Here is a 265,404-nt window from a genome sequence, read left to right as displayed (position 1 = left end):
AAGTTTATAAATTTAGAAATGGATATGTATATACGGAGGCATTTGTTTAAATGTCCAAAAGTATCGCAAGAGTAGTTCTTCTTTATGGCGACACTTTGTCCTGTTCATCCATATAAAATGAGTCAAGTTTGGAAATTACAAAACTGTTTAGGCAATACTTGTCATGTTCACTTATGCAGATGATTCCAACATGATTGGGAAGTTTTATATGATTGCTTGTAATGGCAGCAGTGTTGCGATCTTTCGGGTCCTCTGCTTTCATTTGTTTAATGTCCAGTGTGTGCCTAATTATGTCGAATTCGCCCCTATTTTACTGTATCAATTATACTTGAGACATAGTCATGCAATTGCTATGTTTTTGGATAATTTGTTCTCTTTCAGTTTTCAATGCAATGTGTGTTAGCTGGTAGTTCTTGCAAAAGTCTTGTCATGTTCCTTGTGAATAGAACATATAATGTTGCAGCGATTTCCAGAGTTTATGTTCATATTTTATTCATTCCATTGTATTGTTCTTTAGATTACTTACTACATTTTGATCAGAACTAGGTTCGGATTAGAGTGAATGAAATCATGTGCGTAATTTAATTTGAACTAGATAGAAGTGTATGTATAGATTTATTGCGATTTGAGCTTAAAAACTTAATATAAGTGAGCTTTTGAGATTTTAAAAATTATAAGTTCTTTAAATGTTAGAAGAATGTCCTTGTAGTCCCACACTTCTTGTTTTTCCTTGAAACTATTGGTATCTTTGGTTATGGATCATTGAGCAAACATAGCATGAGACCTTGATCTTTTCTGTTTATCATTTGTCTCTGTTGCTTTGAATTTTTGTAATGATATATCCAAATATTATCAGATTATATGCTCTCTAGTTATCATTTCCCGAGGCACTTGCAGTCAGCCGGGGAGGCCCAAAATTTATAAACTCATTGAGATGAAACTATAGCCTTTCCTACATATAGAGACAACATAATTATCCTTCCCTATAGTTGTTGCAATTTATGTATGTTCCTTTGTGATATTTCAGTCAATTAACTAGTTTATATAATTACATCATCTTTGGATTCTTCGGCACAAACAGGAAATGTGAATGGATTGGATTGGACCCCCATCCATTCCATTCCCTCATTCATTGTATTATATTGTATGTATCTATTCTCTTCACCTTCCCCCAATTGGCTGCTGCTGCTGGCTCAACTCTCAAGCCATCCATTCATTCATTTTCCATATATATAAATGTACAGACCGCACTGTCCTCTCAACTGGATCTTCGTTCTTACTCGAGGGCTGCTGCTGCTGCTGCCATTCATTTCAGCAGGTTCACTTGCTACCGCAAGCAAGCAAGTTAATTCTTGATCTCAGAATCCTCTGTTTGATGGTAAGCTCCTTGCTCACAATTAATGTAATTAATTATGTTTCTTCCATCTATTATAATTCTTCATGTTGAAAGATACTTTTGTGTTTTCATAGTTCTGAATTTATATATGTATAGCAATTTCTAGGGTTTACAAGCAATGCTTGTTTGTTTGCTAATTTGGGGGTTTTGTTGTCCATTACTGATAATTGCTAAATTCAACTCACTCGAGCCATCTGTATATATATATTGCTTTCAATTATAGTTTTGTTATTTCAGTTAATGACGTATAACTTTGGCATATGCCTTTTTGCTCCGATGCATCGTTAGATTCTGCCTCAGAAATGTTTCTTCTAAGTTTTGTTTGTTGTTTGCATTGATCAGTAGCTGATTGTTAATTTCTAAAGCTTCAAAGAATGAATGATCTTATCGAAATCATGGTTTTAGTTATTATCTGGATTTTGGGATAACATATATTGTCAAAAGGCATCAAAGATATACAATTTACAACTCATAGGTCTTGAGAAATCAGTAAATTATGTATAGGTAATAGATGAAATTCATGAAACTTTCTTTGTAGACGATATTGAGCTGCTTCATGTAAGAATTTTATTATTTAGGAAAGGATAATTATGTTGTCTAGAGTTCGGTTCTTCATTATTCTTTGGGTTTAAAGGGGCTACAAACTTTTTTAGATTCTGTTATACCAATCGTCGTGTGAGTTTTCCTTTTCGGTAGCAGCAGCATGGCAAGATTGATTCAGCCTTTCATCCTTTGGAATAGTAACTGATTCAAAATTATTATTTATTTATTTATATATTTATTTGGGCTTGTTAATTAACTAGTACATTGCATAAAGCATAGAAGCCGTGGATGACTCATGAGTTTGAGCTGATATATAATTTTTTATTTTGCTTATTATGCCCCTTATTATCGATCGGAATCATATAATATAGGTGGAGCCAAAGACACAATTGCAATTGGTTCATTGAGGTTATTGTAAGCAAACAAATAAAATCTCGCAACTACAGTCCCAAGAGGTATTTTCCTTGAATCTGTATGATATTCTCTAGTAGTTTGTTTTTTTATTCTCTGATAACAATGAATACATTATGAATAAATTATGATTGATCTATCAAAGAGAAAAATTGTGTATGTTTTTAATATAAGTAATTATTATTTATTATGAGCTTAATTTTTTCTTTATATATCCATTCTTTTTAATCAATATTTTGAAAATCATTTTTAGAAATTTGTATTTTCTGCAGAATATAAATGCGACATGAGTACTACGTGGTATTGGATGTACAATAGAATGCAAAATGGTATTCTGAATAGGGATTTTATTATTGGGGTAGACAATTTTCTTAAGTACTGTATGACCAGTCCAGAGGTGTATAGGATTGATGGTAATATAAGATGTCCATGTAAGCGTTGCAAGAATATCAGATTTCTTCCTTTCGATGATGTGAAATACCACTTGTACTCAAGAGGATTCATTCGTTTTTATGAAAGATGGACATGTCATGGTGAGGAGCATGACGGGAGTGGTAGCTCTAATCAATCAAACAGACAAGTACCAGAAAGTTATGTTGAACCTGCAAGGGTGATTACACCCAAATGGTGATGGACGTTGGAGGTCCCGATTTTGAGGCACGTGTTGTGGAAGCTGAAGAACCGAACCCAGATGATAAGAAATTATATGACCTTCTCAGTGCGGCTGACAAGGAGTTATGGGAGGGTTGCACAAAGGCAACTTTATTATCCGCTGTGGCGAGGATGCTAACTATCAAAGCAACTTTTAACTTGTCTGTGCGATGGTATGATGCACAGTGCCAACTAATGCATGATATCATGCCAGAGGACAATTGTTTCGTGAAGAATTTTTATGAAAAAAAAAAAATTGATTGAGGGTTTGGGATTGCCGGCACAAAAGATTAACTGTTGTCAGTTGGGATGTATGTTATTCTAGAAAGAAGATGAGTGCTTAGAGTGTTGTAAGTTTTGTGAAAAACCGCGTTATAAAGTAAAAAATGGGCGACGGCAGCCAATACGGTGCACGTTTTACTTGCCCATCACACCAAGGTTGAAATGTCTATTTGTATCTACAAGGATGGCTTCGTATATGCGGTGGCATACGGGTCATCGTCATGAAAGTGGAGATGTGTTGTGCTACCCGAGTGATACGAATGCTTGGAAGCATCTCGATGCATTATATCCCTCTTTCGGAATGGAGGCAAGGAATGTACGTTTGGGTCTTTGCACTGATGGATTCCAACCATTTGGACAATCAGGAAGACAATATTCTTGTTGGCCCATAGTTGTGACACCGTACAACCTTCCCCCAAATATGTGCCTGAAAGATGAATATTTGTTTTTTTTCCGTCGTAGTACCGGGTGGTGCAAATCCAAAACAAAAGATTGATGTATATTTGCAGCCACTTATCGAGGAGATGAACATGCTATGGTGCACTGGAGTTGAAACATTTGATGCATCTCGTGGGCAAAATTTTATCATGAAAGCTGCACTATTATGGACTATAGGTAAAAATATGCACATTTCTCTATAAGTAATTGTCCTCAAATTTTATATTAATAATAAAAACTAATTTTTCTAGGTGATCTACCTGCCTATTCGATGATGTCTGGGTGGGGGACCTCTGGAAAGACCGCTTGCCCGATATGTCAGGAACAAACAGTGGCTTTCACTCTATTAAATGGTTGCAAGCAGTTGTGGTTTGATGCTCATCGTAAGTTTCTTCCCCAGAATCACCCGTACCATTTTGATCAAAAGAAATTTAAAAAAGGAATTACCGACTTCAATCCCCCGCCGCGTATCAAAATAGGAGCGGAACAACTCCAAGAGATAGATGGTTATGGGTTTCTGAAAGTAACAGAGTTAGATGCTACTGATGTGAATCAAAGGCTTGCCCGTGTGTGCAGATGGCGGAAAAGAAGTATTTTCTGGGACTTACCTTATTGGAAGGATTTATTGGTACGACATAATCTGGATGTTATGCATATTGAGAAAAATGTATTCGAGAATATATTCAACACGGTAATGGATATGAAGGGTAAGACAAAGGATAATGCAAAGGCACGGGCGGACATGACAGAACTTTGTGATAGAAAAGAACTCAAATATGACATTGTTCGTCAATACTACCCTCCAGCTGCGTATACATTGCATAAACCTTGTAGGAAAGAATTCCTTACGGGGGTTGAAAATTGAAGATGCCTGATGGATACATGTCCAACCTCGGCCGATGTGTGGACATGACGAAATATAGGTTGTTTGGAATGAAGAGCCACGATTGTCATGTCTTCATGCAAAGGCTCATTCCAATTGGGTTTCAAGAGCTCTTACCTAAGAAGATTTGGGAGCCACTAACCGAGTTAAGCAATTTCTTTTGTCGGCTTACGTCAAAAGTTGTTACTGTTAGTGATATGGAGATGTTAGAGTCTGAAATACCCGTGATCCTTTGCAAATTGGAGACAATATTAGTTCCAGGTTTCTTTAATAGTATGGAACATCTTCCCGTCCATCTACCACACGAGGTGAAAATTGCTGGGCCTGTTCAATTTCGTTGGATGTATCCTTTCGAGAGGTACATAGAATCAATCTGAAATGTTCTTTCATGTCACCTTTAGTGTATACTTAAACCTATTTGCATAACCTACACGACAATATTGTTATCTTTTCATAGGTTTTTGAATCGTCTCAAAAGGATGGTTAAAAATAAGGCCCATGTTGAAGGGTCAATTGTAAATGCATATCTCGTAAGGGAGGCTAGTTTCTTTGGCTCACACTATTGTGAAAGGCACGTCTATACGCATGCGAGGAATGTTCCTAGACAAGATGACGGTGGTGCACCTATTTATGGAAATAGTGATACATTGCCTGTGTTCAACCATCCAGCCCGATTGCAAGGCAAACCCAAGAAACGGTTTCTAACTCCTAGAGAACGGAATGCAATTCAAACATACTTTCTCCTGAATGTCCTCGAAATAGATCCGTTCATATCGTAAGCTTTTTGGGTTTTCTGATTACAATTTTTGTCTATATGTTATTATGTATTAGTGAAACTTGATGTTTTTACTGTAAGATCTTTGACAATGAATCGAGGCAATCAAATCCACGTATTTCAGAGGTCGAGGTTGCTTCGCAGCTTCAAAAGAACTTTATAACATGGTTCTACGAATATGTGTGTATTTGGTGTTGACATACAACTACTTTACTGCTCTAGTAATATGGTATAATTATCTACTTCTCTATGTTAGGCGGAGAACCAACATGCTTTGGATAAAATTTTTCAAGATATTGCGCACGGCCCGTTGGTGGAGGTTACCACATATCCAATTTGTTTTATCAACGGTTACCGTTTCCACACGGAGACACATGGATTAAGCAGGTCAACTTATAACTACGGGGTTTGCGTAGATGCTGGAGCGTTAGAGTATTATGGAAATATTCAAGAAATTATAGAGGTTGAGTTTCATGCACTACCCATAAAACGATGCATCTTCTTTCGTTGTGATTAGTTCGATCCAAATAGTGGTGTCGGAACAAAAAAGCATGAAATTTACAACTTGGTTGAGGTAAACAAACGGAAAAAATTATGCACTTATGAACCTTTTATACTTGGGCTGCAAGCTACGCAAGTCAGCTATATTTCATTCCCAAGTTTGAGAAAGGACAAAGATGATTGGTTGGTTGTTTGTCGGGTGAAACCTCGAGGTTGGATTGAATTGGTAGACGGAAAAGTGTTCACTCAACCAGAAAGTGAGACGTACCAAGATCCAGTTGTTGAAGCATGCATGATTAAATCCGTTAGAATCGGGGAATCTATAAATTTGGTATCAACAGGTGGCGGAGTTGGTATACCCTTGCAAATGTCTGATGACTCTAATACAGAGGAAGAAGTCTTTCTTGAGACATCTAGTTTTGATGACAATCAATTTTACTCCTTGAGTTCGGATGATGATGTGCCTTATGACTAGGTTATAACTTTCTAAGATTTAATCTTATTTATATTTTCTCATAATTCCGAACTATATTTAAGATTTTTGATAATGTACTTTCAATTGTAGATGTCGCAAGGATCCAATGAAGAATAACAAAGCCAGAATATCCGCCGTCTGGCAAGGTCACAAATGTTGTTGTGGCAGGCGGAAACGCAAGAGGAGCAACATGAGCCGAGTTTTTCTGAGACCCAAGTAGGAGAAGGGTCAGGTAAGAAAGATATAACAATTTTAATATCTTTAAAGTTGTGCAAATATAAATAAAATTCATAACTATTCATTATGCAGGTATGTCTGCAGATGCTACATCGGCCGAGAATACACATGCTACCACATCACGTAAGTAAATTTTATGAGAATGCTATAGTTAATTTTTTTTAGATTACATGAAGCTCTTATTCGAACAGATGTTGGAGATTCTCAAGCGGATATTGTTGTTGGAGACGATCCACGTGTCGAAGTGAGAGTTGAGTCGGGTGGGAGGTATGTCGAAGCAGAAGTGAGACGACCCGATCACGGGAAGCATCCAGATTCTAAGCAGCCTAGCTAAATGGTAGTTATCAGTACGCATTTGTGACGATGTATACCTGTGGAGGAATTTTCTTAGGTAACCACTATTCTAGTATGGGTTGAAAGAGTTTTGGTTGTTTTGTTCTTAATCAACACTGATTAGTGAACTACTCATGGATTGGAATCCCCCGAATGTAGGTTGGTTATAACCGAACCGGGTAACCAAATAGCTTGTCATTTATTGTTTTGGTCACTACATTTATTTCATTGACAAGATGTTGTTATAACTATGATATAACTACGCTTCGGGAGTTGACCCTTGAATAGGTGTTTGAAAGAGTTTTAATGCAACATGTATTCCCCAACAAACCCCATAAGGAACCGCCGATGATTGGTCGGACGAAGGAACCAACCAGGAGATGAACTTCCTCACAGTCGACGCATTCTGAGATACCATCGTGCTGCTCAAGACATTGTGGTCTCCCAACCAATATTTTCGACTTCTCCTGAGCAACCACCAATTGACCAACCAAATGCTGACCATTCGGCCACAAGATTTCCGGTGTTTGGGCCCCTATTTTTGGGCTCCCTACGGCTAACCCCTCCAAAGCCGGTTAGCCAGCCGGCCGACCCTCCAACCGCAGATTTTTCTGAAGCCGACCGCCCGACCAATCGTGACCCGACGTGATCAGATTTTTAGTTATTAACCTACATGTAAATTTTGTTTTCAATAATAAAATTTATGTTTTGACCCAGCAAACATGCCTTTATTCGTGGATTAAAAACACCATGCTCAATTAATCACCACAGAACCAAATCTTCACTCCCAACTTTCATCAATAAAGAAGTAATACATGTCTCATAATTGTTTACCGAGCCCTTTGTTTCCTGCTTAGAATGACTTCTCCCCACATCCATGTTCCATCCAGTAATTGGCAAGGTTCTTTGCAACCATTCTTCATAGGTCTACGCCCTATTGGCGGTCATGTTGAGGACCTGATTCAAGTACTCAAATAATTGGGTTTTATATTGAAATTTTCTTCAGGAGGACAATACATCGTGTAATTCGTTTGATGGAACGTATCTCCATTGGATATAAACCTCTAACTGACATCCTTAGTCACTATCCTGATCTTAATCACCATATGGACCTGATAGAACATCACGTCATGGTCATTTTACTTGATCTGAGTTGGAACAATGTATTCTCCCAATAAATATTATATTATTCTCACGACTACGTGTTCTGGTGGATCGGGAACGCCAATCTTTATAAGACATGAAACTCGTACTGAGCAAGACCTAGAAGAAATGCAGGAACATTGGAAGAATATCGACCTGGCCTTGAAGACCTCCTCGATGAGGAACTAGAATTAATTTCCATAAGCTAGGACGAGAATTCTGAATTGGAGGAAGAGAAACATTCTTGTACCACCCTTTCGAAGGACAAATAAACCCTTCAAAGGGTTTGAACCCTTGATGGGTTCAAAATAACTTTACTGAATAACTATTCATTGTGACCTGTAAAGGCAGGATAGTACATTTTTAGATACTTTGAATTAATGCTATCATGTACTACTTTCCCTTCCTAATCCATAATAATGAATGCTCCGTTTCCCATTTCTTTGCAAACTACGTAAGGTCCTTCCCAATTAGAGGGCCATTTCTCCAAATGGTCTACCTTTTTGTAGGTTGGCAAAATAGTTTTCCAAACCAAATCGCCTTCCTTAAAAGTCTTGTAAAGAGTTCTTTTATCATAATGCCTAACCTGTACCTCGACGTATTTGACCATCCGATCAATCGCCTTCAAACGAATAACGTCCAGATCCTCCAACTGCTACATCATAACTTGCTAAAAATTTTCGTCAAAATCCAACATGGTGTTAGCAGTACGAATCGATGGTACATGAAGCTCGGTTGGTAACACTACATCTTGTCTAAAAAATGTGAGTTGATATGGCGAAAACCCTGTGGATGAACTTCTGCTATTACGATGTGCCCAGAGAGCCTGGGGCAACAGTGTATGCTATTTTCTTGGATTTTCGCCAATCATCTTCTTTATAATACCAATGATAATCTTATCTATCGTTTCTGCTTGACCGTTAGCTTGTGGATAATATAGAGATGAATGATGCAGCCGAATATTAAAATCGGCCAGAAATTTGACGAACTTCTCCTTACTAAAAGCCAAACTCTCATATGTGATAATAGTGTGCGGAACCTCAAATCGGTAAATAATTTAATTCAAAAAAAATTCAATTACCTCTTTTTGTGTTGCATTCTTCAAAGGAATAGCCTCGACCCATTTGGTGAAATAATCTATCATGACTAGAATGAAACAATGATGCTTCCAAGAAGCCGGATAGATCTTACCAATAAAACCCATTGTCCAGGCTTTGAATGGCCATGGTTTGACCGAAGTCTGGAGGTCCATAGCGGGAAGATGATTCAACGGCCCTTGCCTTTGACATTCTTGACATCTTTTGAAGAACTTAATGCAATCGTCAAATATTTTTGGCCAAAAGAATCCCAGGCGATGAATAACCCACCTCATATTTAATCCCGCTCGATGGGCCCCCGCACGTCCCACTATGAACTTTCTGCATCACTTCCAGTGACTCCCCTGGCCCCAAACATCTCAATAACAAATATTCAAATGTTCTTTTGTATAAGATCCCTTCAATAAGCTAAAATCGTAATGTTTTCAACCGAACACCCACGGGTGCAACCGAATTAGGCTCTCTTAGATATGCAATGATATCCATCCTTTAGCCGGCCACGACTTCCGCGCTCGTGTTACAAACGAAGGCACTTATCACCTGCCTACGAGTACCTTGAGCCAAGTCATCCGCATGACGATTCTTTATGCTGAGGATATGTTCAAAACTGACTTCTGAAATTCTTGACAACAATCGAAACACCAAAGCTCTATATCGTCATAAATGAGGAAAATTGCACGCATAACATCTTGTTACCTGATTGATCACCAATTGCGAATCCCCTTAATCGTAACAGGCTGGACCTTTTTTGCAACCAAAGCCTCAAGTCCTAGAATCAAAGCTTCATATTCAGCCGAATTATGAGTCATTGCTTCCAACTGTAATTGCAATTTAATCTTTTGGCCGTTGGGCCCTTTTAGAACTACACCTGCTCCTGATCCTTCACCCAAAGTTGATCCATCAAAAAACATATGCCAAGTCCGAGTACTCATATATGGTACGAGCCCTGCATTTTCTTGTTGTTCCCCTATGAATTCTGCTAAGAGATCAACGACCACTTGTCTTTTGATAGCCTTTAACGGCTTGTATGTTAATGAAAATAAAGCTAACTTGATTGCCCATTCATTAATCTTTCTTGCATAGTTGGGCTCTGCAAAATCAACTTGATCAGATCTACCTTGGAAACAACCTCAACCTTCCTGGGCAATAAATAATGCTCCAATTTAGTACAGGTGCACACCAATGAGTAACACATCTTCTCGAGCATGGTATAATTCAACTCAGGCCCAGCTAGAGTCTTACTCAAATAATAAATCACCCTCTCATTTCCATCTTCTCAATCATGTGCCAACAAACAACTCACTACCTCATGAGTATTTGATATATATAACCTGAGAGGTCGGTAGCCCTGTGGAGGCATCAGGATGGGTGGTTCAGCCAAAACCATCTTGATGGCTTCCAAGGCTTTTTGTTGTTCGGTTCCGAAACTATTTTAGGGATCTTTGCCCGTAGTAATTTTGTAATGGGCTTCATTTTCCCTGCAGCATTAGTAATAAATCTCTTTAAATAATTTACCTTGCCTAGTAAACTTTGAACCTCCTCGACCAACCTAGGGGGCTGTATTTCTAAGAATTCCTTGGCCTTGTTTGCATCAATCTCAATGCCTCTTTCATGTACTAGAAAACCCAAGAAGTTTCCCGCTGATACTCCGAAAGCGCATTTGGTCAGGTTCATCTTTAAGTTATATCTCTTCATTCGCTAAAAAGTTGCTTTTCAATCTTTCAAATGACTTTCAAAACCAGCCGACTTAACGATCACGTCGTCAATATAGACTTCAATAGATTCACCAATAAGATCATGGACAATAGCATTCATCGCCCGTTGGTATGCTGCCCTTGCATTTTTCAATCCAAAAGGCATGGCCGTCCACTCGTATAGCCCTAATGCCCTTGGGTATCTAAAGGCTGTTTTGGGGATGTCCTCCTCTGCCAAAAAAATTTGATTATAACCAGAATATCCGTCCATCAGAGTAAGAATCTGATATCTTGCGTTTGAGTCGATCAATATGTCGGCTACATGCATGATGTACTCATCCTTAGGAGTCGCTAGATTAAGATTATAAAAATCGATGTAGATCCAAATTTTTCTATTTTTCTTAGCCAATGGTACAATATTTGCCAACCATTCAGCATACCTATATGGCCAAATAAATCCAACCTTCAAAAGCTTCTCAATCTCTTCTTTGATTTGAGGCATCAATTCGGGACTGATCCGTCGAGGCGGCTGCTTGTACGGTTTGAACTCTGCTTTGATGGTAACCTATGCTCCACCAAACTTCTCTCTAAAACGGGATCTTCCAAATAATCCCATGCCAAACAATTCATATTACTTCAAATCAAATTTACCATCCGACCCTGTTGTTATTTTGACAACAAACCAATAACTCTGACCATCCTTAGAACCAGGTTGGTTCCTACATTATACTCGATCATGGGATCCTGAGTTGTAAATGACGGTTCATTCTTCTCGAAAAAATCTGTCCAACAAAATTGTTCAACATCTGCTATTACAACACTTGCGTTCTGCAACATTTTCTTAAGTTGTCTTAAGTAATGCTGATTAATTATCATACTACATTCGCTTATATTGGTACTTTGCATAATAAACATAGTTAAATAAGAAACGCTTTGGCTATCAAAGAGCTATAACAGTTGAAGCGAGACTTATTCTATTAAAAGAACATATACCCTTGATTGGCGAGCCTGCAGCTGCACCATGGGTATTCGCTAACAAAAGTTGTTTGAGAGATCGTTGGAATATGGCCGGAGTAAAGAACAAATTCTTCCACAGTCTCTGAAACACCAAAAGGGTTGTCACTAGCTTCTATTTTGAATACCTGATTACCCTCTCAGAACATCAGTTGCTGATGCAGAGATGATGGCACACATTAGGACGCATAAATCCAATCCCTTCCAAGCAACACTGTTTATATGGTATCTGCATCTACTAAAAAGAAGACGTTTGATATTATTTTAGGCCCGACCTCTATCGGGGCTACCATCATACCTTTCGGCTTGGTCGGATGACCCGTGAAACTTGTCATTTCAATGTCTACTGGTGATAAGCCATAAAACTCTTTGCCTAGTCTTTTAAGTGTTTTTAAAGGCATAAAATTAAAGACTGCACTATTATCAATGAAAACCTTACTGATTGGCTTACCACAGATATGAGCATTGACATAAAGAGGCTTCAGATAAGGTACCGTTCCTTCAAGGAGAGAAGAGAAAACCATTGGCGGGGGGCTATGTTTTGATGAATCCACGTGTTTTTAAAGGCATAAAATTAAAGACTGCACTATTATCAATGAAAACCTTACTGATTGGCTTACCACAGATATGAGCATTGACATAAAGAGGCTTCAGATAAGGTACCATTCCTTCAAGGAGAGAAGAGAAAACCATTGGTGGGGGGCCATGTTTTGATGAATCCAGGTCCATTTTCTTTGCCCATTCAGGTTTCTCAAAATAGTTATTGGCTAAACTAGCCCAAATCGGCTCTTCCCAAATGGGCTCCTCCCAAGTCGGCTCCTCTTGTTGCCAGCACAGTCCTGACATTCTGACCTCAAAAGAGGACCGTCCAGAGGCCTGATCTATGGCTTTTTCCTTAAGTGACTGAATCTTAGTCGGTGGGAGGGACCTGAACCGAATTCCTTGGCCATTTTCTTTAATCTCCCATATGATTGGATCAATATTAATTTTGTTACAATATTGACATATGTAACACTTGGCCTTCTTAACAACCTCATGTTGATCATCTTTTTGAACCATCCGGTGATTTATGGCAGTATCAGAGATACTCGAATACCAGGTTGATGTCGGATCTTAGGTTTGGGGCTCGAGGGATCCCTGCGACTATCAATACGGTGGCCGTGCCGAGCATATCTACGTTTAGCATTACGAATTTGAGTACGATTCATACCTGGAAATTGAGGATCGATGTCGACCGACAATGGCTTCCTATTTCGACTCCATTTATCTTTGACTAGACAGGGCTTCCTTGTTGTCTGGTCCCGTACTGAACACCTGATCTTTGATTTCTACCTCATACGTCTGTCTGGGTGATCCCATTTTTCTGCAACTCGGTCTTTACACAATCTAAATTTTTTCTTTGGTTTTCTTTCCGGACCTTCCTTCTTTGGCAACTCTTTATTCAGAGCAACTCCAATTGTAGCCATCGTTACCTTGGGAAATGGTTGGTGTTCTACCCTTAGGGTGACGTATTTAAAGCGTTCAGCTTTGATAGCCCTTTGAATCTTCTTCCTGAAATGTGTACACTGGCTTGTACTGTGGGTGAAGGAATTATGCCACTTGCAGTAAAGTCTCCCCTTAATTTCCTTTCTTGTGGCTAGACGTTGGCCTTTAGGAATCCGAATTTGCCCATCCGTCAGGAGGATGTCAAAGATCTCATCTGCTTTAGTATTGTCAAAAGTCGGTTGATCTCTCCCTTTTGTTCCTGAAAGAGGCTTCAATTTTGGGCAGACGTATGGTTTCCCACTGACTATCTCCGCCGCCATTTCTTCTGTTTCGATCATTGGATCGGTCTCTAGTGTACATGCTTTTACTTCTATGCTAGCCATCTTTGGAACCTTGCGGCGCTGAAAATTTTGATCTTTTTCCCTAAATAATGACTCCAAACGCCTAGCTTTAGATGCCAGACTAGTCAGATCCTCGACATCGTGGGTGGTTAATGCCTCTCGAAGCCGTCTATGCATGTTTTGGACCACAAGATTGGTCATCTCTTTTTCCTCTATCACAGTCGGACATCTGCCCTTCATAAACCGAATCCTTTCTGTAAACTTCACAGAAGATTCTTCTGGCATCTATCTCATTTCCAACAAATCGGTTAAGGACACCACTGGAACATGATTGAAAAACCTGGGGTGAGAGGCCGTCTCCAATCTTTCCTATGTGCGTATTTGCGCAGGTGGCATATTAATAAACCAAGAAAAAACCACCTTGGTCATAGATAAACCGAAAAAATGCAATTTATAAAATGGATTGTTTCCAATTTCACCCAACTGGGTCATGAAGCGTCCCACATGCTTAATAGTAGAAGACCCGTCCTCTCCCGAGAAGGCGTGAAAGTCGGGTGGTCGATAATTCCTGAAAAGAGGATATTCATTGAGGATCCACTCAGGGAATGACCATTGATATGCAGGCCTATTAGTAACTTATGGAGTCATACCGAAATGAACCCTCAGGACGTGTACGACGTCGTCTAGGTCCAATCTGACTGGATGATGATCCGGAACTAGAATGGAATCATGAGGATGACCTCCAGATCGGTCATCCCTCTGTTGAAACGGCTCAAGCCGAGTTCTCAGAGGGATATTATTTGAAAAAGTGAGGGTATTTTTCCTCTCTCATCCCTTCTAGAGGTTTTAGCACTTGGAATGGTGCTATCCACGAACAACGGCCCTGCAAAGTTTGCCTGAACGCGCGACGGACACATTTATGAAGGTGAAGGCGCAAACTCTCGACAAGGCTTGATCTAGCATATTCTGGATCAAGTTTTGTTGCTCGTGCAACATTATCTGCATGGTTGTTGTTTGTTGATTGTTCATTTGTTGAACATGATTTAACCATTCAGCTGGTATTTGGGAGACGACCCCCGTAGTGGGGGATTGATGGCGGCGTTGCCGTGGTGGCCCCGATGGTTGTGCTGAGGCTTTAAGATTGAAAACCTGCCACGAAGTTCCTTGCAAAGACTCAACTAGAGCGGAGTTGTATGAAATTTTTTATAGACGTATGATTAGCAATTTTGTCTTTTTTCTACTGTGGTTGCCAATTTGTTGATGGTAAAATTTCTAACAAATAAAAAGTAAAATTTGAGAATATATTTTGAACTTGAACATTAAAGCTTGGAACTATAAATTCTCAACCGATAAACAAAGAGTTGAAGAAAAGAAAAGGAAAGCTGAAAAGGATAACTGGAAAACTAAAATGATGATCCCCAATGAGAATTTCTCTGAATTTTGTCTGATTGAAGGTGTCCGCTATCAATCACTAAGGCTGCTTATATACGTATCAAACCAGACCGTCAAGAACCACTTCCATGTCGGTTACCCTTAAACCGCCCAAAAAATAGTTTCCACGTCGGTAACCGTAAAAAAACCATTTCCACGTCGGTAATCATAAAAAAATTGCTTCCATGTCAGTCACCTTTGAACTGTCCAAAAAGTTGCTTCCACGTCGGTTGCCAATTTGAACCGTCCAAGAAACGCTTCTACGTCAGTTACCGATCTGAACTGTTCGAAATCAATTCCTCGTCAGTTACCTTTGTAGCCAACCGTCCCAAGGCCCTTACTCAAACGAATACATTGTCTAAAGGACCAACCGTCCGATCGATTGGGTCCGAAATCATCCCATCTGAATAGGTCTGGTCCACCACTAGGCCCATCAATTCATCACTCCTGGACTTCAACCCTAGTCTTATTTTTTGTGCTCAACAGTTTACATAAATGCATTTTTCTTGTAGTGGGACAAAACCAATACAAGTACTTTAAGGTGTGTTTGTTTGGGGGTTTGGATTTTGAGTTGGGATTTGAATAGTAAAAATTTTGAATTTGAATAGTTGTATGATGTGATATAAATAGGGTTTGATGTGATGTTTTGAATGTAAAATTGATTTTTAGTATAATATAAAAAATGAAAAATAGGTGTTTGATTTGATGTTTTTGGGGGGAAAAATTTGGATGAATAGTGGAAATCCACCAAAATCCTTCAAACAAACACACCTATCATATGAAAAGAATCATCTGATTTGAACTCAACTATCTTCTTTACAAGACCCTCAGCACGAAGATTAGAGAAATTCAGTTCTTGTTGCACATTATGAATGTATGATCAAAAGTTGTGATTTTAATTTCATTAAATTTTTCTCGGCAAAATCTTTTGATTGCAATTCAGCCATATGCAATTTTTGTCCAAGATTAAAGCTAGCAAACAAATTTCTAGGATCAAGTAATGTTATACATATAATAAACTTGGAGTTTTACTAAAAAAAGGGAAAAACATTTTTTGATAAATAATATTAGCAACCTATAATTTAAAAATAAAAAATTAATAATATGAAATAAAGGTTGAATATGTTCTTATAAAATGAATAAAAATTTAATTACCTGTAAAAACATATCTATAAGAAAATGATCAATATAAATCTTTCATATTTTATCAATAGTTCTTTTTGCCTGGTCGGGGATAATATTTTTTATATTGGACACAAAAATCTCATTTTCAAAACAAAACTTTGCTACTTTCTTCAACAACTCATTCCAACTATTATTCCTAATTTTTTTTATTTAACTTTCAATTATTGTATCAATCCCACATCAAGTGATATATTTTGATTCTTATGTTGTAAAGTTTGTGACAAAATATTTGTCATTTCTAATAAATACATTATCAAATGACCAATGAGTGTAAATTCAAAACTCTTCATTTTCTCAACTAAACTAACCGTTGTTGGTTTATATGGGTATTCCGAGAGTAAAATCTACCGTGAAACCGAGTCGAGGATGGATCCTCTTTCCGAAAATTAGATACAGCCTGGTAGTATCTCCAGTGGCTGGCGTTCTAACCCAAAGATAAAACGGTTTCTGTCTCCAATGAGAGTGGCACCTCTAATCGTTGGAGCTCCGGCGAACAAAGCGAGAGAGGAACTGAGCTGAGGAGGTTGCCGGAAAGCTAGAAGAGAAGAGAGAATGAGGAGAGAGTTGTTGGTGTCTAGAATGAAGGGGGAGGCCCTTTATATATGCGTCTCCACTCGGCCAAAATGGCAGGGGATCAATTACGATCATAATTACGACCTTAATTACTTATTTAATTTATTCTAAATTGAAACCTTCTGTTTGAAGCGGTCGTAATTGATTCTAATAACAAACTTTCCGTTTGTGATGATCGTAATTTATTCTAATTTCAAACCTTCCGTTTGAAACAATTGTAATTTATTCAAATTTCAAACCTTCTGTTTGAGATTATAATAAATCCATCCAACGGATAATATTTTATCCAAATAATACTGCGACTTAGGCCATATACCCAAGTTTAATTTGAGGCTGCACAATTTGGTTTGTCTCGAAACAGGCAAAATAGCCAAAATATTAACCAAACCCATATATAATAAATAAATAATACTCCGGCCCATGGATTATCCAATTAATTTGGTACACCGGCCCGTCGCATTTTCACTCACCAAATAATCGGTTGTAAAATAACCAATTATCCAACAATTCCCCTAATGAGTGAAAATGCCTATAAAGGATAGGAGCCCAGCTCAATCACTGTGGACATTGACACATCAGGACATATAGTTTTTAGCTTTGAACCTTCCATAGTCAACATTACAGAGTGTACTTGTTGCTCAGTTGATATGATGCATTGAACTGTTCCACCTTTGCGTGTACTTAGTCAATAATATTGATGTATCGTTATTTTAGTCTCAAATTTGTTCTCATGTTTTGATCCATTTAGGCCATGGATCTCGTCTTTCGATTCATAAGTGTTTCGTTTGAATTGGCCCACACTTCACACTTATATAGTTAATCCTATCTCAAGGTATCTAACTCATACCTTTAGGATCATTAAGAGTCATTGACTCAACCTCACCACTTTTGCACATTATAACACTCATTGCTTTTCAGGGAAGTGTAATTGAGTGTTCGTGTCAGACTCTCACAGCTTAATTTTCCCATTGAACAAAGCTTTGAGATTTCCAAGTGATTTGGTTGGGGTACCACTGTAATTGTCTCTATCTTGTAGATTTCAAACTCATTCCCTTTAGCAGTTTGTACATTTGATCTCTCTGCAACCCTTTGATTAGCGGATTTTCTAGGTTTTCTATTGATTTTTCATATTCAATAGTCAAAACCCCACTGGTGATCAAATGCCTTACAATGTTATGTCTACGTCGGATATGTTAGGATTTACCGTAGTAAATTCAATTCTTAGTCCTTGCTATTGCAGCTTAGCTATCACAGTAAATCATTACGGGAGGTACTGGTTTAGTCCAGTATGGAATATCATCCATGAAGTTCCTCAGCCATTCGGCTTCTTCGCCAGTTTTGTCCAAGGCGATGAACTTTAATTCCACTGTGGACCGTGCAATGCACGTCTGTTTTGTGGATTTGCACAAAACATCTTCTTCACCAATCGTAAATACATACCAATCTGTAGACAGTGAGTCTTTTGCATCGGATATCCAACTAGCATCGCAGTACCCTTCAAGTACCGGTGGATATTTCACGTAGTATATTCCAAAATTCAGAGTAAATTTAAGATAACTTAATACTCTTGCTAGCGCTTTCTAGTCTTCATGTCTGGGGTTGCTAGTGTATCGACTCAGCTTATTTATAGGGCAAGCCAGGTCAAGCCTTGTACAATTTGTTAAGTACATTAGGCTTCCAATAATTTTGGCATAATCTTCTTTAGCTACGGCGTCTTCTCTATTCTTGCTCAAGTGTACGCTGAGGTCCATTGGGGTTTTCATTGGAGTGTTGTCATAGGCATTGAATTTTCTCAGTAATTTTTCCACATAGTGGGACTGAGTCGAAACAATACCTTTGTCTTGTCTTAGAATCTTCATTCCAAGGATGACGTTGGCTAGCCCCAAATATTTCATGTCGAAGTTACAACTCAACATGTATTTGACCTTATTGATCAGACTGGCCTCTTTAGCCATGATCAGTGGGTCGTCTACATATATACATATTATGATAGAACTGGAAGGTGTTTCTTTGATGTAGACACACTTTTCACACTCGTTTATTTTAAAATCATTAGATAACATAACATTATCAAATCTCAAGTGCCATTATAAAGGTGCTTGTTTCAGCCCGTACAAAGACTTTATCAGTTTGCACACCTTTTTCTCTTGGCCAGGAACGACATATCCTTTCGGTTGTTCCATATATACCTCTTCTTTTAATTCACCATTTAGAAAAGCAATCTTCACATTCATTTGGTGAATCTCAAGATTGTTCAAGGACGCAATCGAAAGAAGCACATGAATGGATGTTATCCTGGTTACTGGTGAATATGTGTCGAAGAAGTCAAACCCTTTGGTTTGTCTGTAGTCTTTTACTATGAAACGGACTTTGTATTTGTCAATAGACTCATCAGCCTTGAGTTTACTTTTCAAAATCCATTTACAGCCTAGTAATTTGTAACCTTTGGGTAGGTCAGATAACACCAAGTGTTATTATGCATTATTGACTCTATTTCACTATCTATTGCTTCCTTCCAAAAATGAGCATCAGGACTAGATAGTGCTTCGTTGATCATTTCTGGATCATTATCTAACATATATGTAACAAAATCCGTACCAAAGGTTTTCTCGACCTTTGTCCTTTTGCTACGCTTAGGCTCTGAAGCCTCTTGATCAGGGCTATTGGTCATTTGTCTTTTGACGCCCTGTAGTTCTTCATCTACGAATTTTGGGTTGAGTTGCATCCTTTCCTTACAAGGGTAGATATTTTCAAAGAATGTGGCATTCCTTGATTCTATCGTAGTTCCCTCAGTCATCCCAAAGATTTCCAATTTGTGAACTATGAAACAATAAGCACTACTGTTTAGTGCGTATCTGATAAATATGCAATCTACCATTTTTGGGCCAATAGCGACTTGCTTTGGAGGCGGAACTTCCACTTTTTCTAGGCACCCCCACACTTTGAAGTATTTGTATGCGGGTTTCTTTTTCTATAGTTCGTAAGGGATGGAATCTTTACCCTTAAGTGGAATCTTGTTTAGGATGTAATTTGCAATCAGTACCGCCTCCCCCCACAGCCTTTGGGGAAGTCCTGAACATATCAACAAGGCATTCATCATTTTCCTAAGTGTTCGATTTTTGCATTCTGCATCGCTGTTCGATTGAGGTGAATATGGAGCCGTTGTCTGATTAATTGTGCCACTTTCATTACATAATTCTTCAAATGGGGCCACATATTCACCACCTCTATCACTTCGAACTATCTTGATTTTACAGTCAAGTTGATTTTCTGCATCGGTTTTTAAGTTCTTGAAGGCCTCGATTGCTTCACTCTTTTCCCTTAATAGGTAAAGATATCAATACTTTGTGCAGTCATCAATAAATATGATGAAATATTTCTTTCCTCCTGTAGTTTGCACAAATTTTAAATCACATACATCGGTGTGAATTAACTCTAATGGCTTAGTCTTCATTTCGATAGACGAGAAGGGTAATTTTGTCATTTTGTCCCCCACACGAACTTCACATTTGTTTTGAGTGTTCACCTCTTTTATATTTAGTAAATTCTTATTTACTAATTTTTTATAGCATTTAGGTTTACATGACCTAATCCACAATGCCATAAATTAGAACATTCGATCAAGTACGAAGAAGAAGCAACATTTTTATTATCAGTAGGTGGTGCTCGGCGCACGACCATTATATTCAATTTGAACAACCCATTTGTAAGATCACCCCTAGCTAGGAACATCTCGTTTTTCGATAATATAAATATATCTGCTACAAAGATAAGTTTAAAACCATGCCTAACTAGCAGCAATCTTAAGACGAGATTTTTCCGAAATTTCAAGGTTAGTTCTTTGTCATAGGTCATCTTCAACACCATGTTCTCTATGCCTTAGACCTCGGAAGTTTCGTGATTTCCCATGTGCAGCTTCCTCCATTTGGTCTCCTTATAGGTCGAGAAGTTTGTTTTGTCGAAGCAAACATGGCAGGTTGCTCCGGTGTCAATATGCTAAGCTTTTAGACTTTCCATATTATTTGTTTCGTACACAATAGCGACAAGGTCATCACTATTGAGATCACGATCAGTCCGGTGGCTCGTCTCGACCAATTGGAAACTCAGCTTCTACTTTTTTGGTGTCTTGCAGTCCTTAACCTGGTGTTCTATTTTACCACAGTTAAAACAGTTACCTGTAAACTTGGACTTTTTGGCTTTGCCCTTTTCCGTTTGACTTGGATGTGCACGTTTTTCGGAGGAATCTCTGACCAAGTTGGCTTTAGAAATATCTCCGCTTTTAGCCTTGTCCTGCTTTCTATTGTCTTTCTCTATCCGAATTCGGACAATCAGATCTTCAAGCCCCGCTTGCTTTAGCTCACGCTTTAACCTGTGCTTGAACTCGGGGGCAATTTCTCGATCATCACACTCGTGATGAACTTTTCTGGTAGTGGTATCTTATCGTCGATAACAGAGTAAACAATGTGCTGAAATTCTTCCACTTGTTCGACAACAAACTTGACATCTACCATCTTATAGTCCATAAACCTGGCCACAACAAACATTTTGGACCCGACATTCTCATACTTACATTTTTTCTCAATGGCACCCCACAACTCTTTCGCACTCTTTATTTTACAATATACATTATAAAGAGAGTTAGAGAGACTATCTAATACAATATTTCTTGTCATATAGTGTCCATGTGCCAAAGATGCATAATTCACATGCGTTTGTGGTCCGCACCGAGCTCTGGGGTAATTGGGCCATCGTGCAACACGAACATGGCAAACCCAATCGCAGTCAGGTAGAAGAGCATCTTCTCCTGCCACCTTTTAAAGTCCACTCCAGTGAATGGTTGTGGAACTTGTACATGGGCATCATCTGTGGGCCAAGCCTAGGACCAACGGTTTGAGCCACGAATGAAGCAGAGGGTGCAGCCACAAACCCAAGAAAACCCCCACATCCCCTTGGAGCAAATCCAGAAAATATAGGGCTACCCATAAAGGGAATTGGCCCAAGTGGAGGAGTGGCTACCTTGACTGCGGCTCCGGCGGTGGCTCCGGCGACGGTTCCGGCGGCGGCTCCTCCGGTAACTTCTCCAGGGGTTGACATTCTCGCAAAGTAGTATCTAATTTTTAATTGTTGGTTTAAATGGGTATTGCGAGAGTAAAATCTACCGTGAAACCGAGTTGATGATGAGTCCTCTTTCCGAAAATTAGATACGCCCCGGTAGTGCCTCCGGTGGCTGGCGTTCTAACCTAAAGATAAAATAGTTTCCGTCTCCAATAAGAGTGGCACCTCCAATCGTTGGAGCTCCGGCAAACAAAGCGAGAGAGGAACTAAGCTGTGGAGGTTTTCGGAAAGCTAGACGAGATGAGAGAAGAAGGAGAGAGTTGTTTGTGTTTAGAATGGAAGGGGGGAGGCCCTTTATATAGGTGTCTTCACTCGGCCAAAATGACAGTGGATCAATTACGATCACAATTACAACCTTAATTACTGATTTAATTTATTCTAAATTCAAACCTTCCGTTTGAAGCAGTTGTACTTGATTCTAATAACAAACTTTCCATTTGTGACGATCGTAATTTATTCTAGTTTTCAAACCTTCCATTTAAAACGATTGTAATTTATTCTGATTTCAAACCTTCTGTTTGAGATTATAATAAATCCATCAATGGATAATATTTTATCCAAATAATACTGCGACTTAGGCCATATCCCGGGTTTAATTTGGGGTTGCACAATTTGGTTTGTCTTGAGACAGACAAAATAGCCAAAATATTAACCAAATCAAATATACAATCTTTATTTATTTATTTCTTCCAAATTAATCTAACCGGCCCGTCACATTTTCACTCACCAAATAATCGGTTGCAAAATAACCGATTATCCAACAACCACAACAGATCGACTATTTGGATCATCACCATCTTCAAATATTGCTTGAATAACTCCGTTCACCACATTTCACAACTAAAAAAACCGAAGAATTTTCTTAAAATGGAAAACCCAACGAGTATCACCAGCTCGAGCTAAGGTCATTTCTTTATTCTGTAAATAATACAAAGTCAAACATTATATATATATTTTTTTTTACATTCAGTGCGGAAACTGTAATATTCGGGTTGTCATATTCTGAAAATTGTGTAAATTCGTTTATATTTCACATTTTACAAAAATATTTTCTCAATATAACACATTAGACAATTCATGAGAAAACAATCTCCTATTGTGTTATGCAAATCAATCTTAATAATCTTCACAACAGAAAATCTTTTGATAATAGCAATTGTGATCATAAGTCGATATATCAGATGGAACTAGCTACCTTGCCCTATATGATAACATCTCCTCGAAGAGAGTTGTGCCCTTACATCCTTAGCATTGACTACTTCCACTCATGTTAGGGATGGTAGGAATTCTTGTTTTGAGAATTCAGGAAATCAAATAATAATTAATTGTTTAGCCTATTCTCAAAACCAAATTATGGTTAATGGGAAATATATGAGATAATATGATTATCCATGTCACATAATTATGTACTAAACCGAGTTACAAATTCGGATCAAGCGTCGGACCGAGTCGGTGAGCTTACGGGTCGGATAGAGAAATCCGGAAAAACTCTATTCATACCAAACGGATAAGTCATACCTTAAAATTGATTTCCATATCCAAATTGAGATCATATCTTATAAGATTTGACTCTTGATATCATATTCTAGTAGATGTGATTCTAGATGTGGGTGATACACCAAGAGAGAATCCTCAAAAGTTTGTTATGCAGAGAGTCTATAAATAGGCATGACCTGACCCTAAAGCCAATATACAAATAAGTCTACATACTCTCATCTGCTTCATCTGCCAATTATCCTACTATCTTCTTATTCGTCAAACTTCTTGCTTGCGGTGATGCTTCGAGAGAATATAAGTCGGTTTATCTTTAGAAGTGATATAGATAGATCAGAGCATTACCAGCCGTATTTCACTTTGTGGGAAGAAGTCTTCGTCGACTGAGATTTTTCAACAAAATATACAAAATAAATCTTTAAAAACAAAGTTTTAGTGATTAAGAAAAGAATAGTTATGTCATTTTAGATACAACAAAAAATATTTAAAGGTATACGATCAAATATATATATATATATATATATTAAAAGGCATATACTAGTTGTTCAAGTCTTCAGTTAGTTTGAGGGGTAATAATAATACTTTTTCGGTCTCATATCTATCTACATGTTTGATTTTTACACGAAGTTTTAGAAATAATAATATTATATTAGAATATAGTAGAAATAAAAATAAAAAAATTAAATTAACCTTATTAGTATTGTATAATATAAAGATAATAATATTTGTGTAATATATTATAAATTATAAAGATATTTGTAATATGAAATAGATAGTACAATTATTAAAAAAAAATAAATATTTTTATATGGCATAGACCAAAAATAAAAAAATAAATACTTTATTAAAATACAGACTAACAGAGTAACTATTATTAGTTTTTATAATAAATAAAAATGATTAATGTATTTTTTAATTTTTTAACTGAAATAAAACGAATAAAAAAGAAAAAGCACAAATTTGAATAGAGGAGGCAGAAAGGAGTATATAAAGTATAGAAGGAAAATATTGATAATATAGTAGGAGTGAGCAGAGGGAACAGTGCAACCTAATTCATTGAATAACACAACAAAATAATTAATCAGCGCCTGACGAAACAACTCCTCCATCTTTGTAAACTCCGCCATCACTCTGCGGACCTCCCGAAGCTCTCTCGTTCTCCACTCACCCCACTATTATAATCATAATATATATCTGCGCTTCCCTTCCCTTCCCCAAATTATTCTCATTTCGCTCGCTCTCCACAATGAACTCTGCCATTTCTCTCTCGCTTTCATCGACGATTTCCTCCCGATCCGCATTCGCCAACCCCGCCGGTAATGCGTCTCTTCCAACGCCTCGCTCGATGCGATTCTGCGGCCTTCGGAGAGAGGCGTTTGATCCGACGCCGTCGTGCTATCTTGCGTCCTTGCGTCCTTCTCGCCCCAATTTGTGTTCGAGGCGCTCGGATTTGAGCACTATCTTCGCCGCGCTGAAAGGCAATGGCTCACCCTCGGCCAGTGGATTCGATTACGATCTCGTAATTATCGGAGCAGGCGTCGGCGGCCATGGCGCTGCGCTTCATGCCGTTGAGAGGGTAATGTTGATCTAATGTTCGGTTTTATTATTTATTATTTTCATTTGAATTCAGCTGCTGCCGTCAAATCTCCTTTAATTTTATTTCACGTTCTTGGGAATTTGTGCTGATAATCTCTCATCGTTTATTCATTTTCCGGTGTGCTTTAAGCTCATTGAGAATGTCTACTACTTTTAGGCATGTCTTACTATAACATTTCTAAGATTACCGTAATTTGGCTTATCACTATCCAAACATTACTCTGAAAATGATGCCTTAACTCTTACGACTGTTTGCTGCTTCCATGTATTGAGCATTGTTGGTCGTCAAACGAGGAGAAATGACTCCTTGAAACTCAAAAAATTTCCTATCTCGTGGCATTTACTAGCTGCAGTATTCACTTTCATATTTTTTTCCTTCTCTTCAGAAACTATAAACAATATGTTCAGGTGTAATGTAAAAGCTATTACTAGTTTGCTTTCTTTATTATTGATAATGACAGCCCAACTCCTGAAATTACAATTTTCTGAAGATGGTGATATGGTGACAATTGTTGACAGATATTTATCTACAATCCAACATCCCGTCATTCAATATTATGATTTAGTAAAAGTCATGATGAAATTTTTTGATTGGTGTCTTTTATAATGATGCATCTGCATTAGGAATACATCTTATAATTGGATATGTTGTTCTGTTTGACATTATGCAGCTATTGAGCTATAATTGCATGTTTATTTGGGTTTTAGGTAATCTTCCAAATATTAAATTCATAAAAATTGCAGGGATTGAAAACTGCAATTGTAGAAGGGGATATCATTGGAGGAACATGTGTGAATAGGGGATGTGTTCCATCTAAAGCGCTTCTGGCTGTCAGTGGACGCATGCGAGAGCTTCAAAATGAACACCATATGAAATCATTTGGTTTGCAGGTATTTTGTTTCTGTGAAATCTGATGCATGCAACTTTTGTTATTGCAAACCCCTGCAATAAGGCAAAGACATGCAGTATTAAATACATTAGTTTTGTGCTGCTTGTGCTGACTAGGTGCATCAAGCATAAAATTAATGTTAAAACAACATTGAACTTACTGTTCAGTTCCAGATTGCCTCATAAACTGAAACGAAAAGGTTGTGGATTTGTTCTTTATCATTTCTATTGGTGAAAGTAGAGTATGAACAATGTTCATTGTGCTGATTGTTTTGTTCTTTTTTATTTTTTTTTTTCCTCCTATGTATTGTGTGCTAAGGGATTCAATAGTTGTGGGTGTATTAATGCGCATATATGCATTATTGATAATGATTTGATGTGAATAGTTATGAACATTGAGTTTTGAATATTATAATGAGAGATTTTGCAGTGTTGTATATTTAGGAGTTTTTGTGTGTCATGGTTGTGGAAAATAGCAAGCAAACATAATTCATGCCATTTGACCCTTTGTGTATTCTACTTATTTTTACTTTTGTTTTGTTTTGTTTTGTTTTTTCAAATTTTATTTATTTTTTATTTTTTGGGAAGAAACTATCATTGAGTCATATTGATCTTCTGTAAAGTAGAATCTAGCATGTCGAGTTTGAAGACGTGGATATCAAGGGGACCTTTGGATAGAAATTATTGACAGTAGACTGGGACTGCAATGAAACTAATTATGATTATGCTTCCAATTTCCTTTCTCTTTGAGCATTTCAATATCTGAGTGATGAGCTACAGAGTAGAGTTAGTTATTAATGTTCAGTTGTATATTCCAGACATATTGAGGAAGATATGTTAAGTTGTTAAACATTATTTGCTATTCTGTAACAAGATTACTATGTTTTCCTTTCTAAATTTTGTTTCCTAATTATTTACCACTAAATGCATTATGCTAGGTTGCTGCTGCTGGATATGACAGACAGGCAGTTGCAGATCATGCAAACAATTTGGCTTCAAAGATTAGGAGCAACTTGACCAATTCATTGAAATCTCTTGGTGTTGATATATTGACAGGTGTCGGTACAATTTTGGTGAGTCTACATATTGAATCCCTGAGAGTCAATTGTCCTTGACTATGGCAATTCCAATGTAACTTCACAACTATTATGTAATTGTAGAGAAACATTTTTGTTGATAGATCTACTGTAAACAGGGTCCACAGAAATTGAAGTTCGGAAAAGGAGATTCTGGAGACAAGATCATAACTGCAAAAGATATAATAATTGCTACTGGGTCTGTTCCATTGGTGCCTAAGGGAATTGAAGTTGATGGTAGAGGCCTGACTGCACATTATTGTTTCATGTTATCTTAACATGTTGCATTCTATTACTAATCTGACTTAATATTTTCGGTATTCAACTTTGATATACTTCATCATCCAATTTCCACCTCCTATAGGTAAGACGGTAATTACCAGCGACCATGCCCTTAAATTGGAATCTGTTCCTCATTGGATTGCCATTGTCGGAAGTGGTTACATTGGTCTGGAATTCAGCGATGTATACACTGCACTTGGAAGTGAGGTGTGAATTTTATTTTTTTTTCCCATCTATCATACTTAAATCCAGACTGTTTCTTTATGTTCCACATTCAAATTTCTTTATGGTTAGAGTAAAAGTTTTATTTCTTCCTTTTCCCATTCACTTTTCTTTTTCCACTTTATTGGGCCGGAAAACCTCATTAAATGAAGATCCACAGTATGGAAATTTGATTCTGCTCATGATTCACATAATTTTTAATAGCTGCCACATATTCGTTATTTGAAAATTTGCCTTATCTGTGAATGATATTTTAATCTAACCATTTAGTGGATAGGAAATGTTCTTTTATCATTACACTTCAAAAACAACATGAACAAAATATTTAAATCTCATCGGTGTTAAACTGAACAGGTTACATTTATCGAGGCTCTAGATCAACTGATGCCAGGATTTGATCCTGAGATTGGAAAATTAGCACAGAGAGTCCTCATCAATCCTCGGAAGATCGATTCTTATACTGGTGTATTTGCTAGCAAGGTGCTTAAATGTTCAAATTACTCTGTGCAACCAAACAATTGTAAATGGGTAAGTAGGTTTTAGTACATTTTTCAATTTAATAAATCTCATGCCATGTACAGATCACTCCGGCAAAGGATGGAAAACCTGTACAGATAGAGCTGATTGATGCTAAGACAAAGGAACACAAAGATACTTTAGAGGTTAGTATTGAGCTCTTTCTTCTGAAATATTCCAATCATCCAATGTCTAAAATGTTGCATCATCCTCTAGCTCATGACATGTGATTTTTAGAAAGTCAGTGTGTACTACTAAAGAGCACACTGCACAGATGTTTGAGTTCTTCTTTGTATAAAATACTCGAGAAAAGTTTGAGAAATTTGACAAAAGTTGGAGCACACATGATGTGCATCCAATGTTCTGCTCTCCGATTCATAGAACTCTCTAACTTCCATATTTTATAGTATTCTCACTTGGAGTAATCAGTGAATTTCATTGAGTCGTGCCAAAAATTAGTGCACTGTTTACCCAATTTAACTTGTTTACTACTCAAATTCTATTGCAGGTTGATGCAGCTCTCATTGCAACTGGAAGGGCTCCATTCACTCAAGGGCTTGGCCTAGAAAATGTTAGTCTGATAAGATCTTCGTGTTGAAGAGCTTCATTTTGCAGTATAATTTGAAAATTGAGAACCAAATAATCCAATTATGTTCAATTTTGTACAGATTAATGTACAGACACAACGTGGATTTGTGCCTGTTGATGAGCACATGAGAGTGATTGATGCAAGTGGGCAGTTGGTGGGTCTTCTGTTTGATTTTGTTTTTTTCATTCCTCGGGGCTTTAATTTGAGTAAATTAATGACCCATGTTGACCCAAAGTTATTATTAGGTTCCTCATTTGTATTGCATTGGAGATGCTAATGGGAAAATGATGCTTGCCCATGCAGCAAGTGCACAGGGCATCTCTGGTAATTAACTTTTATGCGAAATCTCTTATTATCTGTGTTGTTCGTTACTCAACTAGTTGGTGAAATTTTTTGCAGTTGTTGAGCAAGTTTCTGGGAACAACCATATTCTGAATCATTTAAGCATTCCAGCAGCATGTTTTACCCATCCAGAAATTAGCATGGTTGGATTGACGGAGGTATATGCATCCATCTGGAATATTTGGTTTGTGCATTGTTTGCTTAAATTTCTACTTCTATTATTTAAAAAAAAAAAAAAAAAAAGAAAATGCTCGCAACTTTGATAAATTTTGTTATGTTGATTTGATGGTAATGTTTTAATTTTTCCATTCCACTCTTTACTGAAATTTTATGAACATGCAACTGTCATCTTGCTCTTTTTAAGTAAAGCATATGTTTTGTTGTTTGGATAAGTGGAAAAATTAAATAATGGGTAATAAGGAGCATGAATCAGATTAAGGTAGATACTTTGTGATTACTTAATGATGGATTGGTAAGTGATTCATCATGCTTAATTTATGGCGATGCTGTGCAGTTTAAAGTTTTCGAATGTGTATTTACATATGAGTGGTAACAGGTATAACTGCAATTTGACAGTAGACATGTAGGTGTGTTGTTTTGTTCTGAAAATTCTAGGGGAACCCTAAACCCTAAACCCGTCTTATAAGTAAATTAGAATGAAATTGTAGTTTATTTTTAACACTTGAGATTCCTAAGCATGTAGTATAGTTTCCCCCTGCTAAATCTCTTCATTACTTTTTAGCCTCAAGCAAAGGAAAAGGCTGAGAAGGAAGGATTCGAAATAGGCATTGCCAAGACAAGTTTCAAGGCCAATACAAAAGCCCTTGCCGAAAATGAAGGAGAAGGACTTGCTAAGGTGTGTATAATATTAGATTAAGTGAAATACTTAACGGGATTGGTTAACACTGCTCTCTATTCCTTTTCTCAAGATTTCCTAATCAGATCCTTTAGAATGGGAATTTAGGAGTCACGTATCTGATATTTGAGGAAGCATATATTCAGGCTTAAACATCCAATCTATGGCCATCATACAGAACTGATAATTGAACAATAGAACACAAGGGAAGAAACCAGGATGTTTAGAAGTGCTGAAGATCTACAATTTTGTTTACTTACTCTATATTTTCGTGTACAGTTGATATACAGACCCGACAATGGTGAGATCCTTGGAGTTCATATATTTGGAATGCATGCGGCAGATCTCATACATGAAGCCTCTAATGCCATAGCCATGGGAACATGCATACAGGTGACACTTTTCTCTCTCTCCAGCAAATTAAGTATAAATTATGTAGGGAAAGTTTCAGATTCTTATTCTTTTTTTGTTGTGTTCATGTGGGGCACCGTGCAGGACATCAAATTTGCAGTGCATGCGCATCCAACATTGTCTGAAGTGCTAGATGAACTCTTTAAGTCTGCAAAGGTACCCACCCTAACCCAATTATTGGCCTTTTCTAATTCCTAGTGATGAAAATATCAACCACTGTGATAACATATTACATTGGTATTTCACCCATTTCCGTTTCTAAAGTCAATCAACAGCATTCATGCACATTCTTAAGTTTTCTATTTGGTCCTCCGAATGTAGCCAGCCAAATAACAAGATATTCATATTAGACTGCTTGCCGGTCTATTTGGCCTAAGCTAAGGGAGACTCTGAGACTGCAAAGTTTTATATAGATAGTTAAATAGATAGATAGATATAGCTTGATCCCTCATGTACTTGCATGCATATTATATAAACTGCAGGTAAAGATGAAACCATCTTTAGGACCCCCCAAACGGAAGGCCCCTCTCATTTTCCGATGGTTGTTTCACTAAAAACACTACTGCTCTCTCACTCAGCATATTCATATTCTGCAAATTTATTGCCATTTGTATTCTTTTCTCTTCTCTACTCCAATTTCTGTTTTGTGAGAGCACATTACTTACCACTTCCACTGCAGGTTAAAATCAGCACTGGCTCTTCTAATACAGCAGCAGCCCAGCCTGTAGCCGTCTAGTCTAGTCTAGTCTAATTTATGGATTCCATTGATTCTGAAGGCTGCCATGCGAGAGAGAAGAAACACCAGAAGGACAAGGTGACATGCTATTTAAACTTCCCGAACAGAATGCTTGTTTCACTTCTCCATTCATCCATGGATCCGATCTTTATTGCAACAATCATAATCATCCGTGTGTTGTAGTATGTATGCATGCATTTATTTGTCTCAGTTTTGTCAGCAATCAATCAATATGATAACAGCAATAATGATAATAATATACGTATGGCCTGCCCTCTCAACGCTTTGCTTTTTCTTGGCACAATGATGCAACTGGCTTCGCTTGAAGTTGAAGTAGGGGGGGGGGGGGGGGGGGGGGGGGGGGGGGGGGGGGGTTTTATGCTAGAGAACTTAAAACCTTTTCATTTATATTGATTTGGTCAAATATCCCTGCCTGCTCTGAACTCATTCGATATATTAATTAATATATATACATATGCTTCAGATTTCACATTCATGTAAACAGTCTAGTCTAATATGGTATAACAAGTTCATATCTTGCCTATACATTTGAATTAACTACTATATATTGATTTATACGGAACCTCCAAATTAGTTGTAGACTTTTGTAGTTGCCTGCTTGTTCAAATATGAATGAATGACTGACTATCCAACTGGCACATTGGGAAGTATTTTAAAAAAATATTTATTTTTAAAAAAATATTTATTTTTATTTTTATTGGCTTCTCGTCAAAAAAGCAGGATGTAACTTTTAGGTTTCAAAAGTGTTTTTTAAGAAGCACATCAGAGGATACTTCTATAAAAATAAAAGCAATTTTACTATCTAAATTACAATTTTACTAATAATAATAATAATAACTAATTAAATAAATAAGATAAAATAAGAATAAAAATAATTAATTTATATAAAATTTAAATGTAATTTTCTTTTAATTATTATATATACTCCCTCAATTCCAAAAAAATATTCATTTGCTTTTTGAACGTAGTTTTAGAAATATTAGTATTATATTAGAATATAATAGAAATAAAATAGAAATGACTAAAATAACTTTGTTAGTACGTGTGATGCAAAGGTAACGGGGGTATTTGTAATGTTAGGTAAACAGTATAGTTATAAAAAAGGAAATGGATACTTTGTTATGAAACGGACTAAAATGAAAAAAGGGAGTATTATTTATTTTAATATAAGTAATGGGCATTTGAGCAATTAATTAGTGGGAACACGCAGCTGCTTTCCGAAAGTGTAAACCTCCGATCAGACTTAATACTCTGCAAACTAGACCTGACAGACAGACGTCAGTAGTTTGAAATCATGGCCTTACGTTCATAAGTTAACTGCACACCGCTAGGTCATCCTCACTGGATTATTATTATTTTTTCTTTAGATTGTTGCATTTATAAATTTTTTTTCTTGTTTTTTTTTTTTTTTATCCATTTTTAGTGGTATAACTTTGATAGTTTCCATTTTGTTCTTATGTATATGCGATAGTAAAAGTATTGATATAACACAAATTAGAAAGAATGTCCAGCATGATGGCAGGTTGGTGCGGGATAAAATATATTTTGGGCAAAATTGCCATAATTTCTTTGTGGTTTCGAAACTCAGCGTAAATTCCTCCTTTATTTTAAAAATTGTGTGACGTCCTCTTATACTTTAAAAAATATTGTATGAAATCACTTTGTAGTTTCGAAACTCAGCATAAATCCCCATTTTACTTTACAAAATTGTATGACGCTCACTTATACTTTAAAAAATATTGCATAAAACCCCCTGCCATGCAAAACATATAGATAGGAAATCATCTTCTTATTGCATGAGGAAAGTTCCATGGTGGTGGGTTTCATGGAACGTTTTTTAAAGTATAAGGGGTATCATGCAATTTTTAAAGTACAGGGAGATTTTACGCTGAATTTTGAAACCACAGGGGAGTTATAAGCAATTTTACCTATATTTTGTTGAATCTAGTTTGGAGATTATTAAGTTCAATCAAAATTTACTAAGAGCTCACTTGAAAAATAGCGGTGTTGAGAGTTTTTACCTCATAAAAAAATATATATAATAAATAAATTAGGTAAAGGTAGTTTTAGAAATTTTGAGGAAAAATTGACAGGTAGTACAAGGCATTGTGGTAAAATAAACGTGTAGTAGTCAATTTAATTTGGTTTGAATTTGTCTGAGAGTTAAGCAAACTGAACTCAAATTAAATTAATTTATTAACTCAAAATAGGTTTGAATTTGGGGGGTTAACCTTTTGTCAAAGGTTATTATTATTATACAAAAATATACTCATTTCAGGTATTTTTTTTCTTCATTAAATAATTTTATTTACTCATAATTTTAATAATCAATTTGTCACGGTTCTTTTTAATTTACACAATTCTTTTTTATTGAATTTTAATACTCTTTTAATAATATCGTATTGTTGATGTCGATTTTCAACAATAAAAAACAAAATCCGAAAATAGAGATTATCTTCGAATTTGATAAAATAAAATGTCTGAGATTTAAGACATCATACGATACATAAATAAAATAGAAAAAAAATAAATACTAAAGACTGTAAAAGTAAAATGGTGATCTCAAAAGAAATTTCACTGAATTTGATGTTGATTGAAGATCCTTTCCCAGAATAGACCCAAATCTTTAAATATTCCCTAAAGAAACGTTTTGAACCGTCGTCTGGTCGGTTACAGCAACCGCCATCAACCGCCCACTAATTCCTCCTTCATTGACACGTGTCTTAACCATCTCGCTAACTGCTCTTGTCAATTACAGGACTTAACTGGCTCAACCGACCGCCTCTGAACACCTTACCTCCTTAAATGGGCGGCTGGCCCATCCGACTACTCAGTCGCCCACGATAACCCCTGGCTCCTTAGACGGACCGCAGGCCAACCGACTCCCTTGAGAAACCCCTTAATCAACTGGTGGGCCTAACGACGGGCCCACATCTCCTCCTATTTTGGGCCTTTTACCCTAATTATAAATTTCGTACGTAACTTCCCTTAACCGTCTTAGAATTGCTTTTCATCCGACCGGCACACCTGCTGTTACGTCTCCTCTTGTCCGCCTTCCACTTGTCCGACCTCTCTGTCTGCCATCTCATCTTTCTTCGCCTGACCACCTTTTGACCGACCTCCGTATCGACCGTCTCATCTTTCTTCCCCCGACTTTCTTTTGTCCGACCTCCGTGTCTGCCATCTTATCTTTCTTCCCCCGACTTCCTTTTGTCCGACCTCCGTATCGGTCGTCTCATCTTTCTTCGTCCGACTTCCTTTTGCCCGACTTCCGTATCAACCCTCATCTTTCTTCGCCCGTCTTCCTTTTGTCCGACCTCTGTATTCACCGATATCCTAATCACAGGTTTCTCCCAAAAAAACTTATTTCTTAATAACACTTGGACCGTTTGGCTTATTAACAGGCCCATTGAACTATACATCAGTCCACAACCCTAGGCCCATTCTCGAAAACCCTGCACATTGGTTTTTTCTTACTCAACAACTTGCCTCCTCCCGCCCGACTCCTAAGCGTCACTTCTCGTGACATTTAGGAGTTTGCAGTACAGTGCTATCATTACACTGTTTCATATCATATCGTGGGGTTTATGTAAAACCCTTCTCTCACCCTTCCATATTTATGCACTCAAAATCTTGAAATTCTCCTTTTTATACGACAACCCCGGGTCTTCATCGGTTGTCCCTCAACCGACCTCCATCATCCGAGGCCACGTCAGCCTCAGATCCGACCTCCATCATCCGAGGCCACATCAGCCTCTGATCCGACCTCCATTTATCGCGGACTGGCGGTGGCCTGCGCGTTGGTCGATCTCGCACTACCATTTTGTCCTTTAAATCCACTTCGAATGAGCCATCTTTTCTGTCCCACTTCTCAGCCACCCTATTTTCGTAGATTGTGAACTTATCATCCTGGTCAAGCTCTTGTTCCTTTGGCTTGCACTCCTTCCGTTTGTCGTCTCCTTCATCATTCTTTTTGTGGGCTCTGTGAAGAACGCACAGACTTCACTGCTGCAGTAGTTACTTTTGGAAAAGGTTGTTGTTCTACGTCCAGAGTAATATATTTGAATCATCCTGCCTTGATGGCCTTTTGAATCTCCTTTCGGAATTGTGTGCATTGGCTTGTATTGTGTGTAAAGGAATTATGCCACTTATAATATGGTCTTCCTTTGATTTCTTCTTTAGTGGCCAATCTTTGCCCTTTTGGAATTCGGATCTGTCCATCTTCTGTCAGTAGAATATCAAAGATATCGTCAGCTTTCGAACTGTCAAATATGGGTTGGTCTCTTCCTTCAGTTCCTGGTAATGACTTTAATTTGGAGCACACATAAGGCTTTCCAGAGATGATTCCGGCTGCCATTTCTTCTGTTTGATCAAAATCAGGGCTATATGTTTCCGTTTCCATACTAGTCATTTGTTGAACTTTATTATGCCTGAAATTTTGATCTTTTTCTCTGAAAAAAGACTCTAAACGTCCAGCCTTGGATGCAAGACTTGCCAGATCTTCTACATCATGTGCAGTGAATGCCTCTCTCAAGCGAACATGCATATTGCGGATCACTAAATTGGTCATCTCTTTTTCATTGATTATTGTAAGACATCGTCCTTTCATCAATCGTACCCTTTTGATGAACTGCGAGGCTGACTCTTTTGGACATTGTTTCATTTCCAACAAATCGGTAAGAGAAACGGTTGGTAAAGAGTTGAAGAATCTAGCATGAAATGCCATCTCTAAACCTTCTCAGGTTTGTATTTGTCCAAGTGGTAAATTCACAAACCACGAAAAAGTTGTCCTGGTAAGAGACAAACCAAATAGTTGTAGTTTATAAAAAGGGTTATTACCGACTTCTCCTAATTGTGCTGTAAATCGACCCACATGTTCTATGGTGGAGGATCCATCTTCTCCTGAGAAAGCATGAAAGTCGGGTTGTCGATAATTCCTTGGGAGCGGATAATCGTTAATGATCCTTTCTGGAAAAGGTCTTTGATAGGCAGGGCGGTTGGCCGCATAAGGATTCAAACCAAAATGAACCCTCAAAACATGCGCAATTTCTTCAGGATCCAAACGAGGGTGTTGATGATCAGGGATATGTATGGGATCATGCATATGTCCTCCTTGTCTGTCCTCCCTTACGATATTCGGCTGAGTATTATCAACTCTTGGTCCCAAAGGAATATTATTTGGGAAAGTTACAGGAGCCTTTCCCCTATCTGTTCGGTTAAGAGTTGTGGCGCTAGGTACTGTACTATCAACATATGACGGCCCTGCAAAATTTGCTTGTAACCTTGATGGTGGCATCCCCGAGGTTGACTGGGTGGGTTGAAGAGTAACCCTTGATAGAGCTTGATCTAACATGTTTTGCATGAGATTTTGTTGCTCACGCAACATGTTCTACATAGCCAAAGTTTGCTGATTGTTCAAATGTTGAACATACGACACCCAATCGGCAGGTACTTGGGGGACTTCCCCTGCATTTGGCATGGCATGTGGTGAAATGGTTTCTCCCGCTGGTGTTGAAAAGACTTGGGGTTATGAACCCGCCATATGGATCTTTCCGATGATTCAGCCGGATCTCAATCGTATGAAATTCTCTCTTGATGTAGGATCAACAATCTTGTCTTTCTCCTACTGTGATAGCCAATTTGTTGTTTGATTTTTCCAACAAAATAAAGTAAAATTCAAAAATATTATCGAATTTGAAAAGGGAATTTATTTGTAGCACAAAGCAGTCAAATACATGAAAATAAAAGGTGACCCCCAGAAGGAAATTTGCAATCAATTTTTGCTTTTTCTGAAAATTGAAGATCCTTTCCCAGAATAGACCCAAATCTTTAAATATTCCCTAAAAAAACGTTTTGAACCGTCGTCTGGTCAGTTACAGCAACCGCCATCAACCGCCCACCAATTCCTCCTCCATTGACATGTGTCTTAACCATCTCTCTAACCGCTCCTGCCAATTACAGGACTTAATTGGCTCGACCGACCGCCTCTGAACGCCTTACCTCCTTAAATGGGCGGCTGACCCATCCGACTACTCAGCCGCCTACGATAACCCCTGGCTCCTTAGACGGACCGCAGGTCAACCAACTCCTTTGAGAAATCCCTAAATCAACTGATGGGCCTAACGACGGGCCCACATCTCCTTCTATTTTGGGCCTTTTACCCTAATTATAAATTTCGTACGTAACTTCCCTTAATCGTCTTAGAACTGCTTTTCGTCCGACCGGCACACCTGTTGTTACGTCTCCTCTTGTCCGCCTTCCACTTGTCCGACCTCCATGTCTGTCATCTCATCTTTCTTCGCCCGACCTCCATATCGGCCGTCTCATCTTTCTTCCCCCGACTTCCTTTTGTCCAACCTCCATATCGGTCGTCTCATCTTTCTTCGTCCGACTTCCTTTTGCCCGACTTCCGTATCGGCCCTCATCTTTCTTCGCCCATCTTCCTTTTGTCCGACCTCTATATTCACCGATATCCTAATCACAGGTTTCTCCCGAAAAAATCCATTTTTTAATAACACTTGGGCCGTTTGGCTTATATTCAGACCCATTTAGGATCCCACTGCCATTAACAGGCCCATTAAACTATACACCAGTCCACAATCCTAAGTCCATTCTCGAAAACCCTACACATTGGTTTTTTCTTATTCAACACATATTTTATTTTTACCTATCTTATTTTTATATTAAAATATTAATACTATTTTTTAATCCCCTTCTCCACACAAAATGCCATATGAAGCCAGACAGAGGGCTTATGTTTGATCTCGTTACAAATAAAACAATCATATCTATATATTCACAATAATTTTGAAACGAACATGTTTAGTGTTTATAAGGTTTGGTTAGCATGTAATTCATCAAAAACATCCATGTTCTTAAAGGTGAAATCAAATATCATTAATTTTATTTTTAATGGGATTAAAGATAGTTGGACTAATGTTTTGCATTATATCACCATGTTCGAACAAATAAGCAAAAATCATATTGAACGAACAAAAATAGAACTTAAAGGGTGTGTTTCTTTGGTATTAGTTTGTGAAGATTTGGTTTGAATTTGAATTTTTTGGTAGTTTTGGGAAGATGCGTCATTTGGATTAATAGGTTTTGTTTTGGTTTGAGGGGTTTTAATAAATGTTGATTTGATAGGTAATAATGTAATGATGTAAAGTGTATTAAATTATATTTATATAATTAATAATAGTGTGATTTAAGTATTAATTTATATTAATTACAAATAAATATTTTTATTTATTTGTATTATATAAAATTTTATTATCTACAAAATGACATACATATTATATATATTTTATTTTATTATAGTTTATAACTGCGGTAAATCGTTAATTAGTTAAATATACAATTTTTTTATAATTTTTTAGTGTTAAAAATTTTAATTTTTATGTATTTATATACAATTTGTCTCCTAAAATTATTTAAATCCATATATACTTCTGTCATTATTATTTATTTAAATTTATTAATTAAATATTAAATAAATTATAACATTTTGCCTCGGGTATTTAGATGCTAGTTTCGTCACTGTATCAAAGTATCTATTTAAGATATGTTGGTTTAAGAGCATATACACTAAATTGAATTATTTCATGAGGCGGTAGGAAGAGAATGGATCGAGCCTATTATTATAGGAGGTCTTTTGAAAAAAGAAGATAGTATAGTGGCTTAAGCAAGAAAGGTATTATGGAAGCTTCTTTAATTAGGTAGCACCCACGAGGGTTAAGAAGACTTTATTAATGAAGCTTGATAGGAACTTATAAGGGTTTGCAAGGTGTTAAAGATTTAATAGAGATATTTAATAAGACTTGAAGGTGATTTAATGAATGAAACCCTAATGGAAAATATAGGGGTGAAAAAAAATATAACAAATACTTTATATTATTATTATATTCTAAAATTTGGATATTCAATCTTTTTTACGGTATGATAAAATCGGTCGAAAAATAGGCGAAAAAGTCCCCTAAGATATCCCAAAAAGCTCTTAGGAGAATATTTTGTGTATGTAAAAAAATAGGATTAGCGGAAAATCCACGGAAAGAAATAAATGAACTCGAAAATGATTTTAAAAATTAAAATTCCATTAAAACTTAATTAAGAAACTGGAAAGTGCAAGCTAAATTAAAAGAAAACCCGGAAAAAAGCATAAAGGAGCAGAAAGAAACAAAAAAAAAAAAAAGGAAAATACAAGAAAAATAAAAGAAAATAAAGATAAAAACGGATAAATGCTTGGAGTTGTGTATTGGATTGATCGCCTTCTTATCTCATTTCTCCTTTGGCTTTTATACTTTCAAGGAACTTTGTAATTTCACTTTATTAACTTTCCATAACTTTCAACATCATTTAAAAATCATTCAAGACGCATGTAACTCACATAACTTCCAAACTTCTTTAGTAGTTGTCGCATAACTCCAAGTTTCTTTAGTGGTTGACTACTTAATTTCTCTCTTAGCACTTGTCAACCACCGAAATTGCTATCTTCTCATGCAATAAACCACTAGCTTTCAATTTTTCTTCCACAAAATGGGTTTCATAAAGCTTGTAACTTCACTTTATTAATTGTTCACATCCTTCATTATCATTGAAGATCGTTAAGGCATCACACCTCTTATAATTTCAAAGTGTCTTAATTGATCTAGCCTCAAACTCTACCACTACTTGCAGTTATAACCTCAAAATCTTTAACTAATCTGCCAGCCCCCATCTCTTCCTTCCACAAAATGGACTCCAAAACCAATTGGGCCGATGTTATTCTTTGTTGAGCCTTGGTAGACTTGGACTTCTTTCAATGCATAATCTAACTATCCTTTTTTTGGGTTGAGCATAACTCTTTTTTTGTCCGGATTCTGCCATCTTCCTCTTGCATTTTTTTGGTCATCGTTCTCTTCATTTGGGCTTGACTTTATAAATCCGTCGATCGCCCATTAATCCATCCGACCTTACTTCTTATGTGATTCTTCCAAAATAAGGAAGATTGTTTTTGGTAGAACAGATGCCCGAAATACTATTTAGATGGATTGGACTTCCAAAAGCATCTAATATTTTTGTAAAAGTTTTATTTTTCTCTAAGATGTTCCTCATCAAATCACCATTAGCGGCGGAACGGAAAGCCAAAAACCCTTATTGAAAGCAAGATTTCTTCTCTATCCTTGCGGACTAGTGTTAGCATTGTTTTTTCCCCTCTTTTTGAGCCCGAAGGTGTAACTTTTTGCGCCCATATACTTGATTCCGCCTATTGGTCTCACTTTTAGTTGCATTCTTCATCATTTTTTCTTATTCGTTTTCAAATCTAGCTCTTCCATATTCTTACTACACGAGGGTAAGGATTTCTCCTCATTGGAAGCAAGTTAGAAAGCTCACTACAAAAAAATGTCTAATTAGCTATAATATTTTTAACTATAATTTTTTTTTTAGTTAAAACGTATCATTCAACAACAAAAAATAATTTCATCGCTAAAAATAAATTATGTACTACAAAATTAATTTCGTCCCTAAATTTTTTTTTGCTACCAAATCTTATTTTCATAGCAAAAGATTTAGCTACAAAATCATCTTTCATAGCTAAAACCATTTGGCTATAAAACTCATGAATATTTTGTTGCTAAAATTTTTTGTAATAAATTTTATTTTTGTAGCAAAATGATTTTATTTATAAAATTATATTTTCGTAGTCATATCTCTTTTCTTAACTTCATCGCAAAAAACTATCTTCCACTACAAAAGTCAAATTTTTTGTCAATGATCTTCTTTACCAATGCGGTATAGGTGACAAAACTCATTTAATCGTAAAAATCTTTTTGCTACGAATTTATTACCTTTTACTACAAATTTTTTTGTAGCTAAAATTTTAACTTTTTTGTAGTGGCTACGGATAGGTTGGTGGTAAAGCTTGGTAAATGATGTTGCGTTCGATGGGGATGATATCTATTTTTCACCATTTGGGTCACCTTTCGGGAGCGGAAACTCCTTAATAATCAGCAGGCCCTCAGCGGATTTAAGCATGCAATATTTATCCTTCGGACCACCTTTCGAAAGCAAAAAATATTCATAAATTGTCTGCTACTCAGCATATTTAGCAATCTATTCAGCGGATTTAGTACTTTGTTTTTTCACCTGATATGATAGCTCTTTAAGCCGGTCTCCCCGCTTTCGGACAAATTGGATGTCATCAATCTTCCGGCCGTAAATCGACCTTTGTGCGGATTTTGAATTTCTAAGTGATGAAGTTGTATTACTCCCAACTTTAATAATCTTGTAACATTATGGAAAGTGGATACATGTTAAGAAAATGACATGTAATTTCGATTGAACAAACCCCAACAAGGGGATCTGCTTCTGCCTCAACGATCTCCACTTTATCGTCACTTTTAATATTTTTGATATTCCGTATTGTTGACAACATTATGATATCTTCCAAAACTCCTCCATCCACCAAAATATTTCCTACAACCCAGCCATAAAAAGAATCTGTGAGAACAATTTCAAATGCCACGTGACCTCCTTGGTAAGCTTCTTGAAAATCATATTCTCCACCCAATTTTTTGGCTGATCTACCACTAAAATAATGAAACATATTTTGGATTCCTTTCTTATGATCATCGAAAGCCTCAACCTTAGACTCACAGTTCAGTACCATAGTGATGGAGGATTCTCCAAAAGGGTTCAATTTGGATCAACTAGAAAGCTCACTATTAGATGAAATCCGCTTAGGCCTCTATTCTTAGTATGGTTGTAGATGATGACATAGGTCCTCATTGGATAGATTATGCGTTCCCCTATGATTTTGATGTGGAAGATTTCAGTTAATATTTTTGATATTCCGTATTGTTGACAACATTATGATATCTTCCAAAACTCCTCCATCCACCAAAATATTTCCTACAACCCAGCCATACAAAGAATCTGTGAGAACAATTTCAAATGCCACGTGACCTCCTTGGTAAGCTTCTTGAAAATCATATTCTCCACCCAATTTTTTGGCTGATCTACCACTAAAATAATGAAACATATTTTGGATTCCTTTCTTATGATCATCGAAAGCCTCAACCTTAGACTCATAGTTCAGTACCATAGTGATGGAGGATTCTCCAAAAGGGTTCAATTTGGATCAACTAGAAAGCTCACTATTAGATGAAATCCGCTTAGGCCTCTATTCTTAGTATGGTTGTAGATGATGACATAGGTCCTCATTGGATAGATTATGCGTTCCCCTATGATTTTGATGTGGAAGATTTCAGTTAGTACTTTCCTGATGCAACAATTCCTGCTCTATCGATTCCGCCCGACATTGGTGATGCACTTTATGCTTCTCAACCCTTGAATTATGTGGTGAAGGTTAATTCCATAGTACGATTCATTTAAGAGGCTTAATGGCCTGATTGATCCTCGCGAATATAGCCTTCCAATGTGGCTTCTAAATCTCCTGTAATATTGATAAGGCCGGTGCTTGGGTTTGGTTCGACTGTATTCTAACGGAGTTAATGAACATGAGCTGAATGTGGCCCTCCTAGCCATTATTCGAATTTGGACCTTATTTTTTGTTCGGAATAAAGTCAGGGACCATAGGGCACCTCTGCCCAACATTTTTGACTTCTTAAAAGCTTTTTATCACAACTAACAACATCATAAAACAACTTTGGGAAGAAATAACTTCCAAGCTGCCTTTCTTGTTGATCCTCCCAATTTTTTTCACTTGGAAGACCTGGGAAGGAAATTCTGGTGCTGGTAAGTCACCAGTGGCAAGCGGTAGTATATGTTGGAATCCGTTCTTTGTGATGATTGCTGGTGGCAAAATTCCACTTTGCACTTAGGGTTCTTACACTTTCATGTTATAAAATAGAGGCGGCTCATTCTAGGAAGCTTACGTGATATCAATAAATTGAGAGGAACCTGATGGAAGTCGATAAAATAATAGCTTACTCTGGGGAAGGCATGATTAAATCCTTTCCGTATTCTCGCATTTCAGAGAAAATTACGGTTCTCAATAATTCGATTCGAATAGGTTGTTGGCATAGCAGCCTTGCAAGTTTTTTGAGAGCGTCATTGTACGCTCTTTGAATCATTTTCTTCGAAGAATCTGGATCTACTACAGGATTTATTGGAATATTTTTCTACTATCCTTGTGGTTGATCTGCCACTGGCATAACTTGTTGAACTATTTCCGCAACATCTTTTTCTTCCACATAAGAAAGAACCTGAAGACCACATCCACCACTGTTGGATATGGTATATTTTAGATTGGTAATGGAAGAATATTGTAACACTCCGGCCTGCTCAAACCGGAGCGTCACCGCCACGCCACACCGTAAGGCTCGTTCATTAACCAACTAGCCCTACGTTGTGGCGCTAAGGCTAAAATAACCATTACAAAATAACTTTTTAGAAATTTTTAATTAAAGCGCACCGGCTTATCATTTAAATAAATAAAGTTCGAGGTCAAAAGCATAAGTTGGAAATAGTTCTTAATTTCAAAAATATTTTAGAAGATAAAGTAGTTATAGTTCCCCTGATGGATCATATGACGTGGATGCATCATTTAGGTATAATAGAAACATGATCACCAACAAAAAGGTTGTAAGAAGAGGGTCAACACAACGGTTGAGTAAGCGCAATTAATCGAAGACAAATTAATACGATATAATGCCAAAAAATCATTTGATGAAGATAATTTGAATAAGACGACACATATCACATAAGGATAACTCACACACACGAGTCTTTTAGCGCCTCCCGTATATCTCATTTTCATTCTTAAATAATAGTGATGAGCACATCACGAAGAAAACTCCACTAGGCCTTAATCAGGGCCGGCTCGACCCGGTTTTCCAACCTTATTACTTCGTATAACACGTCACATAATTTCACATAACAAACATAGGGTCATAACCCTCAAAGGAAACTCCACAATGTGTACATAAGGGTTCGAAATCCAAAGTACACGTAAATCAATTTATTATTAGTTGGCGAGGGACGCCATACGGTCCACAACCCTCTAGTCTCCAATATAACATACCAAAAGCGGATTGTACGCTATCCATCCCTCCATCATGGATGACGGTCTAAAGACCTTTCCATCGTGAATGACGGGCACCTCGGAATCACCCTAAAAGGGAACCCGCCATCTCGATCCCTCGACCTAGCCCATTCGGGATCTAGTTCAAGGTTAGCTAGTTATCCTAAAATACCGGTATACCCTCACGTGTTTGCAAGGCACAGAGGTGGAAGGCTATGCCTTATCATCCAAACAATCGACGAGTTGATCGGACTCGACGGGTAGTTTCAATTACCAATTTGACCAAATACTCAACATGCTCTTAGGCAAATTTCATAATGAGTGTTTTAAACTCAAAATATTCCAATTGTCAACATTTAACCATGCAAAGTAGGATATTAGACCCAACAAGTTCGTTATGATCTCACTTTATTTCGCCAAATAAACATTCGAAAAATATTTCAATCACAATAGGCATGGTCTAATTCCAAAATTCATAATAAACAAATATAACCGTAAATCTTTTTCCAAAAACTATAATTAGGTTAGGGCAAAACTAGGGTTTCAAACTCATCCCATAAATTCCACGATTTTCAATTTAGAATCCAATAATAATCTTCACATAAACATTATAATCAACTTCCTAGAAGAAATTAGCAAAACCTAACACTTTTAAGGCAAACCCATTTGGCAAGAATATTGAAAAAGATATCAATAGAAGGGTCTAGGGATTAGAACATATCAATCTATCTAAGATTAATCCCACTTACCTTAAGAAAATAGACCAAAATGAAGAGTTTTGGTGAAGAAGAATTCCAAGGAAAAGAGGGGAGGGGACTGGCGGCTCCTGGCTGCTGTGCTGCCTCTGTTATTTTCTTTTTATTTTATTTTATTTTATACTTTATTAATATAAAATACTTGGACTCATCTTCTATATATGTATAGGCACTCTAACCTGGATACGCTATATCTTAACAAACTATGATACGCTATATCTTATCAAATCTACACCTGGATATGATATATCTTAACAAATTATGGATAAGGATACCTAAATTAAGAGATACAAATAAACTAAATCTAGTTTATTATTTATTTTACCATAAATTCAATTTTACTCATAATTTAAAGCCAATTCCTTAATTTCTTATACCAAAATTTCAAAATAAATTAGCCCCAAAATAATATTGTCCGACTCCGGCGTCGAACTCCGGCAAGTTCTGGCGAACTTCTAGCGAGTATTTTTACGGGGTATTACATCCTCTCTCCCTTAGGACATTTTGTCCTCGAAATTGATCTCCTAATAATGACTAGGCCTAATAAGCTCTCACTAATCAAATAGCATAACCAATGCACATAAACACATGGAACGAACACTAATCAAATAGCATAACCAATGCACATAAACACATGAAACGAACACTAATCAAATAGCATAACCAATGCACATAAACACATGGAATGAACATAAAATGCAATGCATGCCATGAATGCACCCAAACCCGACTAAACCCATGATCTAATTGATTTTAGAAATTCCGAAATCTTCAAGTTTTATTAACCAAGAAGCATGAGCCTTTAACCTAGGCTCTGATACCATCTGTAACACTCCGGCCGACTCAAACCGGAGCGTCACCGCCACGCCACACCGTAAGGCTCGTTCATCAACCAACTAGCCCTACGTTATGGCGCTAAGGCTAAAATAACCATTACAAAATAACTTTTTAGAAATTTATAATTAAAGCGCACCGGCTTATCATTTAAATAAATAAAGTTCGAGGTCAAAAGCATAAGCTGGAAATAGTTCTTAATTTCAAAAATATTTTCGAAGATAAAGTAGTTATAGTTCCCCCGATGGATCATATGACGTGGATGCATCATTTAGGTATAATAGAAACATGATCACCAACAAAAAGGTTGTAAGAAGAGGGTCAACACAACGGTTGAGTAAGCGCAATTAATCGAAGATAAATTAATACGATATAATGCCACAAAATTATTTGATGAAGATAATTTGAATAAGACGAAACATATCACATAAGGATAACTCACACACACGAGTCTTTTAGCGCCTCCCGTATATCTCATTTTCATTCTTAAATAATAGTGATGAGCACATCACGAAGAAAACTCCACTAGGCCTTAATCAGGGCCGGCTCGACCCGGTTTTCCAACCTTATTACTTCGTATGACACGTCACATAATTTCACATAACAAACATAGGGTCATAACCCTCAAAGGAAACTCCACAATGTGTACATAAGGGTTCGAAATCCAAAGTACACGTAAATCAATTTATTATTAGTTGGCGAGGGGCACCATACGGCCCACAACCCTCTAGTCTCCAATATAACATACCAAGAGGGGATTGTACGCAATCCATCCCTCAATCATGGATGACGGTCTAAAGACCTTTCCATCGTGAATGACGGGCACCTCGGAATCACCCTAAAAGGGAACCCGACATCTCGATCTCTCGACCTAGCCTATTCGGAATCTAGTTCAAGGTTAGCTAGTTATCCTAAAATACCGGTATACCCTCACGTGTTTGCAAGGCACAGAGGTGGAAGGCTATGCCTTATCATCCAAACAATCGACGAGTTGATCGGACTCGACGGGTAGTTTCAATTACCAATTTGACCAAATACTCAACATGCTCTTAGGCAAATTTCATAATGAGTGTTTTAAACTCAAAATATTCCAATTGTCAACATTTAACCATGCAAAGTAGGATATTAGACCCAACAAGTTCGTTATGATCTCACTTTATTTCGCCAAATAAACATTCGAAAAATATTTCAATCACAATAGGCATGGTCTAATTCCAAAAATAATAATATTTAAATATAATCGTAAATCTTTTTCCAAAAACTATAATTAGGTTAGGGCAAAACTAGGGTTTCAAACTCATCCCATTAATTCCACGATTTTCAATTTAGAATCCAATAATAATCTTCACATAAACACTATAATCAACTTCCTAGAAGAAATTGGCAAAACCTAACACTTTTAGGGCAAACCCATTTGGCTAGAATATTGAAAAAGATATCAATAGAAGGGTATAGGGATTATAACATATCAATCTATCTAAGATTAATCCCACTTACCTTAAGAAAATAGACCAAAATGAAGAGTTTTGGTGAAGAAGAATTCCAAGGAAAAGAGGGGAGGGGACTGGCGGCTCCTGGCTGCTGTGCTGCCTCTGTTATTTTCTTTTTATTTTATTTTATTTTATACTTTATTAACATAAAATACTTGGACTTATCTTCTATATATATATAGGGACTCTAACCTGGATACGCTATATCTTAACAAACTATGATACGCTATATCTTATCAAATCTACACCTGGATATGATATATCTTAACAAATTATGGATAAGGATACATAAATTAAGAGATACGGATAAATTAAATCTAGTTTATTATTTATTTTACCGTAAATTCAATTTTACTCATAATTTAAAGCCAATTCCTTAATTTCTTTACCAAAATCCCAAAATAAATTAGCCCCAAAATAATATTGTCCGACTCCGGCGTCGAACTCCGGCAAGTTCTGGCGAACTTCTAGCGAGTATTTTTACGGGGTATTACGAATATGATTTACTAAGCCTCTTACTAGCAGCTATAGTCATGGGCTTTTAGGAAATTTCCCAGCAAGTACTCCGACTGACCGATTAGTTGAAACCGGCTGATCTGCCGCCACACACAGGGTTGAATTTGGGTTGACATCCCTATATGCACTCAATGGTGGTATATATGGAGATGCACTTTGCTATGGTACATTTGAAGTCCCTACAGTCGCCACTCTTTCCATGGTCATCTAACCCCCTACCGAATAGAGCACTGAAGGTGCCAGAGGAAAAGATCCCCAAGGAGCCCTATAATAAGATGGTAGAATAAAGGATTATTGGATCCATGACATCTAAAGTGCCCATGATCTAGAGGGAAAAATTCTTTGACGTATTTCCTCTCGAGACACTTGATTCTCCAACCAAACTGTACCAGGTTAACTTGCCCCCAAGTGGATTGGACGATTTGAGAGGCAATACTACTAGACGATCCGACTCCTCATAGTAAAGGAATAATTGTTTCTCTAACTGGATTTTGTGGCCAAATTTCTCTTTAAGGGGATGAAGAGTCTTGAAAAACTATATTTGTATATGATTTGGCTTCCTCAAACGGATAAACCTTTGTTGACCATCTTTCCGACGCACCATATCAATATTACAATTGATTTTCCATATGAAAAGGATGATGCTTTGAATTTGATGAAAGTGAAGCGAGACAAAAACAATTGTGGTCCCCACTAGATGTGCTAATATTGTATATGAAAATTCGGATATTTAATTTTTTCGACGGTTTGATAAAATCGGTTAGAAAATAGGTGAAAGAGTTTCCTAGGATACCCCAAAAAATTTGTTAGGAAGAATATTTTATGTTTACAGAAAACAGGATTAGCGAGAAATTCACCAAAATAAATGAACTTGAACTTGACTTTAAATTTCATTACAATTGGATTAAAAAACCTTAAAGTACAAACCAAATTGAAAGAAAAGTAGGGGAGAAAAAAAACATGAAGGACTAGAAGAGAAATAATAGATAAAAAATAAAGGAAATCTAAAAAAAAAAGATAAAAAGAAATAAACTCTTGGAGTTGTGTGTTGAATTGATCGTCTTCTTCTCTCATTACTCCTTTGACTTCTATACTTTCAACAATTGTAACTCTACTTCGTTAACTTTCCATAACTCCCAATATTGTTTAGAGATCATTCAAGGCACATGTAACTCACATAACTCTAAGCTTCTTCAATAGTTGACCACTTAAGCTCTAACCCACCACTTCGTAACAACTGTAACCACCAAAATTATTTGATGATTTATCACTTAATTTCTCTCATATCACTTGGAAATCACCAAAATCGCCACCTTCTCATACAAGAATCCACTAGTCTCCAACGTTTTTTCCACAAAATGGGCCCCATAAAGCTTGTACATTCACTTCATTAATTTTTCCCAACCTTCATTATCATTAAAGATCATTAAAGCATCATAACTCTTATAACTTCTAAGTGTCTTATATAATCTAGCCTTCAAACTCCACTATACTTGGTAACGGTTATAACACCCAAATCATTAACTAATCTGCCGACCTATTGCATCTTCCTTCTACAAAATGGGCTCCAAAATCATTTGGGCTGACATCATTCTTTCTTGGGCTTTGTAGACTTGGGCTTTTTTCAATACATAATCCAGCTACATTTTTTTGGATTGATCATCACTCCTTTTTAGGCCGGAGTTCACCATCTTTCTCTTGTATTATTTGGGTTATTTTTCCCTTTATGTGGGCTTGGTTTATAAATCCGCTAATCTTCCAATGATCCATCCAATCTTACTTCCTCTTTGATTCTTCCAAAATCAAATAGATTTTCTTTTTATAAGGGTAAATTATACAAAATCCCTTGTATTTTAGTAAAAATGCACAAAACACCATGCATTTTATTTATTGCGTGAAACCCCATCGTGTTAATTTAAAGTTTGCATAAAATACCCTCATTGTCCAAAACTGATATTTGATTCTAAACAAAGACCTAAATTACACAAGTTTTATACAAATAAAACACGTAGAATATCTTAAATAATTTTTTTGAATAAAATAAATAATAATTGACCAATCATTTATTTTTATAGTATTTTTTTGTAAAAATCAGATAATAGTTTTTCTTAAAATACCTATAAAATGAAGGACTAATAAATTTTTTTATTTTATTCAAAAAATAATTTAAGATATTTTATCGTTTTTCTTTGTATAAAACTTGCATTATTGTATTCATATTTACAATCAAATATTAGTTTTGGATGAAAAGAGTGTTTCATGTAAACTTTACATTAAAACAAAGGAGATTCACGCAATAAATAAAATACGGAATATTTTATGCATTTTTACTAAAATACAAGGGGGTGTTATATAGTTTACTCTAAAAAAATTTGCATGGTACAATACCGTACCACTGATCTTCGATATGGTAATGGACGATCGAACTGCACTCATGCCTCTCCCGCGTCAAGTTGACCGCCCCCCCCCGGAAGAAGAATAGCTAAGAGTTTGCATATTATAATATACCGTTCCACACCAAAGTGTACTATATATGCTACATAAATATACCAATGTTCAATATATATAATTATTGTGGTATATGCCAAAATGTCGAAAAAAATGAAATAACCAAATATCAAAATTAAGTAAAATTTTATATTTCTAATGTTATTTTTAATTATGATTATTTTAATATTTTTAGTTATTTTTATTTTTTGGTATATCGATAATTTTTCGGTATATCATTTATTTTGATTTATTTTTGGTACAATATACATTATACCGATGTATCAAAAAATCGATAAGATATGATAAAAAATTAATACGGATCGGTATAAAAAAATTTTATACCACAATTTGCGTTATATCAACTTAAAGTATACCGAATGGATCGGTACAATATCGTTATAGCATTCACTTGTACTGGTATTTACATTATAGTATACGATATGGCGTAAAATTTATGGTATATTGTACTGTGCCATGCCTAGTGTAACGTGCCGGAAGCTGACACGCCCGGCACCCAGGCCCAAAGGCCCAAGCCAGCCGTCCCTTGTGCGCAACAAGCCTGAGTATACCATATAATGCGAGATAAATAAGGCGGGATGCGTACCTACACTAAAGACATGTCGTTGATTAGCCGTACAGGACCGGGGCTCGCACACATGGGACGAACTATGACCGAGAACCTGGGTAGAAATATCAATTCGTGACACTAGGAACATTCATGAAGAGTTAAAATGGTAGAGAAGCTTAGAAATAAATGTTGACGGATAAAGAACTGGTTCACCTATGGTGTTGAATTATATTTTCTTTAAATCTTAATTCGGACAATGATATCATTATTTATAGTTTAAATTAAGCATTACAATTATATAATATAGGAAATTCTACAAATGATTTTTTAATTGTGATTGACATAAAAAAAAAAAAAATCTTATTATCTTAATATCACTCAATGAAAGGAAAAAAATACTAAAAGAATTAAAATTGTACAATTCTATGAATTAAATTGAAGATCTGACGAATTTCAAACTAGTGTGAATGAATATTACATTAAGAAAACTCTGAACCCTAGAAAGTTTTTATTTTGAAAATAAATTTTTATATGATTTTTGTGACACTCCGGCCCGCAAGCGACGCGAAGTCAAGCATATTGGGATCGTAGACTGTTCCCACAGGTCAACACAAGTCCTTCTATGATACTTTGCCGTAATTCACGCGCACCCTGAGAGACTTTCCAAGGGGTAACCCATACTCAAATTACTCAAGAGCAAGCACGCTTAACTCTAGAGTTCTTTCAGTAGGGCTCCCGAAAAAGAATGTGCACATTATTAACATGTGTAATCTATTCAATTCATATAAGCTTTAATCAACTTTGGATGGTCTAATACCGGCTCATCCACACACAGGAGTTGTCCAAGCAATGGCCCAACTCCGGGGGCTCAACCCCATAGGCCTAATGGCCCTCGCCCTCAACATAAATTTCACCAGCCACAACGGTTCACTGCGCAATAATACTACCAAGGGGATACTATCAACCACAACAGAATTTCCAAGCCCTTCACTTTCCATAGCAAGCACATTTTGCTTAGCCTTCCACAACGGCCAGCCAACCGCTGAGTTTGGAGGAAATCTAGAGAAATCCTGAGCAGGCAAATCAAGTGTTCCGGAGGAATACATTTGTCTCGATCAAAATGCTGGAAAAGCAAGTCAGGCAGATATCTGAGGGACTGAAGCTCCAACATAAATGAACATTGCTTGAGACAGTTGAGATTGTCCAGAACCACGCAAAGACAGTGGAAACTAGGACAGGGAAGCGCACCTCATCACTACCGTTGCGAACCGAGGTATTGATCGCTCTTCTTCTCCTAGTACTTTAAATAATATACCTGTTAGAGATGTGAATATTCAAGCCCCCCTCAAAGAGGTTACTCCATTTGAGCCATGAGCGACAAAAGCCGCTCGGGAGCCATCACTGCCAAAGGGATAAATCAAAGGAGTTTGAAAAGTTTGTGTACACTTCCCGTAATCTTAAAATCACTATTTCTTTTGCTGATTCTTTGTTACAGATGTCATACTATGCTAAGTTTATCAAATATATAATCAATAAAAGGCGTACAATTCCTGAAGTGGATATAATGGTGCAGTTGTAAGGTGTGTGCAACGGCATGTAAACGAGGATCTTCCAAAGAAGCTGAGCAATCCTAGGATTTTTATTACTGTTTCTACTATAGAAATTAAAATCTGATTAGGGAATTATGTAACTTAGGAACTAGTATCAATATTATGCCTTTTTTTATTTATTAAATTAAGATTGTATGAGCTTGAGCCTTGCCGTACTGTAATACAGCTTACTGATAAATCAATAAGACTCCCGAAAGAGATTAATAATGATGTATTGGTGCAAGTAAACAAATTTATCTTCCATGCATATTTCATTATGGAAATAAGCAAAGATCACGACATTCCAATAATTCTGGAATGACTTTTCCTTGCCACTGCTCAAGCAAATATCAACGTCGCTCAAGGCGAAATTACACTGAGCATTGGTAGAGACAAAGTCACATTCTCCTTGAACAAATCATTAAGCCAATCACACGATGAGAATGATGATTATGTCTATGAAATAAATGAATTAAATTCTCTTGAGAATAGTTTAACCTTGGAATTTTTAGATGAAATTTCAAAAAAAGACTCGTCCAAGCTAGAGCTTTTGGAGAACTTAGACGAGCGAAATGGTGAAACACCCATTCAAACTAAGTCCATCGAACGAGCGAAGCAAGAGCTAGAGAATGAGTCTACACCAAAAGACGAGTTGAAAAAGCTGCTAGAGCACCTCGAGTATGTGTTTTTGGGACCGGAGAGGGGTTACCCACTGATAATCTCCACTTCGCTGATCCCGGATCAGAAAGCTCAGCTCCTATCCCTGCTCAAGAAAAGAAATGCGGCATTTGCATTGAAGATATCAGATATAAAATGCATCAGTCCAGCGGTGTACATTCACCATATCTGTAATACCCCCGGAGTTGGGCCGGTGCTAGGCCAACTCCCGTGGATGAGCCGGTGCCACGTCATCCGAGATTGAATATATGTTAAATGGATTGAATAAACTACTTATGTCAATAATGTATACATTCCTCTTAAAGAACTTTAGAGTTAAGCGTACTTGCTCTAAAGTAATTTGGGGATGGGTGACCCCCTCGAAGGTCTCCCAGGGTAGGCGTGAGTGAGAACGGAAATGCGCTGGAAGGATTCGTATTGACCTGTGGGGCCAGTCTAAAATTCCAATACACCCGGTCTTGCATGGCTTACGGGCCGGGGTGTCATAATATCATTCTGGATGCCGAAGCGAAGCCATGAAGACAACTTCAGCGATGCCTCAATGAAAACATGCAAGAGGTAGTGAAGAAAGAGGTAATAAAGGTTGTTTATGCAAGTATCATTTACCCCATCAGCGACAGCAAGTGAGTTAGCCCAATCCAGGTGGTCCCTAAGAAATGAGGGTTCGTCAAACGGATAGACGATCAAGGGGAGATCTTTATGAAAAGACCTGTCACTGGATGAAGGGTTTGCATCGAACATAGGAAGCTGAATATAGCGACAAAGAAATATCATGTCCCGCTGCCATTCATTCATCAATGCCTTGAGAGTTAGCTGGCCATGAGTATTACTGCTTCTTGGATGGCTACTCAGGCTACCATCAAATTCCCATCAAGCCCGAGGACTGTGAGAAAACTACTTTTACTTGTCCATATAGTATTTATGCTTACAGGAGGATGTCGTTTGGGCTCTGCAATGCCTCAGCCATCTTCCAGCGATGCATGTACCATATTTTCAGCGATCTCCTAGACTCGTGTATAAAAGTTTTCATGGATGATTTCTTAGTGTATGGCAAGACCTTTTCCCGATACCTGAATAACTTGGATAGAGTGCTGCTCCACTGCATTGAGACTTATCTCGTGCTGAATTGGGAGAAGTGTCATCTGATGGTAAACGAAGGGATTGTTCTTGGCCATAAGATCTCATTCGCTGGTATAGAGGTGGACAGATCCAAAGTTAGTGCAATCGAGAGATGACAGCGCCTAAGGATGAGAAGGGTATGCGAAGTTTTCTTGGCCACGCTGGTTTTTACAAACGTTTTAGCAAGAACTTCAACAAGATCACTCAATCGTTGACCGTGTTGCTGTGCAAAGATGCTAATTTTAAATGGAAGGGACAGTGTCAAAAGGCATTCCAAATTCTGAAGGAAAATCTCACCACTGCCCCCATCATTTTCGCACCAATGTAGAGCGAGTCATTCGAGCTGATGACGGATGCAAGTAACATGTCATCAGCGTTGTCTTGGGTCAAAAGTCTGAGTCCAAGCTGAATGTTATCTAGTACACCTGTAGGACTCTAGACTCTACTCAAAGGAATTACACTACCATTGAGAAGGAGTTGTTAGCCATAGTCTTCGCTTTCAAGAAGTTTAGATAGTATTTGATTGGGAACAAGACCATAGTTCATGCTAATCATGCAGCTATTAAGTACTTGATTGAAAAGAATGAGATAAAGGCTCGTTTGATTCGATGAGTTCGTTTTCTCCAGAAATTTGACATAGAAATCAAGGACAAAAAAGGGAAAGAAATTTTTGTTGCTGACCATTTAAGCAGACTAAGATAGCCGGAGGACACATCCCCAGGTATTAATGAATCTTTTCCTGACGAGAAGCTATTTCTTGTATAGGGTAAAAATCCATGGTTTGCAACCTGGATAATTTTCTAGCGACAAGATAGTTCCAACTATTATTTCTTAGAGGGAAAGAAACCGTTTATTGAGTTTGGAACATGACTACTTTTTAGATGAGCCATACTTGTTCAACATCGGCTCTGATGGGATTATTCGTTGCTGCATAGAGGAATTAGAATTTCCTCTGATCTTGGATGAGTGTCATGGTTTCAATATAGGAGGGCATTTTGCTGGCCAACAGACAACTGCCAAAGTTTTGCAGTCAGGCTTCTATTGGCCTACCCTATAGAAAGATGCTGATGTCTTTGTCAAAACTTGCGACAAGTGCCAAAAAATAGGGTCTATCTCAAAAAGAGATGAGACGTCTCTTATTGAAATCTTGTTTGTTGATATCTTCAATGTTTGGTGAATAGACTTTATGGATCCTTTTCCGAATTTTAATGGAAAGCTCTATATTCTGGTGGTTGTGGATTATGTGAGCAAGTGGGTCGAAGCGCAGACACTCCATACAAATGATTCTCTCTCAGGTATCTGTTTTCTCAAATACACCCCCTTTCTAAGATTTGGAGTTCTTAGAACCATTATCAATGATGAAGGAACCCATTTTGTGAATAAGACGCTGCAGGCCTGTCTAAAGCCAAATGGGGGGTAAGTCGGGGCCACCCTGGACTACTCGTCTGCTTAACCGAGTCATTCCATGCACAAATATGCTTTGATCTAATGTTGTTGTGTGTGCGAAAATGTGGACTATTATGTAATAGGTCAAAATATTTTGAATTCATGGCAACAATCATGTACTCTAACAACCCAACATAATTTAATTTAGTCATTGATGACTTGTTTAGACATCTAGAAGTAGAGATTGGACTATGCGTGTACATATATCATACAAGTCATTTGTGACTTATTTATCCATTTATAATAAATATATGTTATTTATTTTTTCATACAATTCAGGGTGTCATGGGAACACTATCATGATAAATTCATCCATAGTTACCGACAACAAATGAATATTTCGAACTGAAATTGATCGATTTTCCAAGCACAAATAACCAGGACATATATCTTCGTTACTGAAGCATATGACACCAGAATATAGGTATATAAGATATGCGCAAGGGCATGTATGTATTTGATGCAAGTATATAAGTATGTGCTTTAGATACAAACACCACAAACTCAATGAGAGTACTTTCTCTCCTAGCTCCGATGGAAAGGTTTGGGCACGGTACATTTACATTCAACAACTCATGTCATATTCTTCAATAGAAATACCACAAAGCATGTATGAATAACAACCAACATAATTTAACTAAGTCTTTTCTGTCTTGTTTATCAATCCATAGTAAATATGTGTTGTTTACCTTTACATATAGTTTTAGGATTCCCGAGAACACTATAATGACGAATTCATCTATTGTTACCGACAATAATTGAATATTTTGAATTAAGAATGATCGGTTTCCAAGCACAAGTTACAAAGGCATAGATACTCGTTATCGGAGCATATGAGATCGTATTATAGGTACTTAAAAACTACTCCGGGGTAATTGATATTTAAAGAAGGTATATAAAAATGTATTCCGAGTACGAGCTTAACAATCAAGGTATAATTAGTGATTTTTTAGGTATTATTTATGTAGTAGTAGGTATCTTTGAATGTGATCGACTTCAGTTAATCCTTTGAAGGATGAAGCAATCAAGGAACTCGGTGAAAATATTTCTTCTATTAGCATTTCTTCACTTCATTGGTGGTTGAGAGAAATAGCAGCAACTGGGAGGGCATAAACCTTCACAGTACATGTATATATTTTTCTTTCTTAGTGCACCACTAATGTTATATGGTATTCCTAAATGCACTTTTGTTCATTGCAGACATTACTTCAACCATTGCAAATTCTTGTAATTAATTAGTTAATTCCAATTTAAGAGCAGTATGCATATCTTTTCTGGCTCGTTGATGTTTTCGTACAATGATAACCTTCCTAACTAATGGGTAACATGTATATGAACATATATATGTAGTTTAAAGGTATTTCGATCTAGTTAGACGAGTACATCGATTTGTTGTGGAGGTACAACATGTGCATTATTGCAATTCTAACCATATGAACAATTAATCATATAATTGTTTACGGTACAATTCATAGCATTACTCCGAACATTAGGTTTCACCAAATTAAACCCACAGTTCAATTCCTCAATCAATCTTAATACAATCTCATCAAATATGAGCCAAATCAAACCAATTTAACCAACAATTCAATCCAAAAATAAAACATGACCCAAATCAAGTACAAATAATACAACTCAAATCCATCCAAATTCATTACAGACGTTTACTTACCATGTGCTGCTCATTGGAGTCTACAATTCGGAGGGCGGACCTTTCATTATTTTGGCCGCAATTTTATTGCGATAGTTCTTCACATTATCAAACTCACTGCCGATATCACCAATTGGATGGACTTCTGGATTTGCGTGGGCATAACACTTGACAAACATGCTGACCAAAAGACTACAGTCGAGATTATTACCCTGATGCTGACATTTTACGTACTCAGGTGTTTCCCTCACCATGGGCCATAGGTGTACTGCATTCAGGTACAAGCATAAAATCATGTCTGTAAAAATAATACAAGATTTTGTTACGTAATTAGGTTTATCCACAGTAAATTAATTATATTTATTACGTAAACTTACCAATTTCTCTGTGTTCCTTTGCCTGAACGATTCGCATAGTGAATTGCAAAATAAGCACAACCTAACCTACGGTCTATAAATAAATACCACCAGTCCACATTATTCAAATCTTGATTTTATTTAGCAAATTGACCTAAAAACTACAACTCGGGGTACTTAACAATACCACATTTGCTAACCCACAAACATAACTAATTACTAAACAATCAAACATAAAAACTAAAATATGCAACACCGGGTAACTAAACAAAATGTTTATCTACAAAATTAACAAAAATCATAGATAAAACAAATAAATCACCCAAAATCGGTGTCAAAATAAAACACCTAACTTGGTATACATGGGCAAACATACAAACAATTTCAAACTCGGTTAACAATCAAAACTACACAAATCACCCAGGGCTTCTCAAACTTAACTGAGATATACAAACACGGGACCAAGATTTACATCCCAAACAATCGAACAAACTACGATATAAAATACTAATGTCAATAAAATAAAAAATTGAAAAATATTCAATCAGGAACTTACTTCTTCGAGCTTGTCCCGGGGGATGGAAGCGGTCAACTGTTTTCTTCACAATTTTTGCATTGATCGGTCGCTACGTGATCGCCAAGGGTTGAAGAGCGTCGGTTCGTCTGAACAAGTGAGAGATAGGGTTTAAAATTGAGGTGGAAGAGTTATAGGTTTTTTGCCTCAACCCTGGTTAAATCGTAGGTAACTATTTTTTTTTTAATTCGCGAAAAAAAGGTACACAATATTTAACTAGAAGTATATAAAGTTATAATGAGAGTAGAACGAGAAGTAATGTAAATATTACAACATTGGAAGTGTTGATAACCTTACGTATTGTTGGAGACCTATGACAACCTTACATGTTGTGTATTACACTAATTGTGGAAAAAATACAAATTGGAGACCTATAGTACATACTTTAATTGAATTTGTTGAGAGATATTTTAATCAAATTTTCCCTATCATTTATTACGAGACAATTAAAATTAAAATTATATTTTACTCTTGATCCACACAAAAATCGATTATTTTCCCCCTTTATTGCCAACACCTTGTCTCTCCTCGGTGTCTTTCTACTAGGTTGGGTGATAAATTAATTTCTGACGGCCAATATGTTTTATTCTTCTCACAAGATAAAAGCTAAAGCATTAACCCCCGATCGCCGTAGTTGAACGAATCGTGAGATTGCGAAACCCGCCTGCGTTTCGTAGATCGATCGATTACTCATTTGGTGGTGGTTCTTCGGATCAGGGGATTGGCGCATCCATTGTTTTCGCTCAGCAATTGTTGTTTTAAAATAAAGTTATAGAGTAAGTGTTTAGCTAGAATGTTCTTGTTCGATTGGATTTATGGCGTCCTCGCGTCGCTCGGCTTGTGGCAGAAGGAGGCCAAGATTCTGTTCTTGGGGCTCGATAATGCCGGCAAAACGACCCTCCTTCATATGCTGAAGGACGAGGTACATTTGCTCTTTGCTTTGTATTTTCACTTTTTATTTTTGGGTCTTTACTTGATTATTTGCTGCGTCCGATGTCTTTTTTGACATATGCATATTTCCCTGTTATTTCGATCGCATCTTCTTGTATGGTTTTTGAAAGGTATAAGTCAATCTACTTATGACATGTGGATCGAATCTTTTGTACGGAATCGGAAATAGAGATCAAGAAAGAAATGTTGTTGCGTTTGACAATGGCAATGTCTATCTAATCACCGCATTTGTCTCCCCCAATATTCTTGGTTTTTGAACAGAATTAGTATCTTGATTCGATCCGCCAATTAAAACGGGATGCTGCTGGTTTTGTTGCGGCGTTGGTGATATATTTGGATTAGCTTTAGATCTGAGGAGAGATTTTAGATTAAAAACTATTACTCGTTTGGTTTTGGTAATTTTGATTAGATTTTAAGTGTTCTATTTGTTCTTGCTGATCTTCAATTTCTAGAATCTCCACATGGACTGTGAATAGAGTTATGTGCGTAGAGTGTTTGTTTAGAGATCTAAATTTGTTTGAAACAGAGATTGGTGCAGCATCAGCCCACCCAGCATCCAACTTCAGAGGAGCTGAGTATTGGTAGGATCAAATTCAAGGCTTTTGATTTGGGAGGCCATCAGATTGCTCGCAGAGTTTGGAAAGATTACTATGCCAAGGTACCTACGTTCTATATACCTACCATTTATGTACATGTATATACGGATTCGGTCTCTGTAACATCTTACCATTTACTTCTTCTTTAATGGCCTATATTTTATAAAACTTGTTGTGTATATTTGTAATGCATATGCAAAACGCAAAGGTGGATGCTGTTGTTTACTTAGTGGACGCCTATGACAAGGAGAGGTTCGCAGAGTCAAAGAAAGAATTGGATGGTCTCCTCTCGGACGAGTCATTGGCGAATGTTCCATTCTTGATATTGGGTAACAAGATAGACATCCCTTATGCTGCATCTGAAGATGAGCTGCGATACCACCTCGGCCTTATGGGCCTCACTAGCGGAAAGGGAAAGGTAAACATTGTAGATCAAAACACGATGCGCCCCATTGAGGTATTTATGTGCAGCATCGTCCGCAAGATGGGCTATGGAGATGGCTTCAAATGGGTCTCGCAATACATCAAGTAGAAGAAGAATAAGAAGAAGAAGAAGCAGCCTCCCATCAAGGTTAGATTTTTACCCAATTAATTCTTCAGAGTTGCAAGTGTAGTCTCTTTCTCTCTCTCTCTCTCATTGCAGGTAGATAGATATATGATGTTTGGATTACAAATTTTTGGTTTATGTAAGTTATCTATCTATCAGTGGAAGCCTTAGAATTTTGATTGATTGAGTTTCCACCGTACTGCACCTATGATTGCTGCTAACTACACCAGTCACACCAGGAACTACATTCTAACCATTTGGGACTCTGACTGACTGACTGACTGACTTATGTATGTTGCATATAGGTTTTTTATTTTGAGAAGAAGAAAGAGTACATAGATTTACATAAATACACTAGCAGATGATAGCTGGCCGGGTAGTTCATTAAAGCACAATTGCGTGCCCCTCCACCTATCTAATATCTATCCATATTCCTCATCGTGTAGTTTGTTGGGAAGATGATGATGATGATAAACAAGAAGCTTGAGAAAATCCCAGCAGGAAGGCAGGCAGCCGCTATAGCTATAGGCAAAATTAGTAGCAAAAACATCCCAATTAACCTCGCCCTGTCCTTCAAATATGCCACAACACTTGAGCGAGCACATCAAAGCACGCATACGCTCGATGTTGGATTAAAAATTCAATTGTGGGTTAAATGTAACTAGTTGGGCTACCGGTCAGGTTAAACCTATATTAAGTGATTTATTAATTTATTAGGGCTTGAATGTATTTAGTAAGTGTAGGGTGCAGAAACTCGGTACTTATTAATTAGGTGATGAAGCCAATTAATAATAAGGGATATAAATTAGAATTGTGATCCCAGGTCTAGACGCAACAACCATTACTTTTCATATCTCATGGTGGAAGTGAAACCCTAAAGGTTTTTCTAGGGAGGGGTGGCGTCATAGGTTTGAAAAACACAAAATTCTCTATCAATTTGTAGATCCAAGTATGCGTGCCCTAAGAAATCATGTTAGATTTAATTGCTTTATTTTATTATCTCGATTATTTCAACACGACAAATTTGGGTTTAGGGTTTAAGTCTGATAAGTTTCAAAAGAGCAGTTACGTGTTAAATTATTGATATATTTATTAGACGAATGATAAGTTCCACATATTCTGATATTATTCTGTGTTCATTCGATCATCAGTCTTCTGCAATTGGATTTAGAATTGGGTGGGAAAGTAGGAATTACAGTATAACTATGCTGTGACTCTTAGATATAAATTCAATTACTTGCTTGTTAGATTGACGTATGACTAAGTTTGACTGGTTGGAAGAAATCATTCTCAATATTTAGATTTGGCATGATTTGAAGGATCCTTAGTACTTCAATTTGTTATATTGTAGATAATTACTGTTTTATTGTAATAAAAGTATATTTCAAGTGCATCGCTGAATAAAGGTTTATTACTGGTCAGAGGTCTTTATCAATATACATGTGGGTTTTTATTATATCAAAGGAATTCACACGTGCAAGTGCGTTAATTTTTTATTGCCAATTTATAATCATAATTATGTTTGTGCACTTATATTAAATTTATGTTTGATTTGATTATTGCAGGATTTATTAATTAATGTAATTATATTAATGTATTTGCAATTGAATTTGAATTTATTAATTAATGTAAGTATATTAATGTATTTACAATTGAATTTAATATGTGCATAATTCATTTATTTATTTTGCTTTTGATGTTATAAAATAAGATTCAGTATGATATGTTTTAAGATCCAATTAAATTTGGGATACAACAATACGTGTTTTCGACATTGTGCATTTGTTCAAATTTGATTATAAATATTTATTGTATTAATTTATATTTTTTTGGGTGACATATATATTGTTTGTATTTTCTGTTACATCTAGTACTTCATTGGACTACTTAATTATTTAATATGTCCATAAATTAATTGATGTTGTTATAGCTTTCATCAATAATTAAGATGAATTTAATTAGCAATAAATTAATATAATATCATTTATGAGTTGATTGAAACAATTATCTTCCAAATAAGCCTCTGTTGATTGACCCAAAGACAAGTCAGCGATTAAGTACTTACATGGATGTTTAGCGATATTGAATGTGGTGAATATAATTTGGTTATTTGTGTGTGAACAATGGATTTGTCCAAAGACGGAATATTATTTGACACACTACTTTATTGTCAACATCCGATTGTCAAAACAAGTTTATCGTTGACGAGTCATTAATTTGTCCAAAGACAATTGCTGATGTTGTTCGATAACTTGTAATATGATTGATAGTTTATTTTATCAATTCACATAGAGCATTCAGTTGCCTATACACATTCTTTACTTTTATGGAATCAAACTCGTATGCGTTAAACGTAATTACGATTCTAATTTGATTTAAGAATATTAAAAGTTCATAACTAATGCATGTTGCGTTTTGACAGTGAAACTCAAGTATTTGAAGTTGCTAAAGTAAACTCTTTTATATGAGATTTTTACTTGATAAAGTAAGTGTTTATATGTATTTTAATTCATGTAATTATTTTCAACCCAAAGACAGTTGGTAAATTGACATAATATACATCTGCGATAATATGTATAAAATTATTATATTGTTTTAACTTATGTGAATAGTGAGTTCAAAGAGTAGTTTAATGTTTGACATTACTTATTATTCGTACATGATTATGCAACAAGATGACGGTTAACAATCAATGTTATTGATCCAAAGATTGATCATTGATGTTGCACTTAGTGTCTTGGGATGAGAATGCATTATTCTTGAACTTCATTGTGCTTTATAAATATTTTTATATATATTTGTCCGTCCCAACACGGTATGGGAACAGATGTAAGCACTTAAAAGAATCAATCTTGATTCATTTGGGCTGCATGAATTTTTACTTGGCATTAAAGTAGATCAAATCACTCATACGACGAAAGACACTGCAAATGAAAAACAGTTGTTTAAATAGTGAGATAGATCCAACGCCTAAGTTTGATAATCATTAAGAAAAATACTTAATAAATTTTTCGGGGTATCAAGAGTTACTTATCAAAATTGAGAAACGCTTTACCAAAAGCGACAAGGTGGAAATGAGTACTCATCTTAAGAGTCTCTTATTGCCATGAGGAATATCGACAAAGATAACATAAGGGAGTACATCATGAACATGTCTACTATTGCTACTAAATTAAAGGCACTTAAGTTAGACTTTTCGGAGGACATGTTTGTCCTATTGGTCTTGCTCTTGAAGTAACTTTTAATTTCACTTCATAGACACACTTGGGGGTGGATTTTAATGCAACAATTCACATCAGTGTGTCTATGTAAGATTGTCTTTATTGCCGAAAATCAATTGATGATGAAAGATACATCTATATGGGTGACGGCAAGAAAGTTCAAGGTGGAGTCATTGACAATTTGATTATTATTAAGTACTAATTATTATTTGGATTTAGATCTGACATTTGTATTTTTTTGGATACCATATTTAGTCAAAATTTAATTTCAATTTCTATTTTGGAGAAATTCGATTATTATTGTTCATTCAGATATAAAGTTTTAGTCTATTCCAGAATTCGAAATTAATAGGAACTAGTACATTATTTGATGATAATAATCGTTATTTTTCTAATTGTATGGCTTCACATCATGAGTTAACTATTAAACATATTCGTATAGCTTCCATGATTGCGAATTCACTTAATTACTAAAAGGTTTCCACATAAGTTCTATAGTGAGCATGTTGCTCGTATGAGAGTGGAACCGTATTTTGATACTTTGGTTTAGTGAAATCTAATTCTTAATGTTCAAATATAGTTAACGTTACTTTATTTTATATTGCAGTATTCAGTATGCATTGTTCAATATTCAATCTTAATTCAATATTCAGTTATTCTGAATTAAAGTTAATGTGGATTGGTTGGAAATAGGCATGTTAAGATCACATTACATGAAATTTTCATGATGTGCATCCGCACTTGATCGAATCTTAAGTTCTATTGATGTTGTGACCACTGATCGGTCTCATTGCGATAAATGTAGTGATGACCACTTTGATCCGCATTGATGTAATTTATAGTTAAGATTAGTAAAATACATTAAAAGATCTTATAGCAAAATTTTCATGAGCTCATAAGATTGTTCAGTATAGTTTTACCCAAGTGGAAGATATTGTGGGTTAAATGTAACTATTTATGCTACCAGTCGGGTTAAGCTTATATTAAGTAATGTATTAATTTATAAGACTTAAATATATTTAGTAAGTGTGAGCCTCCTATGTGCAGAAACTCGTAACTTATTAATTGGGTGATGATGTCAATAAATAATAAGAGATATAAATTTGGGTTGTGATCCCAGGTCTAGACGCAACAACCATTATTTTTCATATCTTATCGTGGAAGTAACTGCAGAAATCTTAGCGATTTTCTCGGGAGGGGTTGCGTCATAGGTTTGAAGAACACAAAACCCTCAATCAATTTGTAGATCCAAATATGCGTGCCCTAATAAATCAAGTTAAATTTAATTTTTTTTATTTTATTATCTCAATTATTTCAACACGACAGATTCTGAACTTAGGGTTTAATTCTGATAAGTTACAACACCCGAAACATCTTTCAAAGCACGAAAAAAGTCCCTCAATTTAATAATCCTCATCTAATATTCTTTTTCTTTTTCCTCTGCCTAGGCTCATTGAAAACGTGTTTGGCAAATGCCATTGATGACACTTGTTGTAAATAGGGTCGGTCTCTCATTTAGGTGATCATCAATTACTTAATAATAGAACTATGACAACAGTGTTATATAATAAATAATATAAGTAAGTAGGTAAGTTTTGTAATAATAATAATATAATAAGTATAATATGTGTGTACGTGTATGCACGGGTGTGTGTGTAAGTTTATATATATATATATATGAATATATAGGTATAGAGAAAGAGAGTAATTAATGGAGAGAGGGAGAGCGGAGAATGGATTGTGTGTGTCATTTATTGAACGAACATAAGCATCTATTTATATGCAAATTGAACGTATAGTCTTAATTGGATTATCGAGGAATTGTGCCCGTAATTTAATAATTTGGGCGAGCAATCTCGCAAATGTCATATTGCGAGTTGATAATAAACAGACATGTAACCATCTGGTAGATGCATCAATAAGCACCATAAAATATTTAAATGGCCCACATAGTGGGTCTATTGGTCCACATATATCCTCGTGTATTCTTTCCAAAAATGTAGGTGATTCAATACCTACTTTAGCTGGCGATGGCCTGATTATCAATTTTCCCTGAGTGCAGGCAACACAGGCTAACTCATTTGAGTTAAACACTTTTTGACCTTTCAATGAATGGCCATGCGGATTCTCAATTATTCGCCTCATCATTATACTGCTAGGATGCCCAAGGCGATCATGCCATATTTGAAAATCGATAGTCTTTTGATCTACCGTGAGGTGTGTTTCAACAACACCTAATCTGGCATAATATAAGCCAATAGAGAGTAAGGGTAATCTCTCAATGATGCATTTCTTTTTATCAATAATATTGATGATCAATAAAAATTCACCATCGGTATCACTCATAGTTTCAATATGATAACCATTTTCCCGAATGTCTTGAAAGCTCAGTAAATTTCTTCGAGCTTTAGTGGCCAACACCGCATACTATATCACAATTTTCGTCCCCACGGAGAGAAATATAATGGTTTCTCCAGAGCCTTCAATTAATTTTGCACTGCCACTTATTATATTGACATTCATCTTTTCCTTTTTCAAATGGGAGAAATATTTTTCGTGTTTTAATATACTATGTGTCGTTGCACTGTCAATTAAACACATATTTGCATCATTTTGTTTGGCATCCATTTAACCTTCAAATATAAATAAACATAGTATTAATAAAGGCATATATAAGTATTACAAAATGTATTACCAAAAGGTAATATGCGATTATTTAAATATTACAAAATATAAAATGACATAATATGTCTATCACTGGGGGTTTGCTGGATCTACGACAAAATTCGCTATATCAAGATGCGTTGTGTCATAGTCCAAAAGATCATCATCGGGGTCGTCATCATTATCAACATGATTAATCTTGACCTCCTTCTCTTTTTTCTGCAGTGAGACTTGATAAAGATCGGCTAGGTGTTTGGTTGTTCTACAGGTTTTGGCCCAATGGCCTTCAATGCCACACCGATTACAAATGCCGATTTGCCTATTTCCCTGTTTAGCCTTTTTGGCTATATCCCCATATTGGGGTTTACTCTGCATCTTGTTAACGTCAAAACTGCGGCGATTGTAAGGGGTATATCGACCGCATTGACTCTCACGACCGCGACCACGTCCACGGCCTCTACCACGTTCTCGGCCTCGTTCAAAAAATGTCACGTTCGCTTCAGGGAACGGACTGGAACCAGTGGACCGAGACTGATGATTTTTCATCAGTAACTCATTATTTTGCTCAGCTAATAAAAGACATGCAATGAGCTGTGAGTACTTTTGAAAGTTTTTCTCATGATACTGCTATTGCAGCTCGAAGCATGAAAGGTAGAGAGAGTCTTCTCCAATTTATCATTCTCAGTAACAATTTCTCCGTAGAGTTTCAACTGAGATGTAATCTGGTGGATAGCAGAGTTGTACTCTGTAACAGTTTTAAAATCCTGCAATCGCAGGTTAAGCCAATCATGTCGGGCTTTGGGGAGAGTGATATATTTCAAGTGCACAAATCTCTTCCTCGATTCATTCCACAAATCTAATGGATCTTTCACCGTCGAATATTCAAACTGTAGAGGAATGTCCAAATGATGACGGATGAAAATAATAGTCTTAGCCCGATCTTGGCTTGTAGTCGTATTTTCATTGGCAATTGTATGAACAAGGCCCATTGAAACCAAATGCATTTCTACATCTAAGGACCAAGTTAGAAATTATTGTCGGTAAGAGACAGAGGTTTAAAAGAAAATTTTGCAAGGTTTTCCATAATTTAGAAAATAGGTAATATATATAGTATAAAAATAAAACTTACCAAAAATAAAATAGACAAGAACCTCGTGCTGATAACGTGTTATATAATAAATAATATAATATGTGTGTACGTGTATACACGGGTGTGTGTGTAAGTTTATATATATATGTATATGAATATATAGGTATAGAGAAATAGAATAATTAATGCAGAGAGAGAGAATGGAGAATGGATTGTGGGTGTCATTTATTGAATGAACATAAGCCTCTATTTATAGGCAAATTGAAGTACATTAAAGGCCACGCAGTATCCACACAATATATATATATGTGTGTATACTTCGTAGTGTACAAGTAGTTTAATTTTGGGAAGTTATAAATATCTAGCGCCGTACACAATGCAGTGTGTAGACTTGTCCAGACGTTCCCAACTGGTAGTTCGAAGTGCTGGTATACTGTTTTCTATCAGGTTTTATTTCGGTTCCTATATTCTTGAAATTGTGAACCTTTTTTCAGTTGGAACAAAGCAGTTTATTATTTTTTTAGTTTATTTTATTATTACTTTATAAAAATTACAGGTAAAATTGCTTATAATTTCCCTGTGGTTTCGAAATTCAGCGTAAAATCTCCATGTACTTTAAAAAATTGCATGGTACCTCCTTATACTTTAAAAAACGTTGCATGAAACCCCACCACCATGAAGCTTTCCTCGTGTGATAAGAAGATGATTTCCTATCTATATGTTTTGCATGACATGAGGGTTTTATGCAATATTTTTGAATGTATAAGTGAGCGTCATGCAATTTTTTAAAGTAAAATGGGGATTTATACTGAGTTTCGAAACCACAAAGTGGTTTCATGCAACATTTTTTAAAGTATAAAGGGACGTCATGCAATTTTTAAAGTAGAGGGGAAATTTACGCTGAATTTCGAAACCACAAAGGAGTTATGGGCATAAATTTTTATGAAAAAATAATATTCTTTTGTTATATTTGAACTAAAATTGATAAATTTTTATATTGAGACCATAATTAATGAATTTTTATATTAAAATTAATAGTGATTAATTTTTATTATACTGAAATTAAAATTAATTAATTTTGATTAAATTTGGACCAAAATTAATTTTCTCCTATTTTTACTTACTCTATTATTTTTCATTAACTTTTTAATAAGATTTTTCGTAATACTATTTTTATTTTTTTATTCACCTCATTTTTATATTAAAATGATATTATCTTTTAATATTTATTCTCAAATAAAATAGTACTTGTTGATGTATTTTTTCAACAATAAAAAGTAAAATTCGAAAATAGAAAATTATCTTCGAATTTGATATAATTGGTGCATGAGATTAGAAATCTCTAAACACTGTAGGATATATAAATAAAATAGGAAAATAAAAGTACGGACTGGAAAATAAAATAAAGTGGTGATCCCCAAAGGCAATTCTTTTGAATTTGATGTCGATTGAAGATGTTCTGTCAGTTGTTGACCCCAATCCTTAAATATTCCTCAGAAGAGACGTTTCGGAACCGTCGCCAGCAACCGCCGTCAACCGCCCACAACAAAACATTTTGAAGCGTCGTCTGGTCGATTATGGCAACCGTCTCGCCAACCGCATAACCCAACCGACCAATCCAGAGACTAACTGATCGCTAGACCAAACGAATCCTTGACCGCCCCACCAAGCGACCACCATCTGGTCTCTTGTCCGACCTCGTATCGTCCGTCTCACTCTTCTTCGCCCGACCTCACTTGGTCCGACCTGCGTAATATCCGTCCTTCTTCGCCCGACTTTCTCTTTCGACCGACCGCCGTATCAGCCGTCCTTCTTCGCCCGACTTTCTCTTTCGACCGACCGCCGTATCAGCCGTCCTTCTTCGCCCGACTTTCTCTTTCAACCGACTGCCGTATCAGCCGTCCTTCTTCGCCCGACCTCAATTGGTCCGACCGCGGGCCAACCAACTACGGACCATCCGACCGGACCAACCGACTGCGAACCATCCGACAGCGAACCAACCGACCGGCTCTGTTTGACTTATCTCCTTAGATGGACAACTGGTTTCAACAGACTATCCTCTTTCGACCGAGGACCAACCGACCCGCCTGTCCGACCGCGGACCTTCTGACCTGCTTATCCGACTGCGGACCAACCGACCGGATCAACCGACCGCGGACCAACCGACCTGAGTGCATATTTTCTCATTTTCCGCCCGACTTCGTGTCCTAACTTCCTTTAAGATCATATTATTATTATTATTATTATTATTATTATTATTATTATTATTATTATTATTATTATTATTATTTTTGTGCGTAACAATACTATAATTTTTGTAGACGAACAAAATATCATGAATTATTTGATATATTTATATAGTAAATGTTAATGAATATATATATATATAATATTTAGTATGATTATTAAACTACTAAAATATATTTATTAATAAAATATTAGCAAAATAACATAAAATTCACATATGATTTTCTGAATTTGCTGAAAATTCTATATAGTTCTAAAATTCCATAAAAGCTACTTATGGTTTCTAAAATGTTGCACACTCGTCCTTTTACTAAATATCATATCTTTAAATTTTACCACAAAAGGACAGTTATGCCTCTATTTGTATTTTTTTACTTAGGTGTGCTTGTTTGGGGGTTTGAATTTTTGAGTTGAGATTTAAATAGTAAAAATTTTGAATTTAAATAGTTGTATGATGTGATATAAATAGGTATTGATGTGATGTTTTGAATGTAAAATTGATTTTTAGTGTAATATAAAAAATGAATAATATGTGTTTGATTTGATATTTTTTTAGGGAAAAATGGGATGAATAGTGGATTTAAAATCCAATCCCCATCCCCCAAACAAACACACTTGGGATCATTTATTGACTGACTAGCTCTCCATCTCTCTTCGTTCTCCCAAAGTTCCAAAATTTTGCCCACACTGGCAGTTGCTTGTTGTTCCTCTTCATATATCTGGAAAGCCTCGTTCCTTATAGTCAGTCTGATAACATAAGCCAGTTGCCTAGAAAATTTGTATACTATGTCTTAAATTCCGGCTTGAATGCAATGATTTACCTCCCTACGTACCATCTCCACCATTGTTTGAGCAGATGATGCTTCCTCATCCCTCCCTAATCTAGAAGTACGAGCTTCCACTAGGGTGAACCGGTGTTCCTCCTACAGTTTTACTTGTAACCGCATTTAGGTCTGATTTTTTATTCTGATTTGTCATGTTTATCACCTTACCACTACGAAGTTTCATACACGAACCCGACTTGGTCCCGCTCGGCGTGCCAATTGTTGGAGCCTAAAATTCGGATACTCCAAAATCACGAGACACATGAACAATAAGATCATCTAAATAGGCAAATATAAAGTTAGCGAAGATGATAAACCTGTATGACCACATGAAAGTCGTTAGAAATCGGATGCGTTAAGTGTTCATGTTATATGCGATATTCGATTGATTTTGATTGGATTCTGCCTAATTTTGGTGCGTATTATTTATTTCTGACATGCAGGGAAGAAAAGACAAATTTAGTGAATTTGGAGAAAAATAGAAGAAAAAAATCAGCATTGGACAATCAAGTTAGTCATGACACACCCTCTTGACACGAGAATTTAATTAAAGGCCCAAAAGCCCAGCTACAAAATAATTAGGGCAAAAATTAAATAAAAATGGAAGATCACACGCAGAAGAGGAGAGAACGGCCAGAGCAGATACGTACAAGAGCAGGAGACTGACGGAATCATAGATCGCGCAGGAGCAAATCGACAAAGAAGATTTCCCCTCCTACTATGACTTTATCTTTCTCTATTGTTCTTTGTTATTTGATTATAGAGTAGATATTTTGCTGGTTTGCGGGATGATAATGTTTTGGTTCTTTTGTTTTGGAGATTCTTAAATTTATTTATAAAAGTTCTTTTTTATTATCAATATTTGTCTAATTCTGATAATAACGTTTGTAATTGTTAGAGTGATTGAATATTTTGGTACCGATATTTGAATTAGTCTGATAATCTAAAGTCAATTCAGGTAGGATATCCGTAATTGTATTTGCACTTGAATAGATGACAACCGGGTTGAATAGTTCCTTCCCGGGGGTTAGACAATCAAATCTAATTGTTCTTCTTAGGTAATAATTGTTTTGAATTGGATTTATCTAGATTATAATGCGATTAGACAATATTTCTTATGGGTGCACCTAGGTTTTATTTGCTTAATTAGGGGTAGTTTACGGTCGTACCTTAATTACCTACACTGTAAGGAAAAATTGGTTGTCAGACATTGTTGATAACTATAACCAATTTATTGATACTTTAATAAGAACTAACTTTATTGAATTAATGATAAAACACAACTGTCATAACTGCATCATCCCTTGAGCTAGACATTCCCTTAATAGCTAGTTCTCCGTTAATTTAATTGTTTTGTTATTTTATCTTCATTAGTTAATAAAAGAAAATTCCCTTCTTTTTGTTTACTGCAATAGAACGCGGAAGAGTGAATCACACAATCCCTGTGGAAATGATCACTTCCCATGTATTACATTAAATTGTTATCACGGAATAGGTGAACGATTTGATTGACCGCGTGACAGGTCAATTTTTGGCGCCGTTTCCGGGGATTGGCGTTTTGTTTTACTCTTTTATATTATTTTAATTTATCCTCTTGTTTATGCTTTGTTCTCGTACAGGTGAACTGATATTTAATCTTGTGATTGAAAAGGCTGAGCGAAAGCTGCGAAAGGAAGCCAAGCAATGAAAAGTTGCTCAAGTTGCAAAGCTGGCAGAATCTTTAAACCACCTCAAAATCTCTTGCTTTAGCGACTCTGAAAGTGATCAAGAGACTGTCATGGTTGAGGATACCCGCACTTTAAGGAAGTTGGCTGCTCCCAACTTGACACAGCAGCCTTTATGCATTAACTTTCCAACACTCAATAACACTATTGCTTTTGAACTGAAATATGGCTTAATTTATTTATTGCCTTCTTTTCATGGACTTGCAAGTGAAGAACCTCACAAACACTTGCAAGAGGTCGACGTGGTGTGCTCCAGCATGAAACCACCAGGTGTTACTGACGAACAAATCAAACTCAGAGCCTTCCTATTCTCGCTCAAAGATGCTTCAAAGGATTGGCTCTACTATCTCCCACCTGGAAGCATTGACACGTGGAATGACATGAAAAAGAAATTTTTGGAGAAGTACTTTCCAGCTTCCAGAGCTGCGATTCTAAGGAAGGAAATATGTGGCATCAAACAAAAATCAGGTGAAATGCTCCATGAATATTGGGAGCGATTTAATAAGCTTATCATTAAATGTCCACAACATTAAATTCCCCCTCAATTGTTGATTCAATATTTTTATGATGGTTTGTCATTGATGGACAGGAACATCATCGATGTTGCAAGTGGTGGATCTCTAGTAAATAAGATGCCAGCACAAGCTTGGGATTTTATTGCGAGAATGGTTGAAAACACGCAGCAATTTGGTTTGAAGGATGTTGGACAGACGAGCGGAAACAGTAACGACCACTATATCCAATCGATGCAGCAACAACTTTATGAGTTGACGAGCTTTGTTCACAAGATGGTCGTAGAAAAATCTAACTCGAGTGTCCAGGTCAAAGCGTGTGGAATATGCACAAGTGCAAGCCACCCTACGGATGCATGCCCGACCCTCCAAGAAGGCTATGCAGTAGATGTAAACGCTGCAAACTATGGTGTTAATGGACCTCCAGTGTACAACCCGTACTCCAACACCTACATTCCTAGCTAGAGAGATCATCCGAACATGCGTTATGGAAACGCACAGCAGAGTAATGCTCCTCACCCATTCGGAGCTACGCAGCATATACAACAACCTCGTTTCTATGAGAAACAGCCGCCCCAAGCACCCACAAGCAACTCCAGTCCGTCTTTGGAAGACTTGGTGAAGTCTATGGATACCACTACCTTGCAGTTCCAACAAGAGACAAAAAAGTTCCAACAAAAGATGAGATCGACTGTTGACAAATTAAAAGGTCAGATCAATCAAGTGTCAGAGGAGGTGAGACAGCTACATGAAAGAGGAAAGTGGCCCGCTCAGCCTAAGCCAAATCCAGCAAATGTCAGCGCCATAACTATTTGCAGTGACACGATGATTGAATGTTCTTCCCGGCCTAATCCAAAGAATACGAGTGTTATAACCCTTCGTAGAGGAAAGGAATTGGAAGGTCCACCTCCTATCTCAAAGGAACAGAATGAGGTTCAGATTGAGATGAAAATTGAAAAAGAAGCTGAACTTCACGAAAAGGTACCTTCTAACTCTGTTCCTCCTACTGAAGCTAAATCAGCTCATTTTCCTGACAGGTTGAAGAAACCACAAAAGGCAAACAAACGAAAAGAGATGATGGAAATATTCAAGAGTGTGGAACTTTATATCCCGCTCCTGGAAGCTATCAACCAAATCCCCAAGTATGCAAATTTTTTTAAAGAACTGTGCACCAATAAGAGAAAATTTCGAGGGGATGAGTACATTATAGCAGGTGAGAACGTTTTTGTTGTTCTCAAAAGAAATGTACCACCTAAAACAGGTGATCCAGGTAAGTTTTCTATCCTTTGTAAGATTGGAAAAACTAAGATAACTAAGGCTATGCTAGATCTAGGAGCTGCTATTAATGTCATGCCACGATCAATATACGACTCTTTAAATCTAGGGCCTCTAAAAGAAACAAGAATTATTATTCAACTTGCTGATCGAACCAATTCTTATCCTGATGGTATGATAGAAGATGTACTAGTTTAAGTGAATGACTTAATTTTTCCTGTTGATTTTTATATTCTGAATATGCATGATGCACATTGCTTTAATACACCGCCTCTTTTGTTAGAAAGACCTTTTATGTGCACTGCAGAAACAAAGATAGATGTTAAAAAGGGCACACTCAGCTTGGAGTTTGATGGAGAAGAATTTCATTTCAATATTTTTAATCCCATGAAATGTCTTGTTGAATCTGAATCGTTATATGCAATTAATGTTATTAATTATGTGGTGCAGGAAAATTATGAAGTTGGTAATGAGAATAAACGAAAAGTTGTGTTGACAAAACAATTAGAGAAAAGACCAACTGATGAGATGACAAAGAGTAAGAGAAAAAAAAAAAGAATTTTCGAAAAGTTGAGATGGATTCCCAAGGGATCACCATTGTTGGCCGCGAAAAAGTGCCATAAGAAGAATCAAAATTTTAAGGCGAAGAAAAAGTATGTGGCCAATAGACAACGCTTCAAATTATACCACAAGAAACCCTCACTTGATCCTACGGCACCCGTTGCCGATTTTAATGTTCAGAATTGATGCGAGACGAAGTCTAGTTCAAAGACTATAAGGAAAAGCGCTTTTTGGGAGACAACCTAAATCATTTAATTTTTTTCTTTAATTTTATTTATTTTTATTGTTTATTAGATGGTTTTGTTTGGTTTGGTGCAGGTCTTTTGAAAAATAATTGCTGGTTTTTTGCGAAGGCACGTCACTTTTCCAAAAAAAAAAAAAAAAATCAGATAAGAGGTGACTTTTAGTTATGGTCATGACTAATTGGCACCTTGCTATTTTTTTTCACCCAACCTTTCTTACCCAACCAATTTCCAAAATAAGAGATAGTATTTAGCGGTGACATGACTAAATACTACATATCACACTACCTCTTCCCTATCCAATTTTTACCCTAAATCCCAAAATGAAAAAAAATAAAATAAAACAAAACTCCTGATCTCTCTCTCTCTTTCCCTCACTCTCTCGCTCAGACCTCCCCCTTCTTCCCCCCTCCGCCGAACCAGACTCCTTTGTCGCCTTCTCCAGCCAGCCGACGCCAGACCACCTCAGGCGCGCCTCCGGCACGCCTTCGCCGATCTTCTTCTTCTCCCTCTTCTACCGTCCGCCTCCCTTCCCTCTTTCCAGACGCGATTCACCCTCCGCCAAACAAGATCAGTCGGATGCCGCGGAGCCAGCCGCGATCATCTTCTACTCCATGACGATCCTCCTCCGCGATCCTCTCTCTGCCCAGAAGAGAACGCCAGCTCCCCTCCAGAAGCCGCCGGTTCCCTTCCCCCCTTTCCGCCGCGCCAGACGTCGCCCCGCCGGTTCTCCTACCGGACATCTCCGAACCGGTTCATTCGTAGTATTACTTCTTTCCTTATTCCTAATACTGTCAATTTTGGGATTCTATGTTGAGAATTGGGTGATTACTTAGACTGCTCATTAAAACTTCCTGGTTGAATTTTAGTCCGTACTATATAGGAATTTGGTTTTGATATTGATGTCCAATTTTTCTTACATGATGATAATATTGGGGTGATAGAATTAATTTGTGCAATTTGATTCTGATTCTTTTGGATAGAATATTACATTCATGTTCTTGGGCTCTGGAACTGATCTTCTCTAAGTGATACATCTCAATACTTTCCGAATTTGGGTGTTTAGATATTGCCTTGATTTGGTTCTAGGCTACTGTGTTGCCGGTTATTTCGTTTTGCAGATTTCATGTTGCGTCTGGCTAATCGTTTTGCAATGATGAACTTCAAGCCTCTCTAAAAATGATGCACGATCAAATGAAGAGGCATTGGCAAAGCTACCAACTACTACACCCCCTACGGACTCCAGGGAAGTCCTTCTGCTTTCTTTACATTGAGGACAATGTATGCTTTAGGTATGGGGTGAGAGTTACGCAAAATATTTGGGCAAAATTTTCACTTTTTTGCTACTTTTTAATGTCTGATTTGCTGTCTTTTTGCATATTTTTTAGATTTGTCTGAAGTGAGTCAAAGGTGGTTTGTGTGATAGGTTTGCGTAGCATGACTAATGACATTTGATTGGTGATATGTTGAGTCAAGTCGACGTTTGAACTTTGAGATTTGAGCCAATGTTCCAAAAGTTACATTAGAAAATAAATTGCATATATTCAAGCTTTTGGAAATTTCTTTCATGTGTGATTTGTAGTGCTCAATTAGATGACCTAGAACTTGAGTGATTATGCATGTTGAACTTGCAACTATCGAGTCTTGCGTTTTGAAAATGATAAGGGCATTAGGTAACCCCGTAAAGTCTTTCTTTATTACCCAACACAATATATTCCCCTAGTTAGCCCATATGAGCTTTCTTAGCCTATTTTTTCTTTTATTAAACCTGTCTATTAGCCTCATACCCTTCTTTTGATTAAGCCTTCTTCGATTTGAATCCTATGTTAGAAAGAATTACTTTAAGTCCATATTGTGATGCACTTTATTTATTCGGCACTAGTTAGAAACGAAATTTGGGTACGAATAAGTCATAATATGAAGGAATAATTATGGGTAGTGAAAGTATATATATAAAGACAAAAGCAAAAAAAAATCAAAAAATCAAAAAAAAAAACAAAACAAAACAAAACAAAAAAAAAAATGAAAAAAAAAAAAGAAAAAGAAACAAAAAAATAAATAAATAATAAAATAATCATCTTGATGAAGTATTTTCATTTAATTTCATTATTAAAGTTTGGGTAGTGAATAGAGTAAGGATTTCATTGTTTATGCCGATTTATTTTTCATATGCTAGCATCGTGTTCTTATTGTATTCTTTTATGATATTCTTAGCCGTTGTTTATCATTGTTTTCCTACCCTTGACCATAAGCCCCGCTACAACCCTTATTGAAAGTCCTTTTGATTCTTTATGCTATATTCGAGTATCTTAAGTAAGGGATATTTGATTTTTACTCAAGCCTATAGGATAATCTTTTGTTGCACTACCTGAGTGTTGAGTCAATTATACACTCAATTTCTTCATAGAGCATGTGAGAATACACTTTATCCTGTGAGGTTGACTTGGCTTGATGTGTTGGATTTCGGATTGAATTGGTTGTGTTGGATTCTCTTGTCATACTGACTTGCCTGCGATTTCTTTGGCTTATTTTGAATCTATGCTTGAGGGCAAGCATGATCTAGGTATAGGGAGATTTGATAGTTAGAAATCGCATGCGTTAAGTGTTCATGTTATATGCGATATTCGATTGATTTTGATTGGATTCTACCTAATTTTGGTGTGTATTATTTATTTCTAACATGCAGGGAAGAAAAGACAAATTTGGTGAATTTGGAGAAAAATAAAAGAAAAAAATCAGCATTGGACAATCAAGTTAGTCATGACAATAACTACACCCTCTTGACATGAGAATTTAATTAAAGGCCCAAAAGCCCAACTGCAAAATAATTAGGGCAAAAATTAAATAAAAATGGAAGATCACACGCAGAAGAGGAGAGAACGGCCAGAGCATATACGCACAAGAGCAGGAGCAGGAGACTGACAGAATCATAGATTGCGCAGGAGCAAATCAACAGAGAAGATTTCCTCCCACTATGACTTTATCTTTCTCTATTGTTCTTTGTTATTTGATTATAGAGTAGATATTTTTCTGGTTTGAGAGATGATAATGTTTTGGTTCTTTTGTTTTGGAGATTCTTAATTTTGTTTATAAAAGTTATTTTTTATTATCAATATTTGTCTAATTCTGATAATAACGTTTGTAATTGTTAGATTGATTGAATATTTTGGTACCGATATTTGAATTAGTCTGATAATCTAAAGTCAATTCAGGTAGGATATCCGTAATTGTATTCACACTTCAATAGGTGACAACCGGATTGAATAGTTCCTTCCCGGGGATTAGACAATCAAATCTAATTGTTCCTCTTAGGTAATAATTGTTTTGAATTGGGTTTTTCTACATTAGAATGCGACTAGGCAATATTTCTTATGGGTGCACCTAGGTTTATTTTTTTAATTAGGGGTAGTTTACGGTCGTACCTTAATTACCTACACTGTAAAGAAAAATTGGTTGTCAGATCTTGTTGATAACTATAACCAATTTATTGATACTTTAATAAGAACTAACTTTATTGAATTAATGATAAAACACAAGTGTTATAACTGCATCATCCCTTGAACCAGACATCCCTTTAATAGCTAGTTCTCCGTTAATTTAATTGTTTTGTTATTTTATCTTCATTAGTTAATAAAAAAAAATAAAAAAAAATTCCCCCGTTTTTATTTACTGCAAAAGAACACGAAAGAGTGAATCACACAATCCCTGTGAAGACGATCTATATTAAATTGTGATCACGGAATATGTGAAATATTTGAGTGATCACGCGACAGGTCAATTTTTCGTATAATCCCAATATGCAATCAATCACATAAAATCATCATATAGCCGATAAAGTAGATGATTTATCCGTCTGGATGATCACCAACTTCAATCATATGCAACTTAGTATAATATGACCAGTATTAAAGCTCTTCTGTAAAAAATGAATTAAGAATTGAGGTTGTACACACAATATAAACATAATAAGAAATCTAAAAAGTTAATTCCTGAAAAATTTATGCAAAAAGCTATCTACCCTTAAAGATTCAAATGATGTAGCATGTGCTTCAAGATCTTGACTTCATTTTTCATATATATATATATATATATATATAAAAAAAAAAACAATTGCATATTTACCTTTAAAAAAAATTGGTTGCTACAAAAATAAAATAAAATAAATAAATAAATTTTTAAATTAATTGTCAAAAAAACCTATTTCAAGAATTAACAATTCGCTAAATAGAATTTAAAATAAACTGCTCATTAACATAGCAAAGGGAAAAAAGAAATTTATCAAAGAATTTCAATTATAACCATTAAATAACTTTTAAGAAACAAAAAAGACTAAACAACATAAGCATTGTGATATGCCATGTGGGAGAAAAGAATAAGCTAGAAATAGCACCATAAAAAGAATATCAAACTTATATTGGAAAATATAGCACATATGGATTTAGATTAGAAATTTGCCCAAAAGCTAATTAAATTTAGAGTAGTTCCTTCAATGCAAGTGTGAGGTAGAAACAGTATAATGATGTATACTCAAAATATGGTCTGGTATTAATACATGTATAGTATGTGCTTATGAGTTTGAAGGTCTTTGTATTTCTTTGCAAGACAATAATTATAGAAAAAAATTTGTGTTGTTTTTAACAAATACAAAATTTGTACAAATTACATTTAATTTGGATTTAAAACGGGTCATATTCTCTATTTGGATCTTTTGATTCTCTTCCTTGGTCGATTTATTTTCCGACTTGGATTTGAATGGCTCTTTGATCCAAAGGGATTTAGTATTCAATTTGGTTTTGCCGACTTTTAAAGGGTTTTGGTCTCCGTATGGGCGATTTTGATCATCGTCTTTGGATTTGATATCTTCTTTGGACGATCCGAATCTTTGATCTTTGAGGAGAAGGATTTGGTGCTCTATAAAGATTTTGGCGACGTATCCATTTGACTTTTGGATCAAAGAGGGCTGGGTTAATACTTTTGATGAAAAACGCGACAAACGTCTTGAAACTTTATGATGGACTTTGAAGGCTCTTCCTTGTCTTTGACAGATCCTTTAATGAGTTTTGGAGCTTTGATCCTTTCTCCGGCTTGAACATACGACGAAGAATATTAACTTCATCGATTTGTCAACCAATATTGGATCATTTGTCCAAATCAATGACTTTTCGACGAAGAACGCTTCGAAGGACACGAAAAATAATGAAAACATTGCAAAGTGTCTAGAATGACTTACCCTTGCGTGAGTCTTCAAAATGGACTTCGGTGTGTCAAATGAATTAACCAAGACTCCTATTTATAGGGAGGGGTGGCATTGGTTTTCTTTTTGGATGGTATCACATGACGCGATTTGATTGGCTGATGAGAAGATTTTGTAATCATTCATTTCTCGTCAAACGTCATTTTCCATTTTTGAAAGATTTGATTGCACACATTTCTTTCTCATAAATATTTTTATATTATTTTATTTCTCGAAAGATATTAATTATAATATTTTCTTTATTAACAAGATTTATTTAATTTATTGTCAAATTTATTATGGCTATATATATGCACATCATATTTGTACGATATCTTCCATTTTAAGCAGATTTTGCATTAATTGTTGATATATATTGTACAAAAATCAACATATATGTATAATTAAATATCATATATTTAGTTTATTGAAATTTTATTTTTTCTCCAAAATTGATTAGTAAATATTTTGAATTGGAATAACTATATAATTTGATATAAATAGGAGTTGACGTGATATTTTGAATGTAAAATTAATATTTTGTATAATATAAAATATAAAAAGTAGGTATTTGATTTGTTTTTTTTTTTAGTCCAGAAAAATGCAAATGGCGCATAGGTTGATGCAAACGGCATCGGCATGCAGAAGTCACCTAGACAAATGTAAAAGTCGTCCAAACTAACGCAAAAGTCACCCTGAGTTGATGTAGGCGTCGCCCGGACTAATGGCCGGGGTGCTCGGACAGATTGTAAGGGCGCCCAGATAAAGTGCACGCGTGTCAGACTTATTTCAAAAGATATTTTCCAAAAGAGTAAGGTATTTTCACATGGCTCGAGTATGTTTTCAAATATCTAAACGTGTGTTTAAAAGGAGTCTTGACATATCAAATAGTTTTTTGAAAGTATAGGAGTATTTTCATATTTTCAAAAGCCTGGACTTATTTTCAAAAATATTAGATAATGAAGGACACCTTTATTAAAAATATTATATTTATTATAAAATTTTGATCTAATTTAGAAAATTAGATGACATCCAAATTTAGATATAAAAAATAACTAAAAAATAATTATATTTATTTTTTATCGAAGAGTTACATTTCTTCGTATTGTTTCTCTTCATATTGTTAGTAGAATAAAATGTTGCGTCGATCCATAAGCACCATTTAAATTCTATAAATAGACATTCGTTTGAACTAAGAATTTTCCACTTACACATGCTAAGAGCTAGCTTGATCTAAAAGGTTATTAAGTTTTAATGTAAAATATTAAATTTAACAATTATTTTATTCAAAAAATAGATAAATAAACAAACCATAATTACTTAAATTTTTATTTATTATAGATCCATTTTATTGTATTATCGTTATTATTTCTTAAAAGTTCAATCCAATTAATACCAAACTAATCATTATACACTTACCGAGCAAAAAAGAACAAATATTTACTTTCCATGCTAATTTTCATTTGTAACCAAAGACAATTCTTTCAAAACACGAAAAGATAACGACAAAGCAAAGCTAGAAACCAGAAACAGTAAGAAAATATTGAAGTAGATGATGATGATGATGATGATGATGAATGATTAATATAATAAGATTCATACAACTACTGTCTCCTGTTGCAAAAAGACCGTGTATTTGTATCTCTCTTTATTGTCAAAACTAACTAGCTAAATCAGCATCCATCAAATATAATCACATTTTTTTTTTTTTTTGGTATCAATAAATAAGTTAGTAGACAGACAGCAACTGCATACATAATCATAGAATCGAATCGAATCAAATAAGTTACCCAGACCAGAAATGACTGACTGATTGACGGGCATTCTATGGTAACTTGTCATCAATTATTCATTCATTCTCACAAAAGGCCAGTTCATAGATTTGGCTGTAGTCTTCAACAAAGTGTACCTCAAGCCCTTCCTTCACATTAGGTGCCAGCTCATCGTAATCTCTTCGGTTCGCTGAAGGAAATACTATGGTCTTCACCTCACTACGCCTTGCAGCGATTGTCTTTTCCTTAACCTGATTCAATAAATAAATAAATAACATGTCACCAATCAACAAAACTAATCATCTTCTAATAACATGATGAAGAAAGAATAAAACAAAATCAGATTACCGGTAAAACAACAAAAGGGCAAGATAAAAGTTGAATAATACTAATAATATGAAAATGGTATGTACCCACCCCGCCAATAGGCAGAATTTTCCTTGTTAGCGTGACTTCTCCAGTCATGGCAAGATCCGTCTTGACAGGTTTGTTCATAGCAAGAGACAGCAAGGATGTGACCATGGTGCAGCCAGCACTAGGACCGTCCTTAGGAGTGGCGCCAGCAGGTACATGAAGATGAACCTTGGAATTGGCGAAGAATTGATTCTCAGGATCCTTCTCCAGCAAGATGGCTCTGGCAACAGTGTAGGCAATCTGAGCACTTTCCTTCATGACATCCCCCAGTTGTCCGGTGAGATTAATGGCCCCTTTGCCTTCACCTTGCTCCACCTGAGTGGTTTCTATGTAGAGTGTTGATCCACCCATTGCAGTCCAAGCAAGACCCATTACAACTCCAACTGGAGTTTGGTCATATATTCGCTCAGCATGAAAAACGGGCTTCCCAACATAGTCAGCAAGGTTGGATGAGTCAACTAAAACCTTCTCCACCTTTTTAGCAGCTTCGGTTGTCTGATTTTTCTCAGCTTCCAGGGTATCCTGCCAAAATGACATAGATAGTGAGAACATATTATAGCAAGAAGATTTGTTTCATCGGCAGAAAATATAAGAGATGTTGAATTTTGAATACCTTTGGTGTATCAGATTCATTAATAGAAGTTGAGGTTTGATCCACCGAAGCGTTAACTATTTCAGCCTCCACAGCATTTTCGGATTCCGTTTTGTCAGTGCTTCCATGTGCAGATTCAGCACCTGCAGACTCAAAAACCAATTCTGTTTTTACCTCGTCAGATTGGACCGTTGCTTCACCAACTGCAGGATCAGGATAAACTCCCTGACGCACAAGATGAAGAGCAATCTGACAGACATAGTAGGAACAGAATTGTTATCAAGTAATAAATTATTAATATTATTATATGATGCAAGAATCGAAATTTAGCAAGGGCAAGGAGATAATTGTACTCAAAAAAGAGTTGTCAAGATTGAGAAACCTTTCGATATATCTTCTCAATTTGCTTTTGAAGATTTCGAACCCCTGCCTCTCTGCAATAATTTTCGATCAAAGCCAGAATTGCAGCATCTGTGACCTCAACCTGGACCATTAAAAGATAATGAGCAAGCATAGCAGCAATACACATTTCCTAATTGAACTTGATCATATCGATAAATCAATTAATTGATCAACATTAAGCAGAATGTCTCCAATGTGTTGAACAAGGCTGAGCAGCAAAAGAAAGAGGGCACAAATACCAGTTCAGGCTTGATACCACATGCTTCTCGAGTAGTTTTCTCCAAGTAATCGCGTGCAATATGCAATTTTTCATCAGTAATATACCCAGCAATAGATATAACCTCCATTCTATCTAAAAGTGGGTTGGGTATCATTTCAACAACATTTGCTGTGCAGACAAACAAAACCTGCGAAGAGTAAGAACAAATCCCAGGATGTGCAGATTAGAAAGAGAATCAACAGAGGAAATCCAAATTCCAACCTGTGTAAAGGAACCGATATACATGGATTAACTTGAGACAAATATACAATCTCTGGAAACATAGTTCAACAAGGACGTCTATTATCAGGCCCAGTATCAGAAGCTTTTATATTTACAAACAGCGCGTACCATGACCGATGCAAGTTATAGGTAATATGGGAAGTCTTATTACTTTAATTTATTTTTATTTTTTTCCTCATGACAACTTATAGGCAGTCCAGATATAACCAGTATTTTCAAGCAGAGACTCCAGAACAACCTAGGAGTTGCAATTCTTTCATAACTTACAAACAAGTACCCCCATATCTATCGTCACTGAATAGGATATAACCTTCTGTAATACCATCTACCATAATATCAGCAACGTACAAACCTTGGACAAATCGATTGTAACATCAAGATAGTGGTCTAGAAAGTTCGCATTCTGCTCTGGGTCCAGGAGTTCCAACATTGCACTTGCAGGATCACCTGCATGTCCCCTTCCCAACTGATTACAGACAATCATTATTCAAGAATGTCATTAAAGCTGGTCGAATGAAATTAGTTATAAGAAACACTATGTTCCATATAAAAATAAAAAATAAAAATAACAAAAAAGAACCAGATATATACCTTGTCTATCTCATCAATCAGAACAAGAGGATTTGCAGTACCCACACTTTTCAAACACTGCACCATCTTCCCAGGCATAGCACCTATATAGGTCCGACGATGCCCCTGCAGTGTATTGCATTCAATAGTTACAAATGCATATCCCAATTACAAAGCTTCATCATTATCTTGTGCAAATTGAAATTTGAAAGGGAGAGGGTAAAAAAATAAAAACAACACCGTCTAGTTTGGAAATTGGGTCTATGATCACGAACTACCAACAGACTAAATAGTATTGTGCCCCTTTAAAATTTAGGTTTCAAGTAAAACCACCTAATAATAGATAAAATATAATAATGAAATTCAAAATAATCAGGTAATAACACTGTTACAGGTGTACCCTTTGTTTTATTGAATCAAATCTAATATATTACCAGAAATTTAAAAATATACTCCCTCCGTCCATTTTTTAATGTCCTAAGTGATATTTACACGTTTTTTTAGGTAATTAGTTTTTTGTTGTAAATTGACAAAATAGCTCTTTATTTTGTGTATAGATATAAAAAAGATAAATAAAGTAAGGGTAAAAAGGTAATTCTATGTATAAAACTAGAAATAGGACAATCATTTTTTGGCGTTCCAAATAGGAAAGTAGGACATTAGTTTGTGGACGGAGGGAGTATAACCTACCTTGATTTCAGCAACATCAGACAAACCTCCAACTGAAAACCGGTAAAATTTACGATTCAATGCCCGAGCAATGGAACGGCCAATGCTTGTCTTGCCCACTCCAGGAGGACCAGAGAGGCATATTATTTTCCCTTTAAGTGATTAAGGTAATCAAAGTAAGAGGTTAGTAACAAATATTGCAGATTTCCATTTTGCAAGCATGTACATCACCACATGTACTAACAGAAATATTCATGCAAGGATAAGAATAATAGCCAGGTGTTTATTAGATTGCATATCAAGCATGGCTAGCAAACCCATCATATCAAGAGAGCAGGAAAGCCAATTTCGACAGTGTCAGATACATTAGATCTTTTCATAATTACAATTACACATATGATGCAAACATAAGAAAAAAGAAACAACCACATACTGTCAAAGTTCAAGGCTATCCTAGAGCAAGTCTATTATTCAATCTATGTCAAGTAAGGTTTATGACCATTTTCTATTTTAAGGTAGAAATCACAAGTTCCTTGGTTCAAAGTTTGGTGGCATTTAAGAACCACAGAAAATCAAAGAAACAATAATATTCAAACACAAGAAAGTATGAACAATAAGCACTATTTTCAACATAAAATTCTCTTGGGTCCAAAAGTTGAAGAATTTTAAATATATATACACTCAGACACACACAAAAAAAAAAAAAAAAACATCTGAGTGAAAGATACCAAAAGAAGAATGGACCCAAATTCATCTTTATTTCCTATTAATTTTCTGTCTACAAAAATAAATAAATAAATAAGAAATATCAGGAAGAATAAAATAAAAAATATGATCTGAATCACCCAAATGTCTTTCTTGCATCAGTATTGTGTCCACATGAATAAAGGACACACTCATGCAACCAATATGGAAGGGATAGTTTTTAAGGCAGTAAACATCAGTAATAGAACTTCATTAGCAGAGTTGAAAACATTAAACATAGATTTCCAAAGCAGCTGCATGCCAAACCTTGTGATGTTCCTCTGAGTCTTCCAACCGCTATGAACTCCAATATCCTTTCTTTCACATCTGTCAACCCATAATGGTCTTCATCTAAAATTTTTTGGGCTTGAGTTACATCAAAGTTTTCATTGCTGAAAAATTAAGAAGATAAATAAATAAATACCAGGAATATCCGTAATTCATTATGCAGTCAACACTTCCTTAGCAGGCTATATTTAGGACCGCACAGAACCAGAAAATTGTTTGGTAGTGTTAGGCTCCATAAAATTTCACCCTTAAAAGTCCCAAATTGCCCGGGAAAAACTATCAACATTAGTTTTATGAGAGAAAAATATTACCAACACAAAGATAGGAAAACTGTCACCACACTAATCTTGCGGGGATAGGCTATCACATTCTCATTTAAGCCAACAAGCAACAAACTTACGAATCAATTCAAGTACCACAACTATTGAAATTTGTAAGGATGGAAGTAGCATCGGGTAAAATATATAAACACCAGGCAGAAGATAATGGAATTGCATACCTGTATTCTCCCCATGGTAAAGCAGTCAACCAATCAAGATAATTGCGTGTTACATTAAATTCACTTGAACTTGCTTCCAATAATTGCAATTTTGTTAGCTCCTCTTCTATGACTTGCAAAACATGAGCTGGGATTTTTTCTTTCTTTGGATCAATTCTCTCTCTGAACTTTGCTGCAGTGAATGGGAGAAGCAAACAATGAACAAGAAACATACTATATGACTAAGTATAACAATTCTAAAGGACTTGTAGTATGAAAATTGAAGAAGTCATATTGTACAGTATAAGCTACCCACATCAGCAAGAAAAATTTAGCTGCAATAGAGCCTTTATATCCGTATGTTAGCTTGTAAGACAAAAGTACATTAGAATATTTTCATCAGGTTCCTGATATGGAAAATCTGTTTTTCAAAGAATCCTGGAGTATGTATAACATAACTACATAATGATGCATCTAAAAAGAAAGTGATACAGTTGTCACAGCTCTCCAAGGACCACAAAATTCGTAGACAAAAGCACGCTCTAGTGGCAAAGTCTACACAACAGGATATAAAATCTTAAGCATATATTTCAAATGAATGTCACATCTTTAGCAGTTACAAGGGCAATATAAAAAGAAAAAATAAATAAACACAAGTAATCATGCTTCAACAAAAATTGTTGTAGTAAAAGCAATCTGGTGAAGGAAAGCATACCAGACAAAGCAGTTTTGTCATCAGTCTCCAATCCCAATTCCTGTGTTAACATAGATCAATTGTCAACCTAATTCCAAATCAAGGGCAACGCTAATCACAAGATAAAACAAACTGCTTCATGATCCAAGTAAGGTGAAATAACAATCAAATACTACTTACCTTCTTTATGGCTTTAAGTTGTTCATTCAACAAGTATCGACGTTGTTCGCCGCTTATCTTTTCTTCAATCGCCTTGGCTATAGATTCCTAAGTACAATCAAAAGCAGGGAAATTTGATCAATCATATATGAGGATATAAAGTTTTGAAATCTAGCAAATTATAAAAAACCACACCTGGATTTTGCTAATCTCCATCTCTTTCTTCACCAACTCCAAGGTGAGTTTTAGCCTTTTGTGCACCTGAATGTATAGAGATGTTGGCCTCAAATATGTGAAATCTATAGCACTTTCAGCCATCAAAGAAATTATTCAAATTGTAGCGATAAGGACATGCTGGAATGGAAAGCTTGAAGTAACTGTCCAACAGGCAATTAGTTGTTTTTTTCCCTCTAACCACCTCGAGAACACAAACATATTGGTAGTGATTTATTTTAAACCCAAAATGTGGGTACTTTATAGGTTTTTGATATGGTAAACAGGAATCTAGATTATTTGAAACCCTTCAACCAACTTTGGGAGCTTGTAAGAATTATAGTATGCTTCTGTCAATTAAGAATGTAAGTCCTTTTCACCTTGTTAAAAAGAGATCCTGAGCTCCATTTAGAAACCAATTGGCAATAAGAGGAGTTGTTCTTCAACCTTATAAACAAGGATGAAATCCATCTCAAAACTGAATCCTAACCGGAATCAATATCATACCCAACACAAGCACCTATGACTCTGATACCATGCTAAAAAGGAATTCGGGGGCTCCATCTCAAAACCAATTGTCCATGAAAGGAGTTGTCCTTCACCCTTATAAACAAAGAGAGCTCCCAACATCCATCCAATGCGGGACACTTAACACACCTTAATTCAGAAACTAATCTAGTAACAGGAAATAATAGACCAAGGGAAAAATATGCACTTGGAAAAGGAAGATACTTTGGTAATAGCAAGTCACCTAGTTTCCTTAACAGTGTGATAATAATAGGGTGTGTTTGTTTCTAAATTTTTGGTTGATTTCCACTATTTAAAAAAAAAAAATTCTCCAAAAACATCAAATCTAACACCTATTTTTTTCTTTTTATGTTATATTAAAAATCAATTTTGCATTGAAAATATCACATCAACGCCTATCCATATCACATCAAAAAACTAAACCAATTCAAAATTTTACTATTCAAATCAAAACCCAAAATCCAAACCACCAAACAAACACATAATGTGTCATAAACTACTTACATCAAGTTCTTCAAGCACTTGCTGGCATTGTGACTTGTTTGCACCAGATATTGCAGCCCCAAAATCTGCCACTCTTGGATATGTAAAATCACCTATATGCTGCACTCACAATGAGATGGAAATAAGCACTTCAGCCTAGTTTTATGCATGAATACACAACTTCTTTCTGTAGGAAGCACTAAACACCTAACTCAAGCACTAGATGGCTCTGTCAGCATGTACTATCTATCCCGTCACGAGCAAAAAACTTCATGGGATAAAAAACAGTGCAAGCAAATCCCCAAGATTGAAATATTAATAGTATCTTTTATAAGCATATTGACATCACATCAGATCTTTTCCAAACATAAATCAATTGGTCTACAAGTATAACTTGTTTTATTTGACATAAAATTATCCATAAAAAAACATGTAATGAAGGTTTATCAAAGGCTTCAAATGATCCTCAAATGGTCGCTTTCAAATCACTAACAATGCATTTCTACATATTCAAGAAAGATGCAAACACCTAAAGAGAGAGATATGATAAGACCTGGGTATAGGTTTGTGCATGATCTCGCCAGAGGTGGCTTGTCTTTAGCACATCTCTTAAAGTTGATATAACTTCAAATGATGTAGCCTTGAGAATGTCATCATCCTTATCATATGGTTTTTCCTGAAAAACAATGATCAAACATAGAAAGTCGAGGACAGTAATGCAAATCCACAGATAATGAAGGTACGAGGCGTATGAAAAAATATGCATACCTTGAGGTGATCAACCTTGACGGTTAGAGGATCTTCACCAACCTGCGTTATAAAATTGACTTAATTGATCCAAGTCTGCTTGATTAAATATCGATATAATGCTAAATATTTACAAATTAATGTATGGGGAAAAATTACATAATATAATCTTTCTGCAAACCAAAAAAAAACGAACCTGCCACTCACCATTTCCGTTATTCGAAGACGTCTGTGACCTATTAGAACAACTTGATCTCCTTGGATGCTTGTAATCTGCCTCATCAAGTCATTTGATAATTTTAAAGCATTTTTTTGTAAACTATTACATGAGAGCAGTAGAAAATGTTACCTGAGCTAGTGTACCAACTTCATGAAGGCGATTTAATAAATCTTTTCCTTTAAGATCATATATATTTTTCTCTATCTCTGAACCGTCAGTCCCTTCCTCATCTTTAACAAGGAAGGCACCAGTATAAGGGGCTTGCCTTTTTTTACTATCTTCTAAAGCTGCTCGCAATTTTTCATTCTGAAAAAATAATAAAATAAATTAAATTAAAAATAAAACCTAGAAATTCAGATTTGTGCCACCGGACCCGCCACAGAGCAGAAGCTTCTGTTACCTTAATCTATTACCAAGCAAAGAATAGACAGACATCTAATGTATAAAAAGATCCCATACATATCAAACTCAGAAACAGGAGACAATAGGAAACAAATAACTATGAAGCAACAACATATGTGCAGGAAAAGGTTGAATTTAGGGTCTGATATTGTACAGCATAACCAACAATGTATTCTATTACCAAACCATATGTATATTTATTGGACCAAAAAAGGGACGCCTGAGAAAAATCACAAGCACATAACTAATAATACTCCATAACAAAAAAAAAAACTATATGGAATTACCATAAATCAAATTCACCACTGTATGGAAGTGCAAAATTGTAAGAAGCCATACCTTAACATAAATTGGCATATAGAATCCAGGAAATAATGGTCTGTGTGTTAATGGCAATGCTATAACCTGTCCATTAAGAAAAAAAAAGAAACTAAGTCTCAAGACGCAGCACAAGCAAATAGAGACCAGAAAACACTGTTTGCGAAACTGGAAGTTGAGCTTTAATTAACCAAAACATGCACCTTTTGAAATAACTAAGAAGAAATTTAAATATACAACACAAATATAAAGCATACATTATCCTACTAGATGGAATAAATTCAGTCACTTGAAAAGGGGTTATAGGATGATATAGACTTAAAGATCTCATTCGATATTAAAAATATCCACATAGAGATACTAGGGTGATTAAGAAAATTACATGCATGTTCACATAAAATATGTACGAAATTTATTACTCTAGTCATCATTGATTTTCAAATCACTTAAAATAAGGTTTGTTGCTTGATATTTGACTATTCTTCACAAAATTATCATCTAACTAGAAAAATATAAAGAGATTATGCAAGCATATGGATAAAAACAACTTATTAACCTTCTATAGAATTAGAATTTTCTGAGATATCTACTGAAAACTTATAGTCATAGTATGAATCTTAATATTATAGAAATTTTCACGGAAGCTTTAGTTCAGTATGATTTGATGGTTGGTGAACAACTAAATTTTCAATTGGAAGTAAATAGGTATTCAAGCATATGTTTTGAATTAAAATAAATATTTATAGGTAATTTTCAATGAAAAATAGGCGGTAATTGTTAAGTGTAGGCTTCTTCAAAGGTAGTTACCCTACTTGTAAAAAGTGCCTCCTCATATTACAATAATAAGATAAATTCTTGGTTGCCCCTGTGGAATAGGTCGATAGCCCTTATCGGCCCGTAATCTTTTGTGTTATGTATTTTTTATTTGTGTGAGTTAATCTTAACAAATGGTATCAGAGCGACCTATTCACACGAGCCACAGACTTGTTTGTTCAAAACAGTCACCGCAGATAGTGAGAAAAGATTGTCAGAAATGTCAAAACGCACCAGACCAGTCAGCGTCAGACCTATCAGAACATGTCAGAACCGTCAGCATCAGACTTGTCAAAACAGTTCCACAGTATTCCCGGATCATCAGCAACACGCTGCAGATCCGACCCGACACACCCTGCAAACTGTTGAATTCACAGTTGCATGATTAAATCATGTATGGGGATGGAAAAACCAAAATTGTTAAATTTGATGGACAAGATTTCGGTTGGTGGAAGATGCAACTCGAGAATTTGCTTTTCCGGAAGGATCTGGATTTGCCCTTGACCAGAAGAAAATCCGAGAAGATAAACGCCAACAAATCCAACATTCTAAAGGAGAATATTGCATATGGGTTGATGAAAATGTTGACAACCATGTCTGATTCAAACAAGGTATTTCTGAAAAAATAGTTAGTGAATACCAAAAGGAAAGAAGATGCATATGTTACTTCGCATATAAATGAATTTAATACTATAATATCCCGGTTGTTGTCGGTGGATATTAAGTTTGACGGTGAAGTTCAGGCGTTGCTCTTGTTATTCTCATTACTTCAAAGTTGGTCAGGAACAGCCACAGCCGTTAGTAGTTCAGCTAGAACTTCTAAACTCGCCTTTAAAGGCATTTGTGACTTAATTATAGGAAAGGATATACGAAGACGAAATTCTGATGAAACTTCAAGCGCCTTGTTGAGCAATGAAATGAGAGGTAGAAAGAAAAAAAGAGAAGAGGAATGACAGAGGATGAACAAATTCCAGAAAGATGAGTCACTTATAGCCAAGAAAGGACATTCAATGTTGTAATTGCAAAAAGTATACTTTAGAAATAAGTGCACAAAACCGCCAGAAAAAAAGGAGGTGAATGTCACTAGACAGCTCAAACCATGCACTCATCTTCTGTGTTGAGAATTCAACCGAGTCGTGGATTATGGATTCGGGTGCATCATTCCATGCTACATTTAGCACGAAGACGATGAAGAATCTATGAACAGGTAACTTTGGTAAAGTTCGTTTGGCTAATAACGACTCTCTTGACATCACACGAATGGGTGACATAAATTTAAAGACCTTTTGAGGCACCATCTGGACGTTGAACAACGACAGGGTAATCCCTAATCTTAAGAAAATGCTCATTTCCATTTGGACGTTGGATGATCAGGGATATAATGTCATGTTTGGAGGAGGGCAATAGAGAGTTGTCAAAGGCTATCTCATAATCGTCGGTGATTTGGCCACATGAGCATAAAGGGAATAAAGATGTTTGTCGCCAGAGGAAAGCTTCTAAATCTAGAAAAGGTAGATTCCGACTTTTGTGAGCCCTACATGCTTGGCAAGAAAAAGAAAGACTATTTTGCAAAGACGGGGCAGACACTGAAAGCTCAGAAGTTGGAACTAGTTATGGTTCACTTTGATGTTTATGGACCAATACCAGTCTCTTCCTTTGACGGATCAAACTACTGTGTAACATTCACTGACGATTCAACACAAAAGGTGATCTATTTTCTTAAAAACAAGTCTGAAGTCTTTAGTACTTTTCAGAAATGGAAGATTGTTGTTGAATTAGAAACTAACTTGAAGGTGAAGTGCTTGAAATCGGATAATGGACGTGAATACAATAGCACAGAGTTCACCAAGTATTGTGTTGAACACGGGGTCCGGATGATCAAGACTGTCCTGAGCACTTCTACGCAGAACGGAGTGGCAGAAAGGATGAAGAGAACACTGAATGAGAGGGCCAAAGGCCTATGCAGTCAACACTGTTGTTTATCTTATCAACCGAGGACCGATGCAATCAACACTGATGCTTATTTTATCAACCGAAGACCATCAGTGCCATTGGGTTTAAAGATACTTTAAAAAGAGTGAAAAAGGGAAACAGTAAATATGAACACTTGAGAGTCTTCGAATGCAGTACTTATGATTTGACAAGAGATGGTGACAAGTTAGATATCAAAGCCAAAAAATACACCTTCAAGGGATATGAAGGAGACAACATTGCTACCGGCTTTGGGACTTTGAAAGCAGAAAGGTTGTCAGAAGCAAGCATGTGAGGTCTGAACTTCTCAAAGACAGAAGCACATAAAACTCAAAGGTTGCGAGAGAACAAGTCGAGTTTGACAGTGATGCTATTAGAACCGGAGAGTCGGTGGATCCTTAAAACAGTAGGAGTCAGAAGATTGAAACCAGTACTGACGAGTTTGAAGGAAATCAAAAGATTCTGTTCACACCAAAAGTTTAGAGGATGAAGGACCTCCGGGCTCCACCTTTACCGGTGCAACCGCGGCCTACCAAGTCACAGTAGGTCGGGAGATCCACTAGAGTCACCAAACCTCCAACGAGTTATGATCCTAGCGTCAACTATCTTCTTTTGACTAAAAGTGGTGAATCAAAAAGTTATCACGAAACAATCAAGCAAAAAGATTCATTTTAGTGGGAGCAGGCCATAAAAGAAAGATGAGTTCCTTGCATAAAAACAAGACCTGGATTTTGAGTAAACTTCATTTCGACAAGGAGTCACTTCAAAATACATAGGTATTCCAAATCAAGGATGAACATGATGGGTCAAAAATGTACAAAGCCGGCTTAGTGGTGAAAGGCTTTGTCACTTCTCCTGAGATAGCTATCTAAGCCGAGAAACACACCTTTGGGAAGCCACTTCAAGCTTACCAAAGATTAGTCTCTGAACAGACAAAGAAAAAGCATATATGGCTAAAGTTCCTTATGCATTTATAGTTGGCAGCCTCATGTATGCGATGGCGTACACGAGACCAAACATTACTCATGCAGTCGGGTTGTTAGTCGCTACATTTCAAATCCGGGGAAAAAACACTGGGATGCCATAAAAAAGATACTAAGGTATTTGAAGGGTACTTCCAAGTTGAAGTTTATGTTTCAGAGGCAAATATGTGATTTTCAGAGGGTATTTTGATGCTAATTTGGGTAGATGAAAAGAGACGCTTAAGAGCACTATACCTTCTTGGGAGAAACTGCAGTTAACTGGATGTCCAAACTTCAGAAAAGTTTGACACTTTCGACGACAGAAGCTAAGTATATGGAAATTGTTGTGGCTAGCAAAGAGTTAGTTTGGTTAAAGAACTTCCTCTTGGAGTTGGATAAAAGGCAGATAGATTAGTCATTACACTGTGACAATGAGAGTGCAATTAAACTTGTCAAGAATCCAGTCCATCATGGGAAAACGAAGCATATTGGGATGAGATATCACGATAAAGTTAAAGAACATCTCAGGCGCACGCTGGACAAGCTGAAATTATGCATGACTTCAGCTGGTCTTTATGAGAAATGATGAGAAGACCGGGGCAATCAAGTGAAGCTGGGGATTTTACGGCAGTACGGTCTCTAAATGGGAGATTGTTGAGTGTAGGCTTTCTTAGGGTAAGCTAACCCTAATGGGCTTATTGGAATTTTGGCCTAGACTAACCCTAATGTAGTCTATAATTCTATCTTTTGTACTTGGAAAAAAATGCCCATCCTCATATTACACTAATAAGATAAATTTTTGGTTACCCATGGACGTAGCTCGATAACCCTTCTCGGCCGAACCACGTAATCATTTGTGTTCTGTTTTTCTTATTTGTGTGTGTGTGAGTTAATCCAAACAATAATGTGATGTATCTAAGGAAGGAAAACTATGATAATTATTGCTATACACGTAAACCCACTACTAGTATATAATTTCAGCAAACTTCAAGTTGTCTTCAAATAAGATTGAAATCTGGGAAGTAGAAAAATTTTCCCACGGATGTTTCCCGTATCATAAGAGCTAATCAACAATCACTGTGTAGACAAAATACTCATACAGGGGAAGAAGAAACATGTGAAGTTAAATGGAGATAGATGAGTAACAAATGAATGGAAAAAAATCATGTATCTATAGTATATCTTGATAAAGCGCACGGAACAGATTCTTAACACCAGAAGACCATCTATAAAAATCCTCGGAATGCAGCCAACCCTCCACACAAACACTTTCAAAGACTGAATTTTTCTGAAAAAAAAAAAAAAAAAAAAAAACCAATGCAATTGATAAGGCCACTAAACTAAATTCCCCCGAAATCACTTACCGTTAAACAATCTTCGGGTCTAACCATAGTTGGCACAATTGCGGACGACGACTTGGAACCCGCTGCCTCATCGCCCTCCTCGACCCGTCTCGCTGATTCTACCGAATCGGACCCATCGGTCGAGTCGGAACAAAAGAACCTCCGTAAGGAATACCGGCTCGTATTATCCCGCGCTCGAGGAACACGGAACAATGGAGACGCGGGCACGGGCACATCAGCGAGGCGGAGTTGAGGCCGGAGCCAAGGGCGGGAATTGCACCTGGCGAGGACCTTCAACATTGGGGAAATAGAATAGGTGAGATAACAAACAGAAGATTGGGGATTTTGCGAAGGACTTAAAGGCAAGGAGTACAGAACGGCATGTAAAAGTAGTTTGAAGCTGCTTCGCTTCGATGATGCTTGGGGAAGAAGAAGCCGCAGACTGACTTTACGTTTCTCAGTTTTACTTCATTCTAACCCCTGCATAAACCCTTGCTCCGATTTCCTCTCTTTCAAGGGGTTATATCTATAATTTAGGAATTGTATCATATTATATTAATTATACTCCATTGAGTTTGTTTATTTTGTTTTCTTAATCTTACAATTATTTAGAAATATTATTTAAAAAAGAAATACACTATGGGTGTGAAAAAAATTCACATATTATTATTATTATTATTCTGTTTTTTAAAATAAAAATATTAAATTTCACATTAAAAACACATTATACAATTTAAAAATTTTACTATTCAAATATCAATTCAAATCTCAAATACACACGGATTTGTTTCTTTTGATTTGGTTTGAAAAATTTTGGTTTAGATTTGATATTAAATAATATATTCTAGAATATTTTATGAGAGAAAAAAAATATACTTTTTTCGAAAACGTAAAGTCCAAATAGTAAAATTATCGAATTTGGGTGGTAAAGAAACACACTCACTTTATCTATTTACAAAACAAAAAAAAGTCAATACTTTCCTACGATTCTTGTCTTTCATACATAGTTCGTCTAACATGACTTATTTTATCGAGCCTAATTTGCAAGTTATTAAGTTCGTCCGAAGATTTATTCAGAACTCATTTGTTTAGTAGCGACTGCAAGTTTTTACATTATAAAAATTAAAATTAAAATAATCAATAATTTAATATAAAATATGATTTTTTATATTACCAACATAATTTTTTATTCCTAACATAAAAAAAAATAAATAGTAAACGTCTTAGAAAACTATTTTGTAGTCCCGTATATAACCTCTTTTATCATTTTTAGGACATTTAAATGAACTATGTCTCAAAATAGTCTTGCAAGTAAAATTTTTTTATGCTAAAATGGTCATCCGATGTGGCGCTGACATGTCATCCGCGTCAGCGCCACATCAGCAACGACTTCCAGCGTTGCGAGTCCAGCACCGGGGGAATATTTTAGCGAAAATATTTTACTTACGGGACAAGTTCACTTAAAATCCTAAAATGATAAAAGAAAGTGAGATATGGAATTAAAAAAACAATTTACCTAAAAATAAATTCATCCAAAAATATATCTATTCACAATATTACCATATATATCAATATATACTCATTTCGTCATATTTCAAAGTTTTTTTTTTACTATTTTCGTATATCCTATTCAAAAGTATCAATTTCTATTTTTAATAAAAGTAATCATACAGTAATACCAAAATATTATTAATTTTTATCTAAATTACACACATATCATTACATGTACAATTACTTTATACAAAAAGTCAAAGGGCATAAATGTCAAATCTCTTATACATTTTCACTAATTAATAAAATATTATTATTTTTTAATCTATTACAAAACTCCAAAAGACCATTTGAAAGGGACGGAAGGAATATATAAATACAATACTAACTTTTAAGAAGTCTTAACTTTTTTTCAATTAGTACTCTCCCCGTTTCACCACAAATGACTTTTTTTTTTCCTTTTTACATATAGGATGTAATTAAATCTTTTTTATTGTTATCTCTCTCCTCAGTAAACAAATATTTTTATCTATATTTAAAATTCCTTATTTTTTACTCCCTCCGTCTCATCTAATTTGTTAACTCTTTCTATTTTTTTTCGTTCCACATAATTTGTCATTTCTTTTTTGGGAAATATAATTATATATTTTAATCACATTTTAAAATTCATAATTTATAATTTTTTTATTTTAATAAACTATTTAATCATCTTTAGCCTTCTCTGCAAGGTACTATCGTTAGCCCCTTCTCCATCGGTGATTCTTTTTTGCTACTATCAATTTTTTCATTAGTGATCATTAGCCTTCTTCAAGGTGATCCTTCGGTGATCTTTCGATGGTGATCCTTCGCTGGCAGGCATTATCAATTTCTCCATCGGTCATCTTTCGTCTTCTCCAGCGGTGATTTGGTTTGCCGCTTTCGCTGAGTCGGAATCGAAACAGCCTGGGCTGTTCCAATACTGCGCGAAATCGAGCATAAGGATTTTTTTGGGAGAAAGAAAAAAAATTTGGTGAGATAAGGAAGGAAGAAGAATAAGACGGGTAGGAGAGGAAAAGAAAAAGGAAAAACAGGTAGGGAAGAAGAAGAATAAGGCGGGACAATACCGTCGTAGTGTGATCGACTTTGCGCAGAGTGGGGAAGAAGCAAGATTCTTTTCCAAAATTCATTAAAAAATATATTTATATAAAATAAAATCTAATAATTTCAAAACTAATTATTATTTAAATTATACATTATATTACATTTATATTAATTTATATAGTTTAATATCAGTTTTTAAAAAGAAAACTAATACTAATTATAAATTTATTTATTTTTAGAAATTTTATACTCATTATAAAATTATTAAGATATTTCCAATCTATATTAATAATAAATGTATAGTCGATATTTGACCGATAACCGAAATGATATGTTGAGACATATTTGGAACGGTCAAGGCCGATTTACGACCACGATCCGTGATGGCAAACTATGGACACTATCAACTATTTCATCGGTACGATGGCCAAATAGCCAATTGATCCCAAGTTCTTGTGAATAACCAGATGCCCTAGAATCGAAAGTTTTGCCTGTCAACATCCAACCCCAACTCCCTCCGGAAACCCTGTCATCATTCTTAATTTTTCTTCCTCTTTTGTTTCTCATATCAATAGTAATAAAGGTAAACTATGTTGAGTTTCTCTCGTACGAATTGGACTTCGGGGTATCCTGTAAACACTAGAACTCACACAGAAAAGTTGATTAGCGGATAACGATATATGTTAAGCAAAATCAGAATGTAAAGAAGATAAATAGATAATCGATCAGATAGGCTCAAATTCACAGCCACTCCTTTCACCACCCCAAGTCGTCCAATGTTTCCGACTTCACACCGGATCAATTGTTGGTACGCAAAGTCAATCCGTCGAGGCAGAACGCTACACAGGGACAACCAGAAAAAGGGATTGTGACAAGAACCCACGAACAATATCATCAAAATACCCAATCACAAGTTTCTTTCTATTTTCACACCCCTGTAACACACCGAGCAACCTTATATTTATAGGTGTGAAGATATTGGATAAAATACTCCAATCTAGGGGAAGCCAAACTTACCTGATGCAGAGGCGACGAGGTAGGAATAACCAAGTTTGAATTTAGGCCAAAGAAGAGAAGAAATCACCCGTTGACTTCGGAACCGATTGAGAGAGAAGTGGGGAGAAATGGGTTCGAATGATTTGGGTCAGATTTGCTAAGCAAATCTGATTTTATCGGTTAGATTGGAAACGGGTACAGTTTGGGTCGGTTTGGGTCAGATCGGTAGGGCAGAAAACATACCAACAATCTCCACCTTGTTTCTAGTCGACCATCATGGTTACATTGGAGGGCAATTGAGAGTAGGAACATGTTATCATCATGGTCATTATTCTTGCAATCTCAACACGAAGTCAATCCAACATATATTAATCACAAAGAAATAATACATGCTATCAAAGAAGAACAAACATGGTTCTAATCAAATGTATCAAAATTTAACACATTTAAACATGACTGAAACTTAGAAACAGACAAGCATTTGGTTCCCATATCAGCAGAGTTAAATTGAGAAGGTATTTTTTCAAGCTTAACTAACCCTTTTGCAACTATGTCCCGTATAAAATGAAACCTAACATCTATGTGTTTTGCTCTATCATGAAAAATAGGATTCTTGCATAATTGGATTCCAGACTGACTATCAGAATAGACTGTCACATTGTCACGCAGTATTTCAATTTCAGAAAGCAAACCTTTTAGCCACAACATTTCCTTTAAAGCCTCAGTTATTGCAACATATTCTGATTCAGTAGTAGATAGGGCAACAATATGTTGGAGTAGGGATTTCCAACTTATACATGAGCCACACAAAGTAAACACATAAGATGTTGTAGATTTCCTACTGTTTCTATCGTTCGCATAGTTAGAATCCACATAACCTCTCAATTTTACTCCTTTAACACATTTTTCAAATTTTAGCCTTAGGTTACTAGAACCACATAAATATCTAAGTAGTCATTTAACTGCATTTGCTCAGTTGCAGGATTAGACATGAAACGACTCAAACAACTCACCGAATATGCAATATCAGGTCTCGTGCAAATCATCAAGTACATCATAGAGCCTATAGAATTCGAATATGACACATTTTTCATGTAATTCATATCAGATTCAGACTTAGGACATTGATCTTTACTTAGCACAAAATGAGAAGCTAAGGCACATTAGTTGACTTTGCATCAGACATATAGAATCGTTTCAGGACTTTCTCAATGTGTGCAAATTGATTTAACAAAAGTGTAAAAGCAGTCATATCTCTAATAATGTTCATACCAAGAATTTTCTTTGCATCACCCAAATATTTCATGCCAAACTGCTTGCTCAAAGAATCATTAACATGATTGATGGTATTCACACAATGACTGATCAATAACATGTCATCCACATAGATAAGTAAGAAAACATGAACATCATTTGATCTCATAAAATATAAGCAATGATCAAAATTACTTCTTGTGAATTTTAAAGATCTCATGCACTCATCAAACTTAATGTTTCACTGTCTAGGTGTTTGTTTCAAGCCATACAAAGATTTATTCAGTAGACACACATGATCAGGCTTACTTTTATTTACAAAACCATCATGTTGTTTCATGTAAATTTTCTCACTTAGATCACCATGTAGGAAAGCAATTTTAACATTTATTTGTTTTAGTTCCCAATTAAAGTGAGCAACTAAGACAAACATGATCCTAACATTAGTATATTTAACCACATGTGAGAAAATTTCAGTGTAATCAATTCCTTCTTTTTAGTGAATCATTTTGCTACCAACCTAGCTTTAAATCTAACATTATCATTTTCATTTTTGACTTTGAAAATCCATTTGCAGTCAACAATAGAACAATTAGTAGGCCTAGGAACAAGAATCCACGTATTGTTAACATGCAAGGAATTCATTTCATCATGCATTGCATTTAACCACTTTTCAGCATGTTTAGATTTAAAGGCTTCTTCATAAGACTTAGGTTCATTTCCATCTAATGTTTCGAACACACTAAAAGCATAGGAAGTCAAGTCGTATTCATCAAATCTAGACGGTTTCTTAGTGGTTCTCTTAGTCCTATCTCTCGTAAGTTGGTAGTTTTCTATGTTCTCATATTCTGATTCAAAATTTTCAGCATACGGTAGGAAATTTTCAAGCAACTTATCATGAGAATCAAATTTGTCATGAAGCTTTTTAGAACTTTCGAATTTATTTGGCTCTACCTTATTTTGCTCTACCTCATTAGAAGTCAAATTTATTTCAGTATTTGGTACATTCAGACAAGACATCTCATTTTCATTAAAGGTGATGTCTCTACTAATTAGTACTTTGAAACCTGGTTAATCTTTTAACCATAGTCTATATCCTTTTAATCATAAGGTGTGTTTGTTTGGGGGTTTGGATTTTGAGTTGAGATTTGAATAATAAAAATTTTGAATTTGAATAGTTGTATGATGTAATATAAATAGACGTTGATGTGATATTTTGAATGTAAAATTGATTTTTAATATAATATAAAAAAATGAACAATAGGTGTTTGATTTGATATTTTTGGGGAAAAAATAGGATAAATAGTGTGTCTAAAATCCAATCCCCCAAACAAACACACCCCTAAAGGATAACCTAAGAAAACGCATTTCACAGCTCTAGGTTCAAGTTTATCACCTTTATATAAAGCATATGTAGTACAACCAAATACTTCCAAATTGGAAAGATCAAGTTTCTTACCCGACTATACAGATTCAAGACACTTACCTCTAAGTGGCACAGAGGGAGACCTATTAATCAAATATGCAGCCGTAATCACAGCTTCCCCCCAAAAACTCTTTGAAAGGCCCGAGGAGTTTAACATGCTCCTCACCCCTTTCAATAAGAGTTCGATTCATTCGTTCTGCCACCCTATTTTGCTGGGGTGTATAGGGAACTGTCTTATGTTTAGTTATACCTGATTTAGCACATAATGAATAAGTCACTTATTGCAAAACTCAAGACCATTATCTATTCTCAAAAATTTAATACGCTTACCTGTTTGGTTTTCTATTAACTTTTTCCATGCTTGAAAATTTTCAAAAACATCTGATTTTTGTTCTAATAGAAAAATTCAAAATCTTCGTGAAAATTCATCAATTATCAATAGAAAATAGCGACTCCCACATTGAGTAGGGACATGAGCTGGATCCCACACATCAACATGCAAATATTCAAGCACATCCTTACATTTAGGCACTTTAGGGGCATGAGACAAATCAAATTTTACCCTATGTTGCTTACCATAAACACATGAGTCACAAAAATACACGGTAGTTATCTTATCATTTCCAATAAAGCCTTCTTTAAGATCTCAAGACCTTATTAACTAGGTGACCTAATCTTTTATGCCACAATTCAGTTTTATCATTAACAACAGAATTCACATTTGGCATGCAATTTGTTTTAACATAAGCAACATATAAATTGTTTTGTCTAACGGCCTTAAACGCAACAAATGAACCCTTTAAGACTTTCATAACACCATTTTCCCATTTTCCTATTAATCTACTTTCATCTAATGCAGCACATGAAATCAAGTAATTGCACAAATAAGGAACTTGCCTAACATTCCTTAAGGTTAACATATAGCCAAAGTCGTACTTTAGACAAATATCACCTATACCAACAACTTTACAAAGTTTTTCATTTTCCATTGAAACACCCGCATGCAAAATAGACCTATAATGTGAAAACAAGTTTTTCAAATGAGACATGTAAAATGTACACGCAGAATCAAATAACCACCCGTTAAAACATATAGTATTAACAGCAGCACAATTTCCTTTAACCATGAAAGTATCTCCTATGTATTCATTTCCTATAGTCATATTAGCATGCTCATTTTGTTGGTTTCTAAAGTTCTTAGGATGCGGACATTGCTTAGCATAATGATTGGGTTCCCCATAGTTGTAACATTTTCTGTTCTTAGGCCTAGACTTAGATCTAGATATTTCATTGCTCTTTCCTCTATTCTTTTAGTTTTCTGTGTTTTTCCTAACTTATGACCTACCTCTAGCAAACATCACTTCATCACTGGCATGTTTATTATTTTTATTTTCATGCACGTCAAGTTCTTTGCTTTTTAATCCATTCATGATAGTTTCAAGATTTATACTATCTCTGTCATATTTGATAGCAGACTTAACATCTGAATAAGAATCAAGAATTGCATTCAAAAGAACAATAGGGGTATATTCATCAATATTCTTATCACTTGTCTGTTTTATATCTTGAACTAACTTTGTAAAAACATCTAAATTTTCATCAATGTTTTGATTCAAATCAAGTTTAAATCGGAAAATTTTTTCAAGTAAAAACAGTTTGTTTGGCAAAGATTTTTCCATGTATAGCTCTTCTAATATTTCCCAAAATTCTTTTGTAGAATCAAGTTTTCCTAATTTTTTAATCACAGAATCAGATAAGTTCAAGATAATCAGAGAATAAGCACATTCATCTATTTCAGTCTTTCTTTCATCAGTTATTAACGCATTATAATCACCATCAATTGCTTTGGAAACTTTTTGAGTTACTAGAAGTCCTCTAATTTTTTATTGCCAAATTGAAAAATCAATTTTTCCATCGAATGGTACAATATTGAAAGAAGACACAGACGACATATTGACAAATATTTAACACGGTCACAGAGAATGGCTATCAGTTGTCAACTACCTACTCCTTTGGGAGCAGCTTGGTACGTAATAGTCAACTCACGCACACACAAACAAGTATGCCAAACAATAATTCACTAACTATCAGTGGTAAGCTACTTACTCGCTTTTGGAGCAGCCAGTTACATGCACACATCAAACGGGATAAAGCAAGAATATCAAGTATTAATCACAAAGATGTATCGCACAGAAATAAAAAAATCACAAAGATTTAGGGATAGCTTTCATTACCAAATCTGATTTTTTACAGTGTTGAACCCGTGTCCAATCTCAAATTGTGCTCTGATACCAATGTTGAGTTTCTCTCATACGAATTAGACTTCGGGGTATCCTGTAAACACTAAAACTCACACATAAAAGTTGATTTGCGGATAACGATATATATTAAGCAAAATCAGAATGTAAAGAAGATAAATAGATAATCGATCAGGTAGGCTCAGATTCACAGCCACTCCCTTCTCCACCCTAAGTCGTCCAATGTTTCCGACTTCACACAGGATTGATTGTTGGTACGCAAAGTCGATCGTCCGTCGAGATAGAACGCTACACAGGGAAAACCAGAAAAAGGGATTGTGGCAAGAACCCACGAACAGTATCATCAAAATACCCAATCACAAGTTTCTCTTTATTTTCACACCCCCGTAACACACCGAGCAACCCTATATTTATAGGTGTGAAGATATCGGATAAACTGCTCCAATCTAGGGGAAGCCAAACTTACTGATGCAGAGGCGACGAGGTAGGAACAACCAAGTTTGAATTTAGGCCAAAGAAGAGAAGAAATCACCCGTCGACTTCGGAACCGATTGAGAGAAAAGTGGGGAGAAATAGGTTTGAATGATTTGGGTTAGATTTATTTAGTAAATCTGATTTTATCAGTTAGATTGGAAACGGGTAGGGTTTGGGTCGGTTCGGGTCAGATGGGTAGGGCAGAAAACATACCAACAAACTTTTTTTTTTTAATCTCGTAATTGAACTATTTTAACATTTTAGTCTCTTAATTGAAGGTTGTTTGAAAATAGTCCCGTAAATGAAAAAAATTTGCATATTTAGTCCACAGGCGCCGAAGATGTTTGTTTGGCATGCTGAAAGACATATGTCCGTAAGTTAGCGTCATTTGGTAGACACGTGGATCATGTTTATTCTTTATTTTATTATTTTTAAAATTTACTTTTATTGTTTTAATTATTTTTATTTAAAATTTTATTTTATTTTTTATTCATTTATATTTTAATTTATTTTTTTTTATTTTTTAAAATTTTAGTTTATTTATTTTAATAACAACAATCAATCGATGTTGCTGCTTCAACAACTCAAACTCCAATCCAACCATTCTTTCTCCATTAACCCCCTCTTCAAGAAAAAGAGTTTGTTTCTTTTGCTTCCAAACCTAGGTGATTACTATTTGTACTCTGTATTTTTTGAAAAAAAAAATACACTTGTTATTTTCACAAAACATCTCATCATACGCTATTTTAATATCAAACTTAAACCAAAATTTTCTCAAATCCATAAAAAGAAAAGAAGACTCTTTTTTTTTTTGATAACGTGGGAACTTGCAACCGCTCATCGTCGAGTACGCTATGGATAAACCTTTGGCCGAACTTAAAATCCTGCAAACTATGTCTGACAAGGCAAGTTACACTAGACGAATCATGTGTGGCAGATAGATCTGGAGGTCATCAGGGGTTTGAACCCATGACTTCTCAGTCACAAATTCATCCCACATTACCAGACCATCCCTTACGAGATAGAGCTATCTTTTGATTTTTGTTGCGTGGAAACATGAATAAGAGATATCACCTAATGAGTAACGTGTGTTGTATTGATTTAAATAGTGTATATTTTTTAATAATTGTACCTCAAAATTTTCTTTTTTATTTTTGGATAATATATTTTGGAATTAACTTTTATTTCTTTACTTTTTATTATTTTTGTATTATAAAAAAATTTATTCTCGATAAAACAGTATTCATATTTATATACTTTTAATTCCTAATTTAATTTTAAAATTATATTATATTAATATAAATATATAAATAAAACATAAATATATATATTTTTTCATGGTTATTGTATGGAAAAATGGAGGACCTTATTTGGCCAAAATCAACAATTGTATACGAACTATGAAAATGATCTATTTGTACCAGTAACAAATATAAATAAAAAATTTAGACAAACTAAAGCAACATCCTCACCCGCGAGTAAAATTGTCACTTTTATGTAACTACTTGTACCTAGGGGTGGGCAAAATATCCGAACCGAACCATCGAACCGAACCGAATCAAACCGAATTTTCGGTTAACCGAGCAAATTCGGTTCGAATATAAATACTGCATATTTGGTATTTGTTCAGTTCAGTTCGATTTCGGTTTCTAACCTTTTTTCGGTTCGGTAATAATTTTATAATAAATTAATTATGTTATATTATATATTTATAATTTATTTATATAATTATCATTAATAATATACATTACCGCCAGTCCCCCAATGCAGACCCGGTTCAAACTCATTGCAAACCGCCAAATCCCATCTCCCAAATCTCAAACGCGATTTCACAACCCTAATTTCTTCATCTGCCTCCAGGACGTCGGCGGTACTTCACTAGTTCACTCTCTTGCGATTTTTCAGCCAATCAGTGGCGGCTTCATTTTGTTTCTGCGATTTTTCATTCCATCTCTCAGTACGGCTTCACCCCCTCTTCTGCAGTTTGTGTACAACTATCCAGACAATCGTTTTCAACTCTTCGTGCACAATACAACTGCAAAATCTTTCAGGTAACAACTACAAATAGTCGATTCAAAATTATAAAATCTTTTCCATTTTATTTTTTTCCATTTTATTTACATTGTGCAGAGATTTTTATTGTTTTTTAGTGCAATAACCGTTTTTTTTGTTCAATTTTTTTTTTCAAACTCAAGCACCTGATAATTGTCCTGCTCCTAAGGTACCTAAATCTCGATCTGTTGCTTGGGATAATTTTAAAAAGACTGGATCTGGAGATAAGGCAAAAGGCAATCATTGTTCTACATTGATTACGTGCAAATCTAAGTTAGGCACAAGTACTAGTGCTATGTTGAATCATTTGAAAAGGTGTAAGGCAATTCTGAATGAGGTTGAGGATGATGGGCATATGGGTAAAATATTGAAACAAACAACAATGCATTATCAACCGAAAAAAGAGAATGAATGTGTTGATGTTAATTCTTTTTTGTCATTTGATCAACAACAATGTCGTAAAGCTCTTGCTAAATAGATTATTGTTGATGAGATGTCATTTAGAACTGTAGAATCAAAAAGATTTCATGATTGCATGAGTGTCATTCAATCTCGATTAGGAATTCTATCCCAAAGAACACTTGTTAGAGATTGCATTAAGATTTCTGAATATGAGAAGTCAAAGTTGGAGACCTTTATCAAGAATTACAATGGTAGTGTTTGTCTGACCACAGATATTTGGACATCTTGCCAAAATTTGAGTTATATGTCATTAACTGCCCATTTTATTGATGATGATTAGAATTTGCACAAAAAAATTTAAACTTCTCACCAATTCTTGGTCATTCGGGTTATGCGATTGGAAACAAAGTTGAGGATTGTTTGGTGGCTTGGAAAATTTAAAATGTTTTTACTATAACGGTTGACAATGCGAGCGCAAATGATGTTGGATTAAGATATCTAAAAGATAGGTTGAAGAAATGGATAAGGGTGAATTTGGATGGAAAGTTTTACATATGAGATGTGGTGCACATATTCTGAATCTTATTGTTAAGAATGGATTGAATGAAATAAAGGGTTCAATTGAGCTAATCCGGTCTGCTATTCTTTATGTGAGATCTTCTTCAAATCGTACACAAGCATTAAAAAAATTGATGGAAAAACAAAGATTGAATGCGAATGCTATTGCTTCATTGGATGTTGATACAAGATGGAATTCAACATATAAAATGTTGGATTCCGCCTTAAGAGTGAAAGATGCGTTTGATTTGTTGGAATGCGAAGATGACAAATATAAGGATGAGTTGAAAAAGAACGACAAAGTGCCACATACAAAGGATGATTGGTCTCATGCGTGTGGATTTCTACCATTTTTGAAATGTTTTCATGATACAGCTGTTAGAATTTCTGGCTCTAAGTATGCAACTGGGAATTTATATATGAAAGAAATTTTTCGTGTTGCATATAATATTCAATCAATGGTGGAAAATATGGATTCATTAGTTAGATCAATGGTTTCCAAGATATCTGGAAAGTTTTTTAAATATTGGGGAGATTGGAAAAATGTTAATCCAATGATTTATCTTGCAACTATTCTTGATCCGCGCCATAAAATGCGTTAGGTGAATTTTATGATAAATTGCGTGAATGTAGAGAGTGAAACAAAAGAATTGCTTCAGTCAATTCAGGATGTTTTTAGAATGATGTTTGATGAATATAATTCCACTTCAATATCTAACATTAAAGTGGAACCTTCTAGCATGGTCTGCTGCAGTGTTACACCAATTTTTTTCCCAAATTGATGACTTTGAGAAAAGATTGCAAAAAGAGTTGGAGGAATTTGAAGCAATTGAAGTGCATGGTGTGTTGAAATCTGAGTTCGATAAATACTTGGATGACGAATGTGAAAAGATCACCCAATCGAAGTTTGATATCTTGGATTGGTGGAAAACAACGGGGTCAAAATATCCGACCCTTTCTCGTATGGCAAGAGATGTATTGGCCATTTCAGTATCTACGGTTGCTTCAGAGTCGACTTTCAACACAGGAGGTCGTATTATTGATATTTTCGGAGTTCTCTTACCCCAAAGTTGGTTGAAACACTCATATGTACACAATATTGGATTCAAAGAGGTAATCCAAAAATTGTGGATGAAAATGAGCGTGAAGATTTTGAAAAACTCGAAGCAGGTATTTTATATGTTTTTGATTGTTTGTTAGTATTTTTTTAGTTTACAGCATGGGAATGACATATTCTGGATTTAGATGAATAACATAAGATAAACTTTCTTTGCAGCACAGTAAATTTATGAGTGTTTCAATTCTAAAAGTAGATTTATTTGTCAATATTTGTTTGAATTCGATTCAATTCAGATATTTGCAAATAGTACAAATATTTTCGGTTAACTAAAAATTCGGTTAACTGAAAATTTCAGTTAGCTTTTGGTTCGCGATTTCGAATATTTGTTTGGTTCGATTTGAATATCAAATAACTGCATATTTGCAAATATCCGAACCGTGCCCACCCCTACCTGTACCACTAATCATATATATATATGTATTAGATATATATTGTATCCACAAAATGTTTAATTATAGTGAGTAGAACATAATAGATTTTCATTTCGAAAGATAAAAGGGAATGAGATCAAAGCACAAACAAACGATAGTTATATTTGGATACCACAGTTAGTTATATTTGTTGGTTTCTTGAGCAACAACCAACCATTCAAATATTATATCATTTTTTCGATGATCGGAAACCTCCGAATCCCATCATAGCAGCCACTTCAGGGTCTACTGCCAGCTCCTCCTCCTCCTCTTCGGCCGCCTTCTCCTTCTGAGGAACAACTTATTGCAAATCATGATAGGGTTGGTTTATATAAGCAATAATTGAAAATCAATACATAGGACCTGTAGTAACCTTTTTCTCTTTCTTTTTCTCTCGACGTAGGCGTTTTCTTTCCTCCTCTTCTTGTTGTTGTTTCAGGATCCGTTCATCAAAATCTATACTAAACATGTTTAGAGATGTGTCCCTCCAAAACATTTACAAAAGGCAAGACATCAAATGCAAAAATAAATTACATGAATATGGAGAAACAGTGCAACGCTATTCTTGCATTAAACCATTGTGGTATGTATTTACTCTTGTCCAAGGGACAATAGCAACTCCTTAATTCACATAATCATAATAGTTTAATAGTGCGGCATAGTTCAAGTTCAGAGATTGAGCAGTGTATTCTGTGCATATTAAATGGAGAAGTTCTGCCTTCTCCAGGCCAAAAACAATGAAAGGGAAAATCAAGCTGGTACAAAGACAATGAATCTTGCAAAGCCAGAAAAGAAAATATAAGGTAACATAATAATTATGATTCATTCTAAGACTCACCTTGCTCAGTAAAGTCTCCCGTATCTTTCCGCTTCTTGAGGACTTCAAACCGCTTTTGGACCTGCACATCAAGCATTTAAATAAAAATTATTATGGGAAAATAGCTACTCCTTTGAAAGGGTAGACGACACTTCAGGAAGCCATCTGGAAGTGCAATGTGAAAACTATAGGCCGTCCGTTTACAATTGATAATGTGTGCAGAAAATGCCTTGAGCTGAGATGAGCTCAAAGATGAGATTGATGTTATTTTAAAGGAAAATTGCAGAATATATATGCACCAGTGCTTGTATGGATGGTAGGCGTAATTTCGAACGATAACATGGAAACTTCTGAGGAACGAGGTTAGTTACACCTCGTTATTGGTTAACAAAATTTCAACCTAAATGGGCAATCCACAAAAGTTGTTATCCTTTCTTCTCCTCTCATTATTATGTGTTCTATTAACTGTCTCACTATGAAAAACACTTCACTTGCACAGAAGTGTTAGCACAGTTACTTGTTAGACATATTTTATGATTTTGCCAACTACAAATTGGAAACTGAAAAAGTTCAGTATATACTCATTTTGCTTTGCTGACAACATGGCAGTTAAATGATATGTAGTTAACCAATCAACAACAAGACTATCATAAGTCATAGCAGTATACCTGCTCCAATGTTGCCCTTTCAACCCGCATAGACATACCCAAAGCTCTTTGATCTGAACAAATGAAAACAAGACACCCATGATTTCTCGACATTGAGAAGATAAAGTACCACCCCCACCACCACAAAAATAAATAAATAAATAAAAGTTAATGTTCTTGAACAGATACATACGTTTCTTCCCATTTATATGATCCAAGTAATTAGCAGAATCCTTAACTACACATTCACAGACTGAACAGAAATATCCTGCCTGCAGCAAAAAGATATGCAAGAATATTTGTAAATGAACAAAAATAGATGGTTTCACTCAGCAAAATGATTGTGTATTTTAAATAAATTTGGTAAAGAAACTTAGGGGCGCTGTAAATTCAACACTTTGTTATAAGCTGGTTTTGTTGGATATTGACTACATAATTAGAAGATTACAATTCCAATAACTATGTTATCTCCATAAGTCAAAATTTCAAACCAAGATTGCGCAATGATTACATTATATGAATATAAGCATCATATCTGTATTGCTTGCGGAAAGTTAATAAGATGTTGCATGCAGTAATGGAAGACCCAAAACAAAATCATAATTCGTTTAAGTTTTAGTTTACAGAAATGGATTCTATGACAAGCAAACAAACAAATACATACTTCAGAAAACTCAAATATATATAATTAATGGTTTGATGTTTTGTAAGCTTTCTTCCTCGTTCTTATCATATGTTAAAATGATTATATTATATTGGTAGAAGTCAATTCTCCCTTTATGTATTAATATTTTGAGAGGAATTAAGGCATGTGTTAACAAATGTTGCAGCAGCAACTCCCAAATATTAAACAAACATCTAAAGCACGCCAGAAGGACGTTACACAGCCATGAAAGCTCAACATTTTACTTTGTATCTAGCAGCATGCCTTATCCAGGCTTAGTTGTGACACAAACACAAACGCCATACTCCACTTCAATATGATTCTTACCTAACACAATCAATTTGCACTTATTGTCAAAATTAAGAGGGAAACTGACAATAGTCATGATACTACTTTTCAATTCGAACACACCAGCCTTTACAATGGACAACGGTTAGAGATAACAACATAAACGACAAAAAGAAGACATTGAATGATTTGGGTAGCAAATACCTGTTGACTAAGAGGCGCAATGGGTGTCACAACCTACAATAGAAATAGATATGCATTTAAAATAAGTATTCTACATATGAGCTTGTCAAAAGATGAAACAACATATTAAAAGAAAAAACTGCATGAGTAAAAACATCAATACGGGCAAAATGTAACAGCTACCTTTTAAGCTCAAATAATATTATACTTGCTACCCGTGGCTACAACTAAAACATGCATTACAATTTACAAAAATAAAGTATTAGTAAAAAAAACACACACACACACGCACAAACAAACACGAAAAATAGCCATGCAAATGAACCAACATAAAATGTGAACTCAGCACCAAATACTATCTTTTCATGCTGACAACTTGCAGACATTACCTATAGTATCACTTCAATCATCATTGCCGTGTGTCATATGCAGAACCAAATGCAAAATATGGAAACTAGTAATCATGTTCACTATAACCTTGCAATAATCACCCCCACTAACTTCATCCATCTATGATCCTTGCTGATGAAATCAGAGTATGGCTTCACTAAAGTCAGAGCACATATCAATCAAGTTAACTTAGAAAGTTAAGAATCAATTTCATCGGCAATACAGTGAAAGAAGATTAAATGATAAGTCATTCTGACATCGGAACACCCTTATGTAATCAAACCTGGAAACTGCAAACATGCCAAACAGTAACACAAACACTAACCTGAGTCTTTCCCAGGCGTGATTCAAGGTCCACTTCATAGTCCCTGTGCTTCAACGGTTTCCTTTGCACCGGTGGACCTTTTGCTGCAGTGCAGAACAATCCCATTTCACATATTAAGACCCCCAAAAAATACATTTTTATCATTTACACAACAGGCACTAGCGCAATCTTATCTGCCAACCACTCTAAACTACGCATGCATATGAAAATAATAAAATAAAATACACGTCCATACGAATATTAAACAGCACTTACATTTTGATTTTGTCCGACCCTCCGCCTCCTGCAAGATTAAAACAAAATTAGAGCAACATACTTTCCTACAAGAACCAAAAAAAAAAACGCCAAAATAATGCAGAAAAACTCATATTAATGCAACGCCCATTGTCATACCTTTTCTTCGCGCTCGCGTGCGCGTTGCAAATATTCCTCTCGATCAAATTTTTTCCGGAAAGTGTTATCAACTCCAGCGGCCTTTACATCAAACCCCAGAAAAAAAAAAAAAAAAAAAAAAAGTCATACCATGGAGCTCGTAAAACAAAAATTAACATGCGCGCTAGTTCGTGCTTACGGCATTGCCGGGTTGAGCCATTGAGGAGGACACTCTTGGATTGTATCCCTGCCGAATATCCGGTGATTAGCTAGAAATTATTCTATAGAACCAGCAAAACACTCAAATTCACCGAAAAAAAAATAGCGGATGGATATATGTAAAGAGAGAATTGAGGGAAAATCGAGTACAATTAAAAAAACCCTAGGTCTTCAATGGGATTCAAAAAGCTCAGGATATAGTATAAACGAGTCTAGAGTGCCGAGACGGTTTCGAACAGCTGTTAAACCGGAACAAAATCGAGCTTTTAGTGGTTCGGTTTTTGTTCCAGTTTTATTAAACCGCTCGAACCGGCTGGTCATATATGTGTATATATTCTCTGTCACATTAGATTTGTTTTCTTCGTTACTAAATCAAAATATATTTAACAAACGTAAGGAATTGTCGAGGGTTCAAACGACCCGATGCCTGGAGTAATTAATTGGTGGCTCACGTAATTTTGGAGTTTTATTTTATTTTTTAAATAATAATTTTGAATAATTAATTAAAGTTGATTAGAATAACATATAACCTAACATAATTTAGATTTATTGAGATAATAAATAACAAAAATATGGATGTTTTGTACATCTATATATATACTTACTCTTAATTTTATAAATTTTTTAATTTTTAAAATTTTAATTTTATTTAAAAATCGTATTTTGTATTTATATTAATATATTTTTTTTGATTATTTAATACAGAAAAACATTAATGTTTTGTTAATTGTTTGATAAAGCTGAAATTTTTAAGTGAGTGTTCATGATTCATTGCTTTTTCAATCCAACGATAAGATTGCAGTTTGATCAAAATTTTACATAATGTGACATGTTTTTTTTATTTGTAATCTTGATCTTAATTTTTTTAAAATTTTTTATTTTCGTCGATTGATACAGTGGTGATTGGGCATGTTTCCACGCATTATTAAAAGGACTTTCATATACAGTTTGATCATAATAGATTTTCTTCTTTGATATTGTTGACTTGTGATTTTTATTTTATTTCAAAAGGTTTTCCATGTTAAAATTTTTTCGTGTTTTTATATTTTGTTTGCAATATAAGTCATTATTAGTCCTCGTTTCTTTTTAATAGGATTGTGAAACTCTTATAATAATTCTTTTTTGTTTAATTCTAAAAATTTTAAATTTGATTATGCATAAATTAACTATCGTATTATATTGAATTTATTATTCTTATTGTTATATGTTCTTTTTAGTTTATACTAATCTATTATAATATTCATACCGTAATTCAGAAAAATATAAGAAAAAAAATCGTTGTTTGAATATTTGCGGAAAATAAAAATTATATTTTAACCTAAAAAGAGAGTGCATATATATAGACATATATATGTGAGCCCCAAATAACAATATATGAAAATATGCTAACACCCCCCCCCCCCCTTAAACTCAAGGTGGTAAAGTAGAAATTAACTTGAGTTTGCTCAACAATTGGGAGAACCGGCCTAGGAAGAGAGACTTTGTGAAGATATCCACAGTTTGATCTCCGGAAGAGACAGAAGATAGATGAACAGCGCCTGCACAAATACGCTGACGAACAAAGTGACAATCAATCTCAATATGCTTGGTGCGCTCGTGAAAGACATCACTATGGGAGATCTGAATTGCGCTCGTGCTATCACAATGGAGGGAAGTGGAAGGAAGTTGAGGAACCCCGAGATCAGAAAGAAGCCGACAAAGACAAAGGAGCTCTAAAGTCGAATCCGTATGAGCACGATACTCAGACTCTGCACTGGAGTGAGAAACGAGAGTTTGTTTCTTGTTGCGCCAAGAAACAAGGGAACTCCTAAGGAAAAAACAATAACCTGTGATAAAGCGACTATCAGTCGGATTACCTGTCCAATCAGCATCAGAGAAACCTGCAAGAACCAATGGAGAGTCGGCAGAAAAATAAAGACCGTGTAGAAGTATTCCCTTGATATAATGAAGGATGCGCAACACAACAACATAGTGAATTGTCCAGGGATTAGTCATGAACTGAGCAACAACATGAACCGCATGAGCTATGTCAGGGTGAGCGACCGTCAAGTATATCAGGAATCCCACTAACTGCCGATAGCGGGAGGGATCCTCTAGTGGAGTGCCGTCGAAAGAAGCAAGTCAGAAGTTCCCCTCGAGAGGGGTGGATGCAATCTGACTATCAGTCAGACCTGAACGAGATATGAGATCATATACATATTTCGCCTGAGATAGATATATGCCATCTGGAGCGTAAAAAATCTCAAGTCCGAGAAAATATCATAGCTGGCCAAGACTCTTCATGTCAAAGTGTCGATGAAAGTAGGTCTGTAGAGCGGATATACCAGAAGCATTGTCGCTGGTAATAACCATGTCATACACATACAACAAGAGAATGATGATCACGGCAGGAGAATGACGAATAAAAAGAACAGAGTCACAAGGAGATGCAGAAAAACCATACTGAAATAACGCAACACTAAACTTGGCGAACCAAGCTCGGGGCGCCTGCTTCAATCCATAAAGGGCACGGCGCAGCTGACATACTTTTCCTGAAAAATCTGAGCCAGGTGGAGGGGTCATGTAGACTTCCTCAGACAAATCTCCATGAAGAAACGCATTCTTCACATCCAACTGTAATAATTTCCAACGTCAAACAAAGGCAACAACAAGGAGACAACGGACAGATGTCAAACGAGCAACTGGAGCAAATGTCTCCTCATAATCAATACTATACTCCTGCGAAAAACCCCTGGCTAATAGGTTTCTTGCCACGAGGGAGATCGGCGATATCCCACGTGCCGGTCTTCTCAAGAGCCTACAATTCCTTAGACATACCGTCGCGTCACAAGGGATCACAGTTCGCCCCACGAAAGTTCCTGGGTTCATGGTGAGATAAAATGGCAGAAAAACAATGATAATCAAGTAGATGAGAGAGAGGACGACTTACACGGGTGGGTCGCCAATCAGTGGCGGCAAGAACTGAAATTTCTGAAGGGTCGGGCACAGGCTCAGGAGACGCAGGAAGGTCAGCTGGTGAGGAAGGATTAACATCAGATAGACCAACAAGAACGGACAGGGGTTCGAGACCTGCAAGAGGAGGAGAGGAATCCAAAACAAAGAACGGGGACTCTGACTCAAAGGGAATTGAAAATTTAGACTCAGAGGAAAAGAACTTATGCTTCCAAAAAGTAACATCCCGATAGATACGTAGACGATTCGACATAGGATCTCAACATCGATAACATTTATATTCTATCCCATACCCAAGAAAACAACACAGATGGGTGTGTGGTTCTAATTTGTTACGTTCATGAGGAGGAAGATTAAAAAAGTTGACACAACCAAAAGGATGAAGATGAGAGTAATAAGGTACTTGGCGGAAGAGCCTCTTAAAAGGTGTGGTATCCTAAATGACAGATGAGGGTAAGCAGTTATTATAAACAGTACTAAGAGCAGCCTCGCCCCAGAACCGATCTGGACAACTGACAGATAACAGCATGGCGCAAACTGTGTCTAAAATATGACAATGCTTGCGCTCTGTCCTACCATTTTGTTGAGATGTGTAGGGACAAGAACGCTGGACAAGAGTACCTTGGATGGACAGAAAACTAAGAAAGGCAGAATCATTATATTCGAGGGCATTGTCAGTGCGAAGAGTCTGAATAGGACATGAGAACTGAGTTTGCACCATTTTAGCGAATGCAGAGTAAATGGAAGCAAGTTCAAACTGCTAACGCATAAAGTAAATCCAAGTAAAACGGAAGTAATCATCAATAAAAAGTACAAAGTAACGAAATCCAGTAAGAGTAGCAACATGAGATGGCCCCAAAATGTCAGAATGTACTAACAGAAAAGGTTTATCAGCAATAGCCAAGTTATTCAAAAAAGGTAAAGCTGGTTGTTTTCCAAGTTTACAATGCAAGCAATCAAAAGACTCAAAACGAACTGTGCCTAAAACACCTATATTTGCAAGAGACTTGAGTTTAGATAGGGAGGCATGACTAAGTTTGAGGTGCTAGTAATAGGAAGAGGAAGAAGAGACTGCAGCGGAAAGATATGGTGTCTGGTGAGTGCAAAGGTGGTCCAGCTCAAATAGGCGGCATGTCTTGCAACCTGTCCCAAGTATCTGACCCGTCTACGTGTCCTAAACCTGCACACCAGAAGAAGAAAAAATTACAGTAAAATCCTGCTCAACTAACTGACCAAAAAACGCAAGGTTTAGGACTAATTTGGGAATGACATAAACATCATTGAGGTGGGGGGGGCGATATATGGCCAGTATGAGTAATGCGCATGGAGGTGCCATCAGCGGTAAGTATAGGAGGGGGTGAGGTGATGGGTTGAGAGGAATGTAAAAGGCGAGGGTCAAGTGTCATGTGGTTACAACAGACGAATCAATATACCATGTATTGTTATCTAGTCTCGAGGCTAATGAAGAATGAATTGATAAAACTTGAGTGAGCATGTGACGTAGGTCCTCAAGAGTGGGAGGCGGTTAAGGCGACTGTGATACGCTGGTGGCAGCAACAATGACAGAGGAAGAGCCAGAATAGGACTGACCAGCCTTGGGATTCTTGGGACAATGTAGACAGATGTGGCCTTTCTGACGACAGTAATGACACTTAACGTTAGAGCAATAGATATAAAGATGATCAACATTTGGGCAACTACGACACTTATCAGACTGCGGTGGTCGGACATCCTTGCGATTATCTCTGCGATGAGGAGTAGAAGAGGGAATTGTCAAGGCCGAATCAAGAGTAAGAGCATTGAGCATCTTGAGGCGGGTGTCCTCAAACAAAATCTTCTTCATCGCTGTCTCCAAGGAAGGCAAGGGATGACGATGAAGCAAGGAAGCACGCACAGACTCATATTCAGGATCAAGCTTCATCAAGAGCTGAATCAACCGAAAGTGTTCAATCTGTATGTCGGCTTCATCAATGCGATCCCCCATAGACTGTATAGTAGAGAGGAACTCATTCATATCTTGGTGCGAGCCATGTTTTAGTGCATTCAATGACCCTATAAGCTGATAGTAATGCATGCCTCAAGTGGCTTGATATCGATGCTGCAAATAATCCTAAGCTTTCTTGGCAGTGTCCATGAGGTGAAGTTGAATCTGAATGGACTTGGAAGAGATATTGCGAATCCAAGTAAGAATAATGTGGTTCTTACTATCCCACTCATCCAAGACATTCTGATAGTCCGTGAGATCCTTATTGTTGGAGGGCGTCGTAGAAGTGACAACAGGAGCAACCGGTGCTAGAAAAATCGCCAGTAACATAGCACCATAATATTTTACCAATCAAGAAACTCTTCATGGATTCAGCCCACAAATCATAATTATTATCAGAAAGAATAACAATAATCCCGGAAGTTTCTACACAATCCATATTAAGAGTCATACTATGAAGCGAGAAAATCAAGAATAGTATAGCGCACGCAAAAAAATCGTGCAGAAAATCATATTGGGCAACCCAACCCAATAACAGTTGCAAAATAAATTCAAGTCAGATTGCAAACCGACCATACTAGGATATCGGGGATCGAAGCAGGAGACGGTGGCCGGAAACCGGACGCGGCGGGAAGACGGCGGTCGCCGGAAGAATACGACGTCGATCTGCGTCGGAGGCGCGTGCGGCTGCTACATGCCGGCGTTGGCGGCGAAAACAATAAGGATTATTAGCTATGTCTATCTCAAAAGAAAAATAGACTCTGATACAATGTCAGATGCCGAATTACCATCTCACCTAAAAGCTCGAACTTTTTAGAGAAACACAACAATTAATCATATATCCGCAAACGGGAGTCTCCAACGCGCCCCCTCAGGTACAAGTGGGATTTGCGAAACTTGCACATACATGTGCCGCAAATGGGGTGCAGGCGGGACTCGAACTCAAGACCTAGCTTAGGCTCTGATATCATATTTGAATATTTGCGGAAAATAGAAATTATATTTTAACATAAAAAGAGAGTGCATATATATAGGCATATATATATATATGGCTCCAAATAACAATATATAAAAAATATGCTAACAATCGCAAAAAAGAATGAAGTAGAGAAAGAATGTATGTATTTTTAAAAATTATTTATGTTTACTAATAAATTTTTTCATTTTCATTGTATATGTATTTTTCATAATAATTTTTTCATTCTTATAATATATGTATTTTTTTCAAGTTAATTTGTTCTTAATTTAGTATTTTTAATAAATTTTTGGATTTTGCAGATCTTGTTCAAATTTTTGAGTTTTTATTTAAAATAATAGTCGAAAGTTTTATACATAAAATTACGATAAGTTTTAATATAATACAATTTTATTTGTATTGTATATGTACTTCTTTAATTTTTTATTGTGCATGTTATTTTTCAAATTGATTTGATTCGAAGAATATAGATTATATATAAAAACTTATAAGTATTATTTATAAAAAAACTATTAAATTAATATATAATATAAAAATAATATGTGCATAACACTAGTTACACGCTAATAAATATATATATATTTGACAAGGGGTTTTAATTCGTGCGTTCATGTAATTTTGAAGTTTTATTTAATTTTTTAAATAATAAATTTAGATAATTAATTAAAATTTGTTAGAAAAACAAATAATCTAATAAATCTTAAATTTATTGAGATAATAAAAAAATATGGATAAAAATAGGGTTTTGTACATCTATATATATTCTTACTTTTAGTTCTATAAATTGTTCAAATTTAATTTTTGTTTTGTTTTTAAAAATCGTATTCTTTTTGTTTATTCTAATATACTTTCTTTGATTATTTGATATAGGAAAATATGGATGTCTTGTTAAACTTTCAAGGAGTGTTCGTGATCATTGATCTTTCAATCAAACGGTAAGATTTACGATCGGATATTTGTAGTTCAACTAAAATTTTACATAAATGTGACATATTTTTTTGTTTGATTTTAAAAATTTTAAACTCGATTATGCATAAATTAACTATCGTTGATTCTATTATTCGTATTTTTATATATTCTTTTTAGTTTCTAATAATTTACTAATATAATATTCATACCGTGATATAGAAAAAAATAAAAAAAGAAAGATCGCAAAACGAAAGAACCAAAGAATGAATGTATATATTCTTTTAAATTATTTATTGTATTTTTTTACTAATAATTTTTTTCATTCTTATTGTATATGTATTTTTTCAAATTAATTTAGTTTTTAATATAATATTTTAATAGAATTTTGAATTTTATAGACCTTGTTCAAATTTTTGAGTTTTTTTATTTGAAAGAATATTTGAAAAATTCATATAAAAAATTATGATAAGTTTTAACATATAATTTTTTTTTATTGTATTCTTATTGTGTATGTATTTTTAATTTTGGAGTTTTATTTTATTTCTTAATATTAAATTTGGATAATTAATTAAAATTTGTTAGAATAACTAATATCCAACAAAATTAAAATTTATTAGATAATAAATAACAAAAAATAGATAAAATTAGGGTTTCGTACATATATATATATTTATTTTTAATTCTATAAATTGTTCGACTTATATTTTGTTTTTTGTTTTTTAAAAATCGTATTCTTTTTATTTATACTAATATATTTTTGATTATTTAATACAAAAAAACATCGATGTTTTTGTTAACCGTCTAATCAACCTGACATTCTCAGAGAGCGTTCGTGATTCGTTAATCTTTCAATCCAACAATAAGATTTGCGATCGAATATTTGTAGTTTGACCATAATTTTACATAACGTGACAAATGTTTTTTGTTAGTAATCTTAATCTTAATTTTTTTAAGTTTATGATTTTCGTGGATTGATACAGTGGTGATTGAGGCATGTTTACAGGCATTCTTGAAAAAAATTCTTATATACAATTTGATCATAGTAGATTTTTTCTTTGATTTGGTTGACCGTGATTTATTTTATCTTAAAATGTTTTTCATGTTATTTTGTATTTTCAATTAATATATATAGTGAACTTTTTACAATAATTTTTTTTGTTCAATTTAAAAATTATGAATAAATTAACTATCTTAATATATTGATTCTATTATTTTTATTTTTATATATTATCTATAGTTTCTATTAATTTATTATAATATTCATATCGTAATGGATGAAAAAAAAAAGTAAGAAAGAAGAAGAACCCAAAGAAAGAATATATGTATTTTTTAAAATTATTATTGTATTTTTTACTAATAAATATTTTTATTCTTATTGAATATGTATTTTTTCAAGTTAATTTGATTTTTATTTTAATATTTTAATAGATTTTTGAATTTTATAGACAATATTCAAATTTTTGAGTTTTATTTTGGTTTTTATTATAATATTTTAATAGATTTTTGAATTATTATAAGTTTTAACATATAAAATTTTTATTTTTATTGTATTATGTATGATTTTTTTTAATTATTTATTTTGTTTTTTTTAATTTTCTATAAATTATATGTTTTTAATTTTTATTGGGTATTTAATTTTTCAAATTAATTTGATTCAAATAATATATTATATATATAAAAAAATTATAAATATTATTTATAAAAAATATTAAATCAGTATATAATTTAATATGAATATAACTTGTGCATAGCAATTATTATTAAAAAAAAAATTATTTTGGATATAATTAAAATTTGTTGGAATGACAAATATATATATAAATTAGCATAATACTCGTACTATGTACGAATATGTTAATATTAAAATATATCATAATTAATTTAAATTATAAATTATATTGATAACATTATTTGAAAATTCAATTATTTAATATAATTTATAATATTATTAAGTTATATATTAGCTATAGCATAAAAATTAAATGTAACAAAATCATATTTCCGTGTAATACTTTTAATTAAAAATTTTGAAATATAATTAATTTTAAAATTTATAAAAATATTTATGAATTAAATTTATTACAGATAAAATTTTAATTTGAAATAATATATAATAATAAGATAAACATAAATATAAAAATAAATTAGTTAAATTAAGATAAGAATTAATAGAAAATAGAAATAAAGTAGAATTTATTTAGAGTGCACTCGAAGAATACCGATTGCGAATTTTCATGTTATACAAAAATATTAAAATAAAAATAATTTTTTTTCTTAAAACATATAATAATATACAAATTTTTCATATATTTATTTAAATCAAAATATTCAAAATTTAGGAATATAAAGTTGAAAAGAAAAATAATTAGAATAGAAACACTTAAAATCCAATTAATTATAAAAAGGTACATACACATTTAAAATTTGTTACCTTCTTTTGCTTCTTTATTGTTTAAGTGTTTTTTTTCTTTTCCATTCCTATAAAACTACAAATAAAAATAATCGATTACTCGAAAATTTAAAACATATATAATATTAAAGCGTTATTCCACAGAGGAATTTACAATTGTTTTAAAAAATTTAACAAAGAATTTCAATAGACTTTGAAACTTAAGGAGTGTATTCAAATGAGATTTCAATGGATTTTTTTTATTATTTTAAAAATTTTATGAATTTATGTGGATTTAAAAAATTTACAGAGTCTACGCTGAGTTGGATGTATTTCAATAATTGATTTAGATGGACTTTAAAAATTTGATTGAATTCTTTAGGAATTTATATGAATTTTGTAGGATTGAAGAATAACTTTTTATTGATATATATATAATTATATAAATTTATATCAAACACAAATTTTATAAATATAATATATTTATAATTAAAGTTATTATAAATTATTATATTTTTACGAAATAAAATTAATTAATATACATAATTATTAATAATGTAAATATATTATAACAAATACAATATTATATTGGATATTAATATTTTTAATTTTATAATTTTTAGAATTATATTATCATTCAATATATCAAATTATTTTTATATATTTTTTAGTAGTTATTATAATTTATATAAGTTTATTTTTACATAAAAAATAAATGTGTATATAAATAAAATAAAAAACATAATTTATGATTTTTGAAAATAATATTAAAATAAATATAAACTAATGGTTCTAACGAAAAAATATATATAAATTTCTATTCCACTGTCAACCATATGCCAATATAATATATTCGATAACTGAAAAGGAAGAACGTCACTAGAATGACAATATATTGTATTCGATAATTAAAAAGAAAAGACAACAATATTATATATATTTATTATGATAATAATATATTTTTTACTATTATTTTTATAATATAAAATATATAATCCCTCCGTCCCATTGAAAGGTTACAATTTTTTATTTTCGTCTGTCCCAAAACAAGGTTATCATTTCCTAATTTAGTAATTGTATTACCTACTTCACATAATAAATACCCTTTCAACTTACAATATATTACACAAATATCATTACTTTTATATTACACCATACTAATAGGAGTATTTTTGTCTTTTTTTTTACTACAATCCAATATAATACTAATATTAAAAAATCTACGTGCAAAAAGAAAACGCCACCTTTATTCGGTAATATATTTTATTTTTATATTATTATTTTTATTAAAAATTATAATCATATTAATAAATATTATCGTATTATTGATCACGTACACAATAACAACAACAACAACAATATTACTAATAATAATAATAATTTTAATTTTAAAAATCCATCAAAATCTCTACTTATACTATACAAAATTTTCCATCAAAATCCAATAATCCTTATACTTTAAAAGTAAAAGATTTTTAAAAATTTGGATTGAATACTTTTAGATTTTAAAAAACTTTTAAAAGTCTGGATTATATACACTCAGATTTTAAAAGTTTAACAAAATCTTACAAAATCAGGATTGAATACACCTCCTAAGTGATAATATAAAATAGGGTAAACTGATTTTTTTTAGTCTTGTAACTAGATACCCTTATCATTTTAGTCCTGTAAGTGAAACATGTCGCAAACTAGTCCCATAAGTAGAAAATTTTTGTTGTTTTAGTCCTCTGCGCTAGAGACGCCCGCGTGGCTCGCCGGAGGCCACGTGTCCGCCAGGTCAGCGACACCTGGCCGACACGTGAATTTTATTTTATTTTATTTATTTAATTTTTTTAATTGGACCAAATAAAAAAAATTAAAAAAGGCAAATAAAATTTAAAATAGATTTTAAAAAATAAAAAAATGAAAAAAAATATAAAATCCACGTGTTCGCCAGGTGTCGCTGACCTGGCGGATACGTGGCCTTCGGCTAGCCACGCGGACGTCTCTGGCGCTGGAGGACTAAAACAGTGAAATTTTTTTACTTATGGAACTAGTTTGCGACATGCTCCACTTACAGGACTAAAATGATAAGGGATCCAGTTACGAGACTAAAAAACAGTTTACCCTATAAAATAATATATATAAGTTAAATTCTAAACTTATATATGGCAATCGTAATAAAAATTATATTCCTCTCAATAAACTATTTGTTATGTTAATAAATTTATTCCAACAATATATACTCCCTCCGTCCCATAACAAAATATCCATTTTTCCATTTTAGTCCGTCCCATAACAAAGTATCAATTTCCTTTTTTAGTTACTATACTATCTACCTAACATTACAAATACCCTTACAACTTACAATATATTGCACAAATGTCATTACCTTTATATCACACATACTAATAAAGTTATTTTAGTTATTTCTATTTTATTCCTACTATATCCCAATATAATACTAATATTTTTAAAACTACGTGCAAAAAGCAAATGGATGCTTTTTTATGGGACGGAGGAAATATATAATATAAGAGAAAAAATGGAAAAAAAAAAAACTTAATTATAGCAAACAAATTAAAGGAGGAGACAGAGAACAAACAGGTGCAGTAGAGACAAAGATAATTACATATCTAATAATTAATGGGCAAAATAGAGAGAAAAAAAAAAGGAATAGATTGACATTTTATTCTTTTTATTTGCTTTTGTATATATAAAGTAACAATCACAAAAATAACTAAAAGAAAAAAAAAATGAAAAACAAATAAGAAATGAATAAATTGAAAAAAAAATTGTGAAATTGACCAAAGAAATACAATAAATTTTTAATATAAAATAATGTAAATTTTTAAAAATACATTAACAAAATAATCCCACAAACATGGCAATAATTTAATGGAAGCTTCCAAACACAATCTATCCAAAAAAAATCACTAAATTACCTAATTTTTTTATATATTTACAAAAAAAAAAATGTTTATATCTTTTATGGCAAACAATGATAGCAATAGCAAATCAATTGTACATTGGTAAAAAAAATGACAAAAGATATTTAAATTATATCAAAAAAAATTCATATCAAATTATTAATACACAATATAAAATAAAAATATAATTTTTTATATTTTTTATATTGAAACTCAACATATGTATGTTTTTGCGGATTTTCTCCTTTACATCAAAAGTTTTGAATTTTTCATTTGACCTACAAAATTGAAAAAAAATTGAAAATATTAACATACATAGCCAATTCAATTTTAAAATAAAATACTTACATAGTATAAAGTATTTAAAAAAAAAAAAAAAAAAGGGAGAGTTGTATTAAAATCTCTGTAAGAGAAACCTAATTGTAATTCAGTCCCTGTTAGAAATCAATTAGACTGCAGTCCCTACTTTATGAATTAGATTTAATATAGCTCTCCAATTTGTATTTTTCTCCTAATCACCGTTGTATACGCAAAAGGTACTCGAAATAGATTGATCAATACTTCTAATGTTATAATGTATACCTATATTACTTCCCGCTCTACCCCCATTATAACTTTATATGCTCCTAGTTAAATATCGCGTACCTTTTTTTTGAATTAAAAAAATAGTAAAAAAATACAGTTACCCACAATTTAATAGGAGTTGAGGCAAAAAAATCTCCCATAACTCCCTTCACCCCGATTTTAAACCCTATCTCTTCCATCTTCAGGCGAATTGATGTTTTCCAGACCTCGACAATCAAGTAATGATCAATCGGTGCAAAAATAGTGAAGAAAACAGCTGACCTACTCTCATCCCCAGGACAAGCTTGAAAAAATAAGACCTTTTTCGATTTTTTATTTTGTTGACATTATTTGTATTTTATACTGTAGTTTGTTCGATTGTTTGGGATATACGTCTTGGTCCCGTATTTGTATGTCTCGATAGGTTCGGTGTTGAGGAGCCTTAGGTGATCGGTGTATTTGTATTTGTTAACTAGATTTGAAAATGTTCGTATGTTTGTCCACATAGATCGAGTTGGGTGTTTTATTTTGGCACCGATTTTGGGTAATTTTATTTGTTTAATCTGTAATTTTTGTTAATTTTGTAAATATCCAGTTTGTATAATTACCTGGAGTTTAGTATTTTAGTTTTTTTTTGTTTGATTGTTCGGTAATTAGTTATGTTTGTGAGTTGATAAATGTGGTATTGTTAGGTACCCCGAGTTACATTTTTAGGTCTAGTTTTCTAAGTAATATAATTTTGGAGAACTATTGTGTACTCGGAATGTGTTGTTACGTATTCCTAATAGATAATGACAAAATTTTAAATAAATTCGAGATTGAGGTAATGTAAATTGATGGTATTTATGTACAGATCGAATAAGGAATATAAATCGGTTATCAGTCAATTTGCAGTACCGTTTCGTGTGTATGTTTTCCGGGTGTTACATCAACGCAAATCCGACAGTATCGACAACGAGTTTGATAATGTGAAGAGCTACCGCAGTAAAATTGAGGCCAGAATACTGAAAGGTCTGCTTTCCGAACCGTAGACTTTAATGAGCAGCACAGGGTAAGTGAACGTTGTATTGAATATGGATTGTGTTATTTGTGCTTGATTTGGGTAGTTTGTTATTTTGATTGAATTGTCGGTTGAATTGGTTTTATTTGCCTCATGTTTGATGAAATTGTATTAAGATTGATTGAGAGATTGAATCGTAGGTTAAATTTGGTGAAACTTAATTTTTGGAGTAATGCTATGAATTTTGTTGTGAATGATTGTATGATAAATTTGGTTAAATTGGAATTAACTAATTCACTACAAGACATTCCAATAATTGAGGTAATGCTTGCAATGTACATAAGTGCATTTACGGATGTCTGACTACATTAGTAGTGCACCTAAGAAAGAAAAACATATACATGTACTACAAAGGTTTATGTCCTCATCACATTGATACGTACTTCTTGTCAAAACACGATAGGCTTCGGTTATTTAATGACCTACCTATATTAAGCTAGTAAATACCCCCAAGGTAAGTTACTTATGCCCAGGGGGTCTAAAACTTCATATCTTGATCATTAAGTGAAGTATAACATTATCTTTAACAGTACCCGTACATGAGATATATTCATCTTTAACATAGTCAGTTATACCAATCTAGAAGATTAAAAAATTGCTTAGAAAAGTTAAGAATATGATCCATATGCGTGAACAATAGGCAATGGGGTTACTTAGTTGTATTGTTGGTAATGGTAGTGCTTAGTTTTACTGCATATGCAATGGTTGTACAGTTTAACAATTGGGAGTATTAATATACTAATACTCTATCCAATTGCATTCACAATAATAAATTTACAAAACTATAGAAACAATATAATATTATAACATGTCATTCATTTACACAGGTTAGCATCAACGGATACCTCAGTCGTTTACCAATAAACACTGGAATTAGTATCTCATATGTTTCCATAACTAGTATCTATGTCCTGAAGACCTGTGCTTGGAAAACAAACAATTTTCAGTTCAGAACATTCAATAATTGTCTGTAATCAGGATAAATTCATCATATCGTATTTCTGTGAATTCCATAATTGTATGTAAATATAAATAACACATATATATTATAGATGGTTAAACAAGTCATAAATGACTTAGTTAAATTATATTTTTTTTTACTCCTACATGTATTGTGGTCTTGCTATTGAAAAGTATGCCATGAGCTATCGAATATAATGTACCGTGCCTAATTTTTTCCAACAAGACTAGGAGAGGAAGTATTCTCACTGAGTTTGTGAATTGTCCCCTCCGTCAGTGGGTCAACTGAAATCAACCACATTCACGGATACCTACTACTACACAGATAATACCTAAGAAATCATTATTTATACTTTAAGTGTCAGTGTTCGTACCCAAAGCACATAGTTACATACCTGTATAAAATACCGACATACCCTGTCACAAATCTTATGTACCTATATTACTGGTATCATATGCTTCTGCAACGAGTATATATACTATGATAATTTGTGCTTGGAAAACAGACAATTTTTGATCAAAATATTCACTTGTTTTCGGTAAAAAATGATGAATTCATCGTGATAGTATTCCCGTGACACCCTGAATTGTATGAAAAGATAAATAACATATATTTACTATAGATGACTAAACAAGTGAGAAATAACTTAGTTATATTGTATGATATATATACAATTATATCCAACATCCACTTGTAGATGACTAAACAAGTCATAAGTAACTAAGTTAAATTATATTAGTTGTTTGAGTAAATAATTACTACCATGAATTGAAAATCTTTAGACCTATTACAAAGTAATCCACCATAACACACACAACAACATTCAAGTGAAAATGCGTTGTAATCTACTACTAGGACTTCAAGTATTTTTTGTGTAATTGAACAAACACATCTTTTTTCTAAAGTATTTTGATCAATAACATAATAATCCAAATTGTCACACACTCACAAACTCAAATATCAATCAATTAGAAGCATTTCAAAAAATTGTGACTCGGTTGAGCAGACACGTGCTCCAAACACAGTTCCAATGTACCTCTGTTATATTTTCAGAAACCTCTATTGTCAACAAGTCATATATAAGAGACTATCATCATACCTGTAATTTTCGTAAATCTAATATAATACATCAAATTTACAAAAGAGCTTCAATGAAATAACAATTTTATTGTTTTATATTTACGTACAATATTACATTATGTTTAGCACGCCAAAAGTAATTACAAGGAAATGATTGACGGACATCCTAATTACATCTTTAAATATCTACGAAAATTGAGGCACAAACCAAATTGGGTACTTTTGCAGCTGCAATTAAGATATCAGCTTCATGGCAAATTTGTTATGGATTTTTGGTAGTGGATGAAGAATAGTCACTTTCGCATATGTTTCTGCCAATAAATGGATAAAATATTGATGTTCAGCAACTTAGGAAAAAAATATGTGATTATACAATTAATTGCATAATTAGAGTGCATGAACATAATATCTTTACACACTAATTTAAATCTACTAGACTAAGATCAATTATAATTATATATATATCAATACCTGAAGAAGTAAAGTTGCAGGCAATCCGACAACGTTACTTATATCAATCACCAGAATATTTTTTCCCAGAATATCAACACCAAACTGCAGAAGAAACTCAATGCAATCTTTAGGAGTACATGATATAAACAATATTTTTTTATTATTTTATTATATGATAAACTTAATTATTTACTTAATGAACTCATTCTTGAACTACACAATATGAGTTTTCCTTCACTTCACTTCCAATTTGTTGTCATCCATCATCTATAATTAAAAAAACACAGAGACTCCATCAATCAAACTGCTTCCATATAAATAAATAGTTCCGTAAACTATTTGCATTAATTTTTTTCATTCACCATACAAAGATTGTGTATTTAAAAATGATAACCAAAACAATACCTTTTGATTCAATCTTCTACACTCTCAATTGTAACAATAATGTAAAAAACATCTTTTGTGCACCAATCAAATCAGTTCAAAAAAGCAACAACCTACACAGTTAATGGTGGGGGATGGTGTACATACATATCAGCATAAACATGAATATTTTAGAGTGCATCCTACTTCAATTCAAAATGAAATCAGACGCATGTTTCTCAATTTTCATTTTTTTTTCTTTTCACGATACTGAAATGTTTGTAAATGTTTATCAACAGTTATGTTTCACCCAAATAAAAATAGAATATTGAATCCCGCAGGCTCCCTTGCATTTTTACATATACAAACAATACCTTTAACAAAATATGTATTCTCCACATATTGACGATATCTTCATCGCATAATAATGTCACATAGCTTTTCTAAATAAATGCAATATATTGAATTTTTATTGTCTCAATACTTACCTTATTCCCTCTTTATGATAGATTCATGTAAAGATCCGCCAGCATTGTGCCATCTTCTACACCAATTACATGATGCTCACCTTCATACGAACAAATGATATATAATATCAGACTACTTTGCTCTATGTCCATCGGAACCTATATTAACTATCTTAAGTCATATAAGCAATTCAACAATCTTACACAGAATACAATAAACTTATATGTTCTTATGGAATTCTAGTATGTATGAATCCCCAATAGCAACAAATACCCAATTCACAAAATAACAATTACAATCTACTTCACAAAAGAGCAACAAAAATACCCAATAACAACATAATTCAATATCAAAATCACCCAAGAAATACCAAACATTCTCCCCAAAATAACAATTTCCTTACTAACTCAAATGCTACCGATACAAATACAAACCTAGCAATTTCCTTCCAAGGACGGCGATCGTGGAGCCGGGCCAACCAGAGAATGGTGTCAATTTGGAGATCGACGGTGACAGCTCTTGGAAGTTCTTCAATCGAATCGTACGACCGCCAACGACAAAGAATCAGAATCAGTAACTGCCCTTGGAAATTTTTAAACAAAATCGAATGACAAACGATGACAGAGAACCGGCAAGACAATGGAAGAATGGGAGAGAAATGAAATTTCCACACGGCTAAAAGCTGGGCGATCGGACGGGAAGTTGCTTCCGATCTGACGTGAGAGAGCTTAACGGGTATATGAGAAATATCGCGCGAACAAGAAAAAGAAAAAATAAAAAAGGGGAATGAAAGAAAGAAATCGATTATAGGGAGCGAGAAGAACGATATTGGTAAAGAAGGGAGTTCAGATAAAGGGTTTATAAATAGGGACTGAATCTCAACTGAACATTACCCAGAGGGATTTAATCCCAATTGTGCGTAAAAAAAAACTCAAACATATATATTTCACTTATTTATTACCTGTTGAAAAAGTAATACAAAAATATATTCCAAATTATATATAATTATTTATACACAATAGAAAATATAAATAATAAAATCTAATGATTATATGAAATGAGATTTGAATACTTCGAGAGTTCTAATTAACTTAAATTTTTGTATATATTAAATCAAAAGACGATTTTTAAAGTAAAAATAATATCTATTTTTCTCATTATTCTTCTCATTTCGTCTCTTATTTCTTCTCTAATTTGGCTTTATTTTCCTTTGACTTCAATCTCGTCTTTATCGAGTTCTTCTTTGTCATCTTTGTCTTAATATTAAAGAAATACAAACTAAATTATTGCATATATTTTTATAAGTAGAAAGCAGACAAAAATAAAATCAAGATGAAAAAAAAATAGGAGATATCAATGTTGAATTTAAATGCCCGATCCTTAAAGCGGAAGCGTACCCGAAGATGAAGCCATATACAATCTTGGGTGATTAAAGGTTTGGTCTTCCAAGATCAGAGTGCCGATTTCCTTTATGTCCTTGACAGATGAGGAGTAGAAATGCAAGGAGAATCAGATCTCTTTTACGGCGTTATGATCCCGGGGACCTAACCCTAGCCTAATTATAATAGGGGAAACATAATTATAATTACAATTATACTCTTAATTAATATTATTAATTTGTCACATCACCAAAATAATAATATTATACGGGTAGTGCACTTCCATTCCATAACAATCAAGCCTATCAGTCAATAATTAATTATATTAATTAGACCACTTAAAATAATACGACTGAATAAAATAATGACTTTAACAACATATTCGATACACATATTTGATCCCAAATCCAACAATCTCCCACTGGATCTAGTATGTGTCTGAATGAACATATTGTTCCTTATGAGTTCAATTTTTAGTCATTATAAAACAAGACTTGCAACAATCTGGTCCATCAATCACAACAATATAGGACTAAAGAAGCATTCGCCGTATCAACAGCTAAACTCGCAGTAATCACGAATATCAATGTAATCAAATGACATAGCTCAATCATGGAACATGCAGACAAAAAATTACATAAGTGTAATATGAATATGTCAATTTTCTACTGGTCCAAACTGAATGAGATCGTAAATTACTTAAACATAATGTCCAAAACGTCATAAACTGAAATAATGATCAAAAGAGTATAAAAAAAAATATCAAGTGAACGACAAAAGAATATAAATGCACACTCCCACTGCAGTGAAGCTTCCTCAAATTTGTAACACACCTATATGAAAAGTATGCTAATGGAAGACCTTAGGTGTTACATCTTTAGTTAGGGGGTCTGCCAACATAGATTTTGTCTCTGAGTGCTCAATCGAAATCTGATGATCTTTCACTCCCTCCTTCACAACTAGGAACTTAATGTCAATATGGTTTGACCTGAACGTGCTCCTATTGTTATTGGAGTACTCAACGGCTGAATTGTTGTCACAGAAAATCTTGATGGGTTTTTCAACCATCGGAATGATTTGCAGCCCAGCGACAAAGTTCTTTAGCCAAATCGCTTGTTTTGATGCCTCAAAACACGCCACGAACTCAGCTTCCATAGTGGAACTGGTAACGAGTGTCTGTTTGGCACTGCGCCAAGCGATGGCCCCACCAGCCAACATATAGATATAGCCAGATGTAGATTTCCTACTATCTTGGCATCTTGCAAAGTCGGAGTCAGTATCCAACGATCTCTAATTGGTCTGACCTTTTATATATGAGCATGTGATTATTAGTTCTTGTCAGATATCTCATCACCCTTTTGGCTGCCTTCCAGTGATCCAATCCAGGATTACTGAGATATCTGCCTAACACACTGACTATGTACGCAATATCTGAACGCATACATACTTGTGCATACATGAGGCTCCCAACTGCCAAGACATAGGTGATCATTTTCATCTCATCAATTTCCAGATTTACTTTAGGGCATTGGCTGAGACTTAATTTCTCTCTTTTAGTTATAGGGGTATCTCCCGGATTGCATTTCTGCATGTTGAATCGCTCCGAGTATTTTATCAATATAGCTCTTTTGAGATAATCCAAGAATACACCGAGATCTATCACGATATATTTGGATCCCTAATACAAAAGATGCTTCACCAAGATGTTTCATTTCAAAGTTACTCTTTTCGTGCAACATGCTCACATTATTTGTGGCAAGCAAAATGTCATCCACATACAAAACCAAGAAAATAAACTTGCTTCAATTGAACTTGTGATAAACACAATCATCAACCACATTCATCTCAAAAGCATATGAGAGAATTACTTGATGAAACTTGTGATACCACTGTCGAGACGCTTGTTTGAGCCCATAGATGGATTTTCTTAATTTACAAACCATTTTTTTTGGGTCACCAACCTCAAAAGTTTCTGGTTGTACCATATAGATCGTTTCATCAATGTCACAATTTAGAAAAACCGTCTTAACATCCATTTGATGGAGCTCTAAATCAAAGTATGCCACTAGAGTTATGATTGTCCTAAAAGAGTCTTTCAAAGAAACCAGAGAGAAAGTGTCTTTATAGTCAATCCCCTTTTTCTGAGTATAGCCTTTAGCTACAAGACGTGCCTTATACCTCTCCACATTACCATTTGCATCCCGTTTGATTTTAAAGATCCATTTGCAACCTACGGGTTTTGCACCTTCTAGCAATGGGACAAGTTCCCAAACTTTATTGTCTTGCATTGACTTGTACTCATCACGCATTGCATCGATCCATTTATCTGAATAAGGACCCTTCATGGCATGATAAATATTAATTGGATCATCCTCAGTCATGCCATCATTGTCCTCATTTTCTTGAAGAAATGTCACATAATAATCCGGAATGGCATTTCTTCGTTCTCTAGTGGATCTACGCAATTGCGTTGGCTCTTGAACTGTATGTTCTTGAGTTTGTTCCATAGGCATAGGTTCCTGTTCTATACGAACGGGTTCCTCAGTCGCACTTTGAAACTCTATGGGAGCTGGAATGACTGCTAACTCATGAGGGGTTTGATCAATCACATCAGTGATTTCTTGATCCTCAAAAGTAAAGTCTAAACCTGTATTTCTCCCTTTAAACTCAACATCCTCAAAGAACTTGGTAGTAGCCGTCTTAAAAATAGTTCTTGATGTTGGATCATAAAATTTATACCCCCTTGACCGTTCTGAGTAGCCAATAAAATAACTGTTTACTGTACGAGATGCTAGCTGTGGTTCATTTGGCCTATAGGCCTTCGCCTCAGCTGGACAACCCCACACCCTTAGATGATTTAAGCTAGGCTTGCGCCAAATCCATAGTTCATAGGGTGTTTTGGCAGTCGCCTTAGTTGGCACTCGATTAAGGATGTAGACTGCTGTCTTTAGTGCTTCTTCCCATAATGATGGTGGCAAAGTAGACTGACTAATCATACTTCGAACCATATCCTTCAATGTGCGGTTTCGTCTCTCAGTAACACCGTTCATGGTAGGTGAACCGGGCATGGTGTATTGAGTGACGATTCCACACTCCTTAAGGAAGTCAACAAAAGGATTAAGGTAGTAGCTTTCAGCTTTGTGGAGGCAGGGGTTTTTTGGTTTTATGGAAGCCCTACTTCTGGATAAGCTTTCGGATGCAAGGTCCCTTCTATATTTTGAGTAATTTGGACTTAAAGTTCAACAATAGCCCTTCTCAAAAGGGGTCCAATGCAAAACGTATGAAGCTTTACCCTTTTTGGAATTTTTTTTTCGGAGCTCAGATCGGATATTGGTTATTTGAGCTATCAAAACCCATGCTTTTCTGCACTTAATCCCTTTTTCCCAAGACTGACGTGACGGCTGAGAATTTCTTCGACTGTCGCGGTGCGTGGGAGAAAAGACACATAGGGTTTTGAGAGGGTTTTGGATTTGTCCATTCGCACACTCCAACTGTGTCACTCCTCACCCTTCACTCTCTTCCTCAACCTCCCAATTCGTCCGATTCCTCTTCTTCTTCCCCTCGATTTTATATTTTCCTTCTCGAATTCAACCGCGGATTTCCATGGCCTCATCGGAGATTCAAGCTCTGTCTTCCCTTCAACTTGGTGACACAAGTATTCCCCCGCCGGCGACATCTGAAGGTAGGGTTCATTAATATTTACCGGTCGAGGGTCCTCTGCATTTGGCTTCTGACGGAAAATCTTGGGCACTGAACCCGTCGGCCGAGACAGAGGATCAAAGAGACGAACTCCGGAGAACTCTCATTGGAATGGTGATAATCCCTTGTTAATAGCAAAACCGTTCTATATTTTATCGCTTCGGCAAGGACGTATTTTGACCCGTTATCCAAACAGCAAGATGTTTGTAGAATGGACGGAGACTTTGGAGGACAAGTTGACTCTCAATGAGAGGCATAGGGGATCGACGACATGATTACCGTCAGTACTCAGGTATCACATCCAAATCCTGATCTTCTCTTCCTTCTTTAAGCTTTTGGTGTCCGAAGATAAATGGATTTTGCTTGCCTTGCGGCATGTTTTCCCCAACATTGCTTGATGTTCCTGTACTTTTGGATCTCTCTATTACTAGGGATAATTATGCCCTTCTTTCTGCTCCTGCGAATATTGTTGACTTCTGCATAGATTATGCTAGGTCTAGCTCTAGCACAACTGTATATAGGAAATATGGGAAGCCATGTTCAAAGTTTAGCTTGATGGATAACCATAGGATCTAATTATTGCTTTAGATAAATCGCTTTGTAGTGGGCTCGGCTAATAAGAACTTGATTATGAGCCTCTGGTTTCGTCAATTATGGAGGGTGATTACTTGACCCTTGCTCAATTCTTTCTGGGCCACTTATATCGAACCATCAATGATCTTTATTCTCCCTTGGCTCGGGAGGAACATATAGTCACCCAAAGGAGGTCGTTATGGTTCCTTTGGGTCACTTACATGTTTTCCGAATTGTTTGATATCCCGTGGCCTTTTCAAGTCCCGGAAGAGGAAAAAATTGGTGTGTTTTTGGCCGGATTTCAGTGCTCCCAGAATGCGTTCCAAATTGTTGATTTCTTTCTCAAGTTGCATACTCATGAGGATGTTCAATTCTTCCCTCTGCCAGAGCGGTCTCGGGGACCCGACTGGTTTTCCCAAGCCTCCACCAGTGAAGGAAGATGATTCGTCCAACTGGTCTTTCATTACCTTTTCAGGGAATCAAGTTCTGGTTGCAAGACCTTTGATCCTTGGTCTAAAGCCCACTTCTCGTTTATTACCAATTAGGGTGGAAGGGTACTTTCCACAATTGTACGCCACCAATTTGGCCTCCAAAAAATTGTCCCAGCATACGGTTTTTACTACCAAGGACCATTCCCTCCAGAGCCGCAAGATCTTTCTTCTAATGACCTTGAGATTTATCGGGGTTTGAATGCGGCAATTGAGGGCCTGCCTCTCCTTTCTTTTTTGAAACCAAGCCTTCTACTGACTCTTCTTTCGTGGATTGGTGGAAGTCCCTGTGCAGCGTTTTTTTTAATGATTCTCTAGCCACTTGGTTGGGCCGCCTCATTGACACAAGTTCCGATCATCAAATTGAGACAACTGAGTGCATCCCCGGATACTGTCGAAGGTTTTGTTTCCCTATCATCTTAATTGTTTGTTCAATGACTGTGTGACTAACTCTTTCTCTGTATTTGCAGTGTTAGATTCTCCCCATTTTCGTAGATTGGCTCAACATGCCAGGGCCAAAGCTAATGCTTCCAAACCTCCCGAGAAACGTTTTACTGCCACTTCTCCCAAGACTCAAGTTGATACTTTTCATTCTAATTCTTGCTTGAATGATTGTTGCATTTTACTCACCTTGGTTGTTGTATGCAACCCGCCAAGAAAATACAAAAGGGTTTTGAACAGCCTATAGTTGTCAAGGCGGCCTCACAACAACCAACTCAATCAACGACAAAAGCTCCTCCAAAACCTCGTCCGTCCAAAGCTTCGGCCTCAAAGGCATTGCTTCTTTTTTCTTAGCTACAATTGGCAACATATTTTTCAATGCCAACTCCTGTTATGACATACGCCTTCGAGAGTATCAGAGACTTAGCTTCCCTCTAGGGAACAAACTTCAGCTCTTCCCAACATCACTCTTGCTGCTCTTGATCAGGATATCAACTTGGAAAGGTTTCGTGAGTACTTAACTGGACATAGAGATGCAGTGGCGGCTCCAGCAGTTTCGAGCCAATTGGCCCTGCTTGGAGGCAGCACCTGAGAGTCCTGACACACTAAGTTTAATCCAGTTGGCCCTCTTGAACCTTGCAGAGGCTCCTTCAAATGCAAATCTTCCCGAATCAATTCGTACTCAATGGACTAGCCTATCTTCTAGAGTAAATGATATGTGCTATATTAGATAAATATTTTATTATATTTTGAGCGAATTTTGGGTGTGAAATTCGTATATATGTTCTTAATGATGTGTTTTTGAGTTGTTCACTAGGCATTGCAGAGTTGGCAAATTTTTGGGCATATTGTGCAAGCAAAGAGCAGAAAGGCGTTAGGCATGATCATGCAAGTACAAAACATAATGGGAAAATTGAAAATTACAAAACAGTCCTCCATGGTAGATTGGCAAACTTAGAAATTATGGGGATGTAATTACCAATGGGATATAATTACAAATGGGATCATGGGACAAAGAATTAAAACACACGACTTGCAATTGAAGAATGGGGAGAATAAATGCACTACCATGTTCTTCACACAAAATCAATCCTTGTTGGGGAGAAGAGAAATGGAAAAAAGAAGAGCAGTGCGGAGAGAACTTCGAGGAAGAGCGCATACGACTTCCGGGCATTCTTCTTTCATTATCAGTATTGTTTTTCTTTATCGATTTCCAAATTGAAGGCTTGATGAATTTCTTATTTCTCTTTGTGTTTTCGATTTTCATGGATTTTGAGTAATTTATTTTCTAACTTAGGTATGAATTGACGTTTGGGATAAAAATTTGTGATACTTGGTTTTGATTTTAATTTGATGTTTATTAGTATTGGGCATTTTTAATTTCTCTGTTTGGCGAGATTATAAATCTGAAATTGATATTTGTGGCCATGTATTAGTTTGAGATTTCATAGCTATATTGAAGATTGACACCCGTAATTGTGTAATCTTTCAATTGAAGTAGCAACCTAGAGGAAGAATACTCTATGGAGTAATTAAAATCAATTTTGAACAAATCCTCGTAGGAATTTGGTTAAATTGAATTGGCCTTTCTGGTTCTCAATGTTGTCAAAGCAGTAATACTATAGTCGTACATAGGATTCTCACTCGATTAGGGAATAGCTAGCGGTCGTACCTTAGGTATCGATAAAGTAAGGAAAGATTACTTGTGAACGCGTGTAGATCAATTGAAACCAATTTATCCAATAAACCAATAAACTTGATTATGGCCGATGAACGAATTTTCATATACCGAATGGAAATTCGTGCATAGGCTAGAGTTTAGTTAATTTTTGTATTTGTTTATATTTTAACTTAGTTTATTTTCTTTCTAGTTTGAATTATTTTTCTGCTTATTTAGCATGATAATCCAAATCCCCCAATTATATATATAATTATAAATTATTAAGTTGTCAAATCTTTATTGCTTCCTGCGGAGACGACCCTACTCATCACTACTATATTGTATTTTGCATTTTTCTGTGACGTAGGAACTAATATCTATTTTGCAGCTGTATGACAGGCTTGCAATTTTGGCGCCACTGCCGGAGAGCAGTATTTAGTTTGTTTTTTTTTATATTTGGTTGTTTATATTTTACTCTATTTTCTTGCTTAATATATGACGAGGGTGAAGAGATCGAAGAAGTTGAGGAAGAGGTGATACATCCGATGGCACAAAGAATTGATGTGACCATCATGAAGGGATAACCTATGCATTTTTCTGGAATTGGGCCACAAGTCCCAAGGACCATAAGATCAGGAGCACCTTACAAAGCATTGGACCTCCCATAAATTACTACCCCTAATTGAAGGGATCCCATAAATCAATATCCCCCAATTGAAGGAATTCCATAGATCAAGGGATCACCAATAATCGTGGGATTGCCAGCAATTTTGGGTCAATAATACTAAATAAGGCTGATTATAATCTATATAATTTTATTTTATTTAGGATGCACTTTCTTGTTTTAATTTCCATGGGTCCTCTATAAAAGGTCCCATGATTATCATTGTAAAGATTATTCATTCAACAAAGATATTTTAAAAACTGGTTTTTATTTCAAAAGCAATTCTTGTGCATTGTTTGAAGTGTAATTTTGAGTGATTCGGTTACATTTTCATATCCCTAAATCGAGTTGTTTCAAGTGATTTGAAACAAGTCGTGGCCTCTCAAATAGTCCTGGAACTATTATTGCCTTAGCTTGTATTGTCGGTTTGTTTAGAGGATTGTGAGACATGAGTTTGATCTCTCATGTTGCCTTCCTAACTATCTCTCAATTCAAGAGAGTTCGGGTTATCTCCATTAATATAGATATATATATATATATCCATTCATCCCTTGTTTTATCCAAATCTTTCCAATATTTTTATTACTTATTCATGTGGAATTCGATCCGAACTATCATCCTTGGCAAGTTCACATCATCTGGTATGAGAGCTAGTTGGTAAAATCTCTTGATTGATATCATGGTTCTTATTTGAAAAACAAAAGTCCCAAAAAAAAAAAAAATACCAAAAAAAAATATCTGAAAAAAAAATCCGAAAAAAATTTTATAGTCTTTCTCGTTTTTCTATTTGATTATCTAAAGGTCTTATTACTTGTGATTTTTACTTAAAAGTTTTTGATTTGGGAATTGCATTGGGTCGTTGCCAGTTTTATTTGAGTGAGTGAAACACGAGCGGAGTGAAAAAGTGTTTGTGACAAGATCATTTCATACCGAAAAACGCGATTCAAGAGAGGAGAAACCTGTGTGAGGATATAACCTTTTTTTATTTTTATATTTTTTCTTTGATGGTAGGTGAAGGACACCTAGACGAACGCCCTAATCCTCAAATCATAACGCTATCCAAAGCATTCGAAGAATGATTCACAAAGAAACTTACTGACGAGATGGACACTATACACTAGATGTTGGCCTATCTTGCTCAATCTATTCGAGAATTGACAACTAAGTGTCAACAGGTCCAACCTGCCCCCAACGCTAGTCGATCTGCAAGGTGGAATCCTATATACCGAGGTAGGGAAGACTCTTTTGAAAATTTTGATGAAGAATGGGTGCCACCCCCTCCAAATAAATACAATCAAGATCCTATGAGGAACTAAAAGATTAACATCCTTTCTTTCAATGGAAATTCTGACCCGGATGTTTATCTTGATTGAGAGAGGAAGATGGAGTTGATTCGAGATTGCTCTTCATATGATGATGAGCAATGGACGAGGATTTTTTTAATGAAGTTCACCGATTATGCCCTTAATTGGTGGGAACAACTGAGTACAAAACAAAGGCGAGAAGGGCAAGCCCGGATCATCATATGGGATGGGATAAAAAAGGCTATGAGGAAACAATTCGTGCCATCCTAGTATAGAAGGGAGCTGCACGAACGAGTTCAACAAATATCTCAAGGTAATAGAACTGTAAAGGAGTATTATAAAGAGCTTGAGATAGCCATGATGCAGGCTAATATTGTGGAGGATCCTGAAGCAACCATGGCTCGATTCATGTGTGGAATACACAACTAGTCAGCCTTATACAAATAGCCCTCAGATACAATCGTACGGGGAATTCCATACATTCTAACAACTTCTTTGAAAAACAAATTAGCAATACGCAACGCGTAATTGTTCCACGTCTGCGCATGCTTGGAAAATAACATTTTTCCTGCAAAAGTTTAAGAGTTTTGGTGGCTCCAAAATGCCCCATGAGTCCACCTTCATGGACTTTGTGAGTTAAAACAGTTTGAATATAATTGTGTTATTCATAGTGCTACTAACATGTCCCCTTTTGAAGTACTGTACGGCTTCAATCCTCTTTCTTCAATTGATTTATTGCTACTACTATATAGTGAGCGACAAAATGTTAGTTTCAGGGATCGGGCACAAAAGATTCAGGAGCTTCATAAGACAGTACAAAAGGAAATTGACACCACCAATGCGTGGCCTGCCAAAGCTGCTAACCGTCACCGCAAGAAAATTGTCTTCCAACCTGGTGATTAGGTGTGGCACAACGCAAGTATAAGTTGTCCCCACGAGGCGATGGTTCTTTTCAAGTCGTTGAACGCATCAACGATAATGCCTACAAACTAGACCTCTCAGGTGAGTATAATGTCCATGCTACATTTAATGTAACTGACTTGTCTCCGTTTGATGTAGGTGACGAGAGGTTGATGGAACAACCTTTTCAAGAGATGGGAGATGATGTGACCATCATGAAAGAATCGGACCCAATCATAACTCTTCCTGGACCAATCACTAGGAGCCGATATCATAAATTTCAATTGGCAATTACAAAGTGTGTCAAACTTTCAATGGATGCCACCGTTGAACTCTACACCGATACTGAAAATAAGCCATGCATTCTTCTGGAATTGGACCACAAGTCCAAAGGACCATAAGGCCATGAGCACCTTACAAAGTATTGGACCTCCCCTAAATTACTACCCCTAATTGAAGGGATCCAATGAATCATATCCCCTAATTGAAAGAATTTCATAGATCAAGGGATCACCAATAATCGTGGGATTGCCATCAATTATGGATCAATAATACTAAATAAGGCATTATAATCTTTATGATTTTATTTCCTTTAGGAGTGAACTTTCTTGTTTTAATTCCATATAATTTTAAATATGGACTAATACATTTATTTCCGTCTTTTCATGGCTTGTCAGGTGAGGAACCACAAAAGCACTTACAAGAGTTTGATGTAGTGCATACGAGTACGGGTTTAGGGTTTATAAGCTCGATTAAAATTCTCAAGTAGATAGAAGACTGACATTTACATTCTTGATTAAAATTTATGAATGAATTTTTCGTAAGGGTCTATAAAAGAGCATTTGTAGAAATTTACCTCAATGGCAGCATCCAACGCCTCAAAAGAATCACAACTAATGAAACCAAAACTGCGTGAATTCCTAGTATCTTTGATGATCGCCTTCGTAGCATGAGGAAAACTTGACAGAAGGAATCCACCAACCTAAATTCACTGGAATGGACAACTACAAAAATAATAAAACTCAAATATCAGAAGTGTATAAAAGTTTGAAATAGAAGTCAAGCTTACATATGCAATATATGGCCACAATTTTCTCAGTTGTTTGTTTTGCCATTTCATCTAAAAGTATAAAGATTAGCATAATGTAGAAAAATCCAAACATATAACTATTGAAAAGGTATAATCATACATTCAGAGCCTCTTAGTCACCATAAAACAAGCATTCATTTTGGATATCAAGACTGTTATATCTTTAACTAAATCTAGACCATATCCCATTAAAAGCTAAGAGATTACCATTCCTTACTCTCCTGAAACTCGAAAAAGCTTATAATTCATCCACACTTAGTTCAATATCACATTTAACAGAGAGACACCAAGAAAATTAATCCTCACATGTTGTTTCACATGAAAAGATAACAACTGACAGCAGTGGATAAATCATTACTGTTCTTTATATCAAATCCCTTCAACACAGTTGTATGCATAAATGTGAGTAAATATTAACCATCCATCCCTCTGCGATGTTGTATTATTCAGTAACAACCTTACCTAAAGTATCATTTCACATTTATTCATTCATGCAAATAACACCACATAACCACATAATCAAAAGGAACTCCAAAAGAATGCATAAAAGGAGAATCGATCCAGTTACCTGCTCAAACACAGGAAATGAAATCCATTCAAGGAAGTTATCACCAAATATTCTTTAAATCATCTCTGGTTAGTGACTTTAGCAATTTAATGCCAACTTCCTGTTTAGAGACCAAAACACAAACACCATGTAATCAAACTTGCTGGATATTAAAATCTATACACTCCTGCAAACACATTAAACAAATCAACGGAAGATTGATTGAAATCTAATCACTCTCAATTTAAAATAAGGAGCAGCGAGATCATATCATTCATAGGCCAATTTCATACTTATAGTTGCCATTAGATCGAACGACCGCCATTTCTCATATAGAGGACCACCAATCATATTTGCCATCGGCCAATTTCATACTAACAAGTTCAATTGGTCATCTCAATCTGTATTTATTTTTAGAGTATCGCTATTGGTCATCTCAGTTATTTGTTCACACATGATTACATATGTAATCCATCTATGATAAAAGCCAGAGGTTGAAATAACCAATATAGAATATCTCCACCTATCATTTTCTTTTATTCAAGAATGTGCAGGATTGCGAGTCATTTTGCAATGAGAAAAGTTCACGGCATAGCATAGTTTAATCTTAAGAACAATATTTCAAAATTTTATAAAGTTGAATGAAAACGCATCAAACACTCACCTCAACAACAGGTTTTGCAACAAATTCATATCCTCTCTTTTGTGATGCGAATTCATTAAGAAGCTCATCAAACTCATATGTGTCCGAGTCCCAATTATTTTTACAAAGTTTCAACCTCTTAAGCTGCAAAATATAATGTGAAAAAATGGCATCGCTGTGAATCTTATTAATAGATCATACCATAGGATACATAAAAGTCAAAAATCAATAATATTAAAGTTTAATCAAGAACCTCTGATTGCAACTCCACACAATAAGCAAAATCTGCATCTGCTACCTGCTCTTCAGAAATCTGAGGTCTCAATCTTACAGCAACTCCGACTCTTCCTGAAATTACTCCAACAACATATATATTCAGAAACAGTCAAATGATCATAAGCAGCACACTTATGCTAAATAACTCTTAAGGAGATAAGTTACTCAAAAAATTCAGTGAATCTTGGAAACATGACATTACAATCCAAACACTAATTCCTTTTTCCAAAGTAATTTCGGAAATTAAACTGCCTATTTTTTTTTTCAGAAACGCTCTTTGACTATTATGTACACATGGAAAACCCTTCCCTTTTACAACCCATCTTCCATAATAATCATATCTATCATTTAATTATGGTCTGCATACACTTGAATTTTGCACAGAATGCACAATCGTGAATCTCAAACGCTTAATTCACCTTTACAAATCATGATCATGGTAGAAACTTATCTGTCTTACTAATAACAACTCCTATAATTCTAAACTCATCACACACATTATTTGGTAGAGCAAAAACAAGCGCTTACTCTCTGTCAATGCATGAGTAATAAAAGCTCACCTAATTCCTAATGCACCTTCAATCAAATCAAATCCTAATAACAAACCCAACAACCAGTAGAACACTTCAATCGATTTTTTTGGATTCAAATAATTAATCAGTGAGAGCACAAACCATAAAACCAAATAAACATTAAATTGTAACAAGACACTGTTGAGCAATCATTCAAAAAGCTAATCCAATCTCTCCGATAATCAAACATGCAACCATCCAAATCCTTCGCAAAACCAACACTCTCACTCAGCAAAAATAATCAGATAGATCTTTGAATCTTTATAAGACTGAACCCAAGATTATTGCAACAAACGATTAAGAAGAGAAAACCTTGAATTGAGAAATTAAAACAAAGCAGACTTCTATATTTCTTCTTGTGTGGATCAAATGACAACAACAATCACAGTTTTGTCTAGCACCTATTTCAATAATTTATCAAGTTGGTAGACTCACCAACCAATTTAAGGTAGTCAACTGTTGAGGTGCATTCCTAAATCAATCAAGTTTATAATTGAGTTACCAAAGCTTCTATATATCAAAAGTGGTAAACAAGAATTCCACCCACCGATAGGGTTAGATGAAATTCACGTGTGAGTTCATGGAGCACACACTCTGCTAACCCCATTTTATCCATCAGAGAAGTAGATTGAACCCCAATATGTTCATCTTTAGAAGCATCACTACATATGTGAAAAAGAAAAAAAAATGAAAATTACTAATAAACAAATGAACTAAGGAAAATTTATGAAATTTCAAATATTAATCAATAGAAATGACAATTCAATACCATGATCCTTAAAATAGAGTACTGTAATATGTAATGTAAGCGAATTTTGGAGAGAGAACACATGCATATGTGTCTCTACTTTTTCTGTAAAACAGATCGCACATATATATTTGGCATTAACAATCTCAGTATAACTCCACCAGAAATATTTTAGGATACATTGGAGAGCAAACTACTACGTTGAAATGAATAGGCAACCGCCATTGAATTTTGTGGACACCTAAGTTGCGATTCAAAGGCTGTCACGTCTCCAGCCTGAGCGCGCGAGAAATCAGAGGGATTGGGGAAGAAGAAGACAGCGCGCGAGGGATCAGAGGGATTTGGGAAGGAGAATACAGGTAATTCGGTTAGATTTTTCATTATTCGCAAAATTGGTTCAATACAGGTATTTATATACCCTAAATTGCAAAATTAGGAAGAAGCTTTTTCACGCTTTTACAAGTTAACGCTTTTATTAATATTTGCCATTTTTCTCCTTCTTCATTTCTTCGTGACAATACCTCCCCCTTCAAACATGACTTGTCCTCAAGTCGCAACACCAGGGAAGCGTGTGTTGAAATCCTCAAAGAACTCCCATGTGGCCTCTTCCTCAGGAAGGTGGGCCCATTGAACCAAGAGTTGGGTTGCCGGCGAAGATCCTCGCTTGACAAGGCGACGGGCCAAAATTTTTACTGGTTGCAACATAATCTTCCCATCATCATCAAAAGAAGGCAAGGAGGCAATGACAGTAGACAGTGGACCAACATGTTTCTTCAGAAGAGAAACATGGAAAACTGGATGGATGCGAGAAGACGTGGGCAACTCCAAGCGATAGGCAACAACACCAACACGAGCTAAAATCTTGAACGGACCAGCATACTTGGGGCTTAACTTCCAGACATCCTTGGAGTGAAGTGAAAGTTGCCGATAAGGCTTAAGCTTGAGGTAAACCCAATCTTCTTCTTTAAATTCACGTTCACGACGATGAGAATCTGCATAATACTTTATACGAGATTGAGCTGCCAATAGGGCCTGTTTAAGTAGATGTTGGGCTTGCTGTTGATTAGAGACCAAATCTTGAACCCCTTCCACATTGGTGTAAGGTATAGGGCCAGAAAACCATGGTGTAGGATGGAAACCATATAATGCATGAAATGGAGTCGTACCTAGGGAGGTGTGATAGGAAGTATTGTACCATACCTCTGCCATAGGTAGCCAGTTGAACCATTGCTTAGGATTAGCACTGCACATACACCTGAGATAAGATTCCAAGCACTGATTTACTCTCTCAGTTTGTCCATCGGTTTGTGGATGGTAGGCTGTGCTTAATCCCTGCTCAATCCCCAACACCTTAAACAACTGTTGCCAAAATTGACTAGTGAATACCTTGTCTCTGTCAGAAATAACACTGTGAGGTAAGCCATGTAATTTGCAGATTGACTGTAGGAACAAGTGAGCAAGACTAAAGGCTATAAATGGGTGAGCAATGGCAATGAAATGAGCATATTTGGTGAATCTGTCAACAATCACCCATATGGTGTCTTTGCTGGCTGATTTAGGTAATTGCTCAATAAAATCCATAGAGATATGAGTCCAAGCCTGCTCCGGAACTGGTAGGGGTTGCAATAACCCTGGATTATGAACATTCTCATGCTTGCTCACTTGGCACACTTGGCAAGAAGCGACAAAAGTCTGTACATGCTGCCTTATCCCTGGCCACCAAAAAATACTGGACACCCTCTGAAATGTGGCATTAATGCCCGAATGACCACCAACACTTGAGCTGTGGAACTGATGTAGGATCTGATCTCTTAGATCTCCAGAACAACCCACCACCAATTTGCCTTTATGTCTCAATAGTCCTTCATGATAGCTGTACAAAGACATATTATAAGGTAAGGTAACCAGCTCAGCTATTGTATTCTGGAGGAACAAATCAGTGCCATAGCTGTTGATAATTTCACCCACCCACATAGGCTTAAAGATAGTAATAGCTGCACATTTTCCTTCCACCAATTCCTCATTTAAATGGTGAACTCTAGACAATGCATCAGCCACTCTGTTTTCAGTTCCCTTTTTGTGTTCAATGCTGTAATCAAACCCCAGGAGTTTGGTCAAATATTTATGCTGCAATGGTGTTGAGATTTTTTGATCTAACAAGTATCTCAAGCTCCTCTGATTTGTTCGAATAATGAATGGAGCGTGAAACAAATAAGACCTCCACTTCTCCACAGCCAATATAATAGCTAAAAATTCCTTCTCATATATTGATAACCCCAAACTTTTAGGGCCTAAAGCCTTGCTTAGGAAAGCCAAAGGGTGCTGGCCCTACATGAGAACAGCTCCCAAGCCCTTGTAAGATGCATCAGTCTCAACAACAAAAGGTTTAGTGAAATCAGGTAAGGCCAAAACCGGAGCTGTAGTCATTGCGTTTTTAAGAATTTGGAAGGCAGTCTCAGCTTCTGGAGACCACACAAACCTCCCCTTTTTTGTAAGATCAGTTAAGGCCTTAGCAATTGTTCCATAATGTTGAATGAATTTTCTGTAGTATCCCGTGAGGCCTAAGAATCCTCTTAAAGCCTTAACATTAGATGGGGTTGGCCAGTCCAGCATTGCTTGAACCTTAGACTTATCCATCCGCACTATTCCACTCCCAATTATATGCCCTAAATACTCAACCTCTCTTCTTCCAAAACTGCACTTCGGTTTTTTTGCAAATAAAGTATGCTGAGATAGAATATTAAACACTATCCTCAAGTGCTTCAAGTGTTCTACCATGTTCAAGCTGTAGATAAGTATATCATCAAAGAAAACTAGGATGAAATCTCTCAAGTTAGACTTAAAAATCTGATTCATAACTGCTTGAAAAGTAGCTGGTGCATTTGTGAGGCCAAAAGGCATCACAATAACTCATATAGGCCGGAGGCAGTTACAAATGCTGTTTTTGGGATATCCTCTTCATGCATTCTAATTTGGTGGTATCCAGCCCTTAGGTCTATCTTTGAAAAGATAGTTGCTTCCCCTAGCTCATCCAATAAATCATCTACTAAGGGAATCGGGTAGCTATCTTTAATTGTAGTTGCATTGAGTTTCCTATAATCAATGCAAAACCTCCATGAGCCATCCTTCTTTTTAACTAATAGCATAGGCGAGGAATAGGGGCTGTTACTGGGTCTAATAATCCCTGTTTGCAACATCTCATCCACCAATTTTTCAATCTCCCTCATTCGAAGCATATGATACCTATAAGCATGCTGCTTAATAGGTCTTATATTAGGCTTGGTGGGAATTCTATGGTCAATGCTTCTCTTAGGGGGTAAACCAACGGGGACTCCAAATAGATGTTGATACTCTTGAAGCAATGTTGCAATTTCAGTGTCACAAACAGATGCCTCCAATCGTAATTTATTATTATGCAAAGTGGAGTGAGCTTCATTTAACCTAGTCATGGGAGTTGGAGACAGTATTCCCCTTCCTTCCTTAGGTTTAACACCAGAGTCGAGAGCAATATGTGAAATATGAGGATCTAGAGGCTCCTTACCTCTGAATGAAGGTCCAGCTTGTTGTTCCTTCATGAAATTCAGAAATTGAGTCTTCAACAAATCTCCTAGACTCTCCAACTTCGCATCTAGCTTAGATTCCAGCCTAGCTTCCATTTGAATCTGGCCTTGGATTATAGCAGTTTGGCCGTCTACAACCTCTGCTACTTGTTGTTCCAGAACATCTAACCTTTGTGTTTAAGATCGCGTCATCTAGAGAGAGAGCTGCGAAATCTGGCTCTGATACCAAATTGTCACGTCTCTAGCCTGAGCGTGCGAGAGATCAGAGGGATTGGGGAAGAAGAAGACAGCGCGCGAGGGATTAGAGGGATTTGGGAAGGAGAAGACAGGTAATTCGGTTAGATTTTTCATTATTCGCAAAATTGGTTCAATAAAGGTATTTATATACCCTAAATTGCAAAATTAGGAAAAGGCGCTTTCACACTTCTACAAGTTAACGCTTTTATTAATATTTGCCATTCTTCAGCAAAATAATCAATAGTCAATGGTTCATCATAATTATACATAGCAAGATATTCAACAGATACATCTACTTCTCAACATAGAGAAATTGATCAAGTAGAAGAACATAAACATACATTATGTAGCCTTAACACTTCTTTGCAATGGAATGGGGGAAATGAGGTGGCACACAGACGGCAGAACAACAGTAATCAAACAGCTCAAACAAACAAAAATCAAGATGGGACAGAATCCCGACCAAGATGAGCATGAAAATTCAATGTAACCCTAATCAATCTACAAACCTCTGCCCCATGGTCGTGTCTCGCATACAGAATGCCCAATATATGAGAACCCCAAATTTAAAATTCTAGGGTTAGGAATCTTACATTTAGGTTGAAATCGGAAGACAGAATCAAGAAATTGGTGTTATCAGCCCCACTCGACGAGACAAGACAATATAGAAGAACTTTTACTGAGTGACTACGGGGTGCGACACAGGGCCTGTCGCTGTTGGCGGAGTTGGGTAAAAGAACCGAGGAGTATTCTCGGCGAACCGCGGTTGTTCCTCCGGTGAAGGCATCGCTGAAGAACTGCAGCAACAAACCCGATGGACAGAACAGTTCCGAACAGCATTGCGTAAGGCTGTCAACTCGTTCATAGCTTTCTTCTCCAACTCCGGCACGGCTGGGTAAAGAAGAGCTTGAGGCAGCGTGGGAGGAGGGAGGGTTTTTTTTTTTTTTTTTTTATAGCTGCGGAGTTTGAACCCATAGTTCAACATCCACACCACCATAATGGCGTAATGTAAAATTTTCGATGTCAAAGGACAAAATATACCAAACATGTAGCCATAAGTACAAATCCATATTTATAAGTATTCAACCTTTTTTTTATCTTATATCTTATACTAGCGCGTCACCTACACTATGCACAAATTATTTTTATATTAACTTATATTCTAAATTAATACTTCCTCAGTCCACAATTATTTAACATTAAAAATATTTTATATTTGTATAATTTTGTATAAACGTTCTTCTATTAATATTATAAGACAAGTATTTTTGTCATTTTTCCGTTTTGATATAGTAATTAATATTCAAATATCAACACACAAAAATAAATGTAAATTTTTTAAAGTGGACAGAGGGAGTATTTTTTAATAAATAATATTTATAGTTATATATATTATATTACTCGAATTATATCAATTTAAAAAATAACATAAAAAATAAAAATAAAAAAAATAAATTTTAAAAAAAAGAATAACGAAATAAATAATTAAAATATATATATATACAATAAAAATAAAACTACTATAACTAAAATAAAATTTAATATATTAAAATTCATCATAATTTTGTATATGGATTTTCCAAATATTATTTGAAAAAAAAAACCTCCAAATTTAAACATAATCTATAAAATTGAAAGATCTATTAAAATATTATATTAAAAACCAAATCAAATTTAAAAAAATGTTTATACAATAAGAATAAAAAAATTAAACAGTAAAAATACAATAAATAATTAAAAATACAGACACTGTATTCTTTCTTTGCTTCTTCTTTATTTTTTTAATTTTTTTACACTACAAAAAAATAATATATTTGTAACGGAATTACGTCCCTAAAGTTCACGTAGCTAACGTAATTTCATTCCTAATTCCGTCTCTAATGTCATTAGTAACGGAAAAAGTAGATTTAGAGACAAAAAAATTTTGTTACAAAAATAATTTTTTCTTGTAGTGTTACATCACAAAATGAATATTAGAATTGATTAATATAAACTAAAAAAATACATAATAATAAAAATAATAGAATCAATATAATACGACAATTAATTTATGCATAATCAAGTTTAATATTTTAAAAATTAATCAAAAATTTTTATTGTTAGAATTCACGGTATATGAAAATAGAAAAACACAATCTCTTAGTAAGAACATAATGAACTATAACAAATTATATTTGCAAATAAAATATGAAAAAAAAAATACGATATTAAAAAAAAAATCTACTATAATCACATTGTATATAAAAGTCTTAAAAATGTATGTAAATATGTCATAATCATCACTATATCAACTAATAAAAATAACAAATTTAAGAAAAAGTAAGATTAAAAAAAATGAACAAAAGAAATTCGTCATGTTTTATAAAATTATGGCTGAACTACAAACATCTTATTGTAAATCTCACTGTTGGATTGAAATAACAACAAACCATGAACACTCTCTTAATTTTATGCTTGATTAGACAATTAACGAAGCGATGTATTTCAGTATTCTTCTTCTAATCTTCGTCTTATAATTATTTTTTTTTTTTCTGTATTTTGTGTATCAAATAATGAAAGAAAATATATTAGTAAATAAAAAGAATACGAATTTTAAAAACAAAATCAAAATTTTTAAAACCAAACAATTTATAAAATTAAAAGTAAGTATATATATAGATGTACAAAATCCTAATTCATATTTTTGTTATTTAATATCTCAATAAATCTGGATTTTATTAAATTATTTCTTATTCTAACAAATTTTAATTAATTATCTAAACTTATTATTTATAAAATAAAAAAACTCTAAAATTATGAGAGTACACGAATTAAAGTGTCTTGTCATATATATATATATATGATGATATGATGATACGATTATATACTAATTTAATCATATAAATATATATATGTGACAAGGCATTACAATTTATGCGCTCACGTAATTTTGAAATTTTATTTTAATTTTTTTAAATATTGAATTTAGATAATTAATTAAAATATGTTAAAATAACAAATAATCTAATAAAATTAGAATTTATTAGGATAATAAATAACAAATTTATGAATAAAATTAGGATATTACAAATATATATATATATACTTAGTTTTAATTCTACAAATTGTTCTATTTAAAATTTTTGGTTTTGCATTTAAAAATTGTATTCGTTTTACTTATACTAATATATTTTCTTTAATTCTTTGATATAGATACAAAAAAATATCTGAGTCTCGCTTCGTTGACCTTCTAATCAAGTTGAATTTTTCAATGTTCGTGATTCGTTGTTCTTTCAATCTAACGGTGAGTTTTTCAATCGGATATTTGTAGTTCGATCAAAATTTTATAGAATGTGACAGATTTATTTAGTTCGTTTTCTTGATCTTAATTTTTCTTAAGTTTGTTGTTTTCATTTAGTTATATAGTGGTGATTGGGACTTGTTTCCACGTATTTTTTAAAGACTTTTATATACAATTTGATTATAGTATATTTTTGTTCTTTGTCTGGCTATCCTTGAATTGTTTTATTTATCTTGAAATATTCTTTATTCTTGAAAAAAAAAATTATGATAAAATTTATCGTAGTTTTTTTATATTTTATTTGTAAATATAATTCATTATTGTACAATAAAATTTTTTGTTTAATTTTAAAAATTTTGAATTTTGACTATGCATAAGTTAAGTATTGTATTATATTGATTTTATTATTCTTATTGTTATGTATTTTTTTTATTTTAACTAATCAATTCTAATATATTTTTTTAATTATTTATTGTATTTTTTATTAATTAATTTTTTATTCTTATTTTATATGCATTTTTTCAAATTGATTTGGGTTTTAGCATAATATTATAATAGATTTTTCAGCTTTTAGTTCAAATTTTGAGTCTTTTTATTTTGAAAGAAATATTTAGGAATTTCATAGATTATGATAAGTTTAACATATAAAAAATAGATGTTTATTGTAGTAGTTCCATTCTTATTATATATGTATTTTTATTATCTAATTTGTTATTCTTATTTTCTATAAATTTTTTTTTTTTAAATTTTCATTCTCTGTGTTAGTTTTTAAATTTATTTGATTCGAGTAATATATTATATATATAAATATAAATATGCTTTATAAAAAAATTTGAATCAATATATAATTTAATATAAAAATAATTTGTGCATAGTACGAGTTACACACTAGTATTTTAATAAATAATACTTATAATTTATATAAATAATATATTATTCGAATCAAATCAATTTTAAAAATAACATACACTATAAAAATTAAAAAATATAATAGAAAATAAAATTAAAAAAATAAATAAATACAAAAAATACATACATAATAAAAATAAAATTTATGCATATTAAAATCTATCGTAATTTTCTATATGGAATTTTCAAATAAAAAAAACTCACATAATGCAAAAATTTATTAGTAAAAAATATAATAAATAATTTTTAAAAATACACACTTTTTATGATAAAAACTTAATATTTAAAAAATAGAATAAAACTCCAAAATTATGATAACGCAGGAATTAAAACGTCTTGTCAAATATATATATATATATATGATTGTGTTTGTTTTATTTTAAAACGAGAAGACAAAAAAGAACAAGAGCAAATAAAGTCGAAACATATAAAAAATTAAGTCCAATCTCAAAATTAAAGATGGGATGAAAAGAAAAAAAAATGGTTAAGAAAAAAATTATTATTTTATTGTTATTTATGTTTTTCTTTTTAATTTTTAAAATCATCTTTTGGTCCGATCTTACAAATATATATATTTGAGTATGTGTATTACCTCATATAATATATATGTATATATATGTGAGAATGGTGTGAGACTCATAATTCTCAATTACTTAGCACTCAATTTTTTGAGTTATTTTATTTTATTTTATATATATTTGAGAAAATTGTAAGTTTCATTATCTTTATTTTTAAATGTGTATAATATTAATTTATTTTTGAATGTGTATAATAATATTTTTTATTTTTTTTGAATTTTATAATTTTTTATACTTTTAAAATTGTATGTTAAATTCATAGTTTTTCAATCTATTTTTAGATGAATATAAAGTCGAATCCGGAGAAAAATAAACGTGTGCGAATACGAAGCCGAAGGATGAGGGGAATGAAAGAAGTCCGAAGAATAAAAGTTTAAAAATGTAATATACTATGTTAATTTAATATTTTTTTCACCTTTAAAAGTTTAGTTAATTTTATAGATTATATTGTATTTTCTATATTATTTTATTGATTTATATTTATATCGAAATTATATTTAATTAGAATTCTTGAAGTATTTATATCTTATTTTATAATATTTTTAGATTTTTATCATTTAGCATTTAGAGTAAATAATAAAAAATAAAAATTCTACCGATTTTTATTTTTATGTTCAATTGTATATAAATATACTTGCGTGTAACCAATGTTATGCACATATTATTTTTATATTTTTATTATATACTGATTTAATATTTTATATAATTGATATTTATAATTTTTTATATATACTATAATATATTGTTAGAATTAAATCAATTTGAAAAATAAGATACACAATAAAAATTAAAAATATATAATTTATAGAAAATAAAAATAGTATAATAAGTAATTAAAGAATACATATACATTAAGAATGCTATAAAAATAAAATATTTATATGTTAAAGCTTATCGTAATTTTCTGTATGAATTTTTCAAATATAAAAATTCAAAAGTTTGAACATGATCAGATAAAAAAATCTATTAAAATATTATACTAAAAACCAAATTAATTTGAAAAAGATACATAAATAATAAGAATGACAAAAAGTTATTAGTAAAAAAATAAAATAAATAATTTTAAAAAATATAGATACATTCTTTCTTTGGTTCTTTCTTTTTGCGATATTTTCTTTCTTATTTTTTTCTGCATCACGGTATAAATATTATAATAGATTGTAGAAACTAAAAAGAATATATAACAATAAAAATAATAGAATCAATATAATATGATAGTTAGTTTATGCATAATCAAGTTTTAAATTTTTAAAATTAAACAAAAATATTATTGTAAGAATTTTATTAGGTATATTAATAGAAACGCAATCCTCTTGCAAAAATATGAAAAATAATAATGAATTATATTATAAATAAAATATAAAAAATACAAAAACATTTAACATAAAAAAACCTTTTAAGATAAAATAAAAATCACAGGTCAACCAAATCAAAGAAGAAAAGCTATTATGATCAAATGTATATAAGAGCACGCCTCAATCACCATTGTATCAATTGACGAAAACCATAAACATAAGAAAAATTAAGATCAAGATTACGAACAAAAAAATCTATCATATTATGTAAAATTTTGGTCAAACTACAAATATTCGATTACAAATCCTACCGGTGGATTGAAAGATCAACAAATCACGAGCACTCCCTAAAAACTTCAACTTGATCAGATGGTTAACAAAACATCGATGTTGTTTTGTATCAAAGAATTAAAGAAAATATATTAGTATATATAAAAAGAATAGGATGTTTAAAAACAAAACCCAAAAAGTATTAAAATTGAATAATTTATAGAATTAAAAGTAAGTATTTATAGATGTACGAAACCTAATTTTATCAATATTTTTGTTATTTATTATTTCAACAAATCTGAATTTTATTAGATTATTTTTTATTCTAACATATTCTCATTAATTATCCAAACTTATTATTATGTATTATTTTTGTTTTCTACTATTTAATTCTAATATTCATACGGTAATACAGGAAAAAATAAGAAAAGAAAATTTGCAAAAAAGAAGAAGCAAAAAAGCATACAATGTAGGTAATTTTTTAATATTTTTTAACTAATCAATTTTTTCATTATTATTGTATATGCATTTTTTCAAATTGATTTGAAAGAATATTTGAAAAATTCATAAATATATATAATTATGATATATATATATATTTTATCTATTATTTTGTTATTATTTTTTTTAAAAAATATATTATTCATATATTATTTTTCAAATTGATTTGATCCGGGTAATATTATATATATAAAAACGATAAGTATTATTTATAAAAAAATATTAAATATAAAAATAATCCGTACATGGCACGAGTTACACGCTAATATATATATTTGACAAGATGTTTTAATTTGTGCGCTCACGTAATTTTGGAGTTTTATTTTATTTTTTAAAAATAATAAGTTTGAATAATTAATTAAAATTTGTTAGAATAACAAATAATCTAACAAAATTTAGATTTATTGATATAATAAATAACAAAAATATAAATAAAATTAGGGTTTTGTACATCTATACATACTTTCTTTTAGTTCTATAAATTGTTCGAATTTAAAATATTTGGTTTTTCTTTTTTAAATCTTATTCTTTTTATTAATACTGATATATTGTCTTTGATTATTTGATACAAGAAAACTTCGATATTTTGTTAGCCGTCTATCAAGCTCAAACTTTTAGGGAGTGTTCGTGATTTTTTAATCTTTCAATCCAACGGTAAGATTTGCGATCAGATATTTGTAGTTCAACCTAAATTTTACATAAAGTGAAAGATTTTTCTGTTCGTAATCTTTATCTTAATTTTTCTTAAGTATATGATTTTCGTCATTGGTACAGTGGTGATAGAGGCGTGTTTACCCACATTATTGAAATGACTCTTGTATACAATTTGATCATAGTAGATTTTCTTTTTTGATTTGATTGACCTGTGATTTTATTGTATCTCAAAATGTATTTTATGTTAAAATTTTTCATATTTTTATATGTTATTTGCAATATAATTCATTATTATTTCTCATATTTTTACAAAAGAACTGTGTTTTCAAATAATATACATAGAGAAATTCTTACAATAATTTTTTTTAATTTAATTTTAAAATTATGCATAAACTAACTATATATTGTTTATATTATTGTTATTGTTATATATTCTTTATAGTTTCTACTAATTATATATATAAAAAAGCTCAATGTAGATCTCACTTTTTTTTAAATTCTTTTTTTTTTTATTTTTTTATTTTTTTTTACAATTTTTTACATGGAGATACAGTTTTTACATAATAGTGGAGATATAGTTTATTTTTAAGTGGATTAGTTTTTTACGGAGTAATTTTTATAGAGAAGCAAGAAACAGAGTAGTTTTTATAGAGAAATAAGATCTGAAACTTTATAGAAGCAAATTTTTGTATTAGAGAAGATTGCTACCGGTAAAAGAATATTTCTTCGAGCAAGTTTTACACGGTGTTTTTTTTTTTTTTTAATGTATGACAAAAGCAACATATAGTTTTACTTATTCCTCCAGTTCTTACATTTTCCTATTATTTTGATTCATACTCATTTTTATTAATTATATATTTTTTTGAATTTTTGTATAATTTTTTAGCCGTTTTTTTTTTTTTTTTTATGGTAGAAGCAAAATCTTTCTATGAAAAGATTGCTACCGGGAGCAGAAGTCTCTCTTCTTGAAGTAAGTTTTTGAATAAATTTCATAGATGAATTATCTAATTTGGTAGCAAAAAATTTATTTCATTCATTTACCCCTTTTTTTTTTTAATTTAAAAGCAAGAGGGTATTCTAATTACTCATCTGCAAATCAGCCCCTCCCATAGGTTATAACTTTTTTATTAAATAACTTATTTTTTGCCGTGTTCTTTTTTTTTTTTTAATAAATTTTCATGGATGAAGTATCGAATTTGGTAGCAAAAATTTATCTCTTTCATTTATTTTTTAACATGTGTTTATCACTCGCTGCAAAATTTAAATAAAATAAACATACTTCTGCAATAAAAACAACCTAATATAGATGAATTAGGATAGTAGAAAATAAAAATAAAATAACAAATTAAAAATTCTATGACTAAAAGATAAATTCAATAAAAATAAGTTTCTTATGAATGAAATTGACAACTTGGGTAGTGGATAAATATTTAATTTTATTGGTTTCTAAATAAATTAGTTATAGTTACCGATACACGCCTAATAACCAATTATTTTTTAATTTCTCAACAGTTTAGGTATGCCATTAACTGCTTCCCTAATTAGACTAGAACCCTAGCGACGCCACAAAAATTTACTAGCCTAACCGACTTGCGAACTAAAAGAGTCTAATTCAATTTAACAATTACCTATGCAAAATTGTTTAAAATTGATTCCGTGATTTCCTAATGGTGTCGGCCACTAGTTGCTACTTGAACCAAATTAAAACGCAATTATGGATGCCTAATTTAGTTTAGCAATTAATTCTTAATCCAATTAAAATATCTGGCCACAATACCCAATCAAATAAAAGATTATAACTTAAAGAAATCAAAAACCGAAATATCATAAATCAAAACAAGTCTAATCCCAAATTCATACCAAATTGTTTTTCACTCTTAAACTAAAAAAGTAAACTACTCGCGCTAATCATAGGAGGAAGAACAAAGGAATCAAAGAGAAACATCGTCTGAGAATGATGTTGGTAGGGGTAGAACTCGAAATATTCTTGGCAGAATCTTTCTCTTTCTTGCCATTGCATGGTTTCTCCGTGGGATTGTGCACGGTGTTCTCCTCAGCAAGTGGCATAAGTGGTGCCTCCCCCTTCTTTCTTTTCTTTATATTTGCCCTAATTTTGTAATAATTGGGTTTTGGATCTTTTTGTCCTCTTTTCCCACTAATTCTATCAATTTTATTATTTTTCTCCTAAATAAATAATATATACCCAAATCAGGTAGAATCTAATAAAATCAACCAAATATCGCAAATAATATAAATATTTAACGCATGCGATTTATGACTATCACTTTTTTTAAATTTATATTTTATTAAATAATTTATTTTTTGTATAATTTTTTAGCTGTATTTTTATGGTAGAAGCAAAATCTTTCTACCAGAAAAGATTGCCACCGGGAGCACAAGTCCATTTTTTCTAAAGTAAATTTTTTAATGAATTTAAGTTTTCGAATAAATTTTCATGGATGAGTTATCCAATTTGGCAACAAATATTTATCTTCTTCCTATAATATACATTATTTTTATTAATTTTAATTTTAATTTTAATTTTATTTTAAATAGATGGATAATGATCAAGTGCTGAAAAAACTTGCTCGACTGAGATGTCGAAGACAAATACAAATGAAGTAATACAATAGGACCAGACATTTTGAACTGAGAGCTATTGTTCGGAATATTAATTTGGAATATGTGGTTCAAATTGACAATCACACAATCGGAGGCGCTTTATTAATAATGTGATATGCATTAAAAATAATATTTTACTTATTATATTGATGAATAAATATTTGTATTTTTATTAGATAAAAATATTGTACCACCCTCAGTTGAAGGACATCAACAAGAAAATACAAATTTGAGGATCAAATTTAGTATTTCCGATCAAGGTAATAATATATTAAATATATTTATCAATTAATATGTGTTTACAAAAAAAAATTATATTTTTACTTAAGATAAACTTATCATTTTTATTTATTTTGCATTGTTAGTGTAATTTACATTTATTTAATATAATCAATTTTATTTGAATATGAATAATTTATTGATTTTTGTTAAGAGTAATTTAATTTTTGTATTTCATTATTAATTTAATTATAAATATACTTATTGATAAATATTTTATTTTTTTAGATGGAGATAGAGATATTGTACCACTTTCCGTTAAAGAACATCGTCAAGAAAATATAAATTTGGAGATCGCAAATAATATTGTGGATCAATGTAATATTATATTAATTACATTTATCATTTATTATACATTTACAAAGAATATATATTTTTAACTTATCATAAACTTATCATGTTTTTTTATTTTCATTGTTAGTATCAACGTATATTTATTTAATAGATTCAATATTTATTCGAATATAACTATAATTTATAATATGTTATATATTTTTTAATCAATTATAAAATTACTATGAAGAAATTATATACACATATATTATATAAATAACAAAAAAAATTAGGTTGTGTTTGATTATAAATTTTCAAACGTTTATCCTTACAAATTTTTCTACCAAACATATTAAATCAAAAAATAACTATAATTTATTGATTTTGTTAAAAGTAATTTTAAGTAATATGTCATATATTTTTTTAATCAATTTTAAATTAGTATTAAAAAATTATACACATATATATTATATAAATAAATAAATAAAAAATTAGGCTGTATTTGATTTTAATTTTTTTCTATCAATGATATTAAATCAAATATTTGTTATTTTTATTTAATTATTTAAAATTTAAACCAAATCCCATAATTAAATGCATTTTAGTTTGAAAATTATAATCGTACATACATATATATACACGAGGTGAGATAAACTATATTAAAATGATAATAAAAGCATTAAATAATACTATAAGATTATATATTTTTTTAAACATCTCAAATATGATTTACGCTTTCTTTTTACTTGCATATATTTATATAATATTATAGTTTTATCGTTATTTTTAGTTGAATGTGTATATATATATATATACGCATCTTTCATTTTATTTACTGTTGTATTTATTTATTTATTTATTGTTAAAATTTATATTGTGTAGATTAATAATATATTATATATATTTATAGGTAATTCAGTGAATATTTATGAAGATAATAATAACAAATCAACTGATATGCATGCAATTAATCAAGACGATGAAAGTATAAACTTAAATTATATACTTCATTTACATATAGTTGTTATTTTACTAATTATAATTATTATTTTTAAGATGATGAAATAATATTATCCACTGTAGAAAAGCATCATCAAGAAGTAAAGACAAGTATTGCAGATGTTATTATATTTCAAGGTAATTATTTGTTGAATTAAGATTTTTGTTTGATATTTATTAAAAATTTTATTTTCATAAAATTTGTATGAATAGTATATTTCAAGAACGTTTTGAATAATGAAATATATATATATATATTAGTTTTTTTTTTAAAAAAAATATACTTGAATTTGTTTAATAAATCAATTTATATTTGAATATGAATATAATTTATTGATTTTGTTAAGAGTAATTTTGATGTTAGTATTTCATTATTAATTTTAATTATAAAGACTTATTAATAAATATTTGTATTCTTATTAGATGAATATATTGTACCACATTCCGTTGAAGAACGTCGCCAAGAACACAAAAATTTGAGGATCGTAAATAATATTATAGATTAAGATAATAATATATTAAATATATTTATCATTTAATATGAGTTTACAAATAATTTATATTTTTACTTAATATAAACTTATCATGTTTATTTGTTTATTTTATTTTTTTTATTGTTAGTATCAACTTATATTTATTTAATATAATCAATTTTATTTGAATATGATTTTATTATCTATTTTAATTATAAATATACTTATGAATAAATATTTGTATGTTTTTTTAGATGGAGATATTGTACCCCTTCTGGTGAAAACATCGCCAATAATATACAAATTTGGGGATTGCAAATAATATTGTAGATCAAGGTAATAATATATTAAATATATTTATCATTTAACATGCGTTTACAAATAATTTATATTTTTACTTAATATATTACTAGAATTTAGAATCTAAGATCCAAAAAGTATAAATAAAACAAAATAGATACGTTTTTAATATTTATTAAGTATACAACAATATCAATTAATATATATATAAACAATTAATCAAATGTCTCAACCAATTAAAAAAAAAAGAACAAAAAATAAAAAAAATGTTAGAAATTCTTTCTTTTCCTTTGTATTCTTATTACATGGAAATATTCTATTCTTATGAATAAATTTTGAACTGTATCTATTTTTTTCAGCTCTAATAGTACTTGTGATCAACATATAAACAACTTCTATAAGCCTTTATGTTTTTTATATATTTTTTTTATATAAAAATTTTCGTTAAACTTCAATACTATTTTTCTTTCAATTATACATCGAATAATGCCTACTCATGCTACAACAACATCAATTTTAAGTGAAAGAACTATTATTTGCGAGTTCTGTGGCGCATTTATGTGGTTTGAGGAAAAACTTATTGTTAGTCCTAAAGAAATTCCCAAGTTTGGCTTATGTTGTAACAGTGGAAAGATGTCTTTGCCTTTGTTGCCAAATCCTCCAAATTATTTAGATGGTCTACTAAAAGATCATAGTTTTATAGAAAATATCATATCATTTAATTTGATCTTTAGTTTCACATTAATGGGTTGAAAAATTGATAGATCAGCTCAAGATGTGAGTGAACCATTTTGTTGTAGAAATTATGGAGAGAATTTTCACTTAATTGGATCATTGGTTCCCTCTGTAGAAGAGCATAATAAATTTGTTCAGTTGTACATTTGTGACACTGAGAATGAAGTCGCAATCGACTACCTATCTTAGGAAAAGATAGGTGTACTCCTGAAATTTCTTCTATAGTTGAGGGTTTAAAACTTATGTTGGATGATGTTACCTTATGTTCAAGTTTTCCGTTCTGCAAGAGATGCATTACAACGTGATAGTGTAATTGATTTACATGTACGATCTCTAAATAAGAGAGATAATCGACAGTACACAATGTCTTCTACGAATGAGATTGCCGCTTTGATTATTGGTCAAGATAGAAATATCGTACAAAGTCGTGATATCATTGTCTGCATAATAGATGGATATCTAAAGCGGTATTAGTGGGACTCATACTTCTTATATTCCATTACAATATCCATTACTTTTTCCACACGGGAGTGATGGGTGGAGAGATGAGATTCCTTACAAAGTGTTGGGAAACATGAAAGATGAAGATGTTTCAATGCAAGAATTTTGGGCATTTCGTTTCCAACACAGATTAATGGAAGGCACAACTCTTCTACGAGAAGGATGTTTGTTTTAACAACTTGCAGAGGATTGTTATTCTACAATTAAACAACACCGCTTGAATTATATAAAGACACATCAAGCTAAACTGAGTGCAACTTTATATCAAGGTCTCACTGATGCTGTTGTTGCTGGGGATACAGATGCTAGTGCGGTGGGAATGAGGATAATTCTACCATCTTCATTTACTGGAGGTCATCAAAATATATTACAATATTACCATGATGCTTTAGCAATATGTAGAGCAATTGGAACTCCAGATTTTTTTTATTACATTACATGCAATCTAAAGTGGGTAGAAATTTCCAGAGATTTATCAAAATTTCCAAATCGACGTACAAAAGATCGTCTTGATCTACTAGCAAGAGTATTCAGGATGAAACATAAAGAAATGTTACGTCTGTTGAAAGATAAAATGTTCTTTGGACAAGCAATTGCAGGTATATTACAATTTAATTTATATGTTTTAAATCATTCCAATATTTATAAAAATAGTTACTTATTAATTTTTATATACAACAGATGTTCATGTTATTGAGTTGTAAAAACGAGGATTGCCCCATTCGCATATTATGTTAACTCTTCAAAATGGATTTAAACCAATCACTCCCAAAGAAATCGATAGGTATAGATGTGCCGAAATTCCTAATAAAAATGTCGACCCACTTGCCTATAATATTGTTACAAGAAAAATAGTTCATGGACGATGTGGAGTATATAATCTCAATTCTCCGTGTATGATGGATGGAAAATGTGTAAGCATTATCCAAAGAAGTTTTACGCACATACTACGATAGATGAAAATGGATTTGTTTCATACAGACGTAAATGTGAACCTTCAAAGACATCTTCTGTAAATGGTGTCAATATGGATAATTGTTGGATTGTTCCATACAATTGAGACCTACTTGTGATGTTCAATGCTTACATAAACGTAGATAAATGCGCATCTCTGAAATTGATAAAATACATGTACAAATACATGTGTAAGGGGACAGATCGGACAATTATTTCTCTTGAGAGAAATGTTAAAGATGCAATGAACAATGAGCAATGACACAAAAGAATTGATGAAGTCAAACAATACGTAGATTGTCGTTACATATCAACAATTGAAGCTTGCTGGAGAATTTATAAATTTGAACTTCAAAAGCATTCCCCAACAGTTGAATGTTTGCAGTTTCATTTGCCAAATCAACAGTTTGTAGTATTTCATGAAAGAGATAGTTTGGTCAATGTTTTAGATCGTGTCGGTGTTCAATATACAATGTTGAATAGATGGTTTGAAGCCAACAAAGACAATGTTGCTGTACGAAGGCTAACTTATGTGAATTTCACTTCTGAATGGGTTTGGAGACAAAATACAAAAGAATGGGTTAGTAGACAAAAGGGTAGGAGTATTGAGAGACTTCCATATGCACATCTAGGTTTAAGGGAGAAATATTATTTGCGGATGTTACTCTATATTGTTTGTGAGCACAATCTTTTGAAGATCTTTGGACATTCAATGGAATTGTTTATTCTACCTTCAAGCAGGCATGCGCCACACGTGGTTTACTGGATGATGACAATGAATGGCATGAAGCATTGTCCGAATCTTCCAGCTGGGCTTCTTCTTCGAAATTGTGGAATATGTTTTCGTAAATGCTTAATTTTTCTAAGCTAACCAACCCTATTAACTTATGGGAACAACATTGGAGGTCAATGGTTAATGATTTTCTCTATAATTTGAGAAGAGGGTCGAGGAATGCCGTTTTTGTATATGACATGGATCTCAAGGATTGAGGGTTTCAAGAAATTGAATTTGATACTTAGCAAAAATGGTAGGAGTCTTGCAGATTTTCCTCTGATGCCACAATCATCGAGTAGATCATTTGCATATCTATCAAATAGACTGATACGAGAAGAGCTCAATTACAATTTAAGTAATAAAGAACAATTATTTCATTCATTGCATACGGGACTGAATATTGATCAACTTCGTGCTTACAATGAAATTATTGAAGCTTATGAAGGTAAACATGAAGGGCTTTTCTTTGTCAATGGAAGTGGAGGAACGGGAAAGACATATTTGTGGAAGACCATCATTGTTAAGTTTCAATCACAGAGAAAAATTGTACTATCAGTTGCATCATCTGGAATTTCAGCTTTGTTACTGCTAGGGGGTCGAACTGCACATTCACGTTTTAACATACCAATTGAATTGGATGAATCATCACATTGTTCCATTAATGTCAACTCCAATTTGGCACATTTTATTCGAGAGTGCTCATTGATAATATGGGATGAGGCACCGATGATGCATCGTCATGTATTTGAGGCAGTGAATAGGACATTGCAAGATATATTAAAAGGTTCTAAAAATTTCTGTCATAATAAGCCTTTTGGAGGAAAGTTATGCATATTACAGGGAGATTTTAAGCAAATTTTGCTTGTAGTAACTAAAGGAAGGCGTGATGCTATTGTGGGAGCTTCTCTTTATAATTCTGAGTTACGGAATCAATGCAAAAGTATCCATTTGAAGATGAATATGAGATTGATTTCGCGAGATGGCTCACGAGACTCACTTCATGAAATACGTCATTTTGCCGAATGGGTAAATATGATAGGAGAAAGAAAAGTTAAATATCTGAAATTTCAAGATGGTGAGGAATCTGATTGGATTGAAATCCCAGAGAAATTTTTATTCAATGATGGAGATAATAACATCAATTCTTTTATAACAAAAACATATCCCCATTTGCTCGAGAGGTATAAAGATTCTGCTTATTTGAAAGAACGAGCCATTTTAGCACCAAAAAATGAGGATGTTAATGAAATTAATTCCATAATGTTAACTATGCTTCATGCTGGTATCCGAAAGTATTGTAGTGCTGATACTGTAGCACCGGGTGAAGCTCAAAATTTAGAACAATATTTAAATCCTCCCGAGCTGTTGAATATGATAAATCTTCTGGGTTCCTCAATCATTGTCTGGAGCTTAAAGAAGGAGCACTAATAATTCTTCTCAGGAATATCAATCAATCATTGGGTCTTTGCAATGGAAATCGACTTACTATTCTAAAGTTGGGTGATAAAGTTCTTGAGGCACGAATCATCAGTGGTTCTCATGTAGGTGAGGAAGTGTTAATTCAACGGATCATAATGACCACAACTCAAACTCAAACATATGTTCAGATTAAAAGAAACAATTTCCAATAAAAATAGCATTTGCAATGACAATAAACAAGAGTCAGGGTCAAACACTTGATAGTGTTGGTTTATATTTACCAAATCCCGTTTTTTGTTATGATATGTTATATGTTGCATTGTCACGAGTGACAAATCCATCTGGATTAAAGATTGTCATCCAGAATAGAGATGGTGTCCCTTCCAATTGTACCAGGAATATAGTGTATCCATAAGTATTTTATTGTATTCGTCATTAGGCTTCATTTTCCTTTCTATTTTTGATAAAACTGTGCATTTCATATTGTGCTAATTTGTAATAAATTATGACCCTATTGATTACGTGAATTATTTTATTATTTGATACTATTATACATTTATTTATAACTTACAATTAGATATGTAATTATTTTGATGATGCATGTGCAATTGTTCAAGAATTGGAAAATTTAACACCAGAGTGTGAAAATATTAGTATTAAAGTTCGATTAATTAGATTGTTGGATGTGTGAAATCCAAAATCTAACATAAGAGTTTTGAAGATGTTGTTCATTGATAGTAATGTAAGTATATATATATATATATAAATATAACTACATTCCATAGTTACATATCTATAGTTTAGATAATGTTTTTTTATTCTCGTAATTTACATTTGTTCGTTATGACAATTTTGACTGCAAGGTTTTTCATGCAAGGCTTAGTTCATGGGATTAATTTAGACCGATTCAGATCATGTCTTACAGAAGAGGCTATCTATAACATTCATAACGCACAAGTGATAATAGCAGATAAAATACACAGATTAGCACCTCATTGTTACCAATTAATATTGCGGCATAATATAACCATCGAAGATTCACATGATTCTGACGAGAATTTTTCGCGAGAATTCCACAATATTGTCCCTCTGAATGAATTGCATTGTCATGTGAATAGGGAAGATCAACTAATTGGTATATTGAGCTATAAGTATAGATATATAATAATTTAACCAACTAATTGGTATATTGAACTATAAGTATAGGCATATAATGATATACCAATCTTAAATTTATATTTATTTTAATAAATTTTTGTGCAGATGTATTCAGATTGGTTGTTTACGTGAATGATTGGTATTTATCCGAGAATGACTATCCGATTAGTATTATGTGATATAAAGACAATAACATTTGTGTAAAATATGGTAAGTTGTAAAGGTATTTGTAATGTTACGTAGATAGTATAGTTACAAAAAAAATGAAATAGATACTTTGTTATAAGACGAATCAAAATAAAAAAATAGATAGTTTATTAAGGGACATGGGGAATATTATATTATCAACATTCAAACAATTATTTACAAAATACTGCTTTTATAATTATTTATTCAAATATAAAATCAAAGTGCTACTTTTGGCTTGGACTTTAGCTTTACTTTTGATTTTTGCTTATTTTTTAAATTAATCCAAATGACTTGAACAACTTTAATTTCTAGCGGATCTTTTCAATTTATTTTTAGGGAAAAAATCAATTTTGGTCCCAATATAAAAATTCATCAATTTTGGTCCTAATATAATCAAAATTTATCAATTTTGGTCTCAATATAATAAACTCATCAATTTTAGTTCCAATATAAATAATTTCAATCAATTTTGGTCAAATTATAAACAATTTTAATCAATTTTGGTCTCACCCTTAAAAAAACTAACGGAAATTGTTGACGTGGACATGACGGAGGTGACGTGTGTAATACCCCGATTTTGGAGTGTATAAAATAATATTATTATAGCAAATAAATATTTTTATAATATTTTAGGATCAAGAAATTAATATTTTGAAATAAATTTTATTTCTATTTTATATATTAATTATGTTTAAAAAAAACTGTTAAATAAATAAATATCGATAAAAATAAATATAAAATATAATATATATATATATATATAATAATATAATAATAATAAAGCTAACGATGATGAAGATAATATTTATAATAATAATACCGTTAATAATAATAATAATATATATAATAATAATATAATTATATATATAAGAAACCACATTTTACCTGTGAAGAAAAAGAAGCAGACGTCCATTGCGGAAAGGAAAGAGGAGAAAGAAGGAAGAAGAAGAAAAGAACAAAGAAAAAAGTTTAGCTGTTCGATTTCGATTCTGACTTCGGTATTATATTCATTGTTATACGTAGAATTTAATTATGGATTTTAATATGAATTTAGATATTGAAGATATTAAATTAGAAATTCTTCAAAAATTCATAACCGGCTATTTGGCTATTTAATCGACTAAATTCTTTAGCTAATAGCCTATTCGTAGTCCTAGCATTATATTATGTGAATTTCGTATCGATTCGAGCCGAATTAAAAACGGCAGTGTATTGCATCTGTCTGTTTATTCATATCTTTAAGTATTTTTATTTAATAGTCGAGCGATATAAATAGTAGGAGATATAAGAGTTTTATAGTTAGAATATCGTATTCTACTAAATATAAAAGTTTGAAACCCAACGAGTTAATTATAGAAATTAGCTTTTGAATAAGCAGGTAACTCATATGAATAAACATATAGCTCAGCTGATTTGAGTAAATAATGAGATAGGAGTACATTGGAGGAGATTTGGGTGAGATTGCAAAAGCTGGAGTGTTGATAAGAGGTAAGCAGTAGAGAATTAAATCTAATTTTAAGAAATTAGGTATGCATGTTGCATGCAATTTTGATTAATATGTTAATGTGATATTATGTGAATCATTTTGTTGCATGTATATATTTATATATATATATATGTGTGCGTATGCATGTGAGAGACTTCACGGTTTATGATATTTGATATACGTATTTGATCGCGTTGGTGAATTTATGAAAAGGAGGATAGGTGAGCTGTCTCACCAGCCATTTTCGGTAAATTCACTTATTTGGCATGTTGCACACATATTGCACAGTTTATCGGATATGTTTTATGGATCTATCGTTTAATCGTTGTGTGCGGTAGTGCTAGGCGAGGGCATAATCTGGGGTTAGGATATTCGACCCTGATGTACCGTAACACTTTGGCGATAGTGGACGATAGTAGTTAGACAACTGGGTGACTTAGTCGCACGGTCATTCAGGGATTAGACCCATTGTAGTTGAGACGTATTTGGTCTAACCATTCGTGTTTGGTGTTGTTCCACTCATTGGACTGATCACTAGTGAGGTCTACCGGTAGTTTAGGATCATATGCCAAACTCCAAATGCGATCCCGTTAGGGCGCGCGAGGAGGAGTAGAGTTTCCGGGTTTCCCTTGGGTGATTCCAGGTTGCACGGATTCTACTACATTACACGGGATAGGGCTAGTCAGTGGGGGTCCTATCTTCGCCATCACAGACTATGGGGCGTCTTGTGGTTAATGGCGACAACGTTCCGCTATCCATGTATTGATTGTGGGAGTCGCATGGTGGGTATATGGGAGTGACCGGATGACCGTTATATTATTATAGGTTTATCAGGTCCTTCCTTGAGCCGAGGATTTTCCGGCTATTTATTGCGATGGTCTAGTGAGCTTGTTATTGCGGGGCCGAGGGTATTCCAGCTGCTCACTTAGACAGATGCAGTGAGCCTATTATTATGGAGTCGAGGTTATTCCGGTTGCTCACTTCGGCGGATGTATATATATATATGTGCATGTGCATTGTTTCGAGTTTGATATCTTTGTTGCATCATTTCACTATTGGCATGGCATGACACGTATTTTAGGATTGACGGGAATTAGACTTTATTTTAAAAAGGTATGATATGGCATATTTCATGTTAGTTCTTAAAATGAATTTAATTCTAGACTGCTTTTAAGAAAATATTTGTTTCAGGTATGCATGGCACATCCGAGACAGGGGACGTCTCGGGATATAGAAAGACGGGCTGAGTAAGTGAACTTACATCTATTGTATTATATGTAAATTTTTAATCGGAAAAACCTCTTGTTAAGGAGTGTGTTTTGTAAATATTCATAAATCAGATTTTGTTATATAATAATGCGCTTTTATGGTTAATTTTTAGCCTTAACACTGTATTGTGGGGCCCGAAGTAGAAGGTGACGACCTCGTGATGCAATGTGGCGGTAGCATTTCTAATATGGGCCAACTGGGGGTGTTACAACATGGCAGTTGACCTGAAAAGTACACGGCCATTACATTTCTATTTTAGTTTAAAATTTTATTTTTTTGTTATATATTTTTTTAAAAAAAAAATTATTTTGAATTTAAAATAGTTGATATAGTTAAAATAGACAAAATCAGTAGTAATTATAATATAATTAAAATTTATCAATTTTAATTCAAATATAAAAATTTATAAGATATATTCTTTTGAAAGGTTTTGTCTAAAATTTTATTATTTATAAAAAAATTTCTCTTACAAACATCCAATTACATAACTATTTTTTTATTTTGTATATTATAGTAGTATTAAAAATTAATTTATTATTTCAATACATTAATTGGATGTTTGTAAAAGAATTTTTTTTTGCTAAATAGTAGAATTTTAGACAAAATCTTCCAAAAGAACGTACTTGATAAATACTTATATTTGAACTAAAATTGATATATTTTAAATATATTATGATTAATATTGATTTTTTTTTCCATTTTAACTATATCAACTATTCTAAATTAAAAAAAAAAAAATTAAAAAATATGACAAAAAAATTAAAGTTTTAGATCGAAATAAAAAGGTACACGGCCGTGTAGAATTATACATGGCCGTGTAACAACATGATCATGTATAATTTTATACACTGAAATATACATGGACATGTAACAATATGACCGTGTAAAATTGTACATGGCCGTGTAGCAACATGACCATGTATAATTATACACTGAAATATACATGGCTATGTAACAACACGTGTATAATTGTACATGGCCGTGTACTTTCTAGGTCAACTGCCACGTCACTTCCGTCATTTCCACGTCAGCAATTTCCGTTAGTTTTTAATGGTGAGACCAAAATTGATTAAAATTGTTTATAATGGAACCAAAATTGATTGAAATTGTTTATATTGGGACTAAAATTGATGAGTTTTTTATATTGTGACCAAAATTGATAAATTTTGGTTATATTGAAATCAAATTGATGAATTTTTTTTTTTTTATATTTGAATCAAAAATTAATAAATTTTAATTATATTGAATCCAAAATTATTTTTTTTCCGTGAAAAAATTAAAATTGGAGCTCCTCAGACCCACTTTCATTTGGCCCAACAGTTAAAGTGGGCCCGAGTTTGTAGCTGTTATTTTTATTTATTTATTTTTTTGTAGATTACGCAATACAATACATCGTCGTTATTTCGTTCTTGCCCTCCTCCCCTCTGCTGTGCTGTACTGCTGCATCTGAGAATCCCGCGACCAAATTTGCTTGACCCGATCCAGATCGGATTTCGGATCGACCCGTTTAACCGCTCGTAATTACCCCTCGCATCGCGCCATCCGTTGCCGGATCTTTTGGGAAGTTGACGGCAGCTTCTTCATTTGATTTGATTTGATTTGATTTTTATTTTTTTGTCTGCTTTGGGGAATTTTGTGCGTTTGTTCCCGTTGATTCGGATTGATGGCGACGAGGAACCGGACAATTTTGTATCGCAAGTATAGGGATGCATTGAAGAGCGTTAGGTTGCCGTCGCCTTCCGGCGGCGGTGGAGGAGGTGGGGGTAGAGGCCCGGTGATCGAGCTATCGACGACGTCTTTGCTTAATCCTAATCGGTCTTACGCTCCTCTGAGCACGGAAGATCCAGGAACTTCAAGGTAAGCGATGAGGCATTTCACTGTTATCTAAATAAATGCTACCTTTTTATTTCGTGGATTCAGCTTCGATTGAGTTTTTATAGATGCTTCGGGTATATGCTTGCTTGTGGAACTGACTTTCGGGGGTTCTGCTATGTTTTTCTTAATTTAGGACACAGTTCAGAGGATTGCATATGCGTTTCATATAGAAATCGGACAATCTGTTTTTGCGCAAATACCATTTTTAGGCTTGCATTGCAGCTTTTCTGCTGCAATGGTCAAGTAAGGATGTTCCGTAGAAATAGATTCGAAATGTGCTGTTTTGTTATGTTTGTTTCTGTCAATTGACACAGTTCTAGTCCAAGCTGATATGGGAATTTGGTTAGCTCAAGTAAAAAGTTGTGTGGCACTAAAACATTAGTTATACCATTTTTCAATGCATGGAGAGACCCTGAAAGTTTGTTGCAGTTGCTTCTTCACATACATGTAAAATATTGCATGAGTTTGATTGTTCTTTATCTTCTTCTGTTGAACTTCAAGTATGTTTTGGATTCCATCCTTAGGGACTTAAATGTGTCATGGTTGGAATTTTTCTCTAGAGGAATACAAATGAACTATTTTCTTGAGATGAATTGGGACTATGGTATTATGAAGTTTCTAATTGACACTGCAGGATGAACATGATCTTATTAAATGTGAACTTTTATATCGTGAAAATTGACATTATAGTTGTTTAAATAATTTTATTGCTGGAATGCCTTCACTGCAGGTTAGGATAGCTGATGGTCAGGCAATTGCTTAGTTATATATGGCCTTATGTGTGTATATGTTTATTGATGTATGTATGTACGTATGTATTATGTTAAAATCTGAGGGGCTGTGAGCCTATGCATGCAAGTCCATTCGGTGTTTGGGTACCGTTACCTAAGAGTCTTACTATTGTCTCCTTTTCGTTTAAATATTTATATGAATAATGTAAGAGTAATTAATACCTAAACATGCTTGAATTCTTCTTTTCCTTTGTTTTATTTTATAAAATATAGTTATAGTATCATATAGAAATTGCCAAATTGGGTAGTGTTGTGTTTGATATTAATTTTTAGGGTGTAGATGTTTTCTGGTATATTTGCATGTTGGTCATATTCCATTAGTCCTTGTATTTCTCTAAAATTTCGATGCATGAAGATAATATATATTTAAGGAGGTCAATTATAATTTTTTGATCTTTATTTATTTATTTATTTTTTTCCGAAAATAATGAAGAAGGCAAATCGTTATTAGTTGGTTACATTTTTTTTTTTCTTTTTTTCCCAGTTTTTTACGAATAGCCTTTTACAATATAGATTCATTAATATTTCGCAACATGAAGCATTGATTTTGATTCTGTTGCTAGAAATATGTGGTTTTTCTACTCCCAAGTTCCAACTACAGTGAGTTTGCGATTTCATGCTGCTGACTAAATGTGAGTCCCAACTACTAGTTAGATTCTTTTCCTAATTCAAAAGCTTTAGGGTCTGTTTCAGTGTATTTTGAGTTCATTTGAATTTGACATTATTTTGAATAAAAACTGTGTTTTGGATGTGAGCCTTTTTTTAATTAATTGTACACAATATTTTTTTATTTTGAGAGTAGAAAGTAATTGTACACAATATTTCATTGTAGATTGCATGGTTTGAAAATGGGAATGAGCACAAACAAACATGCTCTTAGCATTTAGGTGTCTTCTTCATACTTTCACCACTATCTTCACCAGCAATTCTTGGAATTAGGTTCAGAATTTGTTAGGCTTCTCTTTAGCTTTCTTCCTTTAATTTGACTTATCATTTGGCTTTATTTTTACAAATTTATTTGCAGTATCACTTAGAACTCGATGAGTTACAACTAGAAGCATAGACGGGTAGATTGTAGTTTAATATGGCTGGGTGCTAAGTTTTGCCTTATTAACTAGAAGTATCAATGCCTCTTTGTACATGGTATGGCATATTTGTGAATATGATTGCCTGTGTTGATTTGGTCTCCAGTCCAAGCATTCTCTTTCACATTATTTATATCATCTTTCTACTTCTTCCCTTGGTAGAGCTGTCAGCAATTCTGCCTACTATTTTATATTATTACATACTGATAAGGTCTTTTAATTAATCAAACTTTTAAAGACCTCCCTTGACACTGATAATCACTAGATCTACCCTTCCCCCTCCCCACCTCCAAACCCAAAAAATATAATAATATATAAGCATATACGTTTGACTTTTGAGCAAAGTCCTCTCCAATTGGAATTGTTGCACAATCCTCTCATATTTGACCAGATAAGTGGAATTTATCTTTTAATGTTCCTTTACTTCTCAATAATGCCCCCTTTGTTTAACTGTGACAATAAATAAATAAATGATCAAAATTTTTTTTAATCAACTTGTGACCTTACACTAAATTGATCGTCCATGCATTCAAAGCTTTTGCTATGAAGTCACGTTTACGATATAGATCTCATCATTTTTTCACTATCTGTCTGAAAACAGAGAAATTGGAGTCTTTCTAAATGCTCCAACAATTAATTTAGACAAAAGACAACATAAATCCTAATTAAATTAAAGGAAAGGAAGACAATGAAAAACAAATAAGAAAAAACAGATGATGTTTCATGTTCATTTACCGTCTATATCATTTTTAATTCATTAGTAATGAAAGGTTCACTCCGTCCTATGTGTAGAATTTTTAATGCAATTTTGAAATGAGATTCCCTGTTAAGGTCCTAATGCTTTTTCTCTGCAGTAGGGGTACAGTTGCTTTAGGCCTACCACCAGCTTGGGTGGATGTATCTGAGGAAATATCAGCTAATATACAACGTGTGAGGGGAAAGATGGCTGAGTTAGCGAAGGCTCATGCCAAAGCTCTAATGCCATCATTTGGGGACGGTAAAGAAGACCAACGTCGGATAGAAGCTCTTACGCAACAGATAACTGATCTTTTGAAAAAATCTGAAAGAGGATTACAACGATTCTCTTCTTCTGGGATCTCAGAGGATTCAAATATTAGAAAAAATGTTCAGGTACAATATGATATTCGTTTTTATTTTCTTTAATTAACAAAAAACAAAAAGAGTGTGAAATAAAAGAAGAAAGATGACCTTTGGATATGCTTGATCTTCCTTAAATCCTCTATGAGTAACTATTTCAAGTTGCCCCAACTTATGCTACTCTTGTTTGTGAATTGAGTGTATCTTTCAAAGTAATAGTGTCAGTTCGCCACGTTTATTCACTGGTGTCTGAATGATTGGGCTTAGCATCTTCTTTTGTCAGCGTTCTCTAGCCACTGACCTTCAGACCCTCTCAATGGAGCTACGAAAGAAACAATCTACATATTTGAAACGACTGCGGCAGCAGAAAGAGGTATTTTATTATAATGCAAAATGTTCCATCATGTTTAAATATTGTTGTATGTTATATTCAGGAGTAATTCCTGCTGTCACAGGGTTCCTGCTTTAATGATTGAGCAGCTGTTAGCCTGATAATGTCTTTGCTACTATACGTACATGTTGCTTGAAGCATAATATCCTTTCACTGTTTGTGTAGGGTCCAGATGGTATTGACTTGGAGATGAACTTAAATGGAAGTAGTTCTAAGAGGGAGGACGATGAATTTGATGACATGGTATGGGATCTTTCTGCTTTTGTGCATGGAATATATTCTTTGTACAATCTGTCATTCACATACCATATACTTGGGTCCAAAATGGCTCAAACTCAATTTTACTCCAAACTTTAACCCAATTCCTTTATTTCATAAACCAAAAGCTAAAAATAAATTAAGCCCAAAATAAGATTGTCCGACTCCGGCAAGTTCTGGCAATTATGTTTCCGGGATATTACAGTTCTGGACCAGAAGTCTTCATCCTGTTGACCTATCTGGAGTTCATCTCCGCAGTAGTAGATTGCTTGACATTGTGATAATGGAATCACAAATCTTTTGTTCAAACACCTTGCAAAAGTAAGGAAAATCATAAATAAGTAATCATAGAGGAAGTTTCTCCAATTATATATATATGATATATATTTCTATATGTGAGCCTAAGGTCTAACATACAACAAAGTGTTTCTGCTGATTAAAGTTTTCATAAGTAATTAGAAGAGGTTTTGATAAAGATATATAGAAGGTATTTCTAACATCCTGATGTGTTTGGCATGTTGGTTAGTGTTAGTGTAATCCGGATTGACCATACGCAGAGTTTGTTATTTGAACTGTTTAGGGTTTAGATCCCTAGATGGATCCATTAACAAGATCTACAATAGATGGTGTATCTTAGATAGCTGAAATTCACAGTTATAATGATCAAATAACTCCAGAGTTCGTTTCCTGGATTTCCATCATTATCTCAATTTATGTATTTCATAAACATAAACTGCAGCCCCATATCTTGTTTCCAATGCTAGTTTTCTGCTTATTTCACATTGAAAGAGCTAGAGATATTAAAATTTGCTCAATGGTTTGCCATAAGTGTATATATAATGTTGGCTGTATTGTATATATGCATTAGGGTTTTAACGATCATCAAATGGCCAAGTTAAAGAAAAGTGAGGCATTCACTGCTGAAAGGGAGAAGGAAATTCAACAGGTGAGCATGAAAATTTTCAGTTTCTTCATTTTTTAAAGCAGGGAAACAAGAATTTCATGTTTTTGCGATCTTCCTTGAAATAGGTTGTTGATTCAGTCAATGAACTTGCACAAATTATGAAAGACCTGTCAGTTTTAGTGATCGATCAGGTCAGGAACCAGACACCATCTTGTAATTCCTGGGTAGTTAATAGATCAAACCACAACTAAAACTAAATTCATGGTGCCAAGCAGGGAACTATTGTTGACAGGATAGATCACAATATAACAAATGTCGGAGCATCAGTTGAAGAGGGGTTAAAACAGCTTCAGAAGGTCGGTCCAGACACTCTATATAATCTGCAGCCTTGTGAATCTCTCGACTTTGATTTTTTTTTATTGTTCCCTGGTTTTTTATGTTTGAAAACAAATTATAATTAACATTCCATGCAGGCAGAGAGAAGTCAAAAACAAGGTGGCATGGTTATGTGTGCAACCGTTCTCATCATTATGTGCTTTGTTATGCTCGTTCTCCTAGTTTTGAAGACGATACTCTTCTGAGCTGTGTGTAGGGTCCTACGGTATCCAAATCTCTCCTTTGATCCCAACACTCCTCGTCAAGAACCCTCTTAACAAGCTACAATACACATGCTCAGAAGTTCCAATTTGTTTAAGGTATAGATCTGTCCTCTTCCTATAGAGTTTCTAAAGAGTGCTGGGGTATGTATGCATATATATACATACATACATACAAATACGTGGAACTCCATGGCACTGTAGATTGGTTCGGTCCGGGGCATTGTCTGTATAGTCTCCGGGGTAAGGCAAATATTGATTCATTTTTTCCTGGTAGAATTTTGTAGCTCCATCCATCCATACGTGCAATGCTCATCATCTAGTGCATAATTGCTGTTGTGTTTTTGTATGCAGAGGGATTTGGTTAACAGCTGCCGCTAGTGCATTTTGTTTGTCTTATTGTTATGGCGTATGATCGATATGGAATTTTATAAAACCCCACCCGCCCTTTGTGGATAGATACGCAGGTAGAGATTGGTACATTTTGATCCCAAAAATTGTTTTCAATCTGTTTTAAATTGTGAACAAAGTTGGGAGTGTGGCTTAAAATGAATGTTTTAATGAGGGATAAGTATAACAAAAATTATATTATTATAATAATTTTATAGTAAAAGAAACTAGAAAAATAATCTCGTAGGGAGCTCGTATATTTATCTTTTTATTTGTGTTTCAATTTATGGTAATTTCTCTTTTTTAGTGCAATATTCTCTATTTAGTTATTTCTATTGTTTATTTCTATTTATTATTAATTTTAGTTGTGAAATGTGTTTCAACATCGTTTAGTTGTAACATGTGTTGTTTGTCAATTAGCTATTAGTGGATTTGATTAACTGCTTAGATTGGGTGTGTTTCTTTTTATGGGTTTTGGAAAATTTTAGTTTGTATTTGTTTTGGAAGAAAAAAAAAATGTATTTTTTGAAAACTCAGAGTTCAAATAGTATAAATTTGAAGTTTGGGTGAGAAAGAAACACTTGTTAAGGTAAAACAATAGTTTGATAAGTTGTATATACTCTTTCTGTCCTACTCCAAATGAGTTTTTTTTTTTTTTTTTTTTGTTTTTGTTTTTTAAGTTTTATAGTAGATTAAGAAATAAAGCAATGAAAGTGTGTATGATGTTTTGACATTTTTGTCATTTTATTTTTTATTTTTTATTTTATAAAGTAATGGTATGTGTAATAATATGTTTGTAATTTAGTTAAAGCTTAAGGATATTTTGAAATCAATGTATAATTATTTTTACTAAAATAGTGGAAATGGTACTTAGGAGTTTGAAGAACGAAGATGGTGAAAAGGGTGTTTGAGTTGGGATGGAGGGAGAATGTGAATTGACAATAAAGATATTGTATAATTTTTTAGAATTTTTTTTATTAGTTATTCTAAATTGTTGAATTATTATAAAAATATTTATTTATTTTTATTTTTAGATATAGTGAGAAAAATAAAATTGTTTATTGAAAAATATATTTTTTTGAAAATGTGTAAAAAATAAAAGAATGAATCAGTAATATATATTTATTAGAGTAATTTATTATTTGACTATAATTCTCAATAAATTTATTTTATTTTATTTATTTTTAATATCAAATTTATATAATAAAATAATATAAATTAATAATATATATTTTTTTACTTTAGTTTTACTAAATTAATATATTTTACAAATAAAATAAAAAATATGTAAAAATAATATTTTTGATTATTTTAAATTTGTAAATGTAAAATTATAATTTAGCTAAAATAGAAATATATGAAAATAATTATTAATTAATACAATAGAAAATATATTAGTATATGTATAAAAGGGGTGATTAATGTTTATGACAAATAAAGACTAAACAAAATAAAAGTAAAAACACTATTGTGAGATTGGATAAGTTAATTTTTTAGAAATTAATTTTATTTTTAGGATTTCAAAACTTTTTCAAAAAATTAATATATTAAATATTAAAAGGACTTTTGATAATTAGTTAATAGCTTTTAGATTAGTTTATTCGATAAGTTGATTTGACTAGCTAAATATATTAATAGTTTATGTTAAAATACTAAAATAAATTAGTGTCTTATAAAATTAAAAATATTTTATATTTTATTTTAAAATATTTTGTTGCTTTTATTCAATATTGAAAACTATGCTTCTATTATTTTTATATTTTATTTTAAAATATTTTTGTTGCTTTTATTCCGTTTTGAAAACTATGCTTATGTTATTTTTAGATATTTTGTAATAGAATTATATATTTTTATTACAAAATATGAGTATTTTTTATTAAAAATAATACAAAATATAAAAGAACATATTTTTTAATACTTATTTTTATTATGTTAATTTTAATTTTATTTTTTCACTTAACTTACAATTTTAATTAATTTCTTCTAATATATTATTTTTAATAAGAAAATTAATGTAGTAAAAAATATATACAAATAAATTAATAATATTTTTTATTTTATCTCTATATTTATAAATTTAAATATTTTACAAATAAAAATAATTTATATAACATTAATTGTTTTAATTATTTTAAATTTATACAAATAAATTTATAATTTACTAGAAGAAGAAAATATAACAAAATAAATAATCTAATAAAAAATATATTAATATATATGAATGAAAGATTAATATTTAAGGATAAAGTATTAATAAATAAAATTAGAAGGAGAAAAATGTTTTGAAACGCTCGGATATAGTTTTTTGAAAATTATTTTTTTAATATCTTATAAATATTTTTAAAATTAATTTACAAAATAGTTATAATAACTTTTTGACTGATTAATTTAGTAAAAGTTAATTAAAATGTTGTTTTCCAAACATCTTCTAAAATTAGTTGTTTTTTACTGATAAAAGAGCTAAAGCTATTCAATAAACTAAAAATTCTTGAATAAGCTCTTTCGCAATCACTTTTCACGTCTTTTAAAGGTATCAGAGCTACACATCTATTGATTCTATGTGATGCTTTTGAGTTTTAAGTTCTTAATTTCATATATTAAAATACCGCTATATATATATTTGTGTTTCAAACTCATGCTTAAATAATTTGTATGTGGTATATATTTTTTTATTTTTTAAATATTATTTTAACTTCTTAAATTTAATTACATTATTTTTATTTTAAAAATTCTAAAAAATAAAATAAAATTCATTTGATATCTTTTCTTTTTATTCATTCCTTGAATGATATGATCATCATGAAGTCTTATGATCTGGTAATATTTTCAACCAGACCAATAGCTCGGAGCCGAGTCCAAAAGCTTCAAGTTGCTATCTGGAGTTTAGTCAAACATGCCATGGACTCAATTCTCGAAAAGATCGTTGAAGATGGACCTGCCAGATATTGCATCTGTTATGTGCCATACTCAAAGATCACTTAACCGAGTCATCCCAAGACCTCCATCTCAAGAATCGGGACTGGGAATCAATAATAATATCAATAATTATAAAAGGATTCTAAAGTTTCTATATTACTTTATAAATTAAGTTTCTTTTTGACACGGTTGGACCGTGTATAATTATGCCAAGAATAATTTCCTTAGCCACAAATTGATTTTTTATTTATTATTTTGAACAAAATCGACTAAGGATGACTCAAGTTGATGGAAAACTTGAGCACATGGCTCTTATACCATATGACATGGTCCGACCGTGTATAATTATACCCAAAGTATTTTTCTTATCCACAAAGTTAATAGATCCAATGGATTCAGAATATGAATGAAAGAAAAGAGAATGAAGAAGAAAAAATAGTGCGGAGAATGTGAATTAGTATGGATGATAACCAATCACGAGAATAAGTTTCAAACTTGAAATCAAACCATATGCTAAAATACAAACAATAGGCTAAATAAATCCCACTGCAAAGGATTGGAAGCCACAAACGGATGGAATCACTCCAATGACCCGATTTGAGACTCTAAATGCGAGGAAATCACTTCCTAATACTAGAAAATTATAAAAGTGAAATTTGATTCAAGATGTAAAAAACGTTCCCATTATGATGATAGACAAAGACCTTATATAGAGGTCCTTAAGGAAAATAAAAGGTAACAAATAATAAAGGCAATAAACCAAAATGTAAGTCTAACTATAAAGAAATAAATAATAATGAAAGTTATAGATATAGAATTATACTATATGAATCCTTATAAAGAAAAAAAGAAATCTATATTAAAGTAACTCCCAGAAGCTTTCATAAGTGATGATTCTCTTGATAGTTTCCCACAATTTGGAATTCTTTTGACAATCTTCCATAATTAGCGATTATCTTGATATTTCAATTCCGATTCTTGTGGGCCCCATTGAAGTAGTATCAGGTGAGTGCTAAGTTGTCTCCAAACATCATTTTGAAATTGATTCCCCATGAAGAAATCATCGGATCAACACAATGATGAATTCTTAAGACTGGCGAGCTTGGCTTCGAGTGATTGGTCCCACAGACATTTGACACTTTGAAGATTGGACGTCCGCGTCACTTTTATATTTATTTCTTTTTCACTAGCTTCCTTGTTTAGGGTGTTTCCTTATATTATGTTTCCTAATTCAGAGGGTCTTTTAAATTGTTTGTTTTATTTTCAATGTTTAATTTCTTTTACCCTTAAGGACCTCTATATAAAGGATTTTGTTTATCGTTGTAAAAACACACCACTTCTATATTGCTTATAAAGTTTCTTTGCTTTCAAGAGTGATTCTTTCTTTGATTGATTATTTGAGATTGTTCGATACAATCCTCGGTAGTCTATCAAAATCGGGTTGTTTTCGAATGATTCGAGACAAATCGTTGCCTCTTAATCGGTGTTGGATCGTTTGTCGCGTTAACTCCATTCCTTGATTGGTTTAGAGATTGTGTTGCATGTTGTATAGTTCTTACGTGGTGCCTATCCGACCAACCTTGTGGATCGAGAAACCAGATTATCCTCCTATCCATATTCTTCCATCTCTATTCTTCCATCAAATTATGCATATTTCTATTTTTTTTATTTCATGTGGTTTTTAAGTTTCTGAATCCTTGTTTACGTTCGCATCATCTGGTATCAGAGCTAGTTGATACAATCTTGTGGATGTTATCACGGTTTTGATTTGAAAAAAAAAAGAAAAAGAAAAAAAATCCGGAAGAAAAAGAAAAGAAAAGAAAAGAAAAAAATGGCAAAATTATCCATAACTCCCTTGTGGTTTCGAAATTCAGCGTAAATCCCCCATTTACTTTAAAAATTGTATAACGCTCCCTTATACTTTAAAAATATTGCATGAAACCCCTTTGAGGTTTCGAAACTCAGCGTAAATCTCCATTTTATTTTAAAAATTGCATGATACTCCCTCATACTTTAAAAAATGTTGCATGAAACCCCACGCTATGCAAAAAATACAGATATGAAATCACCTTCTCATCACAAGGGAGGTTTCATGGCGGTGGTATTTCATGTAACGCTTTTTAAAGTATAAAAGGATGTCATGCAATTTTTAAAGTATAGAGAGATTTTATACTGAATTTCAAAATCACATGAGAGCTATAAGTAATTTTGCAAAAAAAAAAGGCAAAAAATATATTATAGGAAAAATAAGATGAAAAAAATTGAATAAAAAAAGAAGATAAGTGGAAAACTGGATTGAGAATATTTTTGTTTCATTTTCTTCTATATAATATTAATATACCGTTACATATTCTTATACTTTTCCACTTCTTTCCATATTTTCCCTCCAATTTTCTGACATCGATGCCAATTGAGATTTTCAATTTCGCATATTCCAAGCGGACCCATTTTGAGAGCTCGAATAAAAGCATCCATTGAAAATTGTAAGGCTTTATAAAGAAACTGGAGAATTGGAGTCCGGCTGACGGATTACGTTACAACATGCGAGTACTTGATGCAATGCCTAGGGCAAGTGCCGTTCGTGGTAGTAAAGGTTACGTTGAAGCTTGCATTTCCTCAATCGGACAATTAACGTAAAAGTTGTGCAAACCTATGAGTATGCTAAACAGGGGTTTAATATGTAATTTACATAAACCTAGGATTACACATGCATTTGTGGTGGACCATTCCTTGGGACCATTTATATATATAATAAGGAATCTCACATGCCTCTCACATGTATGTGGGACCATTAGGTAGTTGTTTCTCATTAGGGGACTTTTCATATAATCACTCCCACATTGAAAAATCTATCCACTTTCCCTTCCCCTCACTCCTATAAATAGGTGTATTTGGGTGCTTTCTAATACATACCAAGAAAAAAATATAATTTTATGAGTATTTGATTAGTTATGATTATTTTCTTTTATTCTCTTTCAATTATCTTTTTTCTTGCATTTCATGAAATAGTAGACTAAAAAAAAGTATTGCTATCAAACATAACTTTAATGAAAAGAAATGATTATAAATGATCAAATATTCATAAAAATATATTTTTGCTTGGTGTGTCTTACAAAGCATCCAAAACCCTCTATTTATAGGAATAAGAAAATAGGATAGTTGATAGGTCTTTTCAATGTGGGGTGGATTATGTGAAGAATCCCCCAATGAGAGATAATTAGCCTAATGGTCCTCCATACATGTGAGAGGCATGTGAGATTCCTTAATGATCCCCCACTAATGCATGTGCAATTCTATGTTTATGTAAATTACATATTAAATTCTCTATTTTTGCATAATCCAAGGTTTGTCCAACTTTTTCGTTAGTTGTCCGATTAGGCGTTGCAAGCTCTAATATAATTTTTACCATCACGACACTCGCAATCAAGCTAAACTAGGCATGAACCTTCAAAAATATCCACACATTTTCAAAAATCTCCTAATTTCTCCCACATTCATTGGAGGTGTCCATTCTTTAATTGTTTTTACTTTCGTTTCATCAAACTTTAAGCCATCTCCGCTAACGACAAACCCAAGGAAAAAAGCTTCATTACTATGGAATATGCACTTTTTAAAATTAGAATAGAGTTGTTCTTCTCTTAACTGTTGAAAGACCATTCGTACATGCTCCACATGTTCTTATTGACTTTCACTGTAGATAAGAATATCACCAAAGTAGACTACAACAAATTTACAAATAAAAGCACGTAGAACATGATTCATTAAATGCAGGAAAGTACTAGGAGCATTAGTTATACCAAATAAAATTACCAACTATTCGTATAAACCTAGCTTGGTTTGAACGCCGTTTTCCACTCATCGCCGGGTTGCATACAATTTGGGTGGTATCCACTCCAAAGGTCCATGCAGAAAATTCTCGCTCTATTGATCTCATCAAATCTAGGCATGGGATTGGGTGTTGATAACCGCATTCATCGCTCTACAATCCACACACATCCTCCAAGTTCCATCAATGTCGAGGACAATGATAACATGAACAACATATGGTGATAAGCTCTCCCGAACTCATCCCTTCTCAAGAAGTTCTTGGACTTGTTTTTGAATCTTCTTATTATCATCTGGATTGCACCGATACGCAGGACAATTTGAAATCGAAGCACCAGGTATGAAGTTAATTTGATGCTATATCCCACGAATGAGCGGTAGTTCATCTGGGTATACATCCTTCATCTCTTCAAGCATCCTAGCAAAGGGAATGAGAAAGTTAGTGAGTAGATTATGTTTATCATAATGAAATAAAGCTATGCATAAAAACATAAAACAATTGACACGGCTCGACCGTGTATAATTAATTATGCACAGACTAATTTTCTTAGCCATAAAGTTCAATAGAAAAAATGGATTAAGAATATGGATGAAAGAAAAGTGACGTGGCCGTCAAAACTAAAAAATAAATTATTAAAGATGGACCTGCTCGACATTATGACTCTTTTGTATTTGACTCAAAGGTCACCCAACCGAGTCATCCCGAGGCCAGGATCACAAGAACCAGTACTTCAAGACTAAGACAACGAATAATTATGGAAGAATCTTAAAGTTACCTTTTATTATAAGTTTCGATATAGTATAATCCATGTCTAGAACTTTCCTTATTATTTGTTTCCTTATAGTTAGACTTAACTTTTGATTTGTTTCCTTTATTATTTGTTGTATTTTATTTTCTTCAAGGACCTCTATATAAGGTCATTTCCTATCATTGTAATAGAATAGAATGAATTTTGAATAAAATTTCTTTATTGTTCGTTCTCTCTCAATATTTGTCTAGTGCTAAGATGTGATTTCTTTCCACTTAGATATGTCAAATCAGGTTTTTGGAGTGATTCCATTGGTTCGTGGCTTCCAATCATTTGCAGTAGGATTTAGCCTATTGTTTGTGTTTTAACCTATGGTTTGATTTCAGGTCCGAGACTTATTCTCGTGGTTGGTTATCATCTATGATTAATTCATATTCTTTGCACTATATATGTCCGCAGATTTTTCTAGACTTTCTTTGACATCCTTATGGAGTTCCTTTATGCGTCTTGTTCATTCCCTACCATTAACATTTAAGAACTCATTCCTAGGCAATGATAAAAGATCAACAGATGTTAGTGTGTTCATTCGATAAATTACTTCAAACGGTGACATGTGTGTGGCTGTGTGGATGTGTCTATTGTATGCAAACTCAATCTAAGAAAGACATTCATCCTAACTTTTACTATGTGAATTCACAATAACTCTAACGAGATTACCCAACACCCGGTTTACCGTCTCTGTTTGTCTGTCAATTTGGGGGTGATAGGATGTGGAGAAGAGAAGTTTAGTACCAAGTTATTGCCATAAAGATTTCCAAAAGTAACTCACAAACTTTGCATCCCGATCTCAGACAATAGACCTTCGCACTCCATGAAGGCGTATTATTTCCTTGAAAAACAGTTTGGTGATCTGATGGGCATCATTTGTCTTTGCACAAGGAATGAAATTCCCCATTTTAGAAAACCTATCAATCACAACAATAATAGAATCTTTAGCACGTGCAGTTCTAGGTAAACCCAATACAAAATCTAAACTAATATCAATCCATGGTCCCTCAGGGGGTGGAAGAGGCATGTAGAGTTCATGTGGCTTAAGTGTTGACTTTGCCTTAAGGCATGTCACATATCGTGAAATGTAATCCGCAACTTGCTTACGTGGCCAATAAAATTTCTATCCAAGAGCTTCCAATGTAACATTCTTCCTAAAATGGCCCATCATGTCACCACCATGAACTTCTTGTATAGTAACTCCCAAATAAAGCATCTTGGGATACAAAGTCAATTATCGTAATACAAAAATCCCTTATGTTTGCAATACTTATCATGGCCATGCAATTCAAACAAAGCATACACATCTTTAAAATCCTCATAAATGTGGTATAATTCCTTAATATTCTCAAATCCTAATAAATCCTTGGACGCGTATGAAACTAACGTATACCTATCGTGCGTGCCTTCGATTAAGTTGTTTCCCTCTCAAGTGCTTCAAGGTCTCATGATCGGTTTATATCACACACTCTCGTGGCATAAAATAATGTTTCCATGTCTTTTGACATGGATTCAGAAAGCTCGGGATTTGCAATTCCGCATATTCCAATCGGATTAGTCTCGAGAGCTCGAGCGCAATTGTGCATTCAAAGATTTCAAGGCTTGATAAAGAAATTGGAAAATTAGAGCCCAATTGACGGACTATGTTACAACATGCGAGGACTTGATGGAAAGCCTAGGGCGAGTGCTGTGGTAGTAAAGGTTTCGTTGGAGCTTGCAATGCCTTAATCGGACAACTAACAGAAAAGTTGTGCAAAACTAGGAATATGCTAAAATAGAGAATTTAATATGTAATTACACAAACCTAGGTTTGCACATGCACAAGTGGGGGGCCCATCCATTGAGACCACTTATCTATATATAATAAGGTCTCACATGGCTTTCACATGCTTGGCGGGAGGGGGGACCATTATGCTATGTGTCTCTCATTGAGAGATTACTTACACCAAACCCATCCCACATTGAAAAATCACTCCACTTTTCCCTTCCCCCCACTCTTATAAATAGGACCCTTAAGGTTTTTTGTAAGACAACACCAAAAAAATATATTTTAATGAATATTTGATCATTTGTGATCATTCATTTTATGGAAAGTTATGCTTGATAGCAATACTTTCTCTTTTAGTCTAATATTTAATGGAATGCAGTTCCATTGCATGCTCCATGGGGTTTAGGTACAAAATTCGGGTTTGAATATAAAGCTTCAAGTTCGTGGCATTTGGGAAATGTGAAAAAGCTCTCCAAAGTGTCGACTGAGGTGGTGCCTTCGTAGAGGATGGTTCGATGCTAGAAGGGTCTCGGATCGTGCTTACGTTAGTACTTACTTACATTTGCTTCTCTTTCGATTATCCTATTTCCTTGCTTTATTCATTCAGTGTAGTTAATTCCTTATTTTCTTGCTTAATTAGTTCCGTTTAATTGTTTGTTCTTTCTCGTTGTTTATTAGTTAGTTCCATTTAGTTAGTTTATTCTGTGTCTTGTGTATCGATTTTGGACCATGACATATATTATTTAATTTTGGTATCAGAGCAGTTTGATCAATTTACACTTTTTTTTTTCGAAAATTCTAAAAAGGAAATTCCCTTGATATCTCATCTTTTTTAATTCATTATTCTAGTTGCTTAGTTGAGCTTTTATTTAATATCCTTGACGTAAATTTGATCTTGAGTTTTGTCTTTGCTTGGACATCTAGTGTAAACAATTTGATCCTCTATGCTTCGTAGTGTACACCACGCACCATACATCCATATGCATTATATGAACTCAAACTTGTGACTTTGTTGACGAGTGATTTTAATTGTACACTTCATGCTCTTGCTTGAGTTTGGCTAGTTTGTTCTTGTTTGAGCTTCGAAATTTTGCTCTTGTTTGAGTTTTGCAAGGTTGTGGGTTGTTGAGTTCGTTGTTGTTTAAAGTGCAGTTGAATCAATTTTGAGTTGGATGTTATTTGGGAAGTGTAACGAGTTATTGTTTATGTATTGTTTTGCCTAGGCTTTGCAATTTTCCATGAAAAATAAAAAAAGAAAAAAAAAATTTTTGCAAAAAAAAAAAAAAAAAAACCAAAAGATCAAAAGAAAAAAATCGAGCGGGAGGATTAGAGCAAATTTTTTTGGTAATCTTGTTTGAGTTGTAGTTTTCTCATATGAGCTCTATTTTTCATGTATAATGTCATTGGAAAGCTTGTGAAATGAAAAAAAAAAACATCAAAGTCATAAGTTTTTGTGAGTTCGTAATTAAGGTCTGCTTATTTAGTTTTGGGGCTTTGAGTTTTGCAAGATTTGTGTTTTTCATATTTGTTTGACAAGTTTTTAAAGGGGCAATATTTGTGGTGATTTGGTCGTTGTTGAGATCTGAATCAATATGTTTTTGGTTGACTTGCATAGTTCAAGCATTTGTGTGTTGTGTGGTTTTTGGTAATTAGTCCATAAATGCACGAGCTTGGTTCTTTGCATTGCATGATTGACACTATTTTGTACTTTCTTTGATTGAGTCATGTTTAAAGTTTTTTGTCCACTTTAAACTCATACGTCACTCAAGTCCCATATTTACGACTCCATCAAAGCACACTTAAAGAGCTTGGGAACTCTACCTATTTGCCGAGAGATGTATAGACGAGTGTGCAAGAGGGGGGGTTGTGAGGACTAATTTTCAATATATACATTAGTTTTCTTTGGTGCAGGTATGACTTCGTTGGATGATATCTTCGCTGCGATAAATAATCAAAGCAAAGATATGCGAGATATTAAAGATGAGTTAGGCAGAAAGATGGATAGTATGTCATCTCGAGTGGATCAGCAAGGTCGAGAGATACACGACCTATGGAGTCAAGTAGATCATGTTGGAGATGACATAGATAATGTTGTGGATGCTCGGATGAAGGCTTATGCGGAGGCCTTCTTAAGGAAGGTTGATCAAAATATTGAGAAGAGACTTGATGAGGTCTTCGATAAGGTTGCTATTCTTGAAGAAATGGGGAGTTACAGGGATGTAAGGCGTAAAGAAATCCACCTTGGCAAGCAACTCATGACCTTAATTAGTGTTCTACCAAATATGAGATCTATTCAAGTTGATGATGTTGCCGAAAGGCATCATACTAGTCCGAGGGCTACACCTACCCAAAGACGACAAGGAAGAAGAGATGCTACCAAATAGTTGGTTGATGAAATTGGCTTGGAAGAGGATATCTATGACCGAAGGAGCCGAGGTTGAGTTAATGAGGCTGATGACAACATGCAGTCAATCAACTTCTCCATACCATCTTTCGTAGGATCAACTGATCCTAATGAGTTTCTTCAGTGGAAAAGCAAAGTGGAGATGATGTTTACATGTCATAATTACTCGGAGCGCAAGATAATTCCGCTTGCTTTGGTGGAGTTTAAGGAGTATTCTTTTGTTTGGTAGGAGAAGGTACAAGCTGATATTGCAAGGTTCGGAATGCGTCCGATTGTGACATGGGAAGCCCTTACTCGAGCTATGCAAGCACATTTTGTGCCCCAGCATTATCGGATGGATCTTCTTTAGAAAATTCCATTTTTAGTTCAAGAAAATGAAGATGCTTATGATGCGGGCTTAGCTTGTGGAAAATGATAGAGTCACCATGTATCGGTTTCTCAAAGGGGTGAGGCGTGATATTATGATTTAAGTGAATATGAATCCTTACAATTCTACTTTGGAACTTGTCCAACTTGCTACCAAGATTTTGAATCCTATGGAAATTAAGGTAGGAGCAAGTGTGAGCATTGGAAAGACATAACCAAATTTCAACAAGTTTGGGGGTAATACGGGACCGTCAAAATTATGGCCCAAAGGAGATGATAAATATACGACCAAGAATGAGCCGCTTAATAGTAAAGCTCGTTCTTTATAAAAACTCATAGTATATAGAACTCAGTTGTTGAAATTTAATTTTGCCCAAGTTACCTCCTTAGAATATATATATCATTCCAAAGTTTTATATATTTCGAATTCGAATTTAAATTCAAAATTATTTTTTAAAATAAGATAAAAATAATATTAAGAAATTGACAAAAAAAAAAGAGAGAAAAATATGGGTTTCAAATTTAACATTATTTTGAAAAAAAGAGATAAAAAATAATTAAAAAATTAAAAAAAAAAATAAAAATATGGGACCAAATTGAACGAAAAAAAAATTAAAAAATAATGAAACAAATTTAAAATAGAAAATAGTAAAAAATAAAACTTGTACTATAAGTGAGAATAGGATTAGAACAAAAGTTTAAGGTGCGTTTGGTAATTAGCTGATAATTTTTAGTTGTTAGCTGATTCAATTAGTTGTTACCGGTTAGCTAATTGAGTTAGCTGGTTTGACATTTGTATTAAAGTGTTTGATAAAAGAACTGTTTGACATTAGCTGTTTCTACGTAAAATGACAATGAATGACAATGATATGTTATTTTTTAAAATATTTAATTTTATTCATTTTAATTTAACATTTATCAAAATTTTTGTTATTAATTATTAAAAATTATAAAAATATTATACAATATTTATTTTTATCTTTTAGATTTGAGAAAAATATTTCTGTTAAAAAAATAATTTTTTATTGAAATCGTGTAAAATATAAAATAATAAATTTTTGTATATATTTTTTTATTATGTTAATTATTTTTATTAATTTTTAATGTAAAATTATAAAATAAAAATATATAAATAAATTAATAATATTTTTCTTTTCTATTTGATTTTACAAATAAAATGATTTATAGTAAATAATTATTATTTTAAATTTACAAAAATAAAATTACATTTTTATAAATCAAATATATTAAACAGAATTAATAAATACTGCAATAAAAATATATTTATATGTATGAAATAAATAATAAATTTTGAAGGGTAAATAAGGAATAAACAAAATTAAAGTGAAAAAACTATTTCAAAACGTTTGGTAGATTAGTTTTTTAACAATTAGTGTTTTTTGGTCCAAAAAGCTCTTTGGAAATGCTAATTTACCAAACACATAAATTAGCTTTTTGACTGGTTAAATAGCTAAAAGTTCTTCAAAAAGCTCTTTACCAATCACCGTCTAAGGTTGTCTTTGAATGCAGTCTATGAAAAGGTTTCTGATTGGTAGGAAGCTATGGTGAATTGTCACTGGCAATATCCGGCCACCTCTCGGGAGCATGAGGATTATGTTACCAAATTGGAAGATTGAGTTAGTGTGGTTACGCAATACTTCTGTACTTGCGATTCAAGTACAATTGACTCATTTTGATAATACAAAGAAGGCATGGGATTGCCTTATTGCTCGTTTTCTTACTACAGGTCTTGCTCATTATTATTAGCTTTCGACCACGCTGAGCTCCTCCCGAAAGCAACCTGGTCAGTCTTTAATGAGTTTTTTGCTCAAGTTCAACCTATTCGTTATCTTCTCCGGCAGTCACAGATTAGTTAGGACCATCTTGACTTTATTTAGATCTTGATGGCCCTTCGACCTGAATATGAGGTTGTTCGTGCATCACTCCTACATTGACATCTATTGTCTACTCTTGATGCTGCTATTCAGGAGATTATTTTTTTAGGAGACCCGCCTCCAGTTGGCTAAGACACCAAGTTCTGATTCTGCTTTAGCTGTGTCTCGCCAGTCCCGATTTACTAGCACTGGATGTCGAGTTTGCAAGTTTTCTAATCACATTTGGACCACTTGTCCGAAGACTGAGTGTCACTCCTGTCATTTGCATGGCCATATTGCTCCGGCTTGTCCTACCAGGTCTCAGTGTTTAGATAGTTTGTTCGCGGACATTCCGGTAGCTCTGCTCCCAGGCATTCAGGTGGTTCAGCTCCCAAACCTCAAGAACCTAGTGGGTTTTCTTCGACTGCTTCTTCTTTGTTTACAGCTACTACAACTAACGAGACTCAACATTCATCTTACACTTTTCACGACATAGAAGCCATCATCAAACAGGTTATGCAAACCAATTATGCCATGTCTACCACTCCAGGTACATCTACTTGGTATTTTGATTCTGGTTGTTGTCACCACATGACCTATAACTCTCATAACTTGACCTCTATGTCTCATGTCTCCCATTACCACCTATAGACCATAGGTATGCATACTACCCACACCGGTCTTGCGTTCTGCCCTTCCCTATATCTTCCTGATACATATTTCATCCCTGACTTAGTCTTAGTTGAACAAGGTCTTACCATTACATTCTTTTCTTGTGGTGTGTAGGTTCAGGATAAACGGGTCAGCTTCTCGGGACGGGCCACAAGACAGGTCTATTATTTGAGCTTGAGTCTCTTCATACATCCTGCACATATCCCCGTTTTGCAGCTCTCACTTCTGATTCCTCCAGTCTTTATTGGCATATTTGCATAGGTCATAGATCTTCTAGTAAGCTTTAGTCACTTCATACTAAAGGTCTTTTAGGTCCAGGTCAGTTTGAGTCTTTTAATTGTGTCGACTGTAAACTTGGCAAACATCCTGATCTTAGTTTTTCAGAAAGTTCATCTTCTGCTACCGAACCTTTTTCTTTAGTACATTATGATATTTGGGGTCCTTCTCATGTTGCGTCCAGCAGTAGTTTTCAGTATTATGTTCTTTTTATTGATGATTTTTCACGATTTACTTAGATTTATTTTTTGAAAAAAAACGTTCTTGAATTACCATCTATATATGCTCAGTTTGCTCAGATTATTCACACTCAATTCTCCTGTTCTATTAAAGTCTTTCGTATTGATAATGCTTGTGAATACAATAAGTCATCATTTTTGCAGTTTCTATCCAGTCAGGGTACCTTGGTACAATGTTCCTGTCCTTATACATCCCAATAGAATGGGCGGGCGAATACAAACATCGGCATATTCTCGATACTGTTCGTGCCTTCCTTCTTTCTGCTAAGTGTCCCAATCATTTTTTTAGTGAAAACAGTCTTGACTGTTGTTTACAGCATTAATCGGTTACCCTCGTCAGGCCTCCATTATGTCAGTCCCTTCAAGCGTCTATTTGGTCTATTCCCTTATTATAGTTTGTTCCGTCCATTTGGTTGTGTGTGCTTTGTCCTCCTCTCTCCCCATGAGCGGACAAAGCTTCAACCTCGAGCTCGTTTATGTTTTCTTTTTGGGTTATGGCATCAAACACAAGGGCTATAGATGTTTGGATCCTATTTTTAATCGGTTGTGTATATCTCATCATGTCACATTTTGGGACTACGCCTATTTTTCCACCTTATCCAGGTTTAGCACACCGTTTCACTTATCTTCTCCCTTCTTTTGACCTTCTCTCTTTGATCTCTTCCCAGACACCTCTTTCTTTTCTTCGCCACAACTCATCGATCAATCTATCTTGTCATCATTTCTTGGAGTTGATCCGTCTGCGCCTCCTAAGCCTACGTCTTTTCCTGCGCCTCTCCCTGTTTTTCGTCGCTCCAATTGTGTAAGTAAACCTCTTTCTCACCTTAATTATTACCATTGTTACTCTATCATTTTATTTCACCATGAACCTAGGTCTTTTTGTGAGGCAAATGCTGATCCACTATGGCAGAAATCTATGACTTGCAAGCTCTGGAAAGGACTCACACTTGGGATTTAGTGGATTTGCCCTCTAGCAGGACCTCTATTGGGTGCAAATGAATTTTTAAAATCAAGACACACTTTGATGGTTCCATTGAGCGCTACAAGGCTTGTCTGGTGGCCAAAGGTTATTCCTAGGTGTATGGAGTTGACTCTGTGGAGACCTTTGCTCCCGTTGCTCGTTTTGTTACTGTTCGTTGTTTTCTTGCCGTTGTTGCTATTCGTCGGTGATCATTTCTTCAGTTAGATGTCAAGAATGCATTCTTACATGGAAAACTTTTTAAAGAAGTTTATATGACTCATCCTTAAGGTTTTTCGTATTATGGAAAATTTTGTTGCTTACGCCGCACTTTATATAGGTTGAAGCAGGCCTCTTGGGCTTCGTATGCCACATTTAGCGCTACACTATTGAAATTTGGTTTTACCACATGTGCTTACGACTCTAGTTTATTTCTTCATCGTTCTTCATCTGGGATAGTTGTACTCTTGTTTTATGTTGATAATATGATCATCACGGACGATGATGCGTCTGGTATTTCTGATCTACAGACATATCTTAGCCAACAGTTTGAGATGAAGAGCTTGGTCCCCTTTTGATGTAACCCGCGTGTGTTCGTATATTTTTTCCCAGTTTGAAGAAGAATAACCTTAATCAATATAAGGAATTCAAGAAAGAAAATAGATAAGATAAAACATAAATTTGATACCTAACCTAGTTTATTAAGAACCTCAAGAATTGAATCTTGGACCCAAAATCCTAATTATGGAAAATGAACAAATCGATAGCTTAATTCCTTTACGAAAATTTAGAAGACATGAACCAATGGATTATTCTAAAGATCCCATTTGAAAACAATGTACAAGGAAACACTCATTCACACTTTGAAAGTAAACACATGTGCTTACGACTCTGGTTTATTTCTTCGTTGTTCTTCATCTGGGATAGTTATACTCTTGCTTTATGTTGATGATATGATCATTACGGACGATAATGTGTCTCGTATTTTTGATCTACAGACATATCTTAGCCAGCAATTTGAGATGAAGAGCTCGGGTCCCCTTCTGATGTAACCCGCGTGTGTTCGTATATTTTTTTCCAGGTTGAAGAAGAATAACCTTAATCAATGTAAGGAATTCAAGAAAGAAAATAGATAAGATAGAACATAAATTTGATATCCAACCTAGTTGATTAAGAACCTCAAGAATTGAATCTTGGACCCAAAATCCTAACTATAGAAAAAGAACAAAACGATAGCTTAATTCCTCTACAAAAATTTAGAAGTCACGAACCAATGGATTATTCTAAAGACCTCATTTGAAAATAATGTGAAAGGAAATACTTACTCACACTTTGAAAGTAAACACAATGAAAACACAAGTTTTCAAAGGAAGAGAAATATATTATGACAAAAGTTGATATGAAAATGGATACAAGAGCGCCTATATATAGGCTAAAGGGAGAGGGACAAAACATTTACTACAATTAAATTGGCAACACATTCCCAGAAAGAATATATTTCAATATACATAATTGCTACATGTTCCCAAAAACATATTACCAATATCACAATAATGGCAACACATTCCCAAAAGAATACATTTCTAAGATTGTAATTAATGGTAGTACATTCCCAAAAAGTGATGTAAGTAATGATGTCAATGCTATGATGTAAGCAATGACATCATCACATGTCTTCAATTATTTTGATTTGTATAACCGTTAAGCTCGGGCCGATAGGTCTCCTTGCTTTATCTTTGTTTATATTATTCATCTCAAGCTTTCAGATTAAGCCGGAAAATTGATCTTGAAGTTTATGAGCTCGGTTTCGGGTAATTGGTCTAAGTGGTTCGGAAGGCTTTTGGGCATCCACGTCATCCCCTTTCTTGAAGATTGGTTTGTTCTCCCGAACAATATCATTGTTTCCTACATCATACAAAGTCAAATCAACAACATTAAAAGTACCATGGACTTGGTACTCACTTGGGACTTTGATGAGGTAAGCATTGTCATTCACTTTCTCCAAAACACGGAAGGGGCTATCACCACGTGGTGTTAACTTCGATTTTCTTATCTCAGGAAAGCGTTCCTTACGCAAATGCAACCAAACCCAATAACCCGAATTGAGTTGAAATTTCTTATGACCTTTGTTTGCTTGCTTTGTGTATTGCTCAGCCATCTTTTGGAGTCTTGTGCTGACTTCATCATGCAATTTCCGCACAAATTCCCATTTCTTCCTACCATCAAGATTGGTTTTCTCATTGCGAGGAAATGACATGAGATCAAGGGGTGTTAATTGGTTAAAGCCATACACAATTTCAAACGGTGAACAATTTGTAGCCCTATGAATGCTAAGATTGTAAGCAAACTCAGCATGTGGTAAACATTCTTCCCAATATTTCAAGTGCTCTTGAACTAAGGTACGTAGTAAACTACCTATAGTTCTATTCACTGATTCAGTTTGGCCATCTGTTTGTGGGTGATGTGAAGTTGAAAATAGTAATTTTGTGCCCAATTTAGCCCACAAGGTTTTCAAAGAGTAACTTAGAAATCTAAAGTCACGATAAAAAAAATGATTTTGGGAATACCATACAATCTAAGAACTTATTTGAAAAACAAATTCGCTACATGTGAGACATCAGTGGTTTTAGTGCATGGTATAAAATGATCAATCTTTGAAAATCGATCAACAAACACAAAAATTGAGTCTTTTCCACCTCTACTTCTAGGCAATCCTATGATGAAGTCCATAAAAATATCTACCGAAAGGGGACTCAGAAATTGGGAGGGATGTATACAAACCATGAGGTTGAGAAGTTCACTTGGAAGATAAAAAAATGGTACATTTTCGAATAGCCTTCTCTACATCAACTTTCATTTTGGCCAAAAAAAGTGGTCTTTTAACAAGTTCAAAGTCTTTGAAATCACAAAATGACCCATTAATCCTTCTGAATGTGCCTCATAAATCAATAAGATGATGACTGACTGAATGCCTTTCGCCACTAACATTTCCAGTCCTAAGTGTATGCCTCGTACTCAGCGGAGTTGTGAGTCACCTCTTCCATTCGCAATTGTAGCATGATCTTTTGTGCGCTGGGTTCCTCCAGAATCACTCATGCCCTTGATCTTCCTTTTGCTCGAGACCCATCAAAAAACATTCGCTAGGGGCTAGTTCCATAAGGTACTAATTCATTTTCCTCGGCCCCACCCTCAGTAAATTCTGCCAAGAGGTCAGCCACCACTTGTGACATGGATAGGATCAAATCCATGACATCTAATCTCAATTCAAGAGAAGAATCAACTACGAAATCAAAAAAACAATGCCTTAGAAAACATCTTGAAATGCACAACCGATTTTCACACATTAGGTACCCCTCATGCAAATGATATTTATCATAAGCATGCTTAAGACACCTAGCAAAAATTTCAGAAAAATCCAAATCATTTGCATATAAATCTTTCAAGTAGGAAAATCCTAACAATTTAGATTCAAGGGTAGCAACAAAAGTGTACCTTCGGGAGAGTGCATCGGCTATCACATTATATTTATCTTTTTTGTACTTGAAAATGTATGAGAAGGTATCAATGAAAGAGATCCACTGGATGTGTCTTGGACTCAACTCTTTTGGGATTTGATGTGCTTAAAGGACTCGTGGTCGGTATGGATAACAAACTCACGTGGGCACAAGTAATGTTGCCGTGTTTGGAGAGCATGGACCAAGGAATAGAGTTCCTTGTCGTATGTGGAGTAGTTGAAAGCTACAACATGTAACTTATCACTAAAGAAGGCCACGGGTCTTTTATCTTGAGTTAGAACAACTTCAACCCCTACACAAGAAGCATCACATTCAACCTCGAAAGATTTTGAAAAATAGGATAAAATAGGGAGAGGTGCTTATGGGCCCTTTTATTTCAATGTATCAAAATCATCTTATTGAATACTTCCCCATCCAAACTTATCATCTTTTTTTGTGATGGCGGTTAGCGGGGCGACAATGGTGCTGAAGTTTCGCACAAATTGTCGGTAGAATCTTGCAAGGCCTTGAAAGCTCCAAACATCTTTCACGTTTGTCGGTGTAGGCCATTCTTGAATTGTCTTCACTTTGCTTTCATCCATGCTAATCCCATCTTTTCCTACAATAAAACCAAGAAAACTGCACTTGTCGACACAAAATTCGCACTTCTTGCGGTTAGCAAACAACTTCTCCTTTCGAAGAACATAAAGTACATCATTAATATATTTAGTGTGTGCATCAATAGATTGACTATAAATGAGTATATTATCAAAATAGACAACAACAAATTTCTTAATGAAATTTCTCACAATATAGTTCATCAACCTCGTAAAAGTGCTCGGGGAATTTGTGTGTCCAAATGGTATAACAAGCCATCACAAAAACCAAAAGTTATTTTGAAGGTTATTTTCCATTCATCACCTTGATTCATACAAATTTGGTGATACCCGCTTTTCAAATCAATTGTGGAAAAGATTTTTGAACCACTCAAATTATCTAACATATCATTTAATCGAGGAATTGGGTGACGATATTTTACTGTAATTGCATTGACAACACGACATTCAATGCACATCCTCTATCCTTCATATTTATTTGGCACCAAAAGTAAGGGCACCGCACAAGGACTGAGACTCTCATGAACCCATCATTTGCTCAACAACTTATCAACTTGCTTTTTGATTTTCTTTATCTCATGCGGATTGGTTCTATAAGCTGGTTGGTTTGGAAGGGAAGATCCCAGGATAAAGGCAATTTGATACTCAATTCCTCGAATTGAAGGCAACCCACAAGGTACTTCTTTGGAAAACAAATCTTCATAATCCTGCAACAAGTTAGCAATGCTAGAGGGAAGAACATCAGTATCTTGGTGAGACAAATATGAACGCTTACTGAATATTAACAATGAACTCCTTTTTCCAGTTGGTTGATCTCCTTCCTACTAAAAAATAAGTTAGTCATCACACTCTCGTATATAGAAAATCTGTCGGCATCTCCCTTACTCACACCACTCCTATTTTTGGAATTTGAGTGTTTGGCTTTTGAAGAAGAGGGATTGGAAGAGTTTTGAAAAGAAAGCTGCTCAAAAATTTTATGTGGGTCAAGGGTGTTTGAAATGCACTTGCTTTTCTCATCATTTTTGCTTATAAGGACTTTCTTGCCATTCTTTTGAGTTCTCTTCTTGCTTTGTTCCGCCGTATATTGTTTGTATAAATACTTTTGATCCTCGTTGACCTCTCTCGGACTCAATGGCTTCAAAGTAATAGGTTCCCCAAGATGGGAGAAAGTGTACCTATTACGATATCCATCATGAAGTACCTTCTTGTCAAATTTCCAAGGCCGTCCTAACAACACATGACAAGCTTGCATCGGGGCTACGTCACTCCTCACTTTGTCTTTGTAGCCTTGAATCTTAAACTTCAAATCCACTTGTTTGAGAACATTGATCTCGCCACAGTTTTTCAACCATTGTAACTTATACGGCTTCGGATGAACATGGGTTTTCAAACCCAACTTCTTTACTGCAAGGTCACTCATAACATTAGTGCAACTACCTCTATCAATGATCAAGCTACATACCTTTTTTCCCACCTTGCATCTTCCATGGAATAAGTTCTCCCATTGCTCCGTGTCCTCGACACCTTTGGGCAAGGTACTTAGAGCTTGCAAGGTCACCAACGTCTGTTCACTATTGGTTATGAACTCATCTTCCTCCGGATTGATCTATTCGGTCTCCTCCATGTCCTCATCGGATTCGGATTTGTAATCTCCGGTGGACAGGATGATCATGGTCCTCTTGTTAGGACATTGATTGGCAAAATGTGTTCATCCTTGACACTTAAAACAAAATAACTCACGAGTGCGAGTAGTGGATCCATTATTTGGAGAAGATGTCGTACCCTTTGAGTGTGACGATGCAGGAATGGTGGATTCTTTTCCCTTACTTGTTGTTGAGAGAGTTTACGGCTTTGACACGTTTGTCAACTGTGACGTCCTTTGATGTATATGCTCTTTATACTTTTTCTTCAATTGTCTCTCCAATTTGATGGTTTGGTGTACCATTTCCTCAAAATCCACGTACTAATACATCTCTAAAATATCAGCAATTTCTTGATTAAGCCCATTGAAGAAACGGGCCATAATACGTTCAGGATCATCGTTAACATCAGCTTGCTTCAGCAACATCTATAACTCCTTGTGGTATTCATCCACCGTTCTTGATCCTTGCTTCAAACCTTCCAACTGCCTTAATACCTCACGGTGATGATGTGACGGCAAGAAGTCCCTCCGCATGAGTCCTCACAACTCATTCCAAGTGAGCACGGGAGGCTCTCCACGTCTACGTTATGAGAGGTTGGTCTGGTCCCACCATGATAAAGTATAGTCAGAGAACTCCATGATAGCAACACGTAAGTTTTGTTGCTCTGAAAGTTGTTGCACGTAGAAAATCAACTCCATCTTACGGTCCTATTCTAGAAAGGCCTCGGGATCATATTTTCCATTGAATGGCGGAACTTGGAACTTAACGAGTGGCGCAACCTCATCATCTGATCTTCTTCGGGGGTTATTTGGCCTCCGTCGTGGGAGTTCATCATTGAACTCTTCTTCTTCATCCTCATATTCACGCTCGTACCTCCTTGGTTCACGGAGGTTACGTCGGGAAGCTTGTACTTCTCTTCGAAGGGCGTTATTTCTAACTCCCCCTTCACTAACACCTTCCTCGTCAATGGCTTCAGAACCATGTGGAGTTCCTTGCCGCTGTTGGTTAAACTACAACCTATCCATGCGGTCATTAAGCACCTCAAGTGTAGAATGGTGTAACTCATTCACTTGCTTCATCACCAAGTTTAAGAGGTTTTGAACATCTACATTTTGAATCCATGTGTCTTCCTCTCCTACCATTAGGAAAAATAATATGGAAATATTAGTATAGATTAGTTAGAAAAGAAGGTCTCACAACTCTTGTGTTTCACTCCTCATGTATTGTACCTCTCCGTCTTGCACAAAGCACAAATTAGATTGGTGGAATGTTTCTAAAGTTGTGACAAAAGAATCAAGAGAGTGAAAGCAACTACGAAAAACTCAAATGAAATTGAAAAATAAAAGAAAACAAAAAAATGCGTTATGATGGAAAATGCGGAAGCTATAATAGAACAAACAAACAAGTGTGCTGTTTTTTTATTAGCACAAGCTTTTGTAATTTTTTTTCTTTGCAGATTTTTTTTAGAGGAAAAGAATAACACTCAAGTCTAGAAACTCGAGCTAACTAGCTCTGATACTAAAATGACGTAACCCGCGTGGGTTCGTATATTTTTTCCCAAGTTGAAGAAGAATAACCTTAATCAATGTAAAGAATTTGAGAAAGAAAATAGATAAGATAGAGAAGAAATTTGCTACCCAACCTAGTTGATTAAGAACCTCAAGAATTCAATCTTGGATCCAAAATCGTAACTATGAAAAATGAACAAATCGATAGGCTTAATTCCTCAACAAGAATTTAGAAGCCACAAACCAATAGATAATTCCAAAAACCTGATTTGAAGACAATGCGCAAGGAATCACTCACTCAAACTTTGAAAGTAAACACAATGAAAAATACAAGTTTTCAAAGGAAGAGAAATATATTGTGACAAAAGTTGATATAAAAATGGATACAATAGCCTATATATAGACCAAATAGAGGGGACAAAGCACTTACTACAATTAAATTGGCAAGATATTCTCATAGAGAACATATTTCAATATACATAATTGCTACAGGTTCCCAAAAGCATATTACCAATATCACAATAATGACAACACATTCCCAAAAAAATATATTTTCAAGATTGTAACTAATAGTAGTACATTCCCAAAAAGTTATGTAAGCAATTATGTCAATGCTATGATGTAAACAATGGCATCATCACATGTCTTCAATTATTTTGATTTGTATAACCGTTAAGCTCGGGCCGATAGGTCTCCAAGCTTCATCTTTGTTTATATTCTTCATCTCAAGCTCTCGGATTAAGCCGGAAAAGCGATCTTAATGTTTACGAGCTCGGCTTCGGGTAATTGGTCCAAGTGGTTCGAGAGGCTTTTGGACGTCCATGTCACCTTCGTTACTTTTTGGGGCTTGATATCTCTGATTCTCCCAATGGTTTCTTTTTGTCTCAGGCTAAGTATGCCTCTGATCTTCTTGCTCGAGCTAGTCTCACAGACTGTCAGGTAGCCTCCACACCACTTGCCTACGACGTTCGACTTACCCCTCATGAGGGCTCTCTTCTTGATGATCATACCCTCTACCGTCAGCTTGTTGGATGCTTGATCTACTTGACTGTCACTCGACCAGATATTGCTCATGCAGTCCATATTGTGAGTCAGTTCATAGCCGCTCCGAGGACCTCTCACCACTCTTCTGTCTTATATATTCTTTGTTATGTGAAAGGTACTCTTATGCATGGCTTACACTTCTCCTCTCACTCGTCCTTGACTCTCAACGGTTACTCTGATGCTGATTGGGCTAGTGATCCCGCCGATCGTTGTTCGACCACTAGTGTCTACTTCTTCCTGGGTGATGCTCTCATCGCTTGGCGCAACAAGGAGCCGACTTTAATTCTCGCTCGAATGTCGAGTCAAAGTATCGTGCTATTGCTAACTCTACTTCAAAACTTTTATGGCTTCGTCGAGTACTCATTGATTTTGATAATTTGATATTTTTCATCCATAAATTCGGTATATCAAATTATTGATATAGTATTGTGATGGTAAAATATCAAACCAAAATTTTTTATACATTAAACGATTTACGATATAAATTTGGTATGTCATAAGAAACCATTTATATCAACAACCAAATTCGATAAATTTGATGTATTGTATATTTTAAATTTTTTATAATTATAATATTTATTGTGCTAATTTTATTAAATTATTAAAGTCAATTTATGTTTTTATTATCTAATTGCATATATTGATTTATAATCTATACAATAATTATTTTAAAAAATAATTTCAGTAAATCAAATAGTTAATATTAAAAATTAGAACAAAAAATATTTTAATATTTTATCAAATAAAAAAAAATTAAAACAATATTTTATTACTTAATCTAACTAATTAACTACATAATACAATAATTCTTAATATGTATGCCAAAAAAAAAAAAAAAGACCAATTTCATGGGACAAAGAGGTATGCATTTTAAGTTTAATATAAAACATAATGAAAAAAAAAACGAAAATAATTTTATAGTAAGATAAAGACTATATTTAGGCCTATTTGAATTAGTTTAAATAATACACAGAAAAAAAAAAAAAAAAAAAAAAAAAAAAAAAAAAGAGAGAGAATAATAAGTTAACAATTAAAGATTTGGATAAATTGTTATAAAAGTAACTTTTTGAAAAAAAAAAATATATATTCTTTGAATATAATAAAATAAAAAATTCTTTTAAATTGTAACAATATTTAAAATGACATATTGTAATCTAATTATATATTTTTTTATAGTACATTTATAATTTATTTTACATTATATTAATTATTTCTAATAATTTTGAGTTTATAATTTAGTATTTAAATTATAATTTTAAAATTTAATTTAAATATGATGTATAGAATAAAAATAAAATTATATTTTCAATTTTTAATTAATATAGAAAATAATTGTTTTTATATTATATTATAATTAATATTATGCATATTTTCAAAAAGCTATTTTGATTTTGAATTTGTAAATGATTTTTTAATCAAATATTTCACACTACTAGATATCTCGTTCGTATACATCTTTTTGCTTTCCGAGCCTCCATTGAGTTCATGTAATTGGATAATTGATTTGAAATAGATAGAAATAAAAAATAGAATAGTACATCCTACATCCTCCCTCCGTCCACTTATAATGTTTACATTTACTTTTGACTCGATATTTAAGAAATAATAGTATTTTAATTACAGTGAGTAGTTAAAAGTAGTATAATGACATTTTTGTCCTTACTTTTTTTGGTAAAGGTAATGATGTAATATAAATCAATGGTATTTGTGAAAAAAAGTAAAATATTTAATGAAATATTAACTTTGTAATTGGACGTCCCGAAATAAAAATATATAAACATTGTAAATGGACTGAGGAAGTACTAAATATAATAATTTAAAAATTAAGTAATATAATGAAAAAAATATATATATTTATTTTTTTATTTGAATAATATAATGAAATAAAATATGAAATAGAAATTAAATATATTTAATTATTTTTATTTTAAAAATATTGCAAAAAATTTGAAACAGGTAAAAAAAAAATAAAATAAAAATAAAATGTTGCATGGTATTTGAGAATAGATATGAAAAGAAAAGGATAATATTTGGTGAACAAAATAAGGAAGATTTTGGGCTGGAAATGAAGCCAAAATAAAATTATAATACATGTATGGTTATGCGCAGGAGCTGGAGCTGGAGCTGGGGTTGGGGCGGTAGTAGCTAAGTTTAGTTTAGCGTTTGATCAAAACACAACCGATGAAGAGGACGACGACAAGACTGTATTCTATATAATCTATAATCTATAAGCTATGATCTGAAGTGAGTAATTAATTAATTAAGGGTAAGGGTAAGGGTGTGTTTGTTTGGGGACAGACAGTGAGCGAGTGAGTCAGTCAAAGGGACGGGGAATAAGACCGAGAGAGGAAGAGAGCGGAGTAGGGCGGGTGGACATTATTATTATTATTTCGGCAACCACATTCCTGACAAACCAGTGGAGGCAAGATGGGCACTGACCTGCCATCGTCATAGGAGCCTCGGCCTCCTCCTCTCTAGTATTATTTGTGGCTTGGCGGTGGCGGCACTGGCACATCAAGGGACGTGCCCTCACAGGACATACTTCATTCCGCCGGTGCTCAATCCCAAATGCAGCTAGAATGGTGTGTGTGGACGCCCTTGCAATCTGCTTGAACCCCATGTACCCTAACCCTAATCCTGTATCCCCATTTCCATTTCCATTTCCATTTCTGGACAACCTTTTTAACTCACTCCTAACCATCCACTGCACCTGTGCCTTCTTTTCTAATGAACAACTCATAGTAGTAGTACTAGTAGCAGTAGTAGTAGCACCCTGCACCTCTCTTCTTCTCCTATGATGATATGATGAGAATAATCCACCAGCAGGTTTACAAGGCCTTCGCCGCCACACCCCATACTCTGAATTGGAACTGGAAATGTTCAGTCCAGTTCCACCAAAGGAGTAGTAATAGTTGCCTGATGATGATGATGGTATAGAAGCTGCTGCTGCTGCTTCATGGGGAAGCATACCATGGTTCAACATCAGAGACGGGAGAGGGACAGGGACTTGTCTCTGACTCTGATGATACCCATACCCATACCCATACCATGGAGGAGGAATTTCCGTAGAAGAAGCATTGGTCAGCAACATTTGAGGGTGAGGGTGAGGGTGACGTGTGTTGAGTGGTGCTACTGGCGCAGGGGCATCAACCCCTTCTTGAGGTAAAGCTACTCCATCGCCAAAAACACCATCATCACTCCTCCTAGCCCTGCTGCTGCAATTCGGAATCTGATGATGGTGAATCTGGCGCTGCTGTATGCTCCTCCGTCTTTGATGCAGTGTAAAAACCCCAACCCCAACCCCTGATCCAGAAGCAGTAGGAGGCTGCTCTGGAATTGGAATATCATCTGCATCTCCATCTCCACTACAAGGAGGTTTACTGTTAGTGGATGGGGAGTAGTAGTAGTCTCCCTGTCCCATTACTAGACTTCTTGATGATGATGATGATGACCCTACTGCCAAATTGGGAGTTGGATTCGGAGCTGCTGCTGCTGTGGGCTTGCAACCATCGCAATACCAATTTCCTTCAGGCACTTCATGTCCAAGGCCAATGCAGTAAGTATGCGCAGGCGAATCGCAGACGTCGCAAAGAAGCATAAGTGCATCGTCTCCTCCTTGATCACACTCCGTGCAGACAACATTCTCATATGGATCCAGGAATGCCCTGAGCTCTTCCTCGCTTGGTTCATAAACCTGTAGAAAATAATACTCACTAATATTAATATTAGCAAAATACTGCTACAACTACAAGTATAATAATAACCCTTAAGAGATATCTAATTTAAGGGTTTTGATAGATAGAATGAATTCCAGCTACCTGATCCCGCATGGCGACTTGGATAACTGCATCCCTAGAGCCATCTGCCCCCCGTCTAGTCGTCGTCCTACTGATGGTTGAAAACCTTTGCTTGCAGAGTGGACACCGAGATTCCACCTTCGACCACTCTATGATGCAACCAAAACAAAAGTGATGGCTGCAGCAATCTAATATTCCCCTCATACTTCTCTTTCCCTCCTCAGATAGACAAATGCCACACGCTGGCTTCCCTGCTGCTGCTGCTTCCATCATCTCCGGATCAACTACCTTGCCCTTTTTCCTTTGTCCTGGCATAGTTTTTTCATCTTCAATCATCTTCACAGGATTCAAAGATATCAAATCAGAGGTTTCTCTCTTTTCCCGCCAGGTTGTAGGGTTGTCATCTGCAAAATCCTTAGTTTTGCATCTGCCTCTTCTCGGTGAAGCTTTTGGCCTTGTCAGTTTCCTTCTTTTGTTCCTCTTGAAAGCCTTTGCATTCCTCTTCCTCTTTCCTCCACCAGAAGTCTCAGTCTCCCTCACACTCTGTTCATCCATCTTATTCTTCTTGGCAACCAGCACCTTTTCCTCGTCGTCAACACCATCAATCTCACATGGCATAAATTCCTCATCATCCGAAATTGTATAGTCACTATCTAGTAGCATTTCTTCTTTGTAAGAAACTTTAGCTTTCTTCCTAGGCTCCTCCTCATCACAAGCATCCACATTTAGTTTGGTAGACGAAGCACTAGTCTTCCTTTTCAAACCATTTCCTTCCATAACATAAATGCCATCAAATTTGCCTTCTCTCCCATTGTTCACTCGGGTAGCCTTAGAAAATGCTGCTGCTTCTTCGTTGTAAATGTCCCTTCTCTTTCTCCCACTCCTCTTTGTTCGATGCAAAGTCGGGCGTCCTCTTGATTTTCCACCTGCTTTAGTCCCTTTCTTCACCAGCTTCTCCACCTCTTCATCTTCCTCCAATTCCTCATCAGCAAGCGAGTAACAATATTCATCTTCCGACTCATCAAACTCCTTGTCTTTTTCTCCAACCATGTAATCCTTGTCTGACTCTTCCAAACCCCTCTTCTCCTTACCCACCATATTTGTAGTCTTGCACTTGCTTCCGTTGTTCCCTCCCCTTGCCATCTGCCCTGGCCAGCACTCAACAAATTTGGTGAAAGAAACCCGTTAGTATTTCAAGTGAACTAAACTCATAAAAATCAACGTGGAAGCCATTCTACAACCATGGACAAATTGCCAGCAATCTGAAATGGCAACTAGATTATTTTCCACATTTGATTGCAATATCATCGAATTCTCATTTCCGTATAAACCTCAATCAACCAAACTAAATCAGGAAAATGTTAAAAAGGAAAAGTAGGAAAACTAAGCAAATCAGCTGCCAAAATGTTCCATCTACAAAACTCCATTGGACGCCCCATTCCAAACGTTCCAATATTGACCTGAATTGCCCTAGAAAACAAGAAGGCCCCAGATAGAACCCTAGATAGCGATAAAAGAACAACACGACTTCAGTTTCAAAATTTCAGCAATTCACGTAATTGCAACCGAACCACCCAAGCTCAGTTCGCGGAACACCTTTAAAACGAAACCGACTTGACAGGAACAAATTATAGCAACTCTCGGAAAATTCCCGCAATAACGGCAACTAGAACAACCACCCAAAAGAACACAGAAAGAAGTCGAACGAAAATCAGTACATAAAACTGAAAATGAAGACACGAATCAATAAAAAATCAACAAAAATTCCGTTGGAGACGAGAGGAAGAGAGAGAAGCCAATTTCAAACCTGTGCAGCCGTTCGTGAGTGACAAAGAAGCTAATTCCGCTTCGACTTAGCTTTCCTTGGTTGCCTCTCCAACGACGCACACAATCACAACCAATGAAACACAGAAAACAAGAACTACTGTTGTATTTGTTAAACGAATGTAAGTAATACAAATAGACGACACATACAGACGTCTAACATAGATTATATAGTGCTACTATGCAATTACAAAAAGGCCACTCTCTCCCGGGGCTGGCTAGCTCGTTAGAATAAAAAAAATTGCTATAAGATCATCGCAGCGTAGATGTCTCAATTATTTTTCACTTTTTACACCACTTCTTTTCTTTTCACCATATTAGACTATCCGAAATGGGTATATCAGTTTTTGGAATCTCCATTATTTTTCTTATTCAGGTCGGTTTCTTTCTCTGCTACGTCAGCGTAAATACTCTCTTCAATTTTATATTCTCAATTCATCCTAATTTTTTAATAAATTTTTATTTTTATATTATTTTTTAATTATAGTTTTAATTTTTAGTATTAATTATTATATTATATTATTATTTGTCAATATTTCAATTTATTAAAAATTATGAAAAAAAAATTATATTATTTATGATTTAAAATTAAATTTAGTTTTAATTTATTTTTAAATTTTAATTTTAATATTTAATTTGTATTTTTATTGTTATAATTATTATTGATTAATTAAAAAATAAAATATAAAAATAATAATTAAATTTTTTGAAGAAAAAATTATATTATATTACATTACATTGCAATTACAATAGAAATATTTAAAATCAAAATAAGAACAAATAATTTAATTATTATTCATCGAATCAAATTATATGTATTTTGTTCTATGTTATTCAAATTATCTTGTCTTTTATTTTATATTAATATCTTATTCTTAATTATTTATGTATAGTTAATTATAAACTAAATATATTTATTGTTTAATATAATTTTATATTATTTAATTGTGTTAAAATTTATAATTATATTTTATTTAATAAATTAAATTAAATTTATTAATATTTATTTTTTTAATAGAATTATATAATATTTGTATTTATATATTTTAAATTTCAAATTGATAAGATATATTCAATATTGGTATCATTTCGTAGAATACAAAATATTATGAATTATAAAAATACTACAAAATTTAAATATAACAATAAATTCAATATAAATTAAAAAAACAAAACATATATAATATATTATATATATACATATATATACCTAAGTGTCAAGTGTGCCAATTAAATTGAGATACATGGCAATGGAATCGCACCTTCCCAGCATCTCCGAAGCACGGTTTTATTAATTTTTTTTTTTAAAAAAAATGATGATGTGGCGCATCTCCGAAGCACGGTTCCGGAGGAGATGCGCCATTGCGGATGCTCTTAGGGCTGTCAAACGGGTTAACTTGAATTTAACATTTAATTAAACGGGTTATATTTGAAATCTTAATGTGACGATTTTACTAATGGGTTAACTTAAATTTGACATTTATAGCATATTTAAGTCTAAAATTTTTAAATTTTAATTTAAAATTAAAATTTTTACTAACAAAATTTTTAAATGCATAATACATATATTAAAGTAAAAACTATTTATTCATATTATTAAAATTGATATTTCAAGAGTCCAATTAACAAACAATATGTGATAGTACACAACAAAATCATTTTTTTTATTCTAATTTTGTAGAATTTTAGTTTAAATTTTATTTTAATTTATTTTTATAAAATTGACCATGAATATTTGAATTGAATTGATAAAATTTTTAAAATATATTTAAATTTAAAATAATATTAATTAAACCGGTTACACGGTTATTTTAGGTTGAAAATTTGAATTTAAACCTGACATATTTAATTAACTAAATTAAAAGAATTTGACCCAATTATTAATTGGATCAAAAATTTCAACCAAAACCCAATTATTCTGAATGAAATTCAAGTTTGGTAATCAGGTGGAGCCAATTTTTGGTTGCCCTAACCACATCACTATAGATAACTAATTTCTATTTTATATGAAAATAAAGAAACTTAATCTAATTTTTTTAATTAATTTTTATTCTCGTATATATACATATTATTTTTTATTTATAATTAAATGATAAATTTTTTATCAATATTTTGATTTATTAATAATCTATTGAAATAAAAAAATATATTATTTATTATTTAATTAAGTTTATTTTTAATTTTATTATGAAATTATTTTGTTATTGTTAATTTTTTTTAATAATTTAATTATTGATATTTATATATTATAAATTTAAATTAATAAAATATATTCAATATTAATATCATTTTTTAAAATAACTTTTTTATATAAATTTTTAAAAAATTAAAAAAATTAAAATATAATAATATATTAATATAAATTAACGAAATAATTCATATACATATCATATACTCCCGTCGTCTCATAAGAGATGCCTTGTTGAAAATTAATACAAAATTAAAGAATAATAATATTTAATTAAAAAATAAATATAAAGTAAAATTTAAAATCTAAAATGTCTAAGGAGTGTATATATATATATATATATATATATTATGCATATGCCATGTGTCCCATTTAGCAAAAACCAAACATCTCCCATGCATTTCTGGAGATGCTTGGATGATGATATCTTCATTTTTTGTGGGTTTTTTTTTTTTGTTTAAATGTTGAGGTGGCGGATTGTAGAGATGCCCTAAGTTTCTTTTGCTATTTTTTTTTTATATATATATTTTATTCTCCATATATCATGTTTATTTTTTTATTTTGTTAAGTTTCATTTATTTTTTCAATTTTTAAAAAAGAATTATTAATTTTAATTTTATTTATAATTTTTTTATTATAAGCAAACTAACTAATTATTTTAATATTAATTTATATTTATTTTTAATATACAATAATTATTTTTATTAATAAAATTTTAATTATTTATTAATTATATTACTTTTAAATTCATATGTTTATAATAAAGTGGACATGATATCAGAAATAAAAAAGAGTATTATTTAGATGTTATAATTTTTCTCTTTAATATTATTTTTTATAATTCTCTAAATAGGAGTATTATGTTAATACTAAATTTTCAAATCCACAATGAAACAAAGTACTATTTTTATTTTTAAAATCATATATTTTTTTATTTCTTTTTATTTTTTTACTATAAAATATATAAAATAAAAAAATATATATTATATTCTTTACATTTCATTCCATTACAAATGATTCATTTTTTTCTTTCTTGTTCTTTTCACAAAAGATGATTATTTTTTATTTTTGATAAATTTATCAATCTTAAACGCATTTAACAAATACAAATAAATTTAATTAAATTACACTTTTACATGTAGGACCACTAAAAAATCCTTTATTTATATTTCTCTTCTCACTTAACAAATACTTTTATTTACATTTAAAATATTTATTTTTATTTAAAAAAAACTAATTTATAGTAATGATAATATATAAATACACCCCCAGTTCCATATTTACCTATTCGTTTAATGATAATACATAAATACACCCCCAGTTCCATATTTACCTATTCAGTTGCTTTTTCACGAAGTTTTAGAGATATTAGTCTTATATTAGATGTAGTACAAATAAAAGTAAAAAAACTAACTAGCTTTATTAGTATGGTATGGTATAAATGTAACGATATTTGAATAATATATTGTAAATTTAAGGATATTTGTAATATTAGATATATAATACAGTTTCTAAAAAAAAATAAATACTTTATTATGGGACGAATTAAAATAAAAAAATAGATAATTTATTTAGAAACATAAGATATATATTTTTTGTTTATTTGCATTATATTAAATTTTATTTTCTATAAAATAATATTTATATTTTATTGATATATAATGTTAAAATTATTTAAATACAGATTTTAAATTTGTTTTAATCATATATAGGGTGTGTTTGTTTGGGGGTTTGGATTTTGAGTTGTGATTTGAATAGTAAAAATTTTGAATTTGAATAATTGTACGATGTGATATAAATAGGTGTTGATGTGATATTTTGAATGTAAAATTGATTTTTAGTATAATATAAAAAATGAAAAATAAGTGTTTGATTTGATGTTTTTGGGAGGAAAAAATTGAATGAATAGTAAAATTTTGCACAAATCTTACAACCGAACACACCCATAATATACTTTCATTACACACAATTATCTAAATAACTAATAACACTATCTAAATAACTAATTTATATAACTTAAACTCTCGTGCCCAAACAAAAATTATCACGGACAAAGAGAGGATTATAATTTACATAAAAAAAAAAAAAAAACAAATAAATCTATTTTTGGACGCATGAATGAATAATAATAGTAAATCCAATTCCAATTCCAATTCCAATACTAGCGAGACAGGCGCAGAGCAGAGCAGGTATTCCACCTTTTGGTTAATGAAAGAGAAGGCTCGGGCAATGCCCAAGTAGCGCCTTGCTGGCTGCCAGCATGCAATAGTATGTATTTCAAATTCATTTCTGGAGAATTATTATTATTATTATTATTTTATTATTATTATTATTGAAAATTGCCAATTATTGAATGTAAATTGTGCACGTAGTCGGAACGTGTAACTTTGGTAAATTTATAGTTCGGTGTGATACTGCTGACAGTAGTCGGCAGTGGACAGAGCCGCCGTGAAAGAAAAGGCGGTGACGTCTAAGTCTGGACTGGCCGACTTGTTCTGCTGTGAGCATTGCAAGCTGGCGGCGTGCGGTGCTTGCTTCACAGTTCACACCATTTTCTCACTCTAAACCCGCCTCTATTCTCTCTCCTTCTTATTTTATTTATTATTTATTATTTTTTAGATCTAGGTTTAAATAGTAAAAATTTTGAATTTAAAAAGTTATATGATGTGATATAAATAGGTATTGATGTAATATTTTGAATGTAAAATTGATTTTTAGTATAATACTTTCTCCGTCTCTTAACAATCTATCCATTTTTTCATTTTGATTCGTCTCGTAACAAAGTATTCGTATCCATTTTTAGTAATTGTACTATCTACCTAACATTACAAATACCCTTCCAATTTACAATATATTACACAAATATCATTATCTTTATATCATACAATACTAATAGGGTTAATTTAGTCTTTATATATTTATTTTTAGTTTATTCTAATATAATACTAATATTTCTAAAACTTCGTACAAAAAACAAATAGATATATAGAAATGGGGTGGATGAAGTATAAAAAATAAAAAAATAGGTGTTTGATTTGATATTTTTTGGGGAAAAAATTGGATGAATAGTGAATTAGGGACAAATCCCCAAACAAACACACCCTCAATAAATTACTCAGTTACATTGTTTTTTTTTTTTTTTGTTTTTTTTAGTCTCAGTAGTTATATTTAAAATTTTATAATTTATAATTTTTTAATTTAAATTAAATTATATAATTATTCTCATCTTAATTTATAATTATTTTTATTATACAATAATTATTATTGATACACTTTTTATACTTACTAATTACGTCACTATCAAAATCTTGTTTATTTGCCTCGAAATTAGCTTTGGAATTAATTCCGAAACTATCAAAATACATATATAATAAATATTAAAATCAGTTAATTTTTTTGCCTCGAAATTTTTGAAACTATTTAAAAATTTGAAACTATATTAGATATGCAATTTATTATATTAGTTAGCCTAAAAAATTTCGAGATCTTTATTAGTCTCGAAAATTTTGAACCAATTTTGATTAGTCTCGGATCTTCCGAACTTATTGTAGTTATCCTTGAAAATTAGTCTCGAAATTTCCGAATATATTTTCATTAGGCTCGGAAATTATGAATCTTTCTTAATCTCGGAATTTCCAAACATGGTGGGCCAAATCTGGTCATGGTTTATGTTTCAGATGGGATGGTAGATGAGGCCCAACTAATTAAATGGTCGGATTGGTAGACGAGGGACCCATTCGAACATGGGCCTAAGGACGGTCGGTTATGAGGGCAACAATTGGGATTATTGGTTGGATCTGTGATTAACCACGTGTCAGCAAGGGATGAACAGGGGTAAACGATGGTCGTAACCAACGACGGTTCAATGCACAATCAAGGTAACCGACTCTGAAAATGGTTCAGGACGGTTCAGATTGGTAACCGACCTGTGAATAGTTTTGGATGGTTCAAATTGATAACCGATTTGGGAGTGGTTTTGGACGGTTCGGATCAGTGCGTACATAAGCAGCTCAAATGGGTAAAAGTGGAGATCTTCAATCAGACAAAAATTCAAGAATCTAATTGGGGGTCATTTTACTTATCGTTATTTTATTTTTCTTCAGTTCTTTATCTATCTATCGCTTCAGAATTTATAATTCCAAGCTTTGTTGCTCGAATGTGGAATATATTTTCGAATTTTACTTTTATTGTTGAAAAAACTTATCAACAAATTGGCGACCACAGTGGGAGTCGAGGCAAAATTGTTGATCCTACATCTAACGAAAACTTCATACAACTTCGATCTAGTCGGGTCGTTACAAGGAACCTCATGGTTGTTCTCAATCTCAAAGCCCTAGCACATCTGTCGGGGCCACCACGGCAGCAGCACCATCAATCCTCACTACGGGGATCATATGCCATATACTATCTGAATGGTTTAATCATGTTCAAGAAATGACCAATCAGCAAGCACCTACCATGCAGACAATGTTGTGTGAGCAACATAATTTAATGCATAATATGTTGGATCAAGCCCTATCGAGAGTTACACTGCATTCCACGCCTACACCTCCTGACTTGTCTCCTTCGTGCTTACAGACGAAATGTTCAGGGCCATCCTTTGTGGACAACACCATACCAAATGCTACAGCCCCTAGTAGGATAGAACGGGAAAAAACTCACCTCACGTTTCCTAACAACATCCCCTGGGAGCGAGACCTGATCCTTTTCAGGCAGATTTGCGGAGAGAGGATCGTCCTGGGGGACAAACACATGATCCTATCCATGTGCCGGATAATTTCCCTTTAAGATTAGACCCAGAGAGATTGCACACGTTTTGAGGGTTCATTTCGGTATAAACCCCCAGGTTTCCAACCGACCGACATATCAACAACCATTTCCGGAGAGGATAATCAATGATCACCCTCTGCCTAGAAATTATTAGCCACCCGATTTTCAGGCATTCTCGGGAGAGGATGAGTCGTCGACTATCGAGCATGTTGGATGCTTCACGGGTCAATTAGGAGAAATGAGTAACAATCTTTTCTATAAACTAAAATTATTCGGGCTATCTTTGACCAAGACAACTTTCTCTTGGTTCGTCAATCTACCATCCGGGCAGATTCATACGTGGGAAGGATTAGAGGCAACTTTCTATGCTAGGTTTTTCAATCTTGTTCTAACGGTATCTCTGAATAATTTGTTGAAAATTAAACAGATTCCAGAAGAATCATCTGCATAGTTTATAGAAAGGATTTAGTTAATGAAGGGGAGGTGTCCGACAATAATATAAGAAAAAGAAATAAACAATATGGTGGTCCGAAATATGCATGGGCGAATATGTGAGGCATTAACCGCGCATGATGTCGAGGATCTTGCGAGTCTGGCATTTAAAGCCGGACGTTTGGAATCGTTGTTTAGGGAAAATGATCAGAATTTTCGGCGCAGCAAGGTTCAACAGATGGCCAGGATTAGGGGCGTTAATTCGTGTTTTCTGGTCGTGTTCGTGTCGGGTTGAGCCATGGGAGTAACAGAAAAACTGCCCGAACCCGACCCGAACCCAAAATTTGACCTAAAACCCTAAACCCAAACATGACACAGTATAGAAACGATATCAATATAAATATAAATTAAATAAACATTAACATAATACATAAATACCATATCAATAGTAGCCAAACAACATAAACATAAACAATTTAATATAAATTTAGGCCAAAACAACAACGTAAAAACAACTGGATCAACAACATTAACAATTCATCAACACCAACATAAACACAAAGACAACAAAAATATTAATTCATCAATAACATCAACTTCATCCAGATCCCGAATACTATGCATTTCAGCAACAGCTACAGTAACTTCAATTGCAGCTACAACTGCAATTTTTTTAGCATGAACGAATTATTACATTACAGTCTTTTGATATCAATGAATACAATAGGATAAACTTAAATAGAGATAATTACTTACATAATCGTCAAGAGAAGACATTTCTATGGGTTCAATTTGTACTCCATACAATGTCACTCGAAGATATCTCCATATTATTATGAGTGAGATCATCCAATGCAACCCCATTATTTCCTATATATAAAATAAAAGTAAATAATAAATTTAAATAAAAATTATATAAAATTAAATACTAGATATTTATAATAAATAACCTTTTGTTCCAAATAACCAATCTTTGCAGCAAATCAATGCTTCAATTGCATCCGGTTTCATTGCACTGCGATATTGATTAAGTATTCTTCCACCGGTGCTAAATGTTGACTCTGGAGCAACAGTAGAAATCGGTACACTAAATATATCTCATGCCATCTTAGTCAGTTCAGGATATTTACAACCATGAACTTTCCAATAGTCCAAAACATTAATGAAATGATATGGATTCATTCTTGGTTCCTCCAAATACAACTGCAATTCATTCTTTTGCTCACTATTTTGAAGGATCGAAAGGTCGAAAGAACAAAATTCCTATAATTATAAATAATATCAAATATATTAATATATTTTTATCATGCAATAATTAAACATAAAAATAAATTAAATACTCAAAATAAAAATACCTTTAAAATGTCTATATGATCATTTTTCTTTGTTGCATCAATATTTTCCTCAAGAGTTAAAGTTCCTCTAGATGTAGAAGCACTAGATTTGCTAGAAAAACTCATGTACTCATCAAACATAGAGAACAATTTAGATTTCACATCTTCAAATTTTGTTGTCTTGCCCATAAAGTTTAGAATAGAAGAACTCCACAAAATTCAACTTGAATCTATGATAAAAAAAACTATTGCAACAGCAAATAAAGTGTTGTACTCACTTCAATATTTGTCAAATTTCTGAAACATCTAAGATGTCATTGTCTTCAAGAATTCATTATGACTACACAACCCTTGATACAGTGTGACCTCAATCTTGAAAACCACAGGAAGTACAAGTTTGCAGTAGGATACTTCACCCCAGAAAATAAATTTGATAGCAGCATAAAAAACCTCTAGAATTGAACATAATTTTCCAATTCTTGCCCACTCATTGGATGTTGGAAAATACTTGAAATTAGAATAACTCAACCTCAAGTGATTGAAGATAAGCTTATAATACAAGGTAGATGAAAGCATCAAATATGTAGAATTCCACATAGTCTGCACACCTTGTTGTAATGCAGTCCTAGAGTCAAGTGAACATTGATTAACAAATTCTAAGAACTTTTGTTTATGTACTTGAATCCCTTTAGCATATTTGACACATTCACGAATCTTTTCAACTGATTCATCAACATTCTTTAACCCATCTTGCATAATAATATTGATAATATGACAACAACAACAACAAACATGCAAAAGCTCACCACGACATATAAGTTTGCACTTCAGAGAAAGCATGTCCCCAAAAATTTCAGCAAATACATCATTGGTGGATGCATTATCTAGTGTAATAATGAACATTTTTTTATCAATACCCCAAGTAGCCAACAAGCCAGAAATTTTATCACATTAAGCAATGCCTGAATGAGGTGGTGGCATATAAGAAAAAATTATTATTTTCTTTTGCAGCACCTAATTATCGTCAATATAAAGTGTTCTTAAGCAAATATAACCATATATGGTAATAGAAGTCCACAAATCACATGTAAAACAAATTCTACTAGAGCATGCACGCATTTGTTCACCAAATCTAATTGCTTCAATCTTATGCATCTTAATGATATTGGCTCTAGCAGTATTCCTAGATATGTGACTGACTTGTGGCTCCAATAAATGAAAAGAGATCGAAATGTTTCATATTCCACAAGCTGAAAAGGCAATTCATGCTTGATAATGCCTGAGACAAGAAGCTCTTAAAACCGTTCTTGATCAAATTTTTGTGCCCTCACACCAAGATTATTATTACCACAGTCTAATAAAGCTTGACCAATATCTTTAGATAATATCATTGGACATTTATCTATGTGACTTTGTAAATTACCTGTACCATTTCTTGAATCAGCCCCCAATAAATGACCGCATGCTTTGCACTTGCATTTCAATGGTGTGCCCTCCTCTTGTGGCAACAACTCAAAATGTTGCCATACTTTAGATTTTAGTTTTCTTTTACATTTGGAACCCGATGTTGCTTCCAATTTCTTTTGATCGGTCTCTTGACTTGTAGAGTTAGATCCCAAAAAAGTGGCTTGGAGATCCATACCGACTTCATCCTCATCATCCAAAATCTCAAGATCTTCGTTTGAGTTCTTAATGACCTATAAAACATAAACAAATTTTTATTACTAGTTATAATAATACACATCCAAAGTATGCAAACACCAGATTAAGTAATAGCAGTACTATAAAAATATAAGAAAAAAGAGATTTGATTATATATATAAAAGAAATACAACTAAAACAGACAAAATATAATTTTATATTTCATCTTAATGTTCATTGTGTTTTATAAACAATTTTTTATTACGGAAAAGCTCAAGAAAAGAAAAATATTTCAATAGCCTAGCCTAAATCTGAAAATCAAAACAAACTTTTAAAATTTTAGTAATATGAAAAATATTTTTTTATTTAAATCTAAAAATCAAAACTAAATTGCAAATCGTTCATACATTCAATTTTTTTTTATAAAAGTTCCAAAATCTTTAAACTGAACTATAAATAAATTATATTTTGAAGGTAGAAAAGAAAAAAAAATTTAAAATAAAATAGATGAGAAAATATAAAAATTTACCAGAGATGAACCACCGGAACAAATAATTTTTCAAATTTAATTTCTCCAAAATCCAAATGAACTCCGGCGCGTATGAAACTTGAGAGAAAAATAATATTTTCAAATTAAAATTTCAATTCGACTGGTGTTCCCGCGGTGCTGCGGAACAACGGCAATGCGGCTTTTTTTTGGTAGGGTTTTTGTTTTGGATGGATGATACGGTGCCTGTATTTTTCTTTTCTTTCTTAATTCGTCTGGGGTTTTGTTTTTCTTTCTATTTTTTTATAGTTTATTAATCTAGTTTATAATATTTTTAAAATTTAATATAACATAAATATTATAAATTAGAAAAAAACAAAAAAATAAGGTCAACTCGAAACCCGAAACTGGAAATCTGACCTGAATTTTTATGTCGGGTTCTCAGGTCAACTCGAAATCCGACCCGAACACGATACAATTTTTTTTTTTTTGTTTTTGGTTCGAGTCGACCCGATTGTTTTCGAACCTGAACCTAAAAATTTTTAAGTCGAACGAGTTCGGTTTTTCGGGTTAGGTTGAATTTCCTCACCCCTAACCAGCATGGAAGTAGAGTCATATTCCCTGGAGACAGACCAGACTATGGAAGAGAAGAAACAACAACAGAGATAGTCAATGGGAAACTGTATGTTTGCCCAATGTTGAAGCCAGTTCTAGGCACAGAAGGAATGAATCAGCCAACTTTCGATAGTTCTAAAGAAGATGAGATTTTCGACATCCTTTTGGCAGATGGATAAATCCGAATTCCTAAAGGTCAACGATTGGCAAAAGAGAAAATTAAGGGGAGACCCTATTGCAAATGGCATAATTTATTTACTCACAGTACAAACCAATGTACGCATTAATGGCCATCAAAGGTGGATGCTTCAAGTACGTCACTTTGGAAGTGGAACAAAAGCCATTCCAAAAAATGACGATAGCCACAATTAGAACAACTCCAAGCAAAGAAATACCCACAGATGCATGTCCACGGGAAAACCAAAAAGAAAGTTTCAAAATATGTGAAAACCAAGTTGCAGAAAAATGGGATCGCCCAGATGGGACATTTAAGGTGGAGCTTAAGGACTAGGTTTTAGTGCGAGATCGTAAATGAAGTCGGAATAGGAAGCCACTGTCAGTTGATATAGATCCTCGGTTTTCAGGTATGAATCATATTCAGATTCGTAATGCTAAATGTAGATATCTGCTTGGCATTGTTGTCGTACTAATAATCATATAATCATAAGAATCCTACACCGGGTCATACAATTGAGACCCGGCCTAAACCTGGTATTCGAGCATCTCTGGATACTGCAACAGATCACTAGACCGTTCAAGAGGAGAATCAACAGGGGCCTATCAAGAAAGAAAAGTGTTATAGGTGTCAATACTGTAACAAAATCAATATAGATCCAGTCGTAGGAGAGATCAAAGAAAATTACCAAGAAATTCAGTTCGGATCTCTCTCACCGAATAAAATTCACTCACTTAAGGAAAAACCCACAGATCGGGCCTCTAGGTGAAATTCTTTTCAGGTCAGGATGATGGGATTACATTTGGTAACAAAATGAGCCAATGTTGGAAGAGCTGATTTGGACTAGCTTAGCCAATAATTGCTTTGAGGAACCTGAATGGGCAAAGATAATTGACCCGGATCCATCCACGGACAACCCTCCACCAATGGTTTTCTTTCCCCTTCTTGAAGGGACGATTCCTCATCTGAAGCCCCTTTATGTTGATGCTCATATTTGTGGTAAGCCAGTAAGGTTTTCATTGATAACGGTACAGTCTTTAATGTTATGCCTTTAAAAAACCCTAAAAGTCTGGGCAAGGAAATTTCTGATTTGTCACCGGTGGAAGTTTTACGGGTCAGCCGACTAAGCCGGAAGGTATGATGGTAGCCCTGATAGAGGTAGGTCCAAAAATAATATCAACAGTCTTCTTTTGTGGTAGATGCAGATACCACATATTCAATGCTGCTAGGAAGATATTAGATTCATGCGTCTCAATGTGTGTCGTCATCTCTACATCAACAATTGATGTTCTGGGAGGGTAACCAGATTTTCAAAATGGAAGCAAATGACAACCCTTTTGGTGTTTCAGAGACCGTGGAAGAGTCTGTGCTTTACTCCAGCCATATTTCACCGATCTCTCAAACAACTCTTGTTAGCGAATACCCATAGCGCAACTGCAGGCTCACCAATGAAGGGTACATGTTCTTTTAATAGAACAATTCCCCCTTCAAGCATTATGGCTGTTTGATAGCCAAAACATTTATTATTTTTCCAAGTTTATTGTGGAGGATACCAGCATAAGAAAGTGTAGTATGATGATTGATCAATATTACCTAGGGCAACATTTTGAAAAAGTTGTAGAACGTAAGTTTTATAACAGCAGATGTTGAATAGTTTCGTTGGTTAGACTTGTTCTAGAAGACATAACCATCATTTGCAGCTCAAGGTCCCGTGATTGAGTATAATGTAGGAACCGATCTGGTTCCTAGGATGGTCAGGGTAAGTAGTTTATTGTCCATACAACAACATGATTGAATGGTCGATCTAATTCGAAGTAATTTGGATTGCTTGGCATAAGATTATTTAGAAATGCTAGGTTTAGAGAGAAGTTTGGTGGAACATAGATTACATATCAAAGCAGGGTTCAAACCATACAAGAAGCCGCCCCGACGTATCAGTCCTGAATTGATGCCTCAAATCAAAGAAGATTTTGAGAAGTTCTTGAAGGTTGGATTTATCCGGCCATGTAGGTATGCTGAATGGCTAGCAAATATTGTGCCAGTAATTAAGAAAAATGGGAAAATTTGGATTTGCATTGATTTTTTTTTTTCTTATCTTAATTTAGCGACCCCCAAGGACGAGTATGTCATGCCCATGGCCGAGATGTTGATCGATTTAGCCGCAGGACATTGGATTCTTACTTTGATGGACAGATATGCTGGTTACAATCAAATTTTATTGGCAAAATAAGATATTCCTAAAACATCTTTCAGGTGCCCAAGGGCGTTGGGAATATATGAATGGGCTGGCATGCCTTTTGGGTTGAAAAATGTGGGGGCCACATATCAAAGGACAATGAATGCAATATTTCATGATCTAATTGGTGAATCAATGGAAGTATATATTTATGATGTGATCTTAAAGTCGATTGATTTCGAAAGCCATTTGGGAGATTTAAAGGCGGCTTTTCGGTGGATGAAAAAGTACAAATTAAAGATAAATCCAATTAAGTGTACTTTCGGAGTGTCAGCAGGGAATCTTTTAAGTTTTCTGGTTCATGAAAGAGGCATTGAGATCGATGCAAACAAGGCCAATGCGCTCTTGAAAATACAACCCCCCCAGGTCGGCAAAGAAGGTGCAAAGTCTACTGGGCAAGGTAAATTATTTAAGAAGATTTATAACCACTGCTGCAGCGATTGCTGCGAGTAAAAACTCCTGAGTTCATTTGAGGGACCGAACAACAAAAGGCTTTGGAGGCTATCAAGGCGGCTTTAACTGAGCCGCCTGTCTGGATGCCCCCACAAAGGGACCGGCTTCTTAGATTGTATTTATTGAATACTCGCGAGGTGGTAAGTTGCTTACTGGCACAGGAATAGGAAGACGGTAAAGAAAGAGCTAATTATTATTTGAGCAAAACCCTTATTGGGTCTGAGTTGAATTATGCCATGTTTAAGAAGATGTGTTACTCACTGATGTTTGATTGTACCAAGCTGGAGCATTATTTACTCCACAGGGAGATATAAGTCATTTATGAGGTAGATTTGGTCAAGTTGATTTTACAGAGACCAACCAAGAAAGGAAGATTAATAAAATGGGCGATTAAGTTGACTTCATTTTTGTTAACTTACAAGCCAATAAAGGCCGTCAAGGGGCAGGTGCTTGCCGATCTCTTAGTAGAATTCACAGGGAAAGGAAAGAAGACATAAGGCTTACCTCATACATGAGTACATGTATCTGGTCTATGCTCTTCGACGGGTCAAGCTCGGGGAAAGATCGGGAGCCGGTGTGATTCTGGAAGGACCTGATGGTCAGAAGATCAAATTACAATTGCAATTGGAAGCAATGACCCATAATTCTGCCGAATATGAAGCCTTGATTTTGTGGCTAGAAGCTTTGGTTGCCAAGAGGGTCCAATCAATTGTAATACGAGGGGATTCACAACAAGTAATCAATCAGATAACAAAGAGGTAGGTTTGCAATTTCCCTCATTTACGACAATATAGAGCTTTGGTGTATCGTTTGTTATCAAGAATTTCAGAAGTTGTTATAGAACATATCTCAAAAGCAGAGAATCAATATGCAGATGATCTGGCTCAAAGTGCTTGCAAACGGATATCGGGTTTGGCTATATGTGACGTTAGCAAAAAACTGACGAGGTACTCGATTGGAGGGCATATATGCATACCTAGAATAGCCAAGTTCGGCTGTACCTATGAGTATTCAGTTAAAGGATTGTGTTAGGTTTGCTAAAGGATGTCAGAAATGCCAGAAACATGGGCCATTAAATCATTTTCCAGCTGTCGATCTCTAAGCATTGATCAAGCCATGGCCGTTCAAAGCCTGGGCAATGGATTTCATTGGTAAGATCCATCCGGCTTCTTCGAAGCATCACTGTTATATTCTGGTTGCAATGGATTATTTCACCAAATGGGTTGAAGTTCTCCTGTTGAAGAATGCAACACAAAAAAAAAGATAATTGAATTTGTTTTAAATCAGATCATTTACCGATTTGGTGTCCCACAGACAATTCTTACAGATCAAGGTTTGGCTTTTATTGGGGAGAAGTTCGTTGAATTTCTGGCTGGTTTTAATATTCGGTTACATCATTCATCTTCATATTATCCACAAGCTAATGGCCAAGCAGAAACAACAAATAAAATTGTCATTGGTATCATAAAGAAGATGATTGGAAAAAATCCGAGAAGATGGCATACCTTGCTGCTCCAACCTTTGTGGGCACATCGCAATAGTAGGAGCTCAGCTTCAAGTTTTTCACCGTATCAGCTCACTTTCGGGCAAGATGCGGTCTTGCCCGCAAAGTTTCTTGTGCCATCAGTCCGCACTGCTAATACTACGCCAGAAGTTGACGAGAAATGTCAACAAAATATGATGCAACAGTTGGAAGATGTGGATGTTATCTGGTTGAAGAACATTGATCGAATGGTGAAGCAAAGCGAAATGCAAGCCAAGCATTATGGTAAAAAGTGCTCTACAAAACTTTCAAGGAAGGTGATTTGGTTTAGAAAACTATTTTGCCGACCTACAAAAAGACAGATCAGTCGGGGAAATGGTCCCCTAATTGGAAGGGACCTATCGTGGTTTACAAGGAAATTGGAAATGAAGCATATATTATAATGAATCAAGAAGGAAAAATGGGGCATGACAACATTAATGCAAAATATCTGAAAATGTATTATCCTGTCTTTTCAGGTCATATGGAATAGTTGTCTGATTCCTTGTAGAGGAAGGCTAACTGCTTGCAGGCTGATGAACTTATTTCGAACCCATCAAGGTTTCTAACCCTTTGAAGTATTTATTCATCGTCTGAAAGGTTGATACAAGTGTGTTCTTCCTCTTTCTCCGATTCAGAATCCTCGTCTCAGCTAGTGGATATTACTTCCAAGTCCTCATCCAAAAGGTCTTCAAGGCCGAGTCGATATTGTTCCCATTGTTTTTGCATCTCTTCCAAGTCTCGTTCAGTGCGAGTCTTCATATCTTGTAAAGATTGACATTCTCAATCCACCAGGACACGTAGTCGTGCGAATGATGATCTATGTTGGGAGAATACATTGTTCCAGTTCAGACCAGGTAAGATTGCCATGACATGATGTTCTTTCAAGTCCATGTAATGATCAAGATCACAGTAGCGACTAAGTATATCACTTAACGGTTCATATCCAATAGAAATACATTCCCTTAGGCGAATCACACAATGCATGGTCCTTCTACCTCTTGGATAAAATTTTAATTTGAAATCCAATTGTTTGAGTACTTATATCAGGTCTTCATCATGGCCACCAATAGGGTGTGGTCCCACGAAAAAGGTTGCAGGGAACTTTCCCAATTACTGGATGGAACATGGATTCGGGGAGAAGTCATTTTGATTGGGAAAATGGAGGATATTTGGTAACTCATTGCCGGATAGGTTCGATCTATTTATAGATGAAAAATTTGGAATTTGGATTTTGTTTTATGGTGATTAATTGTGCAGATGCTATCTTGATCCACGAATAGAGGCATGTTTTTTTGGGTCAAAACAAGAGATTTATTACATATGTTACTATATACATGCACGATAACAAAGCGTCTAAGATGGTACGGAGATCGGTCCATTTTTGTTTGGACCGAGCCGCCCGTCGTTGTTGATAAGCTATTTGATACTCGTGAATTAGCCTCGAACGTATAAATGCTTGCAAAGATTCTTACAAGGTCATTCAGTTTTGTCGGTAATAAGCAATCAGACATCTTTCTTCTTTAATGCAACCATCGAGGGCGGCTTATTCTCTCTACTGATTTTCCAATTCTTTTTTGAGGCGCTCTAGTTCTTGTCTTCTCCTGTTGATGTCTTCAGATAAGATGTGTTAAGCTTGCAAAAGGTTGTTTAGTCTTGCATCGACTTGGTTGAGGTCCTTATTTGTCTTCAATAGAGTTGCCTCAATGGCAGCAGAATCGGCCATTGGAGGTTGGGATGGCCAACTGCTGAAGTTCAGATTATTGGGAGATCAACTTAAAGTTCTGTAATCTTCTCCATCAGCCGATGGAGGACTGGAGCGACTGCCGGCTTGGCGGGATGTTAAATCAGTAAGTCAATTCTGACTTGAGCCAAAGCCTGAAGGTCTTCGGACTTCAAGTCGGGTCACGACTGGTCGGGCAGCTGCTGGGAGTGGCACCCGAGAAATGAAAGATAGATCGAAATGATGCTGCCAAATGGAAAATGATGATTAAAATTGGGAATTTCATCAAGAAATTGGAAGTTTTTTCAAAAGTTTACCTGTCCTTGGATGGTGGTTGCGTCGGAAGGGTTCGAGGATGGGAAAAGTTCATGGGAGGACCCTTGGAGGCGGGCCCCAAAGGGCCCAAGTCCCAACGCCCGAATCTTCCCTTGCTGAAAGGTGGTTGGGATCGGCGGCAACTGCTTCCAAACTCAATTTGTATGGCATAAAAGTTGTGAATTTTTTCGAAATAGGAATGTGAAAATAAAGGTTTTCTCACCACTTTTTCCAGAACTTGGTTTATGGGAGCTTCCCTTGAGGATGAGGAAAATAACTCCTCAACTTCAATCCTGGGTGGATCGGCTACGCGGGGGTCGGTAGCAGGATGGCTGGCGTCGGAAGGGCCACCCACAAAGCGATCAGCAGACGAAAGCCTCACTGCCGGGGGATCCGCAGCCGAGGGGTCAGCCATTGTGGGTTTTCGGGTGGAAGTTGCTCAGCAGTAGCTGATTGTGTTGTTTCGGGTTGTTGTTTGGGCGGTCCGACAGATGCGGCTGATCGGACGGTCACAATATTTTGATCCTGAAATGAGCCCCCAATTGACTAATTAGGTCAGCTTCAATAGAGTCAGAAATAGTGGGTAAGACTATCGCTTACTGAGTTCAGAGATGGTACAATCAGAATCTCGGTTCATGGAGGAGTCTGCCTCCCATTCGGTTCCTTTGTCCGACCAATCATCAGCGGTTCTCCTGAGGTTGAGTAGGAGGTATTTCCGCCTCGATACCTGCAAAGAAACTTATGATAAATGGAATACCCAAGTGCTCGGGAGTCTTGTGAGGGAAAGAAAGACAAGACTATTACCGAGGTTTCTTGGTTATTCGGTTGAGTTGCGGCCGCGGTTGGTTGGTGTTGTTGTGGAAGTAATGGTGGACTGACTGCATTGATAAGATATGTTAGAAAAAGTGATATAATGTTGTGATATAACATTTGGACTTACTGAAGCCGTTGCAAATGTGAGGTGGGATTCAGTGGGTATCAATTGGCAGAGAGACCAGATAGTTTTCCACTGCTTGTCGATCCACATGAGTGGTTGGCCTTGGTGACAGTTGGGCTGCCAGCTTCTTTATTTTCTTCTTCGGCGCACTGGGGCCAATCTCAGGGGAAAATATTTGCATTTCCCGAGACGCCTGTGCTGGGGCGGCTGGGCCCGGGGCCAAGGCCAGCATTGGGAGAATAGTCGGGGCTATCTGGTCGGGCGCGGGACTAGCAGAGCCCATGTGACGACCACCATTTTCGGAAAGGCTCGACAGTTTGAGGTTCAGTTTTGAAGGGAAGGTAGGAATTGAACGTTATATATGTGGGCATGTTGGGTTAGATAAGGTTGGATGAGTTCAGGGATAACTCTCCCGTTGGGGTTTTGGGTGATTAGGTGGGATCGGGAAAGAGGACCAGGAATCCCTTGACGACAGCCGAACTGACGTGCCATGTATTGATGTTGGTGTTGAAGGTGTAGAAAGATTTATTTCCCTTTTTGTCCATTCGTGTGCTGGGAAATAAGGAACGGGGTTTTAGGGCAGAGTACCAGGAAAATAGGTAGGTCGGATGTGGTAAGGGGTTAGGATATGATAGAGGGCAAGAAGAGTCGGAATAAGGCCAAAAGAGTTTGGTAGAATATTGTACAAGGCTTGTATGCATAAAAGCGGGAGTTTATTCGGCCGTCGGAAATAATGTGCTGGAGGATCGGGTCGGAAGGTTTGAGGTCGGATCATTTCAGGGACATAGTGGCAAGGGTCAGGCCGAGTGAATGGTTGGGCCCGGGGTTTATGGATGGGCGACCATACAAAGCGATTGGGAAGTATAGGCGAAGCCAAAGTTCTAAAAACCAAAAAAGGCCTGAGGCGGATCTGTCTAATTTTTTAATATCAGAAAGGTGGTTTCTGACTCGGGAGTAGAACAGACTGGAAGCTATGTGGATGGCTAAGTCAAGATGCAAGAAAAGAATACATTTGGAGGAAGAAAAGATGACATACCTACAGAGCTAGAAAAGTATGAAGGGAGTGTATTCACAGTCGGTCACAGGGGTGGCAGTTTAACCCTGATAGTCAGTGATGAAGTTGGTCCAAACTTTGTCTTGAAGGCTGGACAATGACCAACCAGCATGGTCGGAGGACAACTCCCACCCAGGAAGAGAACCAGCCACTGGGTCTTCTCCCACAATATTATGGTCTTCAAATTATGGTTGTTAAAAAGCCAAGGAGTGAATACACTCTGGAAGAAAGGGTTCGGTGCAATGCCAACTCAAAAGCAATCAATGCTATTATCAGTGGAGTGGATCTCTCGTTGTTCCAGATCGTATCTACATGCACTACCGCTAAGGAGGCATGGGATGCACTACTTGAAGCCTTCGAATGTGATGAAAAGGTTAAGAAATCTACATTTCAAATGATTGAAACTGATTTTGACCGATTGTTCATAAGGGATGACGAATCTATTCTTGAATACACTAAACGATTTGAGGTTGTGGTAAGTCAAGCACATTTGCTAGATCTGAAATATGATGAGACGAGGTTGGTTTATAAGTTGATGCGAACGGTGTCTTGTAAATTTGCTCCAAATATCACAACACTTGAGGAATTTGATAAGGTGGACACTATTTCATTGAATGGGTTGATTGAAATCTTAAAGACCTATGAGTTGAATCTATTGGCATCAAGATCTCTACGTAAGATGACTTTCACCTTAGAAGCTCCAACTTCTGAAGACAGTGACAAAGAGCTCACCATCATCACAAAATGTATGGCTTAAATCATTCAGGATAAAAGGCCAGACAGCTGAAGCAATAAGGATTTCAAATTGGGATTCAGAGCTCAGTTCGAACAAATGACAGACATTCTTCCCAAAACTCACAAAAAACTGGTGCTACTGCTAAGCTTACTGTCCAAAAGGATGATGCTTTGAAATCATTCAAAGTGATAAAGAAACAAAGTGTGTCAGATGATGTTAGATGCTATGGGTGCAATGGATATGGGCATATTTGAGCTGAGTGTGCAACGGCCAAGAGAAAGGAAAAGAAAGCCATGAAAGTAACATGGAGCAAAAAAGAAACTGAAGAGCAAGAGTCTATCTATGACGAACAAGAAAGTGTGGAGGATGAGGTAGTTGCACTTACTGTTCGTGATGATAAGGAGAAGGAAGAAAATGAGTATGTCGAATATACTGAAATGACATGTGAAAAATTGGTGGAAGCATATGATATTGTGATAGTTGAACACAAGGTTGTGGTTCTCCAAAATGTCAAACTAAAAGCATGTGTCATGAGGTTGGACAAAAAGATTGAGAAGTTGATGGGAGTAAATGAAAGACTAGCTGAAATTAATGATGAACTTTCTGCCGAAAATGAAAAATTGCTTTAAGTCTCAAATGAACAGCTAAAGAAAATCAGCAAGTTGGAAAAGAAAAATGAGGAACTAGTGAGTGAAAGTCGGTTGATCAAAGGCAAACAAAAGCTTAATGAAGTGTTGAATGTCGAGAAACTATATGGGGGTCATAGTGGGATTGGTTATACACAAGGGACTGAAACTTCTCAAATAAGGTTTGTCAAGGGTGGGATTGCTCACACTTAATCTTTATTCGTCCTTGAATAAATTCAATTAATGAAATAAACTAAGTATTTTCTAAATAAGGACTCAATATTGTCGGCAATATCAACGGTGGTGTGTAAACGAATCTTAGCTAAAGTTCTGATCCTTAAGCCATTTACGCGATATTGCTCATCTGCAAAGATTCAAAATTATGTCTTCCGAAATATTTGCAAACTTAAGTGTTCGGAGTAGCTTCTAAAAATGATGTGAACGACTCAAAGCTTTAAATAAACCGCCATAATAAATCATAAATTAAGAAACAAGACGGCCCGATAGACATTACTACCGATAATAAATTAATTTCGATATTCTTCGCGTCAATTTTGTTTTTGCCAAGTCAAGTCGCATATAAAGATAATCGGCATCCTCCTCACACTATTCGTTCGTTAATCTCATTTTTAAGGAAACTTAATTCATCCTCTCCGCTAACAAGCGCAGCTAAATAGACGAAAGTTCTAAAATTAGACTAAGTATGAAATAAATGAAACGAATGAGACATCCACCAACTTTATCAAAATCCCGATTTATACTCATACTCAAAAGAATTTCAATTATTGAATAGATTCAATTTCAAACTCAAATTAAGCACAATGAAAATCAATTGACTCGAGAAAATAACATATTTCACGGCTAATTTTATTTTATAGAAATATAAATATTATAAATATAATAATATAAAATAATTTATTTCAAAATAAATTAGACAACAATAAATTACAAAAAATATATTAATCGACATAAATTTTAAAATATATAAAAATAAATATGAATAATTCAAGCCAAAATAAATTAACCCCATATAAATTAATTTAGCACACATTATTCATTGCGGCTAAAATAAAACAAAAAAAAAGGAAAATTACCGCAGACATAATTACTAGTATTTTAATAGAAATTAAACTAACTAATTAAATTAACTGCATAAATAATTAATTAAGAAAGCATGTAAACATGCAGCAGATTATTTTAATGTGATCGGCTATGAATTAATCTAATTGAAGCTACCAACAGGCCATATTTACACAACTAGAACTACACTAAATTACAACCAGATTAATCATGCAGTAATTCTTCTACTAGATTTAAATAATAGCCGAAGTGAAGCTAAACGACAACGGGGGCTTCAACTATTTACCAAGCTATCGGCTATTTACACAGCTAATTCTAAACTAAAGGAGAAGAAAGAAAAACAAATATTACAATCCAGCAACTAACAAGAACAAATTAATCTTAAACAAGTCATAATCCATCAATACATTCAGCAGCAGCACATTACTAAGAATACTACAGGCTAAGCTAATGCAATCAACTAAGCATGTATCAACTAAACTAAACATGCAGCAAGACTGGACTAGGACTAAATTAGAATTACTCAGACTAAGAAACCTAAACAAGCAGCAATTAAGCCAATTATCTCATATGCAATTAATGAATAAACCCGACTAGGACAACTAATTAGAAGAAAGCTAAAATATGTTACCACTACTCCCAAACTAATCTGAAAATAACCTAATGCAGCTAATTAAAACTACTAATTTATCTAAGTAACACATATTCTACTATGTAACAAGTTAGCAATCAATAAATAAGCCGGCATAAATAATCGAGAAATGAATCAAGAACTTCCCTGATTGGTTTGCAGCCAAATGTTTTTCAAATTTTTTGGTGGTGCCGATGACTTCCCTTCTCACATTTGAATTGTTGTTCGCCCTCGAACAACCTTGAGTAAGCTCGGGAGGGACTGCAATCAAAACAAACATTATTTTCAGCAGCAAAAGATGAGATAAAGTCACATTAAATAAATAATAAATAAAATTAATTTAGCCAAAAATAAATACTTAAATAGCACATAAATAATGTTTAAAAATATAATTCAAGAAATAAATCAATTAATTTAAATTATACACCAAAATAATTATAAATTACACCTAAAAACTAATAATTTAATATTATATACACAATATGGAATAAATAGAGTGAATTAACATAAATAATACCAAAATTTGACATAAATAAATAATTAATTAAATAAATATAAGTTATGAAATATGAAAAAATCAAGAGTTATCAGTGGGATTGCTCTCTGAACCAACTGATAACAAGAAGACTAGATAATGTTCCAAATCTTCTTGAAACCGAAGGAATGTTTGGTGGTCGGACAAAAAACTATCAAACTACAGGTACTGCAAATGAATTGGACATAAGGAGGTGGACTGTGATCGAATCAGACAAGATTTATGGCTGAGCAGGAAGATATTTTGGCCATCAAAACATTTGAAAAATAGAAATATGGCGAGATTGATGTGGAGACCTAAGGTGAATCAAGAAACATGCCTAGTTGCTCCATTCACGCAAAACATTGTAATGGAGTCCATTAACGTGAACTTTTGTAATGAATTATTTGAAGAAATGAGCCAGAATTCAAGTGATGATGAACTAAAATTTGAACTAAAATAGAGCACAGAAGGATTGGATTTGACTGATGAAAATAAGAGAGAATCAGACTGCGTACAGACATCACATGAACAACCTTCTAGGAGTAGGAACCTTGAACCAACAATAAAAATTCTTACCAAAGCCAACAAGAATCATCCACCAGATCTTATTATAGGAGATGCTCTTTGTTACATATCTAAAATCAAACCGAGGAATGTTGTTGAAGACTCAGAAAATAGAATTTGCAGTCTAAAGTATGTTCAGACAGATCATCAACTGGAAGACATTCTAAAAAAGTCCTTGGTTTCGAATCATTGAAGTTATGCGTCGGAATTTTGGTATGTGCTCTCACTGATTAAAAACAACTAAATGGATAAGACAAACACTTGGATTTCTGTAGGTTAAATTAACCAAATGATTTTATGTCTGAGAAGTGAGGTATGTCTCATTCGTGTTATTGTATGTTGGTGAAAAATATGTTGGGCTGAAACGTTGGATAAAATGGGTTGTGCATTTGGGATGTTTTGGGTTGTGTTAGAATCAGTTAAGGTTGGGTTGAATAATGATAGATCTTGAGCCATGCTTGGAGATTCATGTATTTGCTTGTGTATTAGGATGATTGAATGCGTCCAACCTTGACAAATCCATCTCTCAAGAAAAGTTTTAGAATTTCAACAATGGAATCAGGGGGAAATGTGAACAACTGACATATATCCTTTTTGTTTGATGTTTTTCAAATGGGAAGATGATGGATAATTTTTATGTTGCTGATGATGTTTTTGTGCCTGATGATTTTATTTTAGTTGATAGGGAGTTTGAAATTATCTAAATGTTTGCTTATGGTGTGTAATGCTGATAAGATTGTCTTCATTGAAGTTGGTAAACATCAACAAAAAAATGAAGAGATTGTTGAAAATAAATTGTATTTTGTATTGGGTTTTGGTTGATGTTTTCATGTGGTCCGATCAACATATGGACTCTAGTGAAAAGTTGCAGTCCATTCAACATCGAGCAAGTTATCCGTTTAGTTGCGGGTCAAATGGGTCAAACCGGCGTGTCTCCAAAAGGAACATCGATACTAAGATATCTGGTATAATAGATAGGCAGATTTTAGGAAATTTAATTGAGAGAAAGTATGGAAGTTAAACTAAAGAGTTATTGAGAATGATTTCTTTCCTTATTTGATGATTTTACCATATTGATAATGTTGATGTTAGAGTAGTAACCATAGCGTACTGTGAATTGAGAATATGGTAAGGTGGGGGATGAGTTAATAGAGAGGGAAACAAGGAATTGAGTCGTGTGAGGTTGTAAGTGTGAAAGAGTGTGCTAGGAAATTCTATGTGAGTGATAGAGCGAGATTTTGGTGGGCAATAATTCACACAACTTTGTAAACTTGATTCGTTCATCCTTGAGTATTAATCTTCCTAGGTTGGGACCCCCAGACATAGGTCTTCGATGGCCGAACTGAGTTAACAATTGTTTTGTATTTTATATTCTTGTCATCACCAGCATGTGCATTCGCAGTCCGATCGTCCAGCAAACAACGAGTCTGTGTTGATGTTTTAATTTTTGATTCTGTTTTTCGAAGTGAGTTATTATTGCTGCTAGGTGTTTGATCGATTTAGGGACCAACAGATCTATTAGCTTAAGGTCTGTTCGTTGTTTGCATTAGCTTAGCCTGTTACTTATTCTTATTGTTAGAAATTTTGGGGGAAAATAATGAGATTGTCTTATTATTGTCAAAATAAGGAGCCTATATATAGGCCATACAAAATAGACTCGATAGACTCAAATCTAAGTAATCTAATCTATGAATAAGATCAAATCTAGATATAAATCTACTAAATCTGAATATCTAAAATATCTCAACATCCCCCCTCAAACTCAAGATAGGGCAGTAGAGACCAACTTGAGTTTGTCCAAGAGTAATCGGAAACGGCTTGGAAGAAGAGATTTGGTAAAGATATCTGATGTCTGATATTCAGAAGATACTGGAATGAGATGAACCACTCCATTGACAACATGTTGTTGAATAAAGTGACAGTCAAGCTCAATATGCTTGGTGCGCTCGTGGAAGGTATCATTATGGGCCATCTTCATAGCACTCTGACTATCACAGTGAAGAGCCGTAGAAGATGGCTGAGGGGCACCAAGGTCAGTGAGTAGCCGTCGAAGCCATAAAAGTTCTGAAGTAGAGTCAGCAAGAGCACGATACTCTAACTCGGCACTTGAGCGAGAAACTAAAGTTTGCTTCTTGCTACGCCAAGAAATGAGAGAATCACCCAGGAAGAAGCAGAAACAGTGGTCGAGCGTCGATCGGTGGGATCACCAGCCCAATCAGCATCAGAGTAACCGCTGAGAGTCAAAGAGGAGTTAGAGGAGAATTGTAAGCCATGCAAAAGAGTACCTTTCATATAACGAAGAATATGTAAGACGGCAAAGTGGTGAGAGGTCCTCGGAGCTGCCATGAACTAACTTACAATATGGATTGCATGAGCGATATCTGGTCGAGTGACAGTCAAATAGATCAAACTCTCAACAAGTTGATGATAAAGAGTAGGATCATCAAGAAGAGAGCCATCATGATGAGTAAGTCGAACGTCGTACGCAAGTGGTGTAGATGCTACTTGACAGTCTGTGAGACCAGCTCGAGCAAGAAGATCGGAGGCATACTTAGCCTGGGACAGAAAGAAACCATCGGGAGAATCAGAGACTTCAAGCCCCAAAAAGTAACGAAGGGGACCCAAGCTCTTCATCTAAAACTGCTGGCTAAGATATGCTTGTAGATCAGAAATACCAGATGCATCATCTCCCGTGATGATCGTATCGTCTACATAAAGTAAGAGTATAACTATCCCTGATGAAGAACGATGAAGAAATAAACCAGAGTCGTAAGCACATGTGGTAAAACCAAACTCCAATAGTGCAGCGCTGAATGTGGCATACCAAGCCCGAGAGGCCTGCTTCAACCCATATAAAGCATGGCGCAAGCGACAAACTTTTCCAGAAGACAAGAAACCTGGAGGAGGGGTCATATAAACTTCTTCAGAAAGTGTGCCATGGAGGAATGCATTCTTGACATCTAACTGAAGAAGGGACCATTGACGAACAGCCGCAACAGTAAGAAGACAAACGAACAGTAGTGAGACGAGCAACAGGAGCAAAGGTCTCCTCATAGTCAATTCCATACTATTGGGAATAACCTTTGGCCACCAGACGAGCCTTGTAGCGCTCAATGGAACCATCAGAGTGTGTCTTAATTTTAAAAATCCACTTCCACCCAATAGGGGTTTTTCCTGAGGGCAAATCCACTAAATCCCAAGTGTGAGTCTTTTCCAGAGCCTGCAATTCCTCAGTCATAGCTTGCTGCCATAATGGATCAGCATTCGCCTCACAAAAGGACCTAGGTTCATGTTGAGATAAAATGATAGAGTAACAATGGTAATCATTAAGGTGTGAAGGAGGTTTACTTACACGAGTGGAGCAACAACAAGTAGGGAGAGTTGTAGGAGTAGACGTCGGCTCAGGAGGCGTCGGCTTAGGAGGCGCAGGCGGATTAACTCCAGGAGACGATGACAAGACAGATTGATCAATGAGTTGTGGTGAAGAAGAGGAAGAGGTGTCTGGGAAGAGATCGGAGAGAGAAGATGAAAAGAAGGGAGAAGATGAGTGAAACGGTGTGCTAAACTTGGATAAGGTGGAGAAATATGTGCGGTCCCAAAAGGTGACATGACGAAATATGTGCAACCGATTAGAAATAGCATCCCAACATCTATAACCCTTGTGTTCGTCGCCATAGCAAAAATAAAACATAAACAAGCTTGAGGTTGAAGCTTTGTCCGCTCATGGGGAGGGAGGAGGACAAAGCACACACAACCAAATGGATGGAGTAAACTATAATCAAGAGACTGACTAAATAGCGCTTGAAAAGACTGACATCATGGAGGACTGACGAGGGTAACCGATTAATGTTGTAAACAGCAGTTAAGGCTGCTTCCCCCCAAAAACGATCAGGACACTTAGCAGAAAGAAGGAGGGCACGAACAGTATCGAGAATGTGACAATGTTTGCGTTCTGCCCACCCATTATGTTGGGAAGTATAAGGACAGGAACGCTGTACCAAGGTACCATGACTAGATAAAAACTGCAAAAATGATGACGTATTGTACTCACAAGCATTATCAGTACGAAGAACTTTAATAGGACGGGAGAATTGAGTGTGAATCATCTGAGCAAATTGAGCATATATATAAGGTAATTCAGAACGATTTTTCAAAAAATAAATCCAAGTAAATCGTGAAAAATCATCAATAAATATAACATAATACTGAAAACCACTAACGGAAGCAACAAGAGAAGGACCCCAAATGTCAGAATGGACTAAAGAAAAAGGTTCAGTAGCAATAGATGAACTTTCTGAAAAACTAAGAGCAGGTTGTTTGCCAAGTTGACAATCGACACACTTAAAAGACTCAAAACGACCTGGACCTAAAAGACCTTTAGTATGGAGTGATTGGAGCTTACTGGAAGACGCATGACCTAGGCGAAGATGCTAATGAAGACTAAAAGAATCAGAGGTAAGAGCTGCAGAGCGGGGATGTGTGCAGGAGGTATGAAGAGACTCAAGCTCAAATAACCGACCCGCTTTGCGTCCCGTTCCGAGAAGCTGACCCATCTGAGAATCCTGAATCTGCACACCACCAGAAGAGAATGTAACGGTAAGACCTTGTTCAACTAATTGACCAATAAAGATAAGATTTAAGGCTAAGTCATGGATGAAATATGTATCAAGAAGATATAGGGAAGGGGAGGACGCAAGACCGTATGGGTAATATGCATGGTAGTACCATTGGCAGTATGTATAGGTGGTAAATGGGAGACAGGGGACATATAGGTCAAGTTACAAGGGTTAGAGGTCATATGGTGACAACAACTACAATCAAAATACCAAGTAGATGTACCAGGAGTGGTAGACATAGCAGAATTGGTTTGCATAACCTGTTTGATGATGGCTTCTATGTCGTGAGGATTGTAAGGCGCATGCTGAGTCTCATCAGTAGTAGCAGCCGTAATCGTAGAAAATGCAGTCGAAGAAGACCCACTAGGCTCCCGATGTTTGGGAGCAAAGCTACCGGAATGTCTAGGAGCAAAACTACCTGAACGTTGAGATCTTGTGGGATAGACCGGAGCAATATGGCCACGCAGATGACATGAGTGGCACTCAATCTTCAGACAGGTAGACCAAGTGTGATCAGGAGACTTGCAAACTCGACATCCAATACGAGTAGATCGGGACTGGCGAGACACAGCTAAAGCAGAATCAGAACTCGGTATCTTAGCCAATTGGAGACGGGTCTCCTCAAAAGTAATCTCCTGAATGGCAGCATCAAGAGTAGGCAATGGATGTCGATGTAGGAGTGAGGCACGAACAGCCTCATATTCAGGTCGAAGGGCCATCAAGATCTGAATAAGGTCAAGATGGTCCTGACTAATTTGTGACTGCTGGAGACGATAACGAATAGGCTAAACCTGAGCAAGAAATTTATTAACAAACTGACCAGATTGCTATCGGGCGGAGCTCATCGTGGTCCAAAGCTGATAATAATGAGCAAGATCTGTAGTCTGAAAACGAGCAGCGAGGAAATCCCATGCCTCCTTTGCAGTATCAAAAGGAGTCAATTGTACCTGAATCGCAGGTACAAAAGTATTGCGCAACCAAGTAAGAATTTGATGATTCTTACTATCCCAATCTTCCAATTTGGCAACATAATCTTCATGCTCCCGAGAGGTGGGATCAACATGCACAAAAGGAGATGGAGAGACAGGTGGTCGGATATCGCCAGTGACAATTCGCCATAACTTCCTACCAATCAAGAAACTTTTCATAGACTGCATCCAAAGATCATAATTATCGCCGGACAAGATAGTAGTAATAGGTAAATGAACGTTCATACGCTCCATAACAAAAAATAGTATAAAAATATGTGAATCACGAAATCAAAGCCCAAACAAAAAAAGTAGATCGAACAATCCAATAGGTAGCAGTCGCAAAACGAGATCAACTCCGATGATAAAGCCAACCACACCACGACGTAGGGAACAAAGCAGGAGGCGGCGACCGAAAAAAAAACGACGACCGGAGAAGGGCGGACGATGGACGGCGAACAGCGGCGGCGACGACTAGGGTTTTGGTTTTGGAAAACCTTGCTCTGATACCATGTTAGAAATTTTGGGGGAAAATAATGAGATTGTCTTATTATCGTCAAAATAAGGAGCCTATATATAGGCCATACAAAATAGACTCGATAGACTCAAATATAAGTAATCTAATCTATGAATAAGATCAAATTTAGATATAAATCTACTAAATCTGAATATCTAAAATATCTCAACACTTAGGAATCTGCTGCTGCTGAGTGTTACTGGATTTGTTTAAGATTAATTTGTTCTTGTTAATTGCTGATTTGTACCCTTTGTTTCTTCTTTAAGTTTAGGAGTTAGTTGCGTGATTAGCAGTTAGCACATAGTAATTAGTTGGAGTTGTAGTATAGTTAGTTGCTGCGGCATTCTTAGTTGTTTCAATTATGTTTCTATCTGCATTCTTAGTTAAGGCTGACTGTTTTAGTTGATCATCTCATTTTCTCAATGCCTCTAATTGCTTCAGTTTTGATTTCTCAAATTTTTAATCTATTTATTTTGTTATCTTTGTTGTCTAGTTTTTAGTTCTTGTAATTAGGATAGTTGCTCTAATTATTATTCATGTCGTTGTCATTAGCATTAGTGTAAAATTTCATGTAAGCTCAATTTCGATAATTAGTTCTTGTTTAGTTTGGCTTGTTGGTTACTGTATTTTATTTAACCTCTGGTTTGCTTATGTAGTTTTATTAATAAAGAATTAGGTGCTGATAGAATGCTGGATAAGGTTTAGGCCGATTCAAAAGTTTAACCGCTCTTCAACTAATTTTTATTATAAGCCACAGTAAATAATGGTGTCGTGGGGTTAATTTATTTTGGCTTAAATTATTTATATTTATTTTTAATTTATTTTGTGTAAATTTATTGTTGCATAATTTATGTTCAGTCAAACTATTATATTTATAATATTTAATTATGTTTATTTGAAATAAAGTTTGCCGTAAAATATGTTATTTTCTCGAGTCAATGATTTTTATTGTGTTTAATTTGAATTTGAATTTAAATCTATTCAACAATTCAAATTCTTTTTAGTATAAGTACAAATCAGAATTTTGATAGAGTTGGTTGATATTCTCTTCGTTTCATTTATTCTATACTTAGTTTGATATTTAAAATTTTTGTTTATTTAGATGCTCTTGTTACCGGAGATGATAGATTATGTTTCCTTAAAAATGTGATTGACGAATGAGCAGTGTGGGGAGAATGCTGATTATTTTATATGCGACTTGACTTGGCCAAAAATAAAAAAAAAAAAAGAAATTGACACGCCTTGCTTCTTAATTTATTGTATCATATAATTTATTATGGCGGTGTATTTAAAGTTTTGAGTCGTCGCATCATCTTTAGAAATTACTCCGAATACTTGAGTTTGAAAATATTTCGGGAGACATAATTTAAAATCTTTTTAAACTAGCAATAATGCATAAATGACATAAGGATCTGAACTTTAGCTAAGATTGGCTTACACACAACCGTTGATATTGCCAACAATATTAAGTTCTTGTTTAGAAAAAAATTGGATTAATTTCACTAATTGAATTTATTCGATAACAAATAAAGGTTAAGTGTGAAGAATTTGATATTCTTGATTTTGACATATTTTATAACCTATATTTATTTAATTAATTATATATTTATGTCGAGTTTTTATATTATTTAGGTTAATTTATTCCAATAATTATATTTATTGTATCTTGTATATAAAATATTAATTTATTAATTTGTAGGTGTATTTATAATTATTTTGGTGTATAAATTAATTTAATTGATGTATTTCTTTAATTATATTTTTAGGTGTCAATCAAATATTTAAATTTGGGGTTGGCAAACATCAATAAAAAAGAGGGGGAGTTTCTTAGCAGTGGACTTTGATATTATTGTTTCGGTTGATATTGGCACTATGGAATTTTATGATGACATCCTCACTAATCTCGAATTTATCGCCGACATAGTTTTGATGACCTGCAATACCAAGAATTGGGATTTAATGATATCTTCAAAAGAAGAAACTTTGTTATTGGGCACACTCCATGACTTCCTTGTGTCCCTCATCGGTGAGAGAGTTTTATGTGAACTTATCTCCAAAGATATCAGATACTGACTTGCCGCGGTACTACAAATTGTACATCCACGTCCGCTTCATTGATCTATATTCGGAGATCATCTCCTCTTTCCTGAAGATCCCTGTCAGCACTTTGGAAAATGGACCAAGTCACTACCTTTCACTCCCCACTCCGCCGTTGCTAGGGCGATCACGGTAGGCAAAGCCTCCACGTTTATTAAAATCAGCCTCAACTCTGCAATGTTTTTTGTGAAGTTCCACTGTTGGTATCGCAATGCGCATTCAATATCATGCCCACACGAAACTCATCAGTCGTGAGCTCTTTTATGGGTATTTTATTAGATTGATATGCAGATTGAGATGGTAAACTTATGGATAGGTTTCTTTGGATCGAATGATCCAGTTTACTCAAGACAGCATCGCCGACTCGGCTTCCCTTTTTTGGCACTTACTTCTATGTTTCTTGGCTCACTGGGCACACATCCACGTGATGGGGAGGCTATCCTGCATGCTAAATCTCATGCTCCGACATCGAATCTCTCCTTGGCTCACAATGACCTACGTGATGGACCGACCCTTCATTGCGAAGAACTTGTTGTTATTCTTTGAGGTGAGATCCAGCGCCTTGAACATCGCATGGCTCATAGAGACAAGGGTTCTGCAGAAGACCGTAAGACTCTAGCCAAAATATTTAGGATGCTACCCGGAATTGTGGATGATGTGCTCGATGACACTGAAGATGACTCTGCTTCGAGCTTCACGTAGTATGTCTGTTGTTCTTCCCCTTCTGGTTGGATGTTTTCCAAAAGTGGATATATTTTGATGTTGGTTTGATTTTGATGTGTCTGTCATGTAAGGGTGTTTTTTTTTTTTTGTTTATTGTTGACTATGTTGAATGAACTACTATTGATTGTTGTATTTCGGGGAGTTAAGGGAGCTCATTGTTGCATTTAAGGGAATTAGGGGGAACTAATTTGGTTGGGTGCTCAGATGTTGTCAGCTTGCTTGCTTAAAGGGATCGGGGGAGCTGCTTTGATTACTTATCTGTTGCGTCTTTTCTTGGTGGTTGGCAAACATCAATAAAAAAAAGGGAGTTTGTTAGCAATGGACTTTGATATTACTGTTTCTGTTAATATTCGCACGTAATCCAGACCGCACGTGACCAAACTGATTGGATTTGTTAATCTACGACCACAATCAAATAAGACACAAATGCGAATTATTCATCATTATGTCTCCAGGCCCATATCAGATATGAATGGTCCCCTCAATGGGGGGAATGAAATCAGTTGTAACAACCTAGTATTTTGGGTGTGGGTTCTGGTGAAAAAGATTTCGGGTGGAATATAGTTTGTTAGATTGTCTTGCAGATGCGGTTTTTTCGCATGGCGAGCCATGTGTGAATGAGTTAGCTAAGGGTGAGGGTGTTCATGGCTAATGAAGGAACCTAGATGAGGTGGATTAGAAACTCTTGTTGATAAACATAGTTATGGTGTAAGCTCATTGCATTCTCAATTTAGTAAAATCATGCATGGGTTGGAACCCCCCAAATGTAGGTTCTTTTGACCAAACTAGGTTAACAATTTTGTTTATTCACATCATTGTTAACAGAGCATGTACATTGTTTTATATGTCTACAAACTTTTTACATTCATTTCCAGTTGATAAATTTTGTTTGCGTTTATTTTTTGCTTTGTTTGGTTGGTGGTCGTTACTTGGCGAATTTTGGATTTACACTTTAAAATGTTGTACATGTCGCTTTGTTATTTGTTCTTCTTTTCCTATGGTCCAAAGAGCCTTTGGCGATACATTTTTGTACCTAGAGTTGTAATCGTAAGTTTTATTCAGCTTTTCATGTATCACGCTTTTAGTCATATATTTTGTTGGTGGCAGGACTTGGTGTCGTATTTTAATTCCAATTATCATTTTTTTCCTAACGTGCATTCTAGAAGTGGTCCAAGTTTAGCTGACTAAGTATTCCTATAATCGCTAAATTTGAGACCTGTTGTGTCATGGAAAGTATTATATTGTAAATCTTTCCTGAATTCGCGTGTTCTGCAATTCACACCGGTTTAGGCTCACTTTGGCGAACAATCGCATAATTTAATCTATCCAGTTTGCTTTAATTTTATATTTTAATTTCCTAATCAGTTTTTCGTCAGACTATTAAGTTTTCATTATGCAGTTTTTTCTTCTGTCTTTCTCATTGTCACAAATGCCAGTGATTTCCTTAGTCGCTTTATGCATTAATGTTATTCCAACAGTGGTTTCATAAATAGCATTTTACTTGGATTTCACGCCGTGCAACTATATAGTTGATTTATTTCCAGAGTTACTGTTCTCGCAACTTTGTTTGAATAGTCCTATTCCCATTGAGTAAAATAAATATTATGTAGTAGCTCGAAGCTCTTCTTCGCCTTTCGCAGTAATAACGAGGTAATTCTGGAACTAAAAGCAATTTGAGTAGGATAAGCGACAAAATGCTTATCAAAGGTCAATGTTGGTTGTTTTCGCATATGATGCGGTTCGCGTTCCGACACTCACTTTACATAGCATTTGTGTTGCTTTAATGTATCCAAATTTGCTTCAAAAATCTCGTATAGTAAGCGATGAAACACTTACAAAATGTCGATAATGCTCGTTTTCGTGTTTGATGTGATTCGCGTTGGCAGCACTCGCTTTGTCTCATATTTGCATAGTATATATAGATAGATAATCGCTAAATTTTAGACCTATTGTGTCGTGGAAAGTATTAAATTGTAAATCTTCCCTAGATTTATGTGTTTTGCAATTTGCGCTCGGTAACCTTCCATACAGTACCCTAGAGTGGCAAAAAATGTTATTTCAGCTGCCCTTCAGTACAATACCTCAGCTCACCAGTAATAAGTACAAATGTTCATACAAAACAAACACATTAGGTAACCTTCCGTACAGTAATCTGGATGGAGGAAAAAGTTATTTCAACTTCCATTCCGTACAGTACCTCAGCTCCAGTGCAAAAATAGTAACAAGTACAAACATCAAGAGCAAAACAAACATATTAGGTGACTATCCGTACAACATACAAAATGTTATAGTGCTTGTTTTCACGTTTGATGCAATTTGCGTTAGCAGCACTCGCTTTGTATCATATTTGTGTAGTATATATAGATAGATAAATTGCTAAATTTTAGGCCTCTTGTGTTGTGAAAAGTATTAAATTTTTAATCTTGCCTAGATTTACGTGTTCTGCAATTCGCATTGGGTGACCTTCTATATAATACCCTATAGGGACAAAAAGGTTATCAGCTGCTCTTCCGTACAATACCTCAGCTCTTGTGCATAATCAGTAATAAGTACAAACATTAAGGGCAAAACAGACATATTAAGCCACCCACAGTTCTTCTCCTTAAGGACCCCCACGTAAGCTTTTTTAAAAATAAAAAATAAAAAAATAATCTTTGAGACGAAGGAACTCCCAAAATTTTTATTTAGTACTTTTTCTGTCATCTAACTTATTCTCACTTTCATTTTTTGGTTGTTATCCAAACTTATTCTCGTTTCTCTTTTTAGTAAAAAAATACCACTTTTTATACCTTTTAAACCTCGTGTCCGGTCAAATTGGCATACTTTTAGATGACGGAGGGAGTATTTATCATTTTTATTTAATAATTATAATTTTAAATATATTATTTTTTTATTTTTTAATGAATATTTTTGTAAATATTTAATTTGATATCTATTAATTCAATTATAATTCTTGTTTAAAATAATCACAATTATATCAACCACGTGACTTAATTAAAATTACACATTGTTGGCCCCAAATTTGCTCCAAACCAAATAACAATATCTCAACACCAAGAACACGCACAGGAGCAACAAAGACAGTTTCCACAATCAGACTGTAAATTCGGACTGGTTTTTTGCTGGATGATAAAACTGCGAATGAACATACTGATGACGAAGAACAATAGAAACACAGCGAAATGATAACCCAGTTTGGCTGTACCAGCCTACATCTGGGGGGTTCCAACCCAGGCGAAACTCACTACTGAAATCATTGAAGCACAAGATGTGTGAATACAATCGAGCTACACAGTCAAGAAATCTATCTACCTATTTCTTCACAATTTCCCGTACTCAACCTATCCCACACACCCCTTACCCTCAATGTTTTATTTTTTTCTCACTCAATTCTTTCTTTAGATGAATTACATTCAGTTTTTTCTATGTGTACCCCAAATCTATCTTACTTCACTCTATATTCTATATAAAGCTCAATATCCAAACATGAGTATATTCACTCTAACAAATTCAACAAGAATGGAATCTTTTTCTCCACTATCTCTCTCTACCTTCACAAAGTTAGTTGCAACCAATTTTTGTTATTCCCACACATGGATTGGGAGGACCAACGAGTTTTCTCTATCCATTCATTTGGGTCTTCATTGGATTGATCAATTTGGGCTATTTCCTTGTTTGATTGAACTCAAGAAAAATTGGGCCGCGTCGGTCCATCACTGTTCGTCCGTTGATCGGACCATCTGCAAACAACATCAACCAAAATCCAAAAACAAATACAATCCACTTTCAACAATCTCTCATTTTTTGGTTGATGTTTACCAACCACAGTAGTGACGATCTTCTCATCATTACACACCATAAGCACACATTCAGACCATTATATAACTCCCCCTCAACCAAGAATAAATGCATCAAGCTAAGGACATGCAATCCACTCCCCTTTTGGGAGACATCAAACAAAATCCTTCAACGATAAAATAGGAGCTAACGGTGTTCCAGAATGTAAGAGACTCCCCCTTAATCCATGCACATCGGCTTAATTATCCATCATAATAAGCAACAATAACGAATGTGCACCAGCAAGAAACTCATTCAATCCATCAATCCAATATCAAATTATATCAAGATGAAAAATGATTGAATATGCATTTGACTTCAACTAGAGCTGGAAGAAAGTAAATGCTTTTCCATCTCCTTTACCAGATTGTTTTCAGTTGATCAAGACAATCTCTGGCGGTAGCTGTCCTCAAATACTAACAACAAACCAAAATGTATGAATGACGGCAACTTCTTCTCCCCATTTCGAGAACAACAATCTAAAAAGGAATGTCAATCCATTGAACTATCGAACTCCTCTTCATCCATCCCGGGCACCTCATCTGCCTAATTGATTTCGCCAACACCTAGAACATCTCTTCCAAACAATTTTAGTAGACTAACACACATCTCGAAACACCTTGCCTAAATGGATTATCTCCTCCAAAATAGAGTAAGCATGTACCTCCAGAAGTATGCGCCCAAACTTTTAATACCATACATACTCATTTGATTAGGACAATGACCTTTTTTGTTGCACAGATACACTTTCGTGCTCGACCACTCTTCCAAGACAACACCCATTACTGCAAGAAGCACATATAAAGATTCTGTTGTAGCTCTTTACATTTATTCGAATTCAAGGCTTTGATTTGAATGTCTTCCAGTTGCTTTGTTGTCTGCACATGATCAAGACTGTATACTCTATTTTTTCAACCTTCAACAACATTGTTCAGTTTGATTTCAGATATGCGACAATGAGCATCTCCAAAGATATGCTCTTGTGAATGCTTCTTGTTGGCTTTGGTGAGAATTTTTATTGATGGTTTAAGATTGCTGCTCCCATGGGGTTATTCATGTGATGTCCAAACACAACTGACTCCCCCTTATTTACATCAATAAAATTCAATCCCTATGTGCCCTGCTTCAGTTCTAATTCGTCATCACTTGAATTTTGACTTCTTACCTCAGACAATTCATTGTGGCAGTTCACATTAACGGACTCTATTCCAATGTTCTGCGTAGAGAGAGAAACTAGACATGCTTCTTGATTCACCTTAGGTCTCCACACTAGTCTCGCCATAGTTCTGTTCTTCAATTATTTTGATGGACAAAATACTTTTCTGCCCAGCCATAAATCTTGTCTGATTCGATCACATTCCAACTCTTGGTGTCCAGATTGTTTGCAATACCTGCAGTTTGATAGTTGTTTGCTCGACCGCCAGACATTCCTTCAATTTTCAGAGGGTTCCAAAATGGCAGTCAGTTTACCACCTTCCTTGTTACCAGTTGATTCAGACAGTAATCCATCATTGACAAACGTTGTTTGAGAAGTTCCAGCCTCATACGTGTAGCCAATCCCACTATGATCACCATATAGCTTCCCAGCATTCAATTCTTCATCAATTTTTTGTTTCCCTTTCATCAATCAATTGATTTCACTTAGTAGGTCTTAATTTTCTTTTTCCATCTTGCTGATTTTCTCCAAATGTTCATTCGAGACTTGAAAATTTTCATTTTTAATAGAAAGTTCATCATTAATTTCAGCTAATCTTTCATTCACTTTCATTAATACATCAATCTTCTTATCTAGCCTCATAACACAGGCCTTCAACTTGCCATTTTGCACAACCAAGACTGTATGCTCAGCAACCAGCACATAATACGCCTCAACCAGTTCTTCACAACTCATTTCAGTGAATTCAACATCCTCTTTTGCCTATTTCTTCTCATCATCCTGTATATTAAAAGCAACCAATTCACCCTCCATATTTGCTTGTTTCTCTTGGACAGATTCTTGTTCCTCGATTTCATCGTCACTCCATGTAACTCTCATTGCTTTCTTATCTTTTCTCTTGGCAGCTGGACACTCAGCCCTGACATGCCCATACCCATTGCATCCATAACATATGACGTCATCCGGTATGCCTAATTTCTTCGACACTTTAACCATCTTAGACCCATCACCCTTTTGAATACTAGCCTTAGTGGGGGCACCAAAATTTTGAACATTCTGCACAGAGTGTCTGTCATTTGTTCCGACTGTGTTGGGACTGCCTATCTAATATCCTTGTTGTTTCAACTGTCTGGCCTTCTTATCCTGAATTATACGAGCTATTCATTTTGTGATGAGAGCAAGTTTTTCATTATTGTCTTCAGCAGCAGCAATTTCGGATGTAATAGCAACTTCGCGTTGAGCTTTAGATGCCAAAAGATTTATCTCATAAGTCTTCGAGATTCTAATAAGCCCATTCAGTGACATTGTGTCCATTTTATCCAACTCTTCTAGAGATGTGACTTTCACTGCGAATTTCTCAGATAATGTTCGCATCAGTTTGTCCACCAACCTCCTCTCATCATATTTCAGACCCAGCTGATGTGCTTGACTTACCAAAGACTTGAAACATTTTTTATATTCAAAAATGGATTCGTCTTCCCTCGTGAACAAACGATCGAACTCTCTTTCAACCGTCTGAAGTTTAGATTTCTTAACTTTCACATCCCATACAAAAGTTTCAATCAACGCATCCCATGTTTCCTTAGCAGTAGTGCAGGTAGACACAATCTCGAATAGCGAAAGATCCACTCCACTAATGATAACACTGATCGTTTTTTAGTTAGCATTGCAACGATCTTTTTCTTCAAGAGTGAATTCAATCCTGGGCTTCTCCACAATTATAGTTTCATCTTATCATCTCATTTCCCTGTCGGATTAATCATAATGGTCTTCTGAGGAGGAGTCTAACCATGAACAACTTAATCCCAAGCTTCTTCGCTGAGTGACATAATGTAATACATCAACCAATTTCTTCACGATTTCCCGTACTCAACCTATCCCACACACCCCTCACCCTCAATGTTTTTTTTTTTCTCACTCAATTATTTCTTTAGATGAATTACATTCAAATTTTTCTATGTGCTCCCCCAAATCTATCTTGTTTCACTTTATATTCTATATAAAGCTCAATCTCCAAACATAAGTATATTCACTCTAACAAACTCAACAAGAATGGAATCTTTTTCTGCACTATCTCTCCCTACCTTCACAAAGTTAGTTGCAACCAATTTTTGTTATTCCCGAATATCGGGGGACCAACGAGTTTTCTCTATCCATTCCTTTGGGTCTTCATTGGATTGATGAATTTGGGCTATTTCCTTGTTTGATTGGACTCAAGACAAATTGGGTCGCGTCTATCCATCACTGTTCATCCATTGATCGGACTATCTGCAAACAACATCAACCAAAACAAATACAATCCACTTTCAACACACATAATACACATTCTCTCATATTTTTAAATACACTTATTTTCTCTTAAACAAATGTCCACCCTATCCTTATCTTTGTCCGATTCATCCGACGAAGAGTTCGAAAATATATACCAATTCGGAGAAATATATGCTCAATTTTATCAAGAGATTGAGTGTATTAATAATGTAGATGAGGGAATCTCACGGCAACGTCGATGGAGAACCTACATAGAGAGGAATCGTAAAGATGACCACACTCGATTATTCAATGATTATTTTTCTGATAACCCTGTGTATTCAAGTTCTTATTTTCGTAGTAGGTTTCGAATGATCAAACGTGTTTCTTCACATCGTAGATCGTCTTTCAAATGAAATAGAGTTCTTTCACACGACCTGATGCTACAGGAAGAGATAGATTGTCATCATTACAAAAATGCACCGCTGGGCTACGTGTATTGGCATACGGAACGGCTTCTAATACTCTTGATGGATATTTTCGTCTTGGAGAGAGCACCGTAAGAGCATATGTAATTCAATTTGTTGAAGGGATATGCTCTCTATTTGGTGAGGAATATCTACGACCAAAATCTACTAATGTGCAACAATTATTATTTGTTGCAGAGACACGTGGTTTTCCGGGCATGCTAGGAAGTATTAATTGTATGCATTGAGAATGGAAAAATTTTCCGATTGCTTAGAAGGGGCAATTCGAACGTGGAGATCATGGAAAATCCACAGTTTATTGGAAGTTGTAGCATCCTACAATTTGTGGATTTAGCATGCATTTTTTGGAACACTAGATACATGCAATGACATTAATGTACTTGAGAGATCTCGGGTATTGAACGAAATTTTGAATGGTAGAGCTCCAGAGGTTAATTTTGTTATCAACTACCATCAATATAATATGGGATATTATCTTACTGATGAAATTTACCCTCCGTGGGCAACTTTTGTTCAATCAATTCTTTTGTCTCAAGGTTACAAAGCATAATTATTTGTGCAACGCCAAGAAACAGTTTGAAAAGATGTGGAACGTGTCTTTGGTGTATTACAAGTTCGATTTGCCTTCATTAAAGCTCCATTACTTATTTGAGATATCTATTTACTAGGTAAAATAACGAGACTATGCATCACATTACATAATATAATTGTAAAAGATGAGAGGGATACTTACCTGCATTATTACGATACATCCCAATATGACCAAGTGAAAATAAATGACAACTCGAATTTGTCATACAATAATACGAGGCATGTAACTATTAAATCAATACCTACAAAACAGAATGCGACTCTGAGCTAGAAAAACACACCAACAGCTCAAAATAGATTTAGTTGAACACATTTGGAGAAAGTTTAGTCAATCGACATATTATAATATTATGTATTATGTTGTTAAATTTGAATTTAAAATTTTAATTATGTAAGTATGATACATAAAATATTATTTTAAGACAAAATAATAGTTCTATTTTTTATAATAGTTCTATTTTTTATTAAATATTATAAAAATAAAATATCATGAAAAAATATAAATTTCTTTTCTAATAATATGAAATATTTAATGATGTGAAAAATATAGAAATTTTAGGGATTTTTTAATATGAATGTAAAATTTAATTAAGATACTTAGCAATGTGGAAGAGAGAAACTTGACATTGCACAAAAGAGAGAATGAGAAGGAACCGGAGTGGGGCAGTCGATTGGGTGCCCTTAGGTAACCTACAATGACCTGGAAGGAGAAAAAAGAGTAAATTCAACTGCCGATCCATGGAGTACTCGAGCTCCATTGCAAAACCAATAATAAGTACAAATATCAAGGGCAAAGCAAACATATTAAGTGACCATTAGTACAGCTTCGTATATATTAAGTATAGATATATGTTTATATATATGATATATGATATAGCCCATCAAGCTCAAATAAATGTCAGCATTCAGTTTAGATAATTAAAGATTGACATTCCGGGAGGGAGTCGAATATTACAACAATGTTAAACAATACTTTAATTCTCTGTTCGATTTCTTTCTTGTCCCTTTGAGTAAAAAGATGGTTGGAATCATCATATCTGTATTCTATTCTATTATTCTGTTGTTAACCTCACAAACAAACCACTCACGACTGACTTTCTCTCCAGATCTCTTGATCCCAAAATCTGTGGTGCCTGAAGGTGCAAATTAAGAGAGATGGAAAGTGTGCCCTCACTGGTCTGTGACCACAAAAGTCGACAAGATGTTCTTCTTCAGTGTGAACTCGTCTGCCTTTGCTGGGCTTATCGACTGCACCCACACCCACACAGAGAGAAAGAAGATTAATAATACTACTACATAAGAAGAGTGAATAAGATCATAAGTAGTTACCTTGGCAAGTATACTCTCAAGCCGCCTAATCTCATTCTTGGGATAATCTGAGCCTTTGTCCATGCACCTCTTGGCAACTTTCGTGTAGATTTTCCCATATCTGCAAAGAAGTTGAAAACAAAAGCTTTGTAACAGCAGAGATACTATGTATGCTTGTTTTCTTGTGCTATAAAGACAAGACAAGACAAAACAGTTATCATTAAGTGTAACTAAACACAATAAGAAAGGCATCGATCACATGGCATTCAAGAAGACCTTGCAGCTGAACCCTGTAACTTGTCAGCTTCTTCCTCCAGCCGTTTGTAGACAAGTCTTTTGTCCTCACCTGATGCGCTAACGAATTCCTTCACTAAGTTAGAAAGGTCCTCGAGAATACCAGCCTAAGGAGGGAAGAAGAAAATATAATTAGAACTGGAAAATCAATGGAATAACAATAGGAGCTGTGCGCGGTACAGACATTTGAAGTCAATTGTCCTTTTGCATCTCGGCTAGTCCCACATTTTTCATTGATGAATGTGACAAAGTCGTCCACATCCCTTCCTCCATCATAGTCTTCACCTGCCTTGTTGTTCTTGGGGAAGAACTTCAATGTCGGAAAACCACTTACACCATACCTGCTTCGCAATATAGATTGCATGAAAAAATATTCCTTCATTGTTTGCCTTAGAGATTATATTGGCTCTTGGAGAATAGATTTCTCAATATTTCAGATTTATGTCCAACCAACTTGAATTATTCTTCTGTATGACTTAGTGTAATATAGGTAGAGAATTGTTCAGTATGACTTACTTTTCAGCAAGATCCCTGTACTTGTCGGCGTCAATGTTTGCAATAACCACATCCTCATCAAGCTTGAATGCCGTGGCAACTTTTTCATAGGTCTGCATTGAGAAATAGGATACAGTTGAGATACTTAATATAACTACTTCAGCTTTTACATCAATTTATCTAACGAGCCGGTGACACACTTACAGGAGCAAGGTTCTTGCAGTGACCGCACCTAGAAGGACAAAGAACGGAGTATGAGAACAAATTAATCATCATACAAGACTATTTAAAGCTGCACTATGACTAAGGTATGTCAAAAGCGTGCATCCAGACCTTTTGATGAAGCATTAAGGATATAAATGAAGGAATTTTCAACATTTGCTTACCAAGGTGCGTAAAATTCAACTAGGGCATCCTTTTTCTCATCAAGGACAATCTCATCAAAGTTTTCAGGAGTCAAAACTACAACATCAGAAGGGATGGCAGCTATCTTGACATTGGTCCCTACAGATCATAATTTACAAGAAATGGGCAAGAACATATGAGAACATCATGAAACAAAGGAGCGCAGTTGTATCTAACCAAGCAGATACAAATATACTAGGCTTTTCAACCATACCATTTCTGTCAACGGCAACTGCATAATCATAATAATATCATAATTCACATAAAATAAACCAAATAGCATGCCTACCTCCTTCACTGTTAACATATTCAGTAAGGGCTTCAGCAGTTCGTGCACCTTCGTACCTACAAAAGGATAGGGAAGTCAGTGCTAATTTAACACATCTCCATTGTTAAACTTCTTTTAAAATACATAGACACATTTGAAAAGGTAAATGGTTTCCAAATGAATTTAAATTACTTTTTTGGCTCCAGTGATGACTTGGGAAACCATTGGATGGTGGGATATCCAGAAATGCCGTACTTACTGCAAAGACTCTTATGCTCATCACAATCAACCTACAGTAAAATAACGAATGTGGAATTGATTGTGTATTCGGCTAAGTTATGAATAGAAATCAGTAAGTCACTCGCACATCTCATAAATTTGTTATAGAACTAATATTCAATACAAATCCGAAACATATTTTTTGTACAACAGCAAGATTCAGGGATAGCCTAATTAAACTACAAATTGCATTAAGAAAAATATATATTATGCCAGGGTGATCAGTCTAAGTAATATCCAATTATTATCTCAAGAGATTATTATCATAAGGAAGTTTACTTGATTACCAAACACAACTACCAGAAATAGACTCAATTCTATAAAACAAAAAATAAAAATTTATCAGAAAGAAAACAGAATATTTGTTCCAGAAATACGAACAAGAATATCTTATGTCTATCAACACAGCAAAAATTTATGGAGACTGTTACAAGTACATTAAGCATTTTAAAAACATAATCTTTTGTTTTGCATGCATAGTAATGAATAATGAGTTGATAAAGTTCACAGCCGCCATGTGTTACTTCAAACATTGAAGCATGAAAACTTTTCAACTTGGTGCTCTTGCCTTTTGGAAACTCAAACACAACCCATATGCTACTTAATATTACCGAAAAATATGGCATGAAAAGGCAACCAACATAGTAATATAAGATTAAGATTTCTAACCTTGCCTATCAAAACAGATTTTGCCTTCTTGAAACTCGCACCTAGCTTTTCATACTCGGGAGCAAGCTTTTTACAGTGGCCACACCTGGACAAGAAGAAAAATAACGAATCTTAACTAGAATCTAGCAGCGGCAGCAAGAATCAGTAAGCATGCCAGAAAGCTCTGCAAGACTACAACTAGTCAAAACAGCTCCTTCACACCAATTCGATGACTCCACTGCTTATACAATAGCAAATTTCTAATTGAATATAGGAAAAAGCGTTTCAATCCCTGCAATAATTAAATCTTCGAAAGTTCAGGCTGTTTTTCATATGCTTCAGCGCAAAACAATGCGAACAGGTACCTAGTAATAAGGAATTGCTAAAGAAAAACTTCGATCGCATCAGATCTAGATTAGTGAACTCAGATTCAGAAGCAAGAGATCTACTCAATCGCTTAGGCATACAAAAATAAAACTCAACAATCTAATTGGCAACAGAGAGAATAACAAAAAAAAAAAGAATAAACAACAATTGTAAACACCAGTTAACAAAATTCATAGAAACTATGTGTTAGCATGAATATCGATCCATACCAAGGAGCATAGAACTCCACGAGAGCTCCGCGATCTTGGCCCACCTCCTTCTCGAAATTCTCCTCGGTCAGCACAACAACATCATCGTCCGCAAACGCCGATGAGACTAAGAAAAACGTTACAATGGCGGTGACCAATCGGACCGACGACCTCGACATGTTTCCGTTACACGCTTCTACCTGCGCAGGAGGGTTTTGACAAAATTGTTCTCGTGGAGATAGTGTTCCAATATGCTGCAGCGAGTCTGATATTATATCGTTGTACCTCGTGGACTTTCAGTTGTACCTACTCAGCCGCGCTCTTTTGTCATATTTTTGGGGTAAAGTCACTTTTAGTAGTAAAAAATACTACAAATATAATTCTGATTATATAAATATGGATTTCATTTCTTTTTGACCAAAGGAGTAACGGCGATGTCACAATGACATGGTACACCGAATCACGTATTGCCACGTCTTCATGACAGCAAATCCAGGTGCATGTAATACGGACATCCGCAGGGAAGAAACTCACCCCAATCTCTTTAATGTGGTATGTCAGCTTGTTTCGATTTCACATTACAAAAACTTCGATTAGATTTCGCATTCATATCAAAGGGTGTGTTCATCCATAAATATTATAAAAATAATAACAAAAATAAAAATATAATATCTACATATTAATATAATATATTTCCTCCTTCCTTTAACAATCTATTTTTATTTTTTTTTTATTTTAGTACGTTTCATAACAAAGTATGTTATTTTGTTTTTTAGTAACTGTAGTATCAACTTAACATTAAAAATACATTTCTAATTTACAATATATTACACAAATATCATTAATTTTATATCATACAATACTAATAAGGATAGTTTAGCTCTTTTTACCTTTATTTTTACTACATCCTAATATAATACTAATATTTCTAAAACTTCATACAAAAAATAAATAGATTTATAGATATGGGACGGAGGGAGGGAGTATATATATACTTCATTTGTATTTTTAAAGTTTTGTAATAGATTAAGAGATTTTTTATATTTTATTAATTTTATTAGTTACTGGGAGTGTGTGAAAGAATTTTTGACATTTTTTTTAGTAATTGTATATGTAATAGTATATTTGTAATTTAAGTAAAAATTAAGAATATTTTGATATTAGTATATAATTATTTCTACTAAAATATAAAAATAGTAATTCTTTTAGTGGAACAAACACAAATGAGAAAAATGGTACTTTGAATTGGGATTTTGGGAATTTAATTCTATTCACCTACAAAAAAAAATTAACAAATAGACACAAAATATTATTTTTTATATTACCAACATAATTTTTTATATCTGACATAAAAGAAATATATTTAACCAAAAAATACAAAGTAAACATACTCAAAAAATCACCTAAAATCTCCACTTTTTCCATTTCATTAAATATTTCATATATTGAAAAAATAAAATTATACTTTTTCATCGTATTATATTCTATAATATTTTAAAATAATAATATATTATTGAGTAAATTATTTTGTTAATTTTGTAACTGGACCCCTTTATCATTTTAGTCCCGTAAGTGGAGCCTGTCGCAAAATAGTTTCATAAGTTAAAATTTTTCGTTGTTTTAGTCCTTCGGCGTCAGAGTCACCCGCATGTCTTGCCGGAGGCCACGTGTCCGCCAGGTCAGCGACACCTGGCGGACATGTGGATTTTATTTTTTATTTTTATTTTTTAAGTTTTTAAATTTTTAAAAAAAAAATTTTGGTCCAATTAAAAAAATTAAAAATAAAAAATAAAAAATCCATGTGTCCCAGTGTCACTGATCTGGCGGACACGTGGCTTCCAGCGAGCCACGCGGGCGTCTCCGGCACCGGAGGACTAAAACAACGAAAATTTTCCACTTATGAGACTAGTTTACGACAGGCTCCACTTACGGAACTAAAATGATAAAGATGTCCAATTATGGGACTAAAAAAACAATTTACCATGTATTATTTAGCATGAATAAACAAAATAAATAAAAATAATATTTTTTTTATGTACTCACATAATAATTAAAATTGTTTGAATAATTGCGAAAAAATAGAAATTGTATATTAACGAAAAAAAAAAAAAAAAGAGTTCGAATGTGCATATATATAGATATATATATATGGCCCCAAATGACAATATATAAAAAATATGTTAACACCCCTCAAACTCAAGGTGGTAAAGTAGAAACCAATTTGAGTTTGCTCAACAATGTGGAGAACCGGCCTAGGAAGAGGGACTTTGTAAAGATATCCGCAGTCTGATCCTCGGAAGAGACAGGAGATAGATGAACAATACATGCACGAACATGCTGACGAACAAAGTGGCAATCAATCTCAATATGCTTGGTGCGCTCGTGAAAGACATCATTATGAGAGATCTGGATTGCGTGCGTGCTACCACAATGGAGGGAAGTAGAAGAAAGCTGAGGGACCCCAATATTAGAAAGAAGTTGACGAAACCAAAGAAAATCTGAAGTCGAATCAGCAAGAGCACGATATTCAGACTCTGCATTGGAGCGAGAAACGAGATTTTGTTTCTTGTTGCGCTAAGGAATGAGGGAACTCCCAAGAAAAAAAGAATAACATGTGATGGAAGGACAATCAGTCGGATCACCTGCCCAATCAGCATCAGAAAAACCTGCAAGAACCAATGGAGAGTCAACATAAAAGTGAAGACCATGTAAGAGTGTTCCCTTGACATAACAAATGATGTGTAACAATGCAGCATAGTGAACTGTCCAGGGATTAGTCATAAACTGAGCAACAACATGAACCGTATGAGTTATGTCAGGGCGAGTGACCGTCAAATAGATCAGGGATCCCACCAATTGCCGATAGCGGGAGGGATCCTCTAGTGGAGTGTCGTCGAAATGAGCAAGTCGGTAGTTCCCCTCGAGAGGGGTGGATGCAATCTGGCTATCAGTCAGACCTGAACTAGATATGAGATCAGATGCATATTTCGCCTGAGATAGATATATGTCATCCGGAGAGTCAGAAATCTCAAGTCCGAGAAAATAACGGAGCTAACCAAAACTCTTCATGTCGAAGTGTCAATTAAGGTAGGTCTATAGATCAGATATACCAGAAGTATCATCCGGTAATAACCATGTCATCCATATATAACAAGAGAATGATGATCCCCGTGGGAGAACGACAAATAAAGAGAGCAGAGTCATAGGGAGATGCAGAAAAGCCATACTGAATGAGCGCAACACTAAACTTGGCGAACTAAGCTCGGGGTGCCTGCTTCAGTCCATAAAGGGCACGGCGTAGCTTACATACCTTCTCTGAAAAATCTGAACCAGGTGGAGGGATCATGTAGACTTTCTCAAACAAATCTTCATGAAAAAATGCATGATTTACATTCAACTATAATAATTTCCAACATCAAACAACGGCACAACAAGAAGACAACAAATAGATGTCAAGAGAGCAACTGGAGCAAATGTCTCCTCATAATCAATACCATACTCCTGCGAGAAACCCTTGGCTACAAGGCGAGCCGTGTAGCGCTCAACAGAACCATTGGAATAAGTTTTGATCTTGTACACCCACTTGCAGCTAATATGTTTCTTGCTAGGAGGGAGATCGACGATATCCCACGTGTCAGTCTTCTCAAGAGCCTGCAATTCTTCATATATAGTGTCACTTTACAAGGGATCACAGTTCGTCTCACGAAAGGTCCTGGGTTCATGGTGAGATAAAATGACAGAAAATCAATGATAATCAAGTAGATGAGAGGGAGGACGACTTACACGGGTGGGTCCCCGATCAGTGGCGGAAAGAACTGTAATTTCCGGAGGATCAGACATAGGTTTAGAAGGCGCAGGTTGGTCAGCTGATGGGAAAAGGATCAGCATCATACAGACCATCAGGAATGGATAGGGGTTCAGGACCTGCAAAAGGATGAGGTGAATCCAGAACAAAGAACAGGGACTATAACTCAAAGGGAATGGAAAATGTAGATTCAGAGGAAAAGAACTTATGCTCCCAAAGATTAACATCCCGAGAGATATGTAGATGATTCAAAATAGGATCCCAACATCAATAACCTTTATGTTCTATCTCATACCCAAGAAAACAACACAGACGGGTGTGTGATTCTAATTTGTTTTGTTCATAAAGAAGAAGATGAACAAAGCTGACACAACCAAAAGGATAGAGATGAGAGTAATAAGGTACTTGGCGGAAGAGTCTCTCAAAAAGTGTGGTATCTTGAAGTACAAAAGAGGATAAGAGGTTAATATTATAAACAGTAAGAGCAGCCTCACCTCAAAACCGATTTGGACAACTGAAACATTACAACATAGCTCAAACAGTGTCTAATATATAACGATGTTTGCGCTCTGCCCTATCATTTTTGCTAAGATGTGTAGTGACAAGAACGCTCTACAAGAGTACCCTGTGTGGACAAAAAACTAAGAAAGGCAAAATCATTATATTCGAAGGCATTGTCAGTGCAAAAAGTCTGAATATGACACGAGAACTGAGTTTGCACCATTTTAGTGAATGCAGAGTAAATGGAGACAAGTTCAAACCGCTTATGTATAAAGGAAATCCAAGTAAAGCGAGAGTAATCATCAATAAAAAGTACAAAGTAACAAAACCCATTAAGAGCAGCAACAGGAGAGGGCCCCCAAATGTTAAAATATACTAAACGAAAAAAGTTTATCAACAATAGACAAGTTGTTCAAAAAAGGTAAAACTAGTTGTTTTCCAAGTTTACAATGCACACAATCAAAAGACTCAAAACGAACTATACCCAAAACATTTGTATTTGCAAGAGACTTGAGTTTAGATAGGGAGGCATGACCAAGTCTGAGGTGTCAGTGATAGGAAAAGGAATGAGAGACTGCAGCGAAAAGAGATAGTGTCCGGCGAGGGCGAATGTGGTCAAGCTCAAATAGGCAGACGGTCTTGCGAGTCGTGCCAAGTATCTGACATGTTTGCGTGTTCTGAACCTGCACTCTAGAAGAAGAGAAAATTACAGTAAGATCCTGCTCAACCAACTGACCGACAGATGCAAGGTTTAGGGCTAATTTGGGTATGACATAAACATCATCGAAGTGTGGGGATGATATATGGCCAGTATGGGTAATGCGCATAGAGGTACCATCAACAGTAAGTATAAGAGGCGATGGTGATGGTGGCGGCATTGTCATCCGGTGACCGATGGTCGACAGTGAAATCAGGCGGCGGTGCGGTCGGGAAAAATAAACCCTAGCTCGGCTCTGATACCATGTTTGAATATTTGGAAAAAAATAGAAATTATATATTAACAAAAAAAAGAGTTCTAATGTGCATATATATAGACATATATATAGGTCCGAAATGACAATATATAAAAAATATACTAACAAAAATATTTAATTAAAATTTAATCACAAAATACATAATTTTATAATATATTTTTTAAATAAATTAATTATCCGATTGACCAAACTTCTCTCAAATGTGTTCAACTAAATCCGCTTTGAGTAAGTGTATTTTCCTAGTTCGGAGTCACATTATATTCCGTAGGTATATTGAAGAAATTTTGTACGTAATTGGCACATTTCCAATTCATATATCATATAGCGATTTATATGATAAAATTTCAAATGAAATCATACTTGGATCCATGGCGAGTTCACAAGATCGAAAAATAAATTTGGAGTGAGATCAGACTTCAAATTACAGGGTGGGGGGTGGCTGATATATGGATTTGTGTGTATATTTAGAAAGTATATTAATTATAAAAATATAATATAGAATATTTTTTAAAAAAACATGGTAAGCAATATGATTTTATGTATGGTATATATAAAAAAAATAAAAATAAAAATTCATAAATAAATGTTATTTATTTTTCTAAAAATGAATCCATGAACTAAAGATGACTGAGATTTTTGTAATAAATATAAAAGTCAACAAATGAATACAAAATATTATTTTTTAGATGACACAATTCTCCATAATATTAATCTCCAATTAATTTAATAAATAATGTCTTATTGATAAACACTGTATCATCGCCTTGTTGTACCAATTACATTATGTTTGTGTACACATAATATCTTTAATGTATAATTTAAACTAATGCATCATATTGTTGCTTTATTGAGAATATATATTTTTTTTTACAAATATCATATCGCTAGCTTTGATTGTAAAACTTTCGATTCTTATTTAATACATCAAGTTTTTATATTTCAACCATAAAATTAATAATTGTATTGATTCAACAATTATTATTGATCAAGTATGGTACTGAACTCAATATATGTTCAGTACCGTACGAGCCGCCCCCTACACTTTTAAGATATGCTTTTTGTACATGCAAAATCGTTTGATTTGATTTTAATTGAGATCTTATGAATATAATTTACAACTTATTGGGCCCAAACCCCAAAACGCAGGGACATGATTCCGGTACAAAGACAATCCAAATGAGGACATACCACCACATAGACATCCCATCGACGACATTCCACCAAAGGACATAACTCCAGAAAGAGGACATTCAGGGAAGGGAAGACCTTCAGCCATACAGGTAATGGTCGTACCTTAATAAAAAAAGACCAAGTCAGCAATGTTCCCCAAACTGAAGCAAGTGGAGCGAGTTGAAAGCAACGTATAGAACAAGGGAATCAAGGAAGACGTGGGGAGAGATTCTGGGGAGAGAATAAAATAAAACTGCAAGAATATAAATAGTCGTCTAGGCAAAGCCCTACGGGGCATATAAAAAATAAAAACTCTTTTTTTCTAATATTTTAAGCATTCCTATTCCTTTTCAATTTAGGTTATGTTTTCTTTGTAATTCTATTTGCGAAAATTTTAATATTCAGGAGCTCACGCTTAATCTGGCCGCTGGCCTTTACATATAGCTAGCTGACCCCCTACTTGATTTTGATTTCAAATTTGATCGAGTAACAAGGGTATTTCCAGTCGACATATGACAAGGTTCTTTGGAACACTTGTTGGAACCCCGTCGAATTGATCCTTCATCCGGCGATGTTTGATTCGAGGGCGCATTGTTGAACCTTAGGCGGAGGATTTTAGACCTATCAAAATTTGGTTCCAACAAATTGGCACGCCTAATGGGACCTAGTCGACGCTTATGAGATTAAGTGCAAAAAAATTGGTGAAAATGTCCGGACACAACGAGGACTTCCAACAAGCAGCCCTTGGTTATAACTCAGGCGAAGGGGCCTCCAACACCTGTTTTCCATGGGGAGGAGACCGCACGTCCATTTCTCGGAGAGGGGAAGAAGTATCACAAACAGAAAATATGCTGGAAACTATCGGAAGGGAAGTCAACTAGTGCTTCCAAGACAGGATATGGGACATTGCTTACGAGATTTCGAGGCAACTAGTTGACGTCGTTCGACCGGCTGCAAGGAACGAAATATTCCAGCTCCGCGCAGAGGAACGCAAAGGCATGACTGCAGGGTCAAGCGGCCCCACTGGAATCTGCTATGGTGCCAAAAGCGCAATCTCTGCAAGCCCCATCGCAACGTCTACGGTCATATCACTCTTGGCGTAGGTTGCAGTATTTTGCCTAAAGCCACCCGAACCCAGTCGTCAGGAACCGGCCCGTTACAATACGGCCAAGTATCTATCTTAATGAGATCCCAATGAGGGCAGGCGAGTTATGTACCTAGCCATCAGGCATCAGAATGAGATGATAGTTCTGTCGGGAATGCTCGGATTACATGGACTGTTTCAATTTTGGAACAGTGCAACCGATGCAATTCACAGGGAGACCTACATACGGGAGTCATCCCCAACAACAACAGTGGGCATATCCAGGCGCATGCGGAGTAAACCAACAAGGAGCGTTGTCCCCTTGGGGGCAAGGAGGGCAGACCATATCTATTCATGCCCACATGACTCAACAACCCCTTGTAGGAGCTCCATTGTTAACTCCCAATATCACAGAGCCGAGATCATTGATCAACACGATGTCCTCATATAAAGTATCAGAAGGGCATTCCCGAGAATGAAGTTCAAAGAGAGGCCAATCTACCAAAAGCCTTTCCCAACATGGGTCGTAGAGACGATGCCTTTACCCCTTAGGAACAAAACACCTTACTTCACCCTATTTTCGGGGGAAAATGGTAAATCCACCATCGAACACGTTGGGAAGTTCAAAGCTCAATGTGGCGATTTAGGTTGTCCCACTGGATTTTTTTTTTAATAAAGTTTTAATGAGACGTATTCATTACCATTAAAATGGCACCTAAAGGGGAAATGTTATGACACTACCACATGTGACATCCTTTTCTCTTTTTTTTTTTATGACATAGGAACCCGCAGCCGCTACCCGAAAGTGTGCACTGGGTAAACCATCGGCCGAACCTAATACCCTGCAAACTAGGCCCGACAGACAAGTCACACTAGGCGAACCATGTGTGGCAAGTGATCTAAGACGTCGGAGGTTTTAACCCATGACCTCATGGTCACAAGTCTAACCCCTACACCACCAGGTCATCCCTTACGGGACGCGGTATCATCCTTTATTTAATGTAGGTGTCATCTTTATATGTTGCCATGCATTAGTCTTGATGACTAAGTACGTGTAGAATTGGCTATAAATAGCCTCCTTCGAATGTATATAATTGAATGGAATGAAAATTTATTCTCTTTTGTGTACTCTGTCTCATTCTCTCTCTCTATTAATATATACATAAGTACACTCACATATATATATGCCACGTATATATATATATGCATACGTACACATACACATTACATTTATATTTTATATATTATATTGTTTTATTATTATTATATTTTCGTTATGTATTTTATGACAGTAAACATGTTCATATTATTCATTTATTTTGATCATACTAAATTTTAATATAAATAAGATATTAAGTAAATAAATATAAACATAAATTATATTAATGGTAAATAATCAATTAACATAAAATATACTGTGAATTGTATACATATTATTTATTTATATATCAAAATTATTATTATTATTATTTTGAACATGTTTGAATTTTTCGAAAAAATACATATGAGAAGAATTGTCTTCCCCTTCCTATTAGTCTAAATTTACTTTCAATATCCAAAATTACTTCAGTTATTTATACATATCCAATTGTAATTTTATTCAATAAAAATAAAAACTTCAAGTAATAAAACTTTCATAATCTTCGTTAAACGGTTAATAGAAACTTTATCAACGTTATTTTCAATATGAAATAAATAAGAGTAAAATTGAAACATTCACTATTTATTAGATACTTAATAAATATATTGTTAGGTGTTAAATAAATATATTGATTGTGTTAAAAATACATATATATTCAGAAGTTAAGATTTACAAATATATAAAATGAATTATGGTGTATGTCTTTGACATAAACTTCATCTAAAATATACTGTAGGTTTGTTTTGTGTTTTGGTTTAAATTTTTATTTTTTATTTTTTTACGTGAAATATAAAAAATTATGTAGATAATATAACAATAATAAGTGTATAGTTGTAGACAAAAAATTGTGTTACTTTTAATAAGCACAAAATTTATACAAATTATATTTGATTTGGATTTAAAGCGGGTCATATTCTCTAAATGTGTCCTTTGATTCTCCTTTCGGGTCAATTTGTTTTCAAACTTGGTTTTCGATGGCTTCTTTGATCCGAAGAGATTTGGTTTTCGGTTTGATTTTGCCGGACTTTGGAGTGTTTTGGTTTCCGTGCAGGCGATTTGATCGCAGCTTTGGATTTGATGTCCTCTTTGGACGATCCGAGACTTTGATCTTTGATTTGGTTTTACCGCATTTTAGAGAACTTTGGTCCCGTGTTTACGATTTGATCGTCGGCTTTGGATTTGATATCTTCTTTAGACGATCTGATGCTTTGACCTTTGCTTTGGCTTTGCCGCTTTTGGAGGACTTTGGTCTCCGTGTAGGCGATTTAATCATCGGCTTTGGATTTGATGTCTTCTTTAGACGATCCGAGACTTTGATCTTTGCTTTGGCTTTGCCGCCTTTTGGAGGGCTTTGGTCTCTGTGTGGGCGCTTTGATCATCGGCTTTTGATTTAATATATTCTTTGGACGATCCGTGGCTTTGATCTTTGGTTTGTTTTTTCTGCCTTTTGGTTCGGTCTCCGTGCGGGAGATTTGATCATCGACTTTGGATTTGATGTCTTCTTTGGATGATCCGCGGCTTTGATCTTTGGTTTGCCTTTTCCGTCTTTTGGAGAGCTTCGGTCTCCGTGTGGGCGATTCGATTGTCGGCTTTGGATTTGATGCCCTCTTTGGACAATCCACGGCTTTGATATTTGATTTGTCTTTTCCGCCTTTTGGAGAGCTTCAGTCTCCGTGCGGACGATTTGATTATCAGCTTTTGATTTGATATCTTCTTTGGGCGATCCGCGGTTTTGATCTTTGAGGCGGTGGATTTGGTGCTCCATAACACCTTTGGCGGCGTGTCCCTTTGACTTTTGGATCGAAGAGGGCCTGGTTGATGCTTTTGACGAAGAACGCGACGAACACCTTGAAGCTTTGGGATGAACTTGGGAGGCTCTTCCTTGGCTTTGACGTATTTCTCAATGGCTTTGGGAGCTTTGATCCTTCCTCCGGCTCAGGCATACGGCGAAGAATCTATCGATTAGTCAACCAATATTGGATCATTTGTCCAAATCAATGACTTTCGATGAAGTACATTTCGAAGGACACGAAGAACATGAAGAACAATACATAAAGAGTTTAGAGACTTACCCCTCTACTTGAATCCTTGATGTAACTTCGGTATGTCAAATGAATTGACCATGACTCCTATTTATAGAGGAGTAATGGCCTTGGATTCCTTTTCGGATGGTGCCATGTGACGCGTTCTGATTGGCCAATAGGAAGATTTTATAATCTTTCATTTTCCATTAGATGTTGTTTTCCATTTTTGACGGATTTGATTGTGCACCTTCCTTTATCGTCAAGATTTTTATATCATTGTCATTTTTTGGAAGATATTAATTTATATACTTTATTTATTGACAAAATTATTTATTTTGCTGTCAAATTTATTATGGCTTTATTTATGCACATAATATTTGTACGATATCTTTCATTTTAAACAAATATTTGCATTAATGGTTGATATTTATTATACAAAAATTAATATATGTGCATAATTAAATACCATATATTTATTTTATTGGAATTTTATTTTCTTCTAAAATATATAATATTTAATTAAATTTAGACATATATTTTTAGTGTCTACATTAGTATATTAATTATTTTTTTTTTCCGAAATGTGTTTATTTGTTTTGAATAAAAGAACACACTTTTTCCCTTCGTAATTAACGATTAAAATTTACGTTATTATGTTGATTAACTTTTAAACATGAATCTATGAATTAATGTTGTAGATTATACTCGAAAAATTAGACATATTATTTTTTATTATTTATTAATATAGGATTATATTAGAAATTTTGCAATATTTAATTTCAATTCAATACGATGTCATCTACATAATATTAATTTGATTTTTTCCCTAATTTTTTTGAACAAATCAGACATAAGTTTTTACATTTTTTAAAAAAATTATTTCATTTTATTAATACTGATGTGCTCACCCGTGGGTTGCATGATTTGTATATATTTTTAAAATTATATTGTATACGTAATTTATTATAAATGATAATATCTTTTAAAAAAGAAATTAAATATTTTTTTAGAATCATGTGCATAGTAGAACCAATAGTATAAATATATAAACTTTGAATATACTCACTATCTAATCATTAATATATAAATAAAAATAGGTGACAAAATTTATAAAAAAAAATTATCATGTTACAATTTTTTGTCGAACTCGTAAAGAGAAAACTAATGATATAAATATATAAGTATATTTTATAAAAATTTGAAGGTATTTACTTTTATTCTAAAAAATATACTTAAAAATAACAATATTTTCATAATTGACATCATATTTATTTGATAAACTACATGTGTTAAGTAAAACATTTCACTTTTATTCTAATACAGTTTGTTTTCTTCAACTTTGTAGATCATTTTTATATTGTGGTTTCCAACTTTATAAATTCTTTCTATATTATGAAATATTTGAAAAAATTCAAATAAAAAATTATAGTGAGTTTTAAGATAAAGAATTTTTTTTCCTTTTTTTTTTTTATGTCAATATGTTTATTTTTGTATCTTAAAGATATTTTTGATATTATTTTTCCTATCAATGTTATTTTATAAAATTTTGTATTACTTTATTTTAATTTTAATATTTTACGCAATTACTTATATTAATTTTTTAATAATTGAAGTAGAAATAAGATGATAAAAAAAATAGAAAAAAATATAGATTCGTGATAATACATATATTGTCTTATATTTATATAAATAAATTATAAAATATAATTAATGTTATGGATAGATTTTTACTTATTTTGTCATGTTATTGATTGGTACCACTACAAAAAAAAAAAAAAAAAAAAAAAATATACAAATTACTACAGTAAAATTTCGTCTTGACGAAATTTCTGTCACAACTTTCAATTACAATGGAATGTGCATCCAAGTAGGAGTTGTAGTACAAATTACTGTAGTGATTCAAAGTGAGAACTAAGATTTTCAAAAAATTGCAACAGAACTAGTGACCGTCATTTCCGTCACAACATTTTGCCACGGAATTTTACTACAAAAATGTGGTACTAACATATTGCATGGCAAGAGAAAAGATTGTTGTTGATTGTTGCAAATTTTTGTTGTTAGGGAATATAACTATCGTTACTTCCGTCGTAATTTCTACAGTAAACCACCTATTCAATTTGTCTTTTCCCGTTTATTGCCAATTTTTCCAAAACCTATATAACAAATATCAATTCAATTCTCCATAATCAATCCAATTTAATAATTCGATTAATATCTTTTGTCAAATATACGAGAATTAACTGAAATTATATAAAATTTTCAAACCTAAACAGTATTTAATAGACCACAAATACGATATTTTTAGTATCAGTACCGCAACTAGAAAATATCAGAAATATGTACTAATTTATTTCTAATTACCATAATAACATACAAAAACAACTAAATTTGTAACTAAGAAAACATATAATAGTGAAATATCATAATACTGGAACACTACCACCATTTGAATCGGG

The 265,404-nt window shown here is 34.3% G+C and overlaps 10 protein-coding genes, 3 long non-coding RNA genes and 1 other non-coding gene across 23 annotated transcripts in view; 6 read left to right on the top strand and 8 right to left on the bottom strand.

Moving 5' to 3' along the window:
* The first annotated feature begins 24,566 nt into the window (after positions 1-24,566).
* On the top strand, positions 24,567-31,293 carry LOC127261244 (dihydrolipoyl dehydrogenase 2, chloroplastic). The gene is made up of 15 exons (XM_051289497.1): positions 24,567-25,073; positions 25,838-25,984; positions 26,921-27,055; positions 27,178-27,295; positions 27,423-27,547; positions 27,917-28,042; positions 28,144-28,224; positions 28,587-28,649; positions 28,747-28,821; positions 28,913-28,991; positions 29,067-29,167; positions 29,752-29,865; positions 30,145-30,258; positions 30,361-30,432; positions 30,956-31,293. Exons 1-15 carry the CDS (start codon positions 24,744-24,746, stop codon positions 31,010-31,012), a joined length of 1,737 nt encoding a protein of 578 aa, XP_051145454.1. The 5' UTR covers positions 24,567-24,743; the 3' UTR covers positions 31,013-31,293.
* Positions 31,294-58,649: 27,356 nt separating this feature from the next.
* On the top strand, positions 58,650-70,725 carry LOC127261293 (GTP-binding protein SAR1A-like). Of its 4 annotated transcripts, none has more exons than XM_051289583.1 (4): positions 58,650-59,045; positions 59,601-59,732; positions 59,879-60,241; positions 70,707-70,725. In XM_051289583.1, the coding sequence occupies exons 1-3, from the start codon at positions 58,917-58,919 to the stop codon at positions 60,200-60,202; spliced, it is 585 nt and encodes a 194-aa protein (XP_051145540.1). In that variant the 5' UTR covers positions 58,650-58,916; the 3' UTR covers positions 60,203-60,241; positions 70,707-70,725. The 4 variants fall into 4 exon arrangements, with proteins under 4 accessions (XP_051145540.1, XP_051145538.1, XP_051145539.1 ...); XM_051289581.1 differs by lacking the exon at positions 70,707-70,725 and adding an exon at positions 61,783-61,896; XM_051289582.1 differs by lacking the exon at positions 70,707-70,725 and adding an exon at positions 60,664-61,765.
* Positions 66,193-66,648, bottom strand: LOC127260400 (uncharacterized). The gene has a single exon (XM_051288130.1). It carries the CDS (start codon positions 66,646-66,648, stop codon positions 66,193-66,195), a length of 456 nt encoding a protein of 151 aa, XP_051144087.1.
* Positions 70,726-71,917: 1,192 nt separating the features above from the next.
* Positions 71,918-74,658, top strand: LOC127261292 (uncharacterized). Its single transcript, XM_051289578.1, has 2 exons — positions 71,918-72,455; positions 72,577-74,658. Exon 2 carries the CDS (start codon positions 72,980-72,982, stop codon positions 73,970-73,972), a length of 993 nt encoding a protein of 330 aa, XP_051145535.1. The 5' UTR covers positions 71,918-72,455; positions 72,577-72,979; the 3' UTR covers positions 73,973-74,658.
* LOC127260399 (uncharacterized) lies at positions 72,041-72,964 on the top strand. Its single transcript, XM_051288129.1, has 2 exons — positions 72,041-72,390; positions 72,577-72,964. The coding sequence occupies exons 1-2, from the start codon at positions 72,041-72,043 to the stop codon at positions 72,962-72,964; spliced, it is 738 nt and encodes a 245-aa protein (XP_051144086.1).
* Positions 72,416-72,522, bottom strand: LOC127261443 (small nucleolar RNA R71). The gene has a single exon (XR_007840927.1). It is a non-coding gene; the product is annotated as a small nucleolar RNA R71 (small nucleolar RNA).
* Positions 74,659-74,722: 64 nt separating the features above from the next.
* LOC127261123 (uncharacterized) lies at positions 74,723-77,690 on the top strand. Its single transcript, XR_007840856.1, has 2 exons — positions 74,723-75,869; positions 77,264-77,690. It is a non-coding gene; the product is annotated as an uncharacterized LOC127261123 (long non-coding RNA).
* Positions 77,691-81,367: 3,677 nt separating this feature from the next.
* On the bottom strand, positions 81,368-95,595 carry LOC127260981 (lon protease homolog 1, mitochondrial-like). The gene is made up of 20 exons (XM_051289079.1): positions 95,116-95,595; positions 90,027-90,092; positions 89,415-89,591; positions 89,273-89,338; positions 89,087-89,128; positions 88,872-88,994; positions 88,340-88,438; positions 87,290-87,355; positions 87,116-87,202; positions 86,957-86,996; positions 86,263-86,434; positions 85,743-85,867; positions 84,753-84,883; positions 84,084-84,188; positions 83,845-83,958; positions 83,230-83,397; positions 82,971-83,072; positions 82,610-82,837; positions 82,000-82,518; positions 81,368-81,833 (listed from the first exon to the last, which is right to left on the bottom strand). The coding sequence occupies exons 1-20, from the start codon at positions 95,392-95,394 to the stop codon at positions 81,660-81,662; spliced, it is 2,883 nt and encodes a 960-aa protein (XP_051145036.1). The 5' UTR covers positions 95,395-95,595; the 3' UTR covers positions 81,368-81,659.
* Positions 95,596-108,632: 13,037 nt separating this feature from the next.
* LOC127261352 (uncharacterized) lies at positions 108,633-112,704 on the bottom strand. Its single transcript, XM_051289670.1, has 10 exons — positions 112,501-112,704; positions 112,323-112,403; positions 112,185-112,212; positions 111,930-112,012; positions 111,236-111,268; positions 110,273-110,351; positions 110,101-110,153; positions 109,454-109,514; positions 108,989-109,071; positions 108,633-108,904 (listed from the first exon to the last, which is right to left on the bottom strand). Exons 1-10 carry the CDS (start codon positions 112,519-112,521, stop codon positions 108,806-108,808), a joined length of 621 nt encoding a protein of 206 aa, XP_051145627.1. The 5' UTR covers positions 112,522-112,704; the 3' UTR covers positions 108,633-108,805.
* Positions 112,705-128,435: 15,731 nt separating this feature from the next.
* Positions 128,436-149,350, bottom strand: LOC127261134 (uncharacterized). 3 transcript variants are annotated; one of them, XR_007840859.1, is made up of 10 exons: positions 148,963-149,350; positions 143,230-143,324; positions 142,998-143,120; positions 142,355-142,454; positions 141,553-141,700; positions 130,986-131,143; positions 129,609-129,688; positions 128,951-129,024; positions 128,776-128,859; positions 128,436-128,615 (listed from the first exon to the last, which is right to left on the bottom strand). It is a non-coding gene; the product is annotated as an uncharacterized LOC127261134 (long non-coding RNA). The 3 variants fall into 3 exon arrangements; XR_007840858.1 differs by lacking the exon at positions 130,986-131,143; XR_007840860.1 differs by lacking the exons at positions 128,951-129,024; positions 130,986-131,143.
* A 21,330-nt stretch (positions 149,351-170,680) lies between these two features.
* Positions 170,681-176,685, top strand: LOC127261310 (syntaxin-43-like). Of its 3 annotated transcripts, XR_007840885.1 has the most exons (9): positions 170,681-171,145; positions 173,894-174,170; positions 174,421-174,510; positions 174,694-174,771; positions 175,655-175,732; positions 175,816-175,881; positions 175,966-176,046; positions 176,164-176,529; positions 176,641-176,685. XR_007840885.1 is itself a non-coding variant. In XM_051289612.1 (8 exons), the coding sequence occupies exons 1-8, from the start codon at positions 170,952-170,954 to the stop codon at positions 176,269-176,271; spliced, it is 969 nt and encodes a 322-aa protein (XP_051145569.1). In that variant the 5' UTR covers positions 170,681-170,951; the 3' UTR covers positions 176,272-176,685. The 3 variants fall into 3 exon arrangements, 2 of the variants coding, with proteins under 2 accessions (XP_051145569.1, XP_051145568.1); XM_051289612.1 differs by having other exon boundaries at positions 173,897-174,170; positions 176,164-176,685; XM_051289611.1 differs by having other exon boundaries at positions 176,164-176,685.
* Positions 176,686-203,058: 26,373 nt separating this feature from the next.
* Positions 203,059-206,917, bottom strand: LOC127261138 (uncharacterized). 3 transcript variants are annotated; one of them, XM_051289351.1, is made up of 3 exons: positions 206,682-206,917; positions 204,896-206,032; positions 203,059-204,771 (listed from the first exon to the last, which is right to left on the bottom strand). In XM_051289351.1, exons 2-3 carry the CDS (start codon positions 206,015-206,017, stop codon positions 203,392-203,394), a joined length of 2,502 nt encoding a protein of 833 aa, XP_051145308.1. In that variant the 5' UTR covers positions 206,018-206,032; positions 206,682-206,917; the 3' UTR covers positions 203,059-203,391. The 3 variants fall into 3 exon arrangements, with proteins under 3 accessions (XP_051145308.1, XP_051145306.1, XP_051145307.1); XM_051289349.1 differs by having other exon boundaries at positions 204,896-206,022; XM_051289350.1 differs by having other exon boundaries at positions 204,896-206,017.
* A 41,947-nt stretch (positions 206,918-248,864) lies between these two features.
* On the bottom strand, positions 248,865-252,559 carry LOC127261221 (probable protein disulfide-isomerase A6). Its single transcript, XM_051289469.1, has 11 exons — positions 252,271-252,559; positions 251,696-251,780; positions 250,940-251,037; positions 250,769-250,824; positions 250,461-250,578; positions 250,279-250,306; positions 250,096-250,187; positions 249,764-249,920; positions 249,562-249,686; positions 249,307-249,406; positions 248,865-249,225 (listed from the first exon to the last, which is right to left on the bottom strand). Exons 1-11 carry the CDS (start codon positions 252,426-252,428, stop codon positions 249,148-249,150), a joined length of 1,095 nt encoding a protein of 364 aa, XP_051145426.1. The 5' UTR covers positions 252,429-252,559; the 3' UTR covers positions 248,865-249,147.
* A 12,815-nt stretch (positions 252,560-265,374) lies between these two features.
* LOC127260571 (uncharacterized) overlaps positions 265,375-265,404 on the bottom strand; it is a 1,740-nt gene continuing 1,710 nt past the window's right edge. Inside the window, exon 3 of the long non-coding RNA XR_007840748.1 lies at positions 265,375-265,404. This exon is cut by the window's right edge and continues 353 nt beyond it. This is a non-coding gene — a long non-coding RNA (uncharacterized LOC127260571).

The sequence above is a fragment of the Andrographis paniculata genome, unplaced genomic scaffold (genome assembly GCF_009805555.1).
Source record: "Andrographis paniculata isolate CXL003 unplaced genomic scaffold, ASM980555v1 Contig62END, whole genome shotgun sequence".
NCBI lineage: Eukaryota > Viridiplantae > Streptophyta > Magnoliopsida > Lamiales > Acanthaceae > Andrographis > Andrographis paniculata.
The sequence above is the reverse complement of the archived record's forward strand: the minus strand, read 5'-3'. Positions and strand labels throughout refer to the sequence as shown.

Bases quoted from the DNA above. Each gene is read 5' to 3' on its own strand.
- LOC127261244 (XM_051289497.1), top strand. From the start codon at position 24,744: ATGAACTCTGCCATTTCTCTCTCGCTTTCATCGACGATTTCCTCCCGA. The intron at 27,296-27,422 runs GTAGAGGCCTGA...CACCTCCTATAG, and splicing joins TAAGGGAATTGAAGTTGATG to GTAAGACGGTAATTACCAGC. The intron at 28,225-28,586 runs GTTAGTATTGAG...ATTCTATTGCAG, and splicing joins AACACAAAGATACTTTAGAG to GTTGATGCAGCTCTCATTGC.
- LOC127261293 (XM_051289583.1), top strand. From the start codon at position 58,917: ATGTTCTTGTTCGATTGGATTTATGGCGTCCTCGCGTCGCTCGGCTTG. The intron at 59,046-59,600 runs GTACATTTGCTC...TGTTTGAAACAG, and splicing joins TTCATATGCTGAAGGACGAG to AGATTGGTGCAGCATCAGCC. The intron at 59,733-59,878 runs GTACCTACGTTC...CAAAACGCAAAG, and splicing joins GGAAAGATTACTATGCCAAG to GTGGATGCTGTTGTTTACTT.
- LOC127260400 (XM_051288130.1), bottom strand. From the start codon at position 66,648: ATGAAAAATCATCAGTCTCGGTCCACTGGTTCCAGTCCGTTCCCTGAA.
- LOC127260399 (XM_051288129.1), top strand. From the start codon at position 72,041: ATGGTTGAGGATACCCGCACTTTAAGGAAGTTGGCTGCTCCCAACTTG. The intron at 72,391-72,576 runs GTACTTTCCAGC...ATTGATGGACAG, and splicing joins AAAAAGAAATTTTTGGAGAA to GAACATCATCGATGTTGCAA.
- LOC127261292 (XM_051289578.1), top strand. From the start codon at position 72,980: ATGCGTTATGGAAACGCACAGCAGAGTAATGCTCCTCACCCATTCGGA.
- LOC127260981 (XM_051289079.1), bottom strand. From the start codon at position 95,394: ATGTTGAAGGTCCTCGCCAGGTGCAATTCCCGCCCTTGGCTCCGGCCT. The intron at 89,129-89,272 runs GTGAGTGGCAGG...TTTATAACGCAG, and splicing joins GTCTTCGAATAACGGAAATG to GTTGGTGAAGATCCTCTAAC. The intron at 84,884-85,742 runs GTTTGGCATGCA...AATCACTTAAAG, and splicing joins ACTCAGAGGAACATCACAAG to GGAAAATAATATGCCTCTCT.
- LOC127261352 (XM_051289670.1), bottom strand. From the start codon at position 112,521: ATGGCTCAACCCGGCAATGCC. The intron at 110,352-111,235 runs GTATTTGCTACC...TTTTTGCTGCAG, and splicing joins TTGCGCCTCTTAGTCAACAG to GCAGGATATTTCTGTTCAGT. The intron at 109,072-109,453 runs GTGAGTCTTAGA...TGTTTAGTATAG, and splicing joins GGGAGACTTTACTGAGCAAG to ATTTTGATGAACGGATCCTG.
- LOC127261310 (XM_051289611.1), top strand. From the start codon at position 170,952: ATGGCGACGAGGAACCGGACAATTTTGTATCGCAAGTATAGGGATGCA. The intron at 175,882-175,965 runs GTCAGGAACCAG...GGTGCCAAGCAG, and splicing joins CAGTTTTAGTGATCGATCAG to GGAACTATTGTTGACAGGAT. The intron at 176,047-176,163 runs GTCGGTCCAGAC...CATTCCATGCAG, and splicing joins GGTTAAAACAGCTTCAGAAG to GCAGAGAGAAGTCAAAAACA.
- LOC127261138 (XM_051289351.1), bottom strand. From the start codon at position 206,017: ATGGCAAGGGGAGGGAACAACGGAAGCAAGTGCAAGACTACAAATATG. The intron at 204,772-204,895 runs GTAGCTGGAATT...TATTTTCTACAG, and splicing joins AAGTCGCCATGCGGGATCAG to GTTTATGAACCAAGCGAGGA.
- LOC127261221 (XM_051289469.1), bottom strand. From the start codon at position 252,428: ATGTCGAGGTCGTCGGTCCGATTGGTCACCGCCATTGTAACGTTTTTC. The intron at 251,781-252,270 runs GTATGGATCGAT...CTTCTTGTCCAG, and splicing joins GTGGAGTTCTATGCTCCTTG to GTGTGGCCACTGTAAAAAGC. The intron at 249,226-249,306 runs GTAACTACTTAT...GTGTGGGTGCAG, and splicing joins TTGAGAGTATACTTGCCAAG to TCGATAAGCCCAGCAAAGGC.